The sequence below is a fragment of the Lineus longissimus genome, chromosome 10 (genome assembly GCF_910592395.1).
Source record: "Lineus longissimus chromosome 10, tnLinLong1.2, whole genome shotgun sequence".
Taxonomy (NCBI): domain Eukaryota; kingdom Metazoa; phylum Nemertea; class Pilidiophora; order Heteronemertea; family Lineidae; genus Lineus; species Lineus longissimus.
Window position 1 is genome coordinate 108,538 of NC_088317.1, and position 243,793 is coordinate 352,330.

Below are 243,793 nucleotides of genomic sequence, written 5' to 3' on the forward strand. Positions count from 1 at the left end.
AAACTGGAGATTGACGGACCCGCTTCAACTGTCACAGATTCGAACCATCATCGGTAGTACTCGAACGCCCGGAATCAGTATGTGCTGCAGTTTGAAAAGTTTAAGTGCGGGGTATGATAACGAAAATAATGAAAATTTCGACATCTGCACATGGATAATTAGATAAAAAGATAAGGAAGAAGAAAAAAAACTGCGCCATTCACCGGGATTCGAACCCGTGACCAGCCGATCCACAGTCAACCACTCTTAGCACTGAACCGTCAAGACTTTCATGCTGAGATAGAGATTTTATTCGCCTCTTATATGCGGTATGCAAACGAGCGCGCCGCAATTGTGACAAGGTCGCGCAGGTGGCAGAGTGATTTGCCGAAATAGATCCAACTAATCGTATATTTCGATATTTGAACAGATTTTTCTCAACATATCGCATTTATATATCTCAGTGATATAAAAGATTATCTTTGCAGTTGATTTAACATTTGAATGACCTTCTTTTTAAAGTTTTTAAAAATCGAGGTCAGCAGGGTCAGTGCCAATCAGTCGTTTTGAAAGACTCCGGCAGAGTCAAAAGAAATAGTTGTTGGCGCCGATGATGTCAGCAATATGGCCGATTTCCACCCCACCCGTGAGATTTGCTCTCGTCATGTCATGAGCACATTGAGGTTGCACTGAGTTGCCATTACCACCGGCAGAAAGCCAAATGCATCTAGTTTCTTTATTTGATGTGAAAACATGGGGTCATCTCGTCTATTTTCTCGCTATACGGCCTAGAATTTGGACGAGCATAACTGACACTCGCACAACTACGCACAACCTCGCCTGGCAGATGTAAGGTATGTTACATATTGAAGCCAAACTGGAGATTGACGGACCCGCTTCAACTGTCACAGATTCGAACCATCATCGGTAGTACTCGAACGCCCGGAATCAGTATGTGCTGCAGTTTGAAAAGTTTAAGTGCAGGGTATGATAACGAAAATAATGAAAATTTCGACATCTGCACATGGATAATTAGATAAAAAGATAAGGAAGAAGAAAAAAAACTGCGGCATTCACCGGGATTCGAACCCGTGACCAGCCGATCCACAGTCAACCACTCTTAGCACTGAACCGTCAAGACTTTCATGCTGAGATAGAGATTTTATTCGCCTCTTATATGCGGTATGCAAACGAGCGCGCCGCAATTGTGACAAGGTCGCGCAGGTGGCAGAGTGATTTGCCGAAATAGATCCAACTAATCGTATATTTCGATATTTGAACAGATTTTTCTCAACATATCGCATTTATATATCTCAGTGATATAAAAGATTATCTTTGCAGTTGATTTAACATTTGAATGACCTTCTTTTTAAAGTTTTTAAAAATCGAGGTCAGCAGGGTCAGTGTCAATCAGTCGTTTTGAAAGACTCCGGCAGAGTCAAAAGAAATAGTTGTTGGCGCCGATGATGTCAGCAATATGGCCGATTTCCACCCCACCCGTGAGATTTGCTCTCGTCATGTCATGAGCACATTGAGGTTGCACTGAGTTGCCATTACCACCGGCAGAAAGCCAAATGCATCTAGTTTCTTTATTTGATGTGAAAACATGGGGTCATCTCGTCTATTTTCTCGCTATACGGCCTAGAATTTGGACGAGCATAACTGACACTCGCACAACTACGCACAACCTCGCCTGGCAGATGGAAGGTATGTTACATATTGAAGCCAAACTGGAGATTGAGACCCGCTTCAACTGGCACAGATTCGAACCATCATCGGTAGTACTCGAACGCCCGGAATCAGTATGTGCTGCAGTTTGAAAAGTTTAAGTGCGGGGTATGATAACGAAAATAATGAAAATTTCGACATCTGCACATGGATAATTAGATAAAAAGATAAGGAAGAAGAAAAAAAACTGCGGCATTCACCGGGATTTGAACCCGTGACCAGCCGATCCAAAGTCAACCACTCTTAGCACTGAACCGTCAAGACTTTCATGCTGAGATAGAGATTTTATTCGCCTCTTATATGCGGTATGCAAACGAGCGCGCCGCAATTGTGACAAGGTCGCGCAGGTGGCAGAGTGATTTGCCGAAATAGATCCAACTAATCGTATATTTCGATATTTGAACAGATTTTTCTCAACATATCGCATTTATATATCTCAGTGATATAAAAGATTATCTTTGCAGTTGATTTAACATTTGAATGACCTTCTTTTTAAAGTTTTTAAAAATCGAGGTCAGCAGGGTCAGTGTCAATCAGTCGTTTTGAAAGACTCCGGCAGAGTCAAAAGAAATAGTTGTTGGCGCCGATGATGTCAGCAATATGGCCGATTTCCACCCCACCCGTGAGATTTGCTCTCGTCATGTCATGAGCACATTGAGGTTGCACTGAGTTGCCATTACCACCGGCAGAAAGCCAAATGCATCTAGTTTCTTTATTTTATGTGAAAACATGGGGTCATCTCGTCTATTTTCTCGCTATACGGCCTAGAATTTGGACGAGCATAACTGACACTCGCACAACTACGCACAACCTCGCCTGGCAGATGTAAGGTATGTTACATATTGAAGCCAAACTGGAGATTGACGGACCCGCTTCAACTGTCACAGATTCGAACCATCATCGGTAGTACTCGAACGCCCGGAATCAGTATGTGCTGCAGTTTGAAAAGTTTAAGTGCGGGGTATGATAACGAAAATAATGAAAATTTCGACATCTGTACATGGATAATTAGATAAAAAGATAAGGAAGAAGAAAAAAAACTGCGGCATTCACCGGGATTCGAACCCGTGACCAGCCGATCCACAGTCAACCACTCTTAGCACTGAACCGTCAAGACTTTCATGCTGAGATAGAGATTTTATTCGCCTCTTATATGCGGTATGCAAACGAGCGCGCCGCAATTGTGACAAGGTCGCGCAGGTGGCAGAGTGATTTGCCGAAATAGATCCAACTAATCGTATATTTCGATATTTGAACAGATTTTTCTCAACATATCGCATTTATATATCTCAGTGATATAAAAGATTATCTTTGAAGGTGATTTAACATTTGAATGACCTTCTTTTTAAAGTTTTTAAAAATCGAGGTCAGCAGGGTCAGTGTCAATCAGTCGTTTTGAAAGACTCCGGCAGAGTCAAAAGAAATAGTTGTTGGCGCCGATGATGTCAGCAATATGGCCGATTTCCACCCCACCCGTGAGATTTGCTCTCGTCATGTCATGAGCACATTGAGGTTGCACTGAGTTGCCATTACCACCGGCAGAAAGCCAAATGCATCTAGTTTCTTTATTTGATGTGAATACATGGGGTCATCTCGTCTATTTTCTCGCTATACGGCCTAGAATTTGGACGAGCATAACTGACACTCGCACAACTACGCACAACCTCGCCTGGCAGATGGAAGGTATGTTACATATTGAAGCCAAACTGGAGATTGAGACCCGCTTCAACTGTCACAGATTCGAACCATCATTGGTAGTACTCGAACGCCCGGAATCAGTATGTGCTGCAGTTTGAAAAGTTTAAGTGCGGGGTATGATAACGAAAATAATGAAAATTTCGACATCTGTACATGGATAATTAGATAAAAAGATAAGGAAGAAGAAAAAAAACTGCGCCGTTCACCGGGATTCGAACCCGTGACCAGCCGATCCACAGTCAACCACTCTTGGCACTGAACCGTCAAGGCTTTCATGCTGAGATAGAGATTTTATTCGCCTCTTATATGCGGTATGCAAACGAGCGCGCCGCAATTGTGACAAGGTCGCGCAGGTGGCAGAGTGATTTGCCGAAATAGATCCAACTAATCGTATATTTCGATATTTGAACAGATTTTTCTCAACATATCGCATTTATATATCTCAGTGATATAAAAGATTATCTTTGCAGTTGATTTAACATTTGAATGACCTTCTTTTTAAAGTTTTTAAAAATCGAGGTCAGCAGGGTCAGTGTCAATCAGTCGTTTTGAAAGACTCCGGCAGAGTCAAAAGAAATAGTTGTTGGCGCCGATGATGTCAGCAATATGGCCGATTTCCACCCCACCCGTGAGATTTGCTCTCGTCATGTCATGAGCACATTGAGGTTGCACTGAGTTGCCATTACCACCGGCAGAAAGCCAAATGCATCTAGTTTCTTTATTTGATGTGAAAACATGGGGTCATCTCGTCTATTTTCTCGCTATACGGCCTAGAATTTGGACGAACATAACTGACACTCGCACAACTACGCACAACCTCGCCTGGCAGATGGAAGGTATGTTACATATTGAAGCCAAACTGGAGATTGAGACCCGCTTCAACTGGCACAGATTCGAACCATCATCGGTAGTACTCGAACGCCCGGAATCAGTATGTGCTGCAGTTTGAAAAGTTTAAGTGCGGGGTATGATAACGAAAATAATGAAAATTTCGACATCTGCACATGGATAATTAGATAAAAAGATAAGGAAGAAGAAAAAAAACTGCGGCATTCACCGGGATTTGAACCCGTGACCAGCCGATCCAAAGTCAACCACTCTTAGCACTGAACCGTCAAGACTTTCATGCTGAGATAGAGATTTTATTCGCCTCTTATATGCGGTATGCAAACGAGCGCGCCGCAATTGTGACAAGGTCGCGCAGGTGGCAGAGTGATTTGCCGAAATAGATCCAACTAATCGTATATTTCGATATTTGAACAGATTTTTCTCAACATATCGCATTTATATATCTCAGTGATATAAAAGATTATCTTTGCAGTTGATTTAACATTTGAATGACCTTCTTTTTAAAGTTTTTAAAAATCGAGGTCAGCAGGGTCAGTGTCAATCAGTCGTTTTGAAAGACTCCGGCAGAGTCAAAAGAAATAGTTGTTGGCGCCGATGATGTCAGCAATATGGCCGATTTCCACCCCACCCGTGAGATTTGCTCTCGTCATGTCATGAGCACATTGAGGTTGCACTGAGTTGCCATTACCACCGGCAGAAAGCCAAATGCATCTAGTTTCTTTATTTTATTTTAAAACATGGGGTCATCTCGTCTATTTTCTCGCTATACGGCCTAGAATTTGGACGAGCATAACTGACACTCGCACAACTACGCACAACCTCGCCTGGCAGATGTAAGGTATGTTACATATTGAAGCCAAACTGGAGATTGACGGACCCGCTTCAACTGTCACAGATTCGAACCATCATCGGTAGTACTCGAACGCCCGGAATCAGTATGTGCTGCAGTTTGAAAAGTTTAAGTGCGGGGTATGATAACGAAAATAATGAAAATTTCGACATCTGTACATGGATAATTAGATAAAAAGATAAGGAAGAAGAAAAAAAACTGCGGCATTCACCGGGATTCGAACCCGTGACCAGCCGATCCACAGTCAACCACTCTTAGCACTGAACCGTCAAGACTTTCATGCTGAGATAGAGATTTTATTCGCCTCTTATATGCGGTATGCAAACGAGCGCGCCGCAATTGTGACAAGGTCGCGCAGGTGGCAGAGTGATTTGCCGAAATAGATCCAACTAATCGTATATTTCGATATTTGAACAGATTTTTCTCAACATATCGCATTTATATATCTCAGTGATATAAAAGATTATCTTTGAAGGTGATTTAACATTTGAATGACCTTCTTTTTAAAGTTTTTAAAAATCGAGGTCAGCAGGGTCAGTGTCAATCAGTCGTTTTGAAAGACTCCGGCAGAGTCAAAAGAAATAGTTGTTGGCGCCGATGATGTCAGCAATATGGCCGATTTCCACCCCACCCGTGAGATTTGCTCTCGTCATGTCATGAGCACATTGAGGTTGCACTGAGTTGCCATTACCACCGGCAGAAAGCCAAATGCATCTAGTTTCTTTATTTGATGTGAATACATGGGGTCATCTCGTCTATTTTCTCGCTATACGGCCTAGAATTTGGACGAGCATAACTGACACTCGCACAACTACGCACAACCTCGCCTGGCAGATGGAAGGTATGTTACATATTGAAGCCAAACTGGAGATTGAGACCCGCTTCAACTGTCACAGATTCGAACCATCATTGGTAGTACTCGAACGCCCGGAATCAGTATGTGCTGCAGTTTGAAAAGTTTAAGTGCGGGGTATGATAACGAAAATAATGAAAATTTCGACATCTGTACATGGATAATTAGATAAAAAGATAAGGAAGAAGAAAAAAAACTGCGCCGTTCACCGGGATTCGAACCCGTGACCAGCCGATCCACAGTCAACCACTCTTGGCACTGAACCGTCAAGGCTTTCATGCTGAGATAGAGATTTTATTCGCCTCTTATATGCGGTATGCAAACGAGCGCGCCGCAATTGTGACAAGGTCGCGCAGGTGGCAGAGTGATTTGCCGAAATAGATCCAACTAATCGTATATTTCGATATTTGAACAGAATTTTCTCAACATATCGCATTTATATATCTCAGTGATATAAAAGATTATCTTTGCAGTTGATTTAACATTTGAATGACCTTCTTTTTAAAGTTTTTAAAAGTCGAGGTCAGCAGGGTCAGTGTCAATCAGTCGTTTTGAAAGACTCCGGCAGAGTCAAAAGAAATAGTTGTTGGCGCCGATGATGTCAGCAATATGGCCGATTTCCACCCCACCCGTGAGATTTGCTCTCGTCATGTCATGAGCACATTGAGGTTGCACTGAGTTGCCATTACCACCGGTAGAAAGCCAAATGCATCTAGTTTCTTTATTTGATGTGAAAACATGGGGTCATCTCGTCTATTTTCTCGCTATACGGCCTAGAATTTGGACGAGCATAACTGACACTCGCACAACTACGCACAACCTCGCCTGGCAGATGTAAGGTATGTTACATATTGAAGCCAAACTGGAGATTGACGGACCCGCTTCAACTGTCACAGATTCGAACCATCATCGGTAGTACTCGAACGCCCGGAATCAGTATGTGCTGCAGTTTGAAAAGTTTAAGTGCGGGGTATGATAACGAAAATAATGAAAATTTCGACATCTGCACATGGATAATTAGATAAAAAGATAAGGAAGAAGAAAAAAAACTGCGGCATTCACCGGGATTCGAACCCGTGACCAGACGATCCACAGTCAACCACTCTTAGCACTGAACCGTCAAGACTTTCATGCTGAGATAGAGATTTTATTCGCCTCTTATATGCGGTATGCAAACGAGCGCGCCGCAATTGTGACAAGGTCGCGCAGGTGGCAGAGTGATTTGCCGAAATAGATCCAACTAATCGTATATTTCGATATTTGAACAGATTTTTCTCAACATATCGCATTTATATATCTCAGTGATATAAAAGATTATCTTTGCAGTTGATTTAACATTTGAATGACCTTCTTTTTAAAGTTTTTAAAAATCGAGGTCAGCAGGGTCAGTGTCAATCAGTCGTTTTGAAAGACTCCGGCAGAGTCAAAAGAAATAGTTGTTGGCGCCGATGATGTCAGCAATATGGCCGATTTCCACCCCACCCGTGAGATTTGCTCTCGTCATGTCATGAGCACATTGAGGTTGCACTGAGTTGCCATTACCACCGGCAGAAAGCCAAATGCATCTAGTTTCTTTATTTGATGTGAAAACATGGGGTCATCTCGTCTATTTTCTCGCTATACGGCCTAGAATTTGGACGAGCATAACTGACACTCGCACAACTACGCACAACCTCGCCTGGCAGATGTAAGGTATGTTACATATTGAAGCCAAACTGGAGATTGACGGACCCGCTTCAACTGTCACAGATTCGAACCATCATCGGTAGTACTCGAACGCCCGGAATCAGTATGTGCTGCAGTTTGAAAAGTTTAAGTGCGGGGTATGATAACGAAAATAATGAAAATTTCGACATCTGTACATGGATAATTAGATAAAAAGATAAGGAAGAAGAAAAAAAACTGCGGCATTCACCGGGATTCGAACCCGTGACCAGCCGATCCACAGTCAACCACTCTTAGCACTGAACCGTCAAGACTTTCATGCTGAGATAGAGATTTTATTCGCCTCTTATATGCGGTATGCAAACGAGCGCGCCGCAATTGTGACAAGGTCGCGCAGGTGGCAGAGTGATTTGCCGAAATAGATCCAACTAATCGTATATTTCGATATTTGAACAGATTTTTCTCAACATATCGCATTTATATATCTCAGTGATATAAAAGATTATCTTTGAAGGTGATTTAACATTTGAATGACCTTCTTTTTAAAGTTTTTAAAAATCGAGGTCAGCAGGGTCAGTGTCAATCAGTCGTTTTGAAAGACTCCGGCTGAGTCAAAAGAAATAGTTGTTGGCGCCGATGATGTCAGCAATATGGCCGATTTCCACCCCACCCGTGAGATTTGCTCTCGTCATGTCATGAGCACATTGAGGTTGCACTGAGTTGCCATTACCACCGGCAGAAAGCCAAATGCATCTAGTTTCTTTATTTGATGTGAAAACATGGGGTCATCTCGTCTATTTTCTCGCTATACGGCCTAGAATTTGGACGAGCATAACTGACACTCGCACAACTACGCACAACCTCGCCTGGCAGATGGAAGGTATGTTACATATTGAAGCCAAACTGGAGATTGAGACCCGCTTCAACTGTCACAGATTCGAACCATCATCGGTAGTACTCGAACGCCCGGAATCAGTATGTGCTGCAGTTTGAAAAGTTTAAGTGCGGGGTATGATAACGAAAATAATGAAAATTTCGACATCTGCACATGGATAATTAGATAAAAAGATAAGGAAGAAGAAAAAAAACTGCGGCATTCACCGGGATTCGAACCCGTGACCAGCCGATCCACAGTCAACCACTCTTAGCACTGAACCGTCAAGACTTTCATGCTGAGATGGAGATTTTATTCGCCTCTTATATGCGGTATGCAAACGAGCGCGCCGCAATTGTGACAAGGTCGCGCAGGTGGCAGAGTGATTTGCCGAAATAGATCCAACTAATCGTATATTTCGATATTTGAACAGATTTTTCTCAACATATCGCATTTATATATCTCAGTGATATAAAAGATTATCTTTGCAGTTGATTTAACATTTGAATGACCTTCTTTTTAAAGTTTTTAAAAATCGAGGTCAGCAGGGTCAGTGTCAATCAGTCGTTTTGAAAGACTCCGGCAGAGTCAAAAGAAATAATTGTTGGCGCCGATGATGTCAGCAATATGGCCGATTTCCACCCCACCCGTGAGATTTGCTCTCGTCATGTCATGAGCACATTGAGGTTGCACTGAGTTGCCATTACCACCGGCAGAAAGCCAAATGCATCTAGTTTCTTTATTTGATGTGAAAACATGGGGTCATCTCGTCTATTTTCTCGCTATACGGCCTAGAATTTGGACGAGCATAACTGACACTCGCACAACTACGCACAACCTCGCCTGGCAGATGGAAGGTATGTTACATATTGAAGCCAAACTGGAGATTGAGACCCGCTTCAACTGGCACAGATTCGAACCATCATCGGTAGTACTCGAACGCCCGGAATCAGTATGTGCTGCAGTTTGAAAAGTTTAAGTGCGGGGTATGATAACGAAAATAATGAAAATTTCGACATCTGTACATGGATAATTAGATAAAAAGATAAGGAAGAAGAAAAAAAACTGCGGCATTCACCGGGATTCGAACCCGTGACCAGCCGATCCACAGTCAACCACTCTTAGCACTGAACCGTCAAGGCTTTCATGCTGAGATAGAGATTTTATTCGCCTCTTATATGCGGTATGCAAACGAGCGCGCCGCAATTGTGACAAGGTCGCGCAGGTGGCAGAGTGATTTGCCGAAATAGATCCAACTAATCGTATATTTCGATATTTGTACAGATTTTTCTCAACATATCGCATTTATATATCTCAGTGATATAAAAGATTATCTTTGCAGTTGATTTAACATTTGAATGACCTTTTTTTAAAGTTTTTAAAAATCGAGGTCAGCAGGGTCAGTGTCAATCAGTCGTTTTGAAAGACTCCGGCAGGGTCAAAAGAAATAGTTGTTGGCGCCGATGATGTCAGCAATATGGCCGATTTCCACCCCACCCGTGAGATTTGCTCTCGTCATGTCATGAGCACATTGAGGTTGCACTGAGTTGCCATTACCACCGGCAGAAAGCCAAATGCATCTAGTTTCTTTATTTGATGTGAAAACATGTGGTCATCTCGTCTATTTTCTCGCTATACGGCCTAGAATTTGGACGAGCATAATTGACACTCGCACAACTACACACAACCTCGCCTGGCAGATGGAAGGTATGTTACATATTGAAGCCAAACTGGAGATTGAGACCCGCTTCAACTGGCACAGATTCGAACCATCATCGGTAGTACTCGAACGCCCGGAATCAGTATGTGCTGCAGTTTGAAAAGTTTGGGTGCGGGGTATGATAACGAAAATAATGAAAATTTCGACATCTGTACATGGATGATTAGATAAAAAGATAAAAAGACAAGGAAGAAGAAAAAAACAGCGGCAGATTCACCGAGATTCGAACTCGTGACCAGCCGATCCACAGTCAACCACTCTTAGCGCTGAACCGTCAAGGCTTTCATGCTGAGATAGAGATTTTGTTCGCCTCTTATATGCGGTATGCAAACGAGCGCGCCGCAATTGTGACAAGGTCGCGCAGGTGGCAGAGTGATTTGCCGAAATAGATCCAACTAATCGTATATTTCGATATTTGTACAGATTTTTCTCAACATATCGCATTTATATATCTCAGTGATATAAAAAATTATCTTTGCAGTTGATTTAACATTTGAATGACCTTCTTTTTAAAGTTTTTAAAAATCGAGGTCAGCAGGGTCAGTGTCAATCAGTCGTTTTGAAAGACTCCGGCAGGGTCAAAGAAATAGTTGTAGGCGCCGATGATGTCAGCAATATGGCCGATTTCCACCCCACCCATGAGATTTGCTCTCGTCATGTCATGAGCTTTCGTTCAGTACAATGGCGTTCTTTATGTGACCTTCGTGAGAAACTCAGCACAACTGCTGAGAAATCTATCGCTATAAGTTTGTGTGTGTCTTTATATTAATTTACCTCGGCTTGACTGGGCTCTACAACTTCTATTCAAGTAAAACTCACCCAGCTAGAACGTATTTATGATGGATTTTACCGCGATTCTTTGGAGCACAATAGGGACGACTCTGTGTCTCCGCTTCAAAAGCAATGGTTTTCTTGAAAAATGCAGCATCCATCTTCAATGCTTTTTAGGAAAATGTCACGAACCACCTTGCGACCATCAAGTTTTTCAATGGTAATCCAATTTATGAGCTTCCACATCAGTCTTTTATATCATGTTGAAATGTAGCCGAGTTCAACTGCTACTGCCAGTGGACTATTCTTTAACAACGGAAGAGTTGGATCTTGACCAGCTTAACCTCAACTGCTTACCTCCTGTTATCATCGCAAGTGATTGACCAACATGTATTTGTACAAATGGCCTGAAGTGATCAAGTGCAGCTCATTTCTGTGACATCAATGCTCGCGTTTGCCGCAGGCAGTTCTCGACTGTAGGCATATTGATGACAGCGAAGATCGAACAAAAGAAAGCGGGATACCGTTATATCATTTCATCATTGAATCAAAGCAAGTTTACGTGAACACCAGATTGATTACAAACTCTTCACGTGTTGGTGATTGCATGAACAGCCACAGATGAATGTGAGTTTCAATTGGAGATTACGACCAAGCGGTGAAAATGGACAATTTGAACCTTTTTTACTTAGTACACAGTTAATTTGTTGTGCTTACATTTGGAAAACTCAACGAAAAAAAGTGCACCTCCATCAAATGATAGCTGAAATAACATCTTGTCAATTTGTAATATAATAGTGCCTACCATCAAGACCGATCAGGCCAGAGATCGTTTAGTTCAAGGTTCTGTTCGACAAGATGATTTAGTGGACTTAACCATATGTTATTAGTATTCACATGGCAGAGTAGATTTCAGAATGAATATATGATATCAACACTTGAACTAATTCTAAAAAGCTTGACCGCTAGATTTTAATTTGATGGCACGACATGTTCACACTGATCCATTTTAGAATTAAAATACTGCTGTACGTTCTTCGCTGTCTGATCAAGACGACGCGGGTAGATCTCAAATTACGTCAAGTTCACTTCAGGTCTGCATTATTGGTCTACCTAAGCGGTCTTGACAATCAAGGACCACCAGCTCAGTATCAATTCCTTGAACTGAAATATTGCGTGCCAACACTGAAGCGCGCTTGCTAGCTTACTTATCATTCAGAACAGCATAAATCTAACACCGCATCCAAGTAAAAGCTGTGTTCGGTTTCACACGAACCTTCAACGAATTCCTGTTTGAAGTCTTTTTCATGGCGTCAGATTTAATGTATAAGGGTTTGATGCCGACTTGTTTCATATGCTTTTGGTGCATGCGATGCTCGAATACATCATGTCTGTGATCTCCCGGTATCTGGCTTACAAATTTTACAACCAAGCATCTCCAAGCAGCTACATATATGAAATAAACTCAGTAGTTTGTTTGCTATGTATTACACCATGCATGCAAGGCAGGATAGAATGAGTTGTTACGAAAATGCTTGATCATTTTGCACTCCGCCATGGCCCACATTGACCCACAATGGCAGTCTCATTTCCTTTCATCTATACCCGAACAACTGGTACAAGTAGTTGCATTCAGAGTTCACAAGAGTTAAATCCAAAACGAAGACTCCATCAGCAACAAACCATCATGGGAAAATTGATGAAATACCTGGCTATGATGATTAGTTATATCATCAATAACACAAGCCCATTAATTCATCGGCTGCAATTCACATTTGTCAAAAAAATCACTATCGGAATTAAAGCGGTTGGCTGGTATGGCAATCCGTATTGCTTTTAGGCAAATAGCAAATATTTTAGCTGATATTTCATATTGGGTATCGGTGATTTATGACGAAGGAATTGGTTTTGTAGCTGCATACTTGGAAATGAGAAAGCCAAAACACAAACACGGCAAGTGGCAGTGCCTATATATTCTAGTATTACTAACGGAACAAAAAACAAACGGGAGGTAATGTATGGACCAAATCAGAGTCTGCGGGGAAATGAATACAGATTACATTTTTCTCTTCATTTTGGAGGTTTTGGATATTTCACAATCCAGCTCATGGCATATATTACTCTATAGCCCATTCGGGCTTTATTTTCTATCAATCTTAACCATTGATATTGCATTGGAATTTGCATGTTGCAGTACATATTCAGTTCGATAAATTGTAACCGAAACGGAAACTACAGTGATATTGGTGGCGAAGCCAATTCGAACGATCTGATTTCTTTCAACATTTTCGAGTCTTTGCCTATCTCACATTCTGGTCCAAGGTATAGCAGATAAAAGCGCCTTAGGGCTTCTTGTCCATTTTCACCAATCAGCAATACCACAAATTAATCTTCATGTTTCCTCCATGACATTCTGTTATATCTACTTGCTAGTTTGCCTCGAACAGATGCTTGGAAGCCCGACATATGATGAGGCCCATTTCGAAGATTATATTTCATTCATCATCCAGGAGGTATCAGATATCCTTTTATCGAGCTCCTTTGGACATCCCCTCCTATCATTTCCAACCAACAATATTGCGAAATGCTCTCCGTGTTCCATCCATGACATTCCAGTCATGTGCAATCAATAATACAGCCCCCAAGAGCCGTTTCATCCATTTGTTTGCAGTGCTGATAAAAAACCTCCGAGGCAGGCAAATTCATGATCACTGTCAACTGATCAAGTATCGTGTACGCTAAAGTTCCTTTGCTTCTCCTTCTATCTAATAGTTTTCGTTCACAATATTTCGGACAGCCTACACTGTGTCTAAATGATCAATCGTCCTAAGAACATACAGTGTAGATGCTATTTAGTTGGTTTTGGACGGCCTGTTTCACACAGGCTGATGTTACACGTAATATTGGTCTCTTAACTGGCTAAATAGCGTCTGCACGACATGTACAAGTGTTGTTTCACACATAAAGGGAGTGTAATTGACACACACGCATAAACTGCTCAACGCTTATAGTTAATTATATGATCGTAAGCTGTTAGGATGAAAAGGCCATTGTCTCTGTATAGTTCAGCGAGGGCTTGTCGATTTGTATGGCCTCAGTTAGTTTTCTCTTATTGTCTTAAGTTTTGGGACTGAATTTAGGACTTAGAAATTTTTTCAGGGTTAGGGTAAGGGTTAGCAGAATTGGCAACACAAATTACTCATTGCCGCCTTCCTTTGAACGTTTGTGATATGGTTAACCACATCCTTTCTCACAGGTACACCTGCTTCGTTGATTTCGGATATCTTGGACCCGAGGTCAAATCGACGGGAGTCTCTGAGATAGAATCTTGCGCATTTCTCGGGTGAAGCAAGTAGCATGCAGGTTGGCGATATGTTACTGGGTTGTGTTGTAGTGGACACTTCCTTTACTGGATGAGAGCAGCCTCTGGCCCTCATTGAGTCCTCATGGATCTATATTGTAGCACGAGCGTATAGTGATGTGGCGTTGGCTACGCTGAGCTTGGTGTGCATGCGCTGGTCAGTCCAGGGGTGTGTTGAAATACTGTGCTTTTCTAGGACGATCAGGCGAAGTCGTTAAGCATGATCATCAGTACCTCAGGTAGAAAAGTTGTCTATCGCACGTCAAAATGCTGCTTGCTTCTGAGGTTCGGTCATCTCCTTGATCAACTATGATGGAATTGACGACTGTTTTTTTCTCAACAAAAATACTGATACTTCTACAAGAAGCTTCGCTAAATATAGCCCATGGGTCCCCAATTAACACCTGAGGGCAGTAGCCAAGAAACCACACTCTATCACTACCGCCTGGTTTAATTAGAGACACCATACAGCTCTCATGTCGGGTTTCCATAGAAAATATACACGCCAAGGAAAGCATCACTCATTAGCAGACGTCAATCAGAAGATGGTCGATAAGGTTGTCGATTTAGGCCAATATTTGGATATTGATATGATGACATAAATTAGTGATTATAGTCCAAGATGATTCAATCTCATCCTTGTCATATTCAGCGATACATCTATCATTCTAAAAGTAGGTACTGTAATCTGCTAAATTCTCGCTGGCGCTGTATTTTCGCGAATGACTTAGATTCGCTTTAATAAAATCCCGAAAAAAATGATTTAAAAAAACATTAATAATTCGCCAAAATAATTGTTTTCCCTAAGACTTAATCGAATAGTATCCTTGCATTGTTATGTATGCTATCTTATGACTGTTTACAGAACAACATATAAGAAATCCTCTCTCCCCTAAGTTCAAATAAAGGTAGGATACTGATTCACTAGCTTATCGTGTGATCCTTTATAATCATCACCATCAACAGAAAAACCTTACCACCGAACCTGACGATTTCCTGCATTTCCCCTGAGTTCCTCACAAGGATGCACTGCAGACTAGATCTAATCATGAAGCGGCACAAGGCTGGCTTCAGAGGAACCGTGTCACCAGCGATTGTGACAGTCAATCGTGTTCATTTTCTCACTCGGGAAGCAAACTACACGATTTAAATCAAGGGTTAGAGCCAAGGCGCAAATTCAATTTTGTAGTCAATCGTATTCATACTCCCACTTCGGAAAAAAGTTATTGATTCAAACTCGGAGATGGACCCAAGGTGCAAATTTAATTTCTCAGATCATGTAAGTCATATGTTATTGTGTTGATCCAGCAGATGGTTCGTGATTAAATTTGACGGATTTGATACGATCATTAGTTTGAGCTTTTGGAGGGAATCAATTCCCTAACACGAAATGAAATAACCTCATGGCCGCGACCCTGCTGTTTTTCCTTACCCTTCCCATCTATAATAAGGGACCGATAAGTTTGGATAACCCCCTACGGAAAAGAAGGGCTTTGTGAAGAATCGGGGTGGAGAGCACGACTGGCATCAGAGTCCCCCCATCCAAGGGTCATAATATGGCATACGCCATCGATAATGTCCTATGTGAACTGGCTATGTCATCACGGACTACAAACTATGGGTTCAGGTGGGCATGTTTTTGGTTAATAGAAACCAGTTTGTGGGTGAAGTCCAAAGGTGTAAAGGAGTCAATCGCTTGTGGGTCAAAATATCGACATACCGACCTCACAGGCATGACAGGCAGTTTATAAATTTACAGAGTAAGTACAGGCTCAATGCTAAGAACGGAGATTACAGAGGAAGGAAGAGGCTTATGGTCATTTGTAAGAGTTGCAGAAGAAATTTTGCTGATCAGTCGCCTTCAAAATGAGATGTTTATGCGAAACCAAAAGCAGTTCTTTGACGAAATCATGTTTTTGGAATCAGACTTTTTCCTAATAACTCACAACAATAACTACCCACAATCAAGTTGCCTTTTCAGTCTATACACTGACATCAAGATATGGATTCGATAAGGGATCATCACAAGACAGTTTGATGCCATGAGAATGATATTTTTTCGAGTGGGGGCGGAGGGGTGAGCCTTTTTTCTGCCAAACGTTTGACTTTTTCAACCTCTGGCATCACTGGAAATAAAATGTTGACGCCAGACATCAGTCTAATTTGTCATTACGCGAGATATGAAAGAAGTTCACCTTTCATGGCATCAAGATATTTCTAAGGTTATATTACCACAAGGGAGTTTGTAAATGTTCATCAAAATTATCGTCATACGTCAAGCTCTTTGAAACTATAAAATATTAATTTTCATTCTTCAGAAATGAAAGTCTTTCAACGATATTCAAGTTTCCAGCAGCCATTTGTCCTTGAGCGGAGATGACCATCTTATCATGTCATGATGACTGTTCAAATGGACGTCAACAAGTGCATCAGCTGCTTAGGAAGAAATAATCGCAGGCAAACAGATGTCATCAATAACAAGAATATATCGTAAAATCTGCCAAGGCCCTCGGCGTTAGATCAATAGAAAAGTTTTGGAGTTCTGAGTTGAGCTGTAACATAATTGCATGCGACCTCTCAGAGCATATATCATTGGTCCGTCCACCTCCACAAGTGATAGAGGACCACCTATTTGTTCTTCCAGCATTAAATTACAAATCACTCAATAATGTGTAGAGCTACTAGATAGTATGACCCAGTCTCAACTCAATGTTTCCTTTTTCCTGGTTACTACCCGAGTTCATCATTGTTACTACCAGAGTTCATCATTGTGTAAAGTGTTGTTAGATTTCTCTACCAACTTTCAGCACTCATAAGACTAGAACCAGTCCCTTACCAACCTGACTCCTTAATGTAGAGACGTTCTTTTTGAACTATTCCCTTAAGCAGTTACTGACACTGACCCGGCAGCAAATATATTTATCGTCAGCTCAGCAGATGCACCCGAATAGAAATGAAACTCATTAGATCGGTTATTGATATTTAGTGCAGATGCATCATATTAGTTTATTCATAATGGCATAGAATCTCACAGAATCATCTTAGTGTCAGGTGATTTGCTGTTGATAACGTCATGTCTGATACAAATGGGCCTCTTATCTAATAAAAACGTCATTAGGCTTTGGATTGCTAGGCTTGATAAGGGACTGTCTCAAACATGTTGTGAAGCAAATGTTTCGGAGGTGAATTCTACACATATACAGGGTCACATTTTCATACGATCCTTTATTGATGCATTTGGTCTTCAAATGACTCAATTCTTCATGATGAACAGCGCAGATTATACCTTACAATCATGCTCATGGTTTGTGGTGCTTGCTATGTAATAAGTAATAAATGTTCAGCCCTTGTATGACAGTTCAACAGACCTTTGCAAGTCTTATTAACATGTGGGCATCCAGCTACTTTCTCGTTAGCAACATGGCGAGCGTCTTTGAATAGTTCAAAGGAGTCATGCTGGTTATAATCATGCTTCGAAATCAGTTAGTATCTGTGTGATTCACTAGTTGCATGTCGAGAGAAAAATCATTGGAAAGCGCATTGGTAATAGATGTATATCCATGCTGTTACTTTCTACCACAGTTCTGTATATTAAGGTATCAAAAGATTCCTAGAAGTAATTTACAAGGAATAATGCTGGGTTTTTACAACCTATTACACCACAAAACCTTTAAAAATAAACATGTGTTTTTGACCCAACATTTTCATATATTTTTTTCAAAAACCATATGTTTTTTAATAATCTTTTTTTTCAAAAATGGATAAAAACCTATTTTTAAAACAAAAATCGAAAAACATTTTTGACTATTTTTTTCTTTCAAAACTTGATTTTTTTATCACAATTTTTTTTAAAAATCTCAAATTATTTCTCAAATTTTCATGAAACAATTTTTATTCGCAATTAAAAAAAACAACATTCCAACAGAATCTATGTTGCTCCAGTGTAAATTTTACATCCTGGCCTCTAACGTAAATTTTACGTCTGGCCTCTAAGATAAAATTCATGTTGGAGTGCCTAAAATAGAATCTATGGTGGGAAATCACAAAATTTATGATGTGCAAAACTTTCGTAAAATTAATGTTGAGTACATTTGCCTGTTCTGCCAGCGTGAAGTTATGAAGCTTTTGTATTCACCAATATGTAATAGCTCACTTATAATTGTTCCGTTCCCATTTCCTTGAGGCTAAATGCAGACCATTGCTCCAATTAAGAAATTGCCTTTTTGCGGCAAAGGGTTGCCATAGTTTCGTCTCTCAGATGACCTAAAGCCATTTGTCTTTAACTTCTTGCTGTATAGTTTAAGTCAGGCGCGTCTCACAGTCATAGATTTATGATTAGTCTTGAAGCAGTGGAAATTTCTGTATATCCATTAATTTGATAAATGTTGTTGCTCCTCGGCAATGAGCTATGGTAATGGACAACATGCTGTATTTATCTCAACCGATAATGCTGAATCTTTCGACAGGAAAAGTTTTGTCAGTTTCTTGTTGTATGCATAAAAAACAAAAACAAACAACATTAAATTAAAACTACTTAATAGATCTTTGATGGAATATAACTCTGTACATGTATGTGATTTGTTGGTGAAAACACAGCATTCATATCTTTTGATAGCGAAATTATCAAGTAAAACCAAGAATTAATAAAGTCTTTATAAATACTTGGTTCAACCTATCAAATCACTTTCTGATTTATGAAGCTCTTCGTGAACATATTTGGTTTGGTTTAAAACTTAGATAAGATGTCAACCTTCGTGCACTAAAACATACCTGATGAAGAAATAATCTATTATACTAAAGGGTCTTTCATAAAGGTGCTTCAGGAAATCAGCCGTATTATATATTTCCAGAGGAGATCAAACCTATTTGACTTATGTGACCCTCACTTTCTTGTCCTGAAAGAATATCTATTTTGGTGATGAAGACATATCCACCTAAAGTGCACCGTTTGATCAGAACAGCATATTCAATTCAGACTTATAATTTCGTCCAGATCAAAGGCATCTCTGACAGCAAAGTCTTGGGTCTCCTGATGTCTAGTACAGATAGGGCAGATTGGTCCCGGGGGCCCCAGGTAATAATATCAGCTTTCTGACCACCTTGCCGGTTTATGTGATGATAAGTTAGGTAAGTGAGGTGTTAGGCAAGGCTACCACATCTGTCCGAGTAGTAAGGACTGAGGTAGACATCACTCTCATTTTTATTTGCAGCCTCAAAATGCTCCAAAACGAGCCATAATTTTCCAGCTTCTAAATGTACTGCTAAACTTGCATCCTCGAAAGGCTACAGAATGAACAATTAGGACTTAAAATTCTACAGAATGAACATTTGCAGCCACTGTGCATCTGAATGACTACATTTGCAGTCTCAATGCTACCCAATGAACCATTTGAAGCCATCATGCATCTGTATCGTTGCATATGCTGACTGAATGTTATTCAGTGAAGCCTTTACTGTCTCTAAATGCTGCTGAATGAAGAATGTGTAGTCTCTAAATTCTATTAAATGAAGCGCTTATAGTCTCTGAATACTGCTGAATAAAGCATTTACAGTCTTTAAATACTGCTGAATGAAAGAACTTCAAAGAACTGAATGAGTTGCTCCCGCCGAAGTGTTGCCTCCTGGATTGGCGAGAGCTTTGATTCAGCTTCCCTAACAGCCAATCACTGGTGCTGTTCGCTTGCATGCGCATGTGAACCAAGCGACAGCATCACGATTCATCAATAGTTGAGAGATGCCGGCAATTGGAGGTACAAACGAACAGCTGGCGTCAGCGGAGGAGCAATACAATGTGTCTAGTTCAGTTACAAAGTGTGTTAACAAATCTATACTTGCAATTTGGATAATTTGTGAGAAGGAGCGAAACATTTTACTAAAGACAGAGGAAATCAGCTTTTTTTTCTTTTCGAAGGATAACTGCCTGACATCAATTAACTTCGTATGAAGATTCGATTTTTGGACTTGCAATTGCAACATATGATATTAGTGTTTCAAGTTGTTTTAAGTGGTAGTAATTATTTCTTGATTACAATGTAACGCAAACTCCTGGAAGAAATATTGAACATGTGGTTAGGAGTGTATGTTATATCACGTGATGAAACGATACAAGTGACGGGAACACATGTCTGTGTATAGCACAGGAAATATGAGCATTTGAACTCCAGCCTAACAAAAAGGACCTGTCTCGTAAGCCACTGTCATTATCATTCGATCTGTATCAAAACATCACGGAAGGATAACAAATTAGTCACGGGACCAACACGTATCATCAATGGAGGAATAAGACTGGGTTACTGATTAAAAATTAAGGAAAGTTTTAATTACGGCCAATGGTTGATGCTATTAGGATTAAACTAATCACTGGATAACTGAACTCAGTTTAAAGGTAGGTTCATCCCTTTTAAATGTTATTAACTTTATTCTCTATTTACGGACCCATTAGGTCAGCTTTGCATTCATAAACTCATGCATATTTTCTACTCTCTGGAAAACACTGACTCACAACCTTGAAATTAGCATTCACTCCATTTTAAAGATGCTGAAAGAGTGCTAGTTGCTTTAGGATTTCAAGTTCTAGCCAATATAGTGTTACCTGTGGTCAACCCTTGATGCATTCAGTGCAGATATCAATGAAAATAATTGGATCGACTGTGAATGTAGACTAAGTGGAAAGTAAACAAGTCTACCAAAATACTTGAAATGCGAAACACACATCTGCCGTAATGTCGCCAAGATCAACAGGTGGCTAACAAGTTTGCACTTATTTGCTTTAGATGGCTGTTCAACTTGGAGTACCTTGTCTTGATGTTCCATGTTGTTGCGCCTGTCGCACTGTTTGGACGATGCATGTTGATTCGTTACAGTTTCTCGTCACTTTTCTCGAAACAAGCTCTGCATATAGCCCTAGGTAAAGCTTAAGTGATTGTCGATTTAAAAGTGACACACTTAAAAATACTCAATATTTCAAAACGTTTGAATATCCATGAGTTGTCTTGCTACCTTTCCACGAACTGCATATATCAATCAAACGTGCAGAACCGTTTTCTAAATTGAAGAACTTACAACAGTATCCACAACATGAGGTAGGCATTAATCACGTCATATACAAATTGACAGCTCAGCTTCAGATAACTAACATTATCATAGTGAATGCTCATCGAAACTGATATGAAATGCAGAAGTCACCAATGTCAAAACATAAATGAAGAGAAAAGCAGGAGTGAACAGAAAGCACCAAGCAGACAGGGATTTGAAAACAGCGCGATGTTTCTGATAGTTTGCATATTCCTCCAGTGCTTTGTAATGTTCATCGGGTTATACACTCAGTACGAGAGTAAGATTACCCTGGTGTAATATCGAAGAGTACCCTCAGTGAATGACATGGGAAAGTACATCGGAGAATCCCCTTTCTAAAAACCATGGGTAATCTGTGAAATATTCTGACCCAGATAACTCTGGGATAAGATTATCCATGTGTTAATCTTGAGTTAATTTCAGTACTGGCAGAATTGATCAATCCAGCCTGACTCAACATTTAACCTTACACACTGTGTTGTGTGAGAAGCTGCAGTAAATCTCCAACCTAATGACTATCATACATCACTGCCTACAAACATGGATCGATTGCAGAGATAGAATACAAAACAATCGTTTAGAGCCAGAAAAAGACGAACTTATGCCACCACAATGAGCATAATAAGTCTTCGCCACCTCACTAATATACTGTGGCTTGGGACGGAATATTCTACCTTATTGGAAATATAAGATCTATAATCAACACCGAGTCCTTATAACTGAGATAAATTACATTGTATACAAATGAGATGACGAATCTGATAAGGAATCAATATGTAGGATTTCATGATATGGAGAAATTTGGGTCGGTATTCCAGATTATTTCATAACCTTCATAGCGTTGAAAGTGGGAGTGTATTCTTAGAGAAAGTTTGAACCTGCTATGAAAAGTCGCCATTTACACAAACAAATTTTTTCAGGCGCCCAACTGGAACCTTAAAATATATCCTGCAGCTTCGACGGTGTTATTAGTGGTGTTATATCGGTGTGGTATACTTAGTCAGATTCATGTCATGCCAGTTTGGTACATCACGCTTGATATTTGGGGGCGTGAGACCTTTTTGGATACATGTAGGTCAATTCAGGTTGAAAAAACATATTGATTCCTGTAAAAGCTTGTGCCTACAAGGGAGGGTTAAACAGAATGATAAGAAAATGGTAAATGATATATCTAGTTACCCAATAATCAGTCCTGGATAGGTAAGAGGCAAACAGATGGGGTGATCAAAGTAGCTGGAGACGCCTTTACGAAAAGTAAGCAAGAAGTATCAACAAAACAGTAAACAATAACCTCTATGCTGATAAAGGATAATCAGAGGCTCTTAAACATCCCCAGATCAGTCAGAAATGGTGAACTATACCAACCGTTACCTAATAACTAGGCCTGGTTATCACGCTGTTACCACCTAAATACAAACAGAATAACTGCATTCTCTTATACACTGAGAGGCTGAGGTATGTGATAAATTGGGCATTTCTTACAGAAACCTGTTTGAGTGGTGATTGAACCATAATCCCCATCTACCAGAGTAAACTAACAGGTTGCACTTCAACATCATGAACATCAAAGTAGAGAATGAATATTGACTCTACCTGCTTGTTTCTCGTGGTGCTGCTAAGTGTTTGCACACAAACAAAACTTAGTCGATGGGTCACATTTCTTTAGATCAGCACATCTCAGCAATGCAAGACCAAGGTAGAGTTAATCACGTCATATTGCCTTGAGAACTTACCAAGGAAACTGCTATTGCTGAGACAGGTGATAACTGATGTAAAAAGACCCATACCGATTGAGAGTACGAGATGAGCGTTCACATTATTGTCAAAGGATTATTGTCATGAGGTACGACAAGAGGTCCAAACCAGAGTAAGACAGGAGTCTTAACATGGAGTGAGGTGATGTCCTGGGGCATTTCTCCAGTTTTTCTTATTGAGCAGAGTCAGCTACAGACAGAGTATCAATGGGCATTTGTGTACCTCGCTGATATGAGTTTACTGTTTACAGTGTTGTGCTTCTTTGCAGCTAGCAAGCAAAGAACTAAACATCGCATCATATGGTCGAAGTGTTTAGGGCTAGAAGAATATAGCATAACACTGTAGAATCTGAAGGGATGCGGCGAGTGGGCAACTCTCATTTTATCACGATGCCGACAGGTCATATATAATACACGCTGGCAAGAAAGACCCCTGCTGGCCAAGAAATGCGCCAATTTGTTGAAATAGGTTACGTGCTGTTCAATAGCATAGCTTACTTAGCTTTAACCTTTACTCAGTTCCTGAAATATCAATTTCCCACACCACAGCAAAGTAGTCTATACCATAAGAAAGGCCACCATATAACCTTTCGCGGCAAAATATATCACAAAATGGTGAAACACATATCGACTGATGATGTTTCTTCATTTTGTGCAGAAAAAAAAATTGAAAAAAACATTAGGACTTAGAGATTTTTTCTAACCCTAATCCTTTCATAAGTTCAAAATTCTGAAAAATTTTCAAAGTCAAAAAAGTTTTGGGACTGATGATGTTGGTACATTTTCAGCAGAAAAAAAACAACAAAAAAAACAACAAAAAACAACAACAAAAAACCAGTGAAATTTTTTTTGGACTTAGGATAATCATGATTATCTGAAGAATAGCCTGATCCTAGAACAAAACACCCTACGGTAGGTAATGTACCTAGATATCAAAACTGAAAACACTGTCTGGTTGATTACATTTAAAACGGCTACTTTTCTGCCCTAAAGCATTATATCTAACGCATAATATCATCTCGTATCTTTGGTTTCTTATTCGACTTGTATGGTTGAAAACCTCAAGGTGGGAGTATGAAATTTCTTGAAGTGTCGAAGACCTCGAGCAAACCTTCTTTGTGGCAAATGAAATTACTGAGGAGTGAAATTCACCAAAGAGGATATCAAAAGGCGGAATCAGGGACCAGGACTTTATACATCAAACTCGACATTCTTAAACTGGTCGTATTAAAGAACAATCTATATGAAAAAAACTCTCTTGAGGGACAAGTGAAAGGTTCACACCCTCTCAGAGGGTCACCGATGTTATTTCTTAAAGAACATATGCTTCACATCTTAAGCACGATTTGTGTCTGCTGTTATTATTATCATTATATATTGATTTGATCAATAAAAGCTTTGAACCTGATCGTCATAGTAGATAAGACGACCGAGTTGAGAAGAAGTACTTTATCACTGCAGTAGCCAGCTTCAAGATGTTTAAGCTTTCTATGAGAACAGCACATTCATTCGATTCAACCTGAACCTCGACAGTTAGAAGATTCGAGATTAAGAAGTCAAGGATATGCTGATAACAATCAGTCACGTACACCAAAACGAGCATCGAACCAACGAACATCACACCAAGATATTGATTCATGTATTTAGCGATGATAACGACCGGAAAATCTATCAAATACATGTATAACAATGTCTGAAAAAAATTACCACCTATGATCTACATGAATCTCATGTCTTCCTATATATAGCTGTGAATGAAGCGTGATGCTATGACAAGTTAGCAAGGGTCTTACCAGGATTTCGAATGGACAGATATTCTATCCAAGGCAACACTTTTCAGAAGGAGACAATGCGACATCCCCACTTTTTAATCAGTCACTAGAACATACACATGTATCACACCAACGTATTTTATTGATCGATGTGTTTACGAATATGATAACAGCTGGTACATTTTATATAATGCGAAAAACTCACGACCATTCCTGAGTGTCACGTCATTAAAGACTTAAGACTAGGATGAAGCATGACATGTCACCAATAGGGCTTTACCAGGTGTAAACATAAACAATGATATTCAATACAACACTTCTCAGAACAAGCTGAAGCAGCTGCGCCACTTTCAGAATAAAAACGGGGAATTTGCTGCTGGTGTGATGGAGTCGACTGTGTGTGACATGGTGATATGAACAAGGGGGATTTCGCATATGTGTACAAGCACAACATCTATTCTAGGGAAGGTATTGAAGATGGTGGCTTTTAAAAAAACGATCCAGACATTTACACCTATCTCAAGATTTTGAAAACTAAAACATATTGCCATGTATTTCAATTAATCAGTTTCTGCCAATGTCTGAATTTAGCTGTGCTTAACTCTTGATCGAATATAGGAAGATAGCAGTAAACTATCAAGAATTAACCGAGAGAGATCCAAAGCTATCATGATTGTCATAGAAAGGAGATCATTGCTCGGGCAATGTTTAAACGTGTTATTTTGCTTTGATATGAATCATGCCCACCAACAGATAAACATTATTCCCAAAGTTTACAAATCTACTGATATAACTCTCACAAGACGAAATTCCCCGACTTATTTGCATCACTTTTCGACTGGCACTTCAAACAAGCTATTGGAAAAACGCTCTGTATGGTTTGAAGACAATTTTTCCGCAGTGTCACTTTCGACATATCAGACATGATGCTTTTTTCATGGTGTCAAATAAACGTGACAGCTATTTTTTGTTGGTGACTTTTATTCATTTCACGTAATGATTTCATGGGATCATGCTTTTAAATTACTTTTAAGCACACCATACAGCCAATCAGAGTCAATCTTAACAGATTTAACGATTTAATGTCAAATTCTAGTGCCTTGGTTTTGGTGAAAACATGCTTTCTTAATATCAGCAATTTCTTCAAGAATAAAGGCATCTGAAATGAATATATAATGCAGGATGCTTTCAGCTTATTTGAATGTCAGTAAATGCATTTAGCGAAAATTACTGCCCACGTTCTGTTTTTGTGTTCATTTTGCGATACCTTTTTGTGCCAATGGGAACGTTGATGGATAGATAACTCTTCTGCAAAATAGTTCCAACACTGCATTATCAGAATGATACATTGACATAAACAGGAACTAATCTCAGCTAAGTGCGGATATTTTAGAAAAGCGCTTCTTATTTCCTCCCTGCTGCTGACACACATTCTTTATCAGAAGGTGTCAGAAGTAAAAACAGTCGTAAAACGTACGATCTTTAAACTGAAGGCATACTTAGAACTTCTATAGAAATTAAATGTAAATAGTTGGCTTCAGTAAACACTTTATAGATTAATGGCAGCAGCTAGGTCGGTTAGGTTAAATTACATGAAGTAGCAGCAAGTATTGGTCTCCAAGTCGCCATCTCACAATAGATTAAAACCAATCATATTCTTATTTTTTACTATTTTCACAAAAATTTTCAATGTCCAAAATCTTGGGACTTCGTTTTCAGCATGACTAACACTGACAGGGCTGAATGATAATGCATCAAAAATGCCGCTCTTCCCCCGGCCGAGACCCAAAATGATCACCTAGTCGTTAACACTTTGATTAGGACAACAAATCATACTGAGACCTTTCATTATCAGCAATGACTAACGACTAGCCAAAGGACACTGACGTAGTAACCTTGATCATATAAAACATTGATTCCGTTCGGCAATAGTCTTCTCCATTTCAAAAGATTCCCATCAGTACACCGAGGCAATACAAATGATTATAATGGACATCATTTCTGCAGGATAGCAGGATGATAATTGTGATCATTAGGAGAAGGGATGACTACAGAGTTACCTTGCAGAGGCAGATCGTGCTTCAATTTTCGTCCTGGGATTCCTATTGAAAAGAGTTGCGAAAACAGATACTAGTGACCTGGTCGAAAAACTGCGGATTCGAATGACATTTCGATACTATATCCAGCCAACCCATCGATAATATCCACGCTACACAGATCGTGTGACCTTTATGTGAATCGGACACCTGACAGACGGGGCAGATAGAATCAACCAAAGAGCGGAAATTATTCGGTTGGGTTTTTTTTCCATCAGGGTACCGCAGGGATATCTAGTTGATCAATAGTTCATTTTGGAGAGGAGGCCAGGGGCTAACCGGTTAGGTGGTTTCACATCAAGTTTACTTTAAGCCAGTGTTCCGCACTTTTTCCATTCAGAAGATGAATTTGATTATGTAAAACTGCGTCCCTATATGAAAGAATAGAGGGGTGCCTTCTCTTACAACCTCCCCGGGTGCAAGTATTTCCCTTTTCCGCCCACTAAATTGGACAGCGAATTGATAGCAATAGATTCATGGATGTAATGATGAACGGCTAGCCATTTAGCAATGCTGGGGGCGATGTCTGGATTGCCTGGAACACGTGGGTGGTGCTGGGGAATGGGGTAGGCGTGATGATGTGCCAGACTTATATCAAGCATCGCCTTGGGTAACATATTTCATGACTAGGTGGATTCGCATAACTTTCGGGATCAATGCTTGCCATTGGGTATAGTTAATACCAATTTAAAACTATCTGTTCAACAACAAGATCGATGGCGAGTCAACGAAACCTAGATCTTCATTAGACGTTATCCTTCGTCAGAGCAAAGTATGAATATTCCAGCACTGCTTGAATGTACTTCGTAATTTATTCAGATTATACGATTAAAAAAATTGAACTTAGCTTTCCCTCTTTCGATGAATTGTCAAGATGTGAAAACTACATCAAGAGATGACGGTACGTATATTGCTAAATCAACTCCGAGAGCACAATATACCATATAACCTGCGACTGTGTAACATACCGACGGGCAACCTATGAGATAAGTAGTGGTTTTGATAGGAGGATAATGATGCATGACAGTCTCTTAGACACGGTGATCAGCCTTGGGCTTTCGGATGAACAAGACTACGCGAGGGCATCCCTGAGGCTAATGGCTAGCAGATCTATTGATCACTACCATGCATTATATAGATTTCACGTGTTATCAGCCTCCGGCATTCTAGGAGTCAACCAATTCACGTCATACTTGGGGATGGGTAAATAAACAGTTTGAGTAACACATCCGGGAAACTTCATACTGGTACGAGACTAACGGCTGAAGCCAGCTGGGCCATATTAAGCTACATGGAGTTGAGATGAGGGTTCTTACAAGTGCATCGGCAGAGTATCACCACGCCAAACTAGACCTCTAACTGTACTGTGATAGTCACATCAGAGACCACCAATTCGACCCTGTTGCTGCTACTGACAACCATTTAAAGAACCATTCCGGACTCCGAAAACACTGTTGTTCGTTCCTCTGCCAAAACCTCAAGTAGAAGCCTGCATGATTTACGACCCAGACCTTTTTCAGTGAAATCTCGTGATTACGTGAATGTAACCCAGTACACTCATTGAAAGATGGTTCACAACCATCAATTTAACATTTAGAAGTCCGTAAATCAACTCAATGCTCTGCCATTTAAGCATAAAGTAACACAAATAGCCCCGCATCTCCAAGTGATAACAATCAAGGTAGTTAACACAACATATCATCACCTCTGTTCCATCTGGCGAAAATCTAGCGGAGGAGATTATTTCACCGACACCTTTGAAAAAATCGGGTGAAAAGAAAAACTTTGGAATTTTCATAGACTGCTGGGCAAAAGGATACATTTCTCGACCTTTTCCAACTTCAAATGGGGGCACCTTTAGGCCTACCATCAGAAACTACTCGGAAAACTGTTGGTGTATAGTAGACTACCACCAGTTGTTAATTCTCGGTGAGACCAATATGGCACAAAGCCAGTAAACGTTACGGTAGAAGCTCATTTTCAAGTGCTATGCGATTAAAACAACTTAAAACTTAAACTTAAACATTTCCACCATAAAACAGTTAACTTTTTATGGTGGAAATGGAACAGATTTTAACATTTCTTCAGATTTAACCTGAAGCAACGCCTTGTATCTCGCGGAGACCAGTCCAGAAAGTTTGTCCGTTTCATCCTCTACAGCACAACACCCGGGAAATTGCGATTCAGACGAGATCAGACCAAGAGATTTATAGTGGTTCATGGTCGCAATCTCGATCTACCTACAGATATGGAAAGGTCAAACCCACAAGGCTGCATAATTAAAACACATTAACCTTTTGCTTACATCATGAATAATGCCCAGCAGAGATACATACAACACATATATGTCCAAGAAAAAGGCGCATAGACCCCATCGCTAGATCATAGAGGATGGGGCTTCATGTTCTATCCCGTTCCACAGCAGTTCATTGTCGGTTCGCCGACGAGTTTCAACTTACACCAAAAATTGATAAAATCAACTCATTTAGTTTTTACCTTTTAGCAATACCGAGTCCTGCTGATGGTCATTTCTGCCTCACATATCGGTGCAGCGTGAGGAGAGGTGATTCTCACAATAATTGATATGCCAAGGTCAGATGACAAATGGTGATAAGAATAACCCAGCAAATCAGTGAGAACTACCTCCTTGGCGTTTTCCAACTGTTTTCTGGCCAGGACACAACAATAACTTGTTCAATTGCGTGCAAAAGCATCTAAATTAGCTGTGTTGGTTGTTGTAGATGAGAAAAAGGCTGGTGTGCCTGCATCGCGATGTTTCTTTTTTCAGCAGAGCTTGAATTGACCTTTCAAACAGACCTTCAGATAGGTAACCAGGACCGACGATGATTATAATAAACCTAAACCAACACCCCGCCCTGGCTCTGAGATGCAGTTCAATACGTTTATTCTGTCACATTACCGGCAATAATGTCTGTTAGGGTGTCTTTCGGGTTTATTTTACACAACTACTCATAATCTAGTCTTTCCACTGGCTATGTTTTCTTTCTTTTTGATGAAGTGTAAACCTTGTTGATTCTCATAAGCTAAGAATCCTCAGCCCTGTCATCCTCAACACACACAGGTTACTGTGGCAACGCTGGCCTGCAATTCTAACTAGTACCAATTCATCAAACCAGTCCCCTATTAACTTCCTTTAACAAATTGCCAAAGAAACTAATCACACAGAGCCAGTTGCATTTGTCAGTGATTAAAGTGCTAGAATCTGTTCGCTAGCTAGGGAGACCAGGGGAATAGTGGAGAGAGCATCGGGCTAATAATCAAGAGGCTGTGGCCTCGATTCTCGGATCGATCACGACCGTTTTGTTTGGCCATATAGTACGCGGTAGAATTCCAAGTTTTAGCATTTTTTACCAATTTGAAAAAAAATTGAACAAAAATTTATTTCTTAAAAAAACTAATTTTTAAACTCGGGATGCATGACTTATGAATTACTCAGCTAAATTTATCATCAGTTTAACAGTTCAACGGAAGCTCGAACGATTGTCTGCGATAGTGTACTACGCCTTCAAACTGAGAGAGACAATATGCAGTAGGGTCACATTGATCATCTTCATCGTTTAGTCTATGTAAACTCTGTACAAGCATATCCAAATACAAATCCACACTGCCTAGATCGTTCTTTCTTGAAGTGCACTATGATCTGTAAATGTGATGGAAGGGGAAGAATAATGATATCTATACTTTATTAGACATCAGCCATACAACCAGGATCCTTTCAGTATTACCATTGTGGCAATATGATAAGAATGGCCAGATATTTTATGATCTAACGTTATTAGAATCTTCCTTGCACTTTGATCACGATGTAGAATACATCAACAGCCGCAGGTCAAAAACCCGGAATACATTGATCATACTGACTGAAAGATAAGTGCAAAATTGATAACCGCCAACCTAAATCAGAACCGTGGTATTTGGAATGACCCTAAATGGTTTTATTCAACTTGCTGTTAAGTTTACTGAGCCTAACTGAAGGAGCAGGCCAAACTTAGGAAATTAACTCCTTTCGTGGAACCAGACCTAGAAAATCCCTAAAACAGAACGATCTTTCAAATTACTAGAATGTGGCAAATCAATGTTCTGGCTTTTGCTTGAAACTGCTGTTCTTACCGAATCTAAAAGCACTAACCACAGGCATTTCTTATCAAATGATACAGCCAATCATGATGAATTTTGCTCAAAACGCATTTTAGCCAAAATGCTATCTCAAGTCTTCAGTCATGATATATTGCACAAAAGAAGATTTTAGTCAAAATGCCACCTTCACTTGATTTCAGGCAACAGTGTTTCACTCTCAATGGAATGCCATCAGCCGACTGACTATCTGATGGATGGTAAACAGGGCATAGGTTGAACCCAGCGGTAGACCAATTTTTTTCCTCTGGCAAATGGGTTTACGTATCGCTTTTTCATTGTCAGACGAGTCCTTGATTGTACTCTTAGATATCAGTGGTGTAATGGAATAGACGCCGGACTGCATCTGCGGGGCTCTTTTCAGTCATTTGGAAAGGAATGAGATTCATCCAAATCTGATTCTGGTCCTTTCAATTCGAGTGAAAGTCACTTGAACCAAGCAATATCTACAATAAATGTCGTGAAGATGGCTTTGCCTGACGACAAGACAAAACAGGACACTGCTTATCCACATGAAAGCTGAAGATTGCTTTGCCTGACGACAAGACAAAACAGGACACTGCTTATCCACATGAAAGCTGAAGATTGCTTTGCCTGACCACAAGACAAAACAGGACACTGCTTATCCACATGAAAGCTGAAGATTGCTTTGCCTGACGACAAGACAAAACAGGACACTGCTTATCCACATGAAAGCTGAAGATTGCTTTGCCTGACAACAAGACAAAACAGGACACTGCTTATTCACATGAAAGCTGAAGATTGCTTTGCCTGACCACAAGACAAAACAGGACACTGCTTATCCACATGAAAGCTGAAGATTACTTTGCCTGACGACAAGACAAAACAGGACACTGCTTATCCACATGAAAGCTGAAGATTACTTTGCCTGACCACAAGACAAAACAGGACACTGCTTATCCTCATGAAAGCTGAAGATTGCTTTGCCTGACGACAAGACTGAACAGGACACTGCTTATCCACATGAAAGCTGAAGATTGCTTTGCCTGATGACAAGACAAAACAGGACACTGCTTATCCACATGAAAGGGTCACTACCGTATTTCCCCTGGGAAAACTGTGGCCCAACACAGATGAGAACAATGCACCTCAAGTGCCTTATTAAATGATATGGAAATGAAACAGTAGTGACCCAAAGCATTGAACTAATGACCTTCTCATCGAAACTCTCATCAGTATTATGATCTTGTGACCGTCCTATTCATACTTTCTCTTGCTGGCAACACTACTACAAAGCCAAACACACACACTTACACTCAGCAAGTGATTGTGCAAATGACACATTAGTACTAGTATACCAGCACTCTTACATTATGTCCTGGCAAGCATCCCATCAGGAATGTAGTTAATGTCCCCAGATATATTTATTGATGGCCAATATGTACGATCGCACCAAATGTTTTATTTGTTCTCAGTAGCAAGCTGTCAGTGTCGGATATTAATGATTTTGAGCACTACGACTAAGGACATTGCACTGTTAAGGGGAAACAATAGCAATGGTGGGCATCATTTTTTCATCGTTGAACCACAAACACATCATTCGTAGATCGGGCTTACAGTCGTATAGACAGATGGCCATCTTTCTAGTCATCCACTTCTTCCATCTCTTCATTTTCTCTGAGGTATCAATGCATGCATATCAGTTACCCGATCTTTTCGCACAAATACTATATTATAAGGAGCAATTATATCGGCCCAGCAATTATTTCCTCATCTTTGTTTGAGGATTTTATTCCACAGCTCCAGGCTTGGTAGAAAACATACATATCCCATATGCCCTCGGGTACGTGGGAACACACAATTGTTTTAACATGTTTCAGCTCACTTCAGCTCTGTTATGGGATTATTAAACACGCCAACAAGCACTGCCACGATCAGAGGCAAGATGTACTTTAGTTAGAAACCTCTGCGCATGGCTTGGTCTTTTAGCAAGCAATATAGTTTTGATTCATCACTTATCTCCTGTTCACGATAAAGGAATATCGCAGTGCTTAGTGTCAAAACGACCCTAAATACCTCTTCTAAAAAGATAACGTCAAGAGTTGTCCACCTTAAGCATGACCTAGCCAGGTAGTACCTGTCCCTAATTTGTCATTGGCATATTTACAGTGCGTTAAAAAGTGAATTCTGTCGGCAGTTGTTCCACGTTTCAATGAATTGTGGTGAAAAATATGTTTCATTGAAATCTTTGAAAATTGTGTTCGATTATATAACTTCTGAAGAACACTACATCACAAAAGAATAGACATAAATGTTTATCCGACTATAGAGCCTAACAAAAAGGATCATACTCTATTCAAGACTGTACCTGGTAATCACTAGATAATGGTAGCTAGGTCTCGGCAAGTAAATCAGGTACTAAAATCAATACGTTTGGTGAATACCAAATATATATCAAAGCAATCTCAATTGCCTCAGTTCATTCGAGTATCAATCAAAAGATGAAATGAAATAATTCGATTTCTATGCCGCAGCATGCAGAGGCTATCAATATTCTCAGGAGACACTGACAAACGAGTGATCATCATAAAAAGTAATTTGAATTCCTTTGACAAGGGCAGATTCCGAAACTGATGATATACTAGTATTCATCTGGTGCGTCTGTATGAATGAGATAAGCTCATCATTCATGTTTTTCACCTGTGCATGGCGAAGGAGAGTGTCAATTAAGTCTTGAATACATTACGGTGGTCAATAAGTTCTTTACCGATTGGTCATGGGTGCGAATCCAATGCAACCTAACTTCGTAAAGAACTGAATATGCAAGATCCAGCCTCACTTCACCACATTATTTATTTCATAAACTTTGATTGCATATTTTTGGATTGATGCCGCAAGAACATGCATGATATCGTCATTTCACTTGGTTTCATACTGCTAACCGACTGACATTTCTCTTTCTAGGATATTCAACCTACAAGTAACAAGATGAAAGGAGACGAAAGGTCAGTATAAGACAAGAGGCAAGTTCTTTAAATTAATGCCGGAGCAAAAGTCATGGAAGAGCAAAGCACGCCTGATCAATGTCTATTTGACATTTATCAAGTGTCATAAGATGGTTCACGTTACTGGCGAGCTTCGACCAGAAATGCCAATAAAATACCACCACACTCAATATTCCAGCGGCTATTGATCCCACATCTCTATTTTGTCGGTAAGGAATATTGGCACCACGCCCATGTTTTACTCCATGAAGCGTATCCTTTATAATTCCTGGTGGTACCTGCACCGATTGCATCAAATTGTAGCTAGAGATGCCCCTGAGGTCATCAGCTATTGAGTTTTCAGGTTGGATGGCTACTATATTCAACGTCATTACACGCATAATCACAGTAAATGAAAAAAAATCGTTGCCGCGGACAGTCCTCTCAAGCTGTTGACTATCATAATAAACCTGAATATCTCGTTTGTGTATTTGACCTCAGAACTGTCATGGACAACAAAAGGAGGATGAACACAGCATTATTTCACGATCTGCAGTTCTAATCGACTGGAATTATCTGTTTGTCAGATTAAATGCGTATAGCTCATTGGCGTTTCTGGCCTCGGCAGCCACTCTCTAAAGCTGTGGTTCACCCAATGCACACCATCTCCAGATGATAAACCAATGTCCACTGCTTTCATATTGATCATTTGATTCGAGAAGTTGGCTTTGTTAATTTTGAGAGGTGATCTGTATGCCCATCCATAAAGCATGTGCACATCAAACCCCAATATTCAGACCCATTCCCCTCGCCATGTACACAAAAAATCGCCACAAAACGAACATGCCTGATGTAAACGCACATCAGCAAATACTGTTGAGACACCCTACCCTACAGGTGCGTACATACAGAATGAACGTCATAGCATCATGTTCACTTTGACATAACTTTTTAACATTTTAATGCGATACCAACGGCATCAAATGTGTCATATTGCAAGGTTAATAAGGAAGTTACAGTGTCCGTAAATCTTTTATTATCTTACAGATGACCCGATCTCATAACTGATTAGCATACAAATGTCAAGATTACACGATCATGAAATGTCAAAGGGATTGTTTCAATATTTAAACCTGAGGATCTCAATGACATTAAAGAGGAGCTGATTATTTTATTGCTCTTTAAATTCAGTGTGAACAGGTTCACCAGCTTATGGCTCAGTCATGGCAGCTGTCACAGACCATCTTTCTGGCAAAATCAAAAGGCATATTCTTTCTCCAAGTTGCCATGGATAATACTTACATGTACCTGTATATGTATTAAATATTTTCTTTTATTCTTCTTTACAATTCGGAGAAGAATAGCGATTCGGTGTCTTGTTTGTTTTTCAATATGTCAGTGATATTGTATTTTATTGAATATTTGCACACAAAACTCCCACACACAACCTCAAATAACGAACTCACATGATTATTTTACCAGATCAGAAGCATGATATTGGATTGGCATAAATGATAGGAAAAGGACCAGGCTTGGCCCAGGGGTGGCTCAAGGCTATGTTTTTTCTTCTTAAAACAACAAAAGGCTCGGGTGCTGAAGTGGTCTGTTTTTGACACTGAAAAGAACAAGGTCTTGTTCATACAGAAGATGAAATAATAGCTACCTTACGGTTGGCTTAAAACAAAATGCAATGGGAATTCACCAGTTTGTTTGCATAAGAAACACATATACATGCCATACAACAAGTCAAGTAAAAAAAAGCGTCATATTATGTATAATCTACGAGTTTAAGATGCAGGAAGATTGTCGTAGTTTAATTTTCGGCACCACACCATTGTTTGTTTCTCTCGACTACATATATTGGGTATTTATCATTATAATATCAGGGTTGTTTCTCTGGAGATGACCACCATTGCACCCTGGTGGAAATCTTAGGAGAACCTTGACCCCCAGTCGGAGTACTGCTGTCAGAAAAAAGATCTGACGGACCATGAAATACTCTGACTGGCCTTTTGAAACCCCATCTGATGTGGGGACCCTTCACCTTTTGGCCGGCCCTGTGTGTAACCCCTGTGTTACCTGGCATGCCATCTCGGTTCCAGATTGACGGGCACATGGCCCAACCCTGGTCCTGGGAATACAGACTGGCCGTGATGGCATACTTTCTCTGGACAAGCCTCGGTCATCACCTGGCATTCCACCCCTCACCCATGTCTTGCCGCACCTTGGCCATCCATGGCTGACAGGGTTGGTTTACAATTGAATAAAAAAATACGTTACATGAGCCGGTTATAATTAGACATGTCAGAGAAAAGAAGATCACACAAACTAAAATATTATATTAATTGAAACATTGAAACAATTGAAACGCCTTTGCCTTATCAGTATCACATCCATTATAGGCTTGCGGTATCACACTGAGGCGATAAAAATCAGCGGTAAGGACAATAGTAAGACCGGCTGCCCGAAGTAACACATTGACGTAATGACCAACCATATTGTTATTAAACTTATCCTATTAGAGTGATCAATTCAATCTTCTTCATTTGAAGTGAACGAGAAAGTAATTATGTTTGTTATCAATCACAATAATATGGTCGCTGTGGGCAGCTTACACAGTTCTGTTCAGTAAACAGATTCTATGAACTTCAACTGTCTATGAGTGTTTCAGGTTAATAATATGCACTCTTACTGGGTTTCCTTTTACGATCCACTAAAACAATTTATTAAATCTAGAGACAGGGATCCGCAGTCTCAATGTCCACTTACGATTCTTCTCCGATCTAGAGACACAGATCCTCTGTCTCGCCAATGAATAATAACATAATACCTCAGAGTCATTGCCTCAATGGGCAACTGACAGATTCAGATGATGTCATTATATCCAGAAAGCATAACAGGTGATAGATCACAGCCTACACGACCACATTCTTGTATGAATATGCTCCAAGTCACTTTATCACTCTTTTCTGATCATGGCAGGTTCATCGAGACAACTATTCGCAGGAAGTCTGGCCATGTCAACCTGTCATCAAGACTAAGATATATCTTCTCGCCAACATATTGGCCAAGGAACAGATTGGGTTAGGTTAGCTGATTCTGGATATCGAACATGATATTGGCTTGGTATATCGGACCTCTGGTATCATTTACTCTCACTTCATTCATGGCACAGGGGGACAAGTCAAGTCCACAGTGTTCATGTCATTGCTGTCACTTTGCTTCTGAGTGTTAAACTGCGGGCTTGGTATCATGCTAGTTTACCTACAAACTGATATAGAACATGATGTTATCGAGTGGTTTGGACAAATGCTTTGCCTCTGACCAAGTTCATCTAATAAGGCAATGACTCTTGGGCCCGTTCATTCTGATTACTCCTCCTTCTTCATCAGGTTAACTCCAGTAGTAACGAGTCTCACTCCTTCGACCTCATGGGTACGGGGCGAATGCTTTAACTACAGGGCCATCGGAATTGATACTGACAAGACAGATCAATCCCTATAACAAGCCATGTCACTACCATCAAGCTCAATATTATTAGTAATCATTTCAAAATGGAGAGCAAGTCACTGCCAATAACTCGCATTTATATCCATGATGATGGGATATACCCAATATATTCAAGAATATATCGGACTGGGAACATGCTTGCAGATGGAGCATATCATCTCATCTGGGTATTTCTGGTCATGCATAACCACAGTAGGCAGACGAAATGCGGGCATCTCAGAAATGAATATCCTCATTTTAGGCCAGGAACAGTCTTCAGCTCCCAAGTGACCACCACAGGTAGTTCGTCCAAGGTTGATATTACCACTCTTCGATCAATCGTGGGCAGCTTAAGAATAACTCAGTTTCATACGGTTGAGTTTTCTTCAAACGAGGGCTTGATCTTCTATCTTTCCAGCAAACACAAGACCCCCGGCTCAGGTCTAGGCCAGCTCTGGCTGGGACTGGCTAGGCTTGGCCCTGCCTACCCAGGTCAATGCAAGGCCTGTCCCACATCCGGCTGGCACTGGCTAACCTACCCAGGTCAGGACCAGACCAGGCTTGGCCCAGGGTGGCCTCACTGACCCTGGGCAGCCAGGTGTGGGCCAGGTCTGGCCCAAGGCTGTTTTTTCGTCTTAAAACAACAAAAGGCTCGGGTGCTAAAGTGGTCTGTTTTTGACTCTAAAAAAGACAGACCTGGCTTGGCATCTTGACCTGCATTTGCAAGAAAGTCTTTAAAACCAAAATGCACTGGAAATTAACCAGTTTGTTTGTATAAGAAACACATATACATGCCAGACAGCAAATCAAGAAAGAAAAATGGCGGCCCTGTGTGTGACCTGGCATGCCATCCCAGTTTCAGATTAAAGGGCGCATGGCCCAACCCTGGTCCTGGGAATACAACCTGGCCGTGATGGCATACTTTCGCTCAGCCATACTTTCTCTGGACAAGCCTCGCAAAGGTATTGCGCACGTGCTATACAAGCTGATTTTAAGAATTCTAAAGAAGCTTTTAAATGTTTAAAGCAAAGAGAATTTAGTAGGATTTATATACAATCCACTGTTACACATTAATCACCTTCTCTGAGCAAAGTAGATAATCGTAAGATACACCACGGGAGTTAATCACCTAATCTGAGAAAAGTTGGAATGGTTCAAAACGCCATTGGTATGCTTCATCAGGATTGGTAGTAAACATAATGTAATGTTCAAAGTCATCTTATGACCTTCAAGACTTATATCGTCATGGCATACAACTTGCGTCAAGACAAATGTTTTAGATAATTCCAGGCAATGTTTGTCCTACTGTGAACCACAGTATGTACATACAATGGTCATAAAATGTAAACCTTTCTATATAACACTTGCAAGACAGAAGATTGGATACATGCATACATGGCGATTGATACACAGGTTTCAATTTATCCGGTTGATAGGTTAAGAATGTTCCTTCAAATTAGAAGAAGATGTAGCATTTTGCAATAAGGTAAGTCGGGCATTTTCACACAATACGGCCGACAAACAACTACCGTGTAATGCTCCATTTGTAATACTCCGCCAAGCAGCTCAGCTCAGCTCAGTTCAAATATGGTACCATAATGTGAATCTGTGCACTGAAACACTAGGACACTACTTTATCAGATGATAATGCTATCTAGAACAAAGATCAATCACTTTTAGAGAGGAACCATCATGCATCCTAATTTCGACATCAACGAAGCTTTCTACAAAAAGAACGATGTAATTGGTAAATGAGATTGCAGAAACCTAACAACTTCAGCTTGTGGGAGGTTTAAAAGAATCAAATCTCTTAAGAATCTGGAATTGAGATAATCTGATTTCATGAAAGCATCGTTTTACCCCTGAATCACTAATTCAACAGAACAAGTGCTATTTGAAACTGAAATATTGCACAGATATGAAAAATGACGGATGATGAGGAAGCAATTTCAGTTGCCATAGAAATGGTTTCTGCATTAAGATGGTTTAGCGTTTCTAAGCGTAAGTGGGTGGTAAAAGAATGCTGGAAGCCATTTATTTGGAATGAAATGACCGTGTATGCAGAGAATAAATGACCGTCATGATGGTATAAATATACATACATACATGCAAGACACGTGCGATAAAGGGGTACAAGTATGGATTAAAGAAGAGTATTAGTGTGATAGACGGGCACTTAGTTCAGACTTTGAATATAGGAGGCTTTTTATTATTTCTGTTGAAAAAAAAGAATATATCGATGTACATAGTTTTCCCTTTCCAAACATATCAAAGTAGCTCAGTTATCAGAGCAGCTATACGGAGAAGAGAGAGGTGTCGTTTTGTTTGTATTGGTCTTGCCTTCAATAGCAACCTTTGCAAATGGCTAGGGGCTTTATTGCAACAGAGCATCATCCGACTGATAAAACTTAAATTCACAAATGACATGCTTAGCGTATGATACCATTTTGTAGACCACTCTCCTCTCACCACGTCTACATTCATCCTTTAGGAGTATTGGTCAAAATGTTTCAAATTCCAATGACCACCAGTCCTGGTTTTTACGATATCTGGATCACATCTGCCATCCCTGATTAAACCCTGCCACCAAGTGGAAATAAAGTCAAATCCAATTCCGACCGATGCTAAAACATTGCTTATTCTCTCGGGATTTCTAAATTCATGACTTTAGATTGGTTGCATCGCCTACACTGAATACATTCTGATAGCAATTAAAATTCATGGCTTCAAACACGCCAAGTTCACATCGGAGTTTTTGAAACGTGTTGATCAGGTTTTTCCTTAAAGGCGGAGGTGTCAAAGGTGTCATTCGCGGCCTGACTCAATAGCTAAACCTACTGCGTGCCTGCTCGTCCTTCTGGCCAATTAACCATTCAACTTCGGGCAATTACTTGACCTTTTTACGTGGGGCCTATATGTTGAGCCATTAGAAACGCACGAAACCAAGTCAAACCAATTATCTATTATGTTTTTACACTGTGCTCCGAGTGCAGTTCAGAAAACTCAAACTTGCATAATTCGCACAACCTCTCTCTAAAGATAAGAAGTTTTGGTTCAAAATCCAGTTCTTATTGATGACTACAGATGATTTAAGAAGTGATCGCAGCAAAAGCATGTGATAGTTGGCTTTCGTATCAATGACGCACCAAGCTCAACAAATACCTTTTCATTTTTCCGGTAGTGGAAAGGCCATGAATCGTTTTCCAGAAGACAACTGCTGAGCATTTTGAAGGCTACAGAGTTAGATATTGTCTCGAGATCCTATCCCATCTTGAATCTGATATGTTGGGAATTTTGCATAGTGCCGAAAGAGCGAACAGGTACAAGATAGCTGGTAATGAGTAATCAATATTGCCTCTCCATGACCCAATGCTCAAGTATATTTCCTATAAAAATGTTTTCATAACTTAATTTTGACAGGTTTCAGAACTTTTTTTTTCAGCATGACAAATGTTTGCACAATTGACCTCATTTGGAAACCCCAACACGGAACTGGAAGAAGTCATCTTGTATTACAGAACGTGAAGAACGTGCCTCAGAACTGGGTACAATCGCAAAAACTATATCTTTACCCCTCCATCTTTCAGATTTGATTGCTAAAGTTCGAAACAAACCGCGGTAGCGATAATGACGACAATATGTAGCATCAGAAGAAACGTGCCGCAAAGATGTTGACACACAACAACAAGAGTAGTAGCTGCCTTTGTGAATCGCCATCCAGGCGACCGGGATTTACGGGTGTACTCCGATCTGTGATATGGACCGGCCTGCCAAACCTTGCGTATTGTGATTGGGCTCCGATGGTGCTGACCACGCGCCGGACACCGGATTCGACCCCGGATTACCCTTCAACCAAAGCAAATGTGTATAACCTCCTACGGGTAAATCGGACTACGGCCCTTCACCGGACCACCAGTTATACGGGGCCACAAGATAGTGATATTGTACATGACCAAGTTAAGCTTCCACAGCAATTTTATGGGTTGCAGTCAAATGTTTCGTGTGAGGGGATTTTATGTTTTGGAATTTATACGAACAATTCAACTGGATTAAATGCGAGTCTTCAAGATCAAGGATTATCGTATTCGGGGAAAAATTGGGTGATGTTGCTGTTAGGTGTTTTTGTGATCTGTGGAATACTCGGGAATTTACTCGTGTGTTTGGCCATTTGTACAGAAAAAAAGCTTCAGAATGTCACAAATTATTTTCTAATGTCGTTAGCCATTGCTGATATGATGGTCTCCATAATCGTCATGCCGATGAGCATTGTAAATGAAATAAATGGTAAGTACGCCATCGTTTATCTATTCTGAACCCAGCCATGCCCAACTCTGCCACACTTCTTTCTCCTTTTGAACTATTCAAAAGAGATAAAACATTCCCAGTATGATAAGGATATGTGAGTAGCCGACAGAAGGATGCATTTCATGGTATATTCAGCTGAATCGTAACAGAAACAGTATTTGTCATTGTTATTCCAGTTGCGAGCTAAGGCTACTGAACCCTGTAGTAACCTAAACAACTAGCACTCTAGATCATCCACCCAGGCCCTGTACAGATACTCAATACTTGTCACAAGGGAGTCTAGCCTGGGCAAACGACACGGTTCCATATTTAATCTATTGCAGCAATGACTGTCAGTCGGATGTACCCAGTTACTCCGAGACAGAAAGATTAAAATCGATCTACAGGGAGTCGGGAATGCAGTACTGACATGGTTCATGTGCATCTTAACAAAACAGTTACTTCTCCAGCCAGCCAAACTTGATTGATTGCAGCCAGAACCCAAAGGGCCAACTGCAGTCTGATCTTCTGACTTGGTGGCAGATGAGTTAGTTCTTTCCCAAGGGAATCTAGCACGGAACAACGACATGGTCATGAACTGAACAAAATAGTTTTCTTATAGATATCAACGACAATATTGACTGTGCCAGTGACCCGAATGAAGCCCAATTGATTAAGTATTGCAAACTCTGACACCGACACCTCTAAACCAATATTTCCCCACCTCAGGGAGGCTAGCATGACCAACATGTCTACAGGTTAGAAGAACCCGCAATACTCACGGGGATGACTGCAACATTAGAATAAGAGGTATTTGTCAGAAGCGATTAGCAAAGCCAGTAGATAATCTTAAGTCTTAGGTTAATTCTGTTACAACCATGAACGTTCGAGAAGCGAGCTGAGAAGTTTGTCTTGTCATTTCTTTTACCTTACCCAAATCATACTAATACAGCATGTTACCCATTTCGCTCAATTGCAGCTAAATTATTTCGCTTATTGCAATTACTGCTTATGGTAATTTCAGACCAGTTATTTTTACACCAGGGCAGTTTTCAGCTATATCTTCCGAGGAAACCTAACCAACAGACCACTATAATAGCTTACAAATTACGACATAAACCATTGCTTTCTTTACGTATCGATTGCTTACTTGCCCCAAACATAAAAGACGATTTATCTAATTCCATCTGACTCTGGAACCAATTGTTCAATATGGCTGGACGTCTCATGGGAGTCTGGTGCAAGAAATGAGGATACTCTACACAGATATTTGAGCAACAGAATCAGAACACTGCGTTGAGGGCGTACGCGTTCAGTCTGTTCACAAGTAAACCACAGACCTTTTTGAAGAGCTAGGCGAAAACACCCTAAACAGCAGCTTGTAAAAGCCTATGATGAATTCAGATTTAACATTAAAAGGCTACATAAAAAGCTAAGTGGTTCTCAAAAGAGCCAAATAAGGGAAACAGACAACATCATTCTCCAAGTTCCCACACAGCATCAGCGTAGCTACACAGAATATCCAGTCATCCACACAGTGAAATGCAACTTCAAATCAAAGTCAACTGAATGCAACAAAATCACCATGGCCCCGGGGATGGTGTCACCAATCTTAGTCATGTATAAAACAGACGCTCAGCAGAATTGATATGACCCTACTTTCATAAAGTGAATCAGCGTATTCATTTACTCGGTGTTTGATTTGAGATTCAGGGCTAGCGCTGACTCGACATTCATTTGATTTTAGAGCAACCCGGTAGAATGCTGATGGATGTATTGATGACATGAGGTGTGAGAACTTAGGGAAGCATCTTGTTTCTTAAATCAGGCAATATCAGCCGCAATCTCTCGATGTTCAAGAGCCTGTGGTATGTGATTTGAATTTGCTCTTCAAGAAATAACAACACAGCGTGTTGAGATCTATTTACGATTTTAGAAGATTTCATAAAGGGATGTTCTCTCAGTAGTTACTGCTGCCAGGATAAATATTCTCGGTAGTTGAGTGTTGCCAGACCTGCAGCAAGAATGATAAGAAGGTGCACGATGCATGAATAACATCCATTGAAAACATCTGTCTGCAGGCCTATGGACTTCATTATTCTATGAAATACTTCACTTTCAAAACACAGTTGCACCAAAATAACTCTCATCTAAATTGCTCCAGCATGTCAGGTGTTGCATTATCTTTGATTTGGTTGGTTTTTCCATGAACAGGAGTTTTTAGTAACTGGATAGACTACAAATAAAAGCACGATGTGATACAAAGCACGAATCGTACCTCTTAACCGTGTAAACAACTTGTGTGATAAACGAAAAAGATCCATTAACTTTCCTTTTAGACAGCATAAAATGCTCAGTCTTGCCACTGGATGACAAAAACTAGAGGATGTTGTTAAGAAATAGTAAAAAGACTCACTGCTCCATTCATTATCATTATCAGGCAAATGGTCTGATCTCGACGGCGAATGGTGGAGGTTGTGGTGAATACAACAAATAAAATCTGAACTGAGTTAACCTGAGTGTGATGTCGGACGAGTGTACATGTACCTGCTCCTATACCAGGGAATTTTCAATTTTAATATATTGCTCAATTTTACGAATTCAGAAAATCAATACATTTCAAACAGAGATATGTGTGTCGAGAATGCTAAATAGCAAATACAAATGTCTTGGAAAATCAATTCTGGTTCAGTTTACCAACCCTTGGGCACGACCAATCATTCCCGTCAACTAAAAAAGGTCATCAGCTTATCATCAACATCATTTGTCATCCGTCACGATGCTCGTTTCAAGGAGAGGATTTCATTCAAGTCGGTTGCACTAAAATGACAACGAATTTTTGTATAGATCTCGACAGGATTCATCGCTTTCATTGCTTATAAAAACTAATTTGTATGAGTGAATCTTCTCAGATTCTCATTAGCTCTCGTTTAGAATCGACTTCACGGCGCTCATTACTTTTTCTGTTGGTCATAAATCTGATGCCAGAACTATTTTCCCATACAAGTGTCTACAAATGAAACCACTTCACTTTTTTATGAGTGACTTTGGCATCAGTGGATGATCGAGTCAAGGTTTTTCTGTGCATGGCGAACGATCTATCTTTTTTACTGGATATAATGTCACGTATTATCAGGAAAGAGTGCTCAGGGGATAGATATACGATATATGCCATGGGTCATCTACGGTCAGGCCGAGTGATCAGGGCAAGCATCCCAATGACTTTTATGATTAGTTATTCCACTTATTGAAGGAGTCTTGGCTCTTCACAAAAAACATTCCATACTGCCAACCGCCAGACTTTCTCGCCTTCTCGCCTTGACAAAAAATGAAAAGCATCGAATCAGTTATTAAAATGCCTTGGGAGCATGTTTACACGACAAGACCAGTCTGAAACTTTGGTCCCTACAAAGATCGAGCCAGTAATTCAGTTGTTCCGGAGCTTCATCATTAATCCAGCCGATAACGTTTGACATTCACGTTGTCTGGAAAGTCGAAAAAAGGCCCTGGCTCCAGCAAACCTGCATCCGAAACCATTAGTCTTCTAAGCCACGGCCGGACTGACAACCAATTGCATCAGCAAATCAAGTGTCATAGCTTAGTCAGCTTAATCCGCCAGGTTTCGGCTCCCGAACATGTCAGGAAAAAAATAACTTAAAAGTCGAATGATCTCTTGTAACCTGCGTCTATGGGGGATATGTGGGGATATGTGGGGATCACTTTAATCCCCCCCCCCCCCCCCCCCATGACCAAAAGGGACCTGTTAACGAACAGTGGTCTCTTAATGGTTTGAGTAAACAATAAAACAAATCACCACAACAATTCTAACAATGCTAGCAATTGTTTCAGTGAGACTGGCAGACCTGGCCCTTCACAAGAATACTAACATATTAGTCTCCAATTATTAACATTCCCACACCATCTGTGGGGGACCCGAGATATAATTCAACAAATGAGGTTATCTGCTTTGCCAGGGCAACAAGTGTGCCTGGGGGAATGGTTAGCCTGATAAATGAATCAACGACATAAGCTGGAAGCAATACTGGCCTTTGGTCGGAGGACAAGATAAGGGATTCAGGAACCCATCGGGTTCAAGGCTGGCAATGACAAAACAAGACTTAAATGGCACAAGTGTTACGGCGGTGCAAGTGTTTCCAATTTCCAATTTTAAAGTCCAAAAAAGTTTTAGGACTAACGATGTTGCTTCATTTTGAGCTAAAAAAAAACAAGTGAAAAAAAATGTTGGACTTAGAAATTTTTTTTATCTTTCAGTCAGTTCAAAAAAAAAGATTTCACAAAAATTTTCCGATTCAAAAAAGTTTTAGGACTGATGATGTTGCTTCATTTTAAGCAGAAAAAAAAACAAGTGAAAAAAAGTTTTGGACTTAAATTTTTTTTTCATCGTTCAGTAAGTTAAAAAAAAAAATTTCACAAAAATTTTCAAAGTCAAAAAGTCAGAAGTTTTTTTATCGTCTAACTATGAAGACTGGAACCTTCTACCAGACCCTCTCTTGGAGTCAATGTTGACGTTCATCTTATCGAAGACGCATCTGTGTAGGTCAGCACCGGGAGACGCTCGACGACGTGCATCAGCCGATACTGGTAATGATATTGACTCGTTAGTATTCTCAGAGAGGAGATCCATAGATATATTTTTGATGAGAGACATAGTGAGAAAAAGCTGACAGCTGCTGCACAAAACTACGAGTACTTGTTGTTAACTCTGAGCTGACCATGTGACAGCTGTACAACAAAACTAGGTGCACTTGTTGTCGACTAGATTTTTATCTTTTTATGATTTGCAGAATGTCTTCCTACGAGGTGTAAGTGGTCAAACTTTGGACGGACCTTGAGCATGGTCTATCGTTCAACAATGAAAAGTGCAGGGACTATTGTCTTCTTGCATGGCTTCAAATCTGAAAGTATAGCCAGGAGAATAATCCGAGCGATTTCAAATAGATATTAGACAGTGTTTCATTCAGCAAACCTGCTTATATTCTGGTGCCCTTTGTCGTATCTGAGTTCCTTATTACTCGGTTCATTCACCTTTCCCTGGTATGTTATGTCTTATTAGTATATACCACAATCAGCATGTTCAATTAATGTGTTATTGTTTATGATTGGACCCATTTAATATGCAAAACAATGAAATTGGCCTTTACCTGACCGATATATACATCCCAACCATGCGAATAAGGTAAATTCAAGCATTGTGCACTTACAATCACTATCAGTGTCAGTGTCCTTGGAAGACTAATCCCATCTGCCAGTCTATTACACTGATCAGACAGCACTTACCGCTCAATTACTGCTGAAATGTACCATGGATATTGAGTGGTAAGCGGCTTGTAGTATCAGCCTGCGCATTATCTATGCAGTACTGCTATTGACAGTGACCTGAGATGATGCATCTATGATCATATCTGATTGTCAAGTTGCTCAGTATATAGCACTCACGACCAAGGCAGAGGACGGTTAGAGATCACCAAAAACGGTCAGACTAACCAAGGAGCAACCCGACACACAAGGCTTCAGATCATAATGTCCCCCAGTAACACACACTCTTAGAAGTATCATCAGAAAGAAGGACTTTTGGACTTAGTGAGGCAAGATCGATAAAATGAACGGTTAACAGCCAACCACCGCTCAGTCGTTGCTCAGTGGAGATTCATTTCTGATGATTGCTTCCCATTCCTAACAAGAAAAGACTTATTTCTTTCTCTCGCTTGGTCAATGTAACCTCTCTTTCTGACCTGATGAAGCTCAATGAATGCACAGGTGAGATGTTCTCACTTATCCCCCAGGTATAAATGGCATCAATCAGTTTCCTCCGATGTCATCTTAGAGAACACTGGCTTTAGTATTGCTGTTTTCCCAATATTCTACAAAATATGACAGGTGACGGAATGTACCGACCTCGATCTTTATCCTTAGCAGCTATACACTCTGCAGTCAGCGAGTCACCGATGGCATCTGCCTCCTTATTGCTTCTCGATGATTGGCCCCCGGAAAGAACTATGTTTGCTACCACTTTTCTTAAAGAATGATACTAAAAATGTGATTGATGACAGAAAGCAATAGTTCCAAGGAGACAACCCTGGTCTTAATTAGAGCAGCTGATGCCAATCACCTGGAGTCTGCTCCACACGAAACAAGGGCAACGCTCTAATCATGTATTCAGCAAACAACACATGCCATCGACTCGTTTGATCATAAGCCATTTTGCCTACCAACATTGCCAAGTGCAGCAGGCTGTGTGGAGTGCCCCTACAAACATGTGAAAAGATGTGCCACAACTTATTAAAATGAGGACCAGTCTTATTCCAATGATAAAGCTAATTTGTTCCTCTCATCCGTGCTCCACTCCAGGCAGGCCGTCTTCTTGCCCGTTGCCTGGGATAGCATTCTCATCAGGCAGCTCATTTGCCTCATAGGACGAGTATTTGATGTCGCCTTACGATAAGCAAGGTTGATCATTCTCAAAGCGCAGACTTCGGTCACTCAGAAGAGTGTGAAGGCTCGAGACCCTCATGCAGCGACAAGGCCAGGCTGTTCAACACGATAGTGTAGGACTCTTGACTGCCACAGTTACAGGACAAAGTCACCATACACGCTACAGCTGTTGTCAAGTGTGTGCTTTTTTAAAAACAGTCCGGGATGGCTTTCCATGTTTGAAGCTGGCAGCGCCTTTAGTGACCCAACTCTTGTCTTATTCACATATCATGCGTCAATATTAGTAGCGAGTGATAGCTGCTGTCAACAAGGGTCCGGGGGGATAGGGGAGGGCTAGGGATATATCATGGTTGAACCGTACCTCCAATCAACATCTCTTTCAAAGAGCCATATCGGGTCAGGTAATGAACACACGTCTCTAATATCCTGCTCCCATTTCCTAAAGGGATTACTACCCCTTGTTCGGATGTCTGCTAATCCTCCTTGTTTCCGTCGTCGGCATCTATATTATATTGCTTCTTATCTTCGTGGCTCAAGTGGTCTGGTGGACACCGGTAGAGTTAGGTTCCAATAGGGCTGGAGATGGGTTCCAGTTGAGTTTCCATCATACTAACATTATGATAATCTCTCTCATTCTGACAAAAAGCACATTTAAGTCATCTGCAGCTGTAAGATTCGACCTCAAACATATGGTGTCAAAAAGGTTTAGGGACTGATGATGTTGGTTCATTTTGAGCAGAAAAAAAAACCAGTGAAAAAATAGTTTTTGCCAGTTTTGCCACTGTCATCAACTGAATCAAATACTTGTCGAATACCTGTGTCAAGCCAGTCCTCATCATAATCGCTATTTTAATCTGACTGAAACCAAGATAACCTTTGAAACAGCGCAGACCTGGACCAGCCAACAAAAGCAACACTCCTAGCTTGGACATGTGGAAAAATAATACTTCTGTCATCATCTCGCCAACATTATAGTGCCCTTTTAACGAAAAAGGCCGCCTTTATAGGCTGAAGATACCAAAAAACTGAAGACAGCATCTTCGTCGTCTTTTACTCTAACTTGCACTTACATAGCCGCAGGTAACAGAGTCAAGACAAATACAGTAAAACCCCATTCAGCTTCGGTGCTGAGAATGGCTTGATAAACCTACTCATATAATGGAAAATACAGTCGGGTTTTCTTTTAAAAGGATGGCCTAGGAAAGGTCATTGTTAGAACAGTATTTTAAGACATATATAAAGCAGTGGCTAATGTGTTATTGGAAAATCTTGGGCATTCCAGAATGGACTTTTCTCATCTGCCACTCCTTGATAACAGGGTTTCATATTATGATACATATTTTAGCAAGATATTCACCAATCTTTAACACAGTGTTAACAGAACATCACCAGCTAAACTTTAAAAGCCAAGGCCGTTTAGTCAAACATGGAAGTGTTTCTGATTCAGGGTCAAGTCGACTTATTTTCTTATCATTTTCAATTGATAAAACTGAACTAGCTGCATCGTGTACCACACCTCGGATACCGGCACATACCAGTGCACATTTCGTCTTGACTTATATTCATCTGACTGACTTGTCAAATGAAGCAGCACAGTAACACTGCGAGCCACACAATGACCTGCGATACCAAGGCAGAGCATGCATCTTCCTTCAGAGGCAAGTCTCGCCGACTTTTCACATGAAATACCGTAGGATCAAGAAGTAATGGCCATCGGGCCTCACACACGTCGGTGTTTGCTTTATCTTCATAAAAATGTGACGAGGCAAATATTTACTTAGACAGGAAATTGTTGGTGACTGTGATAGATAACTAAGTCAGCAACTTTACATTGGTTTAGTGTGTACACGATGGTTTGCCTCTGGGAATCACCGCCGAGACTAAAGTAAAGGTTTGGAAATTGCATTAAATTTCGGGGAAATGCAGACATTTCTGTCTAGTTGCAGTCGATTCCAATGAACTACAAAACAGTTCATTCAAGAATTGGTCTTATCGATAGGCCGACCTTTGCGACATAATTCAGATAATTGTATCTATGTCGTTTGTGAAGGATATCGAATTCGAAAAGCTAGTCGAAGACGGAATGAATCAGCCATGGCTTTCATAGGAAAGCGTGGGCCACTGCCGTAAGCCATGAATAGACGACAATTTCATCACTGCTCAAGCTGATCGCTTTCTAACAAACACCATCTTATAATGTCATTGGTCATCTTCCAATCTTTTGAGAGTGAACTAGATTAAGGCTATACATCATTATCTTTCTATTGGTTGTTAGGTCTTAATTAACAATTGGTGCGGTGCCGTGCTATCAAGAACGTCGATGTGAGATTGAAGTGCAGCACACTGCCAACTGGATAATGTGTCATTGCTCCTTTACCCATGTTACGGAGTAAAAGGATTTCGGAGAACCGTTACTTGTACAAGCCCTTCATGTCCATCCATAACACTAAGACTGTTCAAGCAAATCAGAGCAAATTTGTGATGGCAGTATAAATAATCATCGATGTTATCTTGTTGTTGCTGCTTCAGTTATTCTGAGGCCACATGGCATGGCACCATTCGTACAATGTCATCATAAAGGCAATACCGTTGGCAATGCATCATACACCTCTTTCGACCATGCTGTTCGTAAAGCGTTAAGGAGAGCAGCTGTCTCGATGAAGATAGACCACTTCACACTTAATCAGATACCAAATAGCGGTTCCTTTTACTTACAAAATGACGTAGCCAGGCAGACCTTACTTATAGCGCAGGCTAATTTCCCATCAATAGCTGTTCATATCCCCGTAATGCTTCCACAAGCTGGCGTCGGCTTTCGACGAGATTTTTTATGACGTTTCATATAATTTGGTTGCGAGAATGCCAGGCATTATTGATGCAGCGTCGGATATGAGGTTAGTGTTATGTGTTCACAAAGGATTATTCGAGGTATAGGGTTGATGAGTAACACTTTTTCCATCGTCATCATGATAAGAGAACTGAAGGGGCTAATGTGATAGTTTGAAAGAAGGGATGAACATGGTTGGATGTTGGGAGTTGAGCGATACCAAATTTCCTGTTCTTATTATGCTGTCTTTCCCATTAGTAAAGAGGAAGCGTGAGAGTTTCAGCCAGTGTTCTCAAAAGGGCAGAGTGTGGCACCCTTTCAAAATAGAGAATGCATCAGCCAACAAAATCAAGTACATGTACATTAAAAGTACTCAATCAGTCAAAAAAGGTTTTCACCTGCACGATTTTTTATATGAAAACTCTTCACCGGGGCAGTACAGGCTGTTTCGATCAATCCGGAAATAAACAAGGAGATATTAAGCACACGTTTTTCGTTTGTTCAGTTATATTCAGTCAACAGGTGCAAGCCATTTCTTGATAGGCAGTTATTCAATCAATATCATCCTATTATGTTTTACGTGGCTTTGTACTGGCTGTTGTAATCAATCCACACAGCTCTTACGTGCATAAATGGACATAATGTTTGTGTTTACCAATATCTAGTGAATAGGTACACGTCATTACCAGATAGGCAGTAATCATTGCACCAGCATCCATAACATGTTTCACTGATAACAATTATCTCCATTCTCCTGGGCCTAATTGACTCCGTAATAGCCCGGTAGACTCATTAGAGCCATTTTGTCAAACTCCTTAACTGTCTAAACTATTCACCCCTGATCTAGTTAGTTCTTGCTATGATTGGATTACTTGCATCAGGGCAGATTAGATGAGACATGGATGTGATTATATATCTATGCTACTGAACCAGTCAACAGTTAAAGATGGAACAATAATAGGCAGTGTTGCGCTCATTGGACCTCTGTGAATTGCTAGCAAGGAAGGAAAGGAACGCAATCATTGGGAGCAAACTTTCAAAGTGTGCACAGATTAGACTCGCGGCGAATCTAGTCAGAAACACAAATGTAAAAAATAACGCTGAAAGTGTATTTTAAAATATGCATTTCCGAAAAAACGAACTGTACAATAACAAGATATACGTAATTTATAGCAATTCGAATCAATCAGTTCCGTCGGTCCAACCGACACATCATAGTTCTCCCGATGTAAAATCTCAATTCAGCGACCTCAGTTGCAGGCTATGAAACCAGAGCAGGCAGAAGGCACACCACGCGACACGACACAGCAACACAATTTTCTACTGAACCATACACGACACCCGTCACCGATACTCCGACAAACAGTCGAATAATCTCCAAAACCAAGATAGATCAGCGGGAATGCCAAGATAGACCAGGACACAGCTAATGCAAAACGTCACCAGGATTTGGTGGCAGTTATGACAAGATTGACCAGCACACAACTTATCAAAAGCGTCCCCGAACACAGCAGGATTCGAAGGCAGCATTGCCAGGATAGACCAGCACAAAGCTAATCCAAAACATCTCCGCACACAACAGGATTCAGTGGCAGCGATGCCAGGATAGACCGGCACACAGCCAGTACATATGGAGAGTGGCCTATGACGCAAAGTCCCGATCATCACTAATAGCCCAGACGGTGTACGGTGTCCAAATGACCAACCCCATTGTTGCGTACACCGCAACACGATTGTCAGTCTGGATACAGAGAATTCCGGGACAAAGATTATTCATTTGTGCTAATGGCGAGACTTTATTCAAGCAATGCACAGACCATCCAACAGAATGAAAGATGCGCCTGTTTGTGTAATGATGCTTGAGTTGATAGCCACCTTTAAAAGAAAATACTGGCGTGCTACGTTTCTCGTGGGGTTTTTTCCTCGTGATTTGTGTTTTCTTTCCCTCTATATTGCCTGTTTGTGCAGCATTGGGATGAATCACTCCATCCCACCGAATGAGCACATAACACCGACGATAGACAAATACATCACAGCTAACAGTATATATGGCGAATGTTTAACAAGGCATCTCACACCCACCTCGCCCCTTTTACACTCAAATAACACTGTTATGGAGTTGATAGTTGCAAATCCTGATTCACTCCCAGGAAATTTTGACCAATAAAAGTAATACCTACAAGTATCCGATGTTATCACCAATTGTCGACTTACAAACCCGTTTTCAACTACATGTATCTCCAACGCGTCGATCATGCAGAAATTTTCGTTTTTTTAATCATTCGAATTCATATGTCGTTCTCTTAGAGTCAATTAAACGAGGTGTCAAGCTAATTCATAGCCAGAGGCAAAGTGCTCGCATGACGCTTGCAAGAGTCGATGCGGAATATTTGATCAATAGTTTCCTCTTCAACATCTATGGTTTCATAGTCGAGATGTAATCAGGAAAAGTCATCAGGTTTCGCTGACATGCTCCAACAAAGTTTGGAAGTGGATGATGTGAGACATCCGATATGAACTTAGAACTTCTCTATTCCATTGTTTGAGACGCTGAGAGGGAGGGGCTAACGATTACGGTTGGGTTTGGGTAGTGATGGGGCAAAGGTAAAGGTGTTGGTGTAGGGTGAGGGTGGGCAAATGCGTTGGGGTAGGGCAGGGTAGCAGCGTCACGAGTAAAGTCATACGGCATGTCACCATTTTTTCCACTATCAAGCTTTTATCTCACATAATATCTACTGTCCGATACAACTTTTCAAGCAAAGACATCATTCTGTAACGTTCGATGTCCTTAGTCTACGTGAAAGGTGTTTCGTTCGACAAAGGGTTATCTGATGTCATTGGGTGATGCCTTCCATAATTGCTGGGTCACAATGTTTCATCTTAGCATGTCTGTCTTATGCCTCAAACAACTTGCCTAGCGAAAATGTCTTTCATGTTGTGTAGGCGGGGTATAGTTTCAACTATAGGTTCTCTGATGGTATGCAGTAATGGCCTTCAAACTGCCGCCGATGGTTTTATCAAGAAGCTCATATTTCTAATATGCTGCCATTTATAGAGAAATTGTGGTGAAAGGCTAGCAAGGACGCGTCGGGCCAATATCGGCCCAATGTTGGCCACGACATCGGCCCGATGCTGGCAGCCGATATCGGGCCGATGCTGGCAGCCGATATCGGCCGATGCTAGCAGCCGACATCGGGCCGATGCTGGCAGCCGATATCGGCCCAATGTCGTTTTCATCATCGGTGTGATATCGGCCAAGTAGAGCCAAGAATAGGATGGGCCTGGAGACTACAGGGCCGCTCTGGAATTTGAACTAACATTATTTCATTTAGATGATCCGATTAGGTTACCCTTTCTTTCTTCTCCGCAAGTCTCTCAGTGAGACCCTGGGAGATGGTGGGAATTGACGACGGGGCGCTCCCGGGTAGTAAAAAAGCCGTCTACACTGCCTTTGTAAAGTGGCTAGTAGTCTTCAAAAATGAAACTTTAAAAAGAATTACACTCTCCCATATGATTACAGGATCATGAGTCTTCCTCGCCTACATCATTGATGAAGAACCCATTGGCATGCAGTCACGTTATGTACTATTCACAACACAAACATAGAGAGGCTGACAGGCTGGTTAGGTTTCGAGTGACGATTCCTGTTTCCTCAGTCAGCATGTTTACCTGGGGACATGTCACAGGCCCCTTTTTTATAATCGATAATGGTGACATGATGATATACACGATGATGTGCGTGCGTTATACTCGTCTGTTTGTTTGCGTAAAGACCTTTGGTTAGGGGGCTCTAATTGTGATGTCCAGATGACTTATAAGAACAGTATGGGACAAAAGCGATGTACTCTGAGCTAGGGGAGACATAATATTGGACATTGTTTACCTTACTCTGGCTAACCTGGCCCCTGGCTATATATCTCCCTTTATACAACTGTATCTTATGTTGGTTTTTCATTGCATATTAACAAGCAATGCCATAATGACAGAGTACGACAGCATGGTGAAAATGATTTTATTTTGACTAATGGCATATGGGATCGATTAAGATTGCAATAAAAAGTGACAGAAACGCTATAAGTGGAATCAACCTGCATTACGTTGATAAAAGACACCCATTAAATGCCAACAATTTGTTAACATTGCCATTAATAACATTCTATTTAAATTCATGAGGACAGATTTCGATTTATATCTCAAATGAACAGCACTTCGAAATCAATTACAGTTTAAATAAACATAACTTCTGGTTAAGTGCTAATAAAAGCTTAAAACTAAAGCTAAACTGGCTTGATCACTTGATGGATATACAACCTTCACAGCTTATAAGCTCACTACGTAAATGAAAGCAAATACAGCTTGTTGTAGTTAGAGTTTTCTATGTTAAGTTTGCAAGTTTTTTCAGATGATCAATCAAATTGTTTTTGAATGTTATCCGATAAAGCTATATTTAAATCTTTCCCAGACAAACTTAGAAGAAAACTGCCTGGTCTTTTTGAGTTAGTGCGTGTGGCTATATTTGAAAACCACTTAGTATGCACCAATATATCTGCTATATAAAGTAACTACATGATACATCTAAAGGTTTATTGGAAAATTATTACTTTATGTGAGCAGAGACTGTTGCTGTCAGCGTGAGGACAAAACATGAATGTTTTAAATAGACATTAGGGAGCAGGAGCCTCTTAATACACCTTCCTTTTCGCGATCAAAATAAAGGGCACAGAAAGTCCCAAGTTTCGGCTGCCAAACGCCCACATAGGCGTCAAGCAATCAAGAGTTACATATCAAGAAGAAATATCAGCAAATATGCCTCAGCATGCAGTATGAAACAGAAAATAACCAAGCTCTCTAAATCTGAAATAGTTTAGTGCAAATCTCTTAAAGAACATTGAGCCATTAACATATCATTGGATTTATGGATATTCATCAAGAAGTTGGTGTGCCATGAAATAGATTCTTGCTTAATTACCTAAGAATGGTTTATAATGGTACTTAGACAAGGGTTCAGTGATTTGGTGCTGTGCAGAAGAAGAGATAATTAAGGAGGGTCGTTGGAATGCTGATCAAAGGGTAATGAGATGGATTGCTAGCTTTGAAATAGGGGCTATGAGCTGTGAAATGAGTATGTGTTATTTTGTATGCTTGACCCACGGTTATTCCACTTGTAAGTTGTGTCGTCTTCAAATCATCACCCAAATACTTGATATGATACTTTATTCAATGAAGCTTTTTTTCACTGGTGCCCCTACCACAAACAATGCTCTAAAAGAACTAGACCAGCAGATCATCATAAGACAGGACATCATTGTCCCCCTAATTAGTGCCATGCAGGTACCCTTTTGTTCCTCCCCCACTCCGGAGGGAGATGAAGACTAAATAAAGATGCATGTACCGGAAGCATGGGTTGATTATAACGCCACAAACAGCTTTGTGGTATATCCTTGAAATAAGCCAATTAAAGTCCCTGTCACACTAGTATATGTCGAGCCATCCCTTCTTTGATCTTTATTTATAGAAAAGATAAGGTGTATCATCATACAGATACAGATTATATGCACTCAAAATATCGAGTGTTGGATATTCAAGGCATATTGTTTGAACCGACAGATGAAACAAATAAAAAAATGAACGACAAAAAAGCTTGCTCATGGATGATATATGATTAGTAGTCAACAACTCCTTCATCACCCAAAGAGTTATTCAGCTTAGAAAGGGAAACAATGCTTCTTCAAAATGCTGAAAAGGAGGATACCTGGCAACAGTATCAGTGAGTCCTCAAATCAGCAATTACTGTATTGCGACATGAAACAAGCAGGTTTTATCAGGATATTGCAGCTGGCCATGTAATCCTTTTTCAATAGCCTTTGTGCACTTTTCTCCAATAAGACACCAGGTTTTACCTTCATCCTACCCACCAGTATTGGTTCGGTTTATTTCACCGTTTCATGAAAAAGGACCAAGGCGCCATGGGCGGTGGCACAAAGAGATGATTCTGAAATCCTATCTCTGTTTGAATGAACATGACGGGTATACAGCCATGATTAAATGAGCGGCGATGAACAAACACCATGTACTCTACTATACTTAAAGTGAAGATGAATTTCAGTAATTAGAGTTCTTTTCTTGAATATTCTGATGAAGTTCTAACTCGTCCAACAGCACTCTTTTCAAGAGTTAATGTAAAAAGTGACGCTTGAAAGTTTTATGAGGAAAGCCAGCATTAGCTGCATAATAAGATAATGCTTTCGACCGTAACGCACATGCACCAATTTCCTTCTTGTTCCTGCTCGGAGACGTTCTACAGGACTATTTAATTAACACTGTTTTCTACCAAGGTTCCCAGGAGCTTCCCTGCGACGCGTTGTGCATCTTTCAAAAAACTGGATAATGGTTTTATGGAGTTCATTACCACAAGGGGCCACATCATAATATGGTAGTCTAATCCTTTTTCGCTGCAGTGAGCTGTGTTCTGGGCTTCACATTTTTACGACTGTATGCTGAATCTTAGACAAACTTTTGGAAGAAACAGAGTGTCCTCACAGTGTAGTTATTATAAATCAGGTTCAAAAATATTGTAGACCAGGCGTTTCCGTGATTTTCTTTGTCCCTCTCATAGGACTCCACGGCTCTGGGGCAACAGAGGCACCTGCTATTTCCGCGCCCACATAAGCTTGGAGTTAACAGATGAAAAAAAGTCTGAGCACAAAACAGCGTCACTACGTTTTGAAGGTGCCCAAGGGCAACTAGAAACCTAACATATTTTTTAGCACAAATATATACAGACATTAATGGGGGGGGGGGGGGAATCATAATCGGAAAGTTACGACAGGCAAAGGAAGGAAGTTATTTTTGACAAATGCAGTTATTGAAATTTTCGAAACTGGAAAAAGAAAACAACTCTACCATATTGAAAAAGGTAATGAGTTGGCATTGGATTCCAATATTCTACATGTGTTTTGGCAAACTCCGTGATGAACTTGATTAGGGCATAATGAAAATAGCTTTTGAACAGTCTCATTTCTTTTCTAAGGACGAACATTTAATAATCATAAAGGCTGAGTTTATGAACGACTTGAATTTAGAACGTGAGATAAAATTCATCAAAGAAGATGTCACGAAATGGCTGAAACTGTTTTGTGCATTTTTCAAAGATATGTTTCATTTCGCTGAATCTAAAGGACAGAAACCTTAATCACCCTACCCCTAGCCGCCCCTACAGTATACTTAGGTCAAACTTTTCAAACTTTTGAACTGATGAATAAGTTTTGCGGGAATACCTAATCAAGCATTTTTTTCCCCGGATTTTCAACTTCACTAACGCGACCACCCCGGTTACGCGACCATTCAACCTCGGTCCCATGAGTGGTCGTGTTACTGGGGTTCCACTGTATATAGTAATACAGACTCCAAAGTTCCTTTCCCTTTCAGTCGTACATTCATCATGACAACACTGCATATCAACTGAGCTAAAGAGATGGCTCAATTGAGACAACATTTCAATTTCCATAGTGAAAAGGTTAATCCTTTCCATGTCTGATCGTACTTTACATCTCGGCTTAGCTTAAGAACATCCTCATGGTAAGCTTCAAATCTTTATGAAAAAGAATTAAATGGAATCTTAATGCAGTCGCAGACTGTCAATCCCCTTGTCAACACATTTCAAATGTGAATGCGGGGCACTCAGCTCTAATAGTAGGACTGTGTTGTGAAGGCATCAGTCGTTCGTCACTAATGTTATAGCTAAAAGCTTGAAAGTGAATAAGAGACACTATTATAATGTTTAACTCATTCAGGGACTACGCTTTTGAAACACAAGCGCTTGGGCTTTTAACGATTTTTCGGACAACAAAGGTAAGCTAACCAAAGAGGTTTTCAGCGAAACGACAAATCACCAACTCATGAACACGTGTGAAAAGGTCATCAACTAGTTTTTCATTCAGACTGGCATCAACATCTTTATTGACCACTCGAAATGCCAACATGACTATTGATCAATACCTTTGTTATTGAAGTTATTTTTCTTTCAAATTTAGATTTTGCCTTGAGGTAATATTGTTTTCACTTTAAATGGTAATCGCCAAGGATGATTGAAATTCTAACAGCCATATGAACCACTTAAGTTATGTTAGAAATATAGTCTTGGAGCCCACTGGCTGGATGAGTAAATCAAGGTACTGATATTAGCTCGCTATCGATCTATAACAGAGAGTAGCCTTTGTTTTTCAGAGATACAACCCCTCGGGCTGATGTCTTCCAAGTAATCAATCGACAATCACCTTTTCAAGACACAAGGGTGCACTCTTAATGATGACATTTTGTTTTCAATGTCGACTAACTATCGATCCATATTGAAAGTATAAATGGGAGGAAGATATCAACTTTGAATCACTCTTCTATATAGTGTGTATTGGTACCGTCAGTGTTTTTCCAATATTGTCGTCGGGATAACTTGCAGCCAGAAGCCGAAAATACTGGTCTCTAAACATTGTGCCATTAAGATCTGAGATATTCACAATCAAACAGCCAACTAGCAAATAGATACGATGCCATGTTCGACCTAGACTCATCCCAGCCAGTTTCACCAACTGCTTAACCATATCCGTTCATTCTCAGTTGTTAATAGTTTCGACGAGTCTTCCCTGAACATTCAATGTGATCGAAAAGTAATATCAGCCAAGATTACAAGGCTGTGACATCCATTTGATTTCATTCAAGATGTGCCTGGTCATTTACATATAGGGTAAGATCCTTTATGTGGCAGACAATTCTATCTTAAACTTAGACGATCGAATGAGTTACCCATTATCTTTGGAGCGCACTGGAGGAGCCTGCAGAGAATTTCAAATATTTCCTTAAGTGTCCGTCCGCAGAAGACCAGTCTGTAAAAAGTGATAAGGTGAGAGGGCCAGTGGGTGTGACTGAAACTTTAACCATATGTTGGTCTTAGCACAGGATTATTACTGGTGGAGTATTTTTCAGAAAAAATAATTGGGACAGGAATGGGACGCAAAATACGTTTTTCATGGTTTTTCAGGAAAAAGGGGTTCTGTTTCCCTGACAAAAAACGCCGATAAAGGTAATGGCCCGGCTTGAATTTTACAACTGCCGTATTTATCAACAATAACTGGGATTTTAGAACTGTTAATTCAAACCTGAAATGAAAGTCTCATCTAATTGTGTTTAATAGGATTGTCATCGGAACTGATTGAGTCTAATTAAATAGACATCATTGAATTAAAATATCGGTTGCTGGATATGCCTCGGGGTAATGTTTGTAAGAGGGGGGATCCTACTACAAGTATCATCATCATAAGTATCACATCATAAAGCTAGGTTCAATTGAACATATTAATAGATAGGTACATGTGTAGTCTTAACTTCAAGTTGATTATGAGAGGTCCCACACACACAGAGTCAATGCAGCCGTGAATTTTTCAACTGGTATCAAAATTGACTTTTAATACAAAACTGGTAAAGGAATCAAATGTGGGTGTGGCTCCTATCTTACTCGTGCCGTTTAATTGATACCGTACAAGACCAGCTTCTCGCCACACACCGCCTCACAGTCCAAAGACAGATCCTTGTTTTAAAACTGCAATGATTCGAACGACTTGTGTATTGGTTGAGCTGCTACATTCTCTCCTCTTCCCTATAAATGAGGTAAACTATCAAATGATATCTAACATGATTCGTATCTGTAATCAGGAAAGAGACCCTAGTTGTTATATTCCGGGGATTTATACCGGCAAGAATGCTCTTGTCGACGATTACTATCGGGATTGATATTACTGGTTGTGATTGGTGATTTGTATGGTCTCGTAGACCCCCAGCGGCGGTAGCTGGAATAGACAGGGGAAGTCGATATCGGTCGAGAATTGCCTTATTGCGTTCTCGTGTATACACAACCAATGTGTGCTTGTTCTATGTTCACAAATGTTCACAAATTCACCAAATTTTTTTTCACTGGGTTTTTTTTCTGCTCAAAATGAACCAACATCATCAGTCCCAAAACTTTTTTGACTTTGAAAATTTTTCAAAATTTTGACTTTTTCTGCTAACCCTTACCCTAACCCTGAAAAAATTCTAAGTCCAAAAAAAATTGTTACTGGTTTTTTTGTTTTCTGCTCAAAATGAACCAACATCATCAGTCCCAAAACTTTTTTGATTTAGAAAATTTTGATTTTTCTGCTAACCTTACCCTAACACTGAAAAAATTTCTAAGTCCAAAAATTTTTTTCACTGTTTTTTTTTTCTGCTCAAAATCAACCAAAATCATCAGTCCCGAAACTTTTTTGACTTTGAAAATTTTTCAAAATCTTGACTTTTTTCTGATAACCCTTACCCTAACCCTTCTATTCGGCTAAGAAAGGGAAACAATGCTTCTTCAAAATGCTGAAAAGGAGGATACCCTATCACCTCCCATGGTTTCAAAAAACCATGTTCATATTCATGAACATTACAGGGGAGTACATCATCAGGATCTACGGAGTACAATACTGTGGACACTATTAGTCAATCTTCAGAATGTTTCCTTCTCACCTAACACCGGCATCGTTCCATTATTATCAGCCAGCACATCAAAGTCATTCCAAATCAAATAAGTCTGTCACAACTATCCTCACACGAGGTTTCGACAAGCCACCACATCACAAGTCCTCACAAATCAATGAAATCTTTCAAAACCAAATCACCTAAAGTATCACTGCAGTATTAATCTCATTGTCGATAAGTAGATCAGTGGTTTTCGTCACCAGCAATTTTTATAACAGTTTTCTCATTGCGGTGTTTCTGGTTTCTATCGGCGCTGGTGCTAATTGTATTTGGCGCCATCACGACTTTGTCAATTATCGGATTGCGGTTATCATCAAGTCAGAATTCTGCCAGATTTTTCTTAAATCTGAGATAATGTTTTTAGCTATACCATTAGATAACGATTGTTATTGACTCGAGTTGTTTCTGCGGAGATTCGCTGTTTTTGTGACCGAAACGCAACAGTCTAAGTATACCAAGCTCAAGTTTTAAAAGAAAGCAAATATGTTGTCCTAATGTTTTCAAGCCTAGTCGTAATTAGTTCATTAGGCTCAAGCATTCCTGGAAAAGTCTCTGATTTTTACCCACCTGTGTAGGGAAATACGTCGGCACCGATATCAATTTGCTGAGATTAGGAAATAGTGTTTGTCTTGATGGAATGATGCCAGCCATTTACCCGATCAAAACATGACAGTCTCAAAGTCCATGGAGACAGCGCAAGGTAGAACACCAACCACAAAATGTCCATTGGTTATTCAAGTAGAAAATGGCATGATTGTTCTCGGTATCTGCTGCCTGTCAAAGAGGCACAGATGAATCCAGGCAGATTGAAAATATCACCCGACCGTGGAATGGTGTTTATTAGCAGTGGGACTATGGAGCTGCCATCAAGCATCATGACATGAGAGTGCAGCTGTTTTAGGGGGACGCGCAAACAAAAGCCATAAGGGTACTGAGTACCGTGTTAGGCTTTCCTGAATCACTTCAGTAAAAACGTTTTGGGACCGCACTCTGGCACACTCTTTTCTGGTACCCACTCCCAAGAAAGACTCATATGGCTGAATATCTCTTGAAAGTGATTCCGTGACACAGAGTCATCATATTCATATTATATGGCATGCATTTTGTCTCGCGACTCTGTTAGCAAGAGTGTATAGATAATAGAGTCAAGGATGTCCATATTGGTCAGTGATGCGAAAAATTGTGGCCATAAAAGCTGCCATTGAGCTAGTGAGCGAGGACCAGCGAATACTTGACAAGACTGGCATGGTCCTACTATATTACAGTCACTAATATTTTCTTGTTTCCTGGATACATGTATTTGGCAGATCTTGAGCCTGTGAAGAGAAACAAGAGTGACATGACCAACTGGTCTATGGGCAAATATAGAAGTTTGGTGGAATACTGTTACGCTTTCTTTCTATTCAATCTCTTTTTGGCTTTCCAAGTCAGATTTCGGAGAGATTGAAAAGTCGAGGCAGTTTTTGTTAGTTCCACCTCATTTTTCCTTTTGAGACAACCTCCCCCGTCTGCAAAAAACACCATAGCATGATCACGCCTTATCCTTCCCTTGTCCACAAGCCATGTCCAGACTTGCCTAACAACGTACCGAGATAATTGAATCAACGATGGACATTTGGTCAATGATGTGTAAAATGGTGTCCACACTATCTGGGTTATGTAGGCTGTCCTCGGGAGCAGACATTAGTCAGGGCCAACCATGTGCGCAATGAGTTGGCTGGAAACACTCCATCCATTTTGTTCTAATCAAAAGTAGTTGGCTGTGTGGGAGGGGACAGCAGTAGAGAATAAGGGAAAATAATTGATGACAATGGAAAAGCAATGTTAACGACGTCAGCAATGTGTGAAATTGTCTCCTGATATTCGCTTTTTTACTAACGAGTGTAAGGGGTGGACAAGATCAATCTGTCTGGACATACTTAACCAGGCCACAATGCGTGAGAGACTGCTAACAACCTCACGAACTAGATGGAGAAAAACATATCGAATGTTTTTTGTGCCTGATTTCTTAAGGACCCTGTCATGTCTGTTCTCAACCTATTAGGTAATAAGCGTCAAATTGCTGGTGAATACTTTATAACCGGTATTTCACAGCCCATCTACTAAAGGCAGTAGAGCCACCTGCTCAACGCCACTCCAACTAGAAATCCAACAAGAATACGAATGGGATTTGTCATTTTGGACAGGTGATGATGACAGCGGCATACTGGCAGCCTGGAGAGCTGCATATTGGCAGCTCAGAACGTTTTCGTTTTCTTCTTTGCAGGTTAAGGTGTTACTGGCTGCCCGGGATCCTGAGGAGTCATACATGGCCACTGGGTGATCTGCCCGACGTATTCTTCCAGCCTGGTTTTATGGATTTATTTGAGATTGCAGCTACTATGACATCTGGTACCACTGTTGTAATTGTTTATTTATTTACTTGCTCTGACTTTTTTTTCTCCATTTTTGTCTTTGCAGGTTACTGGCCACTAGGACCGGTGATGTGTAACATTTGGTCACTGAGCGACGTCCTTCTCTGTACCTCCTCCATCCTGCATATGAGCACCATTTCACTCGATCGCTACATTGGAATTCGGTCGCCGTTAAAGACTCGGAACAAATCCATGCGGATAGTCGGTGTAAAGATATTCTTAGTATGGCTATTAGCATTTTCGATATCAAGCCCGTTGTTTGTGTTAGGAATAGTCAATGAAGCTAATATTCTCAATGATGGTATATGTGCGCTAGCAAATCCTCATTTCATAATCTACGGCTCAATTTCTGCCTTTTTTATACCTCTCATGATAATGGTAGTGACATATGTGTTGACAGTAAAGTTATTACATGAAAAGGCCATGCAGTGTAAGAACTCAGGAAAGGAGGGTAAACCTATGATAAGACGCTCCATGAGTCGTCGTAGTAAACAAGGTCTAACACCATTAGTTCAAGGGCTTACACCACCTAGAGTGCAAAACACGAACCCATTTAGGAAGATCAATAAATCTCGTGAGAACGGGGTAATACCACCGCTACGACGTTTGCATAACCATGACAGAGATGCAGGACTTCCAAGTGAAATGGAGCCATTGACCAAAGAAATCAACACTAACAATGGTGGCAGTGCTGTGGCGATGGGGGTAGCTAATGCTGCAGCGGTCACTATGCCTGGCTCACATGGACTTCACAGTCGCCACGCCTCAACTTCAAGTGAACAGTCAACACTTTCAATGAATAGTACGGCTGTCCCAAGACTGAAAGGCCTCGTCCAGAAACACAGCATGAAAATAAAAGCCGCAACAATGATGCTGCAACGACGTGATGCAATCGAAAGACGTGAACGTGAAAACGCTGTAAAAACAGAACAAAAGGCTGCAAAAGTTCTTGGGATTATGTTCGGGTTATTTGTGATTTGCTGGGCGCCATTTTTTATTGTGAATATCACTATGCCACTGTGTTCCTCTTGTGTGTTTAATGGACAATTGCTCACAGCATTCCTGTGGTTTGGCTATATCTCATCCACAATCAACCCCATCATCTACACGGTGTTTAACCGAAATTTCCGACTTGCATTTATCGGTCTACTTCTGTGCAAACCATGGCGAACGAATAAGATTTATAAGGCGACATTCAATGGGCTTTATAACCAGCCATCACCTGGTATAAATGCCCATACAGAGAACTCATCGAATCAGTCACAACGAGAAGTGGACGTTACTCACACAGATACCTCTTACAGAGAAACTGCCTGTTAGGATTACTCGATACTTCATGTACCTCCGTAATTAAGGAATATGTCCTTTTTATATCCCAAAACCAGTTGCACCAGCACTTGCCAGTATCATTCATTCATTTTTTTATGAATGACAGGATAAACCCACGCGTGTACATATCAGTGCAGATCATCCAGAATCATATTATGTTGACAAATAAAGTCATGATTCTCAAAATGTCGCGGGCCACGATTCTGTAATAATTTTGCAAGGTCATAAAACCTTTTCAAATGTGATAGACAGAACAAACATTTTTGGATAAGAGTCCTGCTTGATCCAAGGACGACTCCAGTAAGAGGAGCAGGATAAACTGAGACTGAGGAAACACATCTCTGAGAGATTGTCATTGACTCAAGGGCGGTCCCGGTCATAATAAGTAGGGACTCATTTAACCAATATGGTATACGCATGTTCCATAAGGACAAGGTCAGTTTATGAGAAGAGCCCATGCACATTAGATATACAAACCAAATTTCGGTTTCTAAAAATCGTTCCAGATGCCACATGGTAAACACTTTACCCAAAGTAATTAATAACGAAACTATTCTCTGTCGGTATAACAAGCTCAAACGGATTCTTATGTTTGGTCGTGGGGGTGTAGTTTCGAAAGGCGACAGACAGGCGGCTGAGAAATTAGCAGGCGACTTATAGGAACTGAGAACCTTGACCAAAATAAGAAAAGTGTAGTGATCTCAAATCGTACTTCCCAGATTGGGAATAGTGTAATTCTCATCTATTAAATGTGTGATATAATGCAATTGTTCGTTGTTTTCATATTATGTTATTCACAAAAGTAATGCTACTCTGAAACCGCAAATTTCCTATAGAGTTAAAGTTTTGTGGAAGTTATTGGTTTTGTTTGAATACAGCCGGCACTGACGAGTAGGCCTTAGACTGGTCCAGGTACGGGAATTCAGGGCTGACCCAGACCTTATTCCAGCCTAGCCAGGTCTAGCCAGGGTTGGACCAAGCTCGTTAGTACTCATACGGACCAAGGTTGACCCAGGTTCGGCAAGACATGAGGTGAGGGGTGTGTTAAGGCATACTCAAATCAGATGCATGTACACTTACAAATCAGATGAATACATGTTTATTCAAATAAACTCGTTGTATGTTTGTTCAAATGAACTCATGTTTATATATGTCGGAAAAAGTAATCACGGTTTTCAGAAGTGACAGTTTGTGTACATGGTTTGCCAGAAGTTATTTTTACATTGTACATCAACCATCATGTGATCCATTGTACATCAACCATCATGTGATCCATTGTACATCAACCATCATGTGATCATTGTACATCAACCATCATGTGATCCATTGTACATCAACCATCATGTGATCATTGTACATCAACCATCATGTGATCCATTGTTAGATATGATTGGCTATTTATATAATTTAGATTGTAATAAAGAATGTTCATATTTGTGAAAGAAACACGATTCGCTTTCATTTTTCTAAGTGAGAAAAGCTGCCTGAGGGATACACCAGCAATAACCTGGGCATCTAACATCACCAATAAACCTCAACTTGGCAGTTAACATCAGCCACGAGCAAGATATCATCACAAATATGGACTAAATATGGCAACAGAGTCTTTGAAACGCATGCCAACTTTTGTGAAATTGCAACAGTGACACGTCACGCCCCCCCCCCCCCCCACAATGCCCTCCCCCAGCGTGTCACAATATTAGGGTAGCCGCACTTCACTGAGAAACAGACATGTCTGCAGGAATTCTTCTAAACCTGAACAACCAGCGAAACATCTCTCAAAGTACATTCTGTAAACCAATGAATTTTTTTAAAAATCCTTTAACTTTCAAATTACCAACCACAGATGTGTTGTAAACTACCCTGACACACCAGTAAGCCTCAACTAATCCTACCCGGCCGAAACTACCATCGAATTGTCATTTATTTAATTTGGCTCTAATGCGATGGGGACTCAGCCCAATTGATATTCATGAAACTTGTAATGATAGGGATTCCATCTTGTTAAACTAAAACTTGGAGGCTTAAACCCGAGACAGAGACATTGTTAGATAAATGATGATATTCACTATCCCCGGATGTTCAGAGTCAGAGCAGACCTACACTTTTTAACAGAGGCAGTATATAGTGCCAAATGACAGGTAAATACCTCGACATTAGCCTACTCTGGAGATGAAAAGAAGAGGAAATCCAGCTTTTTTATAGGATTGTTTTTTCTCGTACCCATGACTTGCAAACCAAGTGGTAACCAGTGCTAAACAGGTTATAGCCAGTGGGACAAAACTCCAGTGCAAAGATACACAAGTCTTTATTTATAGTAATTCAATGGGTTGGTGTGATCCTCTGGTGATGACCGGCGTGATCTCCCCAAATTAAATGCACATCTTTGTCACCATTAAGATATTCCACAAGTCGTGTTCGTGAAATAGCCTTTCAGCAAGACATCCCTGCATGCCCTATAGGAACCTTGTTTCAGAGTGCTCGCTGCAGATAACAAAATAGATCAGCTATGTGATTTCAATTGCGTGCGGGGTATTTCATCTCATATAGGAATGTTACTATTAGACTAAACGCTGGTGAAAGTCACCGTCAGCTATTACCAGATACAGCAGATGGAAGCACTGAAGATGTTCTCTTCTGCGAGAAAAACGTCTTAGATGAAACCACACACGCTCAGCCAAACTGTTTTAGTCCAGTGACCCAACACTAGATGGAATTGAAATCAACAATTCAAGCTGCCGATTCTAAACATCAACGAGAGGCCCGCCCATGCGATGGATACAGGGTGAACTTCAATTTGTAAAGTTCGTGTTCAGCAGAGATTGCGTCAAACCCTTCACAAAACTTGACAAGCCAAAGTTAAACGCAACTAAAACTGGAATCAAGTAATGAACTGTGACAAGCTATTAATAATCTAACATCGAAGCGATAAAAATAAATCGTGATAGCGAAGCCTGTAATTAATCAAACACAATTTTATAGCTCAATTTCAAGGTTGCCGTTGTTCAGCAACCCTGCGGTTGCAATGCTGTTGGATGTGGAAAGTGATTATAGCTGATAATTTTGGCTGACATAAAGAAGGTGTCACAAATTTGAGTTGTTTCTTTATGGGGAATATTGACTATCATCAAGGTCTTTACTGTTCGAATGCTGTGCCCGAGTGTTTAAAAAGGACCTACCCTTAAATTGGTCTGATCAATATATTTTACCTTTCCGCTGGAATTTCATAAAATTCAAATGAATGTGAATGCTTGCTACCAAGACACTAGTACTTGAAGTGAACACGATATGCACTAGAAATACCCTCAGCAATGTTACAAAACGAGCTCTCACATGTCTGCGAATACTTATTAAGTCTGTTACTTGAATATGCTAATTGCCGGCAAAGACAGAAATTGAATCTAATGGAAATTTTAATGAAATTATCCGCGATCTTTCTCCGAATCTTAACGATGTTATCCCAACTGGAGTTCAGCACAGACGCTCAGAGCTCAAATGTAAGAAACTCACTTTGAACTCTATCTCTGGGAGCAGGCACTGTTGGTATTAAAGCAAACCTCTCAATTCGTGACAGAGGAGAGCACTCGCCCTTAGGTATTGTCAAAGCCTTTGATGTTAAATGCCCCAAGTTATTTCAAAGACCACTCGTGCTTCGTATTGGATGCAATGACGGAGAGTACACCGAAAGTATCATTTGTCTTAACCCACCGTTACCAGAATCAGAATAACAGTTATCCTGTACACCCAGGCTGAAATAATCCTTGTTTACAGTCGTAACCCATGTTCAAAGACGGCATGGGCCTTTACTTCACATGGAAGGAGCAACTCAGCCCAAAAGTAATGTATGGTCTTTGATACTAAATGGAAATGTATAGTAATTAGAAGTATTTGAGTTGTATATGTGTTCCAGATAGCATCATAACCGGTAGTGCAGAAGCGCCCACGGTAAGAAGAATGGTGTAGTTGTTTTATTTCAAAACCATGCTATCAACTATAATCGGGTAAAGGGGCTTGCAGAAACAAATCAGGACCCAGCTTTGAGAAAGAGCATTCGTCAGAGATAACTGGGTGCCGCACCCACTCCCACTGGCTTACTTCATTGTGATCACATGCACGGCTCAAACACAAATTCACTGTTTAAATACTGTAGCGCAACAAGCTTCAAATTCCATCAGTTACGACCCGATGAAGATCAAAGTGTCATCACTGAGCACTAGTTCAAGCAGGCAACTTCTACACTCCCGCAATTTGTATAGGTTGCCTTTGACAAAAAATGAGATACAAAGGTAATTGACAGAGAAAAAAGGCCATTATCAGCTACGGGTGGCTTGAAAGTTAGCTTCACTAACATGACTAATACAGAAAGGGATATCGTCTCAACTTAAATAGATATCAGTAGGTCACAAGCCTGTTAGGTTGCGAGACATTTTAAAACTCCGCCCCACTAGCTGAATAGCTAACATTTCCCACTTTTAGAAGGCACAATATCCTGAAGCAATAAACGTCTCACTTCGATCCTCCAAGAGACACATGCAAATCAACTTAACCTATTCTTCCTACAACGTGTCACTCTCATTTTAAAAGGACATCCTGCAAAGGAATACTCAAACATGCCAAAACAAACATTCCACCAGAGCAAACAACGGAACATCGATAAGACTGAAGACTTTTGCGAAACAACTAGCTTCCAGGTATTCTCTACGACGGTACAGATGGATTAATAAGTCAAGATTGTAACTGTTCCCAGCATACATTGGGGGGGGGGGGGGGGGGGGGGCTTTATGAAATATCTGCTAGAGAACGTGTGCTTTCCATTTCTGAACAATACCTAGACTCACCTCCTGTAATAGACTGAAATTAGAAGACCAGCCTGAGGGTGGATATTGATTCTCAGCAACATCAAGAAGAAATATGTAATCAAGTAAAAATTGCGCCACAAAAAAAGATTTATCGATACTGCTCTTCTGTGAAAACTACTCTATCTCCTGAAGCACCTAATCATGTCTCACGTGACAAGATGAGGGAGGATACTCAAGCTCACGTATGGGCGGTTGATGGTAACTACAGCCTGGACATTGGTAATCGACACAGAACAACACTGTTGTCAAGTGAAATGGATTTGGACTTGTAAACGTGCCAAAGGGTATGTGTATAAACAGACAAGGAAGCGAATACATTGTATTGTCTTATGGAAGTTCATCTGTCCAGGAAATAGCTTTTGACCTAACGACCAAGTGAGAAAACTTGCTTTCTGCTTTCAGGATTAGTTTTAAGATTAGGGTGCATGCATGTCCGCTTTAATGTCGAGCAACATCGTCGATGGTCTTTCTCTGTCAGCTGTGTGGGAAGTCATTGCTGTCTTCAGGCTATATGACTGCAATGACGCCATATTAAGAAAGCCTGCGTCAGTCTTGACAATGGTTTAGCGGTCTTAGACAAGAATAACATTGATGTTTAAGCCGTTGGATAGGTAACATGTATGTAGTTGATACTTTAAAAAACACGTTTGCTGAGGTGTTCACCTTTGTCCCTTTGCAGTCAACAAGGGAACTTATTTGTCCATGATACAATATCAGTGCGACAGAAAGTACATATCACGCACAGTCGTCACATAGGTGAGGAAAATATCACTTGTAATGTTGCAAGTTACGATGAGAATAATCCGAAATGATTTTATTAAAGGTTTCAGTCAAAGAAACTTTGAAGCACAAGGTCAGTCCATTATTCGCCAAGGTCAATGATTCATCCTCATCATATGCCAACGGTTGATGATCTGTGCCTAGGTTTTGCATTTCAAAATCCTGAATTCGAGCACTGCGCATCTTGGTGGATTAGGAGACTCAACTACACCCACATACTACATGAGAGCAATTCATATCCTACCACCTGATAACCCCGCCAAGACACATCAAACGAAATAGTGACGACTGTAATGAGCTGAATTTTAATGGACAAATTATCAACGGGGAGAACCCCAATTTAAAAGAAAAGATTCGTATTAAGGTACAGGTGAGTGCCTCGGCATTTCTTTGATGTTAATCCAGAACATCTGAGTGGGGTATATTAGGTTCATATAAACTCGTGCCGATTCAAATTAAACCTGGAAAAAGCTTTAATTTCGAACGTCGCCTAACCGTCACCGAAGTAGCGAAGAAAAGCCTCAAATGTATCTAAGCCAGCGATCCCTTGACCAGCTTACATTGACCAAAGGTGAACAACCAGACAGATCACCAGATGACAACTCAGTTCGGTCGACCAGACGGACGGATGCGCCATGGGGATAAGCCAGCAAATCGAAATTAATAAGTCTTCATTGTCCTTTTGGCGAGACAAGGGGGTATAAGAAGCAGGAAGACTGTGTATTGGGGCAAGAGGGATTGGAGGACAGCCTTTCGCTGGCATAATGGCTTCATCAATCGCCCAATAACCAACTCGTTCTTCATGTACAAGCTTTGCCTCCATATAGAATGTCAGATTTCTCCTATCCCTCCCCGGACGTCTTGAAGAATTGGCCTAATTTCTGATTTAGCGATGCTTCTTCTAGCAAACCTTGATTAGTGAATGGATGATCAGGGTGGCTGTGTCCAGATTAGGCTGGCTGTCCATTAATAACTAGCACTGTGAGACATTGGCTGAATGTCCGTAGTCGGGTCAACAACGTGAGAGTTTGCACAGGGGAGGCGAGAAGTCCAGAGGCAACGAACTTGAACTGTCTTTGCCAACTGCTGGTGAAATGTACCACTACTAGCTGACAATGCTGGGAGGCACATGACTGCAGGAAGTTTGTTGATTATCTTTTGATTTCGTTCAATTCATTGAAAGATAAAGCGCACAGTTTGCCTGTATGATAGTCAAATGCATCAAGATTATAAAACACCCACGATGAACACCGGAAGAAATTTGGTAAAATGTAAGTTGAAATAAAAGATAGAATCATAAAGATGACATGGCTGAAGAAGACCAACAGACACAACCTGTTCTCATCAGAATTCACATCACCTATCTTACGCTAAGAGATAACTGTTGATGCAGCTTGCAGGTGGATCATCCGTCAACCAAACGACTGGTCCAGCGCCATTTCCGCCCCCACTAATAACGCCAGAGAGCTCGATTATTTCCCAGAAACTTCTTATCGGCATCTTCTACCAAATTCAGTTATCTACACATTTCAATAGCCCGGGATTTCCTGCAGTTTATAAGTCATTAAATGCTCAGTATACTTTCCCTTAATTACGGTAATAATACGCGAAGTTGATTATAACTGAATGGACAACAACTTCTCAATAGACGACTCAGCACCATCGCTGTCTTCATCATCACTTTTATCAGGCCTACTGGTTCAGCTTACTAGTAATCCATCAGCAATCAAGTTGAGCAGTATCACAGAACAAAATTACCCAAACCACAGGTTGAAACGAGCATGGACTGCATAATGGCTTTGTAGGAGTAAGACTGCTCCAATCTTACATCTCTCTTCTCTATGAATACATTAAAACAGATACGGCAACGAAGGTATCTAATTCATTTGTAAGAGGAAAACAAATAGCGACAGGTTTGAGATGAATCTCTTGTTTGAACAAGCCTCGAGTAAGACTGGCGACCAAGTTTGAATATTTGTAATACAGGTAAAAGGCTGTGGATAGTTCACTAGTATCGGAATGCTGTTCACAACATATACGGGGGTGTTGTAAGTAGCTCCACACATTTCTCAAAATCAATAACTCCCCTCCAATTACACCCGAAAGAAAGGTGAACGAAGAAAAGACACATGACTAAACAAAGTCACAGGCCATAATGGCAGCAAAAGCTGTGCTTGGTATATACCCCTTGATATAGAGCGAACCGTTCGTCAGACTTTTTACTTTTAGCGTCCCAAGGACCTTTTGCTATTTTTCCGTTTCGAATCATCAGGATCGATGTTTCGCCCACCAAAAACACACAGCCAATACCAGAATCAAAAGGCTACACCATCCCTGACAGATTCATAGCCGCAGCACAAGTTACACAAAGCAACCTTTTTTCTATGGTAATGATCAAAGAGTGTCACTTAACGTTAGTGGTCTCTAATAGGGACCCGAGGCATTGGCTGATTTGTTACTCAAAATAGCTGTAAATGACGGTAGAAAGCAGATTCAATATCAGGCTGTTGGAAGATTAACGTTCTGGTCCTGATTTTCTGAGGCTGCGATCCGATCTGAAATTATTATAATCATTTCAGACTAATTTGAGGATTGCATTGCATGTAATTCTGAGAAAATGTCAAACCATTTCTTCGAATCTCTCCGCATGCGCAATTGGGTGTAGCCTAATTGACAAAGCAATGAATGACTTTTTTGATCGATTTCGCTGCAATTTTTCTTAGTATTTCTTTCTCTTACTGTTGGGAACACGAGACGACAAACTGACATGTGTCTCAATGTGTCCACATTGTGATATCAGAGAACACCGATCAGAAACGTGGTAAAACCAAAATCCCACCATTTCAAAGATATATGTGTCACGATGTTAACGTTTAAGACCACAACCATCTCCTGCCCACGATTCAAGCAGCAAACGTCGATTGCGTGACGTACCTCAGTTTTTTTCCTTCCCCAAGTAAGCTACCAGAGAATGTAATGTAATGTAAATACCTAATCTATATAGCGCCCTTATCAGAAGAATGATTTCTGTTCAAGGGTGCTTTAGCACAATTTATCGAACTACAATGATCGAATGTACCCAGTGTATTACAATACCATTATTCATAATCACATAAAGATATAGTTCATGTATCATTTATTCATTAAGACTGAAAGCCAACAAAAGCCTAATTGGCAGAAACTGATTCCTCTATATTTCTATGAATACACTCTGGTCTGCAGTCCTGACAAACGAAGCCAATCAGTAAGTGAAGTAATCCAAAATATCCCTTTTTCCAACAAGTATCTCATGAAGGAACTGAACAGGGATAATGGCTTCATTTTCTTGATTGATTTTTTTATGAACACTCCTTCCTGTAGAAAACAAGTCCAGCGACGTGCGTAAGTCGGAGCGATTGAACTGCATTTCTTTGGTGTTGAGGATCGCCTTACACTCTGTATTCCAGAAACAGTGTGGCTCACTTTACTCTCCGTGTGTAAAAAGATGGGTGAATTTCCAACACTCAACTGGAATGCTCACCAAAAATGAACATGAGCGCAAGAAAGCTGAAGACTACATTGTTACAATATTTTCTGATCAGATCTGATGAGTAAAATAATGTTGAACAGACAAGAAGGATACAAGGATCATCCTCTTGGTTTTCTTGCTTTAACATTTGTAATGGACAAATGTTTGATGAAAAGAACTGTTGAAAGCATGGAAAAGCCACCATGCACGCACAGCCATAGATGCCAGATTGAATCCAGGCAGCTGTAGCGGCAAGCCAAAAACATGAAAGAACACGCTTATGCATTAAGATTAGCAACAACCTCGACAGAAAAAAAGGGAGAACATGACCACTTTATCTTTTGGGCTGGCTACACACCCACAAACTATCGATGACAATGTGACCTGACATTAACTGCCAAACATGAACAAAAGTCGGTGATAAAACAACAGTGAACCACAAACTGCACTTGGCCAATGCGAGCCATCTTTTTTGAACTTATCGGTTGAAAATCTTTACTGCTAAGGATTTGTCATATTCCGTAGCAAACGTCGACAGCAAAACTTGCTGATAAGGTAAGCGATCATCACATGTGCAAGAACCTCTCAAGACATTATCCATATCCCTAGAACAAGAATAGGAGATAAATCACATTCAGTGACACAAAGATTGTCATAAAGCCCCTCTCAAAGAAATAGCTATGTCTGCATATGCTAGTAGCCAAGAAGCCATAACACAGGAGGGCAACGTTTATAGACCATCGTGTTGGTGTTACGGCAAGCAGACAGAATTTGGTTATAACATAGTGGACTTTGTATGCACCGGCTTGATGGCCTCTGGTCAAGATGATGATCAAGAGAGCAGGTGATAAATATTGCAGAGGAGACCCACCCGGTGACAAATTATGTGATATATATACGCCTTGGAGGTACAATCCATGACTCATAATCTAACACCACTGGTGCTTTGATTTTGGGCAGTACCCGTGGGGAATCCATGGTCTCTCTTGAAGAAAACAGTCAAGGAAGCAGGTAGATACATCACAGAAGAGACAAACCCAGTGACATTTTGGCCAATCTACGTGTATAAGCCTCGGTGATAGAACCCATGACATTATAAATCAACACCAATTATTCTAAAGCAAGACGTAGGAGGGATGTAATCTTGGGAGGAGACTGACTGATGGTGTGCAAGGCTAGTGTTTGGCGTCACATTATAGGTTGGTCGGAAGATTAAGAACCATCAAATATGAGAAGCTCGCCTGTACCTTTTTTACGGGAGTTGCCACATTATACGTATGGTCTACCAGCAATGGGTTTACTAAGAGAAAATTTCTAAGTCCAATTTTTTTTTTTTTTTTTTTTTCGGCTCAAAATGAAGCAACATCATCTGTCCCAAAACCTTTTTGACTTTGAAAATTTTTGTGAAAATTTTTTTTTGAACTGACTGAAAGATGAAAAAATTTCCAATCTGACCTCAATGAGTGGCGCAGCAACTCTCACCAAACCATGTTCTCCATATCTAAATAATCAACGAACAGCTTCGTTACCGCCATGTCATTAACGAAAGCTGTATTTACCTTCGCAACTCAACGTGTGGAAACACCAAGATGATGAGGCGTTGATGCAGTTTTTTTATATTTCAGGATGGCAGATTGGCATTATGCTAGAGAAACTGATTGCCGCAGTGGGACTGTATTATTTCAATCAATGGAGGGCCGACTTGGCTGTTGAGAACTGATTGGAGTTGGGTAACAATATATCCTCTAAAAAGTAAGTATTAAAGGGGTGTATCATGTGCCAATCAGTAGAATGTTTGTCGATAGCTTATGTTTTATTAAACGACGACACCATGAGTTTATGCTTGTCAGCTTAGTGGGACTGTTCATACTGCAATCCTAACCAAATCCAGTAGAGACTCTACTCCAATACCAAAATGGAAACTGAATCAATCTGAATACATTTTTCCTCCTTTCATTTTGATTAACGACACCTACGTCCAGGCAGAGTCTTTCAAATGATAGACTCCGGTCCTTTTAGATAAAACCACTACTTATCATTCAGCTGTAACCTGCCATTCTAAACCTGGGCGAGTAGTTTTGATAAAAAACTCAAAAACTGATTAGCAATTCAAATTCCGCAAACAAAAAACCCCGAAACGATTTTTAAAACCTCAACATTGTAAATTACTCGTGATTTAAAAAACGCCGCATCAGGCTGCCGAGACGTGACGATGCTGTCTTGATATTTGTAACCAGCGCTCAAAGAAATCTAATCAACTTTATTTGCATCACGTTGAGAAAATGATCCTATCAATCGGATGATGCTCCATTGCAAGCCAGAAGCAGCAACAGAATGCACTAAGGTTTATGGTATTATCGATTTGATACACATTTAGCAAATATCTTCTCGTTGCATCTTGTTCGAGTGACATTATCAAGTCAATGTCAACATAGTACAAACGTGTTTGTTCTACCCCCAGTCTACCCCTTTTCCACTCTTGTTCACCCCTTGACAATCCCTTGTCTACAACTCAAGAATTACCTAGATCAACCATTATTATTGATGAGAAGAGGTAGATGGAGGCATCATTAATGTAATTAGTCAAATTAGCCAAGAAACCGTTTTGTGAGGTGATCTTCCACAGGATTTCTCATTATGTATAGTGTCAAAGTCACGGAATCATGTTGGTGGTAACTACAACATATCGAGTAAACATTACATTTTAAGAAGTTACTTGATGAGACACCAAGTAAGTTGATCGATGAGTGGGCCTACTCGCATCAATTTCAGCACATCTCCGTCTCGTTGTTTCATTCATTTCAATCAACTTACGATAACTATAACCTGTGATTCTTTTTCATTTTCCACACATATTTGTTCACCAACCACCATGGATCACTAATATGCCTCTCTCGCATCCACAAACATGGCAACTCAAGAATCCTATAGTCTCACCAGCCAGATCCCGGCAACACAGGCCACTCTATCCAGATCCTAGCAATGCAACCCAGCACCCCCATCATGGAATGAACGTAGCTCTGTATCATTCACAGTTCTAGAGTCTCCTCGTTCACTGATTCACAACACGATAAGTGTCTTCAAAGCCACATGAAAATGGTTTCATTTAAAGGATAGTTACAGACAGTTAAAAATATCAACATACTTGACTATTTTGATTCGTTGACAAAACTAAATTGATACAAGGACTGTCTGCAAGGATGCTACGTTCTTCAAATTTGACTCTGTTGAAGGGTGTTTTATACTTGGGAAGATCTCTCGATGGTATGTCGATACCATGAGTATGACTCTCAAAGGAAAGTTCTGTGCATGTATTCGTTTTAATCGAGATTAATCAAAGGTAGGCAACGTTACTTTTTAGCTCAAACATTTATTTTAGATCTCACCTATCAAATAACTTTATTGCAATGTACAATGCAGCAGAAACCTGTCCTATATTTCCAATTAAACGGCAAATATCTATTTTTCAATTCTTTCTCCGACATATTATCAATATTCGATGAGGCACTACCCGCTTAAGTGCTGCTATTCAAGACAGATTGTTTTCCTGATAGACATTTCGGCGAATAGTCTATTTTCAGTGATGTAAATGTACCATTTTAGAACATTAATTGAGATGAACAGACTAGCATTGACAAACGATAATCATTCGAAAAAAAAAAACAAAACAACAAAACAACAACAACAAAAAAATCGATTCTATGTTGGCCCGTCAAAGATAGTATGACAAAGATTATACATCATAAAATCTATGATGGAAACTCAGTTGTTGTAAATTAGTAACTTGTAAATAGTGGGTGGGGCTAAATGACAGTGAACTTGAAATGAGTGGAAGTTCTTGTAGCGGGAATCATGCTTCACCCAATGATTGTGTACTTCACAAAACGGTTATGGGAATAGGGTTGTCCGGATTGACAGGGACATAAGAAAGGGTGGACGTGCTGAAAGATGGTGAAGATTAAAGAGTGGCTTCTCTGAAGTTGAGACTAAAATGTCAACAAAACAAATGAACCATGAAATCACCTCATTCTTTATTGTCCCTTAATTCAATAGTCATGTTTTAGAAAACACCCAAAGGAATGTCAACATCATTCATCATTCGGATAATTGGAAAACTTGGAAGCTGGCGAACATGGAAATTCACTTTGAATGTCTCTTAGAGGAACAAGAGCCTTACAACATGATCGGAAAGACAATACTCACATCAGGATGAGACTTGCTTAGACAATAATGGAAGGCAGTGGTACAAATTTCAAATGTATGATGCATAAAAATACATATAACTGACTCGTTAAATGCCATTAGTGCAAATTGTTTTTTGTCTGTACCACAAACAAAATGGAAATAAACTATGCAAACCATACCGTATCAAAAACTCTGACCGGTAGAATATTCTATATCGGTGTAACCATCCCACCAGCAGTGTTGCATATTATATTTCAATGCGTGGATTACATAATTAAAAGGTCAATGATTCTGACCACAGCAATCTCTGTAACTTAAAAGGTCTCTTCTGGTAGATTTCCGAAAATCAGTGTAACTTATACTTTACGTATCACCTGAAATATCTCGGTTTTAAATAGGCGTACCACCTAACCTATCATTAAAGAGGAATAATTACACAGGATATAATGGGTTTCAGTGAGTCTGTCAAGTTTGGGACATCATTTGGAAGTTTTTAATCGTTATATCGAACAGCTAACATATGGAATCGGTTAGGTTCCCACAGGAAAGGAGTGTGGCTGTGTGGTGTCAGACAGTGTTTGCTGTGAATCCTGATCCCAGAATTCAAACTGTTGTGAATGAAAATCCCTTTGCAATTGCTGTCTGTGTCCAGTCACAATCAATGCGGTGCAACTTATTGACGTGTACACACTTATAATGATATTTCTTTGTGAAAAAACAATCTCATATAGCCTTGCCAATCTATATTTAGCATCTAAAATTTATCAGCAGTTGACAGGTTGAATGAGAGAGAACTGTCAATATGCAAGACTAATGCAATGGAGTATGTCTGCTTGTGACAGCAAACAAATCTGAATGCTCGGCAATTATTGGATTCAGCTGATTTTGTGTAGAGGGTTAGGTCAATTTCAGATCAAATTAGCATGAAAGGTGGGAGAATAGAGAGACACACTACACAAAGTCGTCATCTGATTGATGCCTCCATTATAACACATGAAAAGGTGACAATCTATTCGTGAAGCAATATCCCAGCTTTGAAGCACTGGTAACTTTGACTGGTGTACTTCTTCTGTTTACCGTTTTTTGGAGAAAAATGCATCAGCAAGTTCACTTGATTTCAACAATGGTCAGGATGTTGCACTGCTTGTTTCACGTTCGATGATCCCACTCTTTTTCTTACTGTCCAAATTATTGAACATGCCTTAAAGAAACACTGTGCATGTAAAAAACAATATAACTGCATCAAGCACATCTCTAGTTTCGTTCGATCCATAAATGTATTCATTATTAGCTTAACTAATTGTTGTCTTTGCCTCTGCCTCTGTCAAAACTGTTTACATCAAATACCAATTGTCTAATGGAAAAGTTACGCCAAATATCATATTTCGTCTAAATCACTCTTCAATGCTCCTATCTTTACTTTAAAACAATTCGATTGCCACGTGGGCGTTTCATTTGTTGATTACCAACAGGGAGCTGATCATGAAACCAAATTGGATAATCGCTCCATGAGGGATTGAAGTAATATGGTTATGTTTTCTTGGAAAACGCACCCGGCACACATCTATTCATTATTTTTTATCCATCACGATGATAACTAATGTTGCAAAAAACAAATGAAATGTACTTTATTTACATATTACAGCCCCATTTCAAAAACAGGTGCGTGGGAATATCATTAATCATTTCAATGACTCTATGTTCCAAAATTCTAAACCCGGTTGGCCAGCAGCTCTTGCCACCTAGCTGATCGACTTACGCTTTCTAGACTTCAACTTGGGGAAGTAACGTCGAAAATAAAACCCTCTCACACTAAAATCCAAGGCTATATTTGTTTGCACTTTGCGTTCTCTTATTCCCCTCCTGTAATGGTGTCACCGACGATCCTTCATGAGAAAGAGGAGAATGGGCGACTGGAATTCTGATTAAATCTCAATCACATGGGGCGGAATTCTTTAGGAGTTGGCCTGATTATTTCAGAGAACCTCGTGTCTTAGTTATACTTCAGATGCAACTGTCCTCCTTTCACCCCGTGAGTCCCTCCCAATAAACTGGGAAGTCCCGAGGTATTTTCCATTCGATAATGTAATATTGAGTCACTTAACATACAAGCAATCACTTTAACCTCATTTGTAGATTTCATACCAACTTGCTGAAACTAACCTTCACTAGAGTCAAAAGATCAAGCAAACTGTATGTTTTCACGCGATGTCCTTGAGGTAAGATTAGAGGAAGCTTCCCATGCATCAAGCAATTATAAGCTGGATACTCCTCGAAGCGAATCGTGAGACTTGGAGCCTGCACGCACTACCATGATTTCTAGTATCCTGCCGCTACAATAAGAGCATACTCTAATGGAATCGTGAGAGTTTGGAACTCAAGTCATTAGTGGCTTTAGCAATGGTATTTCTACAATGGACGAATCGAGAAAAAATTTCAACTTTTGACTTTTTTTAACTTTTTTTTTCTGCGGGTGGTACAAAAAGTCCAAATACTTTTTCACTTTTTTCTGCTCAAATGAAGAAATATCATCAGCCCCCCAAAAATTTCGCTTTGAAAAGTCGTTTGCCCTATTTGGTGACCGACATTGTCGTTGATATGAGTGTTCGTAGCATAGGTGTCCAGTGTAGCTGATACTGACATTATTACACTATTTTAACAAGCTTATACTAGGTAACTCACCCACAATAACCCTGCAGTAACTTACTAATGACAATAATTTGTATTGTGCTAGATATATGCCGTCATTAGTAGAGCCACTAAAATGGGTAATGGAAGGCAACAAACAGTATAACTGATGATGATGGGCAATTCTTCATCTCACGATGAGAATCAGCAACATGAGCCAGTAGAATTATCACCTATAAATCACACACCTTTCCAAGAAGACGAATTTACAAATATGAATCGTGATACATTTGGTGCATTAATAATTCATCAAAGATTTGCTGTAACTATCATTGGCCTCATAAAGTAATTCACGATTTGTTTTTCGGAGAAGGTTTGATATCGTGGCTACCATTTAGTGCAGTTTTATTTAACCAATATATGCGAATAAGAAAGAATGCTTCTGATACCCAAATCCAGTTAACATGCCTTGGGAGTGAACAGATTTTACAAGGAATTGCTTTACAGGGTTATGTTCGAATCAATTACATACCTGAGGAAATTTGTCGTGTTGTATCGAGAAGCTTGGTGTGATTATAATGCGTTTGGTCAGGCTGATATTGGAGACATTAGCACTGTGTGTAGTGTAGCACGTTATACACACCCATCCTTTTATCTGACTTTAGGTTGCCCACACTGGGCCACGATACTAATAACGAAAGATTTATTATACACTAGCCTCATTCTCTATTCTTAAATTGTCTAGTTCAATTGCTCAGCATAGGAGCCTCTGGCTGGCAGATTGGGGAAAACATTGGAATGACTGTGTAATTCGGGAGTCCAATGTATATAAGTAGCATTTCAGAAATGATAAGCTAATATCGATGGAACACCAAAGGCGCAATGTCAATATGAACATAGGTATATTGCTCATTTAAAAATGAACAATTCTTACGAGGTCTACCACAGCAACAAACATCGCTACTAACAAATGTATAATAAATTCTAATTACACTCCTCAGTCGCAAGGTATCGCAAAATGCTACCACATCCGGGATTGCCATCAATAAGAACATAATTACTTGCCAGAGTTGACTAAATGAGTTAAGGATCATCTAGCATGTTCGTGCTAGCCATGTCTTGATGACCGTGATGATTGATACTTTGTCATTGATTTATTGATGTGCTGGCATACTGTACCAGGCAGCATTAAGATTCCAAACAGAGGCTTGCTTCATACACATTCTGCTGCAGCCAGATCGGGAATAGACATTGAAGATGGTCGATCAAGACAAAGCTTTAACAGAGACAGCCTTTATATGTAAGGTGATGACTGCACTTAAAATCTTAATCATGCAGCAAGAAAGAGGATGATGAAAGATCTTCTGCCAAACAATTTCTCTAAAATGCTTGATCTGTTTTACCCAATTGGATTTGTAATATTCTTTTCCACTTACGGCAACATTCACGACCCAACAAGGGTATTTCTAAGAAAGCTGTTGCATCATCCATTGCTTGATCATTTTGCCTGACATGCCTGACAAATCGACCTATTAATATGCAATTGCACGCCTTTCCTTGTATCCTGCAAAAAGATACAATTTCATTGGTACATGTAATTTCATTGGACTAATAGATATTCGATCGTAAATGCACCTTGGGGTAAAAGTAAAACTTGATACTTGAGTTCTGTAGACCAAACATCTGTAAATCTAGCATTTCTTTCCCCAGTACACGTCATCCAATCATGTATATTAGCTCATCAAGTCCTTCCCACTAGCAGCTTATTCTGTACGGGTTCCTTTCGGCTTGCATTCAAATCTTCCCGGATTTAGATTGAGTTTGTATTCATCTTGCGCATCTGTCTAGAGGTCTGTTTACCCTTGGTCTGTTAATCAGAGATACCCTACCAGAGAGGGCCAGTTCACATCTACAATTTACTTCAGCCTCATTGTCATGAACGTATCGCCTTTGATGTTTGGTACTACTTCATAGCACATCAGGTTTAAATCATGGTCCGTCAGTTGCATTCGTACAACCAGTTCCGTTACCATTTAGACCTTAAGCTTGTTTGTACTACTAATTACCACTTTGATAGTGTTTCCCTGTTCACATCTATCAGCCACAGACCAATCTATCAAAACATTCCCAACAGCACTGTATTCTGTATCCCTGTTCCATTCACCCACACATTTCCCGATTTAGATTAAGTCTATATTCATGATGCGACTCAGGCTAGCGGTCTGTTTTCATCTTGCTTGTTAAGCAGAGACACCCTCTTCCGATACCAGAGGGACAGTCTCTGCTATAATTACAACACAAGTTCGATGGCTGTTACTTCAGGTAAGAGCAAGACGTCTCATTCCAGATCAGCACCCTCAGTCGTTGAGCTGTGTCGTGATAATAGAAATAAAATGTCCGACTTATAAATCCGCCTTTGTATACTTTAGCATCGTTCCACGCTTTGGGTCCCACACCGTGCGGCCGAGGCTGACGCCATCAGTCGGAAATATAGGGGGAGGGGACGTTGACCTAGAAAGAGGAAACCACCAGACACATCACACAAACAATCCACACAACTCATTGCGATTTGGATTTGTGATACAGCATTTTGGGGTAAATGGTCCTTCGTCCGCAATACCCTCATCTTTCCAGTGGGTGTCCAGCTTACCACATGAATCTACCTGATCATGCTTGGCATTCACTTTGATTCATGATGCAAACTGTTCCTTTCAGCAGAGTTGCCAACCTTCAATTCATCAATTAATGATCACACCAACACCGATGTTTTCCCCTTAGTCATGTGGAATTATTCAGAATTATTCTAATGAAGAATGAATGAGCGGAGCCATCTACGAATGTACACTACGTTTCACAAACCTGCACAAAGTCGATTTGGTATCGCCAACAAGGTGGCGTATTCGTAAAGGGACTTCTTCTAATGTCTTTTGTATGGCATGGCAAATATACGGAGGTTCTTCTCATGGCTTAGGTTGGAAGTACTGCACTGACGTAAAGTTGCTTTGAGGTAGAATTTTACCATCGATGATAGTTTACTCCCAATACTTAACCAGTGAAGGTACAGCCAGTGTCAACCAAACCATCAACACAAAGGTAGAATGTATCTCTAACACACAAAGAGCATTGTGAGGAAGTTGACAACATCGAAGGAGATGTGTAACAATAAGTTACAAGAGGTTGAACATGCATGTACACAACATCAAGATCGAGAATGGGTAGATACTCCCAGACATATCCGCTAAGCTGTTAAGGACGTGCACTTTGATCTCCTCCGGTGACCAGCTCAAACCACCAGGCACGTGTCCAGCAACATAATTAATAGAATAGGTATGGGGCTTCAAAGGACAAACATCAGCCCTTCAAAGTGAAGTCTCCCACCATATGGACGGTCGACATAATAAAGGGAGGTATGCTGCTAATTTGAAAAGGAAGTCAAGCTGAATTTATGGTACATTGTAATTAGTTTTGTACAACTTTTGTAACTTTGTACAACAATTAGCGTTATGAGCTATTCCAATCAGGCAGTTCTACGTTTTATTCCGCCAATTTTTACCTATTCTGATATCTTTCAAACCGGTAGTTCTGTTTAAAAAAATTATGTCGACGACAGGAATATCTTCACAGGCCCTGCTAACATTTTCAAACCAGATTAGATAAATACATGCGAATGTACAAGAAAAAATTGTTTTGGCCAAAAAAATTGCTAGTAAGAAAAAAACCTTGAATGTTCTCCTACTGCCAACACAATCTCATAATTGTAATTCACCACCAGCTAGAAGGGACAGGTCCATAATTAGGCACCTGTACTAACGCTTGGAAGGCTTAACCTTTCTGTTACAACCTGCTGCAGGCTTGGCTTACCCTTTGTGAGCAAAAAAGGCAGGTTTCTATCAGCCGTGATTTTTAAGGAGACGACGGGCAATGGATGAAAACTTTTTTGACTTAAAAAATTATTTTTTGAACTGACTGAAAGATGAAAAAAAATCTGAATCCAAATATTTTTTTCACTTGTTTTTTTTTGCTGAAAATGGAGAAACATCAGCCCTAAAAATTGTTTGGCTTTGAAAAAAAATTTCAAAATTATGAACTGATGAAAAATTTCAACTCTGAAAGTTGAAATTTTTTTCTAAATCCAAATATTTCTTTCACTTGTTTTTTTCCTGCTCGAACCAGTAAGACATTGAAGAGCCTTTGAAGTCACAGACGAAAACTATGTTAATCTGCAGACAGAGACCCAAGATGGGGACCAGGGTAATCATCTCAAAAATTCTCAAAGGAATCGATTTCCAAAACCGGATGACCAGAACTGACCTTATCGGTGACCAAGACATATGAATACTTTGAGGTATTCAGATGTCTAATGCACAAAGGGTGGCCTCGGGATACATGACAATTTTATGGAGGGGACTCTTGTCGATTGTTCAGGTGGACTTGGGGTCCAAGAGCTGACTGGGGTAATGGAGTAAATTTAGATGATCGTGCATGTGCTGGTATTGTAATAAATCATGAAAATAAATGTCTCATCTCAATGCACACGAGTTTGAATTTGCTTTACTGGTTTCATATTACAGCCGTTCGGACAACAGGTTAACTTACGACTTGTAATGTTATTGCAAGGATGTGTCAGGCATCACTTACTGCAATAAAACACGGTATTAAGCAATAAAAGATGGTTTTACGGAAATATCCAGCACAATTTACTGGCATGACTGCAAACTGTGGAAATCAATCACAATTCTTAGAAACTGGCCAAGTGGGAAGAAACTGACAGTAATTATGGGAGCTATTTTGGTTTTTACTATTTTTCAGTAAAAAGTCACCTGGCGAAACGCAGACATGGAAGCATAGGAAAATAAGAACCCCATAATGACGTCAACACGTTTTGATCACACAGACGTGATCAAGTGACTTCTCATCCTAAAACAAGAGTTCTTTTCTGAAAAAAGTGCTGCAATGATTTTCGTTCAATAGTTGATGTACTACGGAAGCAATGACCAGATCAGTGACAGTTTTTAGCACCAAATTCACAATCAGAGTCAGTTTACGATACTGGGAAATTAATCAGATGATAGAAGGCAGTACCCGAGCAACTGCACTCTTTCACTGAGCAACCACGTTCCCCAAATGGCACTTGGGTTCAGTAATATCATAAATGACGTCAACGAAAGGACCAAGCACCCCATACATCAAACAGGATAAAGAAAGCATCGTGACAATGTTGTATGAGCCCGAGTCGTGTTATCTTTAGTGTTCGCATCCAAACAGCTGGTCACTGGCGACTACTTATGCGTTTGACACCTTCTTATTGCATTATGCAGAAAAAAATAAAACACTTCACTCGGTTTCTAGGCAACCAGCTGTTTTATGTCATATCCTTTTCCCTAAAGAGTTTGAGGGGAGCTTGAACTGTCCATTTCGGATGGAGATTGGTATGTTCTGCCAATAACGACCAAGGCTGTTCTAAGTTACGGAGCAGGTGGGCGGTGTCTCAATTTTCCTATTTAGGTTCTGACCAGGCGTCGATAGTCATCATTAGGTTTGCTGAAATATCATACTTGGGACAGATAAAATAGTATTCTCTATATGAATGTGGGTTTACCTAAACGGCGAGTGTTATTGTCCCCGTATGCTGGCCATGGTACCATTGGCGAGGGACTGACACAGGTTTGATTCATATAAAAAACATCAGCATCATTTACATTTCATTGTATTTGTGACTGGCCTACCATTTTCTATCTATGATCCTCTATGAAATGATCAACAGCTACTTGTCCAAGTGACATACACCCGTCACGTTCTGGGAGAAAGCTTTCAAATGTCACCTTGTAATTTGGTTACATTTAGTACTGCACAACCAGAGTAATCAACCAACTTTCCATTTGTCAACGACTAGTCTCTCAGATAAACCTGGTAATTTTAAACTTCTTGACATTTACAATTGAGTCTTAGTGCAAGCCTTTCTGATTGGTTAAAATCCGAAGTGAGCATTACTGATGCATATGTGAATGCAGAACGCAAAAGGGATGGAGACTGCTGAGAGAAAACTAACAACAATGATATATAAGGCGATGTCGGTTGGGAAACCAACACCATACTATGTTGTTGAACACACAATTACAACACGTTTATCTAATTACAAATCTCCAGTCGCATGCTGCTAGTATCTTATATGCTGCCATGCAGTAGAGTAGTGATCAGACCCAGACAACACAAATCAACCCAATAATAACAACAAGGTGTTAAATAGACCCAGACAACACAAATCAACCCAATAATAACAACAAGGTGTTAAATAGACCCAGACAACACAAATCAACCCAATAATAACAACAAGGTGTTAAATAGACCCAGACAACACAAATCAACCCAATAATAACAACAAGGTGTTAAATAGACCCAGACAACACAAATCAACCCAATAATAACAACAAGGTGTTAAATAGACCCTGACAACACAAATCAACCCAATAATAACAACAAGGTGTTAAACAGACCCAGACAACACAAATCATTCCAGGAACAGACCAATTGTCAGCCAAACAAATGTGTCTATTGAGATAATCAATTGACATTCATTACCTTGTAATTGAGTTTGCACTAATTACTAATCACAGTTGCTGATTAACAAACGGTACAAGATGAAGTCATTTGGAATCTCGAAGGCAATCACAATATCACGTTAGGAAATGATTGCGACGCCAATAATTGCGTGAACACATAATGATATTCTATCGAGTGATTGTTGTGTGGGCATACTCGTATCAGCAGTGGACACATTGACTTCAGGTTTGTTTATCAATGACTTGGATCGCTGGTGTTAAATATTAGGTGTTTCTCTTTCGGTTTATTCGGAGTCCAGTTATAGCTGGTTCCGGGTTTGAACATCTTGACGGATGGCTTACTATCTATCATCTTCTTGGGGACAAATATTTTATGCTTTTAAATTGAATGGGCCAATGTCAGATAAGGTATGTCCTTCTTCAGTTCTGACAACTGAAAGTTGGAAATCGACCTCAATGTTCAGTCACGGCCTCGGTGGCATCTCTGAAATTATGCCAGATCCAGTGCGCCCAATGGTTGAGTAATGCTCATCATTCAATAAAGCATTTCGTTTTGTCTTTTTCGATTTTCTTAGTTAATCTGTTTATCGTCTGTTTCGAGCGGTCTTATACGCTCTACTCTAAAATCTCATTATCTCTCCTCTTTCTTGCAGACTGAATGCCTCCATCCCAGCAAAGCAAGGGATTATCCTGGATAAAAGTGAGTCATGAAATTGACGGAAAATAGGATACACAAACGACAAAAATATCGAATATAATATCATCTATGACCTAAATAGTTTATATGTAAATACGCGTGCAACCTACACATGGAGAGTTCAACAACGGATGGTGATTGACTGGGTCAAAGAAACTTACCCATCGGACAGAGTGACTGGCGACTTTCAGGAATACGCATAATTATTTCATTAAGACTTTTGTATATTTGTGAGTGGGATGTTAAATTATATAGTTATGCTTTGACGGGCAATTATTTGTCCAAACATAATACCGTCATTGCTTTATGGCATTCCATGTAAGTTATGACTTGGATTCCTTCTAAATATTGTAAAGGTAACGGCTTGGTTTAAGGATAAAGTCTGATATAATGGCATTCAAGAATGTTGCTCGTACGACAGCAGACTGCAGCTGCTTTTGAGGAGCTAAGCCATTCAGGCGGGGACTTTTAATGGCTTCAAGTGTGCGTGACAGCTTCTTTATACTCGTATGTACTTTCACTGTGGGACAGGTACCAAGAACATACCTGTCAAAACCATTATAACTGCAAGAATAATACAGCTCAAACCTTTTTTTCAGAATATTTGCCAACCTCGAGAAACACAACATTCACAAGTCATCACTACATTCAAGAACAGCAGCTAGAAGAAAACAAGTTGAAAGTATTAATGAGCCCAACTCCTTTGATATTGAAGCAGTGTTTTATTGACACCCGGAATCCCTGAAGAGCGAAAGAAATCAGTCGGAATAGTTTGTTGTGTGCAGAAAAAGGGATGATGCTTAGGGAAGCCTTGTGTTTTTCATATCTCTTTTGACATTGAGGAATAGAACTGGGACCATCAGTAAAAGATCAGTTGATGGTCATAGACTTCTGTAAAGAAGAATGCATCAGGAAACATATGGATTATAATGGCGTTTCTGTGACTGCACTGTCATGAGATAATGGTAGGGCTAACATATCGATCTTAGGAATATTCGATTATCTGCAATTTCATACTATGATTAGTTGAAAATGGATTAGGTCAAGTTCAGTGAGTTTCACGATGATAACAGCAAGCAAGGGACAAAGTCGTACATACGGATGAGATCAGTCACCGAGGATATTTAGAGGCGAGAAGATATTTTAAGCCTGAGCAATGCTAACGATCCACTGGGATGATTCTACTGTTGGTACCATATTTCAGATAGTAAACGCTTGGAATGCAATGTCCTCTTAGAGAAAGCTACAAGTAGGCCCTCAAATGTTTCTGAACCTCAGATGATGATATATTGATACAATTGGATACTGGTACCATATTGGCTTGGCACTCCATGGCCGCTAAACCGCCATGGTTATGCTACCACTGAACTTCTCGGATAACATCACAGATTGGAATACCACACTGAACGATTTGGAGTCATCCCCATTGAAATGGGGAATGTTGTCGCTAATCGGATTTATCTTTTTAACTGCAACTGGGAATATCTTGGTATGCTTGGCTGTCTGCTGGGAAAGACGATTGCAAAATATGACAAATTACTTTCTGATGTCTTTGGCAATTGCGGATTTACTTGTTGCGATTCTTGTGATGCCTTTCGGAATGATAGTGGAGATTTTTAGCGGTAAGTATTCACATTTTACTTAAGGTTCTTCAAAGAACACTCAACCCAAAAGCCTCCTCAGCCTTTCATTAGGGGTGATACTTTACTTTACAACTTAAGTACACTCAATATATCGCATCACACCAAAGGTGTACCTGTATGGAGATGCCACCAAGCCTTATTCAGATCATATCGTCACCCTCATAAAGAATTGAATCCACAATCGGTGAGCTGTTTGAATTTGAGGTCAGAGCTATGATTCTTCACGAAATTCTGGAAATATATTCGTCATACATTAATGTCGTATACAATATCCTTAGGAAATGAATGAATATAGACCTGGCGTCGAAGGATGCGATATACAAGGACGCTACATCATCTTAAAGAGGCACAAGTGACACTTCTAACATGATGTATTTTGCAAGATAAGAAGTGCGTGTTAATCTATTGATGATGCATTGCTATCAAGGGGCAGGTTCACTAATAGGTTTTAACTACACGTTTCTAAAAATGGAATCTCTTGTGCCTCAGCGAACGTCATATAACTGATATTAAAGCTATTAAATATTAGCTGTGACGATATGTTACACCTTCACTATTGATGCAATTTTTCTAAAAGTATATCAGCCAAAAATAGAACACATCGACAAAAGCAAGACATAATGAGGTAACATATTGTTCACAGTAACACCTGAAAAAAGAAAGCAATTGGAAGAAAAAACACCATCATCATAGACATACGTCATCATGATGTCACCACAATATGCCGCTGAGATACAAGTATACGAAACCCTCCATGTAACCGAAAGGTCAACACGCTCACTTCGTCACTACGGAGTATTCAGGGATAAAACATGGTAATTAGTTGCATGTCAGCAGATGTCAGCTCGTTCATGTTTTACCATCTTCAAGGACGAAGGTGATGTGATGGTCAATGACTGGCTGCGTGTCCCGCCCACCAAGTCGGTTTGTAAACCATCCTTTTGGAATGTTTGGTTATAAGTGAAAGACAGCTGTACGGTATTAATTACGATAAATTGGTACCTATATTCTTTTAGTCTATTGAATACGAGTAGTTTTTTTAACACCGAATGAATTCACTGCCAGTATTTTTACTCTGCTTCGACGTTAAATTGTCACAAAGCGACAGTAATCACTGAAATGGGACGTTGACTGATGGGGTTTGATTTTCTGATTTTCAACACCATCTACACCAGTGAATGAGAATGCCCGTACATAGCTTTAATTGCATCAAGTAGTACTAGGAAATGAAAGAACAGGTCATTGACCGAATCAATCATCATCAAACCTTATTTGACAGCAATGATTGGCAGATAAACTATTATCAGTCCATTGATTGATTCAACTCCATGAAATGTTTGATATACAATCAACATTACGGCAAGCTGGTGGTAGCTTATCTGTGATCACCAATTCCGTGGATATTTAGAAGAAGTATTGACATTGTAGGAGGCTGTGAGATATCTAGCTTGACCCACTTGGCCAGTCGGGATATACCTAGTTCTCCCCATTAGTTGAAGTCATTCCAATTCTGATAATCCTCCGAGATTGTCTAGTTGATACAGGCAAAATAGCATCTTTCAAGGAAATCGCATTGTCTTACTCCAACTATTTATGACACATGCAGCTTTATGCTTCCATATAATAATGAGACTGCAGTCATTTCAGCCTAAATCCTCAATCAATTCGTTGACCTTGATCATGTAGAGCATATTCAGTGTCAGGTAATTGCTCATTTCGGATAAACTAAATCACCAGAAAGCAAAATCTGGCTTAAAATAGATGGTTAACACAATGTCACGCGATACTGCGTAGGCAACTGCAGCACAATGATGAAAGTACATCCATAAACTGGATTCATCAGCGGAAATGGTTTTTAAGGAAATTCGTTTCCCGGTCAAATCATGCACACTTTGACAGTCAATGTTTCGATCATCAGTCAATGTTTCAAGATGATCGAAACATTGACCAGTGATTAGTAACAACCATGAAACCATTAGCCACAGGCTGGTTACTCCAAGCCAGTAGCATCAACCATTTAATGAGTATTCAACTCCATCATCAGTTGGTTGTAACTCGAGACTCAATTAAAAGAGGCAGGTAGGCTTCAACTGTTGGTAGACTGCCATCACTTTCTTGTTGAAGCTCCGTGTTACCTATTCTTATAGTCACATTACTAGCCATTTCAATAAGACACTATTGCAACAGAATTGACCAATTAAGTTTTCCAGGTCATTTTGGATTGAGCCGATTGAAATTGAAGAAGGGACCATAAATAGGTATAATGTTCTGTCCTATCGATTTCCAGCTGGATTTCTCTCGCTACTTGAAATGATAGGTCTTATTCGAGGCTTTCCAGCATTTCTTAGACAGTTTCCACAGATATCTTCAGTTTATCATAGCACTTCAGTTTAATAGCAGACTAGCATAAGCTTGGCGGATTTAATTGCAGATGGATGTCAAGTTCCCCACCCACGTATGTTGGAGATGACGATGTTGTTGAGTGTGGGATGTCCTATTTACTTGTAGCTCTTGCCAAGTGAAGGGATCGCGAAAGGTTTGTTCCAAAACTGAATTCTGTGCTTATTATCCGTTTCCAAAGCTCATGCTTGCTTCGATGTAACATAATGACGATTAGACATCACACCGCTAGTTCACACAGCAGAGAAATAACCCTTAAAAAGTGCACAAGCATTTATCACCATTGGTAATCTCGTATATCGGGCCTATAGGGTCATAACTAGGGGGAAGTGGTCACTTTACCATGCAGCCAGTCAAATAAGCCGCTAAGATCACGCTAGTAATTGATTTGTTAACTTCATCATTACTTCGAGTCGACAGAGAACTAATTGACATTCACTACATGTCGTACGTGATTACTCGTCATGTACGAAAGGATTGTGAATTGTAAATAATTACTGGCTAATAATTGACCACGACCACTGGAAGGATGCAAACATTTTTAAGTCCAAATATTTTTGTTCACCTGTTTTTTTTCTGCTCAAAATGAAGAAACGTCATCAGCCCCTCCCCCCCCCAAAAAAAATTTTTTTTTTTCTAACATGACAATACGGGCAAGCTCTCGTAAAGGTTTAATCAATCTCCTTTCTTATTGAAATTCATCCATTGCCACTATTGTAGTGGTTTATCATCATTCGGAATGAAAGGAAGCACTAGAATTTCAAGAAGGCAATTCATTTTATAGCATTTCTATGCCTTCCACTCGGCATTTGAAAATTGTTTTATAGGAAAGAAAACTGAGTTTAATCAAAGACCTGCTGATTTGCTGGTCAGAGCTGTAGAGCTAGACGAAGTTTCTTGCCGTGGTAACAACATCAACAAATACATTGAAAAACAAATATGCCTATACCTTCACTTCAAAGAGCAGCAAGACCTAGACTGCGCTCAATCATTATTGTTATATCTACACCCACAGAAACGACTTTCATGCAACTGTCTCAAAAGCTTTAAATGCACTATGCATGTAACAATCCTCAAAGATTCTTTCGATGATAGCTTATATATGATCATGTAATACTAAAGTGTGATTGTATAGTAGGAAGTTTCACAATGGTTCTAAAGCAATATCTCTCCATGTTTTTCTACAACAACGCCCCCATTCCCACATGCATTTCCAAACAATTACATGTAACGTTGATATCAATTATACTTTTCTGTAACGATTATTAGATGATTAAGGCCAATGCATCAACCATAAAGTACAGTAATAAACCTGGGAGTTGCCTCAAATCAAGAAAACCGGCAAAGCATCTCAAAGCCACCAGCTGATTGACGTGAGGACAATGAGCATACGACAGTCGAAGTCAGATCAATCCTGACACATTGTAATCGATAGCCAAGGGATTTGCTTACGGCCGAGTATCAGGTTAGATATTGATTTCTGTGATCTGGGCTGGAGTAAATATCATTTCGATCGATCAGGTTTTCAGACTTGACTCCGAGAAAAGACCAGAGTTATTACTGTACTTTAGACATGTTTCTAATGTGTGTGGTATGCTGTTGTCCTTTCATAACAGTTGTGAGAACACAACTGCTGTGGATTACATGTACATGTACTTCGACTGCTCAAACAGTGAGCTTAAGTTGTGGTAATTGTCAATCACAATTCAAACGTTTTGCCGAAGTTGGTGTTAATCTGAGTCACCGAATTGTGCAGGATATTGGAATAGAAGAAAACCACTCTTATTGCTTCTAGACTGATAACACATACGTATCATAAAGACAGACATCGTGATTCAGAAGATATCCTATTTTTTGGAAAGAAGTTTCCAATGAAGGAAGCTGTGGAACATCAATGCTTTCTTGAGAACCCCACCTTATATGAAAAGCGACGATTTCCTTACAAATACAAAACATGACCACGCCTGCAATCGAGATCTTTATTATGCCTGATTAGTCCAGATTGCTTGTCCTTGAAGCATCAATTATGAGCTTCATCTCATGATTAGTTGACGATGGATATTTTTACATGTTGCTTTATATAGCAAAGAATGTGCTGAGGTAAACATAGACTTCCTTTCCAAAGCTAGCTTCTAAGTCAGGATTCCTTTTTCAAAGCCCAAATTTTCTTTGCAGCTGATGATGTTTGGACTTAGACATTTTTTCATCCTACAGAGTTGAATTTTTTTCATAATTTCAAAATTCGGAAAAATTTCAAAGCTAAAATTTGTTGGGGCTGATGATGTTTCTTGGAGCTGATGATGTTTCTTCATTTTGAGCACGAAAAAAAGTGAAAAAATATTTGGACTTGAAATTATTTTTCATCTGCAGCCTGACAAATTTGCCGCAATCAATTTCAGAAATCATGGCAGCATTCGTCTTTTCACGGCCATGAGGCCCTTTGGTCGGGTTAGAGGGGTAAATTTGGTCCTTGGGACCGCTCAGTCCAGTGGTCGTGTTACGGGGGGCCTTGTAATGGTAATTACAGAGGAAACCATTCGAGACCGGCGATTCTTGGCCGTCATAGCAGGTTGGTCGCCGAACGAGATTCCACTGTATGTCTTGTGTCTCACTTATTAATGTTTGTTGACCATTTGATTATTTGGTGAGCATAGAGTCCACTTCGTCAGTGTAATACTCTACCTATGCTGACATTCTGTAGCATCAAACTGTTCAATAAGTATCGATCACATAGATCGAGAATCACTATGAACATAAAGGCCAGTCTTTAACGAGCATCCCTGTAGATGCCCTTAAACATGATCCATGCAATGGATTTATCCATGAGGCGAGACGCCCAACTGATAGACCCCCAGGGTGCTTTTATCCTGCATGCCATGGTGTTGCTATCTACACTCTTAAATAAGCTCTAAAGCTATTTGAGCTTGCTGAAAACCTCAAATGGATTTCAGAATTGGTGTAATTACCAAGTACGAAAATGCACCAGAACTATTGAGAATCTCTGCGCACATGAATAATCATGACATAGTCGCGATGGAAATGGCAGAGTCGTGATGTTGACATCCCGTATAAGTAAGAGAGAAGGTTTATGTTAAGAATCAGACATCAGTAAAACAATCTAAAGCCATGCCAATACGTCTCACTTTGCAATACGGGTTCAGTATGCAAGAAAGCTGCCATTACAGTCGTAAGACTGTCGTAAGATTCACCAAATAGATTTACTGAACTGGGACCTTTTGATGGCACAGACATGACAGATATCTAAAGTGCAACGCGTTAAGCCTGCAGAGCTTGCCTCAGCAGGGAGTCGAAGAGTTGGAAGAAAGACTATTGATCAAGGTTGAGTGAAATAACAATGTAATGTGGAATCTACCAGGATGTTACCATGTTACCAACTTGCATTCAAAGCAGCCACAAACTATCCCTCAACGATAAAGTCTGCCTTAACAAGATACATCACTGTAAATGGTTTATGGAAACTTCCAAGCCGTGTCTTTTTAAAAGCATTCTGTATGTGCAAGGATGTCTGAACACATTTGTGTTTTTTCAATCATGGCCACACTTTCAAATCAAGGAAATTGATTCAATCAATCTTTTTTATCTGAACTTGGCTATCTAGTACAAAACTAAAAGGATTGACGTTCTCTGTACTAATGGTTTGGAGGTTTCAGATAACCTGCTTTGGAATCTTTAGGCATAGAAACCCTGGAAGACCTCCTAAGTCTCTTATATGGTATCGGTATATGTTTCAAATATCTGTATCCGCTGTCAGTATTGGATTTGGTGTGATCTTCTTCTGTGACATGTGCAATGGAGACCAATCCTTTGCAGGAGCTTAGGACGTGGGCGTGTTTAGTTGCAAAAGATTGAGAGCAGTAAAATGCTTTTCATGTAGGATTCCTAATTATCCCAATCATCTTAAGCAGAGCAGATATTCTCCTCTGCTTTAGAGACAGCACTATCCCTTCAAGTCTAAAATGCTGCCACAGTACTTTTTTCTGCTCTCAGGAGGTCACGGCCGAGGTCACTACCTGTGCTTGCAATTCTAATGAGGGAAGAGGGAGGCACATCATTGTTTTGTTTCGCTTTCTATCATTGCCCTTTCAATCAATGAACAAAGTATGACGTTTTAATAACCTACTCGTGTCATAAATACAATGACAGTAATGCCACCAGCTTATAGTTTGCACTTTCTTATTTCTTCTGATCAACTGCACAATTAGGCATCAAAGCGATACAAGCTTTCTTTTTGATGCAGAGAAGTAAGGCCACACCAACTAACTTTGGATAGCTCCCCACCCATGACTCAATTTCACCAATGTGGAAAAAACACTCACCATCACCATCAGAAGTCACCTGTTGACATCAATGAAATAATAATATCCATGAACCCCTCGTCTTGTTTGAGCTTTATTTGTCACATTACAAGTGATAGATACAAATCTCCTGTGGATACCTAGATACCACAATTAGGTCACAACATAGAAATTTGACTGTCAAAAAAGCACATTCATATCCTTCCTCCGACGAAACATTTGTTCCTTTGCAAACTATTCAAGGTATCAAATTGGTGTAGCCTAACACTGTAGTTTTATCTCAACCTTTGTGAGATCAACTGTCTTTGAGATTTTTATGACCTTTATTGTGTATTTATGATGAAGCGTTTTTCAATATTTAACAAAGAACATTGGGTGTGACTTAATCCCCGCTTAATGTAATTCGTAGAAGGGTGAGGCTCCTCCCTTCCTTCTTTATTCTTCCAATATCTTCAAAATTTACTTCATGACAAAGACCTGCACCTACTTTATATTCTGATGGTATTTAGGATGTGATTAGAATATAACTTAGAAACTTTCTTTCGTTTACAAGCTGTCTTTTGTATCATTCATTTTTATCATTCGTATCCAATCCCACTCATGTTGAGTAAGAAAATGTTATCAAGTAACATTGTCGCTCAAGCGGCCATCATCACCAACATATAGATTATTTATATCGTTTATTTCACAAGCTTCAGCTAAAGTGACCACAACAGTTGCGTCAAAGAATGACATAACTGTCCCTTATATGAACTATGATCGGCAGGATGTCAATATATTGTTCAAAGAAATTTGCTCGACTAATTATTTTGTCATGAGATCATCGGAAGAATATGCTGGCTGTCTGATGAGGGCATGGGAAACTGAAGAGATTGTCCAATAAATGACTGAAGTGGAATGGTGTATGGTACTCAAGCCGCAGAAATACGTTTTACAGAGGCGATGGGTTTTCTTCTCAATCACCTCCAATGGGTGAAGGTAGATTGTGCCGACAGCACGAAGCCATACACTCGACCATGACTTCCGTTATACCATCACAGTGGCCTCTCTCTCTAGTTCGTGAAGACAACTGAGCATGGCAGGAGATGACTAAGGACCATGCCAGACAACATCAAGTTCATCGTCTATTCCAACTACAGTAGAACCTCTCTATTATGAACACCCTCGGGACTGACAAGTGCTGTCCTTAATAAAGAGGTGTCCTGATTAGAGAGGTCGAATTGAATGCAAACAACCAATTTGGGACCAAACATAGTGTCCTTTATAGAGAGGTTGTCCTTAATAGAGAGGTGTCCGCTAAGGGAGGTTCCACTCAATTAAGCAGTCAGTTTTTGAATCAGTCCCTAGTGGTTAGCTATTTAGAACAGATTGTCTATAGTTTTGAACCCATGCACTAGCCATACCCCTGGTCAGGTCTACCATGTCTCCCAACTTGTCATTCTGATATTTCATCTGAATGACGACAAGCCCATAGATTTACTGTCCCGGTCATGAAATCAGTGTTGGCTATCTGGAGTCCAATAGGAACAGATTGTGCTGATAGATTCCCAATATCTGAGCCGCTCATCTAATTCCCTATCGACCACTGTTGATGGCAATCCGATATTGAGTTCCAATTCTTCTTGATTTGGCTGTCTGCTTTTTGGGGTATGGGAGGCGAATATCGTCAAACGCTTCGAGCCAGAGAATGCGTCTATGGAGGATGCAATTGGGCACAAGGATGGTCATGCAAACAGTTGTTTGACTCGGCCCTGTTACAAGCTACGAGATTTGTTTCGTCGGGCCTACGTTGACAATGAGTTTTTGTTCCCCCATCCTATTGGCATATCATCAAGGGTGAACATTCACGGCCAAATCCTGATCGTTGCTCTTGAATCATCAGACACCTTTGAAGCTATCAACGGTAACCCTTGATACTTCGATATATCTAATCATATGGACAGTTACATAGTCATACTTGCAAACATAAAGGATGTAAAATACCATCATGGTTTCGTTCAAGCCAGTAAAGACAGCATTCTTGGGATAAGTTGTATAACATTGGTAGCACAAACGCGAAACAAAGCGTGGACCGGATTGTACTGGGTCTGAGAGTTGGGGGTTATCACAAACGGATTATGTAGCAGATCCTTGGCTATAGCTCATGCTAAATGGTTATCCTTATGATCTTAAACAAGCAACTACGAACAGAAACCAAGATTACTACCACCCAAACCATGCACTGAATCCTATCTTGGAAACAGCATAACATCAGAAAAGAGGCTGAAAGCGAAAAATGCGCCTGTGTCTAGTTAGGACATTGGTAGGAACATTTCTGTCATTAACCAAGCTGATGAGCCAGCGGCTGTCTTGAATGATGATGCCCTAGTACCGACACTAATCCTCTCGTCATTCCGTGACACGTCCTGACCCTACACAAGTCTCTGCCACGGTGCATGACCGATAGAATTAGTATCGAAGGCACGCCCATGAAATACCGGTAGCCTTCGGTTTGATTGAGACATGGTAATTTATCGCATTGATAGCTAATCACTCCTGATGACCTTGAATGTGGGTGTGAGGTCACCTGGATCTGACAAGTCTTCGGTTGGGGAAATCCAACCAATTAATAGCATAATACAAGGACAAACTAGGTATTGATGAGCTCCTGAGGCCACGAGAACAAGAAGAATACGTTTAGTAGACATGCCAGGAGCTGACGTGAGGGGTCATTGCTATACAAAACAAAAAGAAGACATAAAGCAACCAAAACATACAGCCCTGACGAGTCCTATCTGCATCACAGACAAAAAATCCCAGTTGCATTGTATGCAGTAAACAGGCATATGCACTTCCAAAAAATTCTTTGCAATCGTAGGATTGCATTTGAATTTGCTGGGTAAACCAATTAAATTTTGAAAATGTCAAATCTTCAACAAGCAATTGTTATCTACATTTTGTACTTTAGAGATTATAACTGAACCAGATCCTAAAGGGTTACAATTGAGATACAACGTCCGGAAACGAACACTTCCGGTCCATAAGGAAATGTCTGCCAGAAGAAGTCATGCCTCCATCAAGATCCAGATCATTTAGTCCTGTTTACGGCAGACTACGTCACCTCAAAGTAGGGCCACTTGAGATGGATGATCATATCTCCTTCACCAGCTCGTGCACCTCTCATCACCCAGCTGTGATTAGCTCAAAGCAGCTGGTGGACATGCACGCCGACACGAACTGACTTGTGGCTAATAAATGATTGTGATGTTAATAGGTAATGATCGGCTTAAGATTTCATCAGAGTTTCCTTCTCTTGAGATCCCTTTGACAGGGAGTATCGCCCTGCTTCTTTCTAGCTAGGAGACTTCTGGAGTATACTTACAAGTAACATCTGAAATAGACGATGTGAAATTGCCGTAATCGGTCAAGACCACGTCTCCAATTAAACTGGCAATTAACACCTCGGCGCAAAGCTCTCTCTTGATTATTATAACACCACGGACAGTGGCTATCATGAAAATCCATATGAAAACTTTTGTACAGGCAGTTACCATCAGTTGAAAACTAATAAACCGCGTTTTACCAACGTTTTTTGAATCAATTTATCCCTGTTTTTTTCATCATTCTCAGCCCTGTCAGTGTCAGACATGTTGGGTACCGACAGCAAAAAATCATGTGATTTACGTGAACATTTTTGTGAAATTTTTTTTAGAACTGACTGAATGATGAAAAAATTTCTAAGTCCAAAATTTTTTTTTTTTCACTTGCTTTTTTTCTGCTCAAAATGAAGCAACATCATCAGTCCCAAAACTTTTTTGACTTTGAAAATTTTTGTAAATTTTTTTTGGACTGACTGAACGATGAAAAAAACCCAGAAAAATCCATTGGACCAAAACTGCAGGACTCGATATTGGGTGAATTAGTAGAAACTGGTAAAAGTATGAAGAACGTTAGAACGTATCCAAAACTGCTTATATTCCGGTAAAACAGAGATAATGCTTCTGGACGTCAGCCTGGTGATACCAATCAGAGCATTAGATACATGATTTCATTGACATGCCGGCACCCAGAGCTAAATTCAATTCCATTTGAAAGAACTGATGCTGTTGTATAAAAGCTATAAAAAGCTTTCCAAACTGCTCCTGATTCAATATATTACATATGGAAATTGGCTATTTGGTAACATTGATGTGTGGTGGTAGAGGACGCTGAGGATCGGTATACAACGAAGCAAGGCCATGGAGGAGGAGATGTGGCATTGGTTATGCCTGGGTACTGCTTTCACTCAAGTGTCTGTGGCACCCCCTCCCCCCCCCCCCCCCCGTCCATGGGCTGGTTAGATGCACAATGAACTTCAGATTTAACCATTGGACTTATCATTGAATCGAAATGTAATTAGCTGCTTCCATTTTCACTCGAATAAATGGCGTACTGCTTTCTCCACTTCTCATAAGACTGTCGAATATTCATGCGAATGCCTGGCAAAGTCGACATCAAAGTAAATGGCATGACATTTTCGTTACTGCCAATCAGCAGTCACACCTGATGAACTATTCGAGGAAGCAACACCAGTAATTACAGGCCCCCGCTACAAATCCCTGATCATGATTGACAAAAACTGACGGCTCATGCATCGACTTGACGTCAAACCTTCAATTGGCGTGCTCGTGATGGGGTTTAATGAAGACATTGACATCATGGGGAATGCTTGTCTGATCTGAGCTGATGCTGAACCAATTCTCAGGGTATTGTTATCAAAAGATATTTCCTTTGGTCATTTTGAGAGGGCAAAAAGGTTCAATGCTGTGAATTACAGGCTAGAAAAAATGGTGTCATTGGCTTGATACAAATGGTTTCTAGCGCTTGACAGCAATTCAATCCAAGTTGAAGATTCCTGGAATGTGTACACCCACACCACAAGACCTCATATATCATCATTACCGGAGTCAATATTGTTCTTGGGTCTTGTTAGTCAATAGTCAATCACTTTATTGCATGTCTCAGACGAAGCGACATTCCTGATCGGAACATAGCAAGGCATCATTGGTCAGTGTGGTGGAAAGGTTGCAAATGTCACGAGGTTATTATTCAAAGGACGAGTTGGGTGAATTAGAGACAGCCATGCCAAAGCTATTGTCACATAATTCAAATCAGTTATCCAAGGTGTGTACCGCGATACCGAATTCTGGTTATTAGTGACTAGAGATCAAACCTAGTATCGCCCAAAGGTGACTCCCTGGGCCCAAGCAGCAAGCTGTGACCGATGTATAAAACTGAAGCGGGTCAGGCAGATATGGTTGGTAACAGTGCAGAAGTGGTAAAAACTCATGAAATGTCACCATTCTGACCCCTGCTGCTGGAAGATTCATGACTTTAGCATCTACTTACATGACCTGGCATTAAGAGATCACTGATTCACATCTGTTTGCTACTTCGTGATGCAAAACAGTCATCGCCACACCCAGAGTTGAAAAATGTCAGAGGTTTTTTATAACATGGCCTGAGGAGGTATGCACAATACATTGTACCAGTACACAAAGGGTAAGTTTGACATTAAGGGATCTTGGTCTTTATAGCTGTATATAATAATACACACACCTCATCACTTGGAAAAATTCTCTCCATTCCTCGAAAACATGACGTCAAACCAAAGCTGCCACTCGGGTGCTGCGAGACCTTGATTTATTTGACAGCATCATGATTAACGGACCCTTATCAAGATTTCTATCATTGCTTCAAAGGACGCAATCAAATATTTACTTCTCGACAACTTTGAACAGGAATGGAATACATTGGCTAAATGAGTAGAAAGAAATGCCAGTTACAAGCTAGTGTCACCAGTAATGCTTGGTGAAATGGAATGGGGGTCGATTCCCACACTTCACCATTCGCACCAGACATTAGCACCAGCCATTAGTAATGCTTAGTGAAATGTCATCAAATATTAAGGTTTCTCTCCGTTATGATGTTAAGGCGCAATCAGAATATGTTGAGATCCGCAAAGGTTAGAGGGAGAATGTAAATTTCACTCTTCTAAGAAATGTTGTAAAAAAAGAACATTAATTTCTGTTGAGCCTTAAAATGTTGGGCCACATCTTTGAAGTATATAACTCCTTTTGGACCAATTGCATCATCGATAAACCGATTGCGTCATTTCACACGAATTGCACCAGATTAAAAAAAAAAGTTATTCGAATCGGTGTAATTACCATAATAAAACCCTTTGCCCTTATCAGATTCACCGGAGATCAAGCTGAACTTTCTTTTAACTTGGGCTCTGTCACGTGTGCAACAACCTCCAAACAAATTTAAAATTTTAATCAAGCGAGCTCACTTTACAAATCCAGCAAGGGATTATTCTTGTATTACAAATGAATTGATCAATAATTCAAAACCAATTTTGTCTTCTGAAAGTTATACGAGGAAAGGTTAGACTTGGAGTGGTGCTGGTGAGTGGGGATGGGGGCACATGATACAAGTAAGAGTTTGAGTCCGCACTCGGGAGTACAGAGAGGAGAATCAGTGTATGCATGACATGAACATGTACCGAAGGGAGGCAAGTTAGTTGTGCTGGTTGTTATGATTGCGACAACATTGAAAGCTGGCATCCGCATATCACCTGATGTATATTTTGACATTTTCGTGATCTATTAAGTGTAAATATGAAATAGATTGCCTTATAACGGATTCTCCAGAAGAATCTAGCACCCATATTATTTACGAAGCAAACTTAGCTAGCAAAAAAGGCGTTGGTAGGGTGACTAACTCTACCCCCATCACACTCAACTTCCTACGTAGTATCCTTCCTTCGGGAATGGAAATACAGGTAGTATATTTATTCACGAGGCAAAGATGATAATGCCGTCAGACAGTATAAGTATTCATGAGGAAGCGATCTTCCAGTCTATCGTATCTCATGTATCTGGGGAATGTACTTACAAGTTGCGGGTCAGTTGAAAGCATGACAACCTTATCTCTTTGACAGGATGCTATATCAGATGATACAGTTATTGAAGATGGCTGAAGGCACTCCTCGTTTCACACAAATATGAAGATGCTATGAAGGGGTCAAATTTGAGTATTCGATGGTTTGACATCACAACGGATTTAAGTTTGGGTTAGGTCAATTTGATACTTTTTATTTTGACGTATTTCTATGAGAAAACAGCGGAGTAGAATCAAATGATATTCAGATTTCGAGCGAATCTGACGTTCTGGGTGAGAAAGGAAAGCATAGAAAGACTTTATTTGGGAAGAGGAAAATTAAGCGCTTATGTTGGCATAGCATCATGAGATAGTGAAGGGTCACACTTCAGGAATGAAAGTGACGTTTACCTGATGGTCATCTTTTCTTTCAGCTTAATGTGCTACTGCCAACATAAACAAAGCCTGACTTTGTGAAGCAGGCCAGACACCAAAAAGTATGTTATCTACACTTAGAAATTTCATTCGGATCTGAAATAAGCTCCTGGGATGCGAATGACTATTGTTATCACAGTATAATTATTGCCTCTTCACCATCGTCATAATCAACCTCTATGTTTATGGTGGTAATTCACTTTTATAGAAGAAAATGTGAGCAAGTTCTGCTGTTTCTTTGTCATTCTTCCTCACGATAAAGAGGCACAACTCAGAGTTGATACCAGTTGTTTTATAGGTGCAGGGATACAGGTGAGCTAGGACTGACGGGCTGTTGGCTATGATGACGATGACTAATGCGAGTGAGCCAATAATCATGATGAAGTTGGCTGTTCAACAGCAACTTATCAGAGCAGGTCATGTCTAAGTGTGAGATCAAATCAGACAACAGTCAATTTTATACAATATTCTGTCATGTCGGTGATTCTGATCAATCATGACTAAGTAGGCAATATCAACACGTTGTTTACATCTTAAGAATGACTAATGAGGCAGATCGTTATTAATGACTGGTTTAAGGCATTACAGTGATAGCATTTGAGATGAGCTCGGCTAACTGGGTCGTGTCAAGGTTCTGGGTATTTAGAGACTGATCATGTTCGATAAGGTTATGACTTCATTGCCGATAACCCTGGTTAACCCGTGGCACTGTCAACGTTTAAGAGATGTTGAAGAAGTTTGATACAACCAACTCAGCGAGATCTTCAGAACGATTGTCCGTGTCCGAAAAAGATCTCTCCATTCCCCTGCACTCTTCAACGTATTCCTTAAGAACATCATGCAAGAGGCGCTGATGAACTTCGACTCGTCGATCTCCATCGGAGACAGACCACTGAGCAACCTGCGCTTTGCAGACGACATGGACTGGATGAGAGGCAACAGATGGGATCAAAAAGTATCTTTTACGTGTGTCGAGAGAAGCAGTGGCGCTCATGAAAGAGAAGTAAGCGCCTCCAAAAGCAAAGGAATTGGCAACAGCCCAGCACAAGGCAACAGGACAGCTGTGAGAATGTGCGGCAAACTCCTTAAAGACGGGTACATCAACCCAAGAGATAAAAGTGAGAATCGTCTAAGCCACAGCAGTAAGAGCGGTATTTTTTTGGCTACTTACCTTGATGGCACTACTACGTATAGAGCCACCAGTGATACTCATCACTGTATTTCACCAACTGAGACTCTTCCGTATCTTGTACATAGAACCTGCAAAAAAGGAAAATAGTAAATTCCTATTTCAACGATGTTCATTAGAGCAATCGCTTTAAGGAATGTTTTGAATAACAACTCAGCACATACGGAATTATCGGTTTGATTAGAGGGATAGCGTGGAGGTAGAAATGAACATGGGATTAAGGGTTAATTTCTTGACTGTCTGTCTCCTCACCAGGAGGTGGGTATTTGACCAGCACAAGGACTCTGTAGTGTTGAAAGATAATATCCTTGAGCAAGACACCCAACTCTACTGACTTGATACACTTCCATGTGAATGATGTGACTGAACTAGTGTAGCAGAATGTAACAGTTGTCAGTTCTTTTCAGTTAGGTAGGCCTACAGTAATTAATAGGTGCTTTTTTTCTCATTTCAGATGTTGGTTAGAATCATCCTTTTAAAAAAGTCACAGACATTTTATCTTCGTGCCAACATTTCATCCTCATACACCTTTTTAGCAAATCATCAAAATATCGTATTCATATCATTGCAGGTTACTTCCCCCTTGGTGCAAGCCTCTGCACGCTATGGGTCACATTCGATGTCGGTCTGTGCACAGCTTCCATCTGGCACATGTGCACAATGTCCATGGATCGATTCTTCACGCTGAAATACCCAATGAAATACGGCCGCAACAAAACCAAGACTATGGTGCTGCTCAAAATCACATTTGTGTGGATCATGTCGATTGCCATCTGTAGTCCGGTGTGTTTCTCGGGCTTTCTAGATAACAGTACTGTTTTCAATGATGGGTTCTGTGCTCCAACCATGAGCAACTTCATCATATACGGCTCAGTTTTTGCCTTTTATGTTCCTCTAATGATCATGGTTGTGACTTATGTATTGACATTGCAGATTTTAAGGAATAATTCAAAATTTATGAGAAAAATGGAAAAAAGTAGAAAAACTGTCATGCGAAAACATATAGCAGGATATAACAATAATAAAAACAGAAATTTCTTAACACCGAATGGCTATGGTAATGGCTATGATAATGAAGTCAGCAATGAAAGTGCATTAGTGAGCAGGGATGTAACTGACAATAGCTTTTCCGGTGAGCTCTTGAGCGACACAAAGTTATCTAGTGATTTTACAGGCTACACGACAATTCAGCCCATAGACAAACTAAAAAATAAGCCCTCACCTATTCCGATACTGCCGCTGCCTGTTCTGCAGGATGAAAGTGAGACAGCCCAGTCACCACCCTGGGAACCCACCACACCACTCTGTGAGGCCGCCAGTCCAATCTTTCGTAAGAAAGACCGCCTAGATAGCATAACAAGCGGAATTTCAGGGAGAAGTTGCGGCTCTGGACGATCTAAAAGTTTTCTTTCACTTCCAGTCGGCTCAAGGCATAACCTATCGACAAGTGTTGAGAGCTTGGTCAGCATCCACGGCCCGGGGATAATACTTGAGAGACCTGAAGTCCAAGATAAACTCAGCCAGATTGAGATCGAAATGGAGACATATTTAACAACAGATGAAATTAACGATAACATTGAAAATGAAAACAAATGTGAACAAGAGTTAGCAAATGAAAAAAGATTTAATAGCTGCACTGATAATGGAAATGAATACAGCTACACTGATAACGAAAATGAAAGATGTGAATATTTTGATAACGAACTCGTCGAAGACAAATTCGAGTTTTACGATAGGCCTAATGAGAGTGGAAAATGTGCTTATTTAGAACACGAGAACAAATTTGATTTCATAGATGCAGACACTGAGAAATGCAGACCTCTTGATGAGGATAACAACGCTATGGGGTATAATCTTACTGACGCAGCGACACATCAGTATCCAAGGACGCCTCAGTCGCGAAGGACACCTAGTCCCTGTCCCAGCACCTCATCATCAGGTACAAATACCAATAGTAGTATTGAAAATCCCGAGTGCCAGGCCCTGAATCCGAGCCCCCGGAGTTTCTACGATTCTGACATGCAACCCGGGTCCGTTGAGGACAATACGGATGAGGGAAATGAAACAGAGGATTTAACGAACTGCGGAGATCGTTATACCCCAACAGATCATGAACTCCTCACCTTGTCAATCAAAGCCAATGGGATGTACGTCTACAAGGTCAAATATTCCAAGTCCTCTAATCAGATCAGTGAATATATGGATGAGGAGGACCCAACCTACTGCTCAAAGCCGCCACACCAAGTGGTAGAGAGCCCAGCGCGTTTGGAGGTCGCTGATATCTCAGGAGTTGCATGTCGGCTGCCAAAGAGCCGTAGTTGTTCAGAGGTTTATCTCAAAGGTACTGATGCAGAGTTGATGCGTGAGATTACTGAAAGGCGCGCATCTGCACAAAGAATGATGGAGACTAAATACAAACAAAATATAATCAAACTTCAACGGCCCAACCATTTCAAACAGAAGAAACGAAAAAAGATCATGAGGTCTTTCATACCGAAACGGACTGCTAACAACGAAAAGAAAGCCTCCAAAGTGCTAGGGATTATCTTTGGTGTTTTTGTGATCCTATGGACGCCTTTCTTTACTCTCAATGTGATGTCTGTAACGTGTGATGTGTGTATGACCAATGTCACTCCCGAGATCATGTCCACCGTGTTGTGGTTCGGCTGGATTGCTTCCCTAGCCAACCCCATCATCTACACTATGTTTAATACCAGTTTCCGTCATGCGTTCTATAAGATTCTGATGTGCAAGTATAAAAAACAGCGACGGGTAACTCAGACCCCAGAGAGTCACTTCTTGACCAGCCCCTCTAACTGGATAAACAGTGATACTAGGAGGAACACCGTCACAATGCAACTCAACTAAGGGCAGTAGGCCTATTGGGGGGGGGGGGGGGGAGGGGGGATGGGCTTCGCTGAGAGGAGGATATGAAGATTACATGACAACCCTACCTTGACTTTATTATGATAAATGTGTTCTTAAGATGTAAATTATAAATGTGGAATTGAATTTTATTTAATGTGTTAAAGAGATAAGCAAGTGTAAATATTTCAGAGGTCTATATCTATACAATTAATTATTTCTTTTAAAATGTGTGTTTTAGTCATTTTGTTCGGTAATATTCAAGACTGGTTGAGGCCTCCTCAGTTGCGGGGTTGAATCATGGGAGAAGACACACAAGATCATCACCAAAAGACGACCATAGGGACACTCTTCAAACCTGCCAAGCTATCTGCTGACCCACAGATCAGAATCCGAATAATAGAACCCTGACCAAAAGATGGATCGAAAGCTTGTTTCCAGTACCGAGAGGCCCTACTTCTTCATAACACTTCAGAGAATACATTTCCAGAGCAGCCAGCAGCTTTTTTTCAGATGAGATTCTCTCCCTAATCTCAGTGATCAACTAAGTCGTCTCCAAAATTTCCCGGAGGCTTTGAATGGATGCTAAGTTGTTGACCTCACTAAGTAGTCCTTGCTTTCCGAAAGTGAAAAAAAGAAAGAATATCCCACTGAAGCAGTCTATTTTAGGCCTATGTCTACCGCCCCCCTCTTGAAAAACACAAGAAAAAAAATAGTCATGACCCTTTCAAACTATTCTTTCTCGAGAATGACATAACAAGGAGTTCATCCTTATGAAATACATTGTATAACAATGAAAATAATAGCGAAGAAATAGTTACCTCCTGTCCATCTTGTCTCTCGAAAACATCAAAGGAATGAATCCATCTCTCAGTCTTCCTCCTTCTTCTCGAAATAGTGCAAAGTAATTGTCATCTCTCGAAAAATAGAGAAGATATAGTCACTTTGCCCGCTTCCCGCTTGCAATCGAAAAAAAGGAAGAAACAGTCATCTCCCTTTCATCTTGCTCTCTTTCTCTCGAAAACAGTGAAGAAATAGTCATCTCCCTTCCATCTAGTCTCTCGAAAACATCAAAGGAATGAACCATCTCTCGGTCTTCCCCTTCCTCTCGAAAAATAGTGATGAAATAGTCATCTCCACTCCACGTCAATTCTTAATGAAATGGTCCAGGGACCATGCGCTCACCTCGGCTAATGTAACGCATGTCATTTGCAGTGGATATGGGGAGAACAGTTTCTGGCTAGTTTCACCAGTTTTGATTCCATTGAATACTATTATTCTTCTTGGCTCAATGACACAAAAGAAAATTACCGGTACCATCTAAGTGTAGCATTTTGGTTATAAAGTTGACTGAATATCAGGGTTATTGAAGAGTGTACATGTCACATGGAAATTAGTTGACCTCTGTTCAACAGTTTAGGAGTAATAGGACTTCGTTGAATTTTCAAGATGGCGGCCTGGCGGCCATATTTGTCATAGGATTTGACTGAAAATTAGGGATATTGATAAGAGTACATAGATACATAATCACATGAAGTTTGGTTGCAATCCGATCATTGGTTTTGGAGTAATAGGACTTTGTTTAATTTTCAAGATGGCCGCCTGGCGGCCATATTGGTAGATGGATTTGACTGAAAATCAGGGACTTTGTAGAGAGTACATATATATACAATCACATGAAATTTGGTTTTAATCCGACTTTGTTTAATTTTAAAGATGGCCGCCTGGCAGCCATATTTGAGGTGCGAGCGGGACAAATTTTTGGGGTAGAATAAAGGGTCTCTAGATATATGTCCTTACAAGTTTAGAACTTTCTAGCTCAAATAGAAACGAAACGTGCCACCAATCGGTGATTTAGATAACTTTGACCTCTGTGACCTTGTAAAGTAGGTCAAATCAAAAACCTAGGTGATATGTCATTTGACCTTATTTGATACACCCACCATAAAAATTTTGTCACTCTACGTACAATCACTGGCATCAAAAGGGCAAAAAACCAATTTTCCAGATGGCCACCTGGAGGCCAGAAAAATAGGTCAAATCAAAAACCCGATGATATGTTATGTATCTTTATTAGATGTACCTATGATAAAAATTTGGCAATGATCCAGCCATGCATTAAGGAGATACAGCACTTTATGTGTTTACGGTTTTGCCAAATCAGGAATCAGACCGGACTGAAATTTAGTCACCCAGGTGTCATTGCATGGGGAAACATGTGTACCAAGTTTCAAGTCAATAGCTTCAGTAGTTACGAAACGTGCCCTGCTAACGGACGACAACGGACGACGACGGACGACGGACGCCACGCCAAAGCAAAAAGCTCACCTCTCAGAGAGGTGAGCTAAAAACGATAAAAAATAGTAAATTTCCGCCTGAAAAAATAAAACATACACCACAATACCAGCTGTAACAGTGCAGTTCGCCTTAAATGTCCATTTTTTATATTCAGCTCGCTCAAGCTACTGCGGCCAGCTAGAACCACAACACTTGCACTAAAATGCTTTACTAAAGCCCATGCTCAAAATGCTATCACTTTATTTGTTAAAGTGTGTTTTTCGGACGTATTCGTTGCCCATTTTTTTTTTTTTTTTTTTCTTATACTTTTATGTAGTAATACTCGCAAAACTACGCACAACCTCGCCTGGCAGATGGAAGGTATGATACATATTGAAGCCAAACTGGGGATTAAGACCCGCTTCAACTGGCACAGATTCGAACCATCATCGGTAGTACTCGAACGCCCGGAATCAGTATGTGCTGCAGTTTGAAAAGTTTGGGTGCGGGGTATGATAACGAAAATAATGAAAATATCGACATCTGTACATGAATAATTAGATAAAAAGATAAGGAAGAAAAAAAACTGAGGCAGATTCACCGGGATTCGAACCCGTGACCAGCCGATCCACAGTCAACCACTCTTAGCGCTGAACCGTCAAGGCTTTCATGCTGAGAAAGAGATTTTATTCGCCTCTTATATGCGGTATGCAAACGAGCGCGCCGCAATTGTGACAAGGTCGCGCAGGTGGCAGAGTGATTTGCCGAAATAGATCCAACTAATCGTATATTTCGATATTTGAACAGATTTTTCTCAACATATCGCATTTATATATCTCAGTGATATAAAAGATTATCTTTGCAGTTGATTTAACATTTGAATGACCTTTTTTTTAAAGTTTTTAAAAATCGAGGTCAGCAGGGTCAGTGTCAATAAGTCGTTTTGAAAGACTCCGGCAGGGTCAAAAGAAATAGTTGTAGGCGCCGATGATGTCAGCAATATGGCCGATTTCCACCCCACCCGTGAGATTTGCTCTCGTCATGTCATGAGCACATTGAGGTTGCACTGAGTTGCCATTACCACCGGCAGAAAGCCAAATGCATCTAGTTTCTTTATTTGATGTGATAGCATGGGGTCATCTCGTCTATTTTCTCGCTATATGGCCTAGAATTTGGACAAGCATGATTGACACTCGCACAACTACGCACAACCTCGCCTGGCAGATGGAAGGTATGTTACATATTGAAGCCAAACTGGAGATTGAGACCCGCTTCAACTGGCACAGACTCGAACCATCATCGGTAGTACTCGAACGCCCGGAATCAGTATGTGCTGCAGTTTGAAAAGTTTAAGTGCGGGGTATGATAACGAAAATAATGAAAATTTCGACATCTGTACATGGATAACTAGATAAAAAGATAAGGAAGAAGAAAAAAAACTGCGCCATTCACCGGGATTCGAACCCGTGACCAGCCGATCCACAGTCAACCACTCTTAGCACTGAACCGTCAAGGCTTTCATGCTGAGATAGAGATTTTATTCGCTTCTTATATGTGGTATGCAAACGAGCGCGCCGCAATTGTGACAAGGTCGCGCAGGTGGCAGAGTGATTTGCCGAAATAGATCCAACTAATCGTATATTTCGATATTTGAACAGATTTTTCTCAACATATCGCATTTATATATCTCAGTGATATAAAAGATTATCTTTGCAGTTGATTTAACATTTGAATGACCTTTTTTTTAAAGTTTTTAAAAATCGAGGTCAGCAGGGTCAGTGTCAATCAGTCGTTTTGAAAGACTCCGGCAGGGTCAAAAGAAATAGTTGTAGGCGCCGATGATGTCAGCAATATGGCCGATTTCCACCCCACCCGTGAGATTTGCTCTCGTCATGTCATGAGCACATTGAGGTTGCACTGAGTTGCCATTACCACCGGCAGAAAGCCAAATGCATCTAGTTTCTTTATTTGATGTGAAAACATGGGGTCATCTCGTCTATTTTCTCGCTATACGGCCTAGAATTTGGACGAGCATAACTGACACTCGCACAACTACGCACAATCTCGCCTGGCAGATGGAAGGTATGTTACATATTGAAGCCAAACTGGAGATTGAGACCCGCTTCAACTGGCACAGATTCGAACCATCATCGGTAGTACTCGAACGCCCGGAATCAGTATGTGCTGCAGTTTGAAAAGTTTAAGTGCGGGGTATGATAACGAAAAAAATGAAAATTTCGACATCTGTACATGGATAATTAGATAAAAAGATAAGGAAGAAGAAAAAAAACAGCGCCTTTCACCGGGATTCGAACCCGTGACCAACCGATCCACAGTCAACCACTCTTGGCACTGAACCGTCAAGACTTTCATGCTGAGATAGAGATTTTATTCGCCTCTTATATGCGGTATGCAAACGAGCGCGCCGCAATTGTGACAAGGTCGCGCAGGTGGCAGAGTGATTTGCCGAAATAGATCCAACTAATCGTATATTTCGATATTTGAACAGATTTTTCTCAACATATCGCATTTATATATCTCAGTGATATAAAAGATTATCTTTGCAGTTGATTTAACATTTGAATGACCTTTTTTTTAAAGTTTTTAAAAATCGAGGTCAGCAGGGTCAGTGTCAATCAGTCGTTTTGAAAGACTCCGGCAGGGTCAAAAGAAATAGTTGTAGGCGCCGATGATGTCAGCATATGGCCGATTTCCACCCCACCCGTGAGATTTGCTCTCGTCATGTCATGAGCACATTGAGGTTGCACTGAGTTGCCATTACCACCGGCAGAAAGCCAAATGCATCTAGTTTCTTTATTTGATGTGAAAACATGGGGTCATCTCGTCTATTTTCACGCTATATGGCCTAGAATTTGGAAGAGCATGATTGACACTCGCACAACTACGCACAATCTCGCCTGGCAGATGGAAGGTATGTTACATATTGAAGCCAAACTGGAGATTGAGACCCGCTTCAACTGGCACAGATTCGAACCATCATCGGTAGTACTCGAACGCCCGGAATCAGTATGTGCTGCAGTTTGAAAAGTTTAAGTGCGGGGTATGATAACGAAAATAATGAAAATTTCGACATCTGTACATGGATAACTAGATAAAAAGATAAGGAAGAAGAAAAAAGACTGCGCCATTCACCGGGATTCGAACCCGTGAACAGCCGATCCACAGTCAACCACTCTTAGCACTGTACCGTCAAGGCTTTCATGCTGAGATAGAGATTTTATTCGCTTCTTATATGTTGTATGCAAACGAGCGCGCCGCAATTGTGACAAGGTCGCGCAGGTGGCAGAGTGATTTGCCGAAATAGATCCAACTAATCGTATATTTCGATATTTGAACAGATTTTTCTCAACATATCGCATTTATATATCTCAGTGATATAAAAGATTATCTTTGCAGTTGATTTAACATTTGAATGACCTTTTTTTTAAAGTTTTTTTAAAAATCGAGGTCAGCAGGGTCAGTGTCAATCAGTCGTTTTGAAAGACTCCGGCAGGGTCAAAAGAAATAGTTGTAGGCGCCGATGATGTCAGCAATATGGCCGATTTCCACCCCACCCGTGAGATTTGCTCTCGTCATGTCATGAGCACATTGAGGTTGCACTGAGTTGCCATTACCACCGGCAGAAAGCCAAATGCATCTAGTTTCTTTATTTGATGTGAAAACATGGGGTCATCTCGTCTATTTTCTCGCTATACGGCCTAGAATTTGGACGAGCATAACTGACACTCGCACAACTACGCACAATCTCGCCTGGCAGATGGAAGGTATGTTACATATTGAAGCCAAACTGGAGATTGAGACCCGCTTCAACTGGCACAGATTCGAACCATCATCGGTAGTACTCGAACGCCCGGAATCAGTATGTGCTGCAGTTTGAAAAGTTTAAGTGCGGGGTATGATAACGAAAATAATGAAAATTTCGACATCTGTACATGGATAATTAGATAAAAAGATAAGGAAGAAGAAAAAAAACTGCGCCATTCACCGGGATTCGAACCCGTGACCAGCCGATCCACAGTCAACCACTCTTAGCACTGAACCGTCACGGCTTTCATGCTGAGATAGAGATTTTATTCGCCTCTTATATGCGGTATGCAAACGAGCGCGCCGCAATTGTGACAAGGTCGCGCAGGTGGCAGAGTGATTTGCCGAAATAGATCCAACTAATCGTATATTTCGATATTTGAACAGATTTTTCTCAACATATCGCATTTATATATCTCAGTGATATAAAAGATTATCTTTGCAGTTGATTTAACATTTGAATGACCTTTTTTTAAAGTTTTTAAAAATCGAGGTCAGCAGGGTCAGTGTCAATCAGTCGTTTTGAAAGACTCCGGCAGGGTCAAAAGAAATAGTTGTAGGCGCCGATGATGTCAGCAATATGGCCGATTTCCACCCCACCCGTGAGATTTGCTCTCGTCATGTCATGAGCACATTGAGGTTGCACTGAGTTGCCATTACCACCGGCAGAAAGCCAAATGCATCTAGTTTCTTTATTTGATGTGAAAACATGGGGTCATCTCGTCTATTTTCACGCTATATGGCCTAGAATTTGGAAGAGCATGATTGACACTCGCACAACTACGCACAACCTCGCCTGGCAGATGGAAGGTATGTTACATATTGAAGCCAAACTGGAGATTGAGACCCGCTTCAACTGGCACAGATTCGAACCATCATCGGTAGTACTCGAACGCCCGGAATCAGTATGTGCTGCAGTTTGAAAAGTTTAAGTGCGGGGTATGATAACGAAAATAATGAAAATTTCGACATCTGTACATGGATAACTAGATAAAAAGATAAGGAAGAAGAAAAAAGACTGCGCCATTCACCGGGATTCGAACCCGTGAACAGCCGATCCACAGTCAACCACTCTTAGCACTGAACCGTCAAGGCTTTCATGCTGAGATAGAGATTTTATTCGCCTCTTATATGCGGTATGCAAACGAGCGCGCCGCAATTGTGACAAGGTCGCGCAGGTGGCAGAGTGATTTGCCGAAATAGATCCAACTAATCGTATATTTCGATATTTGAACAGATTTTTCTCAACATATCGCATTTATATATCTCAGTGATATAAAAGATTATCTTTGCAGTTGATTTAACATTTGAATGACCTTTTTTTTAAAGTTTTTTTAAAAATCGAGGTCAGCAGGGTCAGTGTCAATCAGTCGTTTTGAAAGACTCCGGCAGGGTCAAAAGAAATAGTTGTAGGCGCCGATGATGTCAGCAATATGGCCGATTTCCACCCCACCCGTGAGATTTGCTCTCGTCATGTCATGAGCACATTGAGGTTGCACTGAGTTGCCATTACCACCGGCAGAAAGCCAAATGCATCTAGTTTCTTTATTTGATGTGAAAACATGGGGTCATCTCGTCTATTTTCTCGCTATACGGCCTAGAATTTGGACGAGCATAACTGACACTCGCACAACTACGCACAATCTCGCCTGGCAGATGGAAGGTATGTTACATATTGAAGCCAAACTGGAGATTGAGACCCGCTTCAACTGGCACAGATTCGAACCATCATCGGTAGTACTCGAACGCCCGGAATCAGTATGTGCTGCAGTTTGAAAAGTTTAAGTGCGGGGTATGATAACGAAAATAATGAAAATTTCGACATCTGTACATGGATAATTAGATAAAAAGATAAGGAAGAAGAAAAAAAACTGCGCCATTCACCGGGATTCGAACCCGTGACCAGCCGATCCACAGTCAACCACTCTTAGCACTGAACCGTCACGGCTTTCATGCTGAGATAGAGATTTTATTCGCCTCTTATATGCGGTATGCAAACGAGCGCGCCGCAATTGTGACAAGGTCGCGCAGGTGGCAGAGTGATTTGCCGAAATAGATCCAACTAATCGTATATTTCGATATTTGAACAGATTTTTCTCAACATATCGCATTTATATATCTCAGTGATATAAAAGATTATCTTTGCAGTTGATTTAACATTTGAATGACCTTTTTTTAAAGTTTTTAAAAATCGAGGTCAGCAGGGTCAGTGTCAATCAGTCGTTTTGAAAGACTCCGGCAGGGTCAAAAGAAATAGTTGTAGGCGCCGATGATGTCAGCAATATGGCCGATTTCCACCCCACCCGTGAGATTTGCTCTCGTCATGTCATGAGCACATTGAGGTTGCACTGAGTTGCCATTACCACCGGCAGAAAGCCAAATGCATCTAGTTTCTTTATTTGATGTGAAAACATGGGGTCATCTCGTCTATTTTCACGCTATATGGCCTAGAATTTGGAAGAGCATGATTGACACTCGCACAACTACGCACAACCTCGCCTGGCAGATGGAAGGTATGTTACATATTGAAGCCAAACTGGAGATTGAGACCCGCTTCAACTGGCACAGATTCGAACCATCATCGGTAGTACTCGAACGCCCGGAATCAGTATGTGCTGCAGTTTGAAAAGTTTAAGTGCGGGGTATGATAACGAAAATAATGAAAATTTCGACATCTGTACATGGATAACTAGATAAAAAGATAAGGAAGAAGAAAAAAGACTGCGCCATTCACCGGGATTCGAACCCGTGAACAGCCGATCCACAGTCAACCACTCTTAGCACTGAACCGTCAAGGCTTTCATGCTGAGATAGAGATTTTATTCGCCTCTTATATGCGGTATGCAAACGAGCGCGCCGCAATTGTGACAAGGTCGCGCAGGTGGCAGAGTGATTTGCCGAAATAGATCCAACTAATCGTATATTTCGATATTTGAACAGATTTTTCTCAACATATCGCATTTATATATCTCAGTGATATAAAAGATTATCTTTGCAGTTGATTTAACATTTGAATGACCTTTTTTTAAAGTTTTTAAAAATCGAGGTCAGCAGGGTCAGTGTCAATCAGTCGTTTTGAAAGACTCCGGCAGGGTCAAAAGAAATAGCTGTAGGCGCCGATGATGTCAGCAATATGGCCGATTTCCACCCCACCCGTGAGATTTGCCCTCGTCATGTCATGAGCACATTGAGGTTGCACTGAGTTGCCATTACCACCGGCAGAAAGCCAAATGCATCTAGTTTCTTTATTTGATGTGAAAACATGGGGTCATCTCGTCTATTTTCTCGCTATACGGCCTAGAATTTGGACGAGCATAACTGACACTCGCACAACTACGCACAACCTCGCCTGGCAGATGGAAGGTATGTTACATATTGAAGCCAAACTGGAGATTGAGACCCGCTTCAACTGGCACAAATTCGAACCATCATCGGTAGTACTCGAACGCCCGGAATCAGTATGTGCTACAGTTTGAAAAGTTTAAGTGCGGGGTATGATAACGAAAATAATGAAAATTTCGACATCTGTACATGGATAATTAGATAAAAAGATAAGGAAGAAGAAAAAAAACTGCGCCATTCACCGGGATTCGAACCCGTGACCAGCCGATCCACAGTCAACCACTCTTAGCACTGAACCGTCAAGGCTTTCATGCTGAGATAGAGATTTTATTCGCCTCTTATATGCGGTATGCAAACGAGCGCGCCGCAATTGTGACAAGGTCGTGCAGGTGGCAGAGTGATTTGCCGAAATAGATCCAACTAATCGTATATTTCGATATTTGAACAGATTTTTCTCAACATATCGCATTTATATATCTCAGTGATATAAAAGATTATCTTTGCAGTTGATTTAACATTTGAATGACCTTTTTTTTAAAGTTTTTAAAAATCGAGGTCAGCAGGGTCAGTGTCAATCAGTCGTTTTGAAAGACTCTGGCAGGGTCAAAAGAAATAGTTGTAGGCGCCGATGATGTCAGCAATATGGCCGATTTCCACCCCACCCGTGAGATTTGCTCTCGTCATGTCATGAGCACATTGAGGTTGCACTGAGTTGCCATTACCACCGGCAGAAAGCCAAATGCATCTAGTTTCTTAATTTGATGTGAAAACATGGGGTCATCTCGTCTATTTTCTCGCTATATGGCCTAGAATTTGGACGAGCATAACTGACACTCGCACAACTACGCACAACCTCGCCTGGCAGATGGAAGGTATGTTACATATTGAAGCCAAACTGGAGATTGAGACCTGCTTCAACTGGCACAGACTCGAACCATCATCGGTAGTACTCGAACCCCCGGAATCAGTATGTGCTGCAGTTTGAAAAGTTTAAGTGCGGGGTATGATAACGAAAATAATGAAAATTTCGACATCTGTACATGGATAATTAGATAAAAAGATAAGGAAGAAGAAAAAAAACTGCGCCATTCACCGGGATTCGAACCCGTGACCAGCCGATCCACAGTCAACCACTCTTAGCACTGAACCGTCAAGGCTTTCATGCTGAGGTAGAGATTTTATTCGCCTATTATATGCGGTATGCAAACGAGCGCGCCGCAATTGTGACAAGGTCGCGCAGGTGGCAGAGTGATTTGCCGAAATAGATCCAACTAATCGTATATTTCGATATTTGAACAGATTTTTCTCAACATATCGCATTTATATATCTCAGTGATATAAAAGATTATCTTTGCAGTTGATTTAACATTTGAATGACCTTTTTTTAAAGTTTTTAAAAATCGAGGTCAGCAGGGTCAGTGTCAATCAGTCGTTTTGAAAGACTCCGGCAGGGTCAAAAGAAATAGTTGTAGGCGCCGATGATGTCAGCAATATGGCCGATTTCCACCCCACCCGTGAGATTTGCTCTCGTCATGTCATGAGCACATTGAGGTTGCACTGAGTTGCCATTACCACCGGCAGAAAGCCAAATGCATCTAGTTTCTTTATTTGATGTGAAAACATGGGGTCATCTCGTCTATTTTCACGCTATATGGCCTAGAATTTGGAAGAGCATGATTGACACTCGCACAACTACGCACAGCCTCGCCTGGCAGATGGAAGGTATGTTACATATTGAAGCCAAACTGGAGATTGAGACCCGCTTCAACTGGCACAGATTCGAACCATCATCGGTAGTACTCGAACGCCCGGAATCAGTATGTGCTGCAGTTTGAAAAGTTTAAGTGCGGGGTATGATAACGAAAATAATGAAAATTTCGACATCTGTACATGGATAACTAGATAAAAAGATCAGGAAGAAGAAAAAAGACTGCGCCATTCACCGGGATTCGAACCCGTGAACAGCCGATCCACAGTCAACCACTCTTGGCACTGAACCGTCAAGGCTTTCATGCTGAGATAGAGATTTTATTCGCCTCTTATATGCGGTATGCAAACGAGCGCGCCGCAATTGTGACAAGGTCGCGCAGGTGGCAGAGTGATTTGCCGAAATAGATCCAACTAATCGTATATTTCGATATTTGAACAGATTTTTCTCAACATATCGCATTTATATATCTCAGTGATATAAAAGATTATCTTTGCAGTTGATTTAACATTTGAATGACCTTTTTTTAAAGTTTTTAAAAATCGAGGTCAGCAGGGTCAGTGTCAATCAGTCGTTTTGAAAGACTCCGGCAGGGTCAAAAGAAATAGCTGTAGGCGCCGATGATGTCAGCAATATGGCCGATTTCCACCCCACCCGTGAGATTTGCTCTCGTCATGTCATGAGCACATTGAGGTTGCACTGAGTTGCCATTACCACCGGCAGAAAGCCAAATGCATCTAGTTTCTTTATTTGATGTGAAAACATGGGGTCATCTCGTCTATTTTCTCGCTATACGGCCTAGAATTTGGACGAGCATAACTGACACTCGCACAACTACGCACAACCTCGCCTGGCAGATGGAAGGTATGTTACATATTGAAGCCAAACTGGAGATTGAGACCCGCTTCAACTGGCACAAATTCGAACCATCATCGGTAGTACTCGAACGCCCGGAATCAGTATGTGCTACAGTTTGAAAAGTTTAAGTGCGGGGTATGATAACGAAAATAATGAAAATTTCGACATCTGTACATGGATAATTAGATAAAAAGATAAGGAAGAAGAAAAAAAACTGCGCCATTCACCGGGATTCGAACCCGTGACCAGCCGATCCACAGTCAACCACTCTTAGCACTGAACCGTCAAGGCTTTCATGCTGAGATAGAGATTTTATTCGCCTCTTATATGCGGTATGCAAACGAGCGCGCCGCAATTGTGACAAGGTCGCGCAGGTGGCAGAGTGATTTGCCGAAATAGATCCAACTAATCGTATATTTCGATATTTGAACAGATTTTTCTCAACATATCGCATTTATATATCTCAGTGATATAAAAGATTATCTTTGCAGTTGATTTAACATTTGAATGACCTTTTTTTTAAAGTTTTTAAAAATCGAGGTCAGCAGGGTCAGTGTCAATCAGTCGTTTTGAAAGACTCCGGCAGGGTCAAAAGAAATAGTTGTAGGCGCCGATGATGTCAGCAATATGGCCGATTTCCACCCCACCCGTGAGATTTGCTCTCGTCATGTCATGAGCACATTGAGGTTGCACTGAGTTGCCATTACCACCGGCAGAAAGCCAAATGCATCTAGTTTCTTAATTTGATGTGAAAACATGGGGTCATCTCGTCTATTTTCTCGCTATATGGCCTAGAATTTGGACGAGCATAACTGACACTCGCACAACTACGCACAACCTCGCCTGGCAGATGGAAGGTATGTTACATATTGAAGCCAAACTGGAGATTGAGACCTGCTTCAACTGGCACAGACTCGAACCATCATCGGTAGTACTCGAACCCCCGGAATCAGTATGTGCTGCAGTTTGAAAAGTTTAAGTGCGGGGTATGATAACGAAAATAATGAAAATTTCGACATCTGTACATGGATAATTAGATAAAAAGATAAGGAAGAAGAAAAAAAACTGCGCCATTCACCGGGATTCGAACCCGTGACCAGCCGATCCACAGTCAACCACTCTTAGCACTGAACCGTCAAGGCTTTCATGCTGAGGTAGAGATTTTATTCCCCTATTATATGCGGTATGCAAACGAGCGCGCCGCAATTGTGACAAGGTCGCGCAGGTGGCAGAGTGATTTGCCGAAATAGATCCAACTAATCGTATATTTCGATATTTGAACAGATTTTTCTCAACATATCGCATTTATATATCTCAGTGATATAAAAGATTATCTTTGCAGTTGATTTAACATTTGAATGACCTTTTTTTAAAGTTTTTAAAAATCGAGGTCAGCAGGGTCAGTGTCAATCAGTCGTTTTGAAAGACTCCGGCAGGGTCAAAAGAAATAGCTGTAGGCGCCGATGATGTCAGCAATATGGCCGATTTCCACCCCACCCGTGAGATTTGCTCTCGTCATGTCATGAGCACATTGAGGTTGCACTGAGTTGCCATTACCACCGGCAGAAAGCCAAATGCATCTAGTTTCTTTATTTGATGTGAAAACATGGGGTCATCTCGTCTATTTTCTCGCTATACGGCCTAGAATTTGGACGAGCATAACTGACACTCGCACAACTACGCACAACCTCGCCTGGCAGATAGAATATGTTACATATTGAGGCCAAACTGGGGATTGTCCGAAATAGATCCAACTAATCGTATATTTCGATATTTGTACTGATTTTTCGCAACATATCGCATTTATATATCTCAGTGATATTAAAAATTATCTTTGCAGTTGATTTAACCTTTGAATGACCTTTTTTGATTTGAATGACTTGTTCTTTGGACATTGCGCTCACATGGGGAAAAGAACGCCAGCAGCTAATGAATGAATGCTACATTCAGTTACATGCCACTATTGCTTTACGGACCGACATCAGACGACGTAAGACGGACAAGGCAATAGACGACGGACAGCAGATACCAGACAAGACAAGACGGCATGAGCTGGTATGCGAGGGGGAAAAGAGAAATGGATAACATGGACATTTAAGCTGCCCTGCACTGTAGAACAAAGGCTACATGTCATTTTTGCAAAAACAATAAACACTAAACTGTCAGATGTAAATTCTACTTACCTTTTCAAATGCAGAGTCTGAAAGAAACGAACGAGAAACAGTGGCGAGTTTTGCAAGAAATAGCCATCAAATGGTTTTGGCACTGCCAAGAAATTACTTTGGTAGATTAAAATGCAACATAGCCAAGTAATTTAACCAGGGACGGAAGTGGCATCGTATGGTACTCTCTTCAACTTGTGCCAAGTAACCAGGGACGGAAGTGGCTTCATATGCGACTCTGAAACATGAGCCCAACCAGCCAGCACAAGTGAACTGACCCAGCCCTCGCCCAAGGCTGGATTGCCAGGCATCTGCCAATGCTTGCCAGCCTGCTTCCAAGTCAGTTAATGGCAGACTTTTCTTGGCTGGATCAAACAACCAGAATATACCTGGCACCCAGGACTGGCCATGGATGTTCCGAGGTTGGTTGATGGGTCAAAAGCATGGGTTCCAAGGCTGGTTAGCCACTCTGAGCTATAGACCTACCATCAACATCGAGGTACGATTATAAAGCTGATTTTGTCCGCAAGTGGAATACCAGTATCATCTCATCAAGGAGGACAAGATTTGCTTTGAGTGAGGACAGAATTCAAATGCAGCTGTTTCATTGGCCCATTAAAATAGGTTTCGATCCGCTTCGCCAAGGGGCCAGGCCGGTACTGTCTCATTGGTACTCATACATTCAGAAAAAACTGATATTCACTCGCAAAATCAGGCCTTGCTCACGTATCAGGTCCATCGTCTGTGCTAGCACCTGTTGTATTGATCCACTAGAACACGGGGGTGCTGATATAACGGGTCGTTGGCCTAGTGGAATGATTCCCGCTGTGGCTGCGAGAGGTCCCGGGTTCTACTCCCGGCCAAGCCCTTTTGTTGATAAGTTTGCCAAACGTCTGTGCTGCCAACTGTTGGATCAATTTTACACTGCAGGAGACCTGGGAAGTTAATTGCTTGTTCCCCATTCTCCTTGGATGCAATCAATCTTTTAATGAAGGATGCTCTTTTCCACGTTTTTATTTCTACTGTATCGACACGAGCTTGCAACTAATATCTCGATCATTCATTAGCGATTTACAAAAACTGTTCGAATTCATATCGAGCCATTATTTGATATGGGGAGGCACATTTCTTTGTCTCTGTAGCTGTCACAATTACCCTTTTCCTTGGATTGAGCCAACTTCTCAATTTTCTGGAAGACATTCACAGCCTTGTCTCACAGCAGTCATCTGGGCTTGCGGTCTTCGACTGACACAACATCTCACTGTGCTCTATGACATGCTCACCAGGGCCTACTGCCTTAGGCTGAGCTATCACCTTACCATGCTTGTGAAGACAGGTACAACGCCGTCTCTTCTATATACTGCGGACAACAGGGCTTAACGAAAATGATCTTGGATTTGCCGTCGTAAAGTCAGAATTATAATAGCTACTGTCATCAGCTTGTTCAGACCTTGACCAGGGCCTTTCTTCTTAGGATAGGCCAGGCACGGAAAAATTTCAGAAGGATCAAAGACAAGTGTCCAACAGTAAAGATACAACACTGGTTTTTGCAACGGTGTACACGATGTGACTCTCTGCCGTATTTTCTTCAAATACCAGCCTCTCAAGGCTAGGAGACAGCTTCTGCCATTGTGAGAGCTGTAAGTGGGTGATTCTGGAGTCTGTCGAAATGACTCTACAAGCTATCACAACCTGCCGGGCCTTGACAAATGTTGTCCTTCAGCATCTTCTATAGAAGATTGTCAAGCTCCATCTGTGCATTATAGGGAGTGGTGTCTTGGTGAGACTGTCCTTTGAGCTGGTGTACCAGATGTTCCCTTTCAGTTAAACTAGACAAGACAGGCGCCTAGCCTTCATCCAAACCAATTCCATCATTTCAAAGGTCAGCACAGTACCCAGCATACAGAACAGCATCTTACCTCTATGTTTGAAGGACAACACTGCGTTATCAGACCCAGGGGACACTACTTTCGAACACATCTTTGAAGGACAAAATAGCTATGATGGAGAAGTACTATTGTCTTTAGAGCCCAAGCCAACTGCAGGATAGCTCTTCATTTCAGCATTTCAAGGACAGGACCTCTCAATCACAACCATGTCTTCAAAAGAAAATGTTCCTTTCATCTCAGAAGACCAGAATACTAGGACATGTACATCCGCAGAGACCATAATCTCAGCAGCTGACAATACTACCAAGGGAAATGCATACCATAGACTGAACAAAACAATTGTCAGTCACAGGTCAGTGAAAGAATGGCATAAAACACTTCCAAGATGACCTCTAATGATGATGCCCCGAGAGGTATTAGCTTTTGCCTTCTCATTCTAATTTTCCCTTGACAGCACCATCACTCCATCTGCAGAGTTTATTGACAAGTCTAGTCCAACACTCCACGGCAAAGGTTGTGTGGTGCAAAATACGATGCATCAGTGTTGCACAGACATCTTGATATCAACAATTCATAAAGGGAAGTGAACACTCAATGATAATTTAACGTCTTTTTTAAAGTTTCAGACAATTTCTTTTACAATTACGTTTCTCTGGAACATTTCTGTTTTTGTGAACAGGCTCAATCTAAGGTACAATTACAAGATCAGCTCAGCTGAAAATGACTTTACGAATTACTTCAAGGTTACAAAACAATACACAATGATAGAAACGAAGAGGGCAAGTCCAAGTGGTAACGAAACTGATCCAAGATGTCTTGAAAAGTCAATGTAAGGAAGTTTTCTCATACGATGGAATTATCTAAAATGAGCACAGTGACACATCAGAACATAGTCTGCGTTAAGACGAGGAGGTCCATTATTTCACATTGTAAGCACATGTAGACGAGCCTCAGAGAATCTTCAGTACAAGCCTCTTTCAACCAACAGTCATACTAGTTTTTAGTTTCGAACACACTAATCCTCAGTGTATTCAAATGGCTCTGGTGGTTCTGGTTCATCACCCTCTTCAGTGTCTATCTTGGGACCTCCCGCAGCAATCGGCTCAATGATGTCCTCGGTCTCTCCAGGGGTCGTATCCTTCAACAACAGGATCCCACCATGAGTGATTTCCTTCACAGTCGTGTAGCGCGCTCCCTCGGGATTCACCAAGACCTTACGCTGGGCATTCATGATGCGAGCCGGGTTGGTCAACATCTCAAAGTTCGGCTCAGGCTCCTTTTTCTTCTCAGGTTCCTTCTTCTCCTCCTTGTCATCTTCCTTCTTGCCCTTGTCGTCTGCTTCCTTTATTTCAACTTTCTTCCCTTTCTCTTTCCCACTCTCCTTCCCCTTCTTGTCCTCCTCGACTTTCTTACTTTCATCTTTCTTTTCCTCTTTCTTGTCCTCCTTCGTGTCGCCATCTTTCTCCTCATCCACCTCCATCTTCTCTTCCTTCCCTTTTTTCTCAGCTTCTTTCTTCTTCTGCTTTGCAGTGATACTCAGCACAGCAGTCTCAACCTTCTCTTTTGTCTTCTCCTTCTTATCCTCAAGAGGTGGTGGGTAGGCAAATGTTGATGGCTTGGCATTCGACCGGAACTGGATATTGGGCATCTTCAGATCAGAGTTCAAACCAATCAAGCAGGTTGGTGTGAACGCCAGGGCAATGAAATGGGCGAGAGGAAACCAGTACCAGAACTGAAGGAAGACGAGCATCCCTACGACTGCTTGCATGTTGATGTGTCCAGTCCTCGACTGCATGCAGATTGACATATTGCGACCACCAGCATCAAGGATACCTTGAGCCAAGATGGCACCAAATTTCGCCATGACGTCTTCGTGTTTGTCGCTGATTACTTTCATGTAGAGTTGGCGGTAATGTGCAACTTTAGGACACGTGATGTCATTGTGTTGGACGAGGATCAATGCCGATGCAATAAGAGCAGCTTGGCGGACATAATTAACGGGATCGTTAGTCATCGGTTCGAGTAGCGACAATGCCTCCTTTAGTCCGGTACCGGCACAGGCTATACCCAACGCCATGGCTGCGCCGTACCTCACATGGGGGTTGTAACTCTCGGAGAGTAGAGACACCACGCTAGGGCACTGCTCGGGAGTTCTGAATTAAGTAAAAATAAAATATTACTCTTTCGTTAAGTATGAAAAAACATCCGTATTGTTACTTAGAGGAAAGGCGGGCCAGAACTTTTGGTAACCACAAGTAAAGGCATAGAATCGAGAATTGAAATGCTGTAGTGTTTTAAGTCTGTTATTTCAACAGATATGTACAGCTTGGAAAAAGAATTTTGGAAAATAGTTCGAAGAGCTAAAAGAAAATGGAGAAGAGTTCCTGTAAAGGTCATTGCTGATGCACTGACATGCTGATGCACTGACATGCTGATGCACTGACATGCTGATGCACTGACATGCTGATGCACTGACATACTGATGCACTGACATGCTTCCCTCAACAGCACTAGCATGCTTTGATGAGATTGTAGAATAGTGTGAGTATAATTTCTGGATAGGATTCTGCGAGGGCGAAAATGGTCTGCTATACAGCAGAAAGAGACAGGAAGAGAAACAATGAGATCAATAGTTTTTTTTATTTCCTCTTAAAGTGGGTTCATGCTGTTAATCCAAAAGAACTGGCATGCAGGGTTAGAGCTCATTCAATAGAATCAATATAACATACTGAACATCATAACAGTGCCAAGGTTTATATTGCATCAAGTTGGAAACCATTTCCGTGCAGCATTCTCAGCAACACAACTTCCATATTGCCAATATTGTCCAAATCTACTGAGGTTAGTATTGGACAAATGTGACCACTTCCGCTGCATTTTCTGTAGCATGCATGTATGAATGGCTACCAAGTCTTGCATCACAACAACTCTCCTGCAAGACATCTAAGATGTATTGATCATCATGCTCAAGTACATCCAGATCAAGAGCTGTAGACAACCTACCTGAACAGCAAGAAACCGAGAGAGGTCACAGCAGCTCTCCTCACATCATCGTTCACATCACTTACCTAAAAACAATAAGAAAGGGAGGCAATCAATTACAGATTTACAACACTGGTTTCTGGGGACAGAGCATTGACTTGTGTCATAGGGAGGCAATCAATTACAGATTTACAACACTGGTTTCTGGGGACAGAGCATTGACTTGTGTCATAGGGAGGCAATCAATTACAGATTTACAACACTGGTTTCTGGGGACAGAGCATTGACTTGTGTCATAGGGAGGCAATCAATTACAGATTTACAACACTGGTTTCTGGGGACAGAGCATTGACTTGTGTCATAGGTAGGCAATCAATTACAGATTTACAACACTGGTTTCTGGGGACAGAGCCTGCACTTGTGTCATAGTTGTGATGGATTATGTTTTCATCCTCAGACGCACTTTGATTAAACAGCACCATCTTTATTTCTACGGCAGCTACAATTGTGCTTGATGTGTGTCTTTACATGTCAGACACACCATGTTTTGTACACATTCTAGTCTTCTACAAACAACAGCGATGCAATGGGACCATTCTCTCCGAGAGAGAACAATGGGACTTGAACTTACAGCGACGTGCAGCAGCTTTCTGATCGCCTCATTCTTGCCTGTTCCACAGTAAGCCATAGCAAGTGTGTACATGCCAGATCGGCGCAGGATAGGATCCTTATCTCTCGAGAGACTCTCAATGAGCGTGTCCGCCTCTTCCAGGCGCCCAAACATGGTGAGAGCTATACCCACTGCCAAACCTCGCAGAATTTTCTCATGTTGGGTCTCTTGGGCATACTGTAATTAAAGGGAGAGAGTTGAGTTGTTTGAACTACTGGCACATGATCATTCGACTCAACATCTTGTTTTGAGCCTGACGTTTTAAACTTATCAGCGTGGAGTTCGAAGGATAGCTAAAACCATCTCAAATGGCATAAGTCAATCATAATTTCAAGATATTGGTTTTTGTTGCTGATCATACAGAGTAGACCATGATATGAACACATTCTTACTCACCGCGACCATGTCCTCAATAGCTGAAGCAGCCTTGGTTCCTAACATGACCAGACCCATCGCTATTCCAGCAGCTTCACCAGTCACAGCATCATCTTGGTAAAGGTTGAACTTCAATTGGTCATAAATATCTTGGCGGGCGGTCCCCATTGCTGCGAGACCAACACCGAGGCAGCCTCCGTGACGCACCATCTGAAAGTGACATCCCAATTTGATGACATTTTTCAACACACAAGTTATTCACAGATCAGACTAGGCCAAATAGTTTTAACAGAATCGAATGGGTTAAACATCAAATTCTCTTATTCTGCTGACACTCTAGGAAGTGTTTGTTGTGTACCACTATAATAGGTTGCCCGCTGACTCTGTCTTCAGCTGGAGAGAAGAATCCATCACAGGCAGTCTATGGAAGGGATATTTTGCTTGCCCTTGCCAATTCACCAGCTACCACAAGGGAGTGTCCACATGCTGGCTGGAGTAAACTGCTCGCCCTTGCCTTTGCATAGGCATTTCATGTAGAAACAAGGAATCTGTTCCACATCTTATGCATGGAATAAGATAGACATCCAGTTGAAAGGGTTTTACAACAGCTGCGAGCCACATGAGAGAGCAGTCATTAAAACAAGTCTTAAGTTCAACTGAACACTTTCTCATGCAACAACTCGCTGTGAGTGCACTTACATCAGTGGAGGCCTCTTTTAGCTGGTTGAGTAAATATTCTGTTATCTCACCGCCATGGTTAGCATGTATAAGACCTGAAAGATGGATAGCAAACCTCTACAGTTCCACATGGCGCATCAAAAGTTTTTCAGCTAGACCCTTGAAAACTACAGCATCTGTTATCAAGGTTGAGTTTGGCCAGGAAGCACATTCTCAATGATATTGTTTGGCAGTTCTTCATCAAATGAGCTTGCTCGTCAACGGTATTTGGTCACAAGCATATCATGGTGCCTTCCCCAGCAGCAGTGACCATTTTATAAAGGGAGAGTTAACGAATCCATCACCATTGTGCTAACCCGCTGGAAAACGGTTGCAGAACCTACCTAGTGCATACATGCCACCTCCCTCTGAATATGCCGACCCGGAACCAGTATCTTTTGGTAAATATGTGGACATCAGACCTAAAGCTTCTTTTTCATGTCCTTTGTGTATAACTCCTAAGCTTGCAGTAGCAGTAAACTTTGCCCAATTCGTAGCTCTGGCCAGCCATTCTAAGTTGTCTCGCAGGAACTGATCTGATGTTGTACTGCAGTGCATCAGGCCATTGGCGATGACAGTCGCTGTGTGACACACCGAGTTTCTCACAGCATCCTGAAAATATCATTAACAACATGTAGGAATCACTCAAGTTACAAAGTTATCAACAAGCATGAGCTATAGTTCTGTTCATTCTTCAGGAAACTACAAGAATTCTATAGGGCACAAGAAGAAGTACAGCCTGTGTTTAAGCCTGGGGAGGTTTTGAACATGAAAAGTTTTCTGATACTGAAGAAAACAGAAGACACAAACTCACCTTAGTATTTTTGAGAATCAGCAAATCTGACTTGTTGTTCCGGATGGTAAACTGTAAGTGTAGACCTATAGTTGTTTCTCCACCCAATATTGTGTGTAATTTTGTTATTCGATCCTGAACCGCCCGATCGGATTCACTCTGCAAGACAAGAAATCACCATTTAACTGCAAAACAGATTCCAAAACACAGCATAATGGTGCAAAACCTCAACCATCACTGAGTAATGTGAGGTCTCCCTATACTAAACTTGATATTTCTCACAGACACGCACTGTTACCGAGTTAGGTCTATGAAGCGTTGCGTACAGCCTCTGGGTTTATGGCTGGCTAGCTAATAGAAAGACCTGGATCACCTCTTTTCTCCACCTCCCTTCCCCACGAAGATCAACTTTGGAAGTCCATAGATATTCTCACAGCACCATCTTTAGCTCAACCAACACCCCCGAAACAATCAAACATCACTCACCAAATCTTCCAGTTTCTTTTCTGCAGCTGTTTTCTCAGGTTCTGCAGGTTCAGCGTCTGTTTCCATGGCACTGGAAAGAAGGAGTATACACTGAAGAGAAGGCAGTGCGATTGAATAGAACACTGAATAAATTGATAAGAATATGAAATAGATTCAATAAAACATGGGGCGTCCGTGATGTCATTCTTACCTCTCTGTTTTTGGTTCTGCATCCTTCTTCTCTTCTTTCTGCACACTATCTGGGATTGGGATGGGTGCCTGTGCTCTGAGAGCCCCCTGGATTCGCCCAAGGAACTTCTGGGTGGCACTCTCGTAAAGATCAAAGCCTATTTGGTACGCCATGAGGACAGAGTCCTCCGACCCTTTCACCAACTTCTCTAAGATGTCTGCCACTGCCTGCGGGTCGTCTAAGAAAATCAGACACTGCAAACAGAAAACAGAAGCCATGCGAAACCAGTTAGATCATGTTCACCAAAACAGGCAATTCTGTCAAGGAAGTGTACTTCATAAAGCACCTTATATTTGAGGGTTTAAAGTCTTTTGAAGAAGATGCACCAAAACCAATGCTACTATACTAACGTATCAGAACAACCATTCAGATGAAGACATTGAGTTCGGTCGTCTTGGGAAGTACATGCAGACAGACACTGTCCCCTTTCTACAAATGTATGTCTACCGTCAGCAGGCAAACACACACATTTCATGAACATCACAACAACAAGGATTCAAGAATTGAGACCATGGTGAAGTTGATATGAATTGTAACCACCCACCTGGCAGACACTGATGTAGTCTGGGACAGCAAGGCCCATATAGAGCTTGACCAGGACCCGGAGCACATGGTTCCTGAACTGACGATTCTGGATAAGAGACATGGTCACCTTGACCGCATAAGACAGCATGTTCTGGACATCATCCTGCGGTGAGATATAGACAACATCAGAGGTTATCATACAGTGAAACATCAAAGCTACCAGGATATACTGACCGTATAGAATAGATTATACTGATATTATAACTGACATGATCAAAACTGGGTGTGCAAAGAACACCCTTGTTTAAGGTAGACCAGATTGGAAATGGTACTGTAACATTGTGGAAATCATCACTTGATACTCACCGCTTGCAAGATGGCCTTTTCAAAGATATCGATGCGTCTCGTCTCAAGGGCAATGCCAACAGCCTGAAAATAGTGAAACAATGGATTACCAGTACCATACAGAGCCTGGTTTCAATAAAACATGATCCTGGCAATTCATCCTCATTCTTCACTGTCTTCAGTGTCTTCTTTCATCTTTTTCTGCAGTGGCCAATTTGTCTGTGATTTATAGCATCGCCATTTCGTCAAGAGATATTGTTTGGGCCTTTTGTAAGATCAGTTATCTCCAAGGAGTGCGAGTCGGAAAAATTTTGAAAACAGTGTTTGCACAGATTTGATTTCATAGTCAACTTATTAGTTGAGAATGTAAATACCAATGCCTGCGTACAGATCGGAGTCAAGGCAGGCTGGTATTCTATTCTATAGACAAGAAGTCTCTCGAACAGCCTCAAAGTATATTGGATCAACGGCACACAGGGCCTCCCAGAGATACTGTCAATGACGAGATATGACTGGGCCTTCTGTAAGATTAGTTTCTCCGCCAAACTTGAGACTGAAGGATTAAAATCTTGTGTTTATAGGCTAACAAATGCAAACACTTTCAAATGGACCCCCTACAAGAAACGAGTGGCTCTTCGTCTCCCCGACTTTGACACCCTTCTGCGAACATATCAATTGATCAGCCAGCGGTCCTTGGTGTCGCCGCGTGGGTTACGTCCAGTGAAATTGTTTGCAAAAGCCAGGGAACCACGATCTGACATCCATAACCAGCGTATGCCCTATTCATGCCAGTTATAGTCGGGTGCTACACCACAGTCGGGATAGTGGAGCCACAGTAGGCCCATTTAGAGAGTCTACACCAAGCCAGGGTGATAAGTTTTGCCTTCTCTACGATGTATGACCAGACTACTGACAATCAATGGGAGCACACCGTTAGCTGCCTAACTGTGCTCTTTGAACTTTACATCTCAGCTGGGCTTTGTGCTTTTAAAAGTATCACAACTGCTTGGTTAGCTAGAAGATTCGGAAACATTACAATACAATATTTGTCATTGTAATCTAGATTTTGAACAGGATTTCTCCAAATGTCTGCTATTTTCAAGGCGAGACACGACAGAAACTGGATCTCCTACTCTAACCCTAGCTCAAGATTGTTGAATAAATTGCTATACTGATCAATGAAAAATAATCACGAGCATACACTCCCTGTCACAGGACCATCAGCTTCATGTTGGGGAGACGCATGAAAATGCTCCAGGGTTGAGTCAACGGACAGAAACAGCTCAGGGTGTACATGTCCAAATAGATGAAGTGACCCTTCCTTATTACTGGCCCAAGCCCAAAGCAGCATTTCACACCCTGGTGAAGTGATATCCTGAGAGGGGAAGGGGCGTCAAGAGAGAACCATAACTGTGACAAACCTGTTTGTACTCGTGATCATCGAAGCATCGCTGAAACATGCGGTTGACAATGGCCTCAAGTCGAGGGTCAATTGGCTTCTGGTCCTCATCACTGGCCTCAGCATTGCTTACCCGGAGCTTTGTGTAATGGTCAATACACTTGGCTGCAAAAACAGAAAATCACATGCCATCAATTAATGGTTTAGCTAACAAAAATCTGTTGAAAAGTTCTAAGTTTCAGGAACACACAACTTTTATCAACTGGCCTAAAGTTTTGCCAAAGATTCATCCATAAGCAGCATCTCTCTTGACATTTAAGTCCCTCGTGAAGGAAGGCCAATCAATTCTTGAATATCTTCAGGGGAAAACATGCTCTTGAAGTTGAATACTCAGTCACAGCCTACTAATTGTGAAAACTTTAACAAAGTCAAAATTTAAATGCCAGGTGTTGTCTGAAATTCAATAGTCCAGTCTTTGACCTCAACTGTTTCTAACTTCTAAACTCCATTGAAAGTGATAAGACTGTAAAAAAGTGTTCCAAAAAGTTTTGACTTGACTTACAAATTGTGGTCTCAACATATTCTGTGGTGGAGTTGACATCAAACAATTCCGTCGCTCCAAGGGCGTAGGTCAAAGACTCCTCAAAGGCTCCAAGATGGTAGTAGACCTTTGATGCAACAAGGGCTGCCAGCGACTTGTGGGAAAAGGAAATATCTTCATGCAGAACCTCACTGAAATATAAGATGGGATTATTTATTTTGACAAACAGGCTTTCAGTTCCCAATAAATGATCATCAATGAATGCAACAAGATTGTGGAAACAGTGAGTGATGTTGATTCAAGAAAGGTCCTGAAATTGAAAAGGTTTTTGGAGTCAAACGTTGTCTTTCTCTGATTTGCTGTTTTTTCCCTCACGAGGTGATTTTGCGCTAGTCTACTTCAAGCAAGACAATAGTAGACAATTAAAACTGAAGGCAATTTCTGTATCTACCACAAGAAAAGATTCTTTTGTACTCACATTTTCGAGACAGCATCTGATATTTCTGCCCAGAAGACATCAACTATTTGATCAAGTTTTTGAAGGGCAAAGACCTTTAATTCTGGTTCATCTTCATCTAGTAAGGCGATAACACCAGCTAAAAACAAGACGGAGTTCGATAACACATTCATTGAGCAGAGAAGTCATCACACCAGTCGTGGTACAGACCACCGAGGGCCACAACAAACCAGTGCTGCAAAACAAAGGCTTGTAATGAACTTGGAACAGTCTTAAAAATAGGCCGTAGCCATAGGCTATACAAATATTATTGGAAATATAACCGACCAGGGAAATTTTGATGAAGAGTATAGATCTCCCGCGCATGCAATAGATACCAGCCAAGTCAGTAAACAGTGGCAACGCGAAACAGTCGACTCGGAACTCACGCATACATTTGTATGTGCACTGCAAGCACTGGACGACTGGTCAATTTTGCTTACTCACTCCAGTCCAGATTCGTCTGTAACCAAAAACATTCTCAGGCAAAACGCCGATGAAAATCACAATATTACATAAAGGGTACAGAGAGATACAGGGAATATCGCATGTCATTAGATTCCTTGATATTACCTGCAGACGTTATGTTCATTATCATCCTCGTAAATTGTTCGCAAAAGCCAGTTGATAAGTGTTTTGTTTGAAGAAAACTTTGAAGCGAGCCGGCGAAAAATCAAAGATGGCGTCTATATGCGGAGCTCGACCCACGTGCGTGCGGTTGTCATTTTGGCCAAAACGAGATAATTGGTTCGTAAGCGAGCCGTTGATTGGCTAAACCTAGATATTTGCTTCACAAACTCGCACAGTACCGAAATGGAACTCACACAGTGCGAGCTGACGTGCGGCGTACAATTGTTTTAATTTCGGCACTGTGCGAGTTTGGCGACCACAGGCACGTGAAAATAAGATTTCACGCACACACACACACACACGCTGATGACCATTACTCATGTTTTGTCGTTTAATGACCGAATTTATTTGATTAATGATAATCTGCGATCTAGGTCATATATGTGATTCTTGAGTTTACAAAGATTACACTACTCCAACCACTGCCAACAGGTCAATCATGTTGATATGATCAAGACAATATACATGACACAGTGTGAAGAAAGACTTTGATTGCACCTCACATGATACGACTTGATTCACAACCACTCTACACTATTTCCAATGGTGACGAACTGAGCCGTCTCACTGCATTCATCTTGCTAGCAGGTATAGGCCTACAATCAATCCCTTACCCCTCCCCTCCTCCAATCCACTTACCCACAGATAACCAGAAGCCCACAGAGACATAGTCGGGCGGGCGGGAAATACACTTATATCCGGCGACATCTGGCAATACACTGTTTCCTTGTTTCATACCCAGGAAAACGTCAAGACCCGTGGTAGTTTCAAAGGGAATGAACACGTTAGCAATGCGTTCTGATGATCACGCCGGCGATCCTGTTGAGACGACCCCGCTCATCGCAGACCGATCGGAGCCGAAAGCACGGGGAGGATGCTGCGGAAAGTTGGGAGGTAACTTTATAGGCCTTCTGGTTCCATATTTTACTGAGGGGACTCGATTGTTCAGGTGGACATGCATCCTGTCGTAATCAGTGGTTTTAAATACACTCCGCCTCTCGATATAAAGCAAAAACCTGATCTCAGGATGGTGGACTTGGGGTCCAAGAGCGGACTGCGGGAATGGAGTAAATTTAGATGATCATGTGCTGGCCGGGTATTGATCTGACTCACCTATGGAGTCCGTGTTTATTGACATGTTCATAATAATGTGTCAATGCTTTTCTTGATATCCGTAGCAAGTATCCATCTGGAATGTCACTGGAATCTCATGTAGCAGCACTAAATGCTGATCACTAATAACGATTCCCGCAAGTGTTGTGAGGTGGCTTTGAACATGTCTAGGAAATTCTACGGTTACATTCAGTTTAGGTGAGATCTTCCTTGCAGTCTGAAATCAGCGTGTACATGTACGCACAACGAGGGTAGATCGGCATGGTTCACACCACGCGCGTACGACCATTATCAGAAGCTGTACTGCGACATTACGGTGCAGCTAGCCGTCGTCTGTCTTTGTCTTGTGACATCATTCTGCTTCGGTATTTTCAGACTGGTTTGGCAGCATCTACTTTTACGTCTACTGCAGTCACACCCTCTCCGCCTGGGTAAGTCTTTTAGGGAACCCAAGGACTTATGCACACATACGTATACAGTATTACACCAGCAGCACCGTCTCTTTGGCTGTCGCAAAAGCCACAAGCTATGCTATAGCAAGAGGCCTTTGTGAATGGTACTCGGCTGCCGCACTGATGTGCCACAAATACTTTCCCCACGATTCTCGGGTATATCATAGCTCCGACCCGATCCCATCAAAGACATTACCTCTCTGTTTCAGGGAGATCGGATGTGGCAGTTCGCCGTCGGACTCTTCCTGGTCAACCTAACCGGCGACTCCCTTCAGCTAACAGCCATCTATGGCTTCTCGTCCGGGGGATCCGTACTCTTATTCGGGGCTCTGATAGGGGACTGGGTGGACAGGAACCCACGGTTACAAGGTAAGAGGCGGTCATCCATGCATGTCATTGGTAGGCCTATATACGTGATTTTGACATGTTTTTGAGACACAAATAAGACAGTATTACAACCCTTCTTTCAGTAGCCAGGACGACCCTAGTCATCCAAAATCTGAGCATCATAATCTGCGCGGTGATCCTTTGTATGATGCTGGTCTACCCTGACGCAATGACGACCGTCTGGGATGGATGGCTCAACACGCTCTGCCAGGCCTTGGTCATCTTCTTCAGCGATGTGGCCTTCCTCGCGAGCACCGGGAACACTATTGCCATTGAGAGGGACTGGGTGGTGGAGATATGCGGCAGGGACACCAAGACCCTCACAAGTATAGGACTTTTCAATGTCCTGTCGTGTCTAATGCGATAAAAATTGAACAACTGGGTCAGGCGTCGTCCTACTGTTTTGATTAAAATTGCGGATCCTCATACTTTTCATGTAGGTGCGGTGTGGTGTCACGGTACGGCTCCTAGCCGATTTTACAGATATGTCCTAACCACCGCAGTCTTTCATGATTAGGCTGGTTGGCTGGTTGTGACTTTTTGCACTGTCTGAAGACTTTAGAAGACGATTTCAGAACCTTGTCGGTTGAGATGATACATGGAACAATCGGTATCTCGCGTTGATTCACTCACACAACCCATATACGCCAAAGCAGTGTAGGTAATACGTACCTGTTCTTTCCAGAAATGACGGCCTTCCTCCGTCGCATCGACCTGACCACGAATATCCTGGCGCCAGTCGGGGTGGGTCAGATCATGACATACGGGTCCTTATTCATCGGCGCGGTCTTCATAGCAGCATGGAACTTCATATCATTCTTTATTGAGTATTACCTCTTGTGGAAGGTTTATCAATCCGTACCTGCATTGGCGATCAAGAAGGAGAAACCCAAAGGTTGGTCATCCACTAAAGAAAGCTTTCATGTAACTTTGTAGTTAGAAAGTGTCGCATCCTTAAATTATGTGGTCAAGTCTGTACGATGGACATCACAAGATCACGACCACGGGATCTGGTGTCCAGTTCCCTTCTTTCCTCCATTACCAAGCCATTCAAGTTGGATGGTTTGGGACTCTAGAGAATTCAGAATACACAAATATTTTTTGTATGATCTGTTGCGATGGCAGTGATTCCGTTAAAGATTAAAGTTTGCCGCAGATGTGATGACCCGATGACCGGAAGAGTCTTGTCGTCTCAAGTAAAATGTGACAGACTAGTTCTACTCTCAACTAACATGGCTCACAATTGTGATTCAGATGGAAGGGCCAAGGAAGACAGCGACCGCACATCCGTGTCATCAGACGGAGTGACTGATGTCTATCCCAAGCGGGACAAGACGTGTCCAGATATCTGTGCCAAGATCTTTGGTTCCTTTATCACGCTGTACAAAGGTTGGAGGTGCTACATGGGCCAGAGTGTGAGGTTCGCAGGGGTGGCTCTGTCCTGTCTCTATATGACCGTGTTGGGATTCGACAACATCACGACAGGTCAGTTGGAACGTATCTATGTGGTTGTGCATGATGATCTTTTAGTAACTTCCAAAGTCACAACTATGATTATCACCATCGCTGAGACTTGAGGCAGCCCACAGCAACAAAACCTTCGACAGTTGACATATTGTACGGCTCCTGTTCGAGGTTACAGTAACAGTAGTATTGCAGCAGACAAGGATTCCCGGAGGTTTCTTCGAGGTGCCCAATGAGGTAATTTCTTAAAATCGGAGTTGAAGCAGTGGTGTCGTCAGTTCGTTTGCCGGTCTCCAGCAGACGAGACAGCTTACAATGCAAATAAAGGACACAACAACTTCAGTCACATTGACAACGAATTACACTTCTTTCGTTCCAGGTTACGCCTACTCGCAAGGAATGACCGAGTCAGTCCTGGGCATCATGATGGCTCTGGGGGCGATCGCCGGGATCCTGGGGACGTTCAACTTCCAGTTCCTCCGGGGACAGGTGGGACTAGTGCGGACAGGGCTAATTTCCCTCGTCCTCGAGGTGTCTTGCCTGTCACTCTGCGTGGGTTCAATTTGGGCGCCGGGTAGTGCATTTGATCCCCTCAACCTCATGAAGACACCGACATCACTGACAATCAATTGCACAGACTATCGCAACACAACTTTATTCCACATTTCACCGCCACAGTCAAACGGGTTGCGATACCTTTCAAACGACCACACAGACATGTACGAGTTCACACCACATGCCATGGGACCAGTGGTGCTAAATGAGACACCTGCAAAGAGGACAGGTTTAAATGCCGTAGGTTTTTCGGATGGTGCTAAATTCAGTGCGGCAGGTGTCGTTAATTATACATGCGTCAACACGACGTCCACCCAACTCTCGGAGAGGAACTTTCTGTCGCTTGGCCTGCTGATGGCGGGGATAATTACGGCACGGTTTGGTAAGATATTGTGATTATTATTGGTGACTCCTGCTCATCGAGTCTGTTTCGAATAGTCACATGTTATTGTTCCTGTACAAGGCGGGTGCTGCGGATCTCAGTCTAAGTAACGACCGCTCCTGGCCGGCTTTACATCACAAGTGGTGTCGCAGGAAACGGCATCTCCAGGATCTACATTTTCTTCTTTGTCCAACCAAGTTCTGTGATGCGTTTATTCATGAAAGCATAGCCTTGAGGACCAATGTAGGTAGATCAATGCTGAACAATAAAACTGCCAATGTATTCTCCCTCTTCGATTGCAGGTCTCTGGAGCGCAGATCTGACCATCACCCAGCTGATCATGGAGTCTGTTAAAGACACAGAGCGAGGAACAGTCAATGGAGTTCAGAGTTCAATCAACATGCTCATGGACATGCTCAAATTCGCCATGGTCATTGTGGCGCCAGACCCGCAGCAATTCGGCATCCTTATTCTCATATCGTTCGTATTTATCATCGTGGGCATATTTTGTTATACTCTCTACGTGAAACAAGTCAGGGGACACGTGTTCCACTTTGTTGAGTATTTCAGCAACATAAGTGATTATACAATGTACCACAGAACACCGGGTTCCCGCGGTTTTGATGTGTTTTAGTTATTATTGAGTGAAAGACAATAAAGCGATGTGTCGGTTTCTGAGTGCGTGGGCCGATTCCGAACGGAACACAACAACATAAATTGTTATTTAATCACTGCCCTGTGTACTGGACTACAGATGAAAAAAAAAACATTGTCAGTGCATATACAGTGGATGCACAGTCAATACCGAGCGCTCTGGTAATCCTTGGATCAAAGTTGCCCATCTTTGTCATTCTCCACAGGAGCGATAAATTGGCTTCCAGTGCACGTGTATTGCATGAACATGTACACAAATGTATGCGGGAAGAATACTCGCACAAAATGCCGTAAATGTGGCGCGCGATTTACTAAAGATCTTCGAGTCTGCTGTGATGTTACCCTGTTTAATATTACTAAAGTGAATATTCATTCCCATTTTGAGCCGATTCGGGCGAGGTCACTCAGTGCACCGTGTGCTGCCTCTGCTCAGTTTGTTCCATGAAAAAAAACTGTTGAGGGCTCCATGGAAGTAATTCCGAAATCAATAAGTCTGCGGTATGGTTACAGAGTCAATAGTCTGGGCCTGCATCACCACGCCAATGGTGAAGACTGATGAGTATGTGACTCTAGGCCGAGAGGGCTAGTTCATGGAGATAATGAAATACTATTTTTGTAAAATTTATAGTTTTATTCTGCACCCGAACATTCATTTGTGAAACAACAGTGGGACAGGACACCATTAATACTGGTCACGTGATCGATTAGGATCTCGGGAGAATTCACAACTCTATGGACTTTTCTAAACACAAAACAAATCCTCGCCTCAGATCCTTTTGAACTTAGCCAAGAAAGGTACATGTACTTCATAGCCTCCCGAATTTACTCTTTTTTCCCCGGAAAGTGAGTGAAAAGGCCAATTACCAAACCGATAGGCTATACACACACCAGTGAACACCTATTTAAAACGACAGCGGCGACGGGCAAACTGATATGAGATAGTTTTTTTAACTGTTCAGCAGTAAAGGCAAATTGAAAATCATGAGCTGGGTAAGACCCTAAAAGCAGTTTAGTGAAGAGCATGGCGTCTTATAATAGCCATCAACTGTTTTCTGTTTAGAAAGTCTGCCGAGTTCGGAAACATAATGATGAGACGTGTGCAACGGAAATTCCGCTGAAAAGAAAGATCGCGTTTTATGAAGAGTTGGTCATTTGCTCGACATTGTCCGGAAGCATGAATTCTGGACTCATACCCAGGTATTGGCCAATGGTATCATACCTGTTTTATGATTGGTCAATACCGGGTTTCAAATTCTTGCCATGAGGAAAATGGCGAATGCATGATTGCCTCCTAAATACTGGAAGAGGAGAGAGAAAATCGCTATTATGAGATCGTCAGTCCTACACTTCCAAATGTTCACTACAAAGTTTTGTTCATATTGTTCCTACTGTTGATGTTTTTGTTATCCTTACAACATCACCATGGAAGGGGCATTTTCTCAAGGGGTTTGCCAAAGCCCATCCTCTGACCATTGTTTCGTTAGGTAAAGCAGTGAAGCGGTGAGGGAATATGGGGGATTTTCTTGTGAAGGTGCTCAACACTTATCCCTCTTTATCCGTTGTCCTTTCGTGCCCGATATCATAAACTGATGCTTCATCAATTAATGCAAAAATGTAAACTCTATTGATAGCATGGAAGTGACGTCGCTGATGTCATTCTTGAAGAAAAGTTCGTTTTCGGCCGCTATTGCTTTTTGAGCACAACATTTCTAAGGAAGGCTAATTCACCAATGACCCCATGAAATAAACTGACTGTGTTTCAAAATGGCCTTCCCCCTCCAGATGAACATTCTGGGAGGCCTTTCTCTCTTTCAGGTCTATTCAACCGAGTGTCAGTCTTTTTTGATGCAAACTTAACCTTCATCGACAAAATACAAACAAAGCCGCTGTTCATGAGCGTTTGGCACAAAGCTAAACGAAGTGTGATTCTAGGGTCTCCTTCTAGGTTGCGCTGCGACCGGACTCTATTTCTGACGTCACGAGCCAAGATGAAGTGCCTGTTATTTGCCAGGTCAATTGAAAACGAAGCCTTTCGGAAGACCCAACTATCACTCAAGTTTAAAATCACATAATGTTATTAATCACATGGAGCGCAACTCTTTAAAGCACGATTTGCGCTCAATTTACGAATCGCAGCGACACCTATTGACGGCTTGTTAAACTAAATATCCAATCGAAAACTTTTTGATTTTACCAAATCAGGCACAAGAGGAATTCCAAACAGTGACATTCGTTGTTTATTCTTCTTTTTCATCGGCCGATTCCTCGTCCTTTGCTTCCTCTCTGCGCAGGAGATCACTCCCCAGGGTATCAACGTATCGGCGGCGGAGCAGATCGTTGTCAATGGAGTCAAGATGGCGGCGGAGAAGGTTGGCGTTGATTGGATCAATGTGTCGTGTCTTGATGATTTCGTTCAGTTCCTGTCTGCGCAGCAAATCATCGGACAGCGAGTCAATGTATCGGCGTTCCCCATCATTGCTAGCAGCATCCTTTTTCTTTAGTAGACCCTCTTCAATTGGGTCCATCAGCCTCTTTTTGAGGAGGCCTGATCCGATCCGGTCGAGCATTCGTTTTTTGAGAAGACTCCCACTGACGTGATCTAACCATCTTTTTTTCAGTAATCTGCCACCCACACGGTCCAGCATACGTTTCTCCTCATCTCGCTTGAGTAAACTGCCTCCCACACGGTCCAGCATACGTTTCTCCTCATCTCGTTTGAGTAATCTGCCTCCCACACGGTCCAGCATACGTTTCTCCTCATCTCGTTTGAGTAATCTGCCTCCCACACGGTCCAGCATACGTTTCTCCTCATCTCGTTTGAGTAAACTGCCTCCCACACGGTCCAGCATACGTTTCTCCTCATCTCGTTTGAGTAAATTGCCTCCCACACGGTCCAGCATACGTTTCTCCTCATCTCGTTTGAGTAAATTGCCTCCCACACGGTCCAGCATACGTTTCTCCTCATCTCGTTTGAGTAAAGTGCCTCCTACACGGTCCAGCATACGTTTCTCCTCATCTCGTTTGAGTAAACCACCTCCCACACGGTCCAGCATACGTTTCTCCTCATCTCGTTTGAGTAAACTGCCTCCTACACGGTCCAGCATACGTTTCTCCTCATCTCGTTTGAGTAAACTGCCTCCAACACGGTCCAGCATACGTTTCTCTTCATCTCGTTTGAGTAAAGTGCCTCCTACACGGTCCAGCATACGTTTCTCCTCATCTCGTTTGAGTAAACCACCTCCCACACGGTCCAGCATACGTTTCTGGTCGTCGCCAGACCTCTTAAGTAAATCACCGGCTGCAATGAGAAATCATAGAGTGGATCATTAAGAAAGGTTGTTGACAGAAGTGAAAGAACGTTTAGATTTTGCAGCAATATGATAAAACGACATGCTGATATGTCAACCTTCCTGGTCTTCGCATTTTGAAGCCAGAAAATAGTTCTTTATTATTGGTGGAAAGCATCTTTAAATAGCCAGTATGTTCTTATTAGCATTGTATGGGGGTTGTATTGTCATGACTGTGCATTGTATGGGGGTTGTATTGTCATGACTGTGCATCGTATGCAGACGCCAGCGTTAAAGGAGAACTATAAGCAGGAGCTATAGATGATTAAGTTAGTAGTCTCCAGCTGGTAACTAACATTCCAAGTTAAGGAACTTGCTCTGGTTTGACTTGGAGCAAAAGTATTCTTCGTACACTCGGGTTAATCGATAGAGTCATATCGGCAGCTTTATGAAACCAAATCTGCTTCGCCTGGCCCTTGCCTATACGTGTAAAGTGTTATTTAACGTTATCAATGCATATCGTCAAGACACTCTCTCGTTTTCAACAGCCCCATTTGTGATTTGCTTACCTATACTGTCAAGCATGCGTTTCTTGAGGAGGCCACCACTTATGCTGTCCAACATTCGCTTTTGTTCCCCATCACCGTTTCTCTTCAGCAAACCACTGCCTGGAATGAGGAATTATTCATCAAAACATCGGGGAAATCAAGGTTTTCGTTAAATTGTTTTCCCATGAGACTTCTCTGGATCAATCAGAAACCTGACATCACCAGCCATCCCACAATTGGAAGGCAATACCGATTATTAGCCCTGACTTGGTCGATCCCTGGTTCAGAGGTCACCAGGATATCACCCAGTCACAATATTTTGAGGTTCTACCGAAATCTTAGCAGAATCATCTCGTTCCTAGAGTTAACAAACTGCGTAAGTGAGGCAATCTAAACGTTAGAGGGTGGACCTACGAATGATGTTGATGGTCGTGATTACCCGAATCCGAAGAATTCGATTAAGTACACCAGGCGTTTGAGGCGTGGTTCGAATCGGCGCATGGAACTCAAATCTAACTGATTCCCTGATTAGCCATCTAGCATGGCGACCTCGAACTAATGTGTGCTGTCACCTACCTATTCTATCTAGCATCCTCTTGTGGTCCTGACCCTCACCGGCCATCGACCCGCTTCGCTTCTCTTCCCCGGACACTCTACAAAGAGAGAAAGACGAAAACCAGTTTAGGATGGTCGTCAAAGCAAGTGCAACAGAGCCCGGATATAGCAGGAGAACCCACAGATTTTTAAGAGTCGTGATTGGGTGATGCGGGAAGCGGTTCTATCTAAGATTGGTTCGTTGTGATGATGGCTCTTCATCTACATTGTAATGTCATAAGAATTCTATCAAAACTTCCGTCAAAATGCCGACTTGATTTTCACTAGAGGGCTTGAAACGAATTATTGTATTCGGTTGTGTTTCTATCATGTCTTTGGGGCAGCCCGTTAGTACACTTGTGACGACATTTCAGCCTCCGACGTTAACCAGCCCAGATTAAAGGGTGTTAAACAATTAGTGGAGCCCAGGGCAAACTACAGATCAAAGGCTGGTTTCATCGCAATTAATCCACACCTAGAACTGCCTGGGCCCATTTGGAGTAAATATGCTATTATTTATTGCTCTCGTGAATTGGAAGGTCTGATTTGATTTTCCTTCACCGAATGATAACATGACTGTGCGTGTCATTGCAAGCATTTTAAGGTTTCGTCTCACTGAAGAGCTGCTGCTTTAACGATAAACGACACATGCATTTGCAGTCGACAATGCATCACTCTGAATGACTTGGTAAAGAGCTTGATCTCAGTAAGACTTTGAGAAGTGTACTACTTTTAGTATATGAATGTTATAGGCAGACTATTTTTTTAGTTGCATCAACAGATGAAAACTACTTTAACTTAATTCGCTCACGGGAGTGTAACCTTGACTTCAAGTAAGTTGTAACTACACTAAGCGATGCAACCATCTCAAACCAGCCACCAAAAACGATTAATTTAAAAATATAGAAACCACTTAAATGGAAACCTGAGTTAAAGTGGGCGGAAGATGGAAGTCTTCTGTCACCGATGTCCATTGTTATTGGAAAGCTATCAACTCACTGATATTCAACTGTCGTTGTGGTTTTGCCTCATTAGACGAAACAGAATTAGTAAGTTAACATGATGGCTCACTGATGAACAGTAATATTTTAGATCTTTGGTGCGTGACACAGTTGCACTACTCTGATTTTTCTAAAAGGGTTTTGAGTATAACTCACAGTGGCAGTGAACTCGACATAACGGAAAGGGCAAGATATGTTCTTGGCAGGTGAATTTGTGGTGTCGAAGGAAAGAAGGAACATATCATCAGTCTCATACGCGTCAGAACATCCCAAGATTTCATGCGACCAATTACAGCATTGTCTGTCTAAAACACAGGTCATATGCATGTTGTTCGTTCCTCTAACTTCCGAGGTTGTCGATGTGGCGATAGAGCACCATTTCCCCGCTCATTTCTATTCATTGACAGTCCAAGTGGTTCACTGGATAAGTGTTCGCAAATACCAAGACCACTTCTTACTAGTATCCAAATAGTCAGATATACACAGATCTTGGTCATGACTGGGGTACATTTCAGTAAATCCGATTAGGTAAGGGTCATGTCAAGTTAGGTAGCTTGATCATGACAGGCCGTGAATGACAATGGTGGATCCCCATACTTGACACGTGGTGAGATTGACAATACACCAACCACTCAGGCATTTGTTAGAAAGAAGTCGCGTCCTACTGTGGGTTAGAGAGGTTGTCCTTAATAGAGAGGTTGTCCTTAACAGAAGTTAAATCTTCTTGACAGATAGTCTCAACTTTGTAGTTATAATGCACATTGACTAACAAATGATACAACTGGCTAGGAAATCGCCTGTTCATAGTAACAACTTCATCGGAAACGCTTCCCATTGGTGAGGCTAAAGAGGCTGTACCGTCATAAATTCATGTATGAAGTGACTGTTACCAATCTACTCCTTCTTGCGGCAGTACGTTACATAAATGCATGCAATGAAGGTTTGGTCCCTCCTCATCAATCATACAATATATCTGCGAGTTGTATCTCATGATTCATCCATTGTAGTGGAATTACGGCACTGATGGAATAAAACAAGGCAATTATACACCAAATAATGGCATCGTCATAACAGGAGGCAGGCTAGTCACGGACAAGTCACAAAAGATCATCCGAATGGCCAGGTTTACGGCGCCAGTTGGTCAGGTTTACGGCGCCGCGTTTTTACATCTGAATGAATTCTCATCAGAACAAAAAAGAAAACTCACTACGTATACAGAACGCAAGCGTTGGGAATCGGGGAGATCAGCCTGATTGAGGAGAAGTGGCAGATTGCTGATTGATGACCGAAAATGAAATTTAAGATGGCGGCCACATCTGGATCACTACCAACTTTCTACGATACCCAGCGATGCATATTCTTTGATGCTTCCCCTCTCTCATTGACCGAAGTGACCGGCAGGTGTAACACTGGTATTGCTTCAGAATAGCCAGGGTAGCTAGCAGGCTAATTAACGACCGGTTTCTTAGAACTTGTGGTCATCTTAGGTAAGTGGGTTAAAGACGCTGTGCATGATGACACGAGCCAAAATGCCCAATAGACTCAAATGTCAGGAAAGGAAACAAGGAAAGGAAAGAAGGGCTACAAGTACATCGTATTGTTTTGTGATGCAAAAGTCACTCGCCGCTTGAGCTAAAAGGCCTATTTGATTGAAAATGTCAGGCAAAGACGAAAAAGAGAAGAAAAACGTGGTCTCAGATCATCCATGGACTGCTGTCTGTTTGACTTCATCATTCCAATATGATGATATCACCCATAGGGCACATCTTGTAATCTCTCCACACCCAACAGCGAGTCAGGTCAAAGGTGTTGCATCTTCTACTGTAAAAGCCTCAGCTTTAACATCTTGCGGAAGAGTGTCACTTCAGTCAAAGGTTGCAGCAGACGGTCAAAATTTAATTATCGGAGATGTTGTAGTTGGTGGTGAGTTACCCCTGCAGCATAGGCAGGTGGGTTCATGAGATATCACAGCCTCAGCCTCAGAATGATCCATACACAAATGCTACAGACACCTAATAAACACATTTCATTGTGTGACATTCCGTCAATAACACGTCCAGTTGAATGTCATAAACTGTTGTCAGACCCTTCAGCGAACTCCCCCTAGTATCTGGGATACAAATTATTCGTGATATTGCTGAGAGTGGTATGGTAAATAGAGACAGGAACAAAATGAAACGCACTATGATCTTTGTATCATACGTCCTATTGACCCCTCTTAGTTGTATTTGCTCCCCTATCTTAATAGTCCAATCAGGCTGGTAATTAGATGGCACAAATTATATCAAGAATGCTGTTTGCAGAAGTCATTATCCCCTATTCGGACTGAAGTGAACATGTCTTCCTATGGACGAAGTGCCCATTCTAGTCTAATCGGATCAAATTAACGGTAAAGGAAAGATATTCTGTCCGTCTCTGGATAGTGACAACTTCTGTCTCGCAAGGTATGTGTAGTATTGGTCATCTGATAGGCCAGCAACCACCCATCCATCAATGTTGATGAAGACAACTGAACACCTTCTCTACAGAAGCCTACAATACACTATGAAGGTGTCTGCAGGTTTTCCCGAAGAGGGTATTTTTTAACCTGTTGTATTGGATGACGAAGCTGCATTAACGGAGAAGGATGGTGCGTATCCACTTTCATACTCTGATTTCTTTAGCATTAAATGCACTTGAAGTCGAAGCAATTTCATTCTTCAAATATTTGAACAAAAACATATTGGGAAACGATTGAATTCCCATTTATGACGACCATTCACCTTTAGACGACATTGGAGAAGGCATGTAGGTGGGGTCTCTTAGGAGCTTATCGAACAGGAATAGGCCTTGCCTCAGTCTGTTTTCCAATTAAAGCCCCATCCATCCTCGCTGAAATCTTTCACTGAGTGAGTCCTGTTTTCCCCACCAGTGTTAGGTACTACTCCTATTAGTGAGAGTTCTTGTAGTTTTTATCACCCGCAAGTGTTAGTGCCAGCAAAACGAATTCGATGTTGAATACAACTTTATGACGAAACTGTCAGATCCAGAAAGGCCAGCGGAACAGTTTGACACTTGGGTATGTAGAATTTCATGTTTGTGGAAAGAAATAATTACTTGAAATTCTTTGAACCTTGAACACGAGCTGAAAGAAATCTTGAACATTCAGATATTGAAGCATAATCTTAATGAGCAAGTAGTTACGAGGGAAAGTTGGACCATTTTTGTAATGAATTAAAAACAAGAAAGAGAAGTTGTGCTGTGAACCACGTCATGAAAAGTGGGTTCGTTTTTGTAGTGATTTAAAAATGAAGAAATCTGAGGCTATACATGTAGCTGCATGATTCTAAGATTGCCCGTGTTTCTCCACATTGTGACAATCTCATTAATATCGCCGCCGAGATTCCAGCATTCCATCTTTACATGTATAAGTTCAATCTTGATTTCGTTATGTTCTATACCAGTCAGTCAAGGCGACCATCTTGCAAGGAATCATCAATATGTTTCAGGAATTCTTCTTTTTATCCACTCATGCATCATGAGTGGATAAAAAGAAGAATTCACTGCCGGATTAATTGGACGTGTACGGTCTGGTTATAAAAAGATACTCGGACTCGCCAGCGGCGCTTCGTAATGAAACCAGTAAAGAAACTGAAATATGAGCAGGATGAATGTTGACTGTGATGTTTAAACGATGGCAGATGACGTCATCTGATGCCAGATTATTGGGAGCGATCTTAAAGGCTGGTTCTTGGGTGACAAATTAATGCTGCAGCATCAGGATAAAATCGTAGATGGCAATCGTATGTTTGGCTGATAGCGAAGCTATATTGGTATTTTCGACTTGATCGGTTGGCTGGATTGAATAGTTTGTCTTTGAAAATTATTGAGTTGTAGAAACTAGCATCAGGATTTCGTCTTTATTAATTCTTGCTAGTATTTAAGTGTATCATTTGAGAGAAAAAGAAAGAAGACATACTTATTCGGATTGTTACAAAATTAAATTTAAGTAACTCGAAAGTGTGAAAAATGAACAATTCACGGTCCCTTATCAACGTGCATTATAAATGTATTATGACTGACGTGACTTGAAAGGAAAGTCAAATGTTGTGAGAGAACAAAGTGAAGAGATTGTGATCTTATCAACCAGTTTGCACAAGGAGCGCCAATCAAATCGAATCGTCTGTCTCACAAGAATCTTAAAAGAGTAAAGGGGATTGGATCAGATTAAGAAGCTAGTTAAAAAGACATGCGGGAATGGAAGGAATCATGTTGGATCATTGGGGCGGGATTGATTGCGAATAGATATGGGTGTGTTGTATTGGCAGGGGATATGGCGCATGATAGTTCAGGAGTTAGTCGGAAATAATGGGGACAAGCGAAGATATGTCTCCTAAATCGATCTGCTTCATCCAGAAATTGATGCTGCATGGTTTGATAATGCTACCCACTTGATAATCAGCATCTTGGGGCATCACATCTTTATTGGTGGGTTAAAGCGCTACCTGATACGGATCTAATAGTGTTGATGTTACCCTGAACATCATCCATTAGCAGCATTATCTAAGAGCCAGAGTGGACACCGCTGAGGCTGACTGCCATCATATGATCAACCTAGGTCCCATGATGCATCACACTTTAAGTACAAGTTCACTAACCATGCTAACTGACACATGGAATATAAGACGTCTAGAGGCCAGACGTCAATGAATATACAGAGAAAAGGCATCAGTATTTTTACTGAATGACAAAGCGGCTGGCACGTTATGCACGTTTGTTATCTTGACGATACGGACAAGAACGTTGACATGGTATATTTATTCAAGATGGCTGCCGTGGCGGCCATATTGAGTGGCGACGCTGCTCTAGGAATGACATATCATCGTGGTAAACACCCTGATGACAACACCATCTGTTTTTCGCACCAACACTATTCGTGCTGGGTGTATGCAAGCCTTTAGGGAGCATTCTTTACAGATCAAAAAATGATATCTAGGCACATACACTTAGAGTAAATGTCAGCGGTTACTTATCCGTGAAAAAATATTGGTCCAGCTAAGGGCAAGCGTTGACCTTTCCTATAAAGCTGGTCATACGGTTTCTTGGCACTTTTATATAAAGTAAGCTTAACACTGATGACAATCTTGATCATCTTATCTACCCCACAGGACAGCAAAGCTTTTTATGCATGTACACATAAAGATTATCGTTACTTTATACGACCATACACTACCAATTAGGACTAAGTGCGTATTGTTTCCAAAACGATGAGTAAAAATGACTGCAGATTGGTACACTGCGACACCAAGCCTATATATCCTGTCAGTACATTCCGATTCGCTGAGCTGATACGGGTAAGAACTTAACTTTCTTTCAGGGGAGGAGACGTAGTACATTCCGATTCGCTGAGCTGATACGGGTAAGAACTTAACTTTCTTTCAGGGGAGGAGACGTAGTACATTCCGATTCGCTGAGCTGATACGGGTAAGAACTTAACTTTCTTTAAGGGGAGGAGACGTAGTACATTCCGATTCGCTGAGCGGATACGGGTAAGAACTTAACTTTCTTTAAGGGCGAGGAGACGTAGTACATTCCGATTCGCTGAGCTGATACGGGTAAGAACTTAACTTTCTTTAAGGGGAGGAGACGTAGTACATTCCGATTCGCTGAGCTGATACGGGTAAGAACTTAACTTTCTTTAAGGGGGAGGAGACGTAGTACATTCCGATTCGCTGAGCTGATACGGGTAAGAACTTATCTTTCTTTAAGGGGGAGGAAACTTAGTCAAAGAGAGTTGACTCTCAACCATTTCTTAACTATGCAAATTTGGCTTACTTTCGCTTCAACATGGAAGCTGTCAGTACACAGTCCATGATAATCAGGCCAACAGCGGCATGGGTTTGTCCTGGCAGAAGGGAAAGGAGCGATGAACAACGTACCTGTACCTGAACGTCTCTCAGAGAGAATGAAAGTCACGTCTCGGGTTCGTACAACATTAGACAAAGACACTTGATTGTTTCAAGTATAGACTTGCTGAGTTTGGTCTTAGCTTTCCCGTGAGTGATGGGCCGTGATTGCCACTACACTAGGTTTGCTCAGCTGGACACTTCTTCACGAGTAATTGGTTAATGATTACTTGATTATGTTATAATAAAGTAGATTGGACCAGGGAAAAGGTAAGGAGTAAATGTGTTCCATTTAACCCTTCTTGGTTATTTCACATGGTGCGCCATGTTCCCTACCCAAAGATAGTGGGTTGTATGAGCTGAGCACAGGCCGAGTCTCCTTTTCCCAATATCAGAAAAGCCCCTCTCATCATGGCTGCCTGTTTCACAAACGCCTATACATAACAGTACTATACCAAGGAGCGGACATGTCTTTGTATACGGGACAATGTTTCGTTGTCAAAGCTGTGGGTCGTATAGGTTGAGGGCAATCCCAATCTCATCTTTCCCAATATCAGAAAAGCGTCACATTACACACGATCTCCTCCATAACCAGGACATACCGTGATACATACGGGAAACAGTAACCGGACACAGGGCTTATCGTTTTTATATTTCTTTTGAAACCGTTGAGTCCCAATCGATATCTAGGTCATACTGTTGGCGGTCAGAGAAATGTCCATTTTAGGGAGAAGAGTGATGCAATATATTGAATATTGGTTTGTCGATTAGGAGGCTGGCCGGCCCCTTGGTTGGCGGACCTGCTGGCTGAGCGAGCTGGCTGGCTGGTTGGCCTGATGGCTGTGGTGGGCAGGGTCGATTAGGAGGCTGGCCGGCCCCTTGGTTGGCGGACCTGCTGTGTCTTGCCGTTGTAGTACGGCGCTGCTGGCCGAGGTCAGACTTGATCGAGATGGAAGTCAAGGGCTGTGGGGATTCTCCTACAATATAAAGAGCACAGCACTACTTCTTGTAAAAGAAGTTGCCATGTTTGATGCAAGCATCTATTTGTGTCTCAATCGCTGACATGTGCGACAACATGACAAGGGAGAAATTTGAAGTGCTCCATGAAAGTAGTAATTTTTATACTAAACATACACTGCTGAGTCCTGCCCTTCAAATGAGTATTTCATGCAAAGATATTTGAGATCAGATGACAGCCACTTATCGGAATGAAAAACCAGCTCTGATTTCAATCGGATGAATTTCGTGGAATGCTATGATATTAGTTCCTTTGATGTGCAACAGTAATTGCAACGGAATAACATGAAAACCGCTTAAAATGAACTTAACAGGACTTCTAGCCCTATAACATCATCACGTTGTTGAGTATTTAGCCACCCGAGCTGTCATCATCAGCCTTCGTTTGGACATGGCTTCAAATCTGGAGAAATTGATCATTGAAAATGTTCAGAAAAATACACATATTCGTGTGATAGCGAACCGAATTCTATTGCCAATCAAAAGTTGAATGAGAAAACATGCAATGATAGAATTCTAAAACGTCTAGTGAAATGTATCGATAAAAAGCCCAACTAATTCGAACTCCGACGAAGATCTGTCATCATGAGTCCGAATATAATCCTTTCATCGTTTAATTGGTTGAGACTGCAGTAATCTTGCCGAGGGAGGCCTGCGGCATCATATCATCTCAACGCCCGAACAAAACCCAGAGATAAAAGCTCGGCTATTAGTTGCTAATGCCCAACATAACCTTGTATTATTTTATTACGTCTCGCAGTGTAATGGATTAACACGTTGGTCATATCTGCGAACAGTTAAAACAACTGTTCAGTTCTGTCAGTTTGATGTTGTTACCACTAGTAGGAGGCTCTTTCCGACTTCTTAACGGCTTCTCTTACTTTTCCTGATTTATCCGACAAAAGTCCGACTTTTCCCTGAAAGTTCGGATTTCCAGAAAACCTGTGAAAAATACTAGGGCTTCCCAAAATGGGGCATTGAAGATCAAAGGGCTATGCTCAATTCATGTCAATAAATACCGATACAGGTCTTGGGTTACATTTTCCTATTAACCCTTACTTCCTCGATGCAGGGAGGGGATACTCCTGCAGCGGCTTCATATGTAGCCCGTGTATTCAGCAAAAAATGCATTTTTCGCCATTCAATAATGCAATTTCTCGTTGTAAGGTAATGGCTTATCAATCAAGATTGACATTGGCATTGTGAGTTCAAGCTCTAGCCGCAGGTCGTGGAAAGGTGTGTAGCAAAAATGCCAGCTCACCTCGCACTGAGCTAAACGACAAAGTCACCCCCAGGACCGGACGAGCTGGTCTTTGACAGGTGTGCAGTTGGAAGGACGATTCAATAATGTTAGAGATTTCGCCAAGAGGGACAAGTCAGCTAAACGACCCTGCACAGAATGACTTTCATGTTGAGATGACGTATCGGCGATGTCAACGATATCTTGAGTTCCTTTAAGCTTGAAAGGAAATCGATGAAGGCTGTTCTCCTGGGAGAAAAATAACCTCATGTTACCTTGGCAGACAGCTTAGTTTTTGGATTGTGTTTACAAGTGCAAGTTCTCGATCTTGTCCAACATTTTCATTGGTACCAGACACGTCTCGCGTTTTGCTGGACACTGTTTTGACCCAGCAAAGGCCTTGAAGTGAACGGCATGCACTCATAGAAAGAGGGGCCAGGTCCGTGTATTACTAATGCGGATTTCTTTGATTATATCAGTATGCAAAATAACTGAGTGCGTTTTCATCCCAATGTATAATAAAGTTTCCCAAACATGTTGCATTTTTCATTTCGCCAATTTGCTGGTCACGATGAATGATATTCATCACATTCATCAAACTGTTGCTCTTGTACCTATAAGAGAAGCTGTGTGATCACTTCTTCCAACATATCTTGCCGCTAAATTGTCTTTGATGAAGACCTCCAGTCATGAGAGTAGTATCAATTCATTCATCAGACTCCTCCCCAGTGGATAAAGCAATTTACTAAAGAGGATCACCAAATCGCCGCCATTGATGCCGTAAATCGTGGTGATTGCTGCAAAATGATTACCGACATGCGGCTCTTGGTGTTTTGCCGGAAATTCTCAACGAGCAATTCACTCAAAAAGAGACTAATCTGTTTTTACGGATTCCTCCTTTACCAGATACTCCGTCATCAGCGTTTAACAAGGTTTTTGCTAACATTTCATTTGCCTCAGGCTAGATGTAATAGACAGCTCATGTAGGCATTTAGTCAGAATTTCAATAACTCGAGTTTTTTCCACTGAGATCCGGTGGCTTTTTTGTGGGAGTGTGTAGGATATCAGGGAGGTTGACCGTACATTGTTTCCATGTTCCACGTAGGTTTGACAACACTATTCGTGTTGAAATCATCACTGTCCTGGAGTAGACAGACATGCCATGAATGCCTAGTGAAGTGATAGGCAATGCACGTTTTATTATGCATTTTGTCAACACACGCACAGAAGCTTACTTGAGTGCAGTGCAGCAGAGAGATAATACATATTCCGCTACCTGCGATGAGAAACTTACTTAAACCTGAATACATGCCAGCCAATTTTGAGGTCTTGAAAACATTATCCTAAAATATGATTCAGTATTTTAAAGGAGACTGCATACTGCAGACCGAGCGATCACCAATTTAAATGAACATCTTTCTTGGCAAGGCCCTTCTCACTACTGCAGGTGAGAAAGCCAACTCTTCAAGCCTCGTCGTAACCGTTACCAATGCAGACTTGCTTAAACTACATGACGAGCGTGCATTCACAGATTCGCGATGATACGCTCCATCGTCACATTGGTGACTGCTCTTGGCCATCATGGTCGTTCATTTTAAGCAAATTGCACAACAGATTCTGTCCAGAGTCATCAAAAGATTTAATCAAACAGTTTGAGGCGCAAGACTAGCAGATCCACAGCCATTACCACAAAAGGATGGCCATGATAACGAAACAGACCACAGGGCGTAACAAAGTACTCCATCTTCTCTTAATTACACTCTTCGAAAAGAATGATTCCAAAAGGCTGCTTAATTAGAGAAACATTGAAGGCGCTCTTGGTTTAACCAGGCAAAGCGTGCCTCGTTATTGTGCATTAGTTGAAGTAGCGAGTTGTGTCGATAATGGTTTGAGGTGTTTTCAATACCCTAAGGTTATTTTGTATTGAGACGAGATGCTCACATACTGTGTTCAATGGATGGCTAAATCAAGTGGAAAATCTGGCTAGCCCAGATTTGCTTAGTTCTTGGGTCGATTACCTATTAAGACGAAAATGAGTTTAACCCTGAAATAGACGAATACTGGTGTCCGTTGCAATTTGTGTTTTTGAACAATCCCCAAACCACATATGTTTAAGATTAAGGTTCTCTACACTAGTAGTGTGAATACTAATTAGCTAACTCAATTAGGTCATCTCATTAACCGCATTCAACATAGGCCTTTGATCTCTGATGCTCTATTTTGGGAACTCCTCGCAATTTTCACAGGTTTTCTAGAAATCCGACCTTTCAGAGAAAAGTCGGACAATGTCGAACTTGAGTCGGATAAACCCAGAAAAGTTATAGAAACCGTTAGAGAAGTCGGGAAAAGCCTGCCACTAGTGCTGTAAACATGAACATGTCCTAAAAGCAATTCTGCCCTCCCTGTATTAAACAACTCCTACAAATCAGCATTTCGTTCATTACCATAAGGACATTTTTATGCGATACGGGAAATCTGCTAATGCGAGGTTTGCCGTTATCCCAGGCCAGCCGCCAAAGGCAGTCTTGCTAACGGTCGCCAAATTGATATGCTAGCTGCCCGTTATTAACGATGTCAGCATAATCCACGTGTGGCATTATTTTTAACTGAAGTGATGGCGTGAGTGGTAATCCTGCCAACGAAGGCGAGCTTATGCCTCAAGACCTGATCACCAAGCCACGCAGGGCATAGGGAGCACGTCAGCACTCATTACAAGACCTGATCACCAAGCCACGCAGGGCATAGGGAGCACGTCAGCACTCATTACAAGACCTGATCACCAAGCCACGCAGGGCATAGGGAACACGGCAGCACTCATTACAAGACCTGATCACCAAGCCACGCAGGGCATAGGGAGCACGGCAGCACTCATTACAAGACCTGATCACCAAGCCACGCAGGGCACAGGGAGCACGTCAGCACTCATTACAAGACCTGATCACCAAGCCACGCAGGGCATAGGGAGCACGTCAGCACTCATTACAAGACCTGATCACCAAGCCACGCAGGGCATAGGGAGCACGTCAGCACTCATTACAAGACCTGATCACCAAGCCACGCAGGGCACAGGGAGCACGTCAGCACTCATTCCGTCATAAGAACGATATCATCAAAAATAGTAAATCCGTCAATTGTAATCTTCCGTGAAGTTCACATTGAATTCAGGCATAGTCATCCAACACACCGATTAGCTCAACACGCAGTTTAATTGGGTCGTTTTGGTTGCCTGTTACTAGCAAATTGCTATTACTGACGATACGGTTCAGTTCCTTTAAAGTGCAACATCTAATCAGTGATGAACGCTGAAAACTTGAGTGCTTTTAACATGGATGTACTTTTCCAACCAGACCTCTATCTCGGGTCGGCATATTCCCATGTTCCGTCAACCCCTCTCCATGCTTATAGTATTTCTATAACCGCTTCATTGTTACATGATTACAATGAGTTCAGTTATCAGCTACCACTGGTTCTCTTCAGGTTACTTCAGTCATCCGCCTCTTAATGATTAGCTCGTGTAATAGGTTGTCGCCCCATTAATAGCTATTCCGCTGTGAATGCTGCTGAGAAACCAAAGTAAACGAAAACTACTGAGTATCATTTAAGAAAGCAGAATATCTGGCCATTATCGTTTTAGTGTTAATGCATTTGCCTAATCCAGTCTTCTCGCAGTGGCGGTGATTTAACCAGTATCACCAGCAGAGAAAAAGTTTTGTAAACATTCGGTGTGGTCAGGTAAATAGTGTGTCATTGTAATACGTCTTTGGGCTCAGCCCTAAGAGAGCTTTCCAGTTCAAAAGGTCTGTAATGCATTTAAGCATCACTGTATAAAGACATTGCAAGCGCCGTTCAGCAGTTATGTGTTTTGTCTCTAGTGGTTCTTAAGACGGAAGGATGGCAATCTATGACTGATGTGGTAATCTCTTTACTTAAATACCACTCAGATCAAGTTCTTGTGTTCTAATTGAAGTGAACGGTACAACAAGCGATTAGAGAGCTGCGCATGCATGCAACCATCCATCACGTGAGGCCAGACTCAATTCTTACTGTCAAGATAGATAATGATATTTTGAATTACATAGTGTGCATTTCTGATAGCACTGGTTCATCCATGCCATCAATCATTGACGTGCTATAGTGATTCCCTAGACTTGGAATGAAAGGCGTTGAAAGGGAAGACTCGTCCTGACTGTAATTGCTTAGACTCCTCGTCCCTTTTCATCACACCAGCATGGTCTGAAGATATCTTAACAATGGACTATTACCATATTTACTATTAACTGACGTCGATGAGGTCAATGCTGTTTATCACTAAAGATATGGCCAGCAGAACAGAATGAGCCGAGCCAATATCTTCACCTTATTTGGCACAATTGGCACAAATTTTTCATCTTTTGTGCATTCGTTATTGGAACCGGGATAACGGTTTGGTTGTTTCCCATATTTCGATATATCCATACGATAGAACGGTAGAGAGATTATGACCCTTCAGTAGGGGAAACAAAAACAACGTGTGAATCAATCTTCCAACGATCTCAAACAAAGATGGGTAAACACTCGGAAACGGAAGCTTACTGATACCTCTGTCAACTTACGGCATTAAGTGTCCTACAGCAATACCATGTCTTGCTGTGATTCTCCAGACTCCACTCTGGTACTATACTCAGGTCTGACCATCTGCTTCCGCGCGAGCAGTGGCACTACATTAACCTTTAACACAGACCTCAGGGCCTCTATTCATCCCATCGTTGACACCCGGGCGTTGACACAGCATCTTATTGGTTCAATATCTCTCACCACCGGCAGAAAAAAAGCCAACATCACATCGGCTCATCGCTGCTCCCTTTGGAATCAGTCGATCGAACAGCAACGTCACATCGAATTCTTTGAGTCATAAAACACCACTTGGTTGACCACGCATGTGAATTCTAAGTTTGTTCTCTTGCCCATTCGATGCTACACTGATCCTATGTACATCAGTATCAATATCTAGTGATCAAGGGCTCTAATGAGGCGAGTGTTTCCATAATGAAACAGGATCTACTTGTTATATTCGCGGCACCGCTCAGTAGCCGCTGCTGGGTCGATCGATGATGTACTCTGTTGCAGCTAGTAGCTGTCATCCCCGTGGATGACCGCAGTCACTTCGTGCTACATAACTTCATTCTCGGCCGCCTGCTAACGCCAAAACCTTTCGAGTTTAAAGGGCAGAATCAGACAGACTGATGTACTGCTTTGGGCGCGCTCTGTCGAGGCAATGATCTGTCGACACTTGGCCAACAATATATTGTAAAAAAACACAAACCCAACCGAGAACTAGTTCAAAGCAACGTATATACGTGCGCGCATTTGATTCTGTGCACCTTTATAAACTTAATATTTAAAAGAAAGATACCTCTCCTACTATCGTCACGTGAAAAAACCCAAATCGTCCAATCAACTTCACTCTCTTTCAAAAACGAAACGTGCACATTACAGAAAATAAAATATTCAATCCCCCCATGCCTCATTATCCGTTAATGATGTCAACCAATTCCTTGAGGATTGGATCATTTACTGCTGAGCCCTCTTCTTTGATTCTATTTAATCTCTCGAGTTTATCTACATTTCATTGAAGCCCTCCTCATGTCAATCAATTGGTGCTCAGATTCCAAGCAGCTCCAATTGAAAACCAATTTGTTCTTCCCCCATCTGTCGCTATTACAACTCCCATTGGAGTTTAGGTTTCGGATTGCGTTCATTCATGAACAATAGTGATATGTAACACTTAAGTAGAAAAAGATGGCATTTCATTTCATGTCAAAGGTTTCGTTGAATTCAGCTCACGAAGCTAACATTATATCTTTACATCATCAATCTACCGCATCTTTCTTGATTTGACAAAAATGTCATGATTTTCCATGCCGTCTGCTGATCAGTAATGGCAATGTATGCAAACAAAGCGGCCATTAACCTGCCGGAAGTACTGCTTAAAGACCCGGATAACGGTAATTGATACATCCGGTAGAACAATATAGTGACGCGATGGTGAAATCGTGGACGTGTATGCAGATGCGATTAAAATGTACGCCATGGAATTACCTGGTGGTGCAGTTGACAACAAGTAACCAATTAGATGGTGGTATTTTGGCGGTCATACATCATGAGCTTGGCATACCTTCATCAAAGATTAATATAGCAATATGAAGAGACCTGAAGTTGAAATCATATCATGCAAACCTATGGTAATCATGCTTGGTTGATTATGATGCTTTCTTGCCAACTCATCTAAATCTAATAGAGCGTGTAAGGATTAGACAAAGCTTTTTATTTTCGGAACGTATCGTAGGTTTCTAAGGTGTTCTTCTGTTGTTGATTTCTTTGACTTAGACTGAACATGGATGTTCATTGTAAGCACTTTATCAGGCTGCATCCCTATCATACTGCTACATCTTGACCAAGCAAGAGCTAACATTTACGAACTGATCTGCAAATGGTAATGAACGAATTGGAATAGTGTGAATTTACACTAAACCTTGACACTTCGACATGTCCTACTTTGAGCCAACGACTCAGCTGTAGCTAAGGCATACCAAATGATATCAGTCACCTGGTGTGATAAAGAATGAAGTGAACCACCCTTGTCTGCCATAAGTACCCGATAAGTACCGTCTCCCCGTGTCAAAGGCACAGCAATCTGTAACGCAAGCCCAAGACGAGAGACGCCCTAAACGCCCTTCTCAGCTCCACATGAAGGAGATACTCTTAAACTGACACGAGGTGCTAAAGGTCGACCATAAAGACAAGAAGGACCATGTGTCATCTACTGTTAGTAAACCTTACAGCTATTAGTCCACTATAGTCTTTCTGAGAAGTGTCACTCCCATAGCACTCGTATCTTTGGAAAGCAAAGACTTCGTTTGATGACTAAAGCTGCCAGATTTTGAGTGTTATTTGTATCGGGAACCAGAAAAGGAGCGTCGTTTAAGACATGTAAGGTCGTCTCCTTTCACCCACAACAGCCGTACTTATTAAGTATTGGTGTAACTGAAGTGGTAACGTGCCGCTCAAGATTTAGTGTCCACAAATGCGCATTTGAAGGGCTTGAATTGGAGAATTTCCGGCGGCGCGATCCTGTACGAAGTTAATGGTGTGTGGTGACTGGCACTGTCGGAAGTCATCGGGAATTTAGTGTTGGTGACGTGCTGTGAATACGAAATCAAGCCAGATATTGAAGAGAGAGATCAATATCGATAGAGGACCAGATTAAATAGGTCTGTTAACCTTAACAATTGGCCAATTACTCGCCGTTTTACTGATTCATCACAACACTGAAGTTAATTACTTTGTTTGTGGATACCGTCAAGGCAATGTTGCAAAGATTGATAGCTTTTGGCTTCTGGTCAAGAAGGCTCTATCTATGTTAAAGTAAAAGGTTGTAGACTTGTCTCGAACAACAAAGCAATGAAAGGTCATTTCTCTGGCTGACTTACACCACAGATCAGGAGAGACAATAGCTAGAGTTTTTTTATTTTTTCTAAAGACCCAAAACGCCAATGCGAACGCCTATACTACTGTTCTAACGCCTGATCACGATTTCAAACAATGGGATAGGCGATATGGCAGTATATGATTCTTTTGCGCGTAGCAGACCCAGCCACCCAATCATATTTATAATCACAGTCTTGACTAGTTGGATAGTACTCTTAACCCTTAGCACTGGCAATACAACCTCCATCCAATCTGACATAAAGTAGGGTCATTGTCGATACTTCAGACTACTTCATACCAGTTCTATATGACTGCTGTGACTGTCTCTAGTAGCGGCAGATGAATCGAATACAAAGTGAGCAAATACTCGTATTACTCTAGCTCTACGCATTTACTACCTAACTTCCAAACAACTTACTTTGTCATAGAATCATTGGCGTTTCACCTTTGCTTTCAGCAGGGTTCACAAATTCGCTTTTCAGCCCCTGCGTAAAAGCTGTGTTTGGGTAGAGTACAAAATATAAGTTTTTGAACTTGAACTGAAATGACTATGACGAGTCTCAAAGATTTTGGCACATAATTGGTTCTGAATCCTTTTTCTTCTTCTCTTGCACTGTATGCAGACCACACGATCTCTTTCCACAATGTAGACAAGAAAGGAGACAAATAAGAATTCGTGATCGTCACTGTGCCATTGAAACATGAGACTTTGCTACAAGCACGAGGGTAAACAATCGCTGTTTTTTCGTGTCATAGAGAGAGCATCATATCCAAAGATATTCAGAGAAGCAAGAGCTGGGCGTTCGTTGTTGCTGGAAATGGTTCAGGTTGAACAAGGCTTGTGGAAACACCTTGGTGTAAATCCTTTATTTAATCAAACTTAGACAACTCATTTGAGCACACGGTGGAATGAATTCATAAATATCTAATGTTTAATTTCTTCAAAGGTCATTCTAATTGCTGTCGATCAATCTAATTACTTCATCCTACTGCGATCGATTGAATCAAAACCAAAAACCTATTCTCTACAAAATTACCAATTAGACATGAAGACAATATCGTTACATAGACGTGATACGCAAGGAAATATCTGGGGGTGTATAGATCGTGTTTTTTTTGTCAAACGTATGGTTTCAGGTTAACTATATTTGGGTATTTTGAAAGTATCTTTGCATGTTTTTTTTATCTTTAAGGCAGTGTAATGTGAAATGGACAGTTGGTAAAAAATGTGATGAGTCAATTTTTAACAAATTGAAATTTCTCACTAAAAGTTTTCGTAACGTACCAAATTTGAAAAAGGTAAATTTCTTCACATTTTTCTTAAATATTTCTTTGTGCGGTAGTAACCTAAGAATCGTGCTGATGACACAATGCAACTTTCACTGTATCAGAATCTTTGTATTCAAACAGGAAATGTTGCGTGCATTCCCATGCAATTGACACACTGCTTGACTTCTCACGGGAATTTCCAACTGTCAAATAAAATACGTCTAAAGCTCATCTTTTGCCGGAGTTTTATTTTGCAAAGTTCGCGAATAACGTCAGTTCGAGAAAATAAAAATTGCGAAATTGTTTTTTTAATTGGAAAAAGTTAAAATATATTCATAACACGACATAATAAAAATCTTGGAAAAACTTGAAATATATATTCAAAATTGAAAAAAGATCGCAAAAATAACAATCGCGAATTTTTTTTAATTCGAAAAACTTCAAATATTTTCATAACACGCCATTATAAAAAAATTTAATTACAATAAATTCGCGAAAATAACACTTGCGAAATATCTTTCGCGAAATTTTTTTTAATTCGAAGAACTTAAAATGTATTCATAACACGCCAAAATAGAAATCATCTGTCTACTATAATCGAAGAACTTCCACATGTGCCACACTGAATTTTTCACATCTATTGAAAGGTTAAGTGCTAACAAGATCCTAGTCTAAATTGCATTACATGGCATGCTGCTTCCATTAAACCAGAATATCCTTTTTTGGTCGCGTGTCATAACTATTCAAAACATGATGCACTTGAGAGTTTCCATAAGTTAACACTCGCATTAAAGAATCGACACGGAGCAATGTCGTCACAGAATGATAACACCAAGAAGAAAATATGTTGCACTTTCGACCTGTTCAAAGCACTGGGGATCCTAAAGTCACCATTCACTGTCGAAAACAGCTATACGTGGAATTTTCCGTGTAGCTTCACAAAGTACGACTAACTCTTTTAATTTTTCTTTCATCACGCGAAGGTTGCAATAATCCTTCAGCACGTATCTCGATAAGGATCTGCGCGCTTTGCCACAAAGAGATCACCATGATGACACGATGACTAACCCCAAGACAGGCGACAGCACCTTTCAACCAGTACAAAGCACCCATGAGTCTCAAGTTATTACTGGTGTGCAATGATATAACGTACTGTGCTGTCAATGGGGTGTTTGTTTCTTTACAATGTGTCATTACTTTTATTCTTTCATCCCCACAAATGTAGCAAAGTAAAGATGAGTTGGAAAAACCTGCTGACGTAATATATTGCATTGTACTTTAAAAACTATCATTGTATATTGAAGCTTTACGCTGCCACGCGTAACTATCTGTTCTTTCAAGATGTCCAGAAGATCTAGTTAAGTTACTGAAAGAGGTCTCGCTATCATCAAGGTGATGATAAGTTGTTAACTGATCTATTAAAATAGTTTAACCAATTTTGTTGATAAATGTCTAAACAACAAAAAGTCTCTTTTGACGAAGGTAAAAAACCCTGCCTAAACTTGCTTTCATTTCATTTTCAACATTGCAGCTGATATTGTTCTTTCAATATTCGCTCAGTAGTGAAGAAACGTGTGGAATGAGGTTCGCTGCCTAAAAATTCAATTTGAGTTCGATATTATTGGTAAAGCAACATCACACTAACTACAAACCTCCTTTAAAAATAATTGATCATAAGTGGAAAACACTTTTTTCTCCAAACAGTGCAAGCGTTTTCAATTATTGCTTTACTTCAAGAACTCATCGCCAATATTGCAAAGCACTTCTTCTCATTGAACTTCAACCCTATCAGTTTCAGATAAAGTGTCTTGAGATTCCAGGCAGCGACCAACAAAGTACGGCAAACTGCCTCAAGGAAACAGAACTACAGTTAATGAGGCGCATACGAAATGTTTTCACTGGAGAAAAACACGAGATAAGATCTTCTTTGCAGCTTAAGTGACGCCACTTATATCTATCGATTTTGCCAGGAGTGTCCTTTTTTCGCCATGTTGATAGGCTATATCTAAAACAGGAACCCAATACCGCGATTTCGTGTGTATGATAGCGAAGCCTTGTCCTGGCTACACTACAGAGACTTCCGTTTAGCTACTTGAAATCGGTGGCAAAAAGGAAGGACGGAGGAACAATGGACACCTTCTTCAAGACGGTCGTGATATGATACCGTGTTTAGTTTCTTTGATAATGTTTTGACAATCTGATTAATATTTACCTGCTTTAGCCAAGCACTACACACCTCACAGCCGCAAGAAAAACAACATACGATATCTTGTCAGAGATAACTCTTCTAACTCAGAATTGACCTTTATTCATAACCACTTCCTATCCAATGATACTTTCTTGGGTTCCTCTCTTAGTTCTACAGCTTTTAACCTGCCCGCATAGGCCAACTGGATATATTGATCATAATAATATTGGTAAGTGAAGCATCCATCGCCGCCATTTCCTTCACAGCTTGGGTTGTTTTACATACTTCTCTGTCGAGATGTCCTGATACAGGAAAACCTTGATCCCGATACAAGAAGAAGAGGTCATGATTGCCAACTCAAGCAATTGGATGCATTCAATATAAGATCTGGAAGATTTACAGACTCTAGAAGGAAGGTTTGTCGCCGATAAGTAACCAAGCAAACCATATTTTTCAAGTTCCACACTGCTAGCTCACGATACGAACCATTTAGAAGATGACCGAAACCAATCAGCAACACACTATAATTTAAACCGTTTTAGCATTTAAGCTGAAGAACTCTTCAATGAGCTATGCACGTTTTCCTTTACAGGTGGAAAGAAAAGAGCAAGAACATGAAAAAGATCATTTGGATGCGGCCATTGACAGCACAATGGAAACCTGTCCGAAACAATTCGCAAAAGAAATGAAACATTGATAACGAACCCAGAAGGGCGGAGAGCTCGCCGTCATTCGACCAATAGAAAGAATGCACCATCTGGTGTGAATACATGGGGATCAGCTTTTTGTTGGATGCAATACTTGAGATCCATATCAGATATAAAGGGTCGTGACATGACCACCAATTATCGATTCTTGTCGATAATCTACATGCTGTCCCAAAACAAAATAAGAAAGTTTGTGTCAGGCTGATTCTACCTATTTTCATTTAACGAATTTAACGCTCTGGCGAATGGGTATCGGTAACAGATCAAAACTTCTGAAGACAGGAAAACAGATAAACCCGAATGGGTGATTTGAAGGCGCAGTGAAACTGAGCAGAAAAAGACAGATAGATCAATCTAAACTGGTCGATGCTGGGAAGGACATCCAGTCTCAAGACAGAGACAGTTACCGATATCGTATTACTGAACATAAGCCTTGGTGAATCCGGTTCATGAGTTGGTCACAGATCGATTTATGCAGATTCGTTTACATGAATGGTTTTCAACTCCTCAAACATATATTCTATTGTTGACAATGTTAGTCGCTGAAATGTCTGCAGGTCTAGTTTCAAGCTCAACAGTGTCACCAACCCAACTACTACTGAATTAGATCAGCGTTCATCCTACCTTCAGGACCTAAGCTTTCATGTGTTCGTACTTACCTGAAATGGAGAAGATAAGAATAGGGTCAATTAAAGATTACAGATAACACATTATTTCAGCAAGAAGGGGATACGAACGTTTCTTCATCGATTAGCCTTGTATTGCATGCTGCCAGCACAACTTTCAAAAACAAAATATTTTACGGTGTGCATTGACCAAGCGGATGATAAAACATCTTTTCGAACCTATTTACTCGAGAGTTGAATGAAGTAAAAGGACCTTCGAGGTCAAGTTGAGCGACAAGATACAATCAATACACGAAGAGTAGCGGTGGGCGCTGACATCGATTAGATGGCCTCATTTAGCCAGATGCCACTCCTTATCTTCATCAGAGAGGACTTCCTTGACCACCGTATCTGCTATCATACCTCTTAATGGGCCTTATCAATATCACTTATAAGAGGACATATGCGTGTCCGAGTCGTCTCGAGGCATAATGACGTTTGATAGGGTTACCACTCATGGGTGTGCACCAGATTGATATCATTTATATAGTACTATGGCATAACAAGTCTCGACGGAGTCGATTGGGGACGAGTCGTTGAAGGAATATCAACAAGTAGATCATACTTGAGACTTCTAGTTCTCGATAAAATACATGTACACTCTTTTCTTCAGGTGGCATGGGGAAAGCGAATGATGCCTCTAAATATGTGATAACACACTTCGCACACTTTGGTGATTATTAGTTTATCAATCAATTCAAGGTTAACCAGATTTTCCCTTCTTTTCTTACATCAATGAAGCCAAACTATTTCTGTAATGCCATACAATATCAATTCAATATCGGTTCACAACGTTGATGCATCAATACTTTGGAAGAAATAGAACACGAATAAGCAGTAGCAATATTAATATGGTCTAAAAACTATAAAGTCCGTCAGACAAGTTACACAAAGATTATTAAGTTGAAAGCCCATGGGCGTTCTGAACGTATCATCTTTCAATTTCAATATCCAATTTGTTAAAGTCAGATCATCACATGTTGCTAGCAGGACGTGACATCGTAGGTCACAATTGTATTACCTGCCCCTGGGGACTGAAACGCTACATAGCTTAAACGCTATGATTGAGATTAAAGAAATCGCGTTGGAGTAATTCCCTTCTAGTCTATTTCACAGCGTAACCAAACTACTTAACTTAAACGAACCTATGAAGTTAGCAGCTTACCGAAATTACTATAAGAACGATTAGTTTATTAGTTTGGGTCGACAGGCTTGTCTTATGTTAGTTAACTAGATTTGTTTCACTAAAAGTGAATGATCATGAGTAATGAACGGGTACTTCCATTCTGTGTGTCGTAATAATGTTCTTCTTTCACCATTTCTTAAATATTTTGAACATGACGGTCCTTTTGGATTTGGCTTCAACCATTGATTTGAGAAATCCGAAGAGCTCCATCTTTATTTGAAAGAGTTATTCTTCTCGCATGTCTATTAAATGTAATCATGACTTGAACATATCTAATGACTCCTAAGTCGTGGATTTATATCATAAAATATCAGACGAGAATCTGTATGTTTATTTAGATTTCCTGCTGAGGTACATGAAGACCTTTACGATGTCTATTCTTACCACTCGCCTGTCGCCTCCATCACTAACAAGCCTATCAAATATGACAGATCGATATCGCATTTCAAACCGCCGGTATATATTCAGGCTTATTGATATCAATAGAATCAAAGACCGCGACATGCAATGACATCGGACTCTTGATTACCCTGTCATGTCCTCACGACGGCCACGCTGATTTGGTATGTAGTTAAACTCTGCTTGCTTGGCTAATGTGGTGGAAGTAAACATCTGGCGGCCATCTTGGGGAAATGCAGTCTCGAAAATAATCACCATGAACGATAAGTACTTGAAACAAGGTAAATCTATTCCAGAACAAATTCTGAGAAGAAGTTTCAGGGGAAATCGCTTACCCACCGTGAATACTAATAAGCTCACTCACCTCATTAACCCCATTCAACATATAATAGGCCTTTGATCTTTTATGCCTAATTTTGGGAAGCCCTAGTATTTTTCACAGGTTTTCTAGAAATCCGTCAGGGAAAAGTCTGAAGATGTCGGACTTTTGTCGTACAAATCAGGAAAAAGTTAGAGAAACCGTTAAGAAGTCGGAAAAGCCTTCTACTAGTGGAAGGACAGATTTCATTCTGTTTCTTCTTAAAAGCTTGAAGATTCCTGGCCTAATCTTGTTTTTTCTCCTTGACAACGTTGTCATACACAAATGCTTGAATGTGTATTGCACAGATCAGGACTGTGTCAACTCGATCCCCTCATTCTGTACCACCTACATGTTATATAAGATCACTTTGAAGCACTAGAGCTCTCCATAAAAATGCAAGCAGGTGTATGATATCAAAGTTCCATTAAGTAACAACATACTCATGTTCAGCTGTGTTATGTAATTGGATCAAGGTATCGGTAAATAAGTTCATTACGTTGGCTGCAACACCCCTCAACTGCGTACATTTCAATAAAAGTAGTAATTTGTCGGTTATCTGCTTTCTCTTGATGGCTGAAGGAAAAGAATGTAGTGTAGAGAGAAATAGAAGTATGATGGTCTCAATACAATTGGCTTCTCGTGTTTGAGAGTGACTCAAAGTAGCAGGCTTCTCGTGTTTGTGAGTGACCCAAAGTAGCAGGCTTCTCGTGTTTGAGAGTGACCCAAAGTAGCAGGCTTCTCGTGTTTGTGAGTGACCCAAAGTAGCAGGCTTCTCGTGTTTGAGAGTGACTCAAAGTAGCAGAAGGTTTTTACAGAATGCGATTTCGAGCGAATTACAATGCATACTCTTAACAGAGAAAGTAGGATAGACTGATCATGCCTACCCACATGTCAACAGCCATACTTGCTTCAGCTCATCAAGGAGCGGGCATCCTTTGGCATAGCACCTTGGAAGTTGGAAGCATCAATGCAATCAATGCCGGTACACCATGCCTTCAATCTAGATCAGCTCAGTTGTTGATTGGACATTCATCATTTCTTCGCTTGCTTCGTTGAAAAATATTCTCATCGGAACCATATTCTTGCTTGAAAGCCTTTGTCACGCTGGAACTCCATCAAATAAAGTAGAGGTAGGCCTGTGCTGTTAAGGTTCTTGTAATCTGATCTCATGATCAATGTCTGGCTTGCACACCCGTTATGCTACCGTCTTGAAACCTATCTGCACTCTTCACGAGTACTAAGCTTTTGACCAAATGTCAATTGAAGTCGAATTACAAATGTCATAAGTATTTTGCATTCACATGGACCCGTTACATCAGTCATGTCAATCGAATTCAGAAATCTAACAGACAGATTTGGATAATGGCATCTTTCTCGCAGCCTGTTTACCATCATCCCAAGGAATGCAATTATTGTACTTCTCAAAGTTTAATGACGATGGGAAGTGACATCTATGAAGTTGAGTTTACCGCAATGAATTCTCAAAATTGAGAGACTCCGATGTAGTTTGATGTAATTTGTCGTTGTGAATGGATTGATCTTTTTAGAATAGCCAACCCAGTCTCAGGATTCGTACGATGCATTAACCATTTACTTATGCATCGATCTCTCTTGAGAAAGGGACATATTTGGAAAAAGAAATATGCCAAACCAATTGATAAGATACAGACACCAACATGCGACCATGAGAAAACACTACTGAAGGCAAGCCGGCATACAACTGACATCATTCTTTCAGGAGCAGCCCTTCTTCTCACTCTCTGAAGCCACATCAGTAGTTTTGCTTGCTGCCAGGATGTTGATGCTACACTAGAACCTTCGATGTACTCCTCAGATCTGCCACGGTCACAGATATTACCAACTCGCCGCACAAATGTCCTACATGATTTAATTGTCACGAGTAACTCGCAAAATAACAAGAAAAAGAAACAAAACACCTGTTCTTATTCTTTGCTGTTCACTGTTCAGGGTGATGTACAGATGATAGACCGGTGTTGACTTCCACGAAGTAAGTGCACCTCTTAAACAGTTGGCAAGAAATGTCAATTTACCTTAGCATTTGCTCCAGCGGGCTAAGAGAGCATGCCTATGCAAGAACATCCGTTACTAGATAACTAAACGCAAGAAATGGATATGCAGTCTATGATCAGCAGCATCAAAAACAATAGTTCGTCAATGTGATAATCTTGACAGTCGGTTGCAAGTCTGTTCATGGAAAAGGCTTGTGTTTATCCATTCTCTTGCAAGATCATCGGATAGGGGAAGACAACAGCTATCACTAATAGGAGGCTTTTTCCGACTTCTTAACGGTTTCTGACTTTCTAACCTTTTCCTGATTTATCCGACAAAAGTCCGCCATTGTCTAACAGAGACAATGCAGCACATCCACATTCGAGAAGACTGTTACTTTTTCTTCTAGCTATCCTACAGTTTGGAAACACTGATATTTCCGCCTGCCACATGGCCTAGATGTAGCTTCATCTTCCGCCACTTTGGAACATCTAAGTTCCAATTGCCTTCGTCGTGGTCCAAGGACATATGAAACGTACTTTGATCCGTGTGGATCACGCTGAACCGTTCTTGACCGTAACAAAGGTTATAGCCTTGAACTACTGGATTAACTGTAAGAACTCTTCATCATATCGACAAGCGTCGTGCAGACTACTGCAGACCATCTCTAACTTACAAGGACGGCAATAATGTCAGGTCCCAGAACTAAGTACCGTTTGGCGGCAACACATGACACTATACTTCCACTTGTACGTGATTCGACGAGACAAGGATCGTCAGATCAACACAGAAGTCTTGAGGTGGAGGAGGCAGTGCTTTCAAAAATGTTGACACAAACCATGCAAATTGGGTCTATTGGCCGAAGCCGACAAGGCCATGATACGGATTGGGAACTCTGCTCACACCATTGCATGACCGTCTGACTGGTTCAATAAGTTCTCCTTTGTTACACTGGGCAGCTTAAAACGTGAATGATATTCATGCATCAGTTTCTCTAGACGATAATAGAGTTGGAGTTAGAATATCAATGGCTATCTAACTGAGAACTGAGTTTGGCAGATGAAGAACTTTTCTATTCAATATCCTGATAAATGAAAACTTAAGTAGCATTTGACAGGTCCAGTGTGGTTGACCATCCTTGAGAATATGATCTAGATCATCGTATAAGCAGAGGACAGCTAATCAATACCAGTTTGCCTTTTCTTGTTGAGGCAACACAAGTTAGCTTATAGGTATGGTATCTTAGGTATGTTATTAATAATGACTTGTGAGAAATGAAGAGTCATACCAAACTTGAAACGTTGATCATAGATGCCCTTTAGTGGTTTGAGACATTTGAGGAATGGTTTTGAAAACAACGAATATATATGCCTAAGGGAAAGTTAGTACATGGTACATGACAGTGGATACGCCTGAATCGAAAAGCAATGTGGCTAATTAGGAGAAATATGGAATTGATGAAGCCAACTTCACAAGTACATTTGTAAGGTGAACCAACCATACTTTCTTGAAGAGGAAATGATAAATATTATACGGTTTCAGACGTCAGATAAATTTAGTGTGGCTTGCATGCGTTTTGCCTTTATCAGGAAATTCACCATTCCCGTTTATCAGTCGGTTCATTAGCTAAAAGCTGCGTGTTATGTATAATTGCAAGATCGAGATATAAGATGGGTTTATCAGAGGAAATCGCCAAAGAACGATATTCCTCCTACACTACAACTAAATCAGCCAGACCGGCGGAACTCTCTCATATATAACCAGGATCTTAGTAGATGAAAATAGAAGCTATGTTCATCAAGGAAAAGGATTGGCCACCAATGAGTGTTTTTGGTTGAGTTGCAAATGTGGCAGATAAACTCCCCTTTTATACAAGTGCCAATGCGGGGAGGATCGCGGGCTCCTTATAACGATTGCAGCAAACAGGACTTCACTTATTGAATACTATTCAACGCCTCATTTATTTCTGGAACTGAATGAACGTATCTTCAAAAGATGCTTTTGATTTGACAAATTGTTATCGTGAAATCGAAATATTCCTGTATGCCCTCCAATGAGTTACGATCAAGTGGTTTTGTTGGAGCAGTTCGCCTAAATCGTCGTTATAATCTGCTCTCGTCATTCCAACCACGCCGAAACGACTCAAGCATAGACAATAAGGTTAGATATCAAATCTTGTGCAGTCATGCGGAATTGTTATAGCTGTATCTGTCTGGATTGTGATGAATTTTAGGATCTGTGGCCGTAAAGCATGTCGTGATCCTCGGTGGGAGCTATATTTTAACAGGTTGAAAAAATCACAGAATTTTGAATATCAGTATTTCAAATGTCAAATTAGACATGTGGCTGAGACGGCTACTAGTACATCCAAGTCGTTGGCCATTACCACGACTTGGAATACTACTCAACTAACCCAACGCTAAATAAAATCATCATTGGTGAGCCACCTACCTGTACGTCGAAGAGGAAGTGATAAATATCTGGTAAGAAATCTATGTAACTTCCTTGTTTTCATCAGATATTATTGAGCTTTATGGACGTAGAGAAATCTTATGTCTTAGGTCAAGATGGTTGAATCGTGACAGATATAATGTCTCAAATAGTCGTCTTTCATGCAATAATCTTGGCCTATGCATCATCCCTCCACTTAAGTCAATACAACAACTTAATTGCGCTATCCACAGGCCAGATGCCGAGCGCAAACGGTGTTGAATTTGAAAAGAAACGACCAAACTCTGGACCTCATGTCCCTAGCGGGCAGTGACAATCATATCGATAGCCATTCCAATTGTCTGCATGGGTTGTCATCATAGATACGCCCTGTGGTTCCACATTCCCCGCTCCCTCAATCTAACCATGGGTGAAATCCAGATCGAAATATGATCCCAGCAAATCCACGGAGTGTCCAAAACCACATCCGATACCAGGGATAACCTTTTTTGGTTGACATTACAAAATATCGGACGAAAAGTACTGGTGAGTCAAGCAATGTTGCACATTGTTTGTAAATCAATGCTGCCCAGCAATTATAAAGACAAGAAAAGCGATGTCACAATTCGATTTCACTAGAAACAAACTTCGGGGCAGCCCGATGTAGTGAATCCGACAGATGACTGTGATTTATGATTGCATGCTTGTCTTAAGGGATATTTTTTGTTTGTACTCCCCCCCTCGCTGACAATGATTCAGATGGAATCTATATGTAGCCCCCGGTTTACTCGTGATGAGTAGAAACAAGAGTGACCACATCCTATTACAACCCTGCAACCAACAAACTGTAATGTATTGAAAGTAAACATAATGTCGCTGCAGCAAAAGGTCATTGATCTCTACACACCGAATCCCCAAACATTGACTGTTTTGAATGTAAATTTGAGAATAAATCGAAGCGACCCCGAATCTCGTCTGAAAGGAACTTTCTATACTCGTGTCAGAAGAACAACCACCAGCTGTCCGAATTGATTTCTTTTTAGAAGACCTATACAGAAAACTAGCGGCACGCCATTGGCCAGTAATGGCCCAGGCATTGCCTCCAAGGCATGCGGCCACTTGTGGTCCTTACTCAAGTTTATCCCACCTAAATCAATTGTTATTATAGGTATACATGTTACTTAGGAGCTGGATCGATTGAGATGCTCGCCCAAAGCGGGTTCCCTCAGAAGATATCGATAACGGTAGAGACCCACTGCAGGAGGCTGACGGAAATCTTTGGTTACAACAATTGTCCGAGCCAGGTCTGGAGTACAAGTTAGTTTGATACTCAGATATATATATATATAATCAATGAAAATGTCATTTTGTACTCGAACATTGAACTAGTCCAACACCATTCCGTCTCCTAGTCTCAGGAGAAGTGATTTCATTAATTTATCAACAATTCGACACCTTTGGTATCAAATTCATCCATGAAATATCCGTAAAAGGATGACGCCTTGAGTTACATGACCGGGTTGTTGACAAGAAGGTAAACAATTCAAAACCTATTTAAAGGAAAACACGAGAGAGGTTTATTTCCCAAGCTCAGTTAGTTAGTTATCATTGATTTATAGTCACTTTGTCCAAATCGTTGTCAATTAACTGGTATTGATACCAATACCTTTGGTAAATATTGCTTCCACTTATCCAATACATTATCCATTCCTACAGGTGACAAAAACTTCGGCAATTCCTTTAATCTATTAAGTATACAATTAAATATCACATTAGAATATCATTGATCTAACCTCGGGGTATTGGCAAATACAAGTCCCCGTGACCGATAAGGCCCGGACCACATTTTTTACTCATGACGGACTGGAAACGAAATGGTAGAGAACTTTCGATTTCCTTTCGGTTAAGGAGAGATCAATTACCCATATCTATTCCTCCGATGGATATCGGACATGTTCTCAGATTATAAAGGCATGTAGCAACTGTAACCCCATCTTGCCTCGAGCGCTGGGTTTGGTGTCGGGTCATAGTTCAAGTGCTGGCCTTTCGAGTATATATAAACTGTTGGCTTTGTATACTAGTATCAAGTATGCATTTGACCTCTCTTGATGTTTCGTCGCCCAAAATTAGTTGGAAGGGAACGCTTATAAGCCAGCAAGAAGAAAAAACGGTGAAGCTGATATCAATTATAATGTCATGTCATCACGCAATCATGAGAGACTAGCTGTTACTTTCACGTGGGTCTGTTAAAGAAGACATATTGATCTCCTATGTAAGGGGAAGCTTGGGGTTAGGGTCGATGGATATCATGGTACGTGGAGGCTTTGCGCCAACGAAATTGAAACGCCCGCCATCTTTAATCTGATTGACCACGTGATATGGTTGATAAGCACGTGAGGCAATACTATCTACGTTCTAAGATTATGGGTTCGGTAGTTGAGGAATGTGATCTGTGCTGAGCCCATGAATCCGATACGATCAGAGATTTGTTTTTCAAAGGTGTACGTGACGCTAGGATGATGTACTTTAGAATCAGAAGAAACTTGTTTTGCATGAAAAATAGGGTGGTCTTGGTCTATGAACATTCTAATAGTACTTCTGATAATCAATACACAGTGCTGATCTACTCTGAATAAGTCTGCAATGGCGTTCCCTTCCTTGCACAACCAGGAGTACATACCTATTACCGGCTGATTTCACTTGATTGTCAGTAACTTTAGGTTACAGACGTATGTAATTCTACTTAGTCACTGTCAGATTAGTGCTCTTTGTGGATGCATCGAGAGCTTGGTTCAGCACGGGTGTCAACCTAACCAACATGACTAAGGAAATACCATGCATTTAGGACATCTTCCTCGGTAACGGAATTATTCAGAGTAGTGATTGAGTCCGGTCAGCAATAGTTATTACTTGTTACGGATACGACAGCCTCCTTTCAGTGTGACAGAGTTCTTTTTGGACAGATTCAACGTTATCGATAATTGGTGAAGCAATATTAACACTATTAAAAGGGCTATTTACCTCTTTGGTGGGCGTATGCTGAAGAATATCGGGGAAATAAATCAGTGGTATTTTTTCAGATCGTAATGAAAGTAGTCGTGTGTCTGGTGAGGGCTCAATGCTTTGAAGAAATGGGCTGATGTCTCTTTATAAAGATAAATGGGTTCGACGAAGTGATTTGAGTAGCGGATGCGAGTGGAGTTTCGGTTGTTTTTGAGAGAGAATAAGGCTAAGCTGCGGTGATGCAAGCCTTGCTAGATTCAACAGTGCGTACTCAGCGTAGCTGATTTCATCTTGGCCACTGTGGAGTATCTGTTGAATCATGTCTTCGGAAAAGGAGGGCGACAAAGACAACTGACAAGTTTTTAGCGTCGTTCCGAGAATGACGGGAGGGGGCCACAGGCTTTGGCACAGCACATCTGATAAAATTAGATGTCTAAAATCAATGTTTTGTGAGCAGGCACAGGTTTTCTAACCATTTCATATTTCAACTGTCATCTGATGTCTGCTTTGATTTTGACCTTTGACAAGAAATGAGCATTTGGCAACTGGCCACGAACTAGTAGGATTAGGTAATGTGGATAGGATTGGTGCTGAGCGCTCGGAGACACTGAAAGTTATAAAAAGTACTTTCCGTGATCACACAATCGCATTCGTTGGTTTCTTTCCTTTGTTTTTTCGATAATATACTGACTGAATTCAACAACTCGAGCAGAGCGTTTATATCAGGAGCAACTGCAATGCCGGTGTGAAATTAGAAGATTTCCCTCTGTGGAAAAAGTGTCCAGCTCAATTCGAATCCGACGGATTATATGATATTTCTTTGAGGCCATGACTGTCAACTGAATAAGGCTGATTTTCCAAGCAAATTCCAGCTTAAAAAGAATGACATCAAGAAGTCAGTTGTCGTGGCCGAGTGGTTAAGGCGATGGACTAGAAATCCATTGGGGTCTCCCCGCGCAGGTTCGAATCCTGCCGACAACGTATTTTTTTAAAGTCAAATATCAACTTTTTTTCACAAACTTCACATTGAGCCCAGCGATAGCAACCTAGTTGTTTTTAATTCCATGTTTCTTTTGGCGAAGAGATTTCATCACAGCCAACTATGTGTTATACACAGTTAATTATCCGTTATCATTATAATATGCCGAGTCGTGCCGTGTCATGAAAAATGACGTGAGTGTACTTTACTAAAAGTTCTTTCACGCGTCTTTCCCATTAGCCTATTTCTTGTAATTATTATTCTTGATCTAGATCTTAAACACAAATAACATGCCGGCATAGCCACCTGAATCAACACCAGTTTCATAACAATGACTTTTATCACTATTTTCACTTTGACGTTTATTAGTCATTGGAGTACAAAACCTCTATTATTATGTCATCATATCAACATTGATACAGTTTAATCAACAAGTGCTTTTTCAAACTTTTATTTTCATCAGACTCTTGTGACTTGAAATCAGAAATAAATACTTATAATGTTTTAAACTATAGGATGATGGTTACATTAACCAGAAGATATTTAATAGCCTGTGTTTTCGTTACCTAATACCATCCACAAGGTCAAAGAACAAGCTATTGAAGTACTTGCCTATTAGTCACACAGTTTACCATATGATTGATTCATAAATCTACTGACGGTGTAATTATACCGCTGGTGGTAACATTATCTGGTGCCATGTGTTATAAACTGCCGAAATTGCACCAAAAATCAATAGGTTATATCAAAACCTACGTCATTACCAGATATTATTAAGTTGGCAAGATTTTGACGAATACGACTGATAGAACAAAAAGACATTCTGTTAATCTTGATGTCTTAATGGTGAGTTGATATACGTGAGATACATTTGATTGATAACTGTAATCAAAAGGAATCGGAGAAGTTTTTGGCCAATATTGTTAATTAGAAAAGGTCGCCAACCCAATCAAACCTTTTACAACATACGATAGAGCAGTTATCATTCGATTAAACGATCGGGATTACGGATGAGATAATCCTCAATATCGCTAACTCGAGAAGAACAGGCAGTTTCTCCTCCTGTCCCAACATCAAAATCAACATCTCTCGGAATTCGGGTGGTGACTTCATCCATCCTGTACCTTTCGCTTGCAAGTACAGCTGATAGAACAAGATGTGGTAACGTGTCATTTGTTTTCATTTCGTAAGAATGGACAGAAAACACCAAGAGGCAAATTCACCAATTTCCTTAAGCAGTAGTTTGGGACTTCCTAACAGGTATCAACCAATCAGAAGACAGCTGCCTATTCGGCGCAAACAGCACTGTCAGGATTGAGTATCGGGATTCTGCTTGGACAATATACATCCCACCTTCTAGCACAAGCATTATCAATTCAATCAGTTGGGGAAACTATGATAGGACTTACTATTTCCTCGTTTCCACTGGTTCAAGTATTGAGACAGCTGTTGCCATAATGACCTTGTTTTAAACTCCCACGTATCGCGTTTCACATGTTATTCAATATTCTATGTTCATCATTGATTTTGATTGCCAACTTCAATTATGCTGTGTTTGAACCAAATCACAGCCATTATGATACGGGTAAATAGAGGCCTATCAGTAAGCAGTTGTCGTGGCCGAGTGGTTAAGGCGATGGACTAGAAATCCATTGGGGTCTCCCCGCGCAGGTTCGAATCCTGCCGACAACGTTAAGTTTTGGAGCCGTTCGTTCGGTTACCACTTTTTTTTAATAGTGGGTTGTGTTTTACATGTAAACGATATTAAGGACAGGGCAGCGTATATCAATCTATGTCAACAAATAATGTTTGCTTTACTTCAAAGCGTAGGCCGACTTTGGATCGTTTTTGGGGGGCCCTTGACGGTCCAATAAATTTCGAACAGTTGCATATATATCTGCTCAAATGAATTGTCACTTCAACACGACAGAGATTCCCTTCATCACGCCTCGATCCCCTCCGAACCCTAGGCTGCAGATATTCTACCAATTTCAAAGAGTATTCAATAGTGCCCGAGTGATGAGATCATCCACCGTGATCTCATCAATAAGGTGACAAATCCAGTTATGTATTTATTCATGGAGTTCCACCTTCCGCGTCGTTGCGATCATACTGGATGAAAGTATAGCTTCCAGTGATTTCTGGGGTGACATTCGACTTCAAAGCGAAACTGCGATCAAATAACTTTTTTGATGAAACATTTGCCTGTGTAACGTATTCTATGATGTTATGTTATACTTCCCCAATAAGATGAATGTCCAAGTTCCCTTCAATTTGCGCCTGGGAGGGCCTGCGATGGAAACTCTCTGTCCCTATAAAGTTTCCTCTCACTGTAAAAGTGCGGTAGGGAACATAGTGGAATGACTGCGCAGATTTTGATGACTAAAATGAATTACATGGGCTATCTATACAGCCGTTAATAATAACCATTCATTAGCATTGATTTAATGAGAACTCATAATGATAAACAGAATGCAGCCTCACGACTATTTGGAATTATAATACCAACTGAACACCGATAATCGGAAACAAGTCCCAACAAGTCAACAAATTGAATCCACACTTTCCTGCATAAAATAAACATCATCAAGGATCGAGTAATTAGCAAATCCAGATCCATTACGTTCATTGATTCCATATGTTTTAGGCGCCAAGAAAGAAATATTTGATTACCCAAAGACGTGTTCCTTCGAATGACCCGTCCAGAGTCACACTTAGTCTATGTTTAGGCAATGCTTCATTGAGACTGTCGCGGCTATAGCTTTATATTTACTATGGAGTTGAGATTTAACCATTAGCCGAGCTGAATAATTAAGCACGTGTGCAAGCTATTAGACTGTTTATTACAGCTGAGTAACTCCAGCCACTGCATTGGCTACATGATATCAAACGTTATACTTGATACACTAGCTAGTAGGAGGCTTTATCCGACTTCTTAACGGTTTCCCTAACTTTTTCCTGATTTATCCGACCAAAGTCCGACATTGTCCGACTTTTCCCTGAAAGGTCGGATTTCTAGAAAACTTATGAAAAAATACCAGGGCTTCCCAAAATAGGGCACTAAAGATCAGAGGCCTATGTTGAATGGAGTTTATGAGGTGACCTAATTGAGTGAGCTAATTGTACTCACACTTAGGGTCACTCTGAGTGCTTGGCCCACACGTCATTAACTGGTGATATAAACTAAGTGTTGAGGTATTTTGGTCTATCCTGATCGTTCAGAAGACCTCAGATGAGCTGGGTAATCAGCGCTTCAACATGACCGCAACTTATTTATTTACCTTGTTTGAGTATGGCAAGTAAGATAAAGGCCCCACCTTGGGTCGCACATCGACTTTGGGGTTTGAGGGGCCTTTTACCACTATATACCCAATGTGTTCGTTGAAGTCTTGATTTCCAGCCACCGAATACCTACATACCAGTACGCCTACACGTATTTCACACAAAAATGATATTTCATAATTCATACAATTTCACATCTTTTTTTGGCATCGTGAGTTTGTCAGCAAAAAACTGAATTCACCCAGCCTTACCTGATGACAACTATTGATCTGTAACCGCTCAAACATATGGAATGCAGCGATAAACTTAATGAAACCTTATTTCTCGCCTGGTTCGTGTGAAAGCACTAATTTTCTTTGCCGTACGCAGCCGAGTTTAAACAATTTTTCGGTTGATTTGTGTGGTAAATTATACACTTTTAAGCAAGTCTCGCAATCAGTTGACAAAATGTGGACGTCATTTCTGGGCAGTTTTTTTTTAAACAGCATGTGTATCAATTCAAAGCAGATTTTTGGCATTCGGGTACATGCCAACTTCAAGTGGGGAAATTGGATTTTCAAATAAGATGAAGTCATATTAACCAATACATGATGACAGTTGAGTTGGGTTCTTGTTCAATGAGAGTTGCAATTGAGACCAATTAATAGCGATGCATATAATAGATTAAATATAAGTTCATGTAAACTGTACTCTGGGACATTTCCCCTTTTGCCCGCGTACGAAGTTTATAAGATCATCAAAAGCGGACAAAAAAAACAGATTCGTAAGTTCTACCCCCTCAGCGATGAGATCCAAGCGATTGTCACATCTATTCATATGTGATCAGTAAGAGCCTCTGACATCTGTCTGTAGCTGACAAAAAATTCATCAACAGAAAGATGACTGATCGCACTTTCTTTTAATCTCATCTGCTTAGATCCTGACAATAAGGAAAACAAAACTCGAGACACAAAATATGATGTCTTAGTTTTTTTTGCCAAGTTTGAATGAGACAAACGCTGCTATGCTATTGCCGTTACAAAGAGATCATAGTTGTTAATGTACTGTTGCACTGACATGAATATCACATTGTGACAATGTCACAGATAGAGTAAGAACTGCTAAAGAAACCATTCGTCAAAAGCTACGACACTGATCTGATGACAGAGGAAACGAGGTAGAAGCTCATTGCATTCAGTACAATAATTGCATACGCGTTTCTAGAATGACTGCAAATCTGTACTTCTGATATTATCAGTCTGAAACTGCCTTTCACATTCGTCGTTTCATAGTTTGCCAAGCATTTACGATGTTTTCCAAAGTAAAAATGAAGACTGTTCCTAGATTTTTTTCGTCAAGTGAACGTCTCTATATGGTAGGCTAAGATCAGCGATCTACAAACCACAGTGCAATGAGCTAAAGTCTTGGTGATGGATACACTTGATTTCTACTCTAAAACTCTTGTTTTTCCTTCAAGCGGGAAAATGCATATCACTAACAAAAGCTTCAGCAAAAAGCACCAGGGATCACTTTGCTGCGACGCTTTTTTAAAAATAGCCTGCAAGCTCTTTGCGCCTGGTTGCACTGCATGTCGTTCGCTCACAATGCATCGCCATCAAACATGTCAAGAGCACTTTTCGCTAACTGGATCAAATGTACCTTTTAGTTGACATTTCTGCAGTTTCTTTCTGCGTATCAGTGGCACACTGGTCATCTTTGTGGCGGATGTGGCTTTAATCTCAGTAATAATGTGAAGGTATGTCAAAGATGGTGCTCTCAAAGGAGGGGGCATGAGTATGTCTGCGACCTTTCAGGCTAATGACAGGGCAATTTTAGTCAGTACAAGAGTAAATGTACATAATTACTGCACCTGAACTGGTACATGTACATCCCTGGTAGAGTGATTGATACATTGGGTGTTCAGGTCATGTTAGGTTGAAATCGCCTCTTTACAAGTCTTTTGCATTGACAATGATGGTCTGTGAAAACCGCCTTTCTGTAGACATATGTTCATATTGTTATTCCTACGCCTGATAAGAATATCATTGTTAACAAAGTCCGTGCAAATATCCGTCCCTGTATCCGAGAGACAAAATCCGTTAATTAAGAAGACAGTTCTCGTTTAACAGAAAAGGAATATGATGTCTTGAGAAATTACAAAACTCTTATAATACACAGCGTATTGATGAATAATATCCTTCTCGCTAATGACGTTTTTAGGTTTGGTGCATCAGTGACCAAAAGTAAGCTACGCCAGGTTGAGAAACCATATAATACTCTAAGTTCTGATCTTATCCTGTGTCGTGTACATATACATGTACATTAAAGTGTTAATATCTCAAGTCGTGTCTCACTGCTAATATGACAAAGAACAGCATATTGCTTCCTTCAAATTTGAATACCTTACATACACAATGACTTGAGTATCTAGACGAGCTAGATAATATGTCATTCTAGCGGATTGATATTTTAACTAATCCGCTTAAATTTCTCAATTTCCTTTAAGGTTTTAAAGTATTTAATGATATTTGAGACGAGTACATTGTCAGATAGTAATTAAAGACTGAGTCATTGATTGAAGCTTCGAAATTGAGGGTGTTATTTAGTTTTTCGCTGGGTACCGATCTCAAAGGTGACCTATATACCAAAGACTTTAAAGAATACCGATAACTACTAACAGCCACCCTCTTTTCATCCAGGTCCTAAACCAAACTATGAGGTAGGCAGGTCACTCCGAGGTAATTCAGGGGTAACAAGTATGAATACCATTAAAATGTCAGCTTACCACATGGTATTGCATCTCCTTCATCAATAGCAGAAACATAACAACTTTCACAAGTACCAAATGAAGATGTTATAATGGCGTTAACGAGATTATCCTTCTTACAAACTTAATTAGAGTCGATTAAAGAGATCAGAACGATCACCCATTTGATGATGATGAGAGACGTTTAATTATATTTTAATCAAGTTTCACATTGAACTAAGAGATCTGTGGTGGCTTTTATGATTATGTCTGTCTGAGAACTCGAGAAGGTACCAATAAGTAAGAAAGTTTTACAATGATCAAATATGTTCTTGTTTCTGTTGGTACTGACAAGTAAGTGTAATCAGTTCCTTTTTCAGAGGCAACCTCAATGGGCATATTTTCGTATATTTTCCGTACAGCGTCTTTGTCCGTACTAAAATCATCGAAGCTGTAAATAGTTGGCTGTTAACTACACTGAATACCTGAACACTAACGTTACGATGCTTTGCCCAATTAATGAGCTGACCTAATGAACGTCATTGACATTATTAGAGTACGTTCAACTTTATTTTAACTCTGATTAAGCTAATTAGACCTTTCGTTGACTGAGAATGAATGGCTCGACCACCCAATTAACTTCACTCGTTGTGTCGTTCAATCTCAATGCGAAACTGATGCCCAAGTCTCTACTTCATATAGAGTGAAATTCATTCATTGATTTTACTGCGCCAAAGACTACAAGTCAACACACCAACTCTGGTTACTGAAAGTCATACTTTGTTCGACAACTTGATCTAATTAGCCATATACAAGAAGATAATCGGGCGAAAGTGAAATCTAAGTATTCACCATATTTGCTGGACGCACCTTAGCTCAGTTTACCCCAAGTTCGATTTCAACTTCATCTTACCGGGATCTGCGTACCTCATCCTACTGCGTTGGATCCAGTTGTTCTAACATGAAAGTGACTTGGCGTAACAACCAGTTAAACGTTGTCGTTAAGTTTACTGGGCTCAACTGAAGGAGAAACTAAGTAACATCAAATCAGAATCAACATCAAGGTTGGGATTTAACTAGTTCTACACAACCAAGCCTTGATCTTCATATACATCTCCATGTCTACCTAACCATGCCATCCATCTTAATTATGACACCAACTGCCACTAAATCAACAACAAAACCTTGAAAATCCACTACACCACGAAACTTTCCAAAAGCATCTGAAAATCCATCGCGCGAAGCAACACATTTCACAAGTCACGGCCGAGCGGTTACTAATTATACAGCTTGCGGAACATCATATTAGGCGTATTAATTGAGCAGTTACGTCATAATTTGGACAGGCCAATATAAATATAACGAGCCCCATCAAGGTTTTTTTCTCTCAGATTAATTAGTTGTTACAGTTGATTGGTGGAGGAAGTTTTTTTGGAAATTATTTCAGTCTCAGGCAACGTACTGAGTATTAATGAGATCATAAAGCTTTTTTTTCTGATTCAAATTTAAACTGGCAAAGCGTGTCATGCACTTCATCTAAGTCAATGATAACAGCTAAAGTTGTCATAGTACGATGATGGTTTCATATCATCAAAACATGAGTCTGACATCTATGTCTGTCAATGTGGTAAGAATCAGTCTTAGGGTCCACTGAAGCCTCTTCAGCTAAGGGTTTCCCGTCTCGCCGGCGTTTTCATTCGTTTCAAACGCAGAAGTGGGTATAAGGCTGGAGTTATATAGGATTCACGTTGTCACTTGTCACCATTCAATCGTCATGAGCCCACTGATTTGAGCTTGAAACACGACGTGAGGGTGAAAAGTGACATCGTGAATCGCTTGTAGCTCGCCCTGTGGAATGACTTGTTCGTTCTTCATGTCACGCATGGAAAGTGAAGAGTGACACGTTCAATGTGAAAACGCATACTATGTGTAATCGCAGTCTAACGTAATCTGAGTCCATTTTACCCATGACAAACAAGGTACTAACTCCAAATGATGACCGGTAAAGCTGTCACCTATGGAGTCTGACAATTAAACATCGCGTTTGACAACATCAAGTAGTTAGTGAATGAAGTTATAATCCAATCTGAGAATTCAGTCAAGTGCAACGGCGCAATCTATATTTTTCATCAATTTGGAAAGTAATTATAAAAGAGAAAGCCATAGTAATTTCAACATCAAAAAGATTCCTTAAAAAAAGTGAGCACATTTTACTGACGAAAGTACCAGTCTGTAAATAATTGGATCAAATTCTCTTCAATTAATGAGAGAAATATGGAAAATAACTATACCGGTTTTCTATCAAAGAAGTTATCGTTTTGCCAATTCATGCTTCCTGCTCGATGATCATTTATACCGTATCTTTTGACTGTTCAGAACGTATGCGACGAACTCACTGAAAGAACGTGCTTTTATGAAAAGAACTGCACCTCACAGCCGCGAACACAACTCCAAATCGTTCTTCACCAAATAAACCAGATGCAAAAGTGTTCATGAAACTAGGAAGTGAGACTCTGACTGCTGGCATTCTCTTTGTTGTTCTCTTTCTATGCTCTTGTTCAATGCAACGAAACTACTTAAGACCTGGAAGCTTGCTTGTCACTTAGAATGGTTTAGTTGAGGAAACTAGTTTTTGTGAGGTTTTTTGTGGCTCAGGGCAAAATCGTGTTTGGCAACAATGTATCGTCAGCGAAAGTCCGGGGGAAACCTCAACTCCAAGAGCTGTTCAGAACAACGTCTTTATTGATAAAGAAATTCTGGTAACGTTCGTTGCATTTAGTAACCACTTGGTTTTTGCCATGTTAGCAATTCTTACAGCAATCTCAGACATTGTCTAGCAATCGAATTCACAGATTCGAAAGTTAATTCAACTGAAGTCAAATACATGAAAAGAAACTATCATTCACTAGTTGGAGGCTTTTTCCGACTTCTTAACGGTTGCTCTAACTTTTTCCTGATTTATCCGATGAAAGTCCGACATTGTCTGACTTTTCCCTGAATGGTCGGATTTCTAGAAAATTTGTGAAAAATACCAGGGCTTCCCAAAATAGGGCATTAGAGATGAAAGGCCTATGTTAAATGGAGATAATGAGGTGACCTTACTGAGTGAGCTAATTCGTATTAACACTTACAATGTTTTGCTTGCACTTCATTAACTTTATTCAGCATAGGCCTTTTGATCTTTATTATGGCGTATATTCTTTATTGTACCTCGTCTGTGTTATTGCAGCCCCTTAGGCTGACGTTACATAGGCCTCATTCGTTCACTTCCCACATGTCACGTTCCCCTTAATGCGTTCGTTCCTCACTGAATGCATGCCACAAGGCCGTGCATTCACCGAGGAACGTTAAGTAAAGCTGGAACGTGACATGTGGGAAGTGAACGAATGAGGCCTATGTAACGTCAGCCTTAGAGTCCGCTCCTTGCTCAGGTTGAGGGCTATCGTTAGCAGGATTCATCAAATGCTTCAGATTCTCTTTTCCTCTGTGATCAACGTGTTAACTCTTCATGTTGATGCCATTCCCTTGGAGCCAACTCTTCACTCAATGAGATTTTTTACTATTGTATACATTATCATCAGCTGAAGTCCTAGAGCATTCACTCCTTTCTTGAACAAGCTGACTGTCAATTGCCTAGGGTTGCCATCTTTGTTATCTTCACACAGACTGCGAGCTATTTCGTCAACTGAAAGCCCCACATATACCAAAAACCAAAAGCAGACTGGAATTATATAATGAGCAAACATTTGAACTCTTGAAATAACTAGCCTAGGGTATCAGTAGGAAGTGATCTAGCGTGTCAAGAGTATGATGCATGCCAGATTGGATAATGACTCTTTGAATTTGTTGGTGGATGGTCCTTATAAGCCAGCGCCAGGTTAATCGATAGCACTTGATCGCTACTCAGTGAGGGCAATCTCAAATCATGTCACAGCACTTGTAGAATCTCATAAAACAAATCAGTGGTTGATCAGATTTCATCCAGATTGAGCTGATCATACGCACGTTTATAATTCGTTTTGTCAATGCCTTTGTTTTCGTTCTGAACGGCAATGAAGAAACACCAAGTCTTCATCAACACCTGCTTGCCTAGGATGTTTCAACTCAGGTGGATGGACCGAGTCACCCCAAAGACCTGTGGAGGCGAGCTCATCAAGAACCAGTGGAGATGACGGTACTCTGTCGATGCTGGGGTGGGATCGAGTGTACACGACGGAAAGCGTCTACAGCGGGCGGGCGACGCAAAAGAGTGAAAGACCCACGAATTACTGCTGGTGGAGGAAATTTGCTGGTGGCCTATGCGCTCAGAGGAATGGAGGGTTTAAGTAAGTAAATGAGTGTCTGAGTACAAGCGTACAAGCGTACACAGCATGGACCGTGATAGATTCTTCAAAAGGAATGGAAAGGACATGGACTTATAATGAATACTAATGGATAAGGGGAGCTGGAATGTTATATCACCGTGGGTTCAGCATTATGACAATGAACAAGATACAGTACTGTCTTCATTGCTCCTAAATGAGTTGCTATCTTAACATGTTCTTATCAGGCCGCCACACATTTCCAAAAGTACCACATGGAACATAAGTATAAGTACTAATAACTAATTCGCGACATGAATCTTTGTTTTATTGTCTTGTTATTACCTTGGAGTGATAACCATCGGTCTAAGTCTCTTGGTTATATCAAAGCAGGATTGTGGTCTGGAAGCGTTCTGTAGATTCACATCCGGTTCGTGCGTAGTGTCAGATTTGAGTTAGTATGTTATTTTGCTAATTCGGGGATGGGTGAGGTCGTCCAATGAGGGGGTTATATTTTCAGACCAACAGGTGCAGGCTTGGACCTCCCTTATACAGGTGATAAGTGGAACAATCGGGAAGAAGAGCGGAGTGTTCACATCAATGCCTCACAACAATTAACAAGGCTTGGTGCCAAAACAACACCGACAGGAAAGACCCTCGCGGCTTTTTGGAACATTCCAGAAGAAAAGGTCCCTGTGTGGCCCCTATGATATAATCACATTCCGGAAGTGCTAACGCGGCCGATATCAGGTCGGGTAGGTGTATTGCCTTGACACCGTAAAACCTTTTCGATACGGTCAAAGAAAAAACATATCCATGTTGGAAAAGGCTTGGAACAAAACAGAGAAATCTGCGCCTTAGGCTATACAGCACGTTTAGCCAGGCTGACTGTGGAACAAGGGCCGTCTCAGTAGGCAGAGGCAGGCTAATGGTATCAGACAATATGTCCCTAGAGCAAAGCAAATGATGCACAAGTGGTCATCCACCGAGAGTGATACTAACAGAGTCTTGCGCTCAAGCAAGCAGACCAACACACCCCGGGGGCGAGCGCCTTTTTTGTTGGGGCTGGCATCCGCACTGACAAAATCGGATAGCCTGAGCTGACGGACAGAAACCATACTGCAGGGATGTGCCATCTACAATAAATTTACGTATTCACTGAGTCTAAGAGCATGGTCATGGCTCGACATACATCCAAGCTAGTGCATCATGAAGACGACCTTTGATTTCCCTTCGTGTATTTGAAGCGAAAGATCCGAACAACTCATCAAGATTGTTAAACAACAGCCTACCTTTGTGAATGAAGCTAGGAATCTCATTCAATCTCGTACTGCGTATGAGATCAAGGAAATGTCACTTTCTGTTTTGGTCTCCATGTCACTGGAGGTAGGTGCAGATTGGTAATCGGAGGCACGAAGAGGAAGGCTTGGCGATCTTATCTGCAGGCAAAGACGACACTTGTTTCTTTTCAAACACTGCAACCTGACATGTTGTTGTAAATTAGTTCTTTCTCTACCTTCTAATCCTTTTCTGACCGATAACTCTCATATTTACAAGAGTCTATGATTGGCAAACATAGACTGTTGCGGAATCTTTTGTTGAATACGCTATAGGTGCTGTCTCAAACCAGGGCCAGGTTGCCACGGTTAGGAAGTATGCTAGCTCGCAACCTTTCGATGAAATGTTGTTACTTGTACTTTAATCACATTAAACAACGTGAACAGGCCCTGGTAAAAGCACACAAAAAAACAGAAGATGAAAGAAGAATCCAATAATATCGTAGCAAATTCCCCCTACAGATGCAAGCAATTGAACAATGCAATATAAGGCTAACTCCATTCCAATTTCATCAATCCGCCCCGTAATGCATTAAAGTGAAGCTTCAAAGTAAAAGCACGAAGTTTGCGTTATGAAATTTCTCACCGCAAATGCCAACCTTTCTTCCGTATGTGACTCAGATCAAATGATATTGTGTTTTCTGTCAGTGTAAATGCTGTTAACAGCATCAGAGGTATAAAATGCATGGTTCAGTTTAAGGTCATCTTTTTCCTTCTCAGTTAAGGCGACCTTTGGACGGTTTGTGGGTGTTTTTTTAGCATGGAATTGTTCGCATGAAAGGGTTTCCCGGGTCTCTGGGATGCAAATTGAACATTGACAAAAGGAGACGAGATAGAGTGGTAAACTCTACGATTGTTATGATCTTCAAACGTTAGCTGTACACAAGAGATGGAATTCGGCTGATGAAACACCAAAGGATTCGAAAGCTAATGGTGCCTTTCACAGACGTTGATGCCGTGGGAAACCATATTTCTTTATAGCCATGCATGTAGTGTAAAACATGCTACCGTCTGGTCTCTCACCAACCTATGGAGCTTTGTTTCCGGCGAACCCACACGTCCTTCGCGTGTTGTATAAGATTGGAGCTTAGTCGAGTAGACCGCAAGTAGGTGTTGGTTCATCTCCGCCCGAAATGCTCCTGGTGCTAAGGCAAAGGGTAAACAAGCATTGTTCTAACAATACCTTTGTCGAAGAGTGGACATGAGTTCCGAATAAAGTACAGCTGTCTTTCTGCTTCTGACTCTGGCTTTGTCATCATGAGTTGAATAGTGTCGACAGGGGATGTTTACCACACAGGTAGTTAAAATTAGCTAAAGCAAAGGTGATCATCTAACTATGGACAGTTGTTCTTAATGCACTTAACATTGATGTTATCAAAGTCAGACGACAGTTTTTCAAACATTTTCATCTAGTAATGGTTTCCTAGTAACTCTTCACCACTAATGGTTGAGCAATCGCAGTCGGTTAGTACGAGACGTTGGAGTACGTGACGTTGGAGCCAAGAACATAAAATCAGCGATGATTGAAATACGCGACAATTCACGTTGTTACTTTCCATATTTCACACGACAATTATTGTCACCAGCAACTGACTTAGGCTTAAATCATGACATTCAATGCCATGGAGGTGACAAGTGACACAGAGATTCTTATGTTGCCCGTTATTTGGAAATGTTCGTTCTGAAAGTGATTTTGTTACAAGTGATAACGTGAACTCTAAGTAAAACCCTGCCAAAGGCCAGTGTTATGCAGGACTCACGTTGTCACTAGTCATGTTTCATTTGTCACCAGTCAACTGACTTAGGCTTGAAAACACGGCATGAGAGTGACATCGTAAATCAAACTAAGCCCGCTCTTTGGAAATGACTCGTTCGTTCTTTATATCAGACATGATAAGTGAACAGTTACATGTGAACATTTGAACTCTTCATGATAATAGCCTAGAGCGACCAATCATTCCACACAAATCAAAAATGCTCTATAAAGCAACCAATTCGATTTCTCTACAAACCGATTGAATTTTCTAGCATTGCACTTTTAGTATACAGGAGTTTCAACAGCAGACTATTTATCTCATTACAGTGTCATGAAAACATCTCATCCGCTATGGAATCACAATATTACGATACTGAAAGAGTAAGCTTCCCCGATGCTGGAGGAACAATTGTTGTGGTACTGTCATAACGTTATATCTATCAACGGTAATGACAGTCATTGGTCTCTGATTCTGTTTCCTCTATTCAATCTTGCAGCGTTCATCTCATGGCATTCACAGGCCACTTAGCTGCCGTATCGAGCGGAGAGGAACGCTGACAGACGCTGTAATGATTAATCACGGACGCTACTCACTGGGGATTTATACACATGATTCTATTCTTTCTTGCGGTCATAACATTGCGTTAACTATCTTATGATGATGTCGGAAGTAATGTTTGCAGATTGTTTAGGTCAATCATCCCACTGTTGGACAGGATGGAAATTGAATAAGGATAATAGTACACCATGATCGATCAGTGATCTCTTGTGTTAGCGGCCCTGTGTATGACGTACATCGACAAGACCATTTAGAGCGAGCCGCACTTTAGAAAGGAATACGGATTGATCCATTAAGTAATGGTGAACCATCACTTCTCATTGTCCGGAATGAGACACAGAAATGACCTTAAGCCAGGATGAAACCTTTCCGGGGTTACTTAATTAAAAATCGCTTAGGAGTCTGGCAGCGAATTCGCTAATAGAAAGGATAGTGCTATTATCCAGGGGAAAAAACACATCCAAGCAGTATAGAGCAACTAACATCTTTCTAACGAAAGAACACCCTTTCGTTCAAAAGAGGTTCAGAAGGTTTTCTATTTGCTGAAGAGCAGTAATCTGAAGAAGAACAAGTCACCTCAGTCAGTAATCTAAAGACCGCCCTCTCATTTGTCAAGTTAGGCAGGACATGCTTGTAATTTCCCATGTAGATGACACTGGTCTTGTCATCATGCAATCAGATGGGCTACAGAGCTGAATTATTTACTAATCAGCAATCGGTTTGTTCGGCTTTTATTCACTAGATTTGCCACGCTCAATAGCAAATGACGGCCTTCATTGGCTGAAAGATAAAATATGGCGGGTGACAGCATTACGACCAACATTTCAGTTGAAAAGCTGTACTTACCCATTTGAGAGGAGACACGCCATCAGGGCCAGGCCAAGGATAGACAGAGGGACGCGTCCGCTCATGGTCGAAATTTTACTCTGCAAGAAAAGAGACTGTTGCCATTCAATTAAATGAATAATTACAATCTGCAGGAAGTCAAGGTTCTTTCAATTTCATTTTACTTTTGTTTGAGAACAAGCATACATTGATGAAGTTGTGATTATATCATTCTCATAGAAATATACAGCTGCGCAGAAAAAGACCCAGTTATCGTCTGCCACAGGTCAATTATACTTCCGGTATCTTATTTTCGCTTCCAACAATAATCTATTCTCCCCGAAACGATTGCCAGATTTCGCCACATCCGATCGGCTAATACATTTCTTTGAAGAACACGCCATGATTAGCTGTGCGCATTGCTGACATCACCGGGGAAATTATACGATCAATTCCTCCGACCGTGTCCCGGCCGGAGTTTCGGCATCCCTGATTCTGGCCCAAATAAAACCAGCATCGAATTGACTTGGCTGATTCGTGTCGTGTTTCAAACGTGGTGATGAGCTTGGTTAGTTCAGAGCAGGATGAGCAGATTCGGGATTAGGAGCAAACATGAGAAAGGAGACCATTCAGCTGGTTTACATAGAGGTCAAGCTGACTCGTCTTAAGTGTGACTTTAAGAAGGAAAAGTTACTTTATAAGGCTAGGCTTACATTGGATTCAAGTTGTCACTTTTCATGGTTAACGGTTCACATGTTGCTTGTCTCGATCATGTTCGTTAACTGAATTAGACTGGAAAACATGACATGAAATGAAAAGAGGGTGAAAAGTGACATCGTGATTAAGACGATTATGAAATACAGTAGAGATCGTCACCTTTTTAGGCTTAGATGGATTTGTGGTGTGGTCATTTTAAATAACAATGCAACGGTGAGTCCCATATCAACATCCAAGTAGAGTGCGGAATCCCTAATCAATGTCCTACTCACGTCTCGCTGGTATTGATATCCCACTGGCCACAGAGGGAATTAGAGACATCATCAGAAAGATCAAGAAGATTACTATGTGCCAAAGCCGATTAGAATCTATTGGTTGGTGACGATTCGAATTTCCTTCAACAGGCTTAGTTTGGGCTTATTTTTGCGGTTTGGATAAAGATAGTTTCTACCACCAAGACACGTCATACAATGATATGTAATGCTTTTTGAGTCTGTCCAAAGGTTTTTCAGATCTCACATAGCTTTCCGATGTCGATTTCAACTTTAGGCTTATCGCTTGATATCAACAGGACAGATTATTTTCCGAATTGACACCTCAACTTAGTCCATTCTGAAAACTTTCAGTACATCTCAGATAAGCTGCGCAACAACCAGAGCTAACAATGGTGTTCGAACCAGTGACCTCTTGACCGGCACTGTAGCCAGGGGACCCTAGCTTATTTACCACCGTGGCTTCTCTTAAGCTTCTCTAACTAGAGTACATATTCAAACATATAGTTGGTTGGCCTTTCCTTTTCACCACGACAAGCTTGAAAATCATCTTGGAGGTCTGTTTTCCCGAGGAATAAGCTAATTACCACTTAGGTACACTTTCCAAAGCATTGCGGTTTACTAATAGAAAATATCAGTGAGTTTTACCCGGGGCTGTAAATACGATTCCGCCTAATTCTGCTTAAGTCATCCCATGGTTATGTACTTTTGGAAAAAAACACGTTGGACAGTGCTTCCTGAATCCCAACGGATTGGCCAGAGGTGAAACAAAATACAAGGCAGATTTCTAGTGAGGAATACTTGAGTACCTACGCAAACACGATAAAGGTCATTTGTCGCAACGAGAGAGTAAGTTGTTGTTTACCATGAGTGTCTTAACACAACATTCAGCTGCGAGGATCATAAAAACGTGTCGCCTAGTGATGATGAACTGCCTTTATTCCCAGGTGTAGTCCAAAATCGTCAACCAACTAAGCATATTAACATCATCCCAAAGAGAAACATAAACCTCCGTCTTCCAAGACGTGTAGGTACGGGTACATTACAGCATTCGCGTTGGTCCTTAATAAGTGAGGGCATTCGTGGACGTCTTCTATCATAATTAGATATGGAGTAATATATAGATTGGTAATTGCTGTATAACGATATTATGGGAGTATAACTTGTATATTATTGTTTAATATGAGTATGTTAGGTGAATTAACTATTTACGAAGTCTAACTCAATATCAAGGGAACCAGGTCTGCGCTATACAGGATTCACGTTGGCACTTGTCTCGTTTCACTCGTCACAAGTTAACTGACTAAGGCCAGAAAACACGACATGAGGATGAAAAGTGACATCGTGAATCATATGGGAGCCCGCTCTGTGGAAATGCCTTGTTCGTTGTTTATGTCACGGATGAAAAGTTATAGTTATTATATGAACACATTGAACTCTACATAATCGCGGCAGAACAAGCTCTGGTCGTCGCAAAACCACTGATAAAAAACGCAAGTAGGCCAACAGTTGCCTATTTTAATGTCACAGGAACATACACTAACATACACGATGACACTCGCCATGTTAATGGTGAAGCTAGGCCTTCATGTGTATTGTGTTTAAGGGTAGGAAAAAGTAGGTTATCGACTTGGATCAAAGGACGTACAGAAAATTTATATTTAGCAGTGACGTGATCGTCTGAGAATGCATGTTGGAATGCATGTACGACGTTCAATAATTGGTCTGCCCCATTTCCTAGGCATTAATCCTCTCTTAAAGCTGACATGCATGCATAAAAACTCTAACGGCCAAGTTAGAAAACACAAACGCCCGACCACCAAACGACCAACCGACACCCAGCGACTGCTCTCACTTGACAACAAGTTCATTGACGAGACACGTCACAGAGAAGTTCTCGTGTAGAGAAAAAACGAAAAAATATTCCTCGCGCGGGTTCGAACTCGGAGCCCTCGACACTTGATCCTTGCCGTCTTACCAACTATGCCATGAAGCCGTTGTTATAAATGAGCATAGTTCACTTACAAGCTTGACAGAATGGTGTATGTTGTGCCATCTGTACCATTTTCAGTTTCAAAGTTGCCCTTTAAAATTTGCCCTTTTACAATATTGGCAAAGTGAATTCATAAGATACATAATCTGGTGATGAACATGACACCCTGTGATGATTATAAGAGCACGCAGCTATTTTTTGAGTTTTAATGCAAAAAAATTTCCCGCTTTGCTAGTATTAAAACCATGTGTGTAATGAGGAACTGTCTGATCATATGGCAATGATCGCGCGAGGTTGCGATGGCCACTAATATGAGCTCCACATCCGGTGCTCTGTTGGTGAATACTGCAGCCTGCTGGTAGTCTATCATATCTGAGGGCGTTTGAACATGGCTGACCGGTCGTTCAAGACATGGCGGACGGGCGTTAGTGTTTTCTAACTTGGCCATTAGGGTTTTAATGCATGCATGTCAGCTTTAAGCATGCCGAGCAAACACTTCAAGCGAACTGTGATATTGTCCTAACAAAAACAGAACAACAACTGCCAAGCGAGTGGCCTAAATAATGACCTGTCTGAAATCTAGGTCTTCATTGAGAATAAGCATTACACGTCACTAGCAATTGCGTGTTCGGTTCTTTGCTAGTTCGGGTTTGGCTATCAAGCTACTTGCAGACGACTGAAGACCTTGTGCGACGGGATTGACTTTGACTTATCAGGGATGGCTGGGTTCTTCGACCCCATCACGGTGACGGTTTTCCTTGTCGTTTTAGTGGTTACCTGGATTTTCTACCCTCGTAAGAAATACAATCTACCGCCTGGACCTTTCAGTTTGCCGATCATTGGATGTGCTATAGGTAAGTTCAATTGTCTCTGGCCTCAAACAACTCCCTTCTAGCTGCGTGCAATGGACCATCATAAAGCTTCTACGACATGACTATGGTCTAGATAGGGCCACTACATACACAGAGAGAGGAACAACGAGAAAATGGATAGGCTTTCAACCCAAAAAAGAAGCGACACGACTGACAAGGCCTGCTACCCAGAGAAAGTAAGACCATGACAACTGATAGGCCTACCACACAAAAAGAGCGCTTTTTTCACATTGTAGAACTTATTGTTGTTTCTTTCTTTCAGCGTTTATGCGTTCCAAGCATGGGCAGAGATACTTTGAACTCTTCCATGAGTGGGGTCAGAAGTATGGCAGCCTGGTCAGGGTCAATACAGGTAGGAAAAGCGGTTTGATATCAGTGGATTCATTGATATAAAGACATGAGTCCCCTTAAAGGATTTACTAATAGCACCACTTTGATATTACGTCGCCATCACATTTGAGTTGTTATATTGGTTACTTTAAACTTTACATGCACTTAGTCAGCGATATCGTTTCAAGCACGTTGCCTTGGAGAGTGGCAAGATGCATCTGCATAGCTGTAAAAGAAACCTAGACCTGTCATATGTTAAATATTCAATATGAGACTGATTTCTTTTTACAGTAATGGGGGAGATGGTCGTGATAAACGAGATAAATGAGGCGATGGAGGCACTGGTTACCAAGTCGACAGAAACCGCTGGAAGGATGTCTCTCTACAGCAGTAAGTTACCAAAGAAATATAAGTTATAATTTCTTGTCTAATATTAGCCAATCAAAAGCCCTTTATCCAGCTTCATCGGGCAGTTCTCCAGAACCAATCGGAATGAACTGTCTGAACAATCTTAACTGAGAGTCTAAGCCATCTTCACTGCACCTCAACTTGGCAAGTCTACACTAGCAACGGTTCTTAATGAACTTTGTGCAAATCTGGTGATGATAAATACCGAGATGAACCAAAGTGGGTTTTTAGGTCCTCTAATCATGAGTTCTTCGAATGACTAGTTATAAGTAGATATCATCTTAAAAATGGTAGATGGTCAAAATTACTGATGGTGGCGATCATTGCTGATAAGGATGGAAGCCTACACGTTTTATTTCATTTTAGCTGATAAAATGACGTTCGGGGGAAAGGACATTGCGCTAGCAGACTACTCAGATCGCGTCAAATACCAAAGACGAATCGCTGGTGCTGCTCTAAGGTACGAGGTTGCCTCACCTGAACTTACCTTTACTTGTTTACTTTTTTAATCACATTGAACGTCTGCTGTCAAAATATCTGTACACCTAAGTCAGACGATAAAACCAATACGAAGATACAATAGTAAGAGAAAGTAGTTGCCGATCTTTAATGCCCTACTTTTAGAAAGCCCTGGTATTTTTCACAGGTTTCTAGAAATCCGACCTTTCAGGGAAAAATCGGACAATGTCGGACTTTTGTCGGATAAATCAGGAAAAAGATAGAGAAAAGAAGTCGCAAAAAGCCTCCGACTGGTGAAACGCATCTGAGTGGAATTTTACACAATTGACTATCAGGGTTACAAACACACGGGGATAAAAAATAACCCTCTAGTTATTTCTAACCTACAGGAATCTTTTCTCGGGAGGACGCCTCGAGACCATGGCTCACGCCAGCATTGAGAATGGTATCCGAATCTTCGAAGAGAAAGCCAGGAATAAAGAGGCATTTGATCCAAGGGAGATTCTTAATTTGCATGTTTACAACATCATATGTGCCATGTGCTTCGATACGAAGTAAGAATAGAGTACATGTATATATCGTTTGCTGTTGTGCGGGCCAAAAAAGATGAGACTTACTTCTCTGACAACATTAGCAATATTTGGTAATGGTATGAGAAAGATGAGTGCAGTTGCCTCAGTGGAGGTCATATCCAAACTAATATGCTTCGTCTGTTAACCGTCATTAGATTTATTCTGATAGACCAGACTGCTGTATTTCAAGTTAGACTACACAAAAATATATGTTTACTTGAATTATTTTCAGTTTCGAGCTGGAGGACGAAGAATTCCAAGTTCTCTTCCAAGCCAATACGGAATTTGCAGAACTCTTTGGCGGTGGAATGATGTTGGTCGATTACTTCCCACCAGCGAGATATTTTCCCCCGACATCTGGCTTCAAAAGGATAGAAAAAATCGCTGATATACTAAATGGCTACACCCTCAAGCAAGTTCAAGAGCACAAGGAGAAGTTTGACCCAGGTAATGATGAGAACATTTGGTGCCTTGCCTTGCTCAAATGACAGAGGTCGATCACTTGGCAGAGGCTGGTCCTAATCGGAACGGATCCTAATTTTGTCAGAATCTTATCATATTGACTTAAATTTTTCTTAATTCAAATTTTCCAAAAAAATTTTTAATTTTTTTTTCTGTATTTATTGTTTCTTCGTGAAAAGTTGAAAAGTGGATTTTGTTCAAAAAATATCTTCAATTTTTTTTTCAAATTCACTTTTTTGGGGGCGGAGGGGTCAAAACACATTTTGATCAATTTTTTTCCAATTTTGAAAAAAAAATCAGAAATTTTCGACCAATTTTCCGACATAAAATAATTATATTGAGGCTACCCCAGATTGACATCCGCCCAATGTAAATTGTTTGTTGGACACTCAACATAAAATCTGTTTGGTAAAACAGGGAGCCCGACATAACGTCTATGTTTGGCGGACAAATTCGTTATGATGGGCACAAATGCCTGTGTATAACTAAATATTAAGATGACGTTCCTGTTTATGTAACTACGTAAGTGTACTTTCATCATTCACCGTATTTACAGACAACCTGAAGGATTTCATTGACCACATGTTGAAAGTGGAGAAGGACACAGAAGAGGAGGAGGAAACCGGCAGGAAGGTCGTATTGGATGACCAACATTACCAGCAGACAATATTAGACATCTTCAGTGGTGAGAGAAAAATAGCAGACATCATTATGTTGTGGAGTGTTTTTGAACGTACATTTGTATTACGGACAATCCCTATGCGGCCTTTTGCTCTGATACCATTTTAAGGTCTGTTTCGGAACGTGTTTTGTGATTAGACTTCACCCTTTGTCAATATTTTGATAAGGGATATTGTGCGTACTGACCACTGTTTGACTCAAATATCTAAGAATTCACCCGTTAACACTATTATGAAAACTGGTCACTTGTCCACACAAGTCCCCCTCATGTTAGCTTTGTGTGCCATGTTTATTCTTGTAGTTCGACGAACCAGAGGAGCGTGCCGGTTTCGAAGTAGAAAAAGGCTTGAGTCCCCCGGGAAAATGTGTCCTGCCCGATTGTATTTTGACGGATTATGGTATATAGTCATAAGTCATGACTGTTAATACCTCTAAGATTAAAAGCGCATAATATAATCTTTGTTCGCAAGAAGTTTATCCAAGGACATTTCTTGCAGCTGGCACTGAGACGACATCGGCAACATTACTCTTCATCGTATTACTGCTGACCGAATATCAGGAGATCCAGGCCAAGGTTCAACAGGAGATAGAAGATGTTGTTGGTAGGTCGGAGCTCTCTCTATGTCCTCACGTCCCTTAGGGCAGTAAAGCCTCAAAAAGATTCTCTCGACTCACAAATGTCGAAGATGTCATGAGTTGTGTCCAGCATGTACAGTGACACCCTAAAACAGAATGATACCAGATGGCCTCCTACTTTTGTCTTGCCAATATCCTACGTTTAAAAAGTCCTTTACCGAGTACATGTATTTGCTTAAAAGAAATCACAAAATTTTCTGCCCTTTAGGTTCCTCGCGTCTTCCCAGGGCCGCTGACAAGGCCAAGATGCCGTACTGTGAGGCTGTGATGTACGAAGCAATGAGATTTGGGACCATCGTCCCCCTTGGGGTGCCCCATAAAGCCATGTGCGACGTTACCATAGGTAAGTTAGAGAACTTGATGGTTTTATAAGCCAGTGGATTAATAAAGGATTTATATTAACAGGGTGGTGCCCCTCTGACTGTTTATTCCAAAGTTTTATACTTCTTGATATCCAACAGCATCAGTCATCGCCTACTTTCTTGAAGACCGACAAAACAAGCTCATCAAAACGTTGTTCTTACAGTTTCACGAATGATAAACTAGTCCACATTGTTATTGCGTTTAGACCTGGTTGATTGGACCTGTGAGTAAATACAGTGTTATCCAATTCTTTGTCTTCAAGTATTATACTATTCTTCATTACTCTCGACACTGTCCTTTATCTTAAAGGAGACTACGAAATCCCAAAAGACACTGTTGTGGTGATAAACCATCATGCACTTCACAGAGACCCAAAGCAGTGGAAAAACCCAGATGACTTTGACCCTAACAACTTCCTGGACCAAGACGGGAAACTTCTCCCTAAGCCCCGGAGTTTCCTACCATTCGGGGCGGGTAAGAGAGTATGTTTAGGCGAGGCTATCGCAAAGCCAGAGATCTTCATGATTTACACGGCCATGTTCCAGAAGTTTAACTTCAGGTTTGAAGAGGGCCACAAGAGTGACTTGACCTTTCAAGACCTCTCGGCTCAAGTCTTGCCACAGCCTTATAAAGTTCTGTTGGAATGTCGACAATAAAGGAATAACTTCTTTCCTCAGCTAGAATCACAAGAAATGCTTGTAACATGAACCGTTTGTTAACGCTTGCGACAACAGCATCGTAAAATACCTATGCTTTCAACGCGTGCGTTACAGGACGGGTAACAAAGCGATGTTCAGGCATTCGTACAAAAGGTTTTTATGGTTGTATCTCAGTTGTAGTTCATATTATGTAAATCAACAAACGTGTACTCTGTCGAATAATCAAGATCAATCTTAATTGTGACAGCGAAGATTTTAGTGGATCGGTATAGGCGTGGTAGCTGACTTTTTTGACGGTGTTGTATTATGTATTTGTACAAACAAGTAGATAGTTGTATTTTAGTTGTAGTTCATATTATGTAAATCAACAAACGTGTACTCTGTCGAGTGATCAAGATCAATCTTAATTGTGATAGCAAACATTTTTCGTCGATCGTTTTTTATAACAGGGTGTATTAATAAAAAGCCGTACAATCGAAAGATTCTTTCGTCTTACTGTTAGGAGCATCCTCCACGCATGCATAGCATAACGCATGTATGGAGCATGGTGCGACTTCAAAACGTAGCCTGCCCCCTTCCCCGTGGCATCGGCGCAAAAGCCCTGGAGGTGAGTTGCACCCTGGTGATGAACTGTTTGGTAAACACCACCGAAAAGTCACCTTTCACTCAATACCCCATGGGCCAGTGGTGTACAACGGTTACGTCACGCAACCTTTATTTCTATCTCGTCGCCAGGTACACTGCAAGCAAATCGTCCGTTGTAGCGACAGGAAGTTGATCTATGTTTTCGAGTCTACTCAGAGGGCAGTATTATTTGCCTTTAATATTTCTCCCGACAGTCTGCGTGTAGCTCTGGAGAGCAGTGTACTTGCTGCTCCATCCCAAGGAAGGCGGAATGATCAGGATGAAGAATGAAATAACCGGCCCGCCCCAACAGTAGTAGGAGGATTTTTCCGACTTCTTAATGGTTTCTCTAACTTTTTCCTGATTTATCCGACCAAAGTCCGACATTGTCCGACTTTCCTGAGAGGTCGGATTTCAGGAAACCCTAGTATTTTTCACCGGTTTTCCAAGAATCCGACCTTTTATGGAAAAGTCGGACAGTATCGGACTTTTGTAGAATAAATCAAAAAAAAGTTTGAGAAACCGTCAAGAAGTCGGAAAAAACCTCCTACTATACATTCATGCACTTGATTGGGAACAACGTTTACATGACGTAGTGTTGGCCGTCGTCACGTCACCATGCATTTTACATTACTGTAACGTGACGAGACACGACGTTTTCGTAAACGTTGGTCCCAATCAAGTGCATGCATCTATAGTGTATGTCCTGTCGTAAGACGAAGAGAAGTGTTAAAACTATAGTATGTTCAAGCCGTCGATCTACCATTTCTTCATAGTTTTGTCACGCGACGGTGCACGCGAGTCAAGTGAGCCTAAAACCGAAATAGGGCCCTCATACAATAATATGAAAAAGTAGTTGTATCGGGACTAGACTGATGTAACTTTAAGCCTATTTCTGCGTCGAGAACTTAGTGTCGACTCAGTTATAAGTTCCTAATGGGTCTTTTGCAATGAGAACTGAATCTAAAACACTTTTAACAAATTGAACTTTCCACCTAAACGTTATAGAGGAATAACAAATCTCCACCTTCGGCCTATTGAAGCTGCATGAAAAGTTTGAAATATTTTTTTCTTCAATACAAGTGTTATGACGCGGGCGTATCTGACTTTCACGCCGTGTTGGTTACGGGCAAAGCTCTGTGGAATAAACGCCGCGTCAAAAGTTATGTGGAGATAGGACACTGATCATAAGGACCGCAACCAAAGATTGTCGAGGAAAAGTTTGAGAGGAAAAAGAGACAACAACTAGAAAAATAAAAATATAAGAACTTTCTTACCTTTGTTACAACTCGATAAAAAATCCTATTATTTTCTGGTTCCCCTGAAGATCTCTTTAGTCCACGGTTTCTTGTCGCTCACTACAAGTTGGGTTTAGTATCTCGTTTGAAAGATCGATGTGCTCGACTTAAGCCTCTTCTATACTCCACGCCAACGCATGCTGTGGGTGGCAATGTTTGAACTGCTCTCGACCAATCAGAGCAGTGCGTTATGTGACGTAATATTGAGACGTCACTAACGCGGTTACGGTTTAGCTGCACGTGGTGGTGATTGGATCTCCCAGCTGAATAAACAATCTAAAGAACTGGCGCATAAGTTATAGTTCCTGTCTGGAGTTGACAAAGATGCACCAGTAAGCCTCTCGATGACCTAAAGGGGGACTATGGGCAGGAGCGGGGGGGGGGGGGGGGAATCTGGTCTGACATGGTGATAGAATGAGCTCCTTTATCATCGAGAACGGTGCCAATGTGATGTGAAATAGTAGAGACATCAATCGGGGACTTTGATTAACTTAATCTGGCCTACTTGGCCGCTGCCTATAGTATCTCTGTAAACGAAGCAATGATGAAGAACTGGCTGTGAATAAGCCCTGCTTTTGAGCTTAATATCGATACTCGTATTATCCCGTTTATCAACAGGAATCGCCAATGATGCCACCAACTTGTCAAGAGCGATAGATTAGATGTGTGACATCATATAACGACCTAAGCAAGTGTGAAAACCTGCTGTAAAAAACACCTTGGTTGGCAAGTGTTAGTATATCGTAGAGCCAGGAATTTCACAGCTTTACCTTCCAATCCCGATGACGTGAGCGGTGGGGCCAGCTGATCGGCCGCTCGAGTAGTAAATGTTCACGTCCTTTAGGGCCTACTACTATAGATCCATGCACTTGATTGGGACCAACGTTTACGAAAACGTCGTGTCTCGTCACGTTACAGTAATGTAAAATGCATGGTGACGTGACGACGGCCAACACTACGTCATGTAAACGTTGTTCCCAATCAAGTGCATGAATCTATAGTAACTAAGCTGAAATCTCGAAAGTTTTTTTCTAAAATGTAATTTTGAGAACACAATTTTCAGGTTAGCAATTTCCAAATTTAAGTAGTTTTCTCTCCAAGACCGGTTGCTACCAGGGCTAAGGTGGTCCGTCTCCCCCATACCTCCCTTACAGCGTGATATAGCTGTCGAGCACTGGTCTGTTTTGTGAATTTTATATATGAATTCGTATCATATAATCGCGATGCGAAGAGTCAGTTCTTTTAACAAACCATTTTGCATTTCACGTAGATTCGTTTACCATTTAAGCGTCTGCCCTTGCTTCACCGTCAGCAATACAGCGGCTTACAGTGCCGCCCATCTTTAAATAACCGTACTACACTGATAGGATGATGCGGATGAATACATCATGGTAGTAATGCGCCAGACTGCTCTTAGACAACAAAATGTTCATCAGAGATTCGTGGATCATAATATTCCCTTTTAAAAGATTTTTTGAGAATTGCACGGCATAGAATCACATTACTTTTATGAATACATCATGTTTCCTAAATTAGTAACCCAGTAGGAGGCTTTTTCCGACTCCTTCACGGTTTCTCTAACTCTTCCTGATTTATCCAACAAAAGTCCGACTTTGTCCGTAGTGGAAACTACTTATGTAAAGTAGGAGGTGACTGGGCAGCCGGTTGATATTGCCCTTAATAATGCCAATGGTCCTTTAAGTCAACAACGTGGCCGACTAATGTTTCAACAGCAGTGCTTCGTTGATAGCGTGGATGTTTACCCGAGTTTCAATTGCACTTCCCATGGGAATGTTTCGTGCGAACAAATTGAAAGACAACTTTGTTGACTATCAATACCACTGATCATACAGAGCAATTATCAATGCGAATAGCTCAAATAAACCATAAGATCGAAGGCTACTCTCTCTCTGCCAACACAGACCTCCATTACAGCAAGTCACCACAGGTGTGTGAAAATAACATAAATAATCAACCAATTAGGGATCGCTCAGCCCCCAGCCTATTGACACACAACCTTCATAAAACACACATCAATCATAATATGTTTATTGTCTGCGTTCGTTGGTTATGTTTATCAGTCAGGTCAGTTAGATCGAATCGGATCAATCGCTATGATTCTAGCATTTCGAAGCATCTGTGATCAACTCCAAGAATCGTGGAGTAGATGACACAAAATGGCGGCCTGCAGTGTTGGCTATCAATAAATCTAGTTCGAATGTTGCGCAGGAGTCAACAAATAAACCTCTTAAAAATCTTTCTTTATCACTTCATTTTAGTCTAAATTGTATCATTGTTGGGAAGAACAGAAGTTGGTCAAGCCAACTGGGAGTATCGAGGAAGAAAACTTCAACGAAGAATTGCGCAATCTCATTTTTCAAATCTGATCGGAATTTCAAGACGGATATAATCTGATTTTGCCCGCTATTCGCCATGCGTTTATTTGTTGTTGGGCTCGTCCTTACTTCTCTTGCAATACTTGGCCAGTCTAAAGGGCCTGTTCGCAAGAGCGTCGTTGGTAAGAGAGGCACAGAAGCTCGATTCGGTCTGACACAGGCAGATATCAAGGCCCTTGTCGATGGACATAACGAATGGAGGAAGAATGCGAAGAGTGGGAACATGCAGAAGCTGGTAAGTCGGAAGAACCGGTATTCTTCTGTCCTCGTCTTCTCAATATATACATTGTCTCGTATGTTTCAATGACAAGCTCACTTGTGTATGTCATATGCATTGTTTTCAATGAAAAATTGTCTTTTACAAACAATTACTAATTCTGGTATAGCCATACCCATTTTGACACCATCCTCATTTCTCTGGCCATTTCGGGGCAAAGTGACTTTTTGTGAGTATTATATTGGTTGCCCATTTCTTTTCGAATTCTTTTTTTGCGCTCGGCCGGCATTGCCCACTTTGGTGAAATCATATGTAGATATCCGGAATTCCTTTCTGCAGGATTGGGATGACCAGTTAGCGACTGACGCAATGACCTGGGCTAATGCGTGTATGTTCGGCCACGGTCAACCAGAGAAACCAGCCTTCACGACAGGAGAGGTCGGACAGAACCTTGGCTACACAACCAGGCATTCAGCACAGAAAAACTTTTCTTTTGGGACCTGGATGGATGAGTCAGATTACTACGATTTCTCAAGCAACCAATGCTATTATCCTCCGTGCGGGCATTATACACAGGCAAGTCAGTAATGATGTAGTAGGTAATAATGTTCACCTTAAATAAGCTTACATTGTTGTTAAGAATTTGAGCAAAATCATTAAAGACCCCCACCCCTTCCCTGCGAAACCAATGAATAAATAACCTGAGGGCCAAATCATCATAAGGTGAGTGGAAAATATCCGCGTGCTAACGGCGCCGCAAACGAAAGACGTATGATTTGAGCCATTTCAGCTGTTTAAGAAGATAAGGTGGATCCGAATGCCGCGTGATTTAGTACAAGAACACCAGACCGCCGTAAAACCACCAACCAACCTGGTTGCTCATGTTAACCATTCTTACTGCAGGCAATGTGGCACAGTCACGAAAAGGTTGGATGTGCCCACCACGTCTGTCCAGAGATTTACTCCCCAAGTGGCGATCTGCTGGATAAGGGAGCGGAGTACCTCGTCTGCAACTATTATCCAGCGTAAGTAATCAACAGCAGCAGTTCAATCTATACGACAACTCACATCATCAACGTCGTTCTGGGTTTGCAGAGGGTGTCTTTGAACCACTGATTTCAAATAAAATATGGAGGGATGTTCAATCGCCTGATCCTTCGCAAAGATCTTCGGAAGAGAATATTCGATTGGTTGAACAAAACTTTTCAGACTTTTATCCTCCTATGAAAAAAGCTTGGCGACATTTCCCCCCAGGATACTGACAAGGAACTGGGTAAGAATAATCATTTTGAGATCATAACCAAGGAATAGCTGCATGTTAACGAAACATATACGACTGTATCAAGAAAGAATGTCTTGGTACAGCCCTGGCCAGTTTTATTTTATGTTGCTTTTCAATTTCAGGGGCAATGTCGGGGGAAGGAGGCCCTGGACCCCAGGTGATCCGTGTGAGGCATGTCCCTACTGCCACGACAAGCTTTGTAGTGAGCCCTAATTCTTTTTGTTTGTTTAACAAGTAAAGCTACACTTACATACAATAGTTGATCATCCCGATCGATTCCGACTGTATCTGGAAAACGATCAGAACATCTAATAGTATGCAGTGTAGGTGATGTGCGCTTACTGGGTTCATCAACCCTAAAATAGGCCTTAATTTGCTTTTAGCAGAGCCTGACAGAATTTGATGCAGATGTACACAGATATGTACATGGAAATGTACACATTATTGCATTTTCAACTCGGCAACCAACATGGCCGCCTTCCGTAGATTGACATAATGCATCAAATGTACTGTATACATATGTGTATGTGTGTAATTCAATGTTTTTCTCCCTCTGCAGTAACACGTGAAACCTGCATGAAGGATCCCACAAAGTGTGGTAGGTGTCTATCATTATCGTTGCCCGATGTTCTGATTTTGTATATTCGCCTCAAATGTTCTCTGTCATTTTCGATGTTGTTTTATTGCAGCCTGCATGAAGAATTGCCAGCACTGCGGTACGCAGACCTCCGATTGCAAGTGCAAATGTCCAGTGGGAACGCATGGTGATGAATGTCAGTGTAAGTATGATTGAAATCATCTGTTCCAGGTGATTCGATTGGCTGACATGGTCAAGGGCTCTGGTTGCTTAATTCCTCCATCCGAAATGCAAGCCGAAAAAAACATGAAGTCCTCTTTCAATCGTCTTCACAGTAGCTTGTCGGGGTGAAGCAGGGTCTTTCCTAGTTCAGCCGTGCAGATTCCCAGTTTTGCCGCTTGCGCCCCCATTAAATATTCCCATTATAATTATACGGTTTAGAAAATTCACGATCGCTGGACGTTTCTGCCAGATATGACATGTTAAAAGCAACTTGGCCGAACCTCATTTGTGATTTTCGTTTCAGACTTCTGCCGAGACAGGAAAGTGGAATGTGCTTGGTTCTCAAAGGAGAAGTGCAATGATGGATCCAGAAATGGGAAGATAATCTATGATTACTGTGACGTCCTCTGCGGAAAGTGCAGTAAGTATCAACACGTATTGCCAATTTAGCAATGATACTCATTTCATCATCGTTTAATTTATGAATTGGTCAGCTCAGTTTAGATTAGGGCTTAGACTTAGTTCTGCTATGTCAACACACTTAGCTTCACTAACAGCTTCTCTTGCCTTTCAGCACCAAACACTGACAAATCATGGAAGTGCGAAGACGAGACGTATCAAAACACATTTGTAAAGTTTGCAGGTAAGTGTTGGTCTCATCATGAATCTTTCAAATGACCTGAAACAGACAAGTCAACGTGAACTCGTCTAGTCTTAAGAAGTCAACCCCTTTTGCTTTTGAGACTGATGGCGTCGCAATGGCGGCTGGCTGGGAGCTACTGTCGTGCAATCTGTGAAGAAAAATGGCGAAAAGCGACGTCCTGCCCACCCTTCATCATCAAAGCCTCACATTGAACCAATAATGTAGGTATACATATGGGTACTTGCTTGAAATATATTTGTCAATGTCTGGACGTCTATTACAGGTTCTCCTCAATACGGCTACAAGACACAAAACCGCAAGACATGTGCCTTTCCCTTCCTCTACAACGGGAAATACCACAACAAGTGCCTGAAAGGCAAGAATGGTATTACGTGGTGCTCCAAGTCTACCAACTACGACAGGTACAAGACCTACGGTACGGGCTGCAGGATAGTCAAGACAGAAGGCAATGGCGCTGACTGTGTCTTTCCATTTATATTCAAGGGAAATTTCTACCAGAAATGCATCTTTGATGAGAGTGTTAAGAAGCATTGGTGTGGAACCACGGAGAACTATGACATGGACAAGAAATGGGGATATTGTATGCTTGATGGTATTCATTAAGATCTTCTGGAGTTGTGGCCAGGGTCGTACAACAACAGTACTAAAGGCACGACTTCATACAGCGGGCTCCAAGCCGGTCAGATACCATTCCGCGGCCAAAACATTGCATCTGGTTCCCGCTCCCGTTCCCCTGTTAGTAAACTATTTAGACCACTATTCACAATCGTATTGAAGATGACACATGTGCATGTCATGCCACAATAGTAGTTGATAGTCGTATTTATGAATGTAATAGATCATCATGCAATAAAAGTACCACAGGTTCAATTCACTCTGTCAGTTTGTTTATAGTTTGCGATCTTAATTGTTGGGAAAAAGAAACCAATAACTGCTGTTTATGCTATAGAAGCGTTAAAATCATTATGACACAACAAACGCTGTTCAGATTAACTAGGATTAACGAGAGGAGTAAAACGCCTTTGTATTACAGACGATAAAGGATGCCGCTTTTCGATGGTTGACTGACCAGCTATTTTCTTCATGTCCTAGTCTAACATTTAACTTAGTATTGTTATTGTCTGTCAGTCATCTGATCTAACAACTATGAGAACACGTCTCAGGAAGAGATTCTGTTCAAACAAGGTTCCTCTGAAAAACCTTTAAAAAAAGTTTTCACAGCTTTAAGTGAATGGGCCATAAAACAAAGTTGTTGAAGCTCTCGCTGGTTTATCTTATCATCAAGAGGGCGTTACTATGGTTACCTTATTAAAGGTCAAACTCGGTTTTGACGCTTGAAATATTTGGTCCCTTCCCTTATATGTCATCGGTTTGTTGAGCCATTCTGTTGCACAGCCAAATGAATCTAACTTAGTAGTTTCGTCCACCGGGGTAGGTATTTGACACATTTCACCTCTATCGAACTATCTATGGCTGAAGGTCCGGTGATGATGTGTCAATTGTTTGTGCGGTGTCCTTACACCTTTAAGTGTTGCATGGAAGATATTAAAGGCCACTCAGGCTTGGCCGGACACGGGAGCACACTCGTTATTTTGACCGATTAAGGCTGCTTTCGAATCAGTGGTGATCTGTCAACACATTTGAAGGTGAGTAAACTGACCATTTTCCAATTTGGACACTGTGTATATGTCTTTCATTTTTAGAAAAAAAATGTTTCGAGCAATTTTGATTAAACATCACTCTCTAGCATCATTATCTATTACCCAAGGAACTTGATTCCTGTTGATATACATTTTAACCAACAGGTATGTTAGTTTATTAAGATACAAGGAATTTTACAAGGATGGTGTGGGCCTTCTAGAATCGCAAGTAGAACAAATCTAATTGGGCATATAGCGATACAGTTTAATGCAATTACCCTAGCTCTGGCATATGATCTCGGTGCCGATATCCAATAACTGTTATACGTTGATATCGTACATATAATTTCGACTTCGGCACCTAGAAACTCTCTCCATTTCGCTCACCAGTCACATTCAACTCACGACCAGGGATGTACTACATTCTCTGCCTCGTCATTTTGGCTTCTGCCACCTCGGGGCAGTGCCAGCCTAAACGTGATGGTAGGAATGGCTACCTTTCTAAATTCGGCCTGACGGAAGCTGAGGCCAGGAACCTTGTCGATCTCCACAATGAGTGGAGGAGGAAAGTGAATGCTACAAGCATGAATAAGCTGGTGAGTAGAATTTCTTTTATATTGTACCATTTTTTAACATTTTCTGAAGGAATTTCTTGAGCAAAATGTGCAAGATGGTGATCAGGTACCATTTGTTTCATTTCGACAGAATGAACAAACACCGTAAAGAAGTATGGCCTATTGGAAATTTCATGAGAACAACCACCTTCAATGTTTGACACTGGTTTGTTGTGGGCCATATCAACTTTCATAGTAGTCGCACCCGACCGAGAGAAAGCCACGTAGGGCGTCAAATATGCCATTGACTCATTTAGAAAAAAAGACAATTGGCCACATTCTTGCAATGACATGATCGATTTAAGACAAAACTGGTGACATAATGATGAGTTCTTTTATATGCGCGCAGAATTGGGGAAAATTTAAGTAAAAAGTACAATTATTGATAGTGATACTATCTTTCGTTATTTACGAGATTTCATTTTTTATCAGCTCTCAGCCAGGTTTCACGTTCACAGTCTCGAGCGCCTACAACCGTGTTGTCTTTAAATACTTGAGTTTTCCTGTCTTTATTTGTTAATATTTGATAATAATCTCAACAGTTTTGCACTTGAAGTGTTTCAGTTGATGTTAATTGCTGAGGCTGGTTGAGAACAAAGGGATTGTTACCCGAACTGGACGCTATCAAGCTGGTCAACCGTCTGTTTAACTAACCAATAAAACAAATGATCCCAAATAAGACCAATGTAGCATGAATAAGACAGGAGAAGCGATGCAAAAGAAAATTCGAATCGATTTGTTAATCTGTGGCCGGGAATTCGAGAGCAAAACTCATCAGCGATTGCTCAGTATTAACATAGCAATATGTGATATTACCTGTATGTGTTGCATTGCCATGCCCATGTTTGCAGCTTTTGCATAATACACTGAAACGAATGCTTGTTCTACTCTTCAGGAATGGGACGACGACTTAGCAACAGACGCGATGACCTGGGCGAAGATGTGCAGCTGGAGGCATGGCCAGCCCTCCAAACCTGCCTTCACATTAGGAAGAGTGGGGCAGAATCTTGGCTATACAACCAAGTACAACGTAGACAAACGACATTCCTTCGATATCTGGGTCGATGAGCTCAACTATTACAATTTCACAGCAAACCTTTGTTATTTCCCACCCTGCGGGCACTACAAACAGGCAAATATCTGCATCCTCCTATAGCAGGTCTTTGGCCGCTTCTGAAACAAACTTTCACCCAGGTCTTTGGGTAACTGAGCGATTGAATTAAACTACACGCACTGTCTGTACACTCATAAAAAGTGAGTGCACCTTTTGGGCTGCGATTACATAGAGTTCGCGTTTTCACATGATTGTAACGTGTCACTGTTCACTTTTTGACGCGTGAATGAAGAAGGAACAAGTCATCTTCAAGGAGCGGGCCACGTACGAATAACGAGGTCATTTTTACCCCCACGTCGTGACAGTGAACTTGTGACAAGTGTAACATATCAAGTGACAACGTGAATCCTATATAACCCTGGCCTTAGAAGCGATCCAAAGACCAAGTGGTGATTTGATAATTCATGTACCTCCATTTCTCACTAACAGGGGCCCTTGTAGGCATTTGAGAATGTATAAAAACTGTTGAGACCGAGCGTAGAATGCCTTTGATGAATTGGACACTTTCGTAGTGAAAAAACTAAAAATTTCCTTTCTCTGCCTAGGTAATGTGGGACAGCTCCAAGAAAATTGGATGTGCTTTCCACGTGTGCGCACAGATGTACACTAAAGACGGAGAGCCTCTGGATGAAAGGGCGAGCTACCTCGCGTGTAACTACCACCCATGGTAGGTGAATGTATAGAGTCATCTTCATACAGGAGCGACGCATTAAATTCAAATGTAACTGAAAAGAGCAGCATTGTTACAAAAACTGGTGTGTGGGATTCGAATGCAGGACCAACAGCAGAAAATACAGCCATTTACCGTCTATGCCAGAGAACACTTTGTAACAAACAGCCTTCGCAGCATACATTACAGTGCATCGTCGAGTGTGTGATTCAAAACTAGAGCTTTCACTCCCTATGCGTGTTTGTCCGCTTCCAGGGGTAACATTCCGGGCGAAAGGCCATATACACCGGGTGAGCCATGCAAGACCTGTAACTACTGCCAGGAGAAGCTATGTAGTAAGTGTTTCTGTTGGTTATAAAGGATTTTGTGATCAAGGCAGTGATACGGTTCCTTCCTTGCCTAGCCATTCCATTGCCTTGTATCGGTTAAGACTCATCATTCCATGGTTAGAATTTGCCAGTTTTTATGAAATTTAGCTGGTACAGGACAGAAATGCGTATAATCTGGGAGGATTATGTAAACTTTATGCCCGAAAGGTGTACATTGGGGCGATGTTGTAGGCTACTCTTGGTCACTGTCAGAAAGTACATGTGCTGAAGAGACTTTCGCATGGATATTACCCGCCAGATCAGAGTGGGTGTGCGGCTGAAGCGAGGTATCTGGCGACTCTGCTGTGTCTATCATAGCAAATTTTAACATTCTGAAGCTGACTCTATTATTTTCGATCTCTACTTCAGCTTCTCGTGAGGTCTTCACGAGTGATCTCCAGACGGCTGGTAGGTACCAAAACTCACCAAAATCGATGTTTACAGTGTTACTCATGTTGTCTTCTAAAATAACACGAAATCAAAGTGCAATCCAAAGCTGACTGCTGCCATGGGGTCACTATCAGATGGAGGAGAGAGCCAATCAAACTTCTGTCAAATCGGTTCAAGTAAAACAAGCTACCGTAATCGAAGATTGATTTGTAGGGTGGATTATTCCCAAAAGCCTCCTTACTCTTCACATTTCCTTACTTTTCATTACCACTGGCTTCGTTTCAGTTTGTAAAAAGAAGTGCCATCACTGTGGGACGTTGACGTCGGATTGTAAATGCGAATGTGTCGATGGAACCCATGGTGACGAATGCGAGTGTAAGTATCACGTGATCAGAATTAATGATCGGAAGGAGACGAGCTGAATAAATATATCGCATCAGGTGTTAGATAGAACAAGTAATCTTACTAATGACCAAGCCATCATCAGAACTCTTGGTAAATATATAAATTTTGATTACCAATAAAACAGCCTTTACATAATCCCAGCAGCTACAAGAGCAACACAGAATTGGACTTGTTCAGTTTATGAAATGATGATAAAGGTTTCAATGAAGCCAAAACAACGAGTTGAAAACAAACTCTTCTTACATGAGATAAGCATCAGAAGTCTTCCATCCATATCACTTAAGCGTTGTATCTAAATCACCTTTTTTCAGATCTGTGCAGAGACAGGAAAGTTGAATGTGCCTGGTTTTCCAGGAGTAAATGTGCAGATGGAACAAGCAATGGAAAGGTTGTCGACGATTTCTGTGACGTCTTGTGCGAAAAATGCAGTAAGTAAAAGTCTTTAAAGTTATAAGGCCAACCATACCAGAGTATTTGGTGACACTTCTTGTCAAGATGCTCAGCAATGCATCCTTAGCTTCAGGGCCTTGTCCTCGGTACGTATGTCCCTTGGTAATGTGTACGAGAGGGCGCATGCCAATCCTATTAAAAAATGCAGGATAATTGGATGTGCAAACAGGGACAATTTTTACTTCTGTCCTGATCATCATTTTCTTGAAAGAAAATTTTGCATTCTTCTTATTGGAAAAAGTTTTATTTTGATCATTTGTTGGTTTCCTCTTGTTTCAGAACGTAACACCAACACTTCATGGACTTGTGGGAACGAAACTTACCAAAACACGTTTGTAAAATACGCTAGTAAGTACAGCCTCATGCCTTGATCAGCACGCAGAGTGACCATGATCACGCATTGTGGTCATTCTTCATGCATTACCTTCGACTGATTTTCAACATCCAAACTGAGGGACAGAACCGAGTTGGCAGTGTTCGAAGCAATCTATCTAACTTATGATATTACATATACGAAGTTCTCAGTATGATTATAAAAGACGAGATGGCAAATGTTGTGCTTTTGCTTTAGCAAAAAGAAGGATTGTACACAGTCTCTCTTGGAAGGGTTTTAGGCATTGAAGTGGAATGAAGTATCTTACTTGCTTAGTGTTTCTTCCAGAGATTCCGGCGGAACAGCATGGACTATTGAAGCCCCAAAATAGTGGAGAGTGACATAAGAAAAAAATAATAAACCCTTCTGTATAATGTATTAGCTGAAAACAAAATCAGAGAGCACCTTAAGAGGGGCTGCGCCCTTTAACTCTTTGTGTTGCTTCGTCACTAATCTATTCCAGGTTCTCCTCAGTACGGCTACAGGACACAAGATGGCAAACAGTGCGCCTTCCCCTTCCGCTACAACGGAGAATACCACAACAAGTGCTTGCCTTACAAGAACAGCACCTGGTGCTCGCGATCCACCAACTATGACATCTATAAGACACAAGGAACCAACTGTACCATTGTCAGGACGACAGACGGGAATGCTGATGGTGCAAACTGTGTCTTTCCATTTAAGTACAAAGGCGAGTATCTTGTTTACTATCTGGCTAATTTTATTGTACAGCAAATTGAACATTAAATCGAAGGAACGTATTTACTGAATAGGTCAACCACCACCACAACTCTCAACGCCTCATCGGCTTGTTCCCTGTCAACTCTGTCATTAAATACCGTGTCGCCGGTTTTGCCCTGTCTAATACACATAGCCTGACCGGGATATCATAGGGTTCACGTTGTAACTTGTCATTTTTTTGTCTAGGCCAATACAACCAAAGGTGCATCTATGATGATGAATTGAAGAGGTACTGGTGTGGGACTACGGAAGACTACGATAAGGACACCAAGTACGGATACTGTGACCTCACTGGCGTGGAGTAAAATGTACACCAGTTACAGACAATAAACTAGTGATTATACATACCAAAGAGAAATGCCAAAGTCTCATCTACTGTTGTCTCAATGTCAGAAAGACCAATGTGACCACTTTTGACTTTACTCTCATGAAATTGCACCACCTTAAAACTGATTGAGTAAGAAGATCCGATAACGGCTTTTTGAAATAATGTTTTGCCCGGTGTTAGTATGAACTAGTAATTGGAAGCCCTTTTTATAAGCAAAAAATTATTGATACATTCTAAGTAGAAATAGACAACAGTTAAATTGTAAGCTTAAACACGAGAGAAAGGACGAATCTAAAGGCACTTTCATTGTTTACAAATGAATTTGATCATCAATAAAATTCCATCAGAAAATTAATGCTGCAGGTGAGGAAATGTGCACAGCGTGATTGTGGCAAATTATTTGTCACCACAGTTACTAAAATGAAGAAGTCCTGTTTAGTTTTTAGGTGAAGCCGGATTTAAACCAAACTTCTAAGAAATCCGACCAGTAGTTCGCCCTGCAGAGCCCCAAACGATGCGGACATCACTTTTGCGAATGGACTTTAGACAGTTCACAAAAGAACTTCCAAAACTTTGTCAACTCTACGATGGACTGGGATACTGCCGTTTCAACAGTGGTCTGACCAAGTCGTCGATGCTGTCCACCACCTCTCTCATATGCCCCAATGGACTATCCTTCCCTACGCTTGCTTTCTGTGCTTTCAGCTCTTCGGCCTTCTCTTTCAACTTGATGGCAATGTCTTCCTTCTCCTTTGGCATGTCCCCGAGAGTTGCCACAGCCTTTAACGTGGGGAGTACGGCCTTGGCCTTGGAAGAAACAGCACAAGCTTTTCTAGTGTCTACCTGAAATATGAAGACGACAGGGCGATAGATTTATCAATACATAATACAAAGCGTGCTGGCTCACTATTTCTCCATATTTCTCCTATCTTATACCGCGAGCATATATCTTATTCAAGGAATACAGCAATTGAGACCAATCAAACCGGCACGAATCCGATATACATCTAATGTAAAGTCGCAAGCATGGTCCCAGGGTGGTGGAATTCACACTGGCTGTATAGATCTCAGCGCCCTAGGGGTGAGGTCTTGTAAAGAACATTTGCACGGCGTCTATATAAATTGATATGTGAGTGCTTTCAGTTGATGTCATCACTATTGCCATGCTGGAGGGACAGGGCATTTTAGAATATCCAAGAAAAGAGAGTAGAAGTGAAAATCACCTTTTCGACAGCGAGGCCTAATTCCTTTGCAATCTTGATCAACTCTTTCATCGTTGAATTCACCTTATCTTTGCAGTCATTGTCCTTCATCAGTTTCTCCGACAATTCATTCCAAACCTTCTTGTTGGCCTCTAGAGCCTCCTTCGTAAGTTTTACCCCGACCGCTGCAGCAACAGCCACCGCCCCAGCTGCGAGACTGGTCCCAGAGGTAAATGGGGCAAGAAGGAGAGCCCCGACGCCGATTACAATCGTTGCTGCGGTGCCAACAGCGACCGTCCCAGTTTTGCTGGCGACAAGCTTGTCGGGTGCTTCGTTCAGCCATTTGAGATTTTCGGACATGACGGCCTCCCAATCCTGGAAAGGAAAGTTTTGTCGTTTTCAACACCAATACAGTATCCAAATGAATGAGACTGCGGCCTCCACCTTATCATGACTTGCTATTTCAAACAAGTTTGAAAAACAATTTCAGTATACATCGGATAAGTCTTTGATTGTACTCATCATGCAACCAGTATTAACCCTCACACCGGATCCCCTCCCCAGGTTCAAACCCTGGTAGTAACACTCGTACAGGTCGCCGACTCGACGCACTTGACCAACTTGATATACAAAGTGGAATTACACCTACATTCCAGATAACATGACATGGTTGAGCAGCACTGGAGATGTTATCTGGATTTTAGAGACCATCTTACATGAAACTGCAGTTAAAATATCAGTTTCAGGTGCATGACGCCAATACACGACGTCCACGGTGCAACATACTAGTCGTATGGGGAATCAAGACTCTTTCAGGGCATTTTTTTGTTGGTAATAAGGCCAGGCAAACTCAGGCAACCAAAGTTCATGGCAAATCTGAGAAAGAAAAGAGGTCAACATACCTTAAACACTCTCTTCAGCTTGTCGAACTCTTTCTTCAATGTATCCCTTAACGTCAACAGATGCTCTAAAGTAAAAAAAATGAGTAGATTTTAGCCCGATTAGAGAGAATATCCGCAACTGTGAAACAATACGATATTTTCCCCTATACCTCACAGTTAAAAGTATTCAGTCCCGGCCTAGACCAGTAGATGAGATATTACCTTTAAACAAAGCCCGTTCACAACTTAGCCTACATTCCCATTGTTCTACTGTCATGTCAATGAATTATCAGATCATGACATCAGCTTTCACGCGGTCAATAGGCCTGAAACGACTCTTATACTCTTACAGCCAGCAAGCTGTAACATCTATACTGATGAACTCTTTGAGAAAACCCCTTCTGCAAACCAGACATGGGCTACATTGGCTAATAAAGGTTTACCTTGTATTTGGATAGCGTTTGCTGTTGCAGCCCTGTCGATTTCTTCAACCGGCCGATCAGAGATATTTACCATGAATCTCTCCAGCTCTTGGCTTTTCTAAAATATGAGAAAATTAAGCGGTAACATGATGCATTCATTTTGTGGACGGCTGTACCCCGCTTTGTAAGTACTGGATTATTATGAGCATGAAGCTGAAAGACTTGAATAGCCGAGGAGTTAGAGGATACAAATCATCTGTTATCGTCAATTACCAGGAACATGACATTGTGTTAAATCAATACTCTCCAATATGATAGTAAACAATACCGAAAAAACCCACATGCATTAATAGTTCGCTGTGAATAAAACCATAAATAGTACTCTTGCCATTGGTCCAAGGTTTTTAGTCTCCAGATATTTTGTCTTCAAATCCTCCACGTCTTTCTTGTAGACCAGCAATCCCCCCTCTCTGCCATATGCATTGTCATCAAGTTTCTGCTTGATATGTATGTACAGTCTGTCGAGGGTTTTTCGGCACTGATCAGATGACTCGGCCTGGTTCATTTTCTGGGCCATCGTTATTTCTAAAATGAAAAGGAATGTGAGTGGTAGGTCGTCTACCACACAAGTATTAGTTGAATTAGTCAAGTTAAGGAGCATGCGCAGCTACTATGCTCAATTGACCTTTGAACTCTAACACAACAACGAAATGCCAACTTACATGACATCACATCATTGCTGACCAATCAAAGGCCAACGCGCGTTCTGCAGGACTGTCCCTTTATGAAAACGAGCCAGCGTCACTTACACTTCAGACTCGTTGGACCGGCCTCGTCCCGTCGCCCGGTCCAAGTAGGATGACGCAATGGACTGCCCCGGTAGTCCATCGTCACCCAACAACGAAGCTGGGGGAAGAGAGCGACGACTTGCAGTAAACAGTTGGTTTTGTCGTGCACGCAGAATCTCAAAAAGAATACACCTTAAGGCATCTGTCTCGGTCACAAACACAACCAACTGGAATAGGTGGTTAGGGTCTAATGAATCCAGAAAGCACAGTACAAGAATGCCGTTGAGAGAAACCGCTTGATACCTACCTTGTTTGAACCAGTAGCTTCACTTTCACTTTCCAGGCTGTTATGTTGTAATGCTTATTATATTCATATAAGTAGGATCGATCTGAGACAAGGCCAATTAGAACAAGTGCGATTGATCTGAGGCAAATTCTAGTAAGGATATCCCCTGTCTGGTGTTCATCAATCGTCTAGACTGGCATCGACGGAGATCGATGGACTGAAATTCTATTTCAACGAATCCAGGTCACAAGGTCTCCAATCATTTATGATCGATGGACCGATATTCTATTACCAGGAATCCAGATTGAGAAATCTAGGTTAAACCTGGGAAGTCTATCACCACACCGAGAACGTTTAGTACATCTTGGCTGCATTAGTAGGCTATGTGTCCTAGCTACCCCTATACATCTAAAATGATATAGCCAGTGGTGCCTCCTTCCTGTGACCTATACGTGTAAGTTTTGCCACAGTATTATTTGCACCAGGAAATTAAGTAACCCCTGTTCGTCCCCCGGACTAAAAAGCAAACGTGTGTTAAAGACTGTTAACGTGGCTATTTCAAACTCTGTCCACTTGGAGATTCAAGAACCTCTTAACTCAGAATGAAAAACTACACGAAATGTTCATAATCATAACATTTATTATCAAGAAACAAACGTGACATGTATTTCATTAATATTATATTCAGATACTTTACACTAATATTGCAAAAATAGTTTATAGATTACATCGGACGCCAGGCCTAAGACCCTTTAAAAGACGCTCCGAAAATGGCAGCATCTCTCTCTCAGACCGACCATGCTTCCTTCCGCTTGATACAGTTGGTGTCCATTGCCTTGTCAACAACTGACTGACTGGCGTTGATGTTGAAAATAAGACCGTCACTTTATCCGTAAGGACTTTGCTTTGACCCATTGGTAATCCTAAACAAGACACCTAATATAGCTGCGGTAACTCTGATGCGACCTCACCGCAGGCCAACAACACTCCTCAGCGCCCGGCATCCAAATCATAAAGACTTTGCTATGCCAAGCAAAGCCACATCCTAATGCAATAACCAACCTGGATATGAAGTGGACACCTTTTTATTTCATTCATGCTAAACCCAGCTCGTGCACTGCGACTATTTACGTTAAAAGGTCACCAAGTGCACAAAATGTCAGGTTCTCTTGCGTAAACACATGTGAGATGTATCTTTTGACAAACTTAACGGACAGAGCACTTCAAATGGACCCTGGATGACCTCGATGAGTGTTGAAGGTCACAATATAGTTGACCACTGCTCGCAACACTGCTTCAGAAGCAATCCGGCAAAGGCAATATACTTATTTGCAGTTCCTTTGTACATGAAGCTTGACTGTTAACATCTGAAATGTCACCAAAACATCAGATCCTTTGTTTTTTATGATCACTTGCTTTATCAATCACGTGTAGTTTTCAGTTTGACGAATTCACATTTCACTACCAACATGGAATCTGAGGTACGAAAGTGACTGCAACAAACAGCCGTTGTACAGCAAGAGACGAACAAGTAACCAATCTAATAATTATGCTGGCCCTCCGGGTGCAACTTTGTTGAAACATACATGTTTGATGGTGGGTACTGTTCTGTGTACGATGGGTCAGGATGAGTGTGAGAGGTGATAAGGGGGCGGGGCGTAGTGAATACTGGAAGATTTCCTGATCAATGTCGAGTTCGGTTTGTTGTTATGTGCTGCATATCATTCGTTTTAGCCTGAACAGTTGTCTGATGTCCAAGCTAGATGGAAGGGAAACTTTTCGAAAATAGGCCTACGTTCTCTACGGTTTCTCCGAGATCTTCTCGTTTATGTCTTGGGAATAACTTTATTTGAAGACAACGACATTCTCCACCACTGGCACATATCGAATACCTTACGTCACCAAAACTGTTCACAAAGATCACATAGTTATTTAGAGTTTATTTACATAATCATTGTCGTCGTGACTTCATGTGTGGCCACTTTCACGAGCAACTGTCCATTTGCAACCTCTGCAAACGACTCTCAGATGAACGACCAGGAGCTTTTGCAGTTTCGCACTCAGACGAGTCAAGCCATCAGTCCCGATATCATTTCAAGTCACTGAGGTTACCCTTAAAGGCACAGTCCTATCACCGATACAGTTCCTGATTACGCAAGCATCCGAAAGATGGAGCTACCATTCGAACTGGTTCGTGTTCCAATCCCGTCTTGGTACAGGAGAGGAATTCCAATTATTTGTGTTCTCCGATGAGTGGTCCATTCTTTCATATACCTAAAGTCGCCGAGTGCTTTTTTGCTTTCAGCCGCAAGTCCGCAATACTGCTATTTTTGGTTGCATTTAAATTGTCCAAGCGACCGACACCAACATCTGTAGTAAAGCCAGCCGCCGATAAAGTCGAAAGATGCAAAGCGGCGGCGTAATGAGCAGGTGGTGGTATAAAGAGGAATGGCGGCGTGGCAGGGTGGAACGGAAGGTGAGCTGCTGCCGCTTCCCACGCTGCCTGCCCTATGTGTGGTGGCGGCTGGAGACGATCGAAGGCCATACGCATGGCGGGCATGCTGACGAATGGGGCAACGCGACAGCCTGATTCCAGTGGGGAGCTTGGACCAAGCAACATTCCTGCAAAGATAGAAGAGTGTCGAAAGGTTATTTTTTGATAGGACAATAAGGTCATGAACGTACGCAAGGGAACACGACTAGTAAGTATCATGGATGCATATGATGGGCACGTAAAGAACAAGAGGCGATCATGAAAAAATTGTCAAGGGATGCCATGTTTTTTTATTGCTTGTTTCATGAATACGTTGCAGTCCCGTTTTGATGAAAGTGTATCTTGACACTCTAGTTCATGTCGTGAGAGTTACGCCCTCTTTCAGACGTGCTAAAGAGCTCATACCTTTCATTCGACAGAAATGATGACGTTAATATCTGCTTTATGAAAGAGCTGAGAGATTGTATGAAACTCGTTGAGCAAGTCGTATGGTCATTAGGAAAAATGATCAACCTGAGGACCCAATTTGGCCACTAAGTGATATTATACAGATATGATACGAATACTGATTGAAGCGCTGATATCTCATGAAATAGTTGCGCTTTTCTGTCATTTAAGCAGAAATAAAAAAAGGAATGGACTCATCAGAGCAAGTGACCGGAGCGATTTCACAACAATGACCGCCAAACCTGTAAAGAAACGCTGGACAATTGGCGTCAGTTTATATGGAAAGTGGTCAAGTTGCGGATCTACCTGTGTGACGTGACGTCCATCGCAGATCAGGCAGCCATCATTAAACATGGCCGCTCTTTGTTGATATCTGAATATGGTGACGTCATTGCTATCGTCTTGAACTCCGTTTCACCACGGACCTAACTCACTACTCGAAGCATCCACTTGTGTATGCATCGCTTAGGTTTCTTTCAAGAGGCGGATGACATTAATTAAAGCTTGCTCAGGAAAATTGGAAGGCGAGATCTCGCGTCAGCATCACGTGGCCACCTCATCAAAACGGAGGAAGTGTTTCGCAGCGCAAAATTACAAGTTCTTTTGAGTTGTCATGTGGGAATTGTGGTACTAACCCAGAATTGGCAATCGGAATAAAAAATAGGTCCACTCTCTTTAGGCATAATAGTATTCGCCGTCTCCACATAAGTTTAATTAAACCAGAGAAGATTAGCTCATGCAGTCGGAGTTTTTATTCCCCTGAACCCAGAGAGACTAAAGCGCCATGGTTCCCGGCCTAATACAAAAATCACTTTAAGAGATGAGATATTCGCGTTGCATACACCCTTGGGGTATCCCCGAGTACTGTCTGATTAATTGAGTTAATTGATCCCACTAATTAAATTAATTAAAATGGTATGTTGACGAAATAGCAAACATAAGGTCAATAGAGGGATAGAAGCCGTTAATCCTGGCCGGTGGCTAATATCATTTGAGTCGGAGAATTCGGGCTAAATTATATTCAATTTAGCTGGTATTCAGGACGAATTGGTGTGACTGAATAGCAGGGCATTACATGTTAAGATGTTTGGATCGCTCAATTTGTGCTGGCTTGCTCGGGAGAGGATGAAACAGACAGGACAAGATTGGAATGGTAAGCAGCTGACTTAGAGTCGGCCATGGGGATGTTTTGTTCATGGGATCAGATGTGGTTAGGTTGGAGCCAGGAGAGCCGCGTGGTCGGATCCAGGGATAGACATGAGAGACCAATGTAGTATAGGATCATCTCGATCTGAGCTTTCTTTCTCTTCGATAATCAAATCATTTTATTGGTAGATTTGATTTCATTTATGGGACCCTGAGAGAAGGAGTGGCTTCCAATTACATCAGAGAGATAAATAGAGTTAATTAAACTCATCTTCTTGTCGAAAAATAGCCTCAATATTTCTATTCATTATAAGATGTATGAGTTTCGTCTGTTATTCATCGTGCAGTTCGTAAATTGCAAGTTGAAGCGGTCACTTGTAGCCTCGTCGGCCTGCCCTGGATCGGATGGAATTAGGATTGAAATACAGAAAGGTTGTGAATCAATTGGGTAAATTTCACATTCCGAAGATTACCGAATGTGTCTTAGGAATGCCGAATGTATGCAGGCCAATCACACACGCCATTCAAACATTCAAGATGGTTGGCTGATTGAGAGATGCAGTTCAAAAATCTCTTAACATTTGCTTTCTCAACCACACATTTTCCTTCCCCTTCATTAGATTTTCTCAACCTCGATCCCACATCAGTTTACCAATGGGGTCGAGTTTGGTGGCTTGAAGTAATAAGGCTAATCAGATTGTCACTGGGGGTTGTTTGTTCGCCTATAACTCATGTTTGGTAACCCTTCTTATTGGATTTGATACGACCTTTTACCAGCGTTTGCTGATTAATTGCAGATGGTAATATGGGATCGAGTCACAGCAGAGATGAACAGATATCGCACAGACAGAACAAAGATGGCAGAACCAGTTCTGAGCGAGACGTAAGAGGAAAGCAACGAGGGTGGTAGTCGGTTAGAACAGAGTTATCATGGGAAGATAGGCATTATAGATCAAGGATAGCTAATAGCAGATCGAAGATCGCGATCACATAACTTGCAAAGACCGGAATCACAGGACAAGCGCTACTTCTAGGATAGAAGAAATATGGCGGGGAAGCTGGCAGGGAAGTAGAGGCATTGCGAATGTGAGGGGAGGATGGCCAGCAAGAACCTTGCAAATGGCAGATAAAATTGCAACGCCATGACACGATACTGGTATCAATGATGGCTGGTGGTGGAAGCAGAGGGATTAAAAAAAGTGTTACTTCAAGAAAGTACCAAGATGGCCGACCAAGGATACGGTGGTGAAGCCGATGACAACGGATGGAGATTTTCATGATATCAGAGTGGCGATGGTCGACTTAATTGCTATTCAAAACAACACTTTAAAAGTATGTCTAAATAGTCTTTGGGGGAAGTTTGGCTAAACTGACATTGGGCTTACCTTTCTGCATTTGGCTTTCTTGTTTTCGACACTTGGCTCGCCTGTTCTGGAACCAAACCTGAAATGATACAGAATACGAGATGTTTGTAGAAAGTGGGCGCCACTGACAAGCTTTGAATTCATCACATAGGCCTACTGTTGCATGTTCGAGTTCCCGGTTGTCTGTTTTGTTGAAACCGACGCTGTCCACCATATTTTAAGAGAGAATGTAACTAGGTTTCTGCTTAGCTATATATGAATGTTTACTTCGTTTCTGGCAGTAGGCACGTTGAAATGTTTGAAGAGGTGCCCCTGATTAATCGAAGAAAACATGTGGTAACTTCCAGTGTGTGCCCTCATGGTTTGGCACGAAGTGTCGGGCTCACAGCAGAGGATGTTCACTTGTATTTGCTTCTCGGCCGCATTTTTCTGATTTCTTTTGCCAGTATTTGATGTGATGAGATTTCTCCAACCAGTGACCAGCCAAATACTCCAGCCAGATCAGATTGCCCATCTCTCAAAGCCACCAGGCCACACGATCATCCCCTCACCAAATGCGTATTCAGACTCCGTCAGTGCGTCCACATCATGTTGTCAGAAAATGAATTAAACGTTATAAACTGATAAAGAAATCTGATTATCTTGTTTAGTTCATTACGATCAAGGCATTATTCGATTACCATGGTTATACTGTCATCGCGGTGTGTATATAGGGCCCCGACAGACAGCCCACCCATTTATATAATCATATTACTGCGCGCACTTATTAATAGTGATTCGAATATACGAGAGCCTATAATTTATTAGTGAAAAATTGGGTAGATTTAATTGTTGATTATGTAAATTTGCGCTCTTTCTTTATTTAGTTGAGAGTTTCTTCCTGTCATTTCGTTTGTAAATTGTATTAGGAAAATTCATAGCATTCTTGAGGTTATTTGTATAAACAGGAGCGTAATCATGTTTTGGTGACGCGGAGGGATTCGTTTGATGATTGTTCAGGTTCTAGGCTGCATTTGATACAAATCGACCTCGTCCCACGAACTTTACTGTAGATTTTATGAAGTGAAGCCCTGCTCCATTTCGCACAGCCAACTTTTGAAAACGGACGTACGGATTGTTTCACATCCGGTTTATTCGTATAGCAGTTTTTACGACATCCAGGATCTACCACGTTTCAAAATTACTCACGGAAATCAAAAACTAATTCACGTTGGCTTGCCCTTTCAACTAAGTGAAATGAATCGCTGTACAAAATCACTTCAATTGGGAGTTTCATTACTGTAAACATCTGCACAGAATCTGATTATTCCGCCATCTTGAATTCAGATTTTGCGCAGACGGCAGGGTCACCGACGCCATCTTAAATCACACCAACAAACCAAATCAAGACGTTCAACCAAGCGAAGCGTATGTTACTCTGATCGAACCTTAACGAGAACAGTTTAAAACAAGGCACTAAATAACTCGAGATAAAGATAAATAACGCGGATGACGTGAATATTGCAAAGCCTCCCCGTATCATGATGACTCGAAGTGAATTTTTCATGATAGTCATGAGTTTATTGGCATTAATTCTCACAATTAAATTACCCTGATGAATGCTCGGGTGGATTGAGCTCAATTATGCGCAGTGTTTGTAAAAGGGGTACTTGGGGAATATCAGTCATTATCTAATTTGCTTGATGTGATACTCCAATAGGCTGCGCGTTGAAGAAGCCAGCTAACAATTACTGGGCTGGGGCGAGCTCTCTGACTTAACATCTTGATGCTGTCCTGTCAGATGCCCACACCCACTGACAGGGCAGTTCATGTTATTGACTTTGGAGCCCTAATTAGAGGTGCTCGATTCGATAAAATTATATCATTCGAGTCCCAGGTGGTTCATTTCTGGGTTAATTTTGGAGGTTAACTCTCAAATTCAACATTTAAAAAAATCGGAATACAGTAAATGAAGGTGAGGTACCAAGTTCCCTTTGTTACAGGCAGCAATTATCATATGTCATAACGTTTCAGGCAAATCCTGAATGACTGAGGAAATAACTTATGACTAGGTACTTGGTCAGAAGGAAGGACACGAAAAAACGTCATTTGGGTACTCTAGCCACATGGCTTCAGTCAAGTACCAAGACTGGCCACATTCATTAGCCAATATATTATGCAAGTGAAATGTGGGTGTGCTCATCTCATGGAATAGCCAAGTCATGTTTATCTCTGGTCCGTTGTGGGGTCATTAGAGGCTGGGTATAGAACATGTAATTTGGAAGAAATGAAAGAGCTAATGACCTCCGGCTTGATACAATGAGAGTATTGCTTCAGAGTTGCTCTATTACGCCAGTGCGGAAGCTGGCAAGTGCATTATGCGGTGAGATATTTGTCAAACTTGTAAAGAATGGATGTGGTTTTCCTGGTCATCAACATTTGGTCCTGCTGTAGAGTAGATGTTCGCATGGCTCTGCATGAAACCTTAAATAAGCTTGATTCGCATTCGATATCCTGGTAGTTTTTATCGGAGTTTTATTTCATGAAGAATATACTTTCTGAAAGCTCAAATGGAACGACATGTTTTCATGAATATCCAACAAATCTTGGCCATACTCTCCAAACTATATCATTAAGTCGCATGATCATAAATAATCCGCCATCTTTTATCTTGATGCCCCAGAGCCACTCATAATCGGCATAACGTACCACATGAGTATTCTCCTACCAATTTTGCTGCAAAATTAGATCTGATAAAACCAACATTTGGCGAATCATCACTAATCTAACCAATTATGAAGAGAATCATTTAACCTATAAGAGCTATTACACATCATTTGAAGTAGGCGACATCGGGCCAGGAGTTAAGTTCTCAATTAGCTCGCGTGGCGTACATCTCGCCGCGAGTTATCATCTGATATTACAAATCCCGCGAGATCTCATCCGGGTCCCCAAGCTACCTTCTGCATCACGGTTCTTCATTTGGTAATGTAAATATGTGGCGGCCATGATTGAATTATCATAAAATATTGTTAATATTTTACGAGTTGCTAATACATCTCTCACCTCGCGTTATGAACCCATGCCATTATGTCTAGCGTCTGACGCAGCTACTAAACAAATATCATCAGTTATACCCCGGGGGAGCGGGTAACTCGTAATAAAATGCTTGATGTATTGTAGAAAGAGACAAAGAGGTAACCTAACATAATATCATTTACAAACCACAATCTGTCCTTAACCGAAGGAGAAATAAAGGACATAAATGATCATTTGTACAACAAATCCAGCCACCTCTTCGTTGGAAGCTTGACCTAAAATTAACGTTGGAGGCCGGGATGTAAATTGTAGGCTTCGTTGGAGCAACATTATTTCCATCTTGGATTTTTTTTTCCACAAATAATTGTAATAAAAAATTAAAAAATTGAAGAAAAAAAAATTCTGTATTTCTTTTTTGTTCATTAGAATTTAAAAACAAAAAATCTTTTATTCAAAAATTTATTCTGTCATGAACACTCAGGTTTTTATCCATTTTCCAAAAACAATTTTTTCTTATTTTCTTTTGTACTGGACATGCTTGGGAGAGGAATGGAGTGCTTCTCAAAGCCCAAAGCCTTCCTCCTTTGATGTTTTTATGGATTAAAACCTGTTAAAAATATGTTTTTGACAAAGATATTCGATTTTTTAAAGAAAATTATTTTCCAAATTTCTTTTGGAAAATTTCATTTCTATAACATTTATGAAAAAAAACCAAGAAATACAGAAGAATAAAAATTTCATAATATTTTAGAAAAATCTTGTATCAATGCAAATTTCGTGTCCAGCCTCCGACTTTGAATCTCTATTGGACAAACATAACATTAGTGTTTTGGAAGATTTTCGTAAATTTGCGTTTAGGGTAAAAGTTTTGATGGGCACGTTTGCCTGAGAAACCATACGTCCAGTCATGTTCAAGTAATCTCACCTGCACTCTGGCCTCTGAGAGGCCCAGCCTCTGACTGAGCTCTTCTCTCATGAAGGCATCAGGGTAATGTGTCTCATCAAACAGCCTCTCTAACTCATTCAGTTGTTCCAATGTGAAGTTTGTCCTGCTCCGCCGCTGTTTCAGCTTGGGTTGGTCGTCGTCTTCAGAATCCATCTTGTCTGTGTCATCTGTAAATAATCAAATATCTTAATGATTGAAACACATTCAGGAGGCGAATTAATCGTTAAGTGGACCTCCCAAACCACCCTTTTCCTCATGCTGCTTCCAATGATGATGTCTTCACCGAATAATAAAACTTTCAGTGACATCGGATATGATCATCAAGATCTTTCAAACGAATGGGCATGTCAGCATGTTTTAACCTTAACCGTTATCATCATCATCATTATCGAGTACTCGTTTACATCGTGGTCTCACCATTTTAGAAAGTAAAGGCTGAGTCATCAGGTCCTTCCTACCAAAATACCAACAGAGAATTCGCATTATGATTCTCCAGCGAAAGACAGATCTCCGCTGGAAGTCAACGATCTTGAAGAACTTTGTCTCCAGAAACATCTAGCCTCGCACTATTGTCAGCTGAGGGAACTTTTCAAATCAATTATTTTTAATGAGTAAACAGAGTGGCCACAATAGGAAACAATGCATTTATGTAACTTGTATTCCCGAAGGTACCAAAAGAAATTAGGGTAAATGGACAATGACTATGGTGGTGTCACCCTGAGAACAATGACATATGCTGTGTATTCGTAGGGAATATAATAGGTAATGTTCTGGTCTTGTCAATTTGACAGCCAATTCATCAATTATATTATTAAACTGGGTACCTAGGGTATTAAGGGAACAAGATATCGCAGGGCTTTATTACAGACTTATCTATTTTTAATGGTGAGATTATGCCATCCTATCTGGTCGTCTGCTTGTGACGGCATGGCGCCACGAATTGTCAAATTTGAGTCCCGATTGAGCGGCGATTCAAGCCCACGGCTCCGTCTCAGCAGACATTGACTTTCTGGCCAAGATGGCCGCTATTTTGAGACTGACCGCCATGACAGACGACCACGGCAATTTGTGATAATTGGGTGGGTATAAAAGTCGGTATCGGGACATGACAAATTGGCCGGCCCGCTGGGGTTTGATGGCGCACAACCGGAAAAAGACCGGGTTGGTTTTCTATACGCGTGCCCGAGGAAAACTGAAAGTCATGCTGTTGGAGATGGTTAGGATAGGCGCATCTGTTGATCACAGGAGTTCTGGCTATAAAAAGCACCATCGACCGAAGGAAGAGATTGGATTATTGAAGAAGTTGAAAAGTGATATTTCCGCTGGAATCGGTCACGTTACATCAAATTTCAGACGCTTGCCAAAACTGAAGCTGCTGCAGGCCAGTGCTAAATCATTGCGAGTCTTTATTCTCAGTATAACCCAACTAACCTTGGTGATTTTGGCCACTCCCAAATGACCTACATCAAATAAAAATGAAAAAGTCTTCCGAAGTTTAGGAAGAGCAAACTGATAAAGATTCTGGTATTAAGGAGCCATTAGTTAATGTCCATGCCGTCCCGTGTCGTATTGACACCTATCACCTGTTTCCGGGATGACTTTCCTATTTTTCTACCTGATTCTGTCGTGGCGATCGCACTAAGCTGTGTTGACACAGCTTAACCTCAGAATGAGATATCCAACCTGAGATTTCACGCCCAGATGTTTTCAACTTGTTTGTCTTAATTGGGTCACTTCAGCAGAAGACTTTAGTACGACACCAATCGACATATACCATTAACAGAAGCAAGAAGAGTCTTTTTCGCCGGAGGTGTGTTGTTATTTCTCTGGATCGGCAAGAACTGTAATATCATTTTTCAGCGACGTTTCTTTTCATATCCTGCATACATGTTTTCAAGGCTGATTCATTTACGCAGGCTTCTCCATAACAGAACACAGTTGCATCACATACGTTTGCTGCATGTCCCTTTGTGATTCCCCATGGTTCGTGCTTCAAGAGTGGAAAGCATCAAAATCCGAGAAAGTTTTAAAGAAATCGGAGAATATCCTTCTGGATTAACGAATCTGTAATCGACTGTTCATGCATTCGTTAATGAACTTTCTCTGCTCATTAAGAGTTGATTAGAGTGTGAGCGTTTCATTAGAGTACCTGTTTGAGTACTAGCACTCGCTGCCATTCTACCAGGTGGAACATCTTGCGTTTGAAAAAATTAAAACCCCACTTAAATGCGCTCTAATTGGTCAGTGATTGAGTTAACCTTCCCTGCATAGTTTCTGTTTGTTTTCTCATGGTATTCCGCCAGGTGCTTCTGTTCCAACCAAGGCTGGCCCAGGTAACAGATAAAGAGAATTCTGGCTTTCCATCAAAGGAAGATTCTTAATTAGGAGACTTGACTCTAAAACTGTGGCTTTCAAAAGATTTGTGTACCTCGTATATTTTGATACCAAAACATAAATTGGATGTCAATAATGCTAACTTTCGTCCTTCAAAGTCTCTCTTTCAATATCTTGTGTAACTTTCCTTTCTTTGAGACATACTCAAAATCTAGTTAGAGAACGGCATCATGGCACGAGATATATCGGCTTGAATTTTATGTGAGTTGTTCAATTCAATTAACCTTGGCAGATATTGATGTGATTTACCCTCTCCCCATGGCCACAGCGGCAAGGATTTGTAAAGAGGAAGTAGAAATTAAAAATTATTTCATGGATTTTTTATAGAAACTGATAATCCCCTTTAAATATTATTTTTTAAATCTATCATGAAATAATGATAAATCAAGTGGCCCAAATGAGCAGAATATGCTAAAATAAGCGAAGTGTGAAAATACAGACATAATCTTACTGACAATTATACTACCATTGTTTGTTTTGCCTTTCGCAGGGTAAAATATGTCTATTTCAGCATGTTCAGTTAAACTAATATTTTAGGTTAGCTGGTGTGGATCTAATTTGAATCCGTTTGTTCGGTTAAGAAAAAAGGCCTTGGAATCACCTGATAGTCTAATTAGGAGCTCATGAAGCCTAAAAAAGATAATGATTAATTGGCACATGTCTAAAATACCTAAATGAATCAAGATTGAAGGTGTCAAGAAAAAACAGAGCAATTAAGTTGCATTCTTACCCAGGTTTGATATCGGTTACTAATGAAGGCCCACCAACGTTAGAAAAGGTAGTTTGTGAGTTTAAAAAAAATCAGAAATAGGGTGTTCGAATGAATTTGGAGGGATTACCTAATAAATAAAAATGCGAATCGCTTTTTGATACAACTCAAGGCCGACAAATAGTGATGCAGGAAAATTCGTCGACCTTGGATTGACATCATTCGCCTGAGAAGTAAACTCGATATAAGGGGATTTTCATCTCGGTGATATCAACAATACGTCCGTAACCGATCGGCATGGGTTATTGGCGTCTTTTTACCACTAATCTTCGGTACCAACTCCACATCATAACCCAAAGCAATTTGGTCATTTTTCTCAACTGATTAATCCCCTTTAACCGCGCATCCTAAGTTAATGTGGAATGTTGCTCTATTTACCAGGATGGCCTCACAGCCAATAAGAATGCGTGTTCTCACACTCAAGTTACTCTGGGAGTTGAAGCAATGATATTGGTCTAAATGAGTGGCGTTCTCATGGTGTTCCATAGGGAGTTAACTATTGGAATAATAGAATCCAATCTAGAGTTGGATGTTGGGATCTCTAAGATGGCATGGGGTGTGTGGAGGAGGCCAGGTGACTCTCTTCACAGTAATTAGCACGGCTGTATCTTGTCCTGGTAGAGTAAAACCTGAGGGGCGGCAAGTGATGTCATTAATTAATTGTAGGCTGTAGACCTGATTCTAACAAGTAGCTTAGTTTTTTAGAACATATTCTTAATCCTCTCTGCAGATTCCAACTCCATCTTCGCCAATGTTAAACGCTACTTCCGACCAAAGCGGACCTTGAGAAGTAGGCCTATCTGAAACCAAGACTTTCTTAAGTTCACCACCATAACTCATTAAGATCTAGTTGATCTAGAGACGAGTGGGGTGTTAGATGTGTTGAAGTTTCTTACTCGTTTGTGAAGTCGGCTGGAAAACTAAATTTAGGAACAGTTAGGCCCAGAACTCTAAAACTGTCCAGGCCCAATGGATACATTTCACTTTTCGAAGATTTTCTTCTCATCTTACTCGGTTCTTTGCGGTCACAATCACTTGAAGAACCTTTGCTGACGTGAATAGAGGTGATTTTTACCCGAGTTTGCGAATGGTACTATCAAAAACATGTAGGATGGGCACTATACGAGGCTTATTGAAAGTACCAGCTTGTACCAACAAGGTCGCCATAACAATTCTTAGATATCTTCCATTCATCCCGCACCAAAGATTTTTCAAACTTCTCACCGCCGCTCTAATCTGTCGAGGTTCGATGATAAATTTATATTCTTCGACAGTTTCAAGTTAATCGCGAATACGTTCTTTTGAATTTTTCGAAATATTAAAATGATTAACTTTTCTTGTGAACTTGTCTTGCTCTCTCTGACTTGGCGTCTGCTATTGATACGAAGCAGGGTTTCATGGAACATATCATTTTCCTGAATTACACGAGGATTTGTAGTTTTTAAAAACATCTTACAACTCCTTAAGCCCCATAACACACATTGTATGAATCGCAAAAAGTGTGCGTATTAAGCCATGAGCACCGGGTGTGATATAATATAGAAATGATCCGGTTCGTCTTGAAAGAAGTCCCGCAGCAAGACCTAGACATGGCGGTATTGTTGTCACCCATTATATCATGGATTTTTATCAGAGGGTGTCATTAAGCCTGCCAAGACGAAAGCAAGCAGTATTATTTTCAACTCGGCATCATTTTCTTAACGGAGGCGAGAATTCAATCGCTAAATGGCCTAAAAGCTTATTGGTCTAATGGAAGATACAAGGCATTTGATTGGATAAAAGAACTTTCAATCGCGAAATGGACCAGATGATGATTGGCCTAATGGGACTTACGAGCGATTTGATTGGATGAAAGAAATCAGAATCCATTTGATTGGTGAAAGAAACGGGTTTGTGATTAGCTATGACATTAGACATCCTGTTGAACAATAATTTATCTGATGACTATCATCTTCATAAAGCGTACTTTTTATAAATCACAAACATCAAATAGGAAAAATACGATACTTTAAGCTAATATTCCATTATTGCAAGCCACAGAACCAAAGGACAAAGGTGACGGATTGGCCTAAACTTTGAAAAGAAGCTCTCCTCAAGATTGCAAATCACAAAAGGGGGTTCTTAAGATATTCAATCCATTTTTCAAAAGGATGCAAGCTTTTATCGAGCGGAAGTGAAATTATGATTTGATCCTCACCAAGAGGTGCTTACCCATTTGGGTTATTAATTTATAACGGAGCTTCTTGGGCAAACTTGAAAGTTGAATTATTGTGGAAGATGTCATCGAGTGGGATAGTGGTCTTCAAAGGAGACTCTTTCAAATGACAATAAAAGTATCCTTTGAAATGTGACAAGTCCTAATGTATCTTGAACTTCATATCAGTGTGGTCAGTGTATCAATGCCAGACCTTACAGAGGGCAGTTTGTCTTCTGCATTGAGCTACGGCCTCATAACAAAAACAATAGAACACATCGGTCTTGCTTAAACAAACATTTCTGCTGCTTGATGACCTGTTTGAAGCAACCTGTACCGAGAAGATGCAGTGTGGAAATACCCCACAGGACCTAGACGCCTGCCCGGTCAATTTTGTCAAAATCATCAGAAATCTGCAAAATTCGATAAATTCATTTCGCGTCTCCTTCGAGTTAAATACGGATTCATCTAATAACTGTCGAGTTTCAACTCGCGTAAAGAGGATTTGATGCGGGTTTGTCATTATTTGATGCGGGCCTATCATTGTAGCTTACGTCACGAGGGAGGGATGCTCGCTTATTGGCAATGACAAGTTATCAACTAAATTTATCAGCGGTTATTCCGAAATTTATTAATTCGCTTTGGGACCTGATTCAAAGGGATAGAAAATGACATGCACGTCAGCGTAGATTCATTTTTATCCTTGTGCAACTGTCATACGGGGCAACTTAGGCCGGCACATATAGTCAGAGCCGACTGTAATTCGTTCCCAGCTTGCCTTGAGGTTTGAACCAATTTGGTTAAATGGTTCGATGATGATAACTTCGTTACTTAACTTGCATCACCTTAGATGTTTGGGCCCCACAGTATTGTATGCTCAATGCTCTCACATGCTCTAATGCTGTGTGAGGTATGAAAGTATCAACCCTCATAAACAAATCATTTGTAAGCAACGGAAGGCATGTCATATTAGTAACCGTTTACGGCGATACGCCAGCGTCTGCCAGTTAAACTCAGAACCCGTCCGAGCAAAAGAGCAGTTGACCGGCTCCTGAATCGTTACCCAGTAAGTGAACACTTGAGTTAAATGAGTGATTCTGCATCCGTGATTTACCGCAAATTTTCACGGCCGATTATCTAAAATGAATTGTTAAATAGTTCCATTCACTTTTTCTCACTTGGGGGGCGAGAGTTGAGGTCTCCCGCCCAGCATGCGCTAGGGAGACCCATTCATCGCCACACAATGGACTGAGGTCAAACCTCTAAAGGTAAACTGTGAAAATCACTTCAACATCATTGAAGACTGTTTTGATATTTCGCCTGGACATGGACGTCATGCTGTTGCCGCTTGTCCCACCGGATGATGAACTGGAGGACGACATTTGCAACATTCATTAATTATAGCTGAACGAGTCAATGTGTTTTCAGATCGAGTAGGCTTGGTAATGGTAAAGAAGATCATCTAGCACTGGAATCTGGTTTATTAATCGCTGCATCAAGTTGTCAGCGTCTAATTAGTAACCTTCAAAGGTGAATTGTTTCCAGATTTCAGAATCACATCATGAACATGTTCCATGATGGAATTCATAACAATTTGCGACTTGAACTTTGTAACGAAAATGTCTACCAGACTCAGTCACACCCAACAAATATCTCCAATCGAACCCGTCATCACAAACCCTCTTGAACGCAAAGGGAGCAATGTCTGTTCCCCAGAAGCAGTTTCTTTTTGTCAAAAAGACGAAATGGTAATCAGAGGAAATGTCAAACCGGACACGCCTATCCTCAAACACCCTGACAATCGAATTCCTATCTTAATCATCAATTCTCATGGCTGCATTTCTCTATTTAAGATCACCAAGGCCTATCCCCGCGATTCAATCACTGTTACAGACGCAGCAACGCTGGGGAAATCGTGATTTTCTCGATAACGGGGCCTAAGGGGATCCCCTCGAGGTACCACCCACCATACCTCACCAACTCACCAAACAACTCCACCACATTGAGCCACATTGTCCCAATTCATTCCCCGCTGGTAAGTTCCCCAAGTCAATTCTCCCCTTTGAGAAAAACTGTTGAGAATACGACATAAAATGATGTTTAGTTTGATGATCTTTTTCAACTGTATCCACCCTCTCGATGGTTAGGAAGCTGTGAGGACAATGCCACAACAATGGGGGACGCTGGTCTATTTGTGTTTGAAGAATGCGACTGCGTGTAACGTCCTTCTCGGCGTCTTGGCCCGGGGCTGAGCATTGTATGTGGTGTCTGGTTAAAATGAGCGAAAGGCTGACAGAGCGAATGAAATCATTGTCATATGCTACTTATCCGTGGCATTCGGTTTTTGCATTCGGCAATATTACGGTGTGATATTAGATCAGACTGACATTGGCATAAACTGAAAGTCAGCATAAACTTGACCTATCGCAGAGCTAATTGTCACAGTGATCGTGACATCATCGTAACCTTCTGTAACAAATCAAACCCAGAAGGCCAATTTGTGTTTACCCCGCTATACGCCCTTATTGCCAATCTCTTGGAGGAAATGCCAGATTTGCCCCACCTTACGTTATTCTGTGTTCTCACATGATATTCACCCAATCATCTGAGGTGTTCAAAAGGAGCTCTGACACAGAAGTTCTACCGATGAGTACAATTTGCTCCAGCCAATATTGAAGGTTGCCATTGCACGCAATTTGTGTTGGACGAAAAGCCCACGAACTTTGTCGGCTGCAAATTTCACGATAATTCTACCCTCTCATTGACATGCCCTTATCCTCGGTTGCCAACTCGATATTGAGGACACCATTGCATAAGTCGTTTCTAGTCTATCATACTCCTTTAGCAGAAAGTCAAAGCACGATTCTTCAGATCTAAATCCATTCTCTCATCAGCAGCAGGACTGAACTTGCACCTTTTGTCATCAAGTTCCCTTGGGAGCCCTTGCAGTAAGGCCCCTGGGACCCTTCCTCATTATAGCCTTATGGATAGGGTATAGAGTGGATGCCCAAAGGATGCCCTAAGGAGTCTTAAGACCCTTTCACCCCGCCCCTTTTTATAAAGGTTATCCATCCTTATCAGAATTCCTTCTGGCGATTTGACGGATTCAAAAATCGTCAGTGAAAATGCAAAAGTTCGACATCCCACGTCTTCTAAATTACTTCTATGAGAAATGAGGGTCATCCATGGATGGAGAAAGGGGATTCTAGTGCCATTGATTACAATTACAAACCCTTTATTTCAAATATGTCAATCTCATTTTCTGTAGATCAGTATTTTATCATCTGAACACATTTTCTTAATTCTAAATATGAAGCATTAATATTATTATTTCGGCCATTTTAGAAGATGCAACAGACTTTCATTTCGGATCCTTGGATCGTCAGACATTTTTTATCTAACACATGTTATTTTTGGAAGCATTTTGTCGGCAACAGACGCGATGAATGCGACAAAACGCCTTGCCTTGGCAAGTCCAACAATACATCCGCCTTGTAGCTAAGTTATTACCAACTAGATATTGGTAAACTCATGTGGGGATGGTACACACGCCCACTCAATGTATTCAGCACATTCATTATCACACATACATAATACAGAGTGTTGACAATAACTTGTCTAATATAAATGACTTCTTCAAGATCAAAGGCAAACAAATTGTCATTTCTGTGCTTTGCAATCGGTGGCTTTTAATTGGGAAAGGACGGGTCTGTGATATGGCGTTTGGTGTGCGTTTGTCAGTATTTATCAGCCCACATGCAGCTGTTTCAAGACTGCTGTGAAGTCATCCCAAAGATCAACCTGACAATCACCACAAGTGACTGACCGTTGGGTTTTTTAAATTTTAACTTTTTGAAATTATGAATATTCTAACCAGATGATTCCGAGCATGAACAGACCTTGGAATATTTTGCAATTTGTTGGTTTCACTTTTTTATGTATTCAATGAAATATGGAAGATTTGCGATATGCATGGATTATGGATGGACATACTCGATTCTGATGATGATGATAACTGCGATGAAAATGCTATAATCGTTCTAATCTGAAAATATTTCAAGCGTTATTGTAGCAAACAATCAATATCAAGCTAACCTTGGTTTATAAGTGAGAGGTGCATTGGTGACATCATGTTATGACACCACAGCAGATAAACTGAAATCAAGAACTCAGGAACTGGAATGACGAGATCTAATGTTGACATTCGAGTCAGCTCCAATCCTATGAAAATGAAAATAGGATAATCTAATCGAATCTCGCTTACCTCTTATTGTGATATCCGGCTGCGGTGAAGGTACCCCGTTCTCTGTCTGCGGTGGCGGCACCTCCATCCTCTCCTGCAAGGGCGAACCTGGTTCTTCCTTCTTCACCTCTGTATCATCATCATCGTCCGCAACAACATCAATTTCCGCCTCACCCATCTTGTTATCCTCCTCATCAATAGACCCCTGGTTCATCTCCTCAAAACTCCTCTCCTTTTTGGAAGGGTCGAAGGACTTTGACACGAAGTGGCTTAGTCCTTCCATGATCGGGATCTTGGTCTCCTTCATAGATAAGCTTGCACGATACTGGCACAATAGTTGAGAGTTCTTATCGGCAAAGTCAAGAAAGTCCAATTGGATGAGAATCCCTGGTCCAAATCTAGACAAAGATCTGATAGTGCCGATGATTATGATGACCAGAAAATGCTAGCAGATGTTATCGAATTTTAAAGTTATCAATCTTAACTCGAGCGTGCAACAAACTTGGAATTAGAAGTGAGTCAATCCGCGTCCGTATAATACACCGGCAACAGTTTTTGAATCTTTCAAAAGTTGCATAAGTGTCGTCGACGATGACGAATGCAAGGATGAGTGAAAAAGTTATAAAAGTATTCTAAAATCCGCGAAATGTTTGTTCAAAGTTGATCAAGTGTGGAGTTGAAGATATCAAAAGTTGAAGAATAGTCGATGTTAAACTGTCGTCTGCTACACCTACAGGTACCTGTCACTATCACTTGATTAACATTATCTGTCACATCCACGGTAGCACGTCTGCAACTGTTGAAATCTCGCATAGAAAACGAGAGTTGGTCTGAATCGACGTCTTAAATACAGCAGCGCGTTTCTTTGAGTTGTAGGCAACACACTTTCACGCCTGGGCGTATGACGTGGCGTCTTTTGTCACCTCGACAGCATCAAAACAGATTGTCCATCTGATTGTCGTCTGCGAGAGATGAAACATCCGGTATTACAACGGGTCGCGATGGCTTCTTTCACCTGTCAAGCAAAGGCGATAAACTGAATCCCAACTTCTCAGGACAAACTGTCAAAGGACCTGGTGTTTCGTTACATTTTTCATTGATTGAAGCATCCGTGGTATTACAAAACTGGCCACTTGCTGCTGAAATCATTGATCGTCAGTTTATTTCCAGAACCTGTTAGTTTGCCTCATTCGCAGACCAATATTCCAAACAATTGCTTTGCTGGAAGGAATTGTCTGCAGTCCTAAATACGAATTTATCCAAGATGTTCCTTTGTAGCAGTTTATATGTGTTACAGAAGGCAATGCACTTATCATCAATGATCATGGAGTTTTCGTAGACCTTTTTGATAATCAAAGGCCACTAGAAAGACAATCGATCCGAAGTTTTTTCTTTGAATCGTGTTGATTGTGAGGCCACAGCCACCTGAGAGCCTGTGAGGGCGTATTCCCGTCCTGTCCTTGTCTGCTGTCAGTGTATCACTGGCTCCGTATCCCTCCTTGCTCGTTCCGTTCTCTAGTCCCAAGGGTTCATGAATGGGGCAGAAGGTGCGTCTGATCACCAGTGTATCTCCTTAATTGCTGCGTCCATTAAGTGCTACATGAACGCTCTCGTCTTGCCGGGCCACTACTGATCACTCGTCCCATCCTCAGCTCTTCTTAAACCTCGGCCCCGCCAATAGCGCTCCTCGCCAGCTGGTTGCGTATAAGTTAATGAAATTACACCAACTAATAAAATAAGATAATACTGAGTGTTTCTTCACTGGATCTCACCCATCATTGATTGACAGCGCGCTGTAATTAATTTAATCAGGCCGATTTCCCTACACCCTAATTACTTATCTAAACATAAAAACATTGATGTTGTCATCCGGGACTCTCAGAGGAGTCAAAATGGCTTCCGATGATATTAAAATTTGTAAAGATGGTTGACGATATAATCAGTTTAATTGTGGTAGCATTGGGAGATTCATTTGGAAATGGATGCGGTAGCCTTGCCACAAAGCTCGAGCTCTGCCAAGGTAACTTGGAATATAAGTTCAATATGATGAGAGAGGCGAAAAGTTAACAATTTCATAATGTGGGGATTACGTTGGCAAAGTGCGGATGCGTTGAATGGAAGATTGGTTAATTGAGTGGTTGATGCGGACATAGACGCTAGCTGACAGACAGGTTCGGAGGCGAATAATTCTCTCTTGGTAATTACAGTAAGAGGTAGGTCATTGACGCCTTTTGGTCACGTGATCTAGGTGAGCGACCCTTATCAGATGCAGCGTCTCAGTTCTGATGGCGACGAAACTGCTGGAAAATAATCTTTATTTGAAGTTGTCCAAGCGGCAGGACACAATAGAGACCACGCTCTTGGGATGATAATATACAAAGTTACAGTCTCTGGTCGTGACAGCCATTTACTGAGGGTAACAGACCAAACACTGAGGTGACTCGACATGGAAGAGATAAGTTGCAAATTGCTAATTATATAATGTTCTAGAAAAGGACTATGATTTGAAAATTGAAAAGTGGAGGAGCATTTAACAAAACAGCGCATTCCTCAGGACAGCTTTAATTGTCTTGAAAATACTGGGTTGAGACTTCATCTGTATCAGGTGGAACTAGCAATTTATTAGCTACGTAACACACTGGTCGGAAAAAGCCTCCAACTAGTGACAGTCATGTCAGTTTTAATCAAGGAGGAGACTGGATAGCCAGGAGGATCCCGAGACAATGGAAAGATTATCAAACCACGCCACAGGTGTCAAATGCACTTGTTGTTTAAACATCATTAGTTTTCCACTGCACTGTTCTGCAGAGCTACCCCCATTTATTCTTTATCTTCAAACTATACTCCATTTCATTGAGAACAATACCAGTTCCCCCCCCCCCCCCCCCAACTGTGCTCATCAGCTGTCGATATAGAGTTTGTAACATCGAAGTTTTCTTGTGCAAGGTCAGTACAGTAACGTGAATGACATTTTGATGTGTTTATATGAACACTTGAATCCGGCTGCGGAAAAAAGAAGCAAATATAGCAGGACCTATATCCCTCTAGATCTATGGTATTAAATGTAACCTTTTCCAGCAGCATTCTCAACACGATTTATAAAACACTCTTAGTAGAAGTCAATAAGGACTTGTATGAATGCAACATTGAAATCGATGGTTTGTCGTATCTGCGGAGAAAACAACAACAATTCAAGGAAATTCGTGAATGAGATGGGGGTCTTATACAATAACTGTACGCAAAAGGCCTTCCAAGCATGAACGCCTGGCGTAAAAACCCCAAGGAGATCTCGACCTAATGCAGCATACAGCGGAGTTGGAGCTGTTTTTCAGTCAGAGCCGAGGATGATTGTTCCTATCAAGAATTTGAGAGAATAATCCTATGACATGTGAGATGAGTTGGTGCTCTTATCTTGTATGATTCTTGTCAGTATAGTTAAGATAAGAATTGAAAGATAAGAATAAGTGTAACATTTTTATGAAAGTCCTGTGGGAATGCTGTAAGAATCTTGTTAATATTTAAGATGATATCAAATATACCCGTTACGCGGTTAGAAATATGTCTGTTACTTAGACTAAGAGTGTTTTGGATTACTCAACGAGGAACTGATCATCAAAGCTGTACAAGTGGGTCGTATATGCTATTTGTCACATCAAGGACCAACAAGCGTTTGGTATAGAATCTCGTCTGTCTGGCCATGGAAACTGTTGAACGTTTTCTGACCTTCAACGTCTTAACCTTGGCTGTCTAACTGACCTTTCTTTCCTGTCTAGATGAGGATTAGCAGTTTAATATCTAACTTGCTGCTCACAACATCAACAAAAACAATCTAAAATTTATTTTATTCAAAATAAACTTCAGCTTAAAGGTCACCTCGTCTCCAGCCAGATTAAACTATTTTATTTCGCAATATTAAAGAACAACATGAAAATTTCATGTTTTCAAACATCTACGTTTTTCTTCCTCGAGATGACATTGGTACAGAAGACCAACATCCAGTCCTGAGATTCTCTGAGCAATGAGATGATATCAGTAACAAAAGAAATGTCCACTCTGGACCAATGCACATTCTTTGATGTGACCTATAAAGTACCTTATCACAGATCATCCTGGATAAGTTGAGGAATAAACGATTAAAGGATTGCTTAGATTTCACATAGGGCCTATATCTCGCTATGCTTGAGAAGGCGAGGTAGACATACAACAGGCCCTAGCGATAAACCAAACATTAGTCGCGCATGTATGTCTTACACTGAGCGAAACCATGATTGATGTAAATAAACCAATGATTCCAAAGGCCACAAAAACGATAGTCTGAAACCTGGTTAAACGCCCATGGGCGACGAGGAGGTTGTCCTCTCATTCAACAACCAAGATTCTCGCCAATCATCTCGTGATGTGGGACAAGCTCGTTGTAATCATTCAGTGGAGGGTCTAAAACCCAGCAAAAATCCAAGGCACGCAACTATTTTTTTCCACCTTTATGAATGATATCTGCAATCCGCAACTTTTCCAAAAGTTTGGTCGATGGAAGTATCACAATAGACCGCGGCCGTGCTCTCCATTCATAAAACTCCTACGCCCTCTGCCGTGACGTCAATATGCATTGTATTCTGATTGGATAAAAATGATATTATCTGCTGGTCAAAAATATATTAATAATAATATCGAGGGAAGTAATTGAAATAATGGCATATGTTGGGTGTTTTTGTTATTGTTGCAGACATCTAGGAGTAAAGAAGGTGGTAACTGGCAGTTCAACAGCAGTGCGGCGATTGGGGGCTGTCGAGCGAAGCCATTTTGAAAATACAAAATGGGGGATTGACGAAACTTCTACAAAAATTGGGAAGAAAGATAACTAGCCCGAAACGAACTATGCCACTGTTCAAGACCCATCCTGTAAATTAACAGAGAATGTAATGACAGTCATTCATTGTAACTAACAACCATGTTGCTTCTTTACAAAACTTCTTTGCATGAAATGAAAGTCCTCAGCTAACCCGAATCCAGGTTTGTTTTGCTGAGTGTGGAAACCTAAATGTTGGTGAGTGCGTCAAGGTATCACCAGGTTTGCAGGGGTCAACAGAAGAATGAAATGCTTTTTCTAGAACTTGAGAGACGAGACTGAGGTTAAGTTGGTTTTCGTGGGATGGGTGATGCTACTTCTCACCGTACTATTAACTTTGTAGCATGCAAAAACTGTCACCGACAGGTTTTTTGTTACGTGGCCACGCTGCACTTCTCGTCGCCAACGAGAAATATGGCTGCCAACACATTGAAGTTGATTCACTCATCCATCTTGTCTTGGTAATCACATTAATAGATCGTTCATCCCGCATTGAAGATTGGGAACGAAACGTATTTATAGCAAATAGAGCAACATGAGATAAAGGTCTAGCTGTCAGGTTTTTTTATTGTATCCCCTAACTTTTTAAGGTATTGTCAAAAACAACCAGAGCCCGGGACGCTTGTTAAGGCTTTCATCCACCATGTTGACAACATGCCAGTACTAGATCGTTTGTATTTTTTCACACCGGATTCTCAAAGTCGTGACATTTAGCTTGGTGCTAAATGGAGTGAAAATACAAATAAACGCAGCACTGTTCGCAACAACTTTGACCCGGGCTAATCCTACTAAATGAGAAGTTTCATTCTTGCTTTTGGTCGGTACTGTCTTTGATGCTGCGTCCAGGCCTAGTCCTTCTTCGGAAGCTGTGCCCATCCAGGGGCGACACTAACTTGACTTTGATTGAACACAAAGGAAGGTTGATTGTCCAACATATCAAAGAGGATGTCGCAATTTTATGAATGAGTTGTTGGACCCTGCCAGCTTACGCAAGACAGACTATCTGCCCACGGGAGATGCAAACTTTTGTTCCGAATCTTAACCTTGTTTGCCAGTGCAGGCTATCATCTAGCTTGAATTGTCCCATATCACGGTTGGGTCAGGTTAGACTGTACTTTTACTTACCTTAGTATAACGTATGAAAAGTATAATTTTGAGATAGTAGAAAGAAAAAGAAGAGAATTCAGGCCTAGCCCAATCCGCAGTGTGTTGTCTTAAAACAAAGCCAGCTAGCACCTTGGTCTGAACTCGCATCGTTCTACTGTCTTACCAAAACGTTATCAGGGCAAATCATGATAACATCTACCCCCGCGAAGCAACTTCATGGGGTCCATAGGCTGAAACCGAAAGGGCAAATACAAGAAATGGTTTTCTAACAAGTATCAAGTATATCCAAGGCCCTGCAAAAAAGTTCCTGGTCGACAGGTTCTGGACGCTAATCGCCTCTAATCCCATGAGACTTATTATGACATATGACCATAACTGAGCCATGGATGAAAAGATTCAAAAAAATATTGTCCACTTGCAACAATGGAGCCTTTGACAGCAAGAGGAACAAACGGAAGCATCGTGCAGAAAAATGCTGATCTAACACAGGCCCTTGTGATGAAGACGATACCGTTGTCTTAAAAGCAAACAATCACTTAAAAGGAGAATTTTTCAAACTCCTAAGTGTATGAGAATAGAAAACATGAGTGAAATCCAGGCCTCGTCTTGGAAACAGAAACATTAGAAAGTTTGGTCGTACTGTCCAAACAGAGGCTCGCATTCCTGTTTCATCGGCGCAGTTCGGTCGTATTGGCCAATAAAAAGCCTTCAATTCTGCTTGATCAGCGCATTCTTCGGATATCAACCAATCAACTAAATATGTTTGGTGGGGGAAAAGGCTAATTTTTTCGCAGTTGTCCTTCTCTAGAGTGGTCCTCGATTATTGCGGGTTAACTACCTGAGCTACCAAAGGCATGCACAAGCTCCCATCTGCTCCACTGGTGAGGAGAATGGGCGAATCAAGATCTCGAACCGACATTTTTGCTTTCGAAATTTAGTGTCAGTTTTGGTCATCAAGCCAGAATGAGCAGTAATTTTGCATCCAGTGCTATGTTTATCTTTCTGCCTTTCCTCATCATCTGCCCTTGTATCTGTCCATTAAAATCGCGCTGTAACTTTAAGGAGATCACCCCAAGTGCTAAATCGGAACTCTTCATTCTTACCAAGATGGTTCCTAAGCTACGTCTGCTCGCTATAAGCTGTATGCAAACAACATCTTTCGTCAACTTATGCCGCCAATAATGGTATTTCAATAGTAGTTTAGGTCAAGTGTGTTTTATGTGACAGGAGCTTAGGAACGTCCCACGGCATTGTTGGAAGTTAATAGATTATGAAAAATACAATTTGGTTGAATGGGGGATGAGAGGTTGGAAGTGGTGGCCATGTTTGAGAGGTCATGCCCATCACAGATGAGTGATTTATATTGTCCAATCAAAGAGTAGATAAAAAGAGGCTGCAGAAGGCGCTCGTGGCACTTGTCAACAGACGACAGAGTGCGCCGAAAATGTGGCGTAGAAAGTGGAACGAAGAGGGTTTTTCAAAAATCTTGTTCTTTAGAACAGGAAAGATCGTCAAGATGGTGACAGAATTGAATTCAATCTGATGAATAATAAAGGCCCAGCTGGAGGCGACGTGTTACGGACTAGAGACAGAACCACTGTGGAGAGAAAATGACTCGATGAGACCACAGAAGAGATCCTCCTTTGAGCAGCGTGATGATGTAACTAGGTCATGGAGTTGCTTTAATGATAATTCTCGAGCTGCCTATCGTAT

At 41.1% G+C, this 243,793-nt stretch overlaps 10 protein-coding genes and 2 non-coding genes across 16 annotated transcripts; 8 read left to right on the forward strand and 4 right to left on the reverse strand.

The window, feature by feature from the left end:
* Positions 1 to 41,224: 41,224 nt before the first annotated feature.
* Positions 41,225 to 66,908, forward strand: LOC135494693 (5-hydroxytryptamine receptor 2A-like). Its single transcript, XM_064782902.1, has 2 exons — positions 41,225 to 41,917; positions 64,209 to 66,908. Exons 1-2 carry the CDS (start codon positions 41,302 to 41,304, stop codon positions 65,480 to 65,482), a joined length of 1,890 nt encoding a protein of 629 aa, XP_064638972.1. The 5' UTR covers positions 41,225 to 41,301; the 3' UTR covers positions 65,483 to 66,908.
* A 10,802-nt stretch (positions 66,909 to 77,710) lies between these two features.
* LOC135494739 (uncharacterized) lies at positions 77,711 to 108,485 on the forward strand. The gene is made up of 4 exons (XM_064782999.1): positions 77,711 to 77,978; positions 88,665 to 88,711; positions 89,308 to 90,330; positions 106,166 to 108,485. Exons 3-4 carry the CDS (start codon positions 90,057 to 90,059, stop codon positions 108,460 to 108,462), a joined length of 2,571 nt encoding a protein of 856 aa, XP_064639069.1. The 5' UTR covers positions 77,711 to 77,978; positions 88,665 to 88,711; positions 89,308 to 90,056; the 3' UTR covers positions 108,463 to 108,485.
* Positions 108,486 to 125,115: 16,630 nt separating this feature from the next.
* On the reverse strand, positions 125,116 to 134,774 carry LOC135494798 (26S proteasome non-ATPase regulatory subunit 1-like). The gene is made up of 15 exons (XM_064783082.1): positions 134,652 to 134,774; positions 134,061 to 134,178; positions 133,604 to 133,773; positions 133,064 to 133,206; positions 131,664 to 131,726; positions 131,317 to 131,460; positions 130,734 to 130,966; positions 130,544 to 130,613; positions 130,079 to 130,216; positions 129,609 to 129,876; positions 129,247 to 129,320; positions 128,569 to 128,757; positions 128,134 to 128,349; positions 127,524 to 127,588; positions 125,116 to 126,673 (listed from the first exon to the last, which is right to left on the reverse strand). The coding sequence occupies exons 1-15, from the start codon at positions 134,674 to 134,676 to the stop codon at positions 125,536 to 125,538; spliced, it is 3,054 nt and encodes a 1,017-aa protein (XP_064639152.1). The 5' UTR covers positions 134,677 to 134,774; the 3' UTR covers positions 125,116 to 125,535.
* Positions 134,775 to 135,194: 420 nt separating this feature from the next.
* Positions 135,195 to 140,401, forward strand: LOC135494630 (solute carrier family 40 protein member 1-like). 2 transcript variants are annotated; one of them, XM_064782772.1, is made up of 9 exons: positions 135,195 to 135,296; positions 135,451 to 135,602; positions 136,197 to 136,252; positions 136,483 to 136,642; positions 136,744 to 136,986; positions 137,346 to 137,555; positions 137,915 to 138,145; positions 138,504 to 139,061; positions 139,364 to 140,401. In XM_064782772.1, exons 2-9 carry the CDS (start codon positions 135,485 to 135,487, stop codon positions 139,693 to 139,695), a joined length of 1,908 nt encoding a protein of 635 aa, XP_064638842.1. In that variant the 5' UTR covers positions 135,195 to 135,296; positions 135,451 to 135,484; the 3' UTR covers positions 139,696 to 140,401. The 2 variants fall into 2 exon arrangements, with proteins under 2 accessions (XP_064638842.1, XP_064638843.1); XM_064782773.1 differs by having other exon boundaries at positions 136,747 to 136,986.
* A 413-nt stretch (positions 140,402 to 140,814) lies between these two features.
* LOC135494631 (trichohyalin-like) lies at positions 140,815 to 201,225 on the reverse strand. 2 transcript variants are annotated; one of them, XM_064782775.1, is made up of 6 exons: positions 201,062 to 201,225; positions 191,450 to 191,528; positions 190,758 to 190,837; positions 144,127 to 144,203; positions 143,572 to 143,670; positions 140,815 to 143,013 (listed from the first exon to the last, which is right to left on the reverse strand). In XM_064782775.1, exons 3-6 carry the CDS (start codon positions 190,820 to 190,822, stop codon positions 141,953 to 141,955), a joined length of 1,302 nt encoding a protein of 433 aa, XP_064638845.1. In that variant the 5' UTR covers positions 190,823 to 190,837; positions 191,450 to 191,528; positions 201,062 to 201,225; the 3' UTR covers positions 140,815 to 141,952. The 2 variants fall into 2 exon arrangements, with proteins under 2 accessions (XP_064638845.1, XP_064638844.1); XM_064782774.1 differs by lacking the exon at positions 191,450 to 191,528.
* On the forward strand, positions 175,872 to 175,953 carry Trnas-aga (transfer RNA serine (anticodon AGA)). The gene has a single exon. It is a non-coding gene; the product is annotated as a tRNA-Ser (tRNA).
* Trnas-aga (transfer RNA serine (anticodon AGA)) lies at positions 177,562 to 177,643 on the forward strand. The gene has a single exon. It is a non-coding gene; the product is annotated as a tRNA-Ser (tRNA).
* Positions 194,274 to 199,634, forward strand: LOC135494992 (cytochrome P450 2C42-like). The gene is made up of 10 exons (XM_064783374.1): positions 194,274 to 194,572; positions 194,853 to 194,942; positions 195,212 to 195,310; positions 195,695 to 195,788; positions 196,177 to 196,341; positions 196,592 to 196,806; positions 197,378 to 197,506; positions 198,000 to 198,104; positions 198,347 to 198,481; positions 198,811 to 199,634. The coding sequence occupies exons 1-10, from the start codon at positions 194,437 to 194,439 to the stop codon at positions 199,155 to 199,157; spliced, it is 1,515 nt and encodes a 504-aa protein (XP_064639444.1). The 5' UTR covers positions 194,274 to 194,436; the 3' UTR covers positions 199,158 to 199,634.
* A 2,169-nt stretch (positions 201,226 to 203,394) lies between the features above and the next one.
* LOC135494933 (cysteine-rich secretory protein 2-like) lies at positions 203,395 to 207,292 on the forward strand. Its single transcript, XM_064783280.1, has 9 exons — positions 203,395 to 203,713; positions 204,035 to 204,271; positions 204,599 to 204,720; positions 205,100 to 205,179; positions 205,537 to 205,575; positions 205,667 to 205,756; positions 206,081 to 206,197; positions 206,351 to 206,419; positions 206,703 to 207,292. The coding sequence occupies exons 1-9, from the start codon at positions 203,516 to 203,518 to the stop codon at positions 207,041 to 207,043; spliced, it is 1,293 nt and encodes a 430-aa protein (XP_064639350.1). The 5' UTR covers positions 203,395 to 203,515; the 3' UTR covers positions 207,044 to 207,292.
* Positions 207,293 to 208,000: 708 nt separating this feature from the next.
* On the forward strand, positions 208,001 to 213,211 carry LOC135495014 (cysteine-rich secretory protein LCCL domain-containing 1-like). The gene is made up of 10 exons (XM_064783401.1): positions 208,001 to 208,086; positions 208,471 to 208,676; positions 209,590 to 209,826; positions 210,354 to 210,475; positions 210,734 to 210,813; positions 211,216 to 211,254; positions 211,522 to 211,611; positions 211,953 to 212,069; positions 212,371 to 212,439; positions 212,928 to 213,211. The coding sequence occupies exons 2-10, from the start codon at positions 208,494 to 208,496 to the stop codon at positions 213,209 to 213,211; spliced, it is 1,221 nt and encodes a 406-aa protein (XP_064639471.1). The 5' UTR covers positions 208,001 to 208,086; positions 208,471 to 208,493.
* Positions 213,163 to 217,305, reverse strand: LOC135494574 (uncharacterized). 2 transcript variants are annotated; one of them, XM_064782667.1, is made up of 6 exons: positions 217,134 to 217,305; positions 216,427 to 216,623; positions 216,060 to 216,156; positions 215,638 to 215,702; positions 214,757 to 215,110; positions 213,163 to 214,376 (listed from the first exon to the last, which is right to left on the reverse strand). In XM_064782667.1, exons 2-6 carry the CDS (start codon positions 216,613 to 216,615, stop codon positions 214,116 to 214,118), a joined length of 966 nt encoding a protein of 321 aa, XP_064638737.1. In that variant the 5' UTR covers positions 216,616 to 216,623; positions 217,134 to 217,305; the 3' UTR covers positions 213,163 to 214,115. The 2 variants fall into 2 exon arrangements, with proteins under 2 accessions (XP_064638737.1, XP_064638739.1); XM_064782669.1 differs by having other exon boundaries at positions 216,427 to 216,656.
* A 479-nt stretch (positions 217,306 to 217,784) lies between these two features.
* LOC135494681 (short stature homeobox protein 2-like) lies at positions 217,785 to 237,629 on the reverse strand. 2 transcript variants are annotated; one of them, XM_064782882.1, is made up of 4 exons: positions 236,149 to 237,629; positions 226,507 to 226,685; positions 222,585 to 222,642; positions 217,785 to 219,734 (listed from the first exon to the last, which is right to left on the reverse strand). In XM_064782882.1, the coding sequence occupies exons 1-4, from the start codon at positions 236,432 to 236,434 to the stop codon at positions 219,379 to 219,381; spliced, it is 879 nt and encodes a 292-aa protein (XP_064638952.1). In that variant the 5' UTR covers positions 236,435 to 237,629; the 3' UTR covers positions 217,785 to 219,378. The 2 variants fall into 2 exon arrangements, with proteins under 2 accessions (XP_064638952.1, XP_064638951.1); XM_064782881.1 differs by having other exon boundaries at positions 226,507 to 226,694.
* Between the last annotated feature and the right edge of the window lie 6,164 nt (positions 237,630 to 243,793).

What these genes read in the sequence shown, in the direction of transcription:
- LOC135494693 (XM_064782902.1), top strand. Translation starts at nt 41,302, where the DNA reads ATGTTGACACACAACAACAAGAGTAGTAGCTGCCTTTGTGAATCGCCA. An exon ending in CATTGTAAATGAAATAAATG is followed by an intron (nt 41,918 to 64,208) that starts GTAAGTACGCCA and finishes TTGTCTTTGCAG; the next exon opens with GTTACTGGCCACTAGGACCG.
- LOC135494739 (XM_064782999.1), top strand. Translation starts at nt 90,057, where the DNA reads ATGGTTATGCTACCACTGAACTTCTCGGATAACATCACAGATTGGAAT. An exon ending in GATAGTGGAGATTTTTAGCG is followed by an intron (nt 90,331 to 106,165) that starts GTAAGTATTCAC and finishes ATATCATTGCAG; the next exon opens with GTTACTTCCCCCTTGGTGCA.
- LOC135494798 (XM_064783082.1), bottom strand. Translation starts at nt 134,676, where the DNA reads ATGATAATGAACATAACGTCTGCAG. An exon ending in TCAGATGCTGTCTCGAAAAT is followed by an intron (nt 133,774 to 134,060) that starts GTGAGTACAAAA and finishes CTTATATTTCAG; the next exon opens with TGAGGTTCTGCATGAAGATA. An exon ending in ATGATCACGAGTACAAACAG is followed by an intron (nt 131,727 to 133,063) that starts GTTTGTCACAGT and finishes CACTATTTTCAG; the next exon opens with GCTGTTGGCATTGCCCTTGA.
- LOC135494630 (XM_064782772.1), top strand. Translation starts at nt 135,485, where the DNA reads ATGAACACGTTAGCAATGCGTTCTGATGATCACGCCGGCGATCCTGTT. An exon ending in ATGCTGCGGAAAGTTGGGAG is followed by an intron (nt 135,603 to 136,196) that starts GTAACTTTATAG and finishes CGGTATTTTCAG; the next exon opens with ACTGGTTTGGCAGCATCTAC. An exon ending in ATTCGACAACATCACGACAG is followed by an intron (nt 138,146 to 138,503) that starts GTCAGTTGGAAC and finishes CTTTCGTTCCAG; the next exon opens with GTTACGCCTACTCGCAAGGA.
- LOC135494631 (XM_064782774.1), bottom strand. Translation starts at nt 190,822, where the DNA reads ATGAGCGGACGCGTCCCTCTGTCTATCCTTGGCCTGGCCCTGATGGCG. An exon ending in GCGTGTCTCCTCTCAAATGG is followed by an intron (nt 144,204 to 190,757) that starts GTAAGTACAGCT and finishes CTCTCTTTGTAG; the next exon opens with AGTGTCCGGGGAAGAGAAGC. An exon ending in ACGCATGCTTGACAGTATAG is followed by an intron (nt 143,014 to 143,571) that starts GTAAGCAAATCA and finishes TTCTCATTGCAG; the next exon opens with CCGGTGATTTACTTAAGAGG.
- LOC135494992 (XM_064783374.1), top strand. Translation starts at nt 194,437, where the DNA reads ATGGCTGGGTTCTTCGACCCCATCACGGTGACGGTTTTCCTTGTCGTT. An exon ending in AAGGATGTCTCTCTACAGCA is followed by an intron (nt 195,311 to 195,694) that starts GTAAGTTACCAA and finishes ATTTCATTTTAG; the next exon opens with CTGATAAAATGACGTTCGGG. An exon ending in CATGTGCGACGTTACCATAG is followed by an intron (nt 198,482 to 198,810) that starts GTAAGTTAGAGA and finishes TTTATCTTAAAG; the next exon opens with GAGACTACGAAATCCCAAAA.
- LOC135494933 (XM_064783280.1), top strand. Translation starts at nt 203,516, where the DNA reads ATGCGTTTATTTGTTGTTGGGCTCGTCCTTACTTCTCTTGCAATACTT. An exon ending in GTGGGAACATGCAGAAGCTG is followed by an intron (nt 203,714 to 204,034) that starts GTAAGTCGGAAG and finishes TCCTTTCTGCAG; the next exon opens with GATTGGGATGACCAGTTAGC. An exon ending in GAAGGATCCCACAAAGTGTG is followed by an intron (nt 205,576 to 205,666) that starts GTAGGTGTCTAT and finishes GTTTTATTGCAG; the next exon opens with CCTGCATGAAGAATTGCCAG.
- LOC135495014 (XM_064783401.1), top strand. Translation starts at nt 208,494, where the DNA reads ATGTACTACATTCTCTGCCTCGTCATTTTGGCTTCTGCCACCTCGGGG. An exon ending in CCTGCGGGCACTACAAACAG is followed by an intron (nt 209,827 to 210,353) that starts GCAAATATCTGC and finishes TTCTCTGCCTAG; the next exon opens with GTAATGTGGGACAGCTCCAA. An exon ending in GCGTGTAACTACCACCCATG is followed by an intron (nt 210,476 to 210,733) that starts GTAGGTGAATGT and finishes GTCCGCTTCCAG; the next exon opens with GGGTAACATTCCGGGCGAAA.
- LOC135494574 (XM_064782667.1), bottom strand. Translation starts at nt 216,615, where the DNA reads ATGGCCCAGAAAATGAACCAGGCCGAGTCATCTGATCAGTGCCGAAAA. An exon ending in CTAAAAACCTTGGACCAATG is followed by an intron (nt 216,157 to 216,426) that starts GCAAGAGTACTA and finishes CTCATATTTTAG; the next exon opens with AAAAGCCAAGAGCTGGAGAG. An exon ending in TAGGCCTCGCTGTCGAAAAG is followed by an intron (nt 214,377 to 214,756) that starts GTGATTTTCACT and finishes TTCATATTTCAG; the next exon opens with GTAGACACTAGAAAAGCTTG.
- LOC135494681 (XM_064782881.1), bottom strand. Translation starts at nt 236,434, where the DNA reads ATGAAGGAGACCAAGATCCCGATCATGGAAGGACTAAGCCACTTCGTG. An exon ending in GCCGGATATCACAATAAGAG is followed by an intron (nt 226,695 to 236,148) that starts GTAAGCGAGATT and finishes GATTATTTACAG; the next exon opens with ATGACACAGACAAGATGGAT. An exon ending in TCTCAGAGGCCAGAGTGCAG is followed by an intron (nt 222,643 to 226,506) that starts GTGAGATTACTT and finishes GTATCATTTCAG; the next exon opens with GTTTGGTTCCAGAACAGGCG.